Here is a 265,766-nt window from a genome sequence, read left to right on the forward strand (position 1 = left end):
AAGGGGCAATAGTAAACGTAGTAAAAGCAGCAAATGCATATAATATTAAATATAGGAAAATCCACACACTTGCCACCCATGACATCACCAATATCTCCCAAACGTAGTCAGATATTGACCGGCCTCTTTACCCACCCTTCCACACGTATTACAGCCTTATTATGGTCAATAAAGGTCTTAAGGGCTTTATTTGGCGTTCCCTTGGTTATTACATCGGCGAGGTTATTATTCCTATTGATCCAGCGAATTTTATAGATTTCCCGGCGCTCGTATGACTGTCGTAAGGCTATAATATCTATTATGAGCCTCTTCTCTTTCGTGGTGCCTAGCTTAATAAGGCATTCGTATAACGAAAAAGAATCTATATATACCACTATAGGAATCCTTAGTAGTCCTAACCTGCTGGTAATCATGTTGAGGGTCGTACCTATCGTATATACGATATCGACCCCTTGTACTATACTATACAGCTCCAAAGCGAGTACGCTATGCGTTATACGCTTACTCTTTGTAGAGCTATAAGTAATAATATTACCGGTCAGTAGGAAGGCGTTATCCGTAGGGTTATCCTCTTCTTCATTCCCTAGTATAATAATATATCTAATCTGGGAGCTTAAATCTTTATTGTTAGCAAAGGATCCGTCAATAAATATAAAGAGTTTGGCTATAGTAAAGGCTAGATTGATGTACCGCAAGCCACGATCCTGGTTATCATGCTGCTATTAAAGGCGCTTATTCAACCTCGCGATATCGTTAGGGTCAGGTTGCTAGTATTGTGCCGCGATAGATAGGTTAAAAGAGGCCTTGGGCTAGTAGATTATAGCCACGTAAGCGCTATGAGCGCGTTGTTCGATATAATTATGCTAGGCTATAGGTGCATTCTTATCGATGGTCGTAATCTTCTTACTTTAACCTTTCTGGCATAAGGTCATACTGTCACTACTGGCTGTCAATATGCATCCGTTAAATATTAGGGGCATAGTTGGCGATAGCCTCGTCTTGGGCTTGGCGTTGAAGCCTGCCTTAGTAAGCTCTAATTCCTCCCGTTAGAAGAAGGCATTATTATTAAGTCCGAGGGTATCGTCAGTCTATATACCCACGATACCGAAGCATACGGTATCGCTTGTATCGTTAGTATGGTTAGGAACGTTAGTATCGTTAGTGCGGTCAGGGACGTTAGTACGGTTATTGCCGGCAGATATCAGCAAATAGGGGTTATAGGTGGATGTGGTTATGCCTAACTTCTCGCGATAGTGCCGGAAGTATATCGCCCACCAGTGGGTGCCTGCCTTAGCTATTCCGTATAGCGGCTTAACCACTTCTATAATGGTATTATCGGGGTATTAATATACTATCTGCTTAAGTAGCTTAGCGATAATCGATCTATTAAGGGTAGTAAAAGATTGCATATAAGCCTGCGTAATATCACGTATCTAAAAGAATAGGTTGTGAGAACGTTATAGTAATAGGGCTAATGATATAAGTAACCGTTGATTAGCCCATTGGATTGTAGGGGACTAAGTCAATATCAATTGCTTCTCGTTATCACTATGGCCTTGTATTATAAGCCTAGACTTCTCGTATAGGGTGTCTATGCCTTTGCCCTTGATTTCTCGTACTATATATGAGTTAAAGAGATGTTGGGCTCTATATTTACTGATATTAAAGGTAATAAATCGGAATATATTGCAGGCTTATAACGCTTCTATCTCTATATAGTCAGACTATTCGAAAGGGGCTCTAGGGGTTATAATCTTCCCTTCCCAGCGTAATTAGCTAGTAAGCTGCAGGTCGGCTTACTCTTTTGCGGTTAGGAAAGAGACGTCAATAATGGTATTAGAAGCTATAGCGTTGACGAGAGCTTCTTCTTAGTCCTTATTGATTATAATATCGGATACTACCCTTGCTGGTAATAGTGATAGTAGCCTGGCTTAATTAGAGCCAGTGGCTGGTGGCAGATATATCACGGCTATAGGTGTTATTGCGGCTAGAGGTGCGGCTGTAGCCGGTATCCTGACTTCTATCCGGCCGGGGCGGGCCAGTCCTTTGGTATAGACGATATCTTCGGCATCATCAGCAGCGGGATCGCTATTAAGGTTATAGTTATAAGGCTTGACGACCGTTAACTAGAACTTAACGGGGCTATATAGCATTTGCACGATATAGGTCTTACCTTTAAGGCTGATTAGCCGGTACGGCCCATACTATCCACCCTTTTCTCTCTATACCCGTACGTCGGACTATAGGGGTAGTCGGTAGATAGGCTATATATCCGGGCCGTTCCGTTAGGTGAGGGCATTATGAACTTGTCGCTTAGCGAGGCATTTCCTAGCTTTATTAGTGGCCTTTTGTAACGTTAAGGCGCATTATGATACTGATAAGCTAGGAGGTGAGTTATCTATAAATCGGGGATACGCTCTAAAGACTAGTAACGTGGGTATTAGGCCGTTAGGCCTAGCAGAATTATTGACGGCTTTAATAGCTAGCTGTAGTTTCTATTCCCTTGTTAATAGGTCGCCTACTTCTTTATTAATAATAGTATAGGCTCTGCATAATGGGGCGTAATATCTCTTGATTTTGCCGATGCTATTATGGGCTTCTATGGGAATTTTATCTATATTGATAGATAGAAGCCGGGCATTATAACGGAATTCGGCAGAAGCGAAGTTAGGTCCGGCATTATAAACTATCCAGTCCGGCAGGCTAAAATAGGTATCAATCTAGCATTCCTTAAAGGCATTCTAAACATCTCGGGCCTTCTATCTTTATGGATTAAGGAACCTAACTGCCTGGAAGCTTATCGCGGCATCTATAATGTATAATACCGGCCGATTATCAATATGAAGGATATTAATGATAATTTTATAGTTGAATTGGCTGGTATCATTATCCTTAAGCGTGAATTTAAATCGGCTGGGTGCCTTTATATTTATCTGGCATTAATGACATATATAGGTGATCTTCTCGATGATATTGCGGTCAATATCATTATAACCAGCCCGCTAGAGCAATTTGGTAAGCCTATTGATGGAGGGATGCCTGAATTAACGATATAGTTGACGGATCTCTTATGATAATAGATGGAAGGCTATAGTATCCGTGGCATTAAGAGTCCACTATGGATATCCCCATTTCCTAATAATCGGGACCTTGATATCCCCTTGGATGAGTAGGTTATTAAGATTGTTAAGCTTTATGCCTATCCTATCCATATCCGTGATAGAATATAAGAAGGGGGTGCTACTATTAAGAATGTGGAAGGGGATATTGCCAAATATCGTTAGGATATTAAGTATACTAGAAGATGTGGTAGAGCCTGCTCCGAAATTCACTATATGCTTCTTATTAGTTGTCTCGATAGTCAGGGTCTTCATTAATTACATTAGGGCCTTTGCTTGATCTAGGCCTGCTATTGATAGGCTAGAGGCGCCGGTATCCAGTAGGATTCCGCGGAAGGTGTGGTCACCATAATGTTCTTCTTTTAGAAAGGCAGAATTACGTTCAGGTAAGGGCATTCGGAAGGGGTCAATCTATAGGAAGGTATATCGGCATAATTTATCCTATAGGGCTTGCAATATTTCGATAGATAAAAAAGGTGACGGTTCTATTTGCGTAGGGGCTAGGAAGTATTAAGTGGCTATAATTTGTGGTATGATAGTATTCTCTGCATCCTATTATGCATCCCCTGCCATTATGACTTCAATATCTTTAACGATATCATTAAAATCGGTATCTTCGAGGGCTTAGTCGGCAGTCCCTTTGTATTCCTATAGGAAAATACAGAATTTCTTATCATTAAGGGCGGTACGGTTGGAACGGTTCTTTAGCCATCATGCCTTTAATTCTTATTGCTCTTTATTAGTATAGTTGGATAACTAACATCCTGATTTATTATAAATAAAGCAACGTCTTTAACGGGGCCTGGCTAGAAAGGCGCGATTTTATTGTTGCCGTTGATACTGCTGCTATAGGCTAAATCGGCATTGAGGGCGTTAGTGCCGATCGTTGGATTGACTATATCTACAGTCTATAAATAGCGCCATATTATCATCAATATCGTTAGTATCGTAATATTGTTGCTATTAAAGGAAATGATGCTATTGATTTATATAGACCGACTCATAAATAGAAAGGGATCGCTATAGGTCAGCGGCGAGGCCTTCGAATATAGGGGCATATCGATATAGCGCCTGGCTATACTTAGGGGTATCCCTTACAGTATTAAGGACTTATCGGTGAAGCTCTATATCAGCTATAAAGGGGGGAAAAAGACTATAATGTAGGCATTGAAGTTCTTCTAATAGGATATTAAGGCATTCTAGCTTTAACTTATTGGGATATTTTGCGATAGTTGATTAGAGCGTTATTCTATTCCAATAGTGCAAATAGAATTGCTCCGTACTCTTATTTTTGAAATGGCTCTTGACTTTACGGATTATATCGTCAAAAGTGAGGGTATTACGAATGCATTCAATATTATTAAAGTAAAAGGTCTTAGTATCGCCGATAAGTATAATTTGGAAGGCTCTAGCTAATGTATTATCGGGTAATCCTAGTAGGCGGCATTTGCTCTTAAAAGAGATGACTTTTAGTACAATAAAGTTATCTATTTTGCCGCTATATCTATCTTCTGTGCGATAGCTGCGCAAAAGGTTAGATATCTTCTTCGATATATTATTAAACCCGGTTCGGGTATAATCTTCTTGGTGGTGTTATTATTCCGGAGGGTATTCTGGAACGGCTTGTCGGTAGCCTTGCGGTAGGCTGGCGGGATCTCTAGCTGGGTTATCCTATAACCCGGGTCGGTCCGGGTTTATCGGTATTCCTATTAAAACCGTCCGTTTATTAGCTTGAGTAGGCCGATATTAGCGGGAAGGGCTAGGTGCCGTGCCTATTTTTGGTATTATCGGATGAGGATGAGGTGTTGGGGCCTATGGGCCGCGATACTGCGATTCGTAATATCTGGTATTAGGGGCGGTATTGGCTTGGAGGGTATTATCATCGGGGTCCTCTATTAAAGGAAGCACATTATCGGGGCCTATAACTCGACCTCTATTGGGTATGCTATGACCTCGAGGGGTATTAAGATAGCCGCCTCGGCTAGCCCTGCTAGGGGTATAATCCCTAGAGCGATATATTTCATCGGGTCGGTCTTGTGGGCTATAACTATCGGCCGTTATATATTGTTGTTAATGGCGGGAGCTTTCCCCTGTTTCGAATAGCGGCCTATTGTAAATAGGCGTCTGTAAAGGACTGGCCCTAGGGCGACTGCAAATAGGCGTCAATAATATATATTAAATAGACTAAAGAGGAAAGAAAAGGATCCAAATAGGAACCTTCTTATCTAGTCTATTTATATCCCGATCATAATATATATCGGAGTCCTAATATAATCCCGTGACTCCGTCTATTACCCTTCTTAGGCTAGACGCGGGCGTAGCCCGAGTCCTAGCTATATTATAGCGCGGGCGTAGCCCGAGCCCGTAATATACCCCCCTCCTCCTCCTCGGAATTAGAAGAATAAACCATCCGAAATCATCCCCTTTATATATCGCCCCCCAATTAAGACCTCTTATAGCCCTCGAAAATAACCTCAATTAGATATATAGGATAACAATCGGGCGTATAGATATACCAATATATAACCAATATAAATATAGTATAGACTAGAGTCGGTATGCTTTAGGTAGACGTAATAGAATCTTATCGAAGCCGGTCGTAGTGCTATTAGCTGGAAGGAACTATATTATAGCTATCGTAAAGCAGAAAAATTTTATTGCTAGCCATCGGTTAGGAATCCATCTACACTAAGGCTTCTTCCTTTATCTATTTCTCTTTTGCATTTCTTCCTCTCTCTCTCTATCCTTATGCCTACCATTATTAAGGCCATTATTCCTAGTAGTAAATCTACGGCATTACTACTATTATAAGAATCGTCCCTACTAATAGAGTTACACTATCGAAAGTTCCTAGATCGTTCGTATCGGGTCTGCATAATAAATCGTCCGGTATTAATAGGTATTTAGGTCCCCCCCCCGTTTGCTATTACATTAGATTCGTCGCTATATCGTCCGGAGGACTAATAGATAGGAATACGCTTATCGCCTAAGGCCCTCCTATAACCCCATTAGGTCTATCCCTAGCGTCTACCGGAGACCTCAGAAATACTAGGCGCGGAGGAGGTTCTTAGCTAGAAATGCTATTGCGGCCGCCATAGTTTATACCCTCTTTAGGATAGTCGTGTATTTCCCCCCCTAGCTTTAAGCTTATTATTATTTCTGATGATAATAAGAATTCGGCAGAGCCCTTATCGCCTAATATAGGGGCCCTATTGTCCCCCTTATATTCTCCCGCCCTTTCTTATATAAGAGTCCTATTATCGATAGGGGCAATACTAATAAAAACTTCTTTTTCGACGGCTATTACCCCTAAGACCCTATCTAGAGTACTATTAGCTCCCTCCTTATCTGCACTTATGCCTTAGACACCTTCGCGCGTAAAGAAAACGCCGCCCTCGCTTACTACTAGATCGTTATATCGGTAGTTATAAAAAAAGCGCACTATAGGAGAGTTCCTTATCTAGGGAGATTCTAAGGGATTAAATGCCGATAATATCGAGGAGGTAGAGTATGCCTATATTGCCTACACGTAGTATACTATAGATACTAGAGAATATATCATCTGTATATAGTCCGGTCGCTCCCAGGCTTATATTCGATGCTATTAGAAATATAAGACGTATATCTAATGCGAGCGTATAATATCGATAAACCCCTAACTGCAGCGGGTAATAAAGCATATCATCCGTATAGTATAAAAGAAATAAAGTATTAAGGAGGCCGCCTATCTAAAGGTAGGAGATATCCTAGGCCGAAAAGCCTGTCTTCGCCCTAAGTTTAATATACTATATCGTCAATAGGACAAACTATAGGCTATAGCATAAGAGTATATTATAACGGCCCTTTCCGCGTATGCCCTGGCTGCTAATATTAGCGGGTCGACTCCCGCTGCGCCTATAATAACTATTATTCCCTCTGCCTTATCTACTAGGTCCTAATAGGCTGGCGGCAACTCTATAGCTCCTATTATATAACTACTCGCAGAGTAACGATAAGATATACGGATTATAGCGGAGGCGATAACTAGCTTCACACATTAGGTCACCCCTACTATACCTGCGCCCTATACTCCGCCTACTTCCCCTTAGTTAGCGTCCTCCCTATATACCAGTATAGCCTTACTTTAGGCCCTTATACCGACGACCGCGCTATAAACTAAAGCCGGTTCTATTACTACTAGCCCGGCATTATAAGTATATCCCCTTAGACCTATCACGCCCCATTATGGGTACCCAAGCCATACTATGCCTAATTAATATCCGCTAATTATGCCGCTAATGCCGCTGCTACCTTTCCTATCCTACTATCCTATAGTCCCTTCCCTTCCCCTATATGCCCCCCTATTAAATCCTATAGGGAGGCAGGAGAATGCCAATAAAGGTAAGAATAATAGGGGTAGTAGGAATTAAAAAATATAGGAGTAGGGCCAGAGTTACTAAGAAATAAAAGACGAATGCTAAAACTTACTAGATTGCTTTACTAAAAACGAAAAGGATTAATTTTTTTTTTTTTTTTTTTTTATATTATTAGACGATATTAAGGTTATAAATCTAAAATCTAATCCTAAGGTTATATAAGTCTATTATATATCTAAATATCCCCCTATTTAGCCTCGAATGCCTTTTATACCGCTATCTCTAAGAAGTTCTCTAGAGGTTCCTATATAAGTAAATTATATCCTTTCTATTTAACGAGTATATTATAATTCCGCCCCCGATCTTAGGCATTCCTTATAGCGAAAATCTCTTTTACTTTATATTCTTTATATAGCCGATTAAAGTCCTAGGGTAGTACGAATAGGGGACCGGGTTATATATCGGTTACCTCTTAACTTAATAGCAGATTAAAAGCCGCTCGTTCGATTAGATTAATATAGAAAACTAGGTGAATACCCTATAGGATATCAAGTCGAATATTAAGTAGAAATAGTATAGCTATAATTATATATTTTGCTAAGACCTAATTGAGCTTCTTATAAAGCCGGTTTATCTTAATATTATATAAAGTAAGCTATACCTAATCCCTAACTTAAAAATATTCTACCGGATAGTACGAACGGTTAATTGCATCCTACTGCCGCTACTATATAAAGGCGATGGCGGCTTAGGCTACTTCCTATCCCTCATAGAGGGTAGCTAAAAATAGGGCGGCCTGCCTTTTTAGGGTCATTAAATTTAGTATTATATCTAGAGGCGATATAACTATTAGAATATTAAATCTATTAAGGAGCCGATTAGGACTAAAACCAGTTACTAATAATATCCGGTTATTTAACGCTAGTTAGTATACCGTAAGGTATTTTAGCTAGTCATATTAGTTAAAGGAGACTATAATATATAAGATAGCCTAGACCTTTTAGTTTATCCGTTTTATACCGCTATCGGTCTAGGGGTAATATATAGTCGAAAGGAGTTATTTAGTCCCGATTAAATTATAGAGTATAATCTAAAATTATCCTACCTAATTAGATCTTTAGTCGCTAATAATTTCTTTAGGGAACCTATAGAAACGCCACTAGTACTATTAGAACCGTTCTATATAGTCTTCCGCTTTTATAGAGTGTATTACCTTAAGCTGGATATACTTCGATAGGCGATTAGTAATAACTATAAGGAATCGTAGGTCGGATATATTACGTATAGGAAGATCTATTATAAAATCGATAGAAATCTACAATTAAAATCGGTCTAGGATAGGTAATAGCTACAGTAGGCCCTAGCGTAATTATCGGCTCTTATATGCCCCGCAGTATCGGCAATTCTGGATATATCTTACTACCGCTAAAGATATATTATCGAAGTGGTAGTCTTAATATAATAATTAGAATATAGTATTCTTCCCTAGATGGCCTATAGTAGGTGATTTATAGTATCGCTATATAACTATAGTAGTTAGGGGTTTAAAAGAAGGGAGCTATATCCGCCCCCGGTAGAGAAGCGCGCTATAGGCATTTAGGGTATAATCTGCAATCTATTCCTTTATTAAAGCCTCGGTCGGAAAGCATCTCTCGCCTTTTACTACTACCACCTAGTATACCCTATACATTTCATCCTCAGCTATAGTATGATCCTAAAGTGCCTAAAGGTAGGAGTCGGCGAAAATGCATAAGCTATTAGGTAAGCTAAATCCTAAAGGTATAATTATAGGAACCGGTTCGGTAATTAAGTCTAGGTAGAGTATTAAGATCGATAGTAGTTTTAAGATCTAGCTAATCCTTAGTATTATATTGCTGGCTTCTTATTCCCGTCGAGATAATGCGTTAGGGCATTAAGCCTACGACCCTAGCCTATACCAGAGATAGAAATTAAAGAGTGCTAGTATTTCAGCCTATCTAGCCTGCCGTTTTAATATCTTATAGGGTTAAATAAAATACTCTAGATTCTTATAGTCCATAAGAATAATAAATAGGGAGGCTACTAATCGGAGTTCAGCTAACCACGCCTTAAAACAAAAGATAATAATAAAAAGCTCCTTATTATGAATTATATAGTTCTATTCGGCATCCGTTAGGCATACGGAATAGTATGCAATAGGGTAAAAGACTTTATCCTCCCTAATTTAAAAAAGGCAGCTACTAAAAGCAATACTAAAGCTATCTGCTTTAAGAATCGTCTCTTTATTAGGGTCTTATTAAGCGAGAACTAGATATAAGATAAAGCAATACTTAAGCGCTTAGAATGCCTCCTTTTCTTTATCTAACTATCGGAAGGGAACCCTTTTCTTTATTAACTTAACTAAAGGTTCAGCAAATCGGAAGAAATTAGGGATAAAATCGCAGTAAAAATTTATAAAGCTAAAGAAGCTTTAGACCCCCTTTAGTTTCGTAAGGGCTTCCTAATTCTAAATAGCCTTAATCTTTTCGGGGTCTAGGCAGATCTCTTTTCCTACCGTTATAATATAACCTAAATACTAAACCTCTATTATAGCAAAATCATACTTCTCTAAATCTAGGTTAAGACCAGCGTTTTAAAGTCGTTAGAGTATATCCTTAATGCGTCCTATATAGTCCTCCCTTAATCCTAAAGTATAAATAAGGATATTATTAAGGTATACAGTCATAAAATCCCTAAGTGTATTTCCTAAGGCCCTATTAATATATCGTTAGAATATTACAGGGGCTTTAGTAAGGCTAAAAGGTATAATAAGCCACTTAAAGAGGCCGAATCACATACAGAATATAGTAAGGTATTTATCGCCTTCTGCAATATAGATTTTATAGAATGCCGTATATATATCGACTTTAGTAAACCACTTTACTTAGGATAAAGATCGTAAGGTCTCCTTAATAAGCAAAAAGGGGTATTAGTCTTAGGCTATAACCTTATTTAGGGCTTAGTAATTTATGTAAAAATGCTACCCTTTATTCCCCTTCCTCGCTAGGAGGACTAGAGCTGCTGCCGATAAGGAACTCGCCTAAATTTATCCCTTATCTATAAAGTTAATTACCTATTTCCGAACCTTAAGAAGCTGGTCCTATAGCATATTATATAATAGGCCCTAAGGTAGGTCTAATATACTTTTATCTAAGGCCTTCTTAAGCCGAATATAATAGTTTAATATACCTTAGTATAGAGGAAGGCTGGAGGCCTTTTCCTTATTAAATAGGTCGCTAAATTCCTATAACTCTAGGGGTAGTCCCTATAGCTTCTATAGAGATAGTATAGGGTCCTAATATAGCAGAAGTATAATACAGAGAATATATATTATCTCTTGCAGGCTTATAGTAATAAAAGAGGTCGATTAGTCTTTAGAATGCTTCGCCCGCCGGAGTATACTATAAAAGACTAAACCGAGAATATTAACCGCAGTAGGGCTAGACTATTATACTATTAATTCCTAGACGATAAGATTGCCTGCCGCTTTGATCTATATTTAATATCGTTTTACTTATAATATAATATTGCGGTATTCCATCCAAAGGAGACCTAAAATAATATTATAGGTAAGGCCTAGGATTATATAAAGTATAACTATAGAAGGCTAGCCATTAATATTAATATCCATACGAACGATATATATAATAAAGGAAGTCGCTTCCTTATATTCCCCTAAATGGCTCTAAATCTCTACTGCTATTCCGATTTTCTTATATTATAGCAGGCGGATAGGTTAAAGACCTAACCGTTATACTATTTTTTCGCTTATAGCGCTATAGTAATTATAACCCGAGTCGATTAAGGTATTAATAAAAGTATAAGATTTATATAATATCGGTACTAAAAAGGGGTACCTATCTATACATTCTATAATCTCTTTTATCTTTTTTATATAAGGTCCTTTTTGTAATCGATTAGGGTTCTAAGCGTATGCTTTAAGCCCTTTCGCAAGATTAGGCTTAAAGGCTAGTCTTTTCCTTAAGAGTCATCGCTACTATTATCCTTAGCGGCCTAGGAGTCTACTATAGCTACCTTAATTATTCCTAGTCTACAGGCCCTTTATAAATGGTATTTCTATATATAGTAAGTAGAAGTACTATAATAAAGATAAAGGTCCTTCTCCTATCGCTCGTTAAAGACCTCCTATAAGACCCATTTGGCTATATATTACTTACTCTTTAAAGTAAGCTAGTTAATACCTATTATCCGTATATCACCCTCTGCGTTTTAGTTATTATTTTATTAATCGCGAGGAGGACTAAGGTGGCGCCTGGTAGTTAGGCTAATCTTAAGGTTAATAGCAATTTGACGATAGCAGTCGACTACTATATAGTAGTTATTATAGGAGACCCTAAGTCCGATAATCTTATTGGCTATCTTAGTATTTAATGCGGAATAGAGGTATTCGAGTTTTACTTCCTTAGGCTAGCTAATTCCTCCTATAAGCGTTAATTTTTCCTTAAATCGGATAAAAAAAGCAGCAAAAGGTTCTTTAGGGCCTTAGTATAAAGAGTGCTTAAGTTTAGTAATCGCGCGGTCCTATCGATATAAGTCCTTAAAAAGATATTAGAGGTATTTAAAGAACTTTACTATATTATAATTATAGGCCTCGCTATTCTTAAAAAAGGCTGCGACTTATAATTAGACTATAGAAAATAGGTTTTAGAAGATAAATATCTACTATATCTTTTCGTCCCTAATAAAGTCCTTATCGACCTTAAGCTTATATTGTATAAAGGTTCGCTAGGCGGTAAATATTATCTTTTTGCCGTTAAAGGGGTCCCCTATTGGGATCGGCTTATACTTAGGTTGGGTATAAGCTATATCGAGAGTAGTAGGGGGGATAGGTCCGCCCTATTATATTACCGGGACCGGTTGGTATTCCGGTTGGGGTTTGCTCGCCTACTCTGCGAGATAAGCTTATAAAGAGTTTATCTGCGATTGAATCTATTGCATGCCTTTAGAAAGTTGCTGCATTTGGGTGTATGTATTACATCGGGGGTATTGCTGCCCCGTGCCGTCTGCCCCCATCTCATTAGGCGCGCTTATTTCGATATCGTATAACGCTTGCATCATTGGTTCTATAATACGGAGTTATAATAGCAAGGCTGAGAGAGTCTATTTAAATATAAAGGACTAATCCTAGGGCGACTGCAAATAGGCGTTAATAATATATATTAAATAGACTAAAGAGGAAAGAAAAGGATCTAAATAGGAACCTTCTTATCTAGTCTATTTATATCCCGATTATGATACGTATCGGAGTCCTAGTATAGTCCCATGACTCCGTCTGTTGCCCTTCTTAGGCTAGACGCGGGCGCAGCCCGAGTCCTAGCCATATTGTGGCGCGGGCGTAGCCCGAGCCCGTGACAGCGTCTTCCCTTTTGGTTATTAGGACCGGCCCTTATCTTCTTCTTCTTTAATAGGGGCAGGCGTAGGGGCATAATACTTCTTCGATGTAGAGGGGGGGACGATAGGTTGTTGTAACTGTAATCGTGCTATTAGTATTGCGAATTCCCTTGGCGTTAATAGGGCTTATGAGAGCCGTAACGCGAGCCTTAGTGAGGGTATTCGCATAACTATTGTGGGGGCTTGTGATGATGATAATGATAGGGGCCTTATGCGTATGTATGAGGGTGTATTTTAAAGCCTTTATATCTCTTGCTTGGTATTACCGATGGGTAGTAAGGCTTCCCTGGTAGGGTTAAGCCAGGATAGGAATATGCTGCGAGTAAATTGCCGGGTTACTTCCTCTTGAGGCTATTATGGATTCTATTATTGTTGAAGGCATTTAAGTAGGGTTGGTGTTGTTAGGGAACCCGATACTCTAATATATACGCCGCATTCCCGTAATATTGAGCGGAATTGCCGTAAAACCTGAGCGTTAATACGGCGGAATAGGGCTTCATTCCACTCGCTATAATCCTCGCGGAATTATTCCCAGAGATCATCATCTAGGTGGGTGTTTTCCTCATAGGTATCTATAAGGAATGCGATACGGTTATATAGCTGTACATTCGTAGTATTATTAGGGTCGACGGGCTCTATAGCGTTGGTCTAATTATCGTTAAAGAGTAAAGCAAACCGTTATATCCTCTTAGGTAGCTCTTGTGGTTATTGTGATATTGATGATGATGAGGCTATTATATTGAGATGAGGGTTTAAAGAAGGGGGGGGGGGGATGTATTGCAAGGAGTGTAGGATTTACTCTTGCAAGGAGTATAAGATTCGAAAGGGCTTTTACCTGTAGTAGTAGGGTAAAAGAAAGAAAGGGGTAGAATAGGAAGAGGTCACAAATCGTTCTTCCTAGATACTGAAGGTATTTTTAAAGATCGTGATAGTTAGCGTATCTTATTCTTCTTCGTGATAGACGAGGGGAAGGAGAGGTTATAAATCGTTCTCCCTCTGGTTAGCACAGCTAAGAAAGCTTAACTGCCTCTTCGAAATTAGTATCTTGCTGATCTGTAATGCACCGTTCTTTGCGGGATGTAATTATCCTGTGAGTGGTAGTTATCACCACTGATCAGTGTTGATATAAACTCGGGGTACCTAGTTATACGTAGGGTCGCGCGCGTGGTATTATGTACCGTGAGGTCACTAAGTAAAGGATTTATTGACTTTACTAATGACTGACTAACTAAGAGGAAAGAAAGGAAGCAAAAGAGTAATTACACGATGTGGCCTTTTTGTGCGTATGCTATTGTCACGTGCATCGGCGCAGTCGGGCCGGGCTGCCCGCATGCCCTACCGGGCTCAGGGGTAAAGGGGCAAAAGTGGCCACATCGTGCGCAACGGGTGTGCGCGGCACATCCGTCGCAATATGCCCAATTGTGCCCAATTGGGCACCTTGCGACAGCGATTCCGACAGAAAGAATAGATATTGTGAATACTTTATCTTCCTTTTCTTTCTCTATTAATCTATCTTCTTCCTTATTGTTATTATCGTTGTTTTTGCCTTTGCCTTTGCCTTTATATTTATCTTAAAAGGCTTTAAATATATTTTATACCTTTTTGGATTCTTTTTTCATCTTTTTATATACAGCTTCCTGGCTTTTTTTGCTGATCCTGTCTTTTAAATAATTTAGAGCTATCGATAGAGTCAATATCTAATAATTCTTATAATAAGGCCCCTTTACTATATAAGGCTTGCTATAGTATTTATAGGTCTTTTTCTCTACCGAAAATAAAGCCGAAGTATCGCTAGAAGCGGCTTATAACAAAGGTTTGGTATCGTCAGTTATAAATGCTATATAACTACTACTAACCTTCCCCTTTTCTTCCAGCTCCTATTTCTACTAAATATATTTAACGGTCGTTAGAAAATCGAGATATTTATTCTATTTTTATGCTTTTACTATTCGATTAAGGATTTTTTCTTTAAAGGCAGGATACTTTTAACGAAGAGCTTCTGCTAGCTATTTAGTAGGTGTATTCCTATTAATAAGGATCGAGTCTATTCGCACTAATCGCTTATATAATATAAAGATTTCGTTAAACTATTCCTCTATATTATATCTTCTAAGGTTATATTGTATAGCCTGCTTGAATTTTTCTTTAAGGTATTCCTAGATAATAAACTAAATTAGTTGTATATATTCTATTAGGCGTTGAATTTTTCCTCGAATGTTCTAATCGCCTGCCACTAATATCTTATAGCTAGGGCTTAGCGTTAATTCAAACCACGCTATATATACTCGAAGATTTCGACTAAATATCGTATAACGGTCGTTCTGAAAGTTGTACTAAATATTAGCTTATTTCATCTATTCTGCAGTACTAATACCACTAGGGCGTTATATCGGCTTAAAGTGGTGGTTTTCTTCAATATTCTCGACTTACTGCGGCTGGATTGTTCTTATTCTCACCGTTAGTGCTGCCGATAATACCCTAGCTGCCGATATAGCTCTAGTATTTACAGAAGGGGCACGATCTGCAGCTTCTGTTGATGAATCTGCTGTTGCTGTAGATGTTGGTGTTAATGCTGATGCTTGCGTAGAATAGATAGGTTCATCTAATTCCTATGCCGGCAGAAGGGGCATATTCAGCATTTCTAAGCCCTTAGGATCAACGAATATCTAAATATCATTATCTAAAGCACGCTTTTGAATGTAATTATACTAGATATCTTAATTATATCGGGATATCAGCTTGACTACTGGTTTAGAGCTATCATCAGTAATAGTACCTATTTTCGCTGATAATGATGTTTAAGGCACGAATTGGTCTGACGAAAATGGCGGTTAAGTTGTCGATTTATTAGATTAAAGGAAATATCGCGACTTTCCGTAATAGCCTCCTTTTTGATTGATGAGGCTATACGAGTATATCAGCAATAAGGCTTTTAACGGATTCAATAGGGAACCCGGAGCTTGCTCAAATAGGATCCGGAAAATAGTGGCTTTTACAGCAAAATAAAGATAACAGTTGATCTTAAGGCTGGGCCATAAGGTAAGGGATAAAAATGAGGTTTTTTGTTGTGATATTTACGCAATTGCTATTATGTCAGAATGCACAGGGAAAATGCGATAATGCTTGATTGAAGGAACCAAGTCCTCTCTAAGAGACTTGTGTTCCCAGCTATTTATAGTGGGATAGGGGGTACCCCTAAGGGCTTACTGATCCAGGGAGAACTCGGCACATCCACCCTCGGACATGACCGATATCCACATTACAGACAGCCAATTTCCCTCCGACAGTTGACCCCTAGCGCCTTGGTCTAGCTGGAGGCAAAGGTGGGGCGGGGCATTGCTGCATCATGTGACGCCAGGTTATCGAGTTGGACCCGACTTTTTTTTTTTTTTTTTTGCGGTATGTACCACTGGCGGCGACTTGAATCAGAATCAAATTGTAGTGGTCTGAGCTGTTCACGCTGACAATCGCCATAAAGAGAGCTCTCGGTCAGGGTCAGGCCCCAGATATACCGGCGAGCTGCAAACCTGCTCACGTACTGTGCTTCCACTATTGCATCCTCAAGGCGGGATCAATCGCGAGCAACCGGCGTTCCTGCCTCGACTTGCGTGCGACTCTTGATTTGCGCTGCTTCTCAATCGCTGGCTGGGTGGTTTTCTGTCGCCCTTTGGCTTCGCAGGCCCATTCGGCAGTCGGAAGGCAAAACACGTCTCGCACGCGTTTTCGTCTGCGGATCGGGCTTGGTGAGTGCGAAGCGCAAACGAAACGCGGTGGATATCGGGCCCTTGACGGAATGAAGGCCACGGGCACGCGCGCAAGTCTGTGAGAGTAGAGCCGACAAGACAAGACGAGACGAGACAAGATCGCCAAGGGGCAGGATGGGCCGGCGGTGTCCATGTCTGCTGCCTCGAGAGAATTGAGAATTCTGGACACGCCAAGCTGAAGCGACAGCAGGGATCCAGACAGCCAGCCACATGCCTCTGCTTCAGTCTTGGGGCCTGGCACCTGCCAGAAATGCCATTCGCAAACTGTTCCGCCGGCCGTCGGCAGCTGTCAACGGCAGCAACACCTCGACATGCTCCACCACCACACAGTCAAGACCAAACATGGACGGCTCGACAACTCCAGCCCAAACAACGCACCATCCAGTCACCACGGAGGAGAACCGAGATCATCTCCCCATGCCAGTCGCCGTCGACCCATACTCCGCCGCCTTGGCGGACAAGGAGAACCGGCTCCCAGAGGGACATGAGCTGGATGGATTGATTGCTTCTTTCAAGAAGCTGGGCCTGGAGGTGCCAGGCATACCGGCAGTTGGGGACCCGGTGGTTCACCAACAGAATGTCGAGGAGGATCCGGCAGTTCTGGCAGAGCGGGCCCATCATTTGCGATTTATTGGCGAGGCACTTGACATGGTAAAAAAAAAAAAAAAAAAAAAAAAAAAAAAACATCTGTTGCCCTCTTTCCAAGTCGCCGGCCCGCAGGGGTGGTTGCTTGGGGAGGGGGGGAAGGACGGGGAAGTGCTTTTTGCTCTAACTGGCGATTTGTCTTTAGGCCCGGCTAGCCTTGCGAACAAACGAAACTCCAGTGGGTTGCGTGCTTGTGCACAAAGGCACCATCATTGCCAAGGGAATGAACGCGACAAACGTCACTCGGAACGGCACAAGACATGCCGAGTTCATGGCCATCTCGGCCCTCTTGTCGTACCCGCCGAAGCATGGCCCGCGGACGACGTCTCTGAAGCCGAAGCTGCGGCCCAAACCTGCCGACGACGCGTCGGACGCCGCTTCGGTTGACTCGAAATCCCCCGACGAGGGCAACGAAGACGGCAAAAAGGGCCACCTCTACCCTTACGGCCAAAAGTTCCATCCGGATGCCAGGGTCAGCCGGGAAATCATCAGAGAGTGCATCCTCTACGTGACGGTGGAGCCGTGCGTCATGTGCGCCTCGTTGCTGCGACAGCTCGGCATCAAAAAGGTGTACTTTGGAGCAGTCAATGACAAGTTTGGCGGCACCGGGGGTGTCTTCAGCATCCATGCCAACTCGCTGCCCGTCAGTGACGACGGCCAGACGGCAAGCGCTCATCCGACCCCGCGGCCGTCGCAGCTCCCAGATGGCAGCGGGACCTTGGGCACGTCGTATCCGCCCGGAGGGGGCGATGGCGGCAACGTCGAGGACGGCTACGAGATTGAGGGCGGGTGGGGGCGCGACGAAGCCGTCGGGCTGTTGCGCCGTTTCTACGTGCAAGAAAATGGCCGAGGTGTGTCTACGCATCATGAGAGTTTCCCGTGCGCCCGCCGGCGTGAGCCTTGGGGAAATGGCCAAGTGTACTGACCGCGGCTGATAGCTCCCGTGCCGAGAAAGAAGGAAGGCAGAGCAGCACGCTTGGCTGCCATGATGGAAACCGACGATGGCTCATCGGGTGCGCAAATGGGGGACGGCGAGCAGGAAGGGACAGATACACCGGGAGAGGCCGAAAGGCAGAGCGTGTGCTCGATTGCAGGTGAAGCTGTGGGCAACGCATCAGCGGCCAAGGAAGAAGCGCAGGTGGATGAAGAATCGGCGTAAATAGTTTGCAAGAGTTGTGGCGTTTATTCTTCCCTTGTACTGTGGGGGTCCAGGACTCCGGATTAGACTTGGCAGAGCAGACAATACGGGGATACCAAGGGATCCCTGGGACAGAAGGGCACCCACCGGTTTATAACAGAAAAAACATGCGACATGAAAGACGTTTGCGCACGTTCATGCCATTTGCAGCAAACTTGGGATTCCGCAATAGATGCATGCAGGTAGAAAACGGCAAGGCAAGTTCGTCACGGTTCCTTTGTTTCGGCACATGCATGCTCGCTCCTGCACCCACCGCTGCTACGTCTTTGTAAAGGGCACATCCCTCCGGTACTGCCATCGGCTCGAGTCCGAATACACCAGCCTGTAGCCCAAGACACTCTCGACCAGGTGCAGCACAATGGGCACGGACAGGACGGGAGGCGCGCCGCCGTACTGGGCCGCCGGGAGCTGCAGCGTCAAGACGTCGTGCAGGGGGCCGAGGCCGAACGGGCTCTGGGAGAGGGTCACGTCCACCATGGGGGGCTGTTTTGTTTTCGTGCCGTCAGCCAAGCGAGCGTACGTGGTTAAGGGGGGGGCAGGGCGCGCGCCTCACCCTGTCGGTGCGTCGGCCGTTGGTGCGGCACCACTTCTTGAGGTAGGACTCGAGGAAGCTGAGCGACGGGCTGTGGCTGCACTGGAGGACGGTGGGGGGGCCGTGGGCGATGTGGAGGAAGTAGGGGGGGCGGAGGAGCAGCTCGTCCGGGCGGGGGAGGGCATGCGTGTCGGGGAGAGACTCGCCCGCCGGGGGAGGCGGGAAGGCGACCGAGGAGGCGGCGGAAGCGGTCGTGTCGGAGGCGGAGCCGTCGTCCAAGCACGCATGGCCGGCTGCGCTGAGGGCCGGCTTGGGGCCCTTGCTAAACGCCAGCAAGATCTGGGCGCTTAGTTGGGGAATCGCCGCGTTGAGATGGTGCGGCAACGCGCCTTTTGGCAGGAGGAGCACGAACGCGCCCTTCTGCCAGTGCCAGTGCGTGCTGATGGAGGGGGAGGAGGAGACGTCGACGAGCAGCTCGAGGAAGTCGGGCTTGATGCCCTCGAGGAGCGACTTGCGCAGCATGCCGACGTCACGGTCGAGAGCGTCCCGCAGGGCGCTTGCCCAGACGCAGACGCAGTCGGCCACGTGGTCGACGAGTCGGGACAGGTCGTGGGCGTGATCGGGGTGGAGGGCGGTGGTGCAGAGGACGTCCCAGTCGGGGTGGCAGAGCACCCGGCGGCCGAGAGGGGCCAAGGCCGCCGTCAGGACCTCGTGCGGCGCTTCGAGCTCCCATTGACGGGCCATGGCGTCGCGGATGGTGGGCGGTCTCTGGGGTGAGCCTGGTTCGGTTGGTGTTGTTGCTGGGGGGGGGGGGGGGGGGGGGCAGGGTGGACTTACAGGGCCGTTGACATTGTGGGAGGATGAGAGGCAGATGCAGACGCAGGCGTTGGGCAGGCTGGCGGCATCTGGGGCTTTGGAGCTTGGAGCTTTGGATGTGGACGTGCTCTCGCGGTGCACCGGGGCCTCGGCTTGCTGCTGCGGGAAGAACGAGGGAAAAGACGAAACGAAACGAAACGAGACGAGACAGATGCCACTCGGGCATTTCAGCCGCGTGGGCTTGCTGAGTGGGGGCGGGGCGTGGACTGGCCAATTACAGCCGATCCCTTGGAAGGTGCTAAGGTGCAGCTTTTGTAATCTGGCCAGGGTATAAGCCAATAGAAAGCCCCATAAGAAAGGGAACATCAGAAGAGTAAGAAATAGTATGACGACACAAGTACCGACAATTTCTAGACCAGGACCACCTTGACCTTACAGCGTGTGGCGCACTCGGGACTCGAGCTGGATCAATGCTGTGGCCTCCTGACTCTTCCGCCTCGCGATACAGAGGACTTGCGAAATAAGTGAGGATAACAGTTGAACGCCGATTTTGAGCCACTGCGCCAGATTGGCGTATATTCTTGGCAATTATTCCTTTTACAAGGCAGGCAAGCGGTCCCTGCTAGCCCGATACATCGTGAACGGGGTTTGTGGTGTTCTGGGACGCTCCCAGATAACATTGTGTTGCCGATTCTTGCTAATTCTGACAAGGCGCCATCATCTATGACGCGTGCGCCAATTCTGTGCGCCAAGCCCACTTTCTTGGGGATCACGGCATTGTTTTGGTGAGCGCTTAGCCATCCCGTCTTGTTTCGTCTTGCTTGGTCGACTCTTGCTGGGCGCGCGTCAGTCTGCCCGGTCAAAGGCGTACGTACGCACGCTCGCCACGTTTACATAAACCCAGCCGGGGGGGACTCGGCCGACCATGGCCTTGCTTTCGCACCCGTACATTTTCCCCTCCGCCCTTCACCGTCGCACTTCCCTTCTCTTGCTCGTTCGCGTGCCAAGATGAAGTTTTCGATCGTCGTCCCAGCGGCCTTTGCGGCTGTCGCTCAAGCCGCCCCCCGCCCCCCCGGCGACCCCGACACCTCGGTGGCTTACCGCGGCTGCGAGGGGCCTCCGAACGGATTTCGGCCAGAAGACTGCCTCTTCTTTTGCAAGACCAACGTCATCAGGGTCAGGTGCGGTTGCAGAATGAGCATGGGAGTGTACAAGTGCGACGTGGTGAGTCACGGCGTGACGGCGCTGTCGGTTGTGGTGAAGACGCTGACCCGTCGGGTGCGGAACTAGGGCACTGGGGTGAGTTGCGGCCACGGCCAAGAATTCTCCTCGGCCTCCTCGACGGAAGCGCCTCGGCGGAGAAATGACATGCTAAGCTGCGCCAGGAAAAGCTGAAAAAGTGCTGGGATGAGTCCGAGAAATACTGCATGGATCTCATCATGCCTTCTGCCAGGGTACGTCTGAACCGTTCGTTTCGCCGCGAGTTGGTCGCTGGCCGCTGGCTGCTGACGATGGCGGCAGCACAAAGCTTGATTCTTGAAACGTTTTGCCGCTGGCGGTTTGGCGTCGCCACGATGGCTGCCCGCGGTGAACTAAATCTGCTGAGCCTTGTGGCCGGCCCGCTGCCGCGGACGAGGCGCATGAAGCCTTGTAGATCATGGCCATGGGGACTATTTTCTCCATAGCAACTGGATGCTTTTGGTAACTATTGGTATGAAAGCAAGGATGCCTACGCAACCGCGTAGGAGCTGCACGTAGGTTCGAGGGAACCGAAGATGTCTTGATAAACTAGTATATACATGATGCAAAAGAAGCTTTGGCTTGTGGGTGCGTCAGGTGTGGTGGAGCGTACATATGTAGTATTCCAGCCAATCAGAGCCCCTCTACGACAGGCGCGCGCAGTACCTAGGTCGAGCTGCCACGTGGGAACCCCCCCGCAGCCCCAGCCCTGCTCCAGGGTATGTTGCGTTGCGCCCTTTTGCGCCCTCATTGGCTCGCACATATTCTGCACTTAGGGTATGGGTGCCCACATCCCTGCCCAGATCGGAGCTTTGAAGATCAAGAAAATCAAGATCGAGGCCCTGGTCGATTCGCATCCCCAACATCTTTTCCCACCCCGCAAACACCACCTATCCGGATTCCATACCCCCCGCCGCACAAATGGCGACATGCCAAGGATGTCTACGTCTACAACGACCGACCCGCTAGTTCGTCCCAGCGGCAACCTACGCAGCCGAATCCTGACAAACATCGAGTCTGCATCGCCCGATGCCGCTCGTGACGCATGTCGATGCCCAGCACGAATTACAGTCAAAATCCACGGCTCGTCTGGGCCACGGTGCTGCGGAATTGGGTCCCGATGGTTGTGACTGTGACTGCAGTCGGCGCGGCCACAGGGCATCGTGAGTGCTGCGTTCCCAAGGACTGTCGGCCTTGACTGTCGGCCTTTGCTTTTCTTCCGTCCTGCTTCCTTTCCTCATCCTTCACCCCTTGCAGTCCTGGTTTTATTTGATTTCTATTGTCTAATGTAAGCGGCCCAGGAATCAAATCCGAAGGATGTGCCCCCGTCCAGGGAGAGAGGAAGAGTGCCGCTGCCGCTTGGCAACCAACCCAACCCGAAGCTGAACCATGCAGTCAGCGTCGTCTCGGACAAGCCTAGCCACGGCGGGCTAGCGACGAACAAACGGTTTCAATACGTTCAAAGTGGGCGATCTGAGAGGCCAGAATGGGAACGCGGCCCAGGGGTTGAAGTCGACGATGTGGCCTCAGCGCCTTTGGTGTGGAGGGGCCGCATGCCAAGTGAGCTGCTGATGGGTTGAGCTACAGTAACATGAACCGTTCTGGGAACCGGACCTGCAGGGGCACAACCCGCACAGGCCCCCCCGCCCCCTGTCCTAGCCCACAGGCGTGAAACAGTCTGGCTGCAAAATCCGCTAATTTATAGCGCAGCGCGACCTGGGACACTCGCAATTGATCCCAGGCCAGGCTGACAGCTGACGGGGGTCTCAAGGCCAGGCAGGCATACCGTGTGGTTCCTTGGTCATAGGTCTGCTCGATTGCCTACGTGGCTTTTATTATTGACCACGCAGCCATCATCCTCCGGCGGCAGCACCGCAACGCATGCAGCGGTCCCGTGTGGCGCGAACGTGTGGCGCATCGTTACTTCTGCAGGATTCGGAGCCAGAGCTCCCTTAGTGCTGCGCTAACATGTCCTGGTCGCAGTGCATGAAGGCCTATTACTGCTTCACTTACTAATGAGCTGCACGCATCCAACAGCGGCAAAGGGAGAAGATAGAATTGGCCCATTGAAATAACTCGGTGCAAGAGCCAGCAAAGGAGAGTCGCCTGGAGCCAACTGCAGTCGAGGCTTGCGCAACCCGCGCGCCCAAGCCTGGATAATAGGCCTCGATGTTGGGAAAACCACCCGTGCAAGACACGCCGTCGTTCGGCATCGGCATCGGCATCGGCATCGGCTTCCGCATCCGCCAGCAGCCACGTGGCCGCACGGCCGTCCAGATGGCCCCATGGCCCCCCCATGGCCCCATGGCTCTGGAACCCCCTGTGGCTTGACACGGCCCCGCCGGCCTCGCCGACGCGCTCCGCCCAGAGCACCGGGACAAAGGCGCCTGGCCGGATGCGCACCAGGAGGCCGTGCTCGTCTCGTCGGGTCGCCTGCTCGTCCCACCGTATCAGCATCGAATCGACTTGGTCGAAAAGAACCCCCGCACCCGCACGTTGCAGCATACGTATGCAGTCCGCGCCGGCATCAAGACATAAACCCCCCCCTTGCGCCGGCCGAGAAAGATGCCTTGCCCCTCACCAACCCGTTCGCTGCTGGCTCATTTGCACCGCACGTCCTGCCCTTGCTCTCGTTCTTCGCTCGTCCTTCCACTCATTCATCCCTTCCCTTCCCTTCCTTATCCAAAATGAAGTTTTCGACCGTCTTCGTGGCTGCCTTTGCGGCTGTTTCTCAGGCCTTGCCCACCGAGCCTGATGTCGACGAAGATTCTTTTGCGCTCATTGAAGAGAGGGGCACCACCACCACAAACTGGCTCGACTGCTCTGGATACCCAAACAAGGATGACTGTCTATTGGCGAAGTGCATGAAGCTCAACCGCGACCATTCTTGTGACGTGAGTCTCGATCGTCTTCACCGTGATTATAGTCAAGAGTATATGCTGACCTTTTTTCTGCGGTTACAGAGTCCCAATGTGAGTGCTCCCATCGCCGAGACTTCAGTCCCGGCCCGTCTTCTTCCCCCCCCTTTCCCCCTCCTTGCTTCGGTTTTTTCCGTCCCTCTTTCGGACCACGGCGGCCCCGGGAATGCACACTACTAATCACTTTCCCCTAGGCCAATCCCAAGATTTGCCTTGAAGATGTTAAAGGATGGTGTCAAGACCACCTCGAGAAGGAGAAACTCGCGCAGCAGCAACGCCAAAAGGAGGACGACGACGACGATGAGGACAACGACGGGAAGCAGAGCAACGACGCCGCGAAGAAGAACAGCGCCGCGAAGCAGAACAGCGCCGCGAAGAACAGCGGCTTGAAGAACAGCGGCGTGAAGAAGAACGGCGTGAAGAAGAACGGCGGCGCCAATTCGCACCGCGTCGTCAAGAAAAAAACCGCGAAGCTGAACCGCGTCCAGTAAAGAGCTCCTCGCTTCCGCCCCATGGGCCCTCGATGCTGTACGTCTGGAAACACATTCTCCCCGTATGCCGCTGCTGGTGTGCTGACGATTGCGCCAGGACGCGGCACAGCACGCCGCCTGGGGTCTCCCGTAGGCCGGCCAGTCAAACCACGGCGTCATCTAGGCCAGGACAGGCTTCGGGTGGTGCGGCACCCTACCGGCGGCGCTCCGCCTAGCGCGCACTCTTTCCCCCCCTTTTTTTGTTGCCGTTGTACGAGTGTCTTGTTCTTGCTCAGTAAATTTGGGGGCGCGAGCCGTGTACAGTCGCTCGTGCGCACATTTCTCCTTTCTTACACTCTCTCTTCTGTGGCGCGAGCGCCGCTCTTTTCTGTTCTTTTTTTTTTTTTTTTTTTTTTTTTTTTATATAGAGAAAGGGGCTTTCCGTCGATGTAAGACGGGAGCATTCATGTAGAGCCGCTGATCGCTATCTATCTTGGGCAGAGTCAAGGACGTGCGCTTGCTTGCCCCCTTTCGCCCAGGGCGTAGATAATACGAGGTTAATGAATTTCGTCTTTGCCGCACATGCTGCATCTGCCTGCATCTGCCTGCCGAGGGGCCCTCGTTGGCCCCGGCAAAACCCCCGTGCCTGACCAGCCTCGCCGACCGCCCGGCCTCGCCGACCTTGCCGGCCCAACCAGACGCAGACAGACGCAGACGCAAGCACCTGTCTCCGGCTTATTACTGTCAGAAGTGGAGAGCCTTGTCCCGTTCCATCGACTTGTCGCGGCGCCCGAAACACGACCCGCACGCCCGCGTACGCCACAGCATACGTACGTTGCGTCGCTCCCCTCGTGCTCTCTCTGGCGCCCGGTCCGGGCCAGCGACATAAATCCCCAGCAGCACCCAGTCGTTCTGCCAGCCACTGTCCCCAGCCCCCGTCATCTTGTGCCACTGCCCCTTGCTATCCTTCTTCTTCTTCTTCTTCTAAAATGAAGTCGTGGTCCGTCGTCCTCGCCGCCCTTCCGGCCATCGCCCACGCCTCCGCGCTGCCCGACCGCGCCACCGAGGCCGACATCCTCAAGCGGGCCGAGCCGTGCAACATCGGCGGCTTCGCGGCCGTCTGCACGGCGTACCCGTACGCTGCCTGCAACGCGCCCGGAACCAAGCTCAGCACGCAAGAGTGCGTCGACCTGTGCGTCGCGAAAACCGACAAGATCTCCTGCGATGTGAGTCGGCGGCCCCTGAGCATTGCGTCCCCCATTTCGCCGAGCGGGCGTGGTGTGCTAACGTCAAGGTTTGCGGTGCGCTAGGGCTCCGGGGTGAGTTCGACGTCGGGCTTTCTCTTGCTGCGTCTTTTTCCGTCTCGGCCGGCTTCCGGTCCCCCGTCCGGCGCCTTTTTCCCTCTCCCCCCTCCCCCCAAAAAAAAAGGAAAAAAAAAAAAAAAAAAAAAAAGACTCAAAGCGGGCCGTGCTGACTTGCCGCTAGTCAACTTTCAACCTTTGCCATGAAAGCTCCGTACTGTACTGCAAGAAGATCATCACACCGTCCGAGGTCGTAAGTCTGGTGCTTGATACCCTTGACGCGATTCGCCTGCTGGCTTACTGACCCGGGTGGGTAGCCCGAACCGGAGGACCGCTGAAGCTTTGGTTTCGATGCTGCCGTCATGGCTGAGCAGCGAGGACGGCAGGGTGCGAGCCGGCAAGCCCGGCACGGGGCCGTGGCTGGCAGCAAGGGGGACGCCGGGGAGGCTGGTTGTAGCTCCTGTGTTTTCATGTTGAAATCCGTAGCAATGACGCGAAATTCTTTTCAATGGACAGGATTGGCACGTCCACCGGCCAGCCGGCCACGGTTTCCAGAAGCTGCCAGTGGGATCCCAGTCCCGTGCTCGCGTAAACACGACTGATAGGGCTGCAAGGTCCGGCATCCCATTTCCCGGTAATTAGCTGCGGCTGTTTTGATTCCAATGGCGTTGTTACATACATGCACACAGTACGGCCCCAGCGGTTATGATACGGCACATGACAGAATGCAAAGCGTAATATGAATGTATGGCGTTTCATACAGCGCATAGTGCGCATTTATAAAACGCTAGAGCATGGAAGCAGGTATACTTGGCGCCCTGGCGTCCTCCTCTGACAAGACTGTTACGAACCCCCCCTTGGCTCCGGGAACCGCCGTGGCTGACCGGCTCCGACCGCCGGCCTGTCCGACTACCCACTTGGTCCAGCCGCCAACGCGAGCACCTCGGCGAGGTGGCAGAGAGCCCGGGATACGACGGGGCGAGGCTCCTCATCCAACCGCTCACGCTTGCACGTCCTGATGTGGAGCCTATGCTTTGTTCCTCGATTAGGCTTTCGCTTGGCGACTTGATGCAGCGGCCGCTTGCGCCCCAAACAGGGCAAAGTACACGTACGCCGTCCGCGCCAACAAAAGGTCTCCGGTCTCCTGCCCCAGCCGAACTCTTTGCGGCTTCCCCCTCCGTCTCGCCCTTTCTCTCTCTCTCCCCGTTCTTCTTCCTGCCCCCCCCCCCTCGTCACGGTCGAAACATGAAGTCTTGGTTCGTCGTCCTCGCCCTTGCTGCGGCCGCGGCCCATGCCTCCCCCGTCGCGCTGGAGGTCATCGAGCGGTCCGAGCCGTGCATCGTCAACGGCAACCCGGGCATCTGCACGGCGTACACCTATCCCGCCTGCAACGCGCCTGGCACCAAGCTCACCCGGGAGGAGTGCGTCGAACTGTGCGCCAATAGAACTGCCCGGATCGTCTGCTCTGTGAGTGTCCCGTGACGTATGGCGCGAGACGAGGTTCCGGGGGGCGTGTGCTGACGTCGGTGCCGTGCTCGTCCCTAGGGTTCTGCGGTGAGTTGCTGCGGTGCCAGCGTCCCCGGCTCTTCTTTCCTTCCTGTGTTTCTTTTCGCGCCCCCCCAGCCCCCGCGTCCTGGTTATGTTGCCGTCAAGGGCGGCCCCGCGGATCACGTATGGTAGTAACTTTTGCTCTAGGCCCAGCGGATGCGGTGCTTGAACGACGCCAGAATAGGTTGTGAAAAGACGATCAAGCCTTCTACCAGCGTAAGTGGTGGGATTCTTTCTCCTCCGGGGGGGGGGGGGGGGGGGGGGGGGGGTGTGGGCGAGGCCGGCCGCCGCTCTGCTGACTTAATGAGGATAGTGGTAGCCCGGAGCTTGAGCCGTCTTATTCGTTGCCGCTGGAGGCTTGGCTCGGCCTGGCCGTGGCATGGGGTTCTCGTAAAACAAGAGCCCGGCGGAAGAAATCGGAAGACAGCCGGCATCGAGCCATGGCAGGCCGAAGGAGCGCTGAAGCCCTGCAGATCGAGCCCCAGGGGCGCATTGGCCGTATTTTGCCCTAATTCATCACCTTGTAACCTTGCTACAACCCGAGCTGTTTTTGTTTCCCCCAATAGACACGGGTTGACGAGTTGACACGTCCGTTGCCCAGCCTGCCACGGTCCCGGGAAGCTGCCACGTGGGGTCCCAGTCCGGCCTGCAGCCCTGACTCTCCCAGGGCTCAAGCACGATGAATCAAGGATGCAAGGGCAAGGGCTGGCATGCAGACCCCAGGCCAAGGTTCCAGACGCCATGCCTGCCCTGCCATGCCATTGTGGCGGAAAACATCTGTCTACTCCGACTTTACACGCGGCCATTCCACGTCTACCGCTCCATTCCACGCCGTCTGCCGCGAAGAAAAAAGAAAAAAAAAAAGTTCATGTGAAAGTAACAGGTAAACATGCGCAGCGAAAACAACACTTGCCACATATACACGAGTCATGACAACCCCGGCATCGACCGCCGTCCATTCCATCGCCCCCATCAACCCGCCTCATACAAACTCCCACGTCCCCTTGACGCGCCCCAGCCCCAGGTCGCCCACCACCGCCCTAAACGCGGCTGGCGAAAGATCCACCGAGTTGTCGTTGCAGCCCGCGCAGCGATCGACCACCCTGGCCACGACGGATCGGCCTTTGTAGTGGAGGCGGATGTTGCGGCCGCACGGGTGCACGCGGTCGTACAGGCCGTGGCCCACGGCGGCGACGAGCTCCCCGTCGTGGTTGGTCTGGCCGCAGGCGCCGAGCCCGGTGTAGTAGTAGGTGAAGTCGCCCGTGTTGCGGGCCGCCAGCTCCATGGGGGCCGCGACGGCGGCGAGGGCGAGGCCGAGGCCGAGGCCCACGGCGGCAACGGTCTTGACGGACATTGGGAGAGGAACCTCGAAATTTGCCCGGCTTTGCCTGTATATGCTTTTCTTCCTTTTCTCTCTGCTCTTCTCCTTTTTCGCTGGACCGGGTTCCCTGCTTCCTGGCAGGGCAAAGCAGCCAGGCCGGGCGCCAGGCCGGCTTCTTATAGACGTCCTGGCTGCGAGGGATGACGACGGCCCGCGGCTCCTTCTCCTCGACCCGGCAGCTTCAGCAGCTGTTGCCGCAGCTCGCCTCGGTTCCAACTGACGCCTCCGCTGGCCTCTCGTGCGCGCGCGTGCGTAGCAGTCCCCTCCACCCCCTTGCTGGCCGGTGAAGGAATGCAGCGGCGTCGCAGTCCAACCTGCCTCGAGGGGGGGGACTTGGCCCGGTGTTGACGTGGCCGCGCGCCAGCTGGCTTTTTTTTTTTTTGCGCGCGAGACATTCGGAACGACGCCTCCACGGCGGTTGCAGGCGAAAATCCAGAAAAGGCGGGCCTCGGCCTCGGGACCTGGATATTCCACGGCTCGTCTGCGAATGGCCGAATGGCCGCCGCTGGTTGCTGGTTGCTGGTTGCTGGTTGCTGGTTGCTGGCGACTTCCTCGCGGGCAAAAACTGTCGTGAATGGCGCAACGTCGGGCAAAGGGCGGCACGGCAGCCCAGACTCGCGTTTGCGACTGTCCGACCAGGCCAGCTGCAGGCGGTACCTGCGTGGTCGCTCGGACGGCGCACCACCTGGCATGGCATGGCATGGCATGGCGCGGCGTGCGCTTGCGGAATCCGTCATAAAGTGACGATGCCTCCTCGATGGTTGTCCAAGGGGCCGGGCTTCAACCCTGGATTTTCCCCCCCCTCCCTCACCCGCGGGCGGCTCGGCCATGGCAGGCGTAGACTCGTAGTATATCAGGTCTTACAGCGCGGAAATTCGCTCATTCGCCCGCGCGAGCTTCAACCACGGCCGGCACGACCGCTTGCACGGCGCAGAGACAACTGGCAAGACGGCCCTAGGCCCAGGCCTCCAGCGGGGTAAAAGCCAACGTTTTCCCCTTCGGCCCGGATCCCCCCATATCCAAAGCTCGACCCGCGGCAAAACGCCGCGACGGGACGCCAAGAAGAAGCCCCCTCCGCCCGGAGAAGCCAGCCAGCCAGCACCCTCCCCCCCCCCTCCCCCGGCCGGTATTGAAAACGACGCAGCCCAGCCAGGCCTCGCGGCCGGGACGACGCCTCGACAAACGAGGGCCCCCCTCGTCGCTGCTCCCCCGCACCTGGAGGGCGTCGTCCCAGCCCAGTCGGGGACGAGGGCGGCGCAATCGGCCGAATGGCGGTGCCGCTGTCCCGCACCAGCGTCGCTCCGGTGATACACAGCCCCTGGCCCCCAAGGCAACGAGGGTCAGCAGCCGTCGACGCTGTGCACACACTCCAGTGCCGCTGCCATAATCTCCCGTGCGGGCAGGCAGACGGCGACCGCTTGGGCGTCGAGACATTGCTCAGCTCGTCGGTCGGGCTCGCGTTACGCACAGCCCACCAGGCCAGTTTGAAACGGAGGCTGGCTTGGATGAGCCCGTGTGATACATCACTTCGGTAGGGGCAGGGTGGGTGACGCTTCGACTCGTCTGCTTTCGGGGCGCGTTGGTGCGAGGCCAGAGGCTTTTTGCCGCGTCGAGGGTGTTGCGTCCGAGGCGAGGGGTTCTTTGCGCGGGACGGGATCGTCGGTTGATTACCTGCGCTGGGGTTGATGGCATCGGCGCGCCAGGGAACAGTCTCGATGGCCTTGGATGAGAATCTCTTTCGAGGTGCGGTGCGCGGAACCGCGAATGACGGCCTCTTTCGTGGCTCGGCTCATCCGCCTATTTCATCATCAAAGTACCAGGATCCTCTGCTTAACGAGGAAAGACGCGGCAGCTTTTCAACGCCAGGGTTTATTGGCAGCAGATGTACTTGTTTGAGCTGGGAAATATCAAAAACCTAACCCCCATCAGGGCCAGTACATAACGCGCCTCTTTTCCCACATGACCCGTGCAAGATATGCCCAGCCGTTCCGTAAACAAAAAAAACACAGAGAGACGGAAAAGAAAAAGAGGCCGAGTTATACATGCACCAGAAAAGCCCGACCTTCAAACGGCGACAAGACCCCCCCTTCCTTGGCCGTGCCCTTGCCCGGGTGCGTCGACATGATGGGCACAAAAGCGGCCTCTTGCACACCCAGCTCCTCTGCGCTAGGAAGCTCAAGCAGCTTCTCCTCCGTCGAGTAGTTGAGAGCGACAACAATCTTGTCCCCGCCACGGGCATCCTCCTTTGCAAAAACAAACAAGCTCTCGTCCAGGGGTCGCAGGTCGCGAAAGTCTCCGTACACCAACAGGTCGGCGTGCGCCCTTCGGAACTGAAGCACCTTGCGCCAAAAGTTGAGAACGCTGTCGGCGTCGTCGAGCTGCGAGGCGACGTTGATCTCTCCTGCCAGGGGATGGGGCTTCATCCACGGTTCCTTGACTTGCTTGCCCTCCCTTTCGGCAGCCTCCGAGAAGCCGCCGTGCTTTGCCTTTCCGTTCCAGGCAATGGGCACCCGGGCGTGGTCCCTGGCCAGGTGCTGGAGGGAAGCGAAGGCCTTGTCGAGCTCCTCCGCGTTGTCGGCGCCGTGGCGATCCTTGATCATGCTGACGAACAGGTAGCTGTCAATGTCGAGGTAGTTTTCCAGCGGGTACGACTCCTTGGGGACGTTGACGGTGCCGATTTCCTGGCCTTGGTACACGTACAGCGTGCCGCTGAGGCAGGATTCCATCAGCGCCAGTAGCTTGGCGCCGAGCACGCGGTACTCTGGCCTGTCGTCTGTGAAGCGAGACACGGAGCGAGCCTGGTCGTGGTTTTCCAGAAAGGCCGTGGTCCAGCCGTCGGACCCGCGGATGAGGCCCTGGGTCCGGCTGATGGCTTCTTTGAACTCGGGGAGGGTGTAGCTGTTGGGCGCGGTTTCGTACTTGTGCGTCTTGCCGAACCCGACGTCGACGACGTCGAATTGGAAGACCATGTCGAGCTGTTTGGCCTCGGCACTCACGTACCGCAGGACCGTGGCCGCGTCTGGGGTCTGGGGAAGCTCGCCCACTGTGATGGCGCCGTACCTTGAGAGGATGGCATTCATCTCGGACAGGAACTCGTGCATGCGGGGCCCGTTGCAGTACAGCAGACCGGCGGGCTGGTACGGGGCTTTGGCATCCTCGACGGGGGCGTCCGGGAAGCCGACGGGCTTGCTGTACATGTTGACGGTGTCGACTCGGAAGCCATCCACGCCGCGGTCCAGCCAAAACTCCATGGCCGAGGCGTAGATGGCTTGCCGAGTGGCGGGGTTCTCCCAGTTCAAGTCGGGCTGCTCTGCGGCGAAGAGATGCAGGTAGTACTCTCCCGTCTGCTCGTCCCACTGCCAAGCGCTGCCGCCGCCAAAGTTGCATCGCCAGTTGTTGGGAGGCAGCCTCGTGCCAGAAGGCGAGTGCTTGGCAGGCTGCCAGATGTACCAGTCTCTTTTGGGGCTCTCCTTGCTGCGGCGGGATTCCTTGAACCAGGCATGCTGGTCCGACGTGTGGTTGATGACCAAATCCAGCATGATGCGCATGCCGCGGGCGTGCGCCTCGCGAATGAGAACCTCCATGTCCTGAACGGTGCCGTAGGGTCTGTACACGTCTTCGTAGTTGGAAATGTCGTATCCCATGTCGACCTGGGGACTGTCGTACATGGGGCAGATCCATATCACATTCACGCCCAAGCTGGCGACGTAGTCGAGCTTGGATATGATGCCCGGCAAATCACCGAGGCCATCACCGTCGGCGTCGCAGAATGACGCAGGGTAGATTTGGTAGACGACTGCCTCTTTCCACCATTTTTTCTCACGCGCAGTGACTGTCATGATTGTGGTGGCGTCTAGAAAGAAGACCCGTACGGGGGAATCGACCTGCGCCTTTTGTACGAAAACAGATGGATTGAAGTGAAGACGACGGTGTGATGAGAGCTGGAGGTGTATTTCAGAACTTTACTCTAGCAGAGGCAAGAATTCGTGCGCCGCACCGCCGCCGAGAAGATCAGCAGGCACCCAGCAGCAAAGAGGTCGGGCGGCATGCCCGGGCATCGAGAGACGGCCATTGGCGCCTCTTTAAATCAGACCCGGAGCTATCGTGGGAAGTTGGAAGCGGAGAAATTCGGCGGTGTTGGCGGACATGTAGTGCCGAGGAAGCTGGACTGGCGGTGACAAGGACAGTTGTAAATGGCCGCTAGCCGTCTAGCTTCCAAAGCCATCAAATAGAACTAGGTAAAGCTCTTTGGCGCCGCCACAAGCTCGTGGTCGTCGTCGTACGGCTGGCATTCGCCCCAAGTCATCGGTCCGACACTGTTGGACTCCCACGCGGGGAAGCTGGGGAAATCGTCCCAAGCTGCAAGCTGGCAGCATGACAGGCCTGCGTCGAATGTCTCAAGAGTAGTCGGTTCGGAAGATACGTGTTCTTTGCGCTTTGTTGGCGAGCTGGCCAAAACTAGCGTCCAAGAGAGACGGGTTGCCCAGCCTGCAAATCGATAGCGCGAGAGTCGAGTCAGGTGATGTTGACGATCTGTAGTTTCTGGCGGTTAGAAATTTCGCCCTGGCCGTTGTCGGACCGACGCCAAGCCCCAAGGTTCGGACTGCCAACTTTGAGGTGTACGATGTACGGAGTACCCCGTGCAGTCTGGTCGGCCCGGTGGGCTTTATGCCAGCTCCACAGCCCCAGCAAGTGGATTTGTTCATGTGGCGTTTGGCAAGGGGAAGGGAGCAACGGCGGCGGCGGCAACCACAAAGCCATTTTTGGTCTAGGTCGTGGCTTCCCTCCCCTCCCTGTCTGGCCGTCCGCCAGTGCCAGTGCCAGTGCCAGTGCCAGTGCCAGTGCCCGTGCCAGTGCCAGTGCCCGTGCCAGCTGCCAAGGGCTGGCGCAGACGAATAAACCTGCAGCAAGCCATGATCGACAGATGCACGGCTCGACTGCCATGGCCCATGACCATGCTCCTCGATCCCCTCGCCACCCCACGCGAGGTTGATGGTAAAATACGACACTCTATCTCTAATCCCGCGTTAGAAGCTTCCGCCAAGGTTCAAACGGCATGGGCAAGCATGAGCCTATTCGTTACCGACAGTTCATGCAATCCCGCTGCATGCTACCGCGCGTCCAGTTGAACAAGCTCGGTTCAACAGCTGCATCCACTCGAAGCGGCACGTCAATGTCATTGCCAGGGCGGTTGGAATCGAATATAACTGGCCCTTGTCCATGCCGGTCAAATCAAGGTCGTCAAATGCTCCGAATCGGGTCATTCTGCTGCCCATTCGACCCCTCAATGTGTCCCCGGGACAGCAATGCCATGTCTCCGTGGCGCTACTATTGGAATTTCCATTTCTTTTGGCGCCAAGAGAATAACGAGTAGACTCACGATGTCAGGGCTGTGTACTTCTTCACTATGGCCTAAAGAAGCTACGTGTCGTTTGCTTCCGGCCCATGACCAACTCTACGCCTCTTCTAGCCTCTAAAAACTGGACCAAGGGTACGTCGGTCCGACCACGTTCCAAGGGAATTTTAACGGATCGTCAACAATTCCTAGAGGCTTGCAAGTTGCGGCATCCAAGTGGGCATCCAAGTGGGCATCCCCAAGGTCCACCCAAGTCTAACCCCAAGCTCAGACCCCATGGGGAAGAAACCTGGGGATTTGATGGACGCCCGTCGGATGCATATCGACATGCACCCCCCCCCGCCTGGGGACTTGGCAGCCATATCGGATGGCGGCTGCCTTCTGCAACTCAACAAGCTTTCAAGGCTGCACGAGTCTACACTACTCTCTCAACCTGATAGCTGTATTCTAGCCATCCATTACAGAATCCTCCCCAAGGTCGTCGATTGTTGATGCCATTTTCGCACGCATGCCCCGTTTATCCGCGGCATGCCTCGGAACCAGACCTTGCAGCTCACATAATCACATAATCCGACCGCGGGCATCACTAGCTCGATGATTTGAATTTCAACCACGCCGGTAGAAGACTATAAGCTGCCCCGTCTCTGGCGTCGGGCCGACGACCAATATTACGGCAGTGGCGCGTTGCTGGTCATTCGTAGCCATTTGTTGGCTCTCGGATCAGCAATAAACTTGATCCCGTCGGTTTCTGGGCTCGTCAGTTTCTCTCAAGCGCAGCGCAATGCCTTGTTCCCCCCCGTCTATCCACAGCTTGGATGGAGCATCGGTCAGACCGCCACCCAACTAACCACAAGGGCGTGCTATGGGGCATCATGTGGCGTCCCACTAGTCTCGTGCGACTCGAACAAGGCACCGGCTTTTCTTTTTGCTGCAGTCTCGGCTTTGTGCGACTTGGTGTGGGCATGCTACCCAAACTGATACAACTTCTGTCATGGCTGCAAGTCTTGATTTTTCATTCGGCATGGACTATAAAGACGAGCTGACCCGTCGTCGTCTGACGGTATCGCATCCTCTCAAGCATCAAGCATCATCATGGTCTTGCGCCTTTGACCGCTTCTTTTCGAAAGTGCTCCGGATTGGAACAGCGTCCGTCTCACAAGGCTGCTCTTCAATTTTTTTTTCTTTCATTGAACCCCAAACTCTGCATAGAATTACTTGCCCGAACCATCCATCACCATGAAGCACCACGACGGCGAAAAGCAGCGCCGGGTCTCTGTCGACCCTGGCACCGCCAACCCGGCTCTTGTCCACGAGGCTGCGGCCGCTACCGAATCCGAGCACAACATGGGGCTCGTCAAGTCTTTGAAGCTATACAAGAGAGCCTGCCTCTGGTCTATCTTCTTGTCCACCTGCATCATCATGGAAGGATTTGACGTGGTCCTCCTGAACAACCTGTTTGCGTATCCTCCCTTTCAGAAGAAATTCGGCGTCTTGCAGCCGGATGGCACCTACCAGATCACGGCTTCTTGGCAATCAGGCCTGTCAAACGGTACCCTCTGTGGTCAGATCTTTGGACTATTCGCCACTGGCATCATCGCCGATCGATTTGGCTACCGCAAGACCTTGATGGGCGCTCTGGCTGGCTGCATTGGCTTCATCTTCATCGTCTTCTTTGCCGAGAGCCTCGTGCAGCTCATTATCGGACAAATCTTGATCGGCGTCCCCTGGGGCGTCTTCCAAACCCTGACAACCACTTATGCTTCCGAGGTCTGCCCCACGCACCTCCGAGCGTACCTCACAACGTACGTGAACCTCTGCTGGGTTTTGGGCCAGTTCATCGCGTCCGGCGTCCTTCGAGCCATGGTGGCTCGTGACGACAAGTGGGGATACAAGATTCCCTTTGCCTTGCAGTGGTTGTGGCCCGTCCCTCTCATCATTGGCATCTACCTCGCCCCCGAATCGCCATGGTGGCTCGTCCGCCATGGCCGAGTTGAAGATGCCAAGAGGTCCCTAGCTCGCTTGACGACCCGCAACAGCGGCGTTGACTTCCGCCCCGACGAAACCATTTCCATGATGGTGCACACCGACCGGATGGAAAAGGATCTTACCCGCGGCATCTCCTACCTGGACCTCTTTCGAGGCAGCGTCAACCGTCGCCGAACCGAGGTCGTTTGCGTGACGTGGATGATTCAGACTCTCTGCGGCGCCACCTTTATGGGATACTCGACATACTTTTACCAGCAGGCCGGCATGGACGTCTCCAACTCCTTCAGCATGTCTCTCGGCCAATACGCCCTCGGTGCCGTCGGTACCGTTTGCTCGTGGTTCCTGATGGGCAAGTTTGGTCGGCGAACTCTCTACCTGGCAGGACAGATCATCATGTGTATTCTTCTTCTTGCGATTGGCTGCACCGCCTTTGCTGGTCGCCAAAACGTCGCCGCGCAATGGGCCATCGGCTCCATGCTCCTCGTCTACACCTTCACCTACGACGCCACCGTCGGCCCGGTGTGCTACTCACTCGTCGCCGAGCTCACTTCCACCCGACTCCGAACCAAGGCCGTTGTGCTGGCGCGAAACGCCTACAACATTGTCGGCATCGTCACCAACGTCATCACCCCCAACATGCTCAATCCGTCGGCATGGAACTGGGGAGCCAAGGCCGGCTTTTTCTGGGCCGGCACCTGTCTTGCCTGCGCCGTGTGGACATACTTTCGCCTGCCCGAGCCCAAGGGACGCACGTATGCCGAGCTCGACATTCTCTTTGAGAATGGCATCAGCGCTCGCAAGTTCAAGTCCACCTCTGTCGAGAGACTCGATGCGCGAGTGGACGACGCCTCGGACAAGGAGAAGGTTACCGAGCAGGTCATGGTTGAGCGCATCGACAGCGGTCAATAAACGGCCTGGCACGGCGTGGGCAAGGGTGAGGAGCGTGATACTGGGGCAGTTTGGGAAACGTAGCGCACGTTGGTTGGATGGATTTCGGTCTGCTGGTGTTTACTTGGCTTTGGGTGCGGGATTACTACTGTAGCGATTGTAAAACTTTAGCAATTAAACCGTCGTCACGATAAAAATGAAGTTTTTCTCCAGTATTCACGCGGCACTGCGCCACATGATTCCAACTCGACTCATCTCGTTCAGTGTGGTCCTCTATATCCGTGCGAGAAGCTTTTCAGGGAGTAACAAAAAAAAACACAAGAAGACTTGGCTGGAATTGATGGCCAGACTGATTTTGCTCCAGCGGAAACAGACAAGCTACACGGGGGAACGCAAAACCGACTACGGCATCGCTCGCCGCGTAGCTCGCACCCAGAACCCAGACTGGATGAAAATGCCGCAGTTGACGGAAGTCCACGGCTGCGTGGGGTTTACCACGGCGAGGTCGAACCGTCTCAGGAGCTAGCAAACAGATGAGCAGCGGAAACCGATGGACGGGGAAGACGCCGACGAAGATGACTTTTTTTTATAAAAAAAAATAATAATAATCGAACATGGACATGAAGAAGAAGGAAGGGAGGAAGGAAAGGAAGGAAAGCGGAAAGTGCAAAGAGGAAAAGAAACGGAGTGGAAGCCGCACCTCGACAAGCGCCTTGTTCATGGCCATCAGGGCGACGTTCCTCCCCAGACAGGCCCACTTGCCGGCGCCAAAGACGAGATCCAGCACGCCCTCCATCTGCCGGCGCTGGTCGCGGCCCGCGTCGAGCCATCGCTCGGGGCGGAACTCGTCGGCGTCGTCGCCCCACACCTCCCTCCGGCGCAGGATGCCCCAGGTGCAGAGGCCGACCCGGGTGCCCGGCGGGAGGGCCACGCCGTTCCACGAGTCCCCGGCGGGCGGCACCTCCTTGGACATGAAGCCCGACACGGGGGGGAAGACGCGCAGGCCCTCCTTGATGGCGGCCTGCAGGTACGGCATGGCGCGGATCTCGGCGTCGGTGGCGACCGGGCGGCTGAGGCGGGTGCGGGCGATTTCGTCCTGGATCCGGGCGTGGACGCGCGGCGAGGTGGTGATGTGGAGGAGGGTGGCGCGGATGCCGGTTGCGGTGGTGTCGGAGCCGGCGGTGCTGTTTTTTTTTTTTTTTTTTTTTTTTTTTTTTTGCGTCTCATTAGGAAGAGGGGAGAAGGAGGAGGAGAAGGAGAAGGAGAAGGAGAAGGAGAAGGAGAAGCGCAAGAGTTCGGCAGACTTTGCGCTCAGGCTGGGGAAAAAAGGGGCGAATGGGGGGTCTTGCCTACATTTGCGTTGCAATCTCGGACGAGGTTTGGGCCTGCGTCAAGCCATGGGCTACAAAGGAGCCAACCATGTCCCTTTGGACCTTTTTGCCGGGCCCGTACCGCTCGGCGGCTACTCTCTTGGCAATGCTATGCCGGGGAAGGGGTTGGGGCGAAAGGAGAGGGGAGAGGTTGGGGGGGTGCGCGGTCAGACGCTTCTTGCTGACCGACGAGTCAGATGTGCATGGAGTCTTTTGTCCTCTTACCCCATGATGCGCCCGACGCCAAGCACGTCGTGCTCGCTCGGCATGACCGGCCGGAATATAGCCAGCCCCAACAGGGGAATCACCCACGACGCGACCGTCGAGATGATCAAGACGGGCAGGTGCGTCTCCATGTCGTGCACGTAGCGGTGCACGTCCGAGTCGGAGCTGAGGTGGCCAAGGGGCTCCCCAAAGGCCAGATCGGAGATGACGTCGAGGGTGAAGTAGAGCACCTTGCGAGCCATGTCGAGCGGCTCGTCGCGCGCAATGTACGCCTCGACCAGCGCGACCAGGCCGACGACGGCGTCGTCGATTTTCTGCTCGAGGTTGTCGACCTGCTTGCCGGAGTACTGTTGCCCTGGGCAGTTAGCGCGCAATAAAAAAAATAAAAAAAAAAACACACACGCACACGCAAAAGGGGGGAGGGGAGGGAGTTGGGGCCGACGGAAGACGGCGGTCGGCCTTTCATACCCCGGAGGCCATCTGGGCGCGCATCACGCCGTGGAGCGAGTCGTCTCGCACGCTGACGATGCTGTTGACACGGGGTTCGAAGCGGAGCCCGTTGTACCAGTCGGAGCGGGTGTATGGCGAGCGGACGGCGAGCATGCGCTTGGCGAGGCCGGGGTCGCTGGTGACGAGGTCGTTGGGGCTGACGCGAGCGAGGGAGCCTGTGTTTGTTTCCCAAACGGCACGTCGGCCGCATCGTGTAAGAAAGACGGCATGGCCGGGCCGTGGACGATGGCAACAACGTGATGGTGCTGGTGTTGGTCTGCGCGGAAAAGAAGGGGGGGGGGGGGGGGGGGTTGGAGGCGCGGTCGGTTCAAAGGGGAGCCCGAGAGGAAATAGTAGACACATACCGTATCTTTTGCACACGTCGTACAAGTCGAGGTGTATCCGGCCGCTCAGAGTGCTCCGTGCAAACCACCACCTGGAGAAGCCGGCAATCCTCGGCCCCGGCACATGGCTCAGGCGTCTGTACTGTCGGTACGTCCTCGCAGCAAGCCAGGCAAGGACGGCTGGCAAAGCCAGCAGCGCGTGCAGCTGCAAAAACGATAGAAGCATTGCGTGACGCGGCCCTGCAAGGGGGGCGAAGCTCACAAACTCGACGTTGCTCTCGTAACAATGTGCAAAACAGGCGGCGGCGTCCTTTGCAGCAGACGGTTCTGCTTTAACGGCCTCTTTCCAAGACCCCCAGGAAAACAGGTACGGCAGTTCATTTATGCTCACGGCGCCATCGTCGACCTTCAGCAGATGTTTCGGCAGCCCATCCCAAGAAGGCTCTTGTCCCACGTAAAACGAGGCACATCTGGGAAGCACCCATGTTGACGAGGCGGAGAAGTGAGACCACCGGTGTTGGTGCGTGTTTTGCTCGAAATAGACAGGTCGCATGGGTAATGGGGCAGGCCGTCACCCCGTCCCCCTCTCCCTCTCCTCGTCCCCTTGCTGCTACGTGAATTGCGACAATCCGAGAAAAGAAACAGCTCTCTGCCATTGGTAAGAGCGCTCTCTGTTTCATATGACGTTGGCCGGATGCTGTAGCGTGAGGGCGCACGCGTCACGTTTTTAGACAAGGTTGATGGATCCATTGTGCGAATTGGAAGGGACGGCTGGTCGCTTCGCTCCGAGCTCGTGACTCGATTCGCCAACGGGCCGTTGTTCCAGTTGCGCATCTTGTGAGTCAACCCGGCCAACAAGTCGTCGTTCCCGTTCCGCATCCAGCGCGGAAGAGAGTCCCCTTGCACGCTCGGCGTAAGCCTTGGTACGGTAAACTCGGCTGAATGCAACCTGCCTTGCATTTGATCGGCGACGGTTCAAGCAGGTGCAGCTGTCGAAAATAGATTCCGCGGCCTCGCACAGGCTGCCTTATTGCCAGGTTTTTGGGGGCCTCGCGAGGAGAGCATGCGCGACCTTGGCTTGGTCGAGGCTCGCCTTTGTTGAAACTGAGTCATTTTGTTTTCCTCTCTCACTGGCCCAGCGGCGCCGATATGATGTAGGTCAGCATGGGGATACTTGTCCGAGCGCACCCTTGCGGCCTGTAGCCTGGATCGAGGTAAGGTTGTTGCTTCGGGAGGTTTTGCCAAGGATCGCGGATAACATGTCGGGTCATTCACGTTTTCGGTCGAGTGTGGCATTGTCGAGTCGCTGACATGTCATTACGAGTATTCGAAGATTTGCAGCACCCTTGATCTGCTGTAACCGTTGTTGTGTTGTTGTTGTTGTTGTTGTTGCTGCTGCTGCTGCTGTTGCTGTCGTACTCGCGTGACGCCCGCACATGGTGGCAATTACTACCACGGCAGAATGCACGGGAATACATGCCAATATACTAAGACGATGGATTCGGTACAAGACCGAGCATCGCGAGACGACATCTGGTAGGGTAGGGTAGGGTCTTCGGGCCAACCACGTTTCCGTGAGGCAACGTATTCTGTCGATTCATCATCCAGATGCATTCGAGTGTGTTTTGCTTGTGCGTTTCTGACAAAGTGAGGTGCATATCGTGCAGGATGGGGACACGCAGGAGGCGACAATTTCTTTGAGTCAGGAGCGCAAAGGAACAGCCTCCCATGCAAATCTATCTGTTTGATAAGTTGCACCGGCCAGTTGTTGCTCGGGAGTAGCCTGTTATATGAGATTGGCAATCCTGATGTGCTCCGATGCGGAGAAAAAAAAAAAAAAAAAAAAAAAGGAAAAAAGGAAAAAGAGTCACCCACACCTGCGGATGCTTGGATTCCATGAATCTCTGTACCAAGAGTAGAATGCTGCGCTGTCAGGGTGCACGAGCAATTGGCTTCCGCATCCCACTCGAGGGAAGACGGGATTTCTTCCTTGCACAGCTATAGCCATGCGCGAGACGTGCGGTTTTCGACAGAACCGCCTGTACTCGTCCAGATCTTGCCAGGGCAGTTTGAGCCCATCCGCAGCGTTACAGGCAGCCCATGCATGAATGGGGTTTGCCTTTGGCTCTTCAGCTCAGGCGTAGCCGGAACGTCGGTCAGTTCCTTTTCTAGCGAGCCCATCAACGCTCCCTTTCCCCGATTCCCCTACGCATGCCACGGCCAAAACTCCGGCCCGTTGCCCAATCAACGCAAACTACCCTGGGCGGGTTACTTGCCCAGCTTTTGATCTGCAAGCCTGCAGGCGTTCGCTCGGGGGCCAGTCGTTTCGGCGAGTCGAAGGCGGTTTCGCCTTGTTTTCCCGATTCGCCGGTCTGTGTCGAGCGCAGTCCCCGCATTGCCTCTTGAGGCAGACACGGCCGTCGGGACGGAGAAGGGGACAAGAAGCAGAAAGGCATGCGGGACGCTTCTGGGTGCGTGACGCAGTCGGCCATATAACCGGGGACGAGGGTCACTATAAATATCCGTGCTGGGGTCTGGCAAGGCGCGGCAACACGGCATCGCCAACCGGCCATGCACGTTCCTAGCGGGAGCAGACTCGTCCCTGGCCGGTGCGTGAGCTGCGCCCGTATTTGCCGTTTGCCGACCGGGTGAGGCCAGCGTACCGCGGACATTTCCCTCGCGGCGGGCAACCGGGTCAAGATGCACGAGGGAACGACGCTGCGCGATTGGTAGAGACGGCCTCGTTCTGCAGGAGAGAATGTACAGTCGGACGGGCCAAGAAGCCCAGCCCATTGTCAGGGTTGCTGAAACCAAGAGCCAGCCCCTGTGCCAGGCCATGACAGCCAGCTGACCATGACGATTAGGATCCCTTTGCCATTAGGACCGACGCTCCGCGCGATTGACAACCGAAAAGTAGGCACTTGCGCGACTTCATCTGATTATGCCGCGGGATATAGCAAAATGCTGGACCGGCACATGGGACGCATCACTCGAGATTCCGCCTGGAGCACGCCTTTTGCCGCAGACAGACGACTTCTGCTCGAGACACCGACCACCGACCACCGACCACCGACCACCGACCACCGACCACCGACCACCGACATCGACATCGACATCGACATCGACTCCTGGCTCCGGCTCCGGCTCCTGAATGGCGACTCGACCGTCGAGGGCTTGGATGCGCGGGTGGCCATGGCCGACGCCACTCGCCCTTGCGCGGGATGCCATCCGCTGGAGCTGCGTGTCCTGCTGGCACGTCGGGGGGTTGCCGCGGTGCGGAACGGACGTGAGCAACGTCGAGGAAGGCTTGCCCACAGCCAATCGATTTTGCTGTCGTCCAGATGCGCGGCGAATCGGCCTGCTGGTTCGTGGTGCGTAAATACTCCGACCTGCGGAGCGAGAGGCTCGATTCCTCACGGCGGCACAAGCACCCTGCTCGGCGGGTCACGAAGCTCCAGTCGACAAGGGGATGAGAGGGGACGGCGGCATCAGATGAGCCGTCTATGGGTCATGGTGGTCATGGTGGTCATGGTGCAAGTTTTGACTCGAGTTGCAGACGGGGCGCGGTGGCGTTGCTACTTTGAAAACCTTTGGGGTACAGAGGTACCCGGTACCTTCCTGGTAGCGTGCGGGTAGGCGACCAGCCCAAAAAGAGAGCAAGCGAAGAAAAGAAAGGATTGACCAAAAAAAAATAATAAAAAGAATAGCAAGGCCAAGGAAAGAAGAGGAAAGGAAAAAGAAAAAAAAAAAACGAAAAACGAAAAACAACGACAATATGATGCTCATTCTGCACAAGTGCAGCCCGGGATCCCCCAGCCGGGGGCCCCGTGCCACGTCGTACATGGTACGTGCTCCGTCCGCCCGCTTGCCAACCCGCTGCAAGGCTTGCCAGGCTGCAAGGCTACGACCAGCAAGCCGCCAAGCTGCTGGTCTGGTGCTTAAACACCACAGCACAGCCCTCGCCGTCCGCGCCTGAACCACCCGCCCCCCCCCCCCCCCCCCCCCCCCCCCCAACAAGGCGCCGCGATTTTTTTTTTTCGACCCTTCAAATGCGGGGCATCACGCAAGGCCCTCAGCAAAACTGCCTTTACCTTGCCCCCCCCTCCCCCCCCCCCCCCAGCCAGCACAAGCACAGCACGCACGCACGCACGCAAGCCCGCGCACCCCTCGGCGAGACTCGTCTCGTCGCGGCATACACAGTCAGTCGGCCCGCAGCCCTGCCCGCCGTCTCCTGCTTCATGCTCGGAAAGCCGTCGGTCCATGTCCACGTCCAGGATGGCGTCGCCCTGAACGCGGGCCTGCTGGACTGCACTGCGCCGCCGCCGCCGCTGACGGCTGTGGGACGACGGCCCCCGCAGCTGGCGGGCGAGCGCGATCGCGATCACGAGCACGAGCACGAGCACGAGCACGAGCACGAGCACTGTCGCCGCCAGCAGCACCACCACAACCACAACCACCACAACCACAACCGCAACCAGCAGCGCAGTAACCTGGATGCAGCACACCGCCCGAGCAAGCCGCCAATGGGGAGCAAGAGCTCCGCCTCGGCCGCCAGCTCCAACGGCGGCAAGATCTCGCGCGCCTGCGACGCCTGCCGCGTCAGGAAGGTCCGGTGCAGCGGCGACCAGCCGTGCGCGCAGTGCTCGCACCTCAACCTGGCCTGCAACTTTGCGCCGGCGCCGCCCAAGCGCAAGCCCGGCGTGCGGGGGCGGCTGGTCGCCCAGCTGCGCAGCCGGACCTCGGGCGGCGTCAATGTCGACGGCGCCGCGCGGGCCGCCGCCGCCGCCGCCTCCGCCTCCGCCTCCTCGAAGCCGTCGCCGCAGGCTTACAGCGGCGGCTCCGTCAGCGGCGGCGAGCCCTCCTCCGCAGGCTCGTCGCCCGCCACCGCCCCCGTCCCCGCCCCCGTCCCCGTCCCCGTCCCCGTCACCTCCATTGCCGGCATCGTCGACGGCCTGCCGACCTCGAGCCCGCCGCGCGTGTCCGAGTCGCACCGGCACCGGCACCGGCACCAGCCCTACACCCTGGCCGGCTGCGGCTTCTCCACCGGCTTCTTCCTGGGCCTGCTCCCCGAGTTCGAGGACCTCGTCTACCCCGTCAACCCCGTCCTGACCACGGCCGAGATCCGCGACGCCATCCACAACGCGCGCAGCGACTACGAGGACGCCGCCCTGGTCCACGCCTACGCCGCCGTCACCATCAACCTCACCAAGACGTCGTGGCGCATGAACGGCCACGACGTGGCCGCCCAGATGGACACCCTGATGCGCTTCGCCCTTTGGGCGCATCGCCGGGCGGAAACGGCCGCCGGCGCCGGTCTGCAGGCCGAGATGCCCGTCACCGTCAAGCGCATCATGACGTGCACGTGGCTGGAAATCAGCCTCATGGCCTTTCGCCGCTTCGACAGGAGCTACACCATCCTCCAGGAGGCCATCAGCATGGTCCACATGCTCGGCCTGCACCAGTACCACCGCGGCGACGCGCGCCTGTCGCACGTCGAGCTCGCCCGCCGCCAGCGAATGTACTGGGAGGTCTACATCCACGAGCGCTTCCTCTTCATCATGTCGGGCTTCCCGTGCACCATGGTGCCCCTGCGCACCGGCCTCCCGTTCCACGACGACAGCATCCCCACCTACGTCGCCGTTGGCTGGAACCGCCTCATCCTCCTCTTCCAAAACATGGACGGGCCCTTTCTCGAGCACTGGGCCGCGCAGCAGCAGCAGCAGCAGCAGCAGCAGCAGCAGCAGCAGCAGCAGCAGCAGGAGCAGTCGTCCAAAACCGCTGCCCCCGCCCCCGCCCCCGCCTCTGCTCCGCGCCTCACGTCCCACTGGATAGAGGGCAAGCAGGCCCAGCTCGACCGCGACGAAGCCGACGCGCTCAAGGTCGAGGAGGACCTGGTCGCCTGCGGGCACGGCCCCCTCATCGAGCTGCAGCACGTCGACCTCTTCGTCACCCGGCTCTGGCTGCGTACCCTGGTCTGGCAGCTCGCCCTGTCGCAGGGCCTCCTGCGCTCGACGCCCACGCAAAACGTCCACGAAGGCCTGTCCCTGCACTTCCCCGCGCAGCGGCTGTCCGCCCAGCTGCGCACCCTGGTCTGCCGCCTCCGAAGCATATCCAGCGTCGTCTTCCACGGGAGCGGCATCCTCCAGAAGCTGTTTGAGATTACGAGCACGGTGGCGGACGTGCTGGCGTTGCCGAGGGCGCCCGGCCAGACGGAGGAGGAGGCGAGGGCCAGGCTGGAGGACTTCTTCGTCCTCGTCCAGTTCCTGTTCAGTTTCGAGAGGACCCAGAAGCACCAGCGGGACTACCTGCGGGAGAAGCTCGAGGTGCTGCAGGGCATGTACACTATAGTGGATTTTCGGGAATTGGCGGGCGCGAGTCCCAACAGTACGGGGGACGCGGCATATGGGTCCATATCGGGGGCAGCCGGAAATGCGAGCTCTCCTTTCTAGATTTTTTTTTTGTTTTCTGTTTTCTGTAGAAAAGTGTGTTCTGTGTTCTGTTTTCTGTTTTCTTTTTTTTTCTTTTTTTCTTTTTCTTTTTCTGTTTTTTTTTTTTTTTTTTTTTTTTAACTCAAGAAACTATAATAAAAAAGAAATTTTCTTTGGGAGGCTCTTATTCCATTAAAAAATGAAGAGAATTTCTAAAACTAACGATGAAAACTTTGTTCATTTGCCATCTTTTCTCGTCTCCCTCCTGCTGGTAGAATCGGGGCCTGCTTCCTGGTCCAGAATGAATTTCCTGTGCAATGCTGGCTGCGCTGATAAGGAACAAGCTAGGCTGAGAAGAGGTCCAAACCCCAGACGCCACAAGCCACGAGCCAGCCGCAGCCACGCACGGCGCCGCGCGGTGTTTCGACGCCCAAGAACCTTGATGGCTACTTTTGCCTCGCCCATTACCGGGGCTTCTCGTCCATACATAAGCCTGAGCATGTCCAGCCAACTCATACATACCATCCTGACGGACGACTGATCAACGTCACCCTCACGCAAACCCCGTGATTCAAAGAGCCAGGCCGGCAACCTTGAAACGCGCAGACAAATCCAGAGCACACGTCGATTACTGCAAAGCAAGTCGATATCTATTCATGTCCGTAACACTACTGTTGTGGCCTATAGAAGATAATTGTATTTCCATGCCCAACCCGGCCCGTTCAAGCGTCTCGTCTCATGGCCTTCACCCCTGGTTTGAGCAGCCTCGGCAAGATGGGCAACATGCCATGCGCATGCATTCAAATCGCGCTCGAGGAAAAGAAAATGCGAAAAAAAACTGTCGTCCACCGCCATCGCGCGCACTGAGGAAGAAAATGCGAAACCCCGTCCTCCCTCACCGTGGCGCGCACTGCTGTTGTTAAAGTCTTGTCATCGTCTCTCACCCCACGCCTCTACCCGCTCTGTCGTCTTTGGCTCATTCGAGTTGGCGCCACTACCGCGTTGCAGGTGTTGAACGTGCCCACATATTCGACGACTGCAGCATTGACAATATGACACCCGTGTCTAAGGAGCAGCAGTAGCAGAGGCTTTGGTCTTGGTCTTCCTCATCATCATCTTCTTCTTCTTCTTCATCAGCACCATGGTCATGGCAGCCACAACGACGGGCACAACGCTGACCACCTCGCCCAACCCAGCATAGGCTGGAGGAATGCGGACATTGACAAGCGCCCCGGATGCGAACAGGATAGCCAGGACGTTGTACACGGCAGACCACGCAAAGTTGAACACCATGCGTCGGAAACTGGCGCTGCTCACGTCCATGAGGAACAGGATGCCCTCGAGCCCGTTGAGGAGCACGACGTCGGCGGCGCCGCGAGTAACCTCGCTGGCGGAGAGGACGCTGCCGAGCTGGACGCCAACGTCGGCTTGGGTCACAGCGACGGCGTCGTTGGTCCCGTCCCCAACAAACATGACAGTCTTGCCGCGGGACATGAGGCTGGCGACGTAATCGCGCTTCCCCGCAGGAGTGCATTGAGACACCACGTTTGGGCGCGGGATGTTGACTTGGGACGCTGCCGTTTCTACCGCACACCTTTGGTCACCAGATACAAGGTGTACTGCAACGTTGCGGCGGCCAAGCTGGGCTATAACCCGAGCAGCCTCTTCGCGCAGGCGCGACCTCAGGCCGTACACCGCAATCGGCTCGTCATCACGGGTGACGACGAGAAGCGTCATGCCGCCATTCTGAAGACGACTCACGACCGGGTGAGCAGCCGTGGCGGTCCATCCGGGATTTCCTGCCCGGAGCGTTGCCCCGCCAAGCGTTGCTTCAACGCCAGCACCGGGGATGACGCGCAAGCCCTCGACTTTGGTCGAAGCAGCGACGCCTGGCGCCAGACGCTTGGCGACGGCGAGAGAGACCGGGTGCTTGTTGCCGTTAACCAAGGCTCTCGAGATCGCAACCGCCTCGTCCTCCCTAATCAGATACCTTTGCTCCTCCACAGCGAGACTTTCTTCCGTGATGGTTCCTGTCTTGTCAAACACCACATCCGTCACGTTGCGTGCGCGCTCCGTGCATTCCGTCGACTTGATGATGACACCGTTGCGTGCCGCAATGCCGCCCGCAATGACGAGCACCATGGGCACCGCCAACCCAAGCGCGCAGGGGCATGAAACTGCTAGGGTGGCGACGGCATAGGTAATGCCGTTGGAAACGGACTGTCCGGTGCTGTAATGCCGGACTTTGAAACCGACCACGAGCCAAACGACGATGACGACGGCGGCGATAGAGGTGACAACCGGCACGAACCAGCTGGCAACGCGATCAGCGTAGTCTTGGAGCTTGGGCTTGGCGTTTTGCGCCTCGTCCACCAGCCTGGCAATATCCGTGACTGTGTTCTTGCCGGGGAGTCGGGTCAGTCTGGCGACCAATGTGCCATTTCCGTTCATGGTCCCGGCAATAACCGCATCTCCCCGCTTTTTCAACACCGGCATACTTTCCCCTGTGAGCATGGACTCGTCGACCTCGCTCGAGCCGCTCACAACAGTCGCGTCTGTGGCAACTGTCGAGTGAGGAGCAATCTTCAGCTCATCGCCATACTGCAGCAGCCGCGCGTCAATCTCCTTGTCCAGGCCGTCTTCGATAATCACGGCAGATGTGGATTGAAGAGACCGCAGCGACACAGCCTCCACCGCCCGGGTACGTGCAAACGCAGCCACTAGCCTCCCCAACAGGACCAGCGTGATGAGGAGGGTGCTGGTTTCGAACAGCTCCGAGCCTTCCAAAGGCTTGCCCGCCATGCGGAATCCAAAGGCGACAACAGAGTAAACGTAAGCAGCCGTGATGCTGATAACGACCAGCATGTCCATCTCGATGGCACCGCTATGCACGAGTGCGCCGATTGCGGGACGATAGAAATCCGGAATGGCCATCGCCTGCACAACGGTCGCAAGCACGATGGATGCTGTGGACCGAGCCCGCTCGTGGATCGAATAGTCTCCCCAAGCCAGAACGACAACAGGAACGGTAAAGGCGGCCGACAGGATTGTCTTGACGAGCTGATTGTATAACCTTTTGCGCCCGCTCGAGATCGAAGGGTCATCCCGCGGAGGGGCTAATCCAGCACACAGTTTTTCCACCTTGTCTAGCAGCACTCTTGCCCCCACCACGGTTGGATCATAGCTCAAGCGAACTGTTCTCTTGTTCAGAATGACGGCCCCTGTGAGTCCGGGAATATCAACATCCATCAGCGCCTTGGCGGAGCTCCCGGAAGCGAGGAGGTCGAGTACTTGGTCGTCACCAGCCACCCTATGGCAGCGGAAGTTGGTCGCCCTTTCCGCCGCGCGGATGACTTGGTCTGCCGTGATGACCGACGTATTGACGCTGAACTCGGCATGACCCATGACGAAATTGACCCGAACAGAAGACACGCCTGGTATGGCTTTGAGTGTGTGCTCCAACTTGTTACCGCAACCCGAACAAGTCATCCCATCCACCGTGAGCGCAACATGCTCCTTGCATGAAGCGTTCTCGACGTCCAGTTCGGATGAGGGCAACTCCAGAGGTCTTACTCCGGCCACGATGCTGGTGTGTTGGATGCTCTGGCCACCGCAGCAGTTATCCTTGTCAGCCTTGCAGCCCTTGGGCCCCTCCAGATGCCCCTTGCTACCGCCAGTGTCAACCTCCTGGCGATGGTGAGCGTCGTCATGCTTGTGGGCTGCCCGACGACTAGCAAAAAGGCAACCTCTGTGAGCGACTTGGTCACCTGTGGTGGGGACCACGGACTTGCTTGACTCATTCGCGCAGGATCCGGGCGAGCAGCCTCGCCCAAGAATGCTGCGGCAAACGCAGCGAGCTGACTCGAGGTAGGCGCTGTATTGTTCGAGCGCTTTGGCTAGATGAGTGCTGCACGCCCACGTCGGGTGGTGACCGTCCGCATCATGCGGATGATTGTGACTGGTGGAGCCTTGAGAAAGAAAAACACGACGTGAAAAGGTTTAGAAAGGGGCATTTTGCCGGTTGGCGGAGTGGGAGGGATGCGTTCGAGACAATACCTTCTGGGCCGTGGAGGTCGGCTTCGCACGTCTTCTCACACTCGAGCGCGGCCGCGGCTAGGATGCATTTGTCTTCCAAGCGTCAGGGTTTCGACTCATATAGACACGTGGAACAAAGCGCAGACAAAAGTTGCTCACCGTCGCACTGTTCGTCGTTACTGGAGCAGCATGCAAGAGTCGCTGAATCGCTCGAAATGTTGTCGCAGCCGGATTCGGCACGGCAAGAGTCGCCCTGCTGATGGCAGCCCTGCTTGGACGCGTGGGAATCCCCGCCAGCTTCATGTTGGCGAGCTTCTCCGTCATGGTGTTGATGATTGTGGCCATGGCCGCCGCGGCCGGATGTGGGGGAGTCGGCAGGCCGATAGTCGCCCCCAGAACAACGGCCAGGGCTCATGGTCGCAGGGGGGGGGGGGGGGGAGGGGGGGGAAGCCGGCAAAACGATGCGATGTGTGGAGACGGTTGTGCAGTCGAAGGAAACACTTGCTTGCAAGAATTGCACTTCAGGCCCCGAAAGCAGACATATGTTGTGATGGAAGGAAAGAGCAACGTGGGAGTCGGGAGGTGCAAGGTGGGAGTTGGAAGTCGTCGATGGGATTAAGACATGAATCAATCAATGCCAACGGTCTGGTGGCAACCAAGTGCCGAGTTTCGGGCTCGAGGCATAAATGACCAGACATCTACCACCTGGAAATGCCAGCACCTGGCCGCCCGACAGAACCAGACAGCTGCCGAACAGGCCGACGGCCACTGCAACGGCACAGCTGCGAGCTGCGAGCTGCGAGCTGCCAGCACCAGACTGACCAGACACTTGCCGAAACCGCTACGCACCAGCACAGCACAAACCCGCCCGGCCGCCTCTCGCTCGCGCATGTCGCCGCCCCTCGCACAGAGAAACCGTGCTCATCCCTTGCGCGCAGCCAAGGCAAACCTTGGCCTTGCTGCGATTCAAACGCGGTGCCTCTGCCGTCCTGGCATGGCCGCTTGGCCATGCGCCAATCGGGGCCTCGGCAGTGCCGGCTACGCCCGATATCGCCAGCCCTGAATCCCGATAAGAGTCTGGGTGCGAAATTACCCTTGGACCGGGGGGCGGGGGAAGGGGGGAAAGAGGGGGGGGGGGTGTCGCTGGTGTTTCCGGCCTCACAGAGAGCCTGGAGCTCGACGCAGGCGGCCAGGCCAGGTGTGGGTGAGTGGGTGGTGGTGGACTGCGTCACGGACGGAGCGCCGCGTTCGGTCACCGGTTGCTTCGAGCTGGATTTGTGATCAACCAACCCGTTGGCTCTTGGTGACTCTCGGGGACTCTTGGGTACCGGACTCTTGGTGAACCAGACGCAGAGGCTGATCACCCACTGAATGCGGTTCAACAAAGTCTGGTGGCGTGATTTTTCCTGGCCACCTGCCTGCCGCTGCCTCTGGGGAGCTGTGGATCGCTTTGAAGTGGATCGTCGCAGGCAGTTTTTCAGTTTGCTCGCCTCAGGGAGTTTTATGCGGCTGCCGCGATGCGACCGTGACGAGACACAGACGGAGCGAGCGACAGCAGCCAACACTCAAGGCCCATTTGCTCGGGCGAGCGCACTTGATTCATGTCTGTTGCGCGCGCCATGTTACGCATCCCATGAACGAGGCGAATACCCCCCCGGGCCCACCCGTCGATGCTGAAGGCGCGGACAAGCCGCGTGTGCCCGTGTACAATGAATTCAGGCCACAGACCCGTGTGACTCTGTACGATCCCCATCCATCTTCGCGGCCATCATCCTTCTTCCCGTCTAGCAGTAGCGCCGTGTTTCGTCGGGGACCGTTGCCTAGCGCCCCCTTCCTTGGACGTACGGGCTAGTGTCGCCAGTGCATGTCATTTACCCTCGACATTTCTCGGCAGCCATCAGCAACTGGCTCTCATGCCCCTTCAGACAAGATCCATAACCAGCTGTGCCCACAGAAGCAACAAATACCATGGGTTCTCCATTCGTCACCGTGGCACAAAGATGTCCGTTTCCGTCAACAACGTACTTGTTTCCATCAAAGGCTCCATGCCACGTCTCACCGGCCTTCTGGTTCCAGATACAATACTGCCGTGACTTGCCCTGCCCAATATTACTCGTCAGGGCAATCACCCTGCCGTTTGCACGACTCCACGCGTATCCCGTCGGCTCTACCATCAAGTGCGCGTGGTCGTCCCTGGACAACCCGCCTGCTGCCTTTCTGATGCCTGCCATCTTGGCCAAGAACTTGTACACATCGCTGCTGCTCCTGAAGCTGCTTCGCCAGAGATCCTCACGGTTCGCAGGCTCACCGCCTCCCGCGTACGACTGTTCCGTTCCGTAGTAAACGATGGGGATTCCCCTTGCCAGAAAAACGTACGTTAGGGCATTCTTTAGCAGCGACACGTCGTTCTTCTGGCTGAGGAAGCGAGCAGTATCATGATTATCCAGAAAAGTGCCCAGGGCAGCAGGGTCGGGAAAGGCAGATCCAACCGCGTTGTGCATGTCAACCAGATCCTGCGAAGACCCCTTCTGCTGGTAGAACCTGGACAGGGGGTAGTAGACGGGATAGTTGACCAAGCCCGACATGAGGGCTGCGTAACCAGCTACGTAGTTGGGATCGCCGTGAGAGACTTCGCCGATGGTGTATACTCCTGCGGCGGAGGAGAAGCCGGGCCAAAAGGCCTTCTCGACATGCCTGACGGTGTCGATGCGGACGCCGTCGAATTCGTACTCATTTACGAGCCACTTGATCCACGTGTTGTAGACGGATCGGACGCGATCATCTGCGGTATCTACATCGGGAAGGTTGCCGATGCGGCAGTACTCGATGCTGGTTTGGTTGTTGTAGTCGATGTCACATGCGTTGTGGTAGGAACCGCCTTCGTTTAGGGGGGAAGGCTGTATATTGCCCATGCTGCCGCGGCCGACGTGGTTTGCCACGACGTCCACCATGACGTACATGCCCTGAGAGATCAATATGCATCTCGCCTGTCTGGGCCAGTAGTTCGTACCTTGTCGTGCGCAGCCTTGATCAAGTTCTTCAGATCCTGGGCCGAGCCGAGCCGAGCATTGACCGCGTACAGATTCTGTGCCCAGTACCCATGGTATCCTCCTTCCGTGTCTATAAAAGGCGAAACATGCCAAGTCAGATCACCACGTTCCAAGGGGCTTGATAAACGGTAGACTCGCTCGCGACAATTGGGCTAATCCAGAGGGCATCAAACCCCATGCCCTTGATGTAATCCAGTTTACCCTGCAGCCCGGCAAAGGTGCCGCCGCAGTAATTGCCCAAGTCACCGCAGGCGCTACCCCCAGAATCCTGAGCCCTGCGAGCGATTCTGTCCGTCATGGCAAAGTAGATGCTTCTCGACTTCCAAGCATTCTTGTCAGCGGCGCGAGACAACTGCACAAGCAGCGCGAGAGCCGTCAACCACTTCATTCTTGGCAGCAAGGCAAACGAAGAGGAGGAACGGACCAATGTCAATTTTGAGCCACTGCTTGCGAGCAGCAAGTGTTGCCCTTTTGTAGACCAACTAGAGAGTCGAGGAATGCATCCGGATTCTGTAGAGGTAGCTGGTTCCGCTCGCAAAGCTCAGAACGAATAAGATTTTCGATCACTTGAACACACTGAATCAAGTGGATGTCTTAGCAGGGATCATGGACTTGCTAGGACGATGCAACGTGGACTTTGCAAACTGCGGCAACTCTTTGCATGCCCAAGGGATAAATAGCCTCAAGCTGGATTCTGCTCTGCGCCATCTTTTCGTCTTCGTCCCCAAAGGGCCACCCATACATGGCAACATGAACCGTGGCGGGAAAAGGAAAGAAGAAGAAAGCGTGAGTCTTCTTGTTGAGTTGTTTGAGTTGTTGCTAAGAGCCCCACATATCGTCTCTGCCACTGCCACCTTCCTCGCTTGTGCCTGATCTTCCACGACCACGCCGCATCTGCACCATCAGGGAAAGAGCTGGTGTGCCTGCGGCTGAGCCTTCCGTCAGGCATCAGCCGGTTTCGGGTTACCCAAAACAAGCTGACGCCTTTGCTTACTCCGTAGATTTTTAAATACTTGCATTTCCCAAGCTTACCAGACGTCAACCTGGAAAAAAAATGAAGCAATCACCGCCGCCCAGTTGCCAATGCTCAAGTCATTCTTCCCCAGCCACCATGGCACCTTTCATCACAAAGCACTTGACCCAACCCGTAGAGTGTTTCGGCTCGTTCGTCTTTTACCACCGAAGCCGTCCATCGTCCCTGGTCTCGATGCCACCCTCCGAGTGCAATTACTCCAAGTCGACATCACCGACGGTCGGCCAACATGCGCATACGACACTCTTTCCTACGTATGGAGCGTTTCGGGTGGAAGCGAGCCCGACCGCCCAATCCTCGTGGAATCCGGAAACCAGACTTTCCAGTTGCTCATTCACCGACCCCTGGAAAGAGCATTGTTGCAGTTCGCGGCCGATGACACTCTCAAGCTACCCATATTTGTGGATCAAATCTGCATCGATCAGCGCAACAGCAAAGAAAAGGAGCATCAGGTCGTCCTCATGCGAGACATATACGCCAACTGTCAACGGGTAATCGTATGGCTAGGTCCCAGCACACCAAACTCCACTCTTTGGTTCAATTACGCTACCGAGATCTGCAGCGAAGGCGTCCTGGGCGGCATTCTCGGCCCTCGAGTGGCGTCTTGCATGACCGTCTTTGACGCCGTAATGGATCCCTCAATACCTCTCGATGAGCAGGAGCAGCGAGACCGGGATGCCATCATACGCATCATCCAGGAGCGCGGAAGACAATTCCCCATTAATGGTTACGAGGACTTTTTTGATCGCACCTGGTTTGGTCGCCTGTGGACCATCCAGGAAGCTTGTCTCGCGCCCTCGCTCGTCATGAAATGTGGGAGCCAGGAACTCTGCTATGATTGCTTGCGAGCCGCCATGCTCTTCTTCTCGCTTAACAATAATTACTGGTTAAGGCATCTGGATGGGCCGGTGCACAAGAGCTCCTACACGCAGCGGGACATGCTGTACGATAAGCAAAGCAAGTTTTCGCGCGTGATTCAAGAGCGCAAAGCCATCCACAAAACAGGTCAGAAACGCCTGCTGTATGACCTCATACTCAAATACAACGTCAATGACTTGAAGGAAAAGATCGCCGCCACTCTAGGAGAAGATCGAATTTTTGGATTGCTAGGGCTTGCCGAGGACAAGGATGCTTTGCGCCAAAATGTGCACGTGGAGTACAATGAAAAGAATCCAGCGGCTGGGGCGGCTTCGACGTATGCAAAGATTGCAACGCTGATGCTGGGGCAAAAGACCGACACGCTGCTATTCAACCAGTTTCCCAAGCGCATCATGGGCATGCCATCTTGGGTACCAGACTGGAGCATGGATCTGCACATACCCGTCTGCTACAGCACCTTGACAGAGCCCATCTTTGCAGCAGGTGGCGAGGGAAACAAGGTGAGCGTGGACAATGATTTCCGCCGTCTCACCGTTGGGGGAGTCTTGGTCGACAGGGTATCACACGTGGGAACACGCACGTATAGCCTCAACCCGGAAAGACGAATCGATGGACAAACCAACTACCGCGATCTGAAGACTACTCTGGACCAGGTGGAGGCCTTTGTGCGAGAAGCAGCCACGACGACAATCGGCAGACTAGCACCACCGCTTGCCCTGGACGAAGCAGCACAAAACCAGCAGCGCCTGCGAGTGTTTGACTCGGGACTGTCTCACCACGATTTCATCAAGGAACACGGCAGATTCGCGGGCCTTGAAAAGCTACAGGCGACTCACGACTTCATCTACAACTTGGGAAAGCGTCTGCTCGACTCTGACGCCTTTGCGGCGTCTTACTCCATCTTTCGCATCTATCGCACCGTGGGCATTATTCCGTGGTACTTTACTCCTCCACCAGAAACCGATACCTTGACGGTCCTGGCGTGCGACCCCGTGGCAGCGGCAAGAGTAGTCGTGGAGGCTGGCAAAGACATTGCCGAGGACATTGTCGGACTGTGTCTCGCATCAGCCAGAGTGAGCTGGGCCACGTATCGTATCTGGTTTCGCAATCGGTACGGCAAGATGATCGACTTGAGCCTCGATGCTGCAAAGGCGGAAAAGCTAGGTCTTCCCGATAATATCCGAGAGAGGAGAGAAGAGGTAACTGTGCTTTGCAACAACGCATTGAAAAACATGGGTAGGTACGTTTACCGCACCTGGGGAGGGTACGTGGGCATGGGGCCGTCGCAGACGAAGCCGGGGGATGCGGTTGTCGTTTTTCACGGCGGTACAGCTGCTCACGTTTTGCGGAGGGTGGAGGGAGCGCAGACCGAGGTGTGGGAATACATTGGCGAGGCGTATTGCGACGGGGTGATGCGTGGCGAGGCTTTGGACGCGGAAGCTGCGTGTGATTTTGTGTTGGTCTGATGGGGGCACTGTGGAGGTCTGATGGGAGGTCTGATGGGACGAAGGGATTCTTCAGCGTTCTCCCTTTCGCGCAACTGCGTGACGGACAAGCGGAGTATCAAAGTCTGGGGATGCTGGACGGCTTCATATTTCCCGGACGCTTATCGGATTCATGGTCATCTGGTGTCTTTGCAAACGATCTTGATACCGGGTGAATCCCAGCCAGTCATCAACGCGCCGACCGACTTGCCGCCTGCCAATAAGTTGCCAGCACTTCACGGCATTCTCGCATCTTGCAGGGCTCTTGGCGCCCAGGGTCGCTGCATGGGACATGGACTCGCCATGACCGTCAATGCAGCCTGCCCTGAGCCAGGCAGCAGCTGGCAGATGTTCATAAGCAGCGGCGCAACTGTGGATCCCTGATTCTCTGGAAATGGGCCAAGACAAGAATACGAGTGCGAACCAGGTAATGCAGTCCAGGGCAATAGTCTACGTCAGGTATGGTTATTCTCCGCGCTAGGGGCAAGGCGCAGCGACAACCTGGCCTGGCTGCTCAGGTTGCGGCTATCCGTTGCCGCGATATTCCTTGCTCCTGAGTCCTGAGTCGGAAGTCCTCAGTCCTGGCTGAGTTCTGCCTACTAGACTGACCGCTAGACTCTCAGGGGCAGGCGCTTTCTTACCGTCCGCGGGCATGGCCGGGTCCTGGTGGCGGCGGACTTTGTTTGCTCGTTTTGACGACTTCGTTTCCATCTTCGCCCGACATAGAGGCATGGGGGGCAGGTTAGAGACAGAAGGGCGCAAAAAGCAAGCAATTTACTCGGCCCCCTCCACTGTCCAAGTTGCCAAACAAGGGCATTGCTGCGGGACGGCCTGTTTATTGCATCGTTCCCGTCAAACTACATACTTTCGTTCTCGACAGCAATTGTGCTTGCCGGGCCGGCTCATTGGCTGCAACCCCCCCGGCCTTTGCCCGTTTCGGCGTTTCAGCTGGGGAGGAACTATTGTCAATCCTCGGCCCACTTCTGGCCGACAAGTGCGACGGCCGTGGCAACCGAGGCGGTCTCGAGTCTTGACTCCTGAGTCCCGAGTCCTGTCTGTTCCTTTGGCCATGTGCGATTGACGAGTTTGACGAAATCGCCATCACGGCCATGTCCAGGCCATGTCGACCTGTGTGATGACTTGGCCGTGCCGTTGAACGGGGAGGATGCATCATGTTGCCCATCATGTTGCGCAGCCATTGTCCGACCTCCCACGCAAGGCTGCACTTGCACCACGATAACCCCGCTAGTTGCCCGAGCAGGGTTTGCCGATCCAACGAATCTATGCACGTTGCACTGCGGAATCCAGATGGCAACCAAGTCCAGGTCCATCTGACCCTGGGCAGCGAGCAGCAGGCAGGTGGGCACATATGTAATAGTTTACGGACGTACATGCACAGTACCCCGTACCCCCCTGGCTTCCTGCCCGTGCGTGGACCACGTCAGTCACACAACCTACATGTACTAACCTCATGGAGGACCTCAGCCGCGGCTTGACCCCAGCAGGTCTTTGGGATAGACTCAAACTGCGACTAGGCCGTCCTCTTGGCCCCTGCAAGCTCAGAGGAAATTTGCTTCCTCCGCCAACTCGTCGAACCCCCCCTACAGATTATCCCGTTTCTTTGCAGACACTAGCTCTCCCTCTTCCGACTTTGGGGCCCAACTTTCGGCCCCAACCTCTGACAATGGGCCGACGTTTGATCCACCGCCTCCCAGGCGTAAGATTACAGAAAAGTTGGAAGTTGGAACCATGATCCGTGTGTTATAAAACAGGCAACTACCGTGGCATCGGCTCTGTGCAACCTCACTTTCCTTCAGGATCGAAGCGTCGGACCGAAGCCATGAAGTTCCTCGTCTTTGCCACGGCCGCTCTGGCGTCGCCGTCGCTTGTCAGACGCGACGACGCCTCGATCAGTGACGACATCAGCGCCATCGTGGCCAGGACCAATGCTCTCAACACCGTCATCAACAACTACCAGGGCGCAGCCCAGAACCCGGCCCTGTTTGACTCCGCCAGGGCCACCATCCAGTCCATCCAAAAGGCCGTCGTTGACGCCGGGAACTCGCCCGACCTGACCTTTAACCAAGGGCTCGCCCTCGTGGCGCCCATTGGCACCCTGACAAAGGCGGTCGACGCGGCCTCCAAGGCGCTGATCAGCAAGAAGCAGGCTGTCTTTGACGGCGGACGTGCGTGCGAAGCGTTGCCCTTGATTCAGACCATGCAGCAGACCGCCAAGGATTTTGTAAAGGCCCTCACGCCAAAGCTTCCAAGCTCACTACAGTCTTTGGCCCCTCGGCTATCGCAGCCTATCATCGACAGTTTGCAGAAGGCCATCGACGCGTTTGCCGACGCCAAGTGTGCTGCGGCCTCGACGTCCCAGGCGGGGAGCGTCACCGCGACTTCCTCGGCTGCCACCACCGGTGCTGCTACCACCCATCCCAGCGCTGCAGTGACGACGACGTCCCAGGCTGCCACGGAAACAGATACTGACTGCGACGACGAGACAAGCTCTTCTACTGCTGCCCGTTCCACGGCTGTCGCAACTACAACCGCATCGGTTACCTCTGCTGCCACCACCAGCGCTGCCACCACCCAGACCAGCGCTGCAGTGACGACGACGTCCCAGGCTGCCACGGAAACAGAAACCGACTGCGACGACGAGACGAGCTCTACTACTGCTGCCCGTTCCACGGCTGCCGCAACTACAACCGCATCGGGTACCTCTGCTGCCACCACCAGCGCTGCCACCACCCAGACCAGCGCTGCAGTGACGACGACGTCCCAGGCTGCCACGGAAACAGAAACCGACTGCGACGACGAGACGAGCTCTTCTACTGCTGCCCGTTCCACGTCTGTTGCCACCTCCCCCGCTTCGGTCCCTCCTGCGTCTACCACCAGTGTTCCTGTCATCCCGACTGCTTCTTCTGCCTCTTCTTCTGCTCCCGTCGTTTCCACGTCCCCTGCCACTTCTGCACCCGTCCTGTGCACTAGTTGCGCCACTTCTCCTGTTCCCGTCACTTCCACCGGGTCTGCGGCATCTCCCACCGTCGCCACCGAAACGGACACGTTGGTGGTCACGCAAACGGTGCCGTGCACGACGGGGACCGCGACTGGCGGCGCCGGCACCCAGTCTGCTAGTGGTTCTGGTGTCCAGCCCTCCGCTGGTTCTGCGACTGCTCCTGCTCCCGTCGTTTCCACCGGGTCTGCGGCTTTGCCGACTGTCGCCACCGAAACGGATACGCTGATGGTTACCCAGACTGTGCCGTGCACCACTGGCTCAAACAGCCATCCCACTGGCGGCAACGACAGCCAGCCTTCTCAACCCGCTGGAGGCAACGGCAGCCAACCCTCTCAGCCCGCTGGAGGCAACGGCAGCCAGCCCTCTCAACCTGCTGGAGGCAACGACAGCCAGCCCTCTCAGCCCGCTGGAGGCAACGGCAGCCAGCCCTCTCAGCCCGCTGGAGGCAACGACAGCCAGCCCTCTCGGCCCGCTGGAGGCAACGACAGCCAGCCCTCTCGGCCCGCTGGAGGCAACGACAGCCAGCCCTCTCAGCCCACTGGAAGCAACGGCAGCCAGCCCTCTCAGCCCGCTGGAGGCAACGGCAGCCAGCCCTCTCAGCCCGCTGGAGGCAACGGCAGCCAGCCCTCTCAGCCCGCTGGAGGCAACGGCAGCCAGCCCTCTCAGCCCGCTGGAGGCAACGGCAGCCAACCCACTGGTGGATCTGGATCTGGCCCCGTACCCTCCACCCTCGTGCCCGTACCCTCTGGAAATGGCGGCAGCGGCGGCAGCGGTGCCACAAGCAGCTCCTCCGGCCCGACTCCCTCTCCCGTTTTGGCTGCTGCCTTCCGTGGCCAGGCTTCCGTCGGCGTAGCTGCTGTCGCTGCGGGTCTTGCGGGTCTTGTCATTATGTAAATGAGTTGTCCTTTTGTAAATAAGTCGCCGCCTAAGTTAAGCTGGGGTTGCATACAAGTACTCCGTATGGATTTGTTATTTAATGATAATATAGTACATTTTCACGGTTGACCAGGTTTTTGCTCTCTTAATTTTCTTTTTGTCTTCCTGTTTTTTTTTTGTTTTTTTTTTTTTTTTTTTTTTTTTTTTTTTTTTTTTCTAAAAATCTTAAATTGTAGGTTAGTAAAACATGTATAGTGCCACCGGTGTGCAGACACCTCCCGCAGCCAGTGGCCTCGTCACCCCAAGCTCCCAGGCGCTTGAACGCGCAAACTCAAAAGAAAAGCCCCCCCCTAACGAGCACTAAAACAGCCAAGACCTTGCGGTTGATACTTTTTTTTTTTTTTCCTTTTTTTGTGTTTTTGCTCTCCCCTTTCCCCTGTTTCGTTTTAATGCCGCGCACCGAGGCCACCATGGACCAGACTAAGCCCCCCGTCTACCTACCTAGGTAGGTAGGTTTGGTAGGTTAGGTTAGGTGAGGTAGTTGGAGCTTGGCAGCCCATGAAAAGCGGGGCACGAGGGGAACACGCCCCCGCCCTTCGGCCGTGCGACCCGACCCGCGCCCGAAGCGGCGTTGCGGCTGGTGTGTTTCCCCCCCCAGCGAGGCAACCAACGGGCTGCTACCATTATTTACAGTACATACCCAAGCCAAACGGGCCACGTCGAAGCTGGACCTGGACCTGACCTGACCTTGCCGAGTCGAGCAGGCACCGCCGCGCCCCACTTCGCCCACCGCCGGTGGGGCGCTCGGCCCCCCCCCCCCCCGGCGTCGTTTCTAATTTCGGAAATTCATGGTTTGGGCAAAGACACGGGCGCCGGGCGGAACACTATCGGGGGGTGCTATTGCCGCAGGGGGGGGCTATCGTCCCACAGTCAGGCGGGTGGAAATGAAATGAGCGGCGAGGGTACGGGCTGGCGCGACGGACTGGGGGAGGTGGCGGGTGCAGCGCGGGGATGGGCTGGGGTTGCACGCGGCTTGCTTTGCTTTGGCGACGTTGCGTCCGAGGTGGCCTCGGTGGGAGGGGTGGTAGCCGCGGGAGGTGTCGCGATGCAGAGCTAGCGTGGTGTTGGGTTGCGGTCAAGATCTGTCGCTGCATGTCGGGTTGGCAGGTGCGTAGGGCGTGGGAGCAACGTCTATAAAGATGGCAAACGAGCCGTCCCTACGACGGAAACTTTCGACATCAGACATCAGACATCAGACATCAGACATCAGACATCAGACATCAGACATCAGCACCAGCATCAGCATCAGCATCAGCACCAGCGTCATCATCAGCATCAGCATCAGCCTCCTCCCCTCTCACAAACCCTCCCCTTTTTTGAACCAAGCCTTGCCCACCCCCTTCGCCAAAATGCTCTCCGTCAAAAACATCCTCTTCCTCGCCGTTGCCGCCGCCGGCTCCGTCATCAAGCGCGACGTCAGCCAGACCAAGTCCAACCTCAAAACCATCAACTCGGACACGCAGAGCGTCACCTCGGCCGTCAACGACTACAACGGCGGGGGGATGTTTGCCGCCATGCCCATCATAAACGCCGAGCAGACGCTCGACAACGACATTCAAAGCGCCACCAACAACGCCAACAAGCTGGGCACCATAAGCACGGCCGACGCCAAAGCCCTCATTGACTACATCGGCAACACCATCCAGCCCAGCATGAGGACCGCGCTCAAGGCGCTCAAGTCCAAAAAGCCCCAGTTTGACGCTGACCAGCTCACTGGCGTCGTGCACGACACTCTCCAGTCCCTGCAGTCTGACACGGACAAGCTGGCTGATGCTCTGATCAAGGCCGTTCCCGCTAGCCAAAAGAGCCAAGCCAAGGCTCCCAAGGATAAGATTGATGCCGACTTTAACGACGCCATTGCTTATTTCTCCTCCTAGAGGTGTGGTGGTGACTGCAGGCATCATGATGGATGGGTTGTTGATGGTCTGGTAGGATCGCGGATTTTCAGGGAGAGAGAGAAAGCTGGGCGGGAAGATTCGGAACGAGCAAAGTCTGTGTAAATAGCCAGGACGAGTTGCGGTCTGTGCAAGCTTGTGTCGTAAATAGTCCAGTCACCGGCCATGTCAATGTCCAGTTTTGACGAGAACATCCAACAACGTAACGTTGCGGAGAAGAATGATTGTCTTTCAAGATGGCTACTTGAATCTCGCCAGCAGCTTCCATTTGTGACGCAGTGGACAGTCCAATCAAGGCTTTTCGACAGGGTGTTGAACCATTTACCCGCAGCGCATACAACGGTATGCACATGCATGTCCTGGTTGACCTCCGTTACAGGAGGAAGCAACCCAAGCTTCGACAATGCGGGGTTGCGCACATCGGAGCAGAAGCGACGGGAAAACCCGCAACGCCGGGTCGATGGACGGATAGTCAGGGGAATGATTACGCCACGGACGGCACAAGAAATAAACCTAGGAACCGCGGCTCCAGGCTGGTCGACGCTCGTACGTTGTCGATGCTGTCTCAGATGACATTCCGCGCAAGCTGTCTGCTGCAGACAGGGGGCTGCGCATCTGCTGATGTGCAGAAGAGAACGGACAAGCCATCAGGTCCACCGAGCAGGGGGTGGCTGGCGGGCAGGGGAGTATAGCCAGGCTTTCGGAGATGGATCCTGCCTACGGAGTAGTGCTGCGTACCCCGTACTCTGTATTTATCGGTAGATTCGGTACTAGTCGAAGGAGCCAGCGCCGCACAGACACATTTCTGTTAAGGCGGGGGTGTTTTGGCATTATGAGCTTCGTGGCTTTCCCACCATTGACTCCAGCGGGGGGGGACCCTGCGACGAACATAAATGGCATGGTGCCTGCAAAGGGTCAACGTGAGGAAATACTCAACTGTGCTGGCAAAAACCAAGCCAGGGGATCCCGGCTTGGTCCCTTCGTCCCACGATGGGTGCCAGGCCGGGGTAAGGAAGAGGCAGGAGGAGGCAGAGCAAGGAGAACGAGCTGGTAAAGGAGATGGAAGGAGATGGAAGGAGATGGAAGGAGATGGAAGGAGATGGAAGGAGAAAGGAAGTACTCCGTAGGAGGGGTCCGTTTGTCAAGCCTGCATAGCAAGTACCCCAGAAACAGCAGTTCCAGGAGGGCTCCAGAACGCCGCCGTGCCGATGGGGAAAAAGGTGACCAGTCATAAAAGTCCCTCACCACCTACCCACCTGCCAGGGACGCATCCAACATCAACCGTTGGTTGAAGCTGAAATCCGCCACCAACATTAAACCACCACCAACATGACCATCAGCGCACCACCACCTCCCGGCACCAGGATCCCGTGGATCGAAACCCCCCTCGTCAGGTCGGCCTCTCTGAGCCGCGCAGCTGGCTGGTAAAGCACCCGGCCCCCCCCCCCCCCCCCCCCCCCCCCCGCCCTTCTTCGGCCGCTAATGCCCGCCCTTCAACCTCGGCCCCTCGCTAACTCCCATCCCCCCCCCAGCAACGTCTTTCTCAAGCTGGAAAACCTCCAGCCCGCCGCGTCCTTCAAGTCGCGCGGCATCGGCAACTTCGTCCTGTCCAAGCTCGCCGCCGCCACCGCCGCCGCCCAGGCCGGGGCAGCAGCAGCCCCCGGCGGCGCGCCCCCCCGCCCGCACTTTTACTGCTCCTCCGGCGGCAACGCCGGCCTGGCCTGCGTCCACGCCGCCGTCACGCTGGGCTGCGACGCCACCGTCGTGGTGCCCCTGTCCACACCGGACTCCACGGTCGGCAAGCTTCGCCAGGCCGGGGCCGCGCGCGTGCTCCGGCTCGGCGCGTCGTGGCAAGAAGCCGACGACTACCTGACCCAGACGCTGATGGCTGACGCGCGGGCCGCGGGCCAGGCGCCCGTCTACGTGCCCCCGTTCGACGCGCCCGAGGTGTGGGACGGCAACGCCGGCATCGTGCGCGAGATTGCGCGGCAGCTGCCCCTGCTCCGCGAGCCGGCCCCCCGCCTCGACGCCGTGGTCTGCAGCGTCGGCGGGGGCGGCCTGCTCTGCGGCATCGTGCAGGGCCTCGACGAGCTGGGCCTGTCGCGCACAAAGGTGGTGGCGGTCGAGACCGAGGGCGCGGATTCGCTGGCGCAGGCCGTCGCGGCCGGGGGGCTCGTCACGCTGCCCTGCATCAGCAGCCTCGCCACGAGCCTGGGCGCCCGGCGCGTCTGCCAGCAGGCCCTGGACTACGCCGCCAGGGGGTCCGTCGCCAACCTCGTCCTGTCCGACGCCGAGGCCGCCGCCGCCTGCAGGCGGTTTCTGGACGAGGAGCGGCTGCTGGTGGAGCTGGCCTGCGCCGTGTGTCCGGCCGTCTGCTACGCCGGGAAGCTGGCCGATGCCGTGCCGGGGCTGACCGAGGACAGCGTCGTCGTCGTCGTCGTGTGCGGCGGCAGCAACGTGTCGTGGGACATGGTGGCCAAGTACGTCGCGGACGAGGCTGACGCCGCCCAGACGTAGTGCGTCGTCGGCCACCATCACCCGCGCATGAAATCAGCGGCACAGGCCCTCTAGCAGAACACGGCATTCCGGCGACAGCGGATGCTCCGGGCAGCGCCTGAACCGGCTCCGTGCTGCAGCCGTCGCGAGTAATGACGGCGGGGGGCGGACAAACCCGGCACGGAGCCGCATGCTGATACCAAGCGATGAATGCGCGGCCCTGCTCGTTGCGCCGCGGGATCACGCGTGGCGGACGCTTGTAGGAAAGGAAAAAGAAAGTCAAGATCATTATCAAGGGCCAACGCGTAAATAATAACGGGATGGTGATGGGGCTGACTCATACAGCTCGTCAGACACGTGCTTAAAAAAGAAAAACACCACAAATGGCGGCGGCGTCGTCAACAGCTGACCCTGCGGAATGAGCTTCACCTACGCCGTTCCCACTAGGGAGTGTTGGCTGCCATGAATATTTGTCATTTGATACAGACAACTGTGCGATATTTGAGCATTACATGTATATACAGTGGCGCTATTCGCCAGTTCCTTATGAAGAGGAATAAAGGACTCTCACGCGCTCCTCGCTTACATGCCCCCTTTCCTGTGATGATGGTGAATAGACAAAGCAAAAAACTGGGGCCTCAATGTAAGTAAAACATGGCTTTCTGCATCAGCTCCAAGTAGTGGCGGCATACGGGGGTACACAGCGCTCGTCGCGGATGGACACCCATCATCTTTTGCACACCAAGCCTTTGGGGGGCTCGAGCCACGCCGCGCCGCTCTGCCCATCACCATCGACTGCAGTGCCCCAAGCAGGCAGATCGCTACGGAACCGACGTGGGGATCTTGACCACCCCACGCTTACGGTCCTCTAGCGGCGCGCCATATCTCCAGCCCGTGCCCTTGCGCGACCGCCCATCGCGACCGACGTCGTCGACGACGATTTCCTTGAACCGGAACTCGTACCGGTCCGTCTTGACGCGCGACGTCATTTCCTCCTCCTTGGCCTGCTCCGTCGCCAGCTTCCTCGCGAGCGCCTCCTCCTCGTCCTGCACGCGGGCCTTGAACTTCTGCTCGCTCTCCGCCGGGCTCATCCCCGCGAGGATATCGCGCTCCATCCTGATGAGCTGGGGGTGGGGGGACCGCGCGTCCGCCGAGAGCATCCTCTCGTGGAAGGCCTTGGCGGCGTCTTCGCGCGTAAACTGCCTCGACTCGGCGACGGGCACGAACAATTGCTGCATGGTCAGCCTGTGCACGTGCACCTCGTTGATTGGTTCGTGCGGCTCGTTCTTCTCTCCCTCGCGGTAGGACGTCGTGGGAAGCATGCTCATGACTGCTTTGGCGTATGGAACGGCTAGTTTTTTGCCCTGTTGGGTTTTGGCCGTCAGCTGAATTCCCGCGCCAAGCACGGGCAAGGGTAATATGCATGGGGGTGTTGGAACAAAGATATCAGATGACTAAGCTTTAACCATGGTGATTTGTCTTCAAGACTAATCGAATGTTTCATATGTTTCTCATCATGTCATGTTGCGCGCGTGTCGACTGGGGAATTATAAAAAGAAAAAAACGAATTCGGGTTGGTACTCACGTCCTGCACCCACTGCTTCTCAACCTCCTTGAGTCTCACCACGGCGGCAACGCGTCGCACATCCACGCCCATCTCGGCAGATATACTTTTGAGGGATTCGCCTCGCTCCATGACCTTTTGCCAGATCAAGTCCCTGGTCGGATCATCCAGAACCGGCTGGCTGCGGAACAGCGGGTTCTGGGGAAAAGGTTGGTCCCGGAAGGGGCCGAGGTATCGCGGGCCTTTCCCACCCGCGGCAAACTCTTGCCCATCTCGTGATTTCAGCCACGTGTACATTTGCTGGCGGGCTCGGCTCATCTTTTCGCGGTACTGTGTCGAGGAGAATGACCGCGCAAAGGGCGCTCCTGATCGGGCTGCTTGGGGGAGCGCAAGATCGGCTGCCCGTGCGGCAGGCGCGCCGCTTATTCGGGGAGGCATCGTTTTCTGCGAAGAGCTTTTCTCGGGCGTAAAAAAAAGCCTGGAATCCAAGTCTCTCCCTCTCTCTCTCTCTTTTTTTTTTTGTGTCGGTCGCAACCTGAAGAAGGCTGTGATCAAGATGGATGCGACGTGGCTCGGGGGGTTGAGGAAGAATCACGAAACAGGCGGGCAAATATCCATGGCAGCGGCGCCACCATTTTCCGTCCCGGGGCAACCCACAGCAGAGGGACAGGTAGATTCTCGAACCCGAGTTGCAAGTTACGGTCGATGGATATTGTGAAAGGACGGCTCGTGATCTATGGATCCGAATGATGCAACTGATGATGATTCTGATAATCAATCTTTGCTCGAAAAAAAAAAAATTGAAGCCAGTTAAATACACGATTTCAGCCTGGTATGTGAGGCTGCAACATGACTCATGAAACAAGGGCAGCAAATGCCGCGACCAATGAAACAGGGCACAAACGAGAGCAAAGCAATTTTGCAATTTTGCACGAAAATCAACACGCAGTAAAAGTTGTACCGTTGCACGCATTTTCTATTGGCAGTGTGTGCCGAGTTGGGAATCACAACACACCCGCAGGCAACTGCATATCGCCGCGCACAGTGTCAAGAGAGTCCGTTATGCAGCTTCAAGTGGTCCCCGCTGCTTCATCAGATGAGCAAAAGTCTCCGGGGCTCTTCATACACAAGATGTGCGGCATCGGAAAGGCAGTTGACCGGCACCGCTATGCCGGCAGAGATATGCCGAGATGCCATCAGCAGCCCATCACACACTGATGACTCGGCGTCCGTAGACTCGGCGTCCGTAGAAACAGGCAGTTGACCTAATAGACCCCCAAAGCAACGACAGCAACAACGCAATCCTCGCACAAAACTCACACCATTTTTTCGCGTTGCAGCGCCGCTAAAGCGATCAGCATTGCTGATGGCATATCGCAGCTGGATGCCTCCAGACGCCGCACACTTCAAAGCTTGGGGAAGCGAAAAGCAAAAGGTCTCTTTAACACAGAAACATGTTTGCCCAAGGTTACAACAACCACCAGACTGTGTGTTGAATAATCCGCTACCGCGCAAAAAAGTTGATGTGTCAAAAGTTAATGTGTTTAATTTCGGTGCCATAATTCATCTCGTCAGCTCAGCTGCCATGAGGGCTATGTTCTTGGCACGAGCACGTCTCTGCTGAACATGTAGCACCATTACAAGTCTTAACATGAGAATCGTCCCAGTTGCAACATCGTTGCTTCCATTCACAGCATGCTCCCAGTTGCCTTTTGGCGCTCCCTGCTGGCTCAATAGGCTCAGTAGGCCCAACAGGCTCGATAGACTCAATAAGCTCAATAGGCACCACATCGTGTCTCATGTCCGCCTCCCAACCCAGGTCTATCAATACATACATCGTTTCACAATTCGTCACAGGGACTAATACATATCCAAAGCTCCCCTTGTTAGCAAATCGCGCCAATGTGTGGCAGACCAAAGAAAAAAAAAAAAAAGGAAAATGCACGATACTGCTCATCAAATGACATGACACTAGGCCTGCAGTCAAGCTAGCTGACCCGGCGGAACCCTTCATGACGCTAGAACACCCAGTGATGATCGAGTTCTCCTAGATCTCGCCTTGACTGCCTGAGACTTCTTGGTCGTCTCTCTCTCCTCGTTCTGCTGCGAGTATGCTTCCTTCCACTTGCGCCACCCGTCAAAATCAATCAGGGCTTGCATACAGCCCCATTCCATGACCTTGCGCTCAAGCCAGACAAAGTTGACGGGCTACAGATGAGCCAGGGTCAGCATGATTTGGAAGGTAACCGCGGCGGATGATGCAACATGTCCGAGCGACGTACCTTTGTTAAAAAGTCATTGCACCCGGCCGCCAAGGCTTCATGTCTGTCGCTCTGTAGCGAGCTGGCCGTCAGTGCCACAATGATGACGGGGCTTTTGAAAAGAGTCAAGTTCTGTAAACGGTCCTGTTCCTTGACCTCGTCATCGTCATCGTCCGCCCCGTTGTCAGGCGTGGAGGAAAAGACTCCAATCGAGTTGACGCTTTCCAGTCGCCGAATCTCCCTCGTGGCATCAAGACCATTCATCACAGGGAGCTGAATGTCCATGAGGACAAGATGGAAGCCGCCAGCCCTCCACTTTTTCACAGCGTCCCTGCCGTTCATGGCGGTGGACCACCTGACTTTCAGCCGTTTCACAAAGGCTTCTAGCAACTTCAGGTTGATGGGGTTGTCCTCGACAATGAGAACATTGATTGGGGGGACACTGCCGTTCCAAACGTTGGGAGAGCTGAGGTACTCGGAGCTTTTCTTGCTCTTCCTCGCTCGAGCACCCGATATTCGGGGGGACGAAGGTCGCGGTGGCGGTGTAGCAGCCCTGGTTGGGGTGTTGTCCGCACCGGGCGATTTCGGCAGCGTGGGTTTGACCGTCGGTAATCCAGATGCGCGATCCGATGAGCTCGAGTGGGTTCGCGAATGAGGCAACCGTGGGGCAATGTTCTGGGCGCCGTGGCTGCCGAGAGTGGAAGACGCCTTCTGTGCACCCGGGTTGTGGGCGGCCACTGCGGTGGGTGAAGAGGTAAGCGTCCTGACCAACCTGGGTCTCTCCGAACGCTCCCTGTGAAGTCGCGTTCGGGAACCGCCGGGGGAAGGGATTGAGGAAATTTGGCCGGCTCCGACGACTGCCATGGAGTGCGGTGCAGCGCCGTTGGGTGCCACGGGTGCAGATTGCGGAGGAAGCGGCGAGGGAATGGTGGCGACGGGGGGGAAATAGCCTTCCCCAGCTTCTGAAGGTCTTCCATCCTCTGTGATGTAGCATGTCGTGGTTCCCGGCGGCAAATGCACGCGGGGGGATGCCTTTGGAGCTCTGCGGGGTATGTCGATGATGAGAGCTTCATCAACAGTCTGTCCGCCAGGGTAAACATTGTCGATGGTTCTAGCCATCAGTTCCTCCGGTCCTAGAATCCTCTCCTTGTCCTGATCGCGAGATTGTATGCGAATGGCGAGGTCTGGGGAGTCAAAAGTCCGACCCAGAGAATTGGCGTATTTGCGGAGTATCATGTCACGAACATCGTCGACGAGGTCGTCCTCGGTGATGGTGATGGTCGTTGCCGATGCATGAGGCCGTCTTACCCAGATCTTTCGGGTTACCATTTTGCCGTCAATCGAAAGTCTTGGCGCTCCGTCGGCGGATGCAGCGGGAGAAGGGTATGTGACTGCAGGGGTTGACGCAAAGCTCAGCTCGTCGGGCTCGCGGCCATGGTGCGAGGGCGATGCAGGATCGGCTGGGAGGTTGTCGGCAGCATGCAACGGGGTCGTCTTGGTGGCAGCGGCAGCGGCAGCGGCAGGAACAGCGTCAGCGTGAGCGTCGGCGGCAGCAGATGTTTTGAACAAGCCTGTTGTTACACTAGCTTTGCAAAGTCGTGAAGAATATCCTCCTTTGTCGGGCGTGCTCGCGGGGTTGGATCTTGTCAAGTTTGCGGCTTTGCGTGGTGAGGGATGGGAAGACAAGGGGGGCGCAGAGGTTGAGCGTGATGGTGATGGTGGCAGCGGACGTTGAGATGGAGACGATGGAGGTCCCATGCCACGTTGGGCAGGATCACGGCTAGGCGGGTCCTTGCCACGGTTGACAACGTTACTCGCTGGGGCAGGGTTCCCCCGGGAGGAGAGCACCAACTGGAGATTATGGTCCGGAGGGCTGGGTTTAGGGGATGCTCCAGGCTCGCCGGCGGGTTGCAGGCCCCTGGAGGTCACTGAAGAGTCCGCGAGCGTGGCCTTGGTGGCCTTGGTGGCCTGCGCACCTCCATCTCGAGCCTGTTCCTCACGTTCGGCTCCAGCCCGCGCTCCAGCCCGCGCTCCTGCCACCTCTGCTGAGTCTGCTCCTGCTGTTGTGGCGCGATTCTGCCGGCGCTCGTGGCAGGAGCTGCCGGGATGGGGGACTTGCTCTCGACGCTTCTGCTTCTTCTTCATGCGGGACAGTGAGAGGTGCATGTGCCTTCCTCTTTCAGCAGCACCACTCGCCTCGTCACCATCGTCACCATCGTCACCTGCGGCTCCCGAGCTTACGGCTTCGCGCCTCTTGTCGCCGAGTTGGCCGTCCGCCAGATCCGTGCGCGCGCAAGGTGCGCAAGACGCCTCTCGACTGCTCTGGCTCGGAGCCGTCGCCAGGACGGACGCCACCTCTCTTCCACGTCCGCGCGCGGACGAAGCCAGTGACGGCGCTCCCGAATGCTTCCGTCTCGTCAGACAGGCCCGAAGACGAGAAACCACATCGGAAGCCATCGGCAAGATCGCACCCATCTGACGCAAGGCATGCGGAAGCGCTGCGATAATATGGCGCTGGGTCTCTGGGGAAAGAAGGACGAACCGGGCTCGGCGTCGATACTAGACCTGCCGCTGCTGGCGTTGGTTTGAAAGCCCAGCCGCGGTCATTGTGTCGCCCTTGGATGGATGGATGCTAGGAGCGTCAAGGGGTTCTGATTTCCTGGACGACGAGTATCAACTCGGCGGATACTCGGGGCGAGTGGGAAAGAAGGGTGAAGAAGCTATAACTGTCTTGCAGCCCAACGAGTGGATTGGCATCAAACTTAAGCGCCACCCCCCCGTAGTTGCGGCTTTAGCTGCTCTTATTAAATTGGAGAAGATCTGGCTTCATTGGCAATCTGGCGCTTGACCGAGGTATTTTTTTATTGAATTTGGCGGCGAAAAGCAGCCTAGGCATCACTTTGACTATGCGCAGCTGGGCAGCAGTAGGACTAGGGCCAAACAGGCACCTTTGCGGTTCTCTGAAAAGCTATCATCTGCAGCGGCACTGGTGTCAGGAGGATGCATTACTTTCCTCAACTTGATATCCCCATTTTCCCCCTTCTCGTCTTCCTTTCTGAATTTGGCCCCCGTCTCGCTCTGACCCCAACCCGCGGTGGCTCTTGATGGGTATTCGTGCCACGCTAGCATGAGCAATCCGCGACTTGATAAGATTAACCAGGGAACCTAGCCTTTGCTACCCACCATGTTATGCCAGCGCGGATCGTTGAGAGGACTGTCCATAGTCATCGCGGCAATCGCGGACCAACCGATTGCTCTGGAGCAGGTTCGTATCGCATGATGCAGGCTGCCGTTGGCCGAGGTTCGCACAATGGAACGTCTGATGCAGGATACCGAGATAGCACGATTGGCGGATCGGGGCATTGGGCCTGTGAGTATCATATACTGCTGCATGCTGCTTTGAAACGTCTGTGAATGGGCTTGTCCCCCCGAACATGTTGGTCGCTGTGCAAATCCCTGAACTTGTTGGTTCGTCACCGCCTGGTCAGTGAGCCATCCCCACGCACGGGACGACTGCTGAAAACGGCGACGACTCGTCGAGGGAGGAAACGCCTTCATCGTGGTCCGGGAGAGGGGTAGGATATCGAAAATCATCCTGCCTGCAGGGAATGATTATGAGTGGGCCAGGCTTATGGATCGAATCGATCGTCCATCGCACGAGGTGAACGACGCCAAGAGTCTTTGCAGCGCTCACGAAACCGCACTTTGTTCTGCGGAACAAGAGCCAGAAAGTCTTCCAATTTTTTTTTTTTTTTTGCACGTTCCCAGTCATCGGTCTTTGCGTCGCACAGCATCAAAGGGCGGCGAGGCAGCAAAATGTATTTATCTCTTGGTGCCGGCAACCCTCCAAGCGAGACATGCCATACACTACTGGGCACCACGGGGCAACCGATCTCCCTCGGCTCATCATGATTGAAAACTGCACGACGCTTTATCCAAACGACTCTGTCGGTCGCAAGGTCAGCGAGTATTCCGACCGACATTCTATGCAGCTCCCCGAGAGACTTGAACTGTACCATGAGTGGGTGCTGCGCAGCCAACCCTGCGCGTACTTTGCAATCTCTCTCCTCGAGGCACGCATGCTCTCGTGGATGGCACGCATCACCGGTGCCAAGAGAGGTAGGAACCCACCCCATGACGGCCGTGGATCCGACCCTGCGCAGAGATGCGTGTTCTTATGCGTTGCTTCCCAGTCCTCGAGATCGGTGCGTTTGTAGGGTTCTCGGTCGCCACCTGGGCGTATGCTGTAGGTCCGGATGGAAGCGTCACGGGCCTTGAAAAATGCCCCGACTACGCAAGAGCCGCCCGGGAACAGCTCGAGCACTTCGGTTGGAGCAATGCCCATATCGTCACGGGAGATGCTCTCGAGACGTGAGTACTCTGTCCCGCGTCGTCGATGCCGGGGGAATTGGGGGGGGAGGGTTCCAGCCCATTCATCATCATCATGCTGACTGGGGCGCGCGGCAGCTTGTCCAGGATGCAGCCTGCAGAGCCATACGACATCGTCTTCATTGACGCTCAAAAGTCGGCGTATCCGACATACCTCAGGACCATCTTGGGCAAGTCCAAGCCTGGGCAGGTCAACCGGCTCCTCCGGCCGGGCGGCTTGATCATTGGCGACAACGCGCTTCGGGCGGGCTTGGTTGCCGACGAGTCCGAGGACAATCCGGCCACGAAGACGGTTCCTCAGCAGACGGTCAATTGGAACTGGAGCAGCATAGCGTTCCTGGACGAGTTCAACAAGATGATGCACACGCACCCGCGCATCGAGGCCGTCTTGCTGCCCGTTTTTGACGGGCTCGGCATGGGGAGATTGCTGGATTGACGTCTGTCGCAACGGGGGCGTCGAGACTTTGTGCGCGGAGGCTTAGCGGCGCTTAGCATGCTCCCGTCTCGTCGGGATGTTGCTTGATAGAGTCAAGGTCAAGTATTTAGGGTATTTGGCAGGTTTGACATCGACGAGAACTGAACAAGACAATGCCCCACAAATAGAGATGAAACATGTCAACCGGCCAATGGCCTCATCTTCACAACTGCATATGTCATCGCCCTCGGGACTTGTCACATAGCTTTGAAAAGAGAGCCCCCTTATTTTTCCCGTGTCGTTTTCTCCCTGTAGAACATTCGCTTCAGATGTGCGCCAAGCCCACCGCGCTGGATGACGAAGCATCCACGACCTACCTCTACGACAAACAGGTTCCACGCCCGGCCAGATCGCCAGCCAAGGCCGCCCAGATCAAAGTCCAGAACCGCAGGCGAGAATACCTACAACGGCACCCGTCGTACCTCGCCGCCCTAGACCACGAACTCGCAGGTACCCAGCCAGCACGAGCAGAAACCACCGCGCCCCCCCCCCGTACTACATATACCTCTTCCAACCCCCCTCACACCCATACCGTCCAGCCGGAGCACGCTCGCAAGCTGATGGAAAAACCCCCCCCGTGACTTCAAGACCCAGTCCTCTACGAGCGCCTCATCAAGCGCCACCAAAGCACGGAGGAGCGCCAGAGAGAAGGCAGGGCCAAGGGTTACGGGCGCGTGCTAGGAGCCGACCTGGCGCGCGGCGAGACCCGGCTCACCGCGCTGGCGACCGAAGCAGCGGGCGAGCGGCGCACCGACTTCGCCACGCGGCCGGCTTGGCGAGCCGCCACGGATGTAGACAACGCGTGGGACGAGGAAGCCGGGACGAGGGAGGACGGGATGCATCTGTGGCAGGAGTTTCTGCGCGAGAGGTTTGTCAGGGGTGGGGATGAGGAGTTTGACTACGGGGTCGTGGATGGGGATGAGGAGTTGGACGTGAACGCGAGGAGGATGGAGGAGGACAGGTGGTTTGAGGAGGAGGACCCCGGGTGGACAGGGGAAGCCAGCGGGGAGACGGGCGTGCAGGATTTCTGAACGGGCAGCCTGCAATCAACGATTGTTTTCCGGAGGGTGAACCATGTCTTTGACGTTGAGGTTTTATACAAACCAATCAGTCAGTGAAAAAAAAAAAAAGGAGCCTCGTGGAAAAAGTAAATTGTCTCCGGTACAGGGAATCGAACCCTGGGCTGCTCGGTGAGAGCGAGCGATGTTAGCCACTACACCATACCGGATTTTCTTGGTATGGCAGGCTGTAATTCAACATTAGATTACCTGACACTAAAATCAATCACGCTTGCTGCATGTATTCTCCCGTTTCTCTTCGCCATTTCTGTACAACCTGCCCCCAGTTTTTTTGCACTATGAAGCCATCTCCTAAACGGCACCGTTCGGCCTCTTCTGTGGATCAGCACTCCCTGGGGAACCCCGCCTATTTACCAGTGGCGTCGTCCCGCGCACGATGGCATCGAAACTAGCATCGTCGATATCTCCGCAGCATCATCTCGCTGGCGGCACCTACAGGCCCCAGTATCCCCCACGATGATTACGACGGGCAGTTGGCCGCAACAGCTGTCCCGGCCACCTGTGGCACCGTCCAACCCGCAGGCTAGCTCGATACGCGGACCCTTGGTTGGACCAGGCAGTCAGTCCTTTGCCCTTGCTTGTCCTGGCCGATCCGCGACAGCTTTGCGTCGACTATGAGCTCGTATTTCCCCGCGACGACTGCCGCCCCATCGAACCCGCCATGCTGGATCCCGACGCCAGAGGCAACCAGAATCCTGGCAACGGACTTTAGCAACGCTTCTTCGGGCCGACGCGGGCGCACAGGTGCGACGTGGTACCCCGTACGCCGTGCTGGCCCGCGACCCTGTCAGTCAGTTCATTCTCGGGGCCCTGTGATGCAGAGAGAGATACAGGCTCTACCACCATCACGAATGGTACATGTAGCTTAGCTCAACCAAGCCTCCTTCATTTGCACTTTCGCCTCGTGCACCGCGCCACCGACGTGGAACATGAGGGCTGTCTGTCACTCAGACGCGGCGCGGAGGGTCCTTCAGCCCACCTGCGACGGGCCATTGCCAAGATCAAAAACGTTTCACTGGGAGCCGGGCCTGCGATCCCGCCAACGGGCCAAACGAAACATTGGCTCTTGTTCTACCCGTCCCCCCACGCCAAAGAGAAGAAAAGAAAAGAAAAGAAAAGAAAACAGCAGATTCGCGTCCGCCCTGCCCGTGCGTCAAGCACTCCCCTGCAGATACGTAATCGACACCGTCCCAGCCACCTTGCCGCACTGCACGCTCGCCGCCTCATACAGCTGCCCCTGCTTCCAGTGGTCGTTGCTGTACCTGTCCTCCCTGCACTTCGGATCCAGCCGCACCTCGCCCACGCCCACGAACCGGCTGCCGTCCCTCTCGCACACCCACTCCTGGTCGATGTGCAGCAACCCCTTGGCCCGGTCGAACGAGAAGCTGGTCTTGTCGCCGGGGTCGGCCAGGGACCCCCGGCACTCGTACACGTCGCCGGCGTAGAAGAAGTCGGGCGTGCGGGCCGACGCCGCCTCGCACGCGAACCTGTTGACCAGCGCCGTGTTCTGCAGCGTGAAGTTGACGAAGCCGGCGCCCGTGCCCTCGGTGGGCGAGCTCATGGCCCGCCACGAGTGGAAGTCGAAGTCGAGCATCTTCCAGCTGACGGTGCTGCCGGACAGGGAGGTGCACACTTTGTCGGCGGCGCGGCACGCCACGCGCCCGGCGAGGAGGACCGCTGCCAGCAGGTACATTTTCCTTGCTCCTCTTCTGTTCTTTTTCGCTCTGCTCTGCTCTGTTTGCTCTGTTCTGCTCTGTTTCGCTCTTCTTTTCTCTTTGCTTGTAGTTGTTGGTAGATTCGGTGGGCTGTCTGGGCCGATGGTTCAGCAAGCGTGCATCCGGGAGGAGCACAATTGTCCTCTTTTTATAACAAGCCCAAGAACAAAAAAAAAACTTGATCCAGGGGACTTTGCGCCCAGGGACAAAGGCCCCGGCGATCCGGACACAGCCAGCGCTTAGACGCCTTGCTGCGTGCCGCGTTTCACCTCGCGGCGAATGTCTCACCCGACCACGGTGGAGGAGATTGGGATAGGCGCTGCTGAAACCAAAACCCCCCCCCCAGGAAGCGCCTGCTCGCCCCGTTCGCGCTGCGCCCGGGGGGGATCGTGCGTGCGTAGACGCAGCCCTGGTCGCAGTTTTTGCCGCCTCTGCCCGGGGCCGTCCGACCATCATGGACCATCATGCCCTGACACGTGAGGGTACAGGTCAACCGACCTATGTTCCCCCCTTGTCATCCGACCCCCCCATAATAACTTAACTGACCTGACCATTGCTGTGGGCTATACTCTTAATATAATTGGTTTATTAGGGAATAGTGGGTCAGGTCACTTTATATAGAAAGCCATATGGAGAAGTACTTTCTCTGATATTTTACTAGGTTCTTAGGTAGGGGTACCTAGTAAAAGAAATTAAAGAAGTCGCTTTCTTTAGAAAAATATAGGGAGAAGTACTTTCTCTGCTGTTTTATTAGGTTCTTACGTAAGGGTACCTAGTAAGAATATTAAAAGAAGTCACTTTCTATAGAAATATATATATAAAGGTACCTCTTTTTCTATCCCTAGTACCTAGATACTAGGTACCTAGGTACTTCGTAGAAATATAAGAAGTCACTTTATATAGAAAAATATATATAAAGGTACTTTTTCTACGTATAGTACCTAAGGACCTAGGTACCTACCTAATAAAAGAAAGGAAGTCACTTTCGATATAAAAGTCTATATAAAGGTACTTTATCTACTTTTAATATTAGGTTCTTAGGTAGGGATACCTAGTAAAAATATAAGGGAAGTCACTCACTATAGAAAAATATATATAAAGATACTTATAGTCTAGTGGCTACTATAGATTAAGGGATCTACTACTATTTATTAGCGTATCTCTATATTAGGAAAGAGCATTGGTCAGGTCTGTTAAGTTATTATGGGGGGGTCGAATGACTAGGGGGGGGCATAGGTCGGTTGATATGTAGTCTCCTGACACGTTGGCGTGCTACATACCTGCTCGAGCTTGGTTGCGTCGCAGACAAGATTAAAAGTGATATTGGAAAGGCGCTGCTGCGCTAGCTAAAGTCTAGATGGGGCCAGAAAGACGGCGTTTCGGACCCCCCCCAGTCCTACTGCCTGCTCTGCGAAGAAACATGTGGCAAAGTGCGATTCAAAGCACTGGCCTGGGCAAAAAACGTGAAGAGAACGGAAAAGTGGAGGATTTGCCGTGGACAAAAAAAAAATAAAAAAAATAAAAAAAAAAAGAGGAAACAAGTCCCCGGTGGCCCTGGTGAGCCGATAAGACCATGTATGCCTGATTATAGTCTTGCCAAAAGAAACAAAGGAAAGAAGACGGAAAGCAGATATAGAAAGGGAGAAAAAAAAAAGAAAAAAATGAAGGAAATCATGTCCTCTAAGAGGAAGTAAATGAAGAAGAAGAAAAAAAAAAGGAATCATGTCCTCCAAGGAGAAAAAAAGAAACGAAAAAAAAAAAAAAAGGTAGAGGCATGCCCTTGTTACCAATCATCATCGTCGTCATCGCGTCATTCCACCACACCAAGCCGCAGCTTGTTCAGCGCGTCCTCGTACTTGGCCGGGCTGTGGTCCGTCAGCAGCCCGGCCCCGAACCGCACCTCCCGGAACCGCCCCTCCACGTCCCGCACGTACTTGAGCACGACCCGCCGCGCCGGCCGGCCAATCGCCCCGTCGTCGCCGTCGTCGTCGTGCGCGACAAACGCATCCCGCCTCAGCACCCGCGTCGTCTCAATGGCAAACACCTCGCCCGGCGGCACCAGCTTCTTGCCCCTCATGCTGCCCCGCAGGGCCTGCAGCACCGGCAGCACCCACTCCTCGTCGCCCTCGCGCGGCGTCACCGGCACCGTCTGGTACCACTTATCGGCCAGGTGGTCCTGGAGAGCCTGCCACATCCGACGCCGTATCTCCTGCCTGGTGCGGTTCTCGTCCTTCTTGAACGAGACGGCCAGGCTCTGGAAATCGTGGAGAACGCCCAGGGACAGGTGGGGCACGATGTCGTTTCCGTGCACGACGGTCGTGATGAGTCCGCGGGTGATGTTCCGCAGCGACGACGACATGATGCCCGGGGGCCCGTAGGCGTACACGTGTATGCGCCGGCCTTGCGGCAGGCGAACGTCGCGCAGCTTGTGCTCTGCCGCGCCAACCTCTCCCCGGGTCACCAGCCTCGATTGCGGTTCGGCCGAGATGACGAAGCCGGGACCGTCCGGGTTCGGCTCCGCCAGCATGACGCCCAGGAGCGAGGTGACGCCTCCGCCTAGGGAGTGTCCGCACAGCACCAAGCCGTAGTCGGGAAACTCCAGCAGCGCTTCCCTCAGCGTCACGAGCACTCGGCCGTCGTCGCCGAGCAGCAGTCTTCGGGCGGACGCGTGCACTCCCTTGTGCACCCTGTACTCTCTCCCGCGCCACGACAGGCTGTCGTAATCGCACGTCAGGTCGGCCAGGACGTCCTCGAACCCCAACGTTCCCCGGCAGGCCAGGACGACCGCCTTTGCCTCGTGATCCAGCGAGATGTAGTGCACCAGAGGCACGCCGGTGCCCGTGGAGCCGGTGGCGTCGGAGCCTCCCTGCGGATCGACAAAAGACGCGAGCAGTATGTTGCCGTCGCGCGACTCGGTGTGATGCGCAAAGTGCCGCACGTCCTGGTGCACGCCGTTCCACGCTTGCTGTGCGGGCAGTTCTTTCGAGATGCCCAAGATCTTCATAAAGTGCGATCCGTAACAGGCCGAGGAGTGCCTCATGTATCGTACAATGTTTGGCAGCAGATGCCCCGTCGGAAAGGTTCCGTCAACAAAGCCTTCGTTGCGCAGAATGTTGAGCGCGCCGGAGGCGTTGTAGGCGCTCTTTTGGTAGTACGACGCCAGTATTACGGAGGACTGGGAATCGTTTGTCGCCAGGCTGTAGAGGCTGGGTGCATAAGACGCGGACCGTCGACGGTGGGGATGGACGTCTTTGCTGCGCGGCAGCTCCGGGGTCAGCCCGGGGGCGAGAGGCTCGCCTGCCGCTCGTGATATCGTCTCTTGCGTGGAATAGTCGGTTCGGAAGATGGTCGGCGATGATGGCGGCAGCCCACCGGTAGCCGACTTCCGACCGTACGAGTCCGCCTGGGACACGATGGAGTCCTGTCGGCGTTCGTGGATAGATACGTAGCTGGCCCTTGACGATGATGGGCTGGCAAAGGGTTCGGGTGTCTGTATCCGCTTAGCCGGGGCATTGTTACGCTGAAACTGCGGCTGATGAGTACGCACGCCGGCCGCTTTAAATCTTGTGCTGAAATCTGCCGCCGAAATGCTGCCGCCGACCCCTTTCCATTGCGGCCGTTGCTTTAGCGAGACGCGATTCTGATCCGTGTCGGATGATTCTCTGTTCCACATGTTTGACAGGGATTGGCTGCTTTCCCTCAACACCCTCTTGAATCCAGGCTTCTTCTCCGAGCCTTTGGCGGTTGCGCTTGAGGGGGCTTCTGCCTTCTTCTTGGACAGGGGCCGTCGACCGGGGTCGGCGGGCAGTAGTTTTTGGAAAGACGAGGTACGTCCGGGTGGCGCGACTTGAGGCGTCCTCTGCCTTTTCTGGTTTGCTGCGGGCTCCAGTTTCGCAGCTCGGTTTTGAGACGGTGGTGACTTGGAATTGGGCTCGACGTTCGGTTTGTTGATTCGGCTGCCGATTCGCGGTGTCGCAGAGCCGGAAGGGGTGGAGGCAGGGCGTCTTGCCCTTTTCGCCACCAAGTCTTGCGACGTCAGATGTTCAGGTTGGAGTGGCGTGTTGCTCGCCGCGATTTCGGCAGGTTTGACTGCAGGGTCATCAACAATCTCCACAACGGTAGGGACGGAATCTTCTTCCTCGCCTCGAAACGTGACGGTCCTCAACCTGTCTCGCCGTATTCTGTAAACCACCGTGTAGCTGTTCTCTTTATCCGAGCCGCAGTTCCACGATTGACTGTCCCCAGGCGTGTGGGCCGGCCGGCGAGTTTCCACGATTTCGGCTCCGGGTGGTGTAGGCAGAGAGAGCAGCTGCGGCCCATCAACATTGACAGTGATGGTTTGAACCGACGCGACAGAATTTGTTACCGAGATGGTGGTTCCGGGGTCAAGATTCGACGTGATGTGACTCTTGAGGCGCGCCAGGACTGCCTCGTCGTCGTCGTGCACTGCGTAATCATCATTGGGTAAAAGTCCGCGGGTGCTGCTGCTGCTGTTGTTGTTGTTGTTGTTGTTGTTGTTGTCGTTGTTCTTGTCGGGCCGCACACTGCCAACGTCTACTCGCTCGCCATCGCTGAGGACGACGACGTCCCAGATGACCTCTTCAAAGGATTGACGTCGCGCCTCTTCGCTTGCAGAGCGCCTCGAAGCCCTCTGGAGGTAGGCCAGGGCGCCGAGGGCGATAACAAGGTCTGCGACGCCAACCTTTTCTCCACCGAGTCCAGTAGGCGGCTGGCTCAGTTCCCTCCGAATCAGCGTAATGATGCTCGCGACAGCTCGAGACGAATCAGTGGAGCCAAAGAGCTTATCGAGGGAGTCGAGGACTAATTGCGACGCCTCGGAGACCGTGGATACGGTGGTGCCGGTCAAGCGAAAGCCGGCCGAGGTCCAGAAAACAATCTGCATGACGGCGGAATGCAGCGTCTCCAAACTTCGCTCGAGAATGGTTTCGGCCTCCTTCTCGTTCAGCGCCGAGGTGGATAGTGTGATTGTGTCGCGAGCGGCTCGGCTAAGGATAGACTCGACCAGGTCACGAGCAAGCCCGAGGCTCGACAGCGTGGTGAATCGCGCGGCATCGAGGGTGTAGTTGGTGACGGCGGAGCCTAGACGGATGGCAATGGACGTTGATCGAGTGGCCAAGCTGATGGCATGGGCAACAGGCCTGGGCAACAGAGTGGCACCTGGGCCGTGGCAGGTGTTGGCGGCAGAGGCCTCGACATGGCAAGGCGTGCCCCTTGGCATTTCGTGGGTCGTGCAAAGGAAGCGGACGGACCTGATGTAAGCATCATACAATTGGAAGAGGGGTCAAGATGGGCGAAGAAGAGAGAGGGAGGGGGAGGGCTGTTGCAGAGTAGGCAGAGTATCCGAGAGGATGGATAGGGTCGTGCAGTACATGACGGGTGATGAGCCAAAGAATGAGCGCTTCGTCGGAGACGTGTTGCTCCAAAACAAACGGGAATTTCACGAGGGCCAAAGTGGCAATAATTGGCTTTTGGTCCCGCGACGGGCCAAGCCAAGGGGCGGGCGGAGTAGAAGCGCCGCATGTCTGTTCGTTGGGGACGAAAGTGGGTGTGGAGTATGGAGTGTGGTGAGAGACGGAGATGTCTGCATTTGAGGTACAGAAGTGGCAAGTAGAGAGGGGGATGGGAAAGCGTTGGAGGCTTGGAGCTTGGAGGCTTGGAGCTTGGAGGCTTGAAGCTTGGAGGCTTGGAGGCTTGAAGCCATTGGAAGGGGCCTGAGCGGGCATGTGGCATGTGACGGCGGGAGGTACAGCGCACCCGGGTCACCACCACATTGATGCAGGTGTGGCTGCCCCTCCTGGTGCTGTCAACTGGCGCGGTCAACTGGCGCGGTCAACTGGCGCGGTCAACTGGCGCAGCTGGAACGCAGAGCCATGAGCCCCATACCAAGCAATCACCAATGTCAACAAGGCTGAGCCTGAGCCGCCTGGATGGGGCTAACCAGACGCTAATAGTACGCCGGCAAATGGTGGAAAACAATGGACAGGCTCCCATCCCGGGCCACGACGGCAGTTGTGATGCACCCCGCGGCCGCGCCATCTTTGGGCGTCGATTGCATTGAGGTCAGCCGGGTGAGCATGGTGATTCCGATGATGTCGACTTTTACACGTGTTTCATCAGGGTAAATGGGAAAAGCGAGCGGGCGAGGGAGAAGAACAAATGAAGTGAGAAAATAAAAAAGAAATGAAAAGAAAAAAAAAAAAAAAAAAAAAAAAAAAAAGGCTCCAAGAAACGAAGCAGCCCGCCCACGTAATCTACATGCCTGGCTCGCCGAAATGCCAACACGGCTGCGTGCCCCTGCCCACGCGCCCAAACATAACGTAACGTATCGTATCGTATCGTATCGTATCGTATCGTATCGTATCGCATCGGACTGGTTGATGCCCTGTCCTGACGCCCTGTCCTGACGCCCTGTCCTGACGCCGTCCGCTTACGATCGATTGCCCATGGAAGCGAAAGCTGGTCAATTTTGCTCGCAGCAGTCATCCCCACCTGTGCGCTCAGGCTCGCCATACCTGAGCCCAACGCCCAACTTGTTGTCAACTGTCCCGGACCCGTTGACAGCACAGCACGTTGGACCGTCTTCAAGTTTGTTGCTGGTCTGGTCTGGTCTGGTCTGGTCTGGTGGTACCTGCCAGCGGCTGGTGCAGGCGGCTGCGCCTCCTTTTATCCGCAGCAGAACAGAACCTGCCACCAGCCGACATACCAGCATTGAGTCGAGTTGACCCAGTTGACCCCAGTTGACCCCCCTTTTCATCCATATTCACGACAGACCTGTTCCGGGATTGTGCCCGGTCAACTCCGTCGACCACCCGCTCTGCTGCTGATTCCCACCCTCGATCCCCTCCAGCATCCATCCCCTCTCCGTCCGTTTTCCCCTTGACCACCAGGACCGTCGCTCGCTACCATTCAATCCCGCCAGAAGTCCGCGGAAACCCGACCAACGTCTGCCCGCCCGCTCCCCTCGCACCAAGCCCGGGAAAAAAAAAACCACACGTTGCAGAAGACACCCGGCAATGGCAACCGACGAGGGTCTCTTTCCGCAGCAGCTTGTCGCGCAAGCCGCCGCGGACGAGTTGCCCGACGGCTACGTCCTGCGAGCCCTGCGGCCCGGCGACTTCGACACCGGCTTCCTCGACTGCCTGCGCGTGCTGACTACGGTGGGCGACATGACCAAGGACCAGTTCGAGCAGCAGTTCAGGCGCATGCAGCAGCAGCAGAACTACTACATCGTCGTCATCGAGGACACGAGCAGGCCGGACAAGACGCGCTCCGTCGTCGCCACCGGCGCCCTGATGATCGAGCACAAGTTGTACGTCCAACTTCCACCCACCCTCCCCCTGCGCACCATTGCCTCATTGCCTCACGCGGTGATGGGGGAAAACAAAAAAAAAAAAAGGTGGTGGAAATTCTTCACCAAAGACACGGCTCCCACGATGCGGCTGGTATTTTTTATTTTTCTTTTTCCCAAGCTAACCCGTCCACTTTGGGCCAGCATCCACAGCCTCGGTTCTGTCGGCCACATTGAAGACATTGCCGTGGCAAAGGACCAGCAGGGCAAGAAGCTCGGGCTGCGGCTCATCCAGGCGCTGGACCGCGTCGCCGAGGCGCTGGGCTGCTACAAGTGCATTCTCGACTGCAACGACTCCAACGAGGGCTTCTACGTCAAGTGCGGCTTCCGCCGGGCCGGGCTGCAGATGGCGCATTACTACGACGAAAGCAAGAGCACGTGACGGCGGAAACTGCAGGCCCGCCTCGGATGCGACGCTGTTGCGCTTTTCCCCGGTCATGACATGCGCCGTCGTAAAAGAAGACGGCGATTATCGGAAATAGGCAGCAGCAGCAGCAACAACAACAACAACAACAACATCAACAACAGGACGTCATTTAGCAGGTTTTGTTTCTTGCGCCGGTCGATTTGGTGTGTTTTACTGCACAGGGCTGATGATTGGGCGTCCTTTTCTCTTCTCGTGGCGCAGGAAGCAACATCTAGAGACGGCAATCCCGCAGGCCACGGTCCTCGGCAGACAGATTGCCCGTAAAAATGGTAAATATGGACAGAGCAGATTCAGAAATCAGCCGAGTTCTGCTGCGCATGTCCCGTGACAGGTTCCGTGACAGGTTCCGTGACATGTTCCGTGACAATGTTTCGACGCGAGGGCGGAAATGACGGGTGGTAAAAGGGGCTTGCTGACCGAAGGTATACATACACTGACTGTGCCACCGTGTCTCAGCTCAGCTCAGCTCAGCCGGTCGGGACGGATGAAGAATGGGAACATGGGAGGCAAAGTCCAACGTCGTCAGATGCGACCCAATCAATCTCGCATAACGGACGGCCATTTCCGTTTGCAGCGAACTCTGTAAGCCCGCACGCGTACGGAGTACTCCAGGCTTGATGCCCGCTACCGGAATCTCCAGGGGGGGCGCGACAGCCAGACAGCCGTAAAGAACAAGGGGCCTGGCAGCTTACATGTGCTGCGCTGCTTCTCGACTCGCCTCCCTGCAGCAATCGCAATCGCAATCGCATCACGGCATGAGCCAAGACGGGTCAAGCACCACCGCGCACAAAGCACCACCACCACCACTGCTGCGGGTAGTCGGCACTCCGAGGCGGAACAGCCATGTCGCGCATAATGTGGGTCCCCCCCCTGGAGGTCATGTGTCTGAGTTGCGACGGGATACGTATTCGCCATCACGCCCGAGGAGGTAGCTAGGTACCTAACCTACTAACCTACTGCTTCCTAATGCGCATCACGTAACGCACCCAAGGCGCTCGCTTCGTTCCGCGCTTCGTCCCCGAGCGGGCCTCCTTCCTCCCCGGCCCTCGCACCCAGCGCACCAGACATGACCAAACTCCCTCCCGCTTACCCTGCAAGCAGAGCCAGCGATCCACCCCATGAAGGATAAAAAAAAAGAAAGAAAAAAAAAAAAAAAAAACCCCTGCTTCCGTCTGGGAAAGACAAAGACCCAGGGGGATGAGAAGGGGGTGGGCCGGGTGCCCGTCAGCCCCGCATGCCAAAAAAAAAAAAAAAAAAAAAAAACCCTAGTGCTAGCATGTGACGATGATGATGGATGTGGCAGCATCAGCCACCGTTACCCCAGGCTCAAGTCATTCGTTCGTTCGTCCGTCCATCCACCCTTGGTCCCGGACGGGCTTGCTTGCAAAGTTCTGGATTTTCTGCATGTTCCCGTGGGGCCAGGGGGGGGAGCCAGCCGGCGCGAGTACTTAAAACGGGCGCGGGCGGCTCGTCCGCAGTGGCCGCTGCTTTCCAAGTCGTCCATCGTCCATCGTCCATCGTCCGTCGTCCATCGTCCGTCGTCCGTCGTCCGTCGTCCGTCGTCCGTCGTCCGTCGTTCATCTTGGCTGCGCGTTGCGGTCTATCCTGCACCCAACTAGCCCCGTGAGAGAAGAAGAAGAAGAAGAAGAGAAGCGCTGCGCGGCATGGACGAGTTCCACCCCGTCTTGGCGCGCATGCGCATCGCCGCCCTCCAGTCTGAGTGAGTCGTGTCCCGGGCAGGGGGCCCGCGGCGCACCCGGCGTGTTCTGACGGCGCCATCGCAGGATCATCTCCAAGACCTGCCCGGCAAACGGCTTCGTCCGCTCCCAGCGCAGCAAGGTCACGGTCGTCAAGGACGCCTCGGGGGGGTGGAAGCTGGGCAAGAAGAGGGTCGTGAGGGCGCGGTCGAATTCCACGTCTAGTGTTTCGTCGAGCTAGGGGGGGGGGGAAGGGGGCAAGCTCCATGCCACTTATATATTCACTTCTCCGCATGTTTCTTTTTACTTTATTCGCGTCTCCTTTTTCTTCTCTTCGTCCCGGGAGACGGTTGGCTTGGCTTGGCTTGTCTATGGTGCCCGTTCACGCGCGGCTGCTGCGCGAATGTACATGATTCAGGGTCCCCGTCCCTGCAACTGCGCGTCACCTTCCCATCCACCCGCCGTCCACCACGAGCGTGTGTCCGCTGACGTACGCGCCGGCCCTGCTGGCCAGGTACACCGTGGTGCCCTTGAAGTCGTCGGGCCGGCCCCACCGCCCCGCGGGGATCCGGGCGTTGATGCCGGCCAGCCGCCCCGGGTCGTTGAGCAGCGCCGTGTTCATCTCCGTGTCAATGTACCCCGGCGCGACGGCGTTGACCGTCACCCCCCGCGCGGTCCACTCGTTGGCGAAGCTCTTGGTGATCTGGCCCACGGCGCCCTTGGACGCCGCGTACGCCGGCACCGTCAGGCCGCCCTGGAAGGTCAGCAGCGAGGCGTAGTTGACGATGCTGCCGCGGCGGCCCGTCGTCGCCGACGGCTCCAGCCCGAGCATGTGGGCGCCGACGTCGCGGCACAGCGTGAACACGGCGTGGAGGTTGACCTGCATGACCTAGGTAGCCCGCCCCGGGGAGAGGGGGCGCGCGTCAGGGCACACGGCTTTTCTCACCCAAAAAAATCCCGCCGTTGGGGCCTCGCTCACCTCGTTGAAGTCGCCGTCGGGAAACCGCTCGCAGGGGTGTCGGCGCTGGATGCCGGCGCACGTCACCAGGATGCGGACCTGGTGCCCGTCGCCGAGCACCTTGGGGGTGAGGGCCGTGACCGACTCTTGCTCGGCCATGTCGGCAGCGTAGATCCACGCCTTGCGGCCCAGCTTCTCGATGGCGTCCTTGGTCGACGTCTGGCTGGCGTCTCTCTGAGCGATGGGGGCGCAACTGTCAGCGACGCAACGGCCGTCGTGCACCAAGGCGGGCAGAGGGGGGGGATGGGGCAGAGGGGGCGGCAGAGGGGGCGGCAGAGGGGGCGGCAGAGGGGGCGGTGGGTTTCTCCCCGTCTTGTTTACCTGCACGAGAACAACGTCGGCGCCGGCCTCGGCGAGACCAATGGCAACGGCTTGGCCGATGCCGCGGGTGCAGCCCGTGACCATGGCCGTCTGGCCGTGCAGGGAGAACATCGGGGCGCTCATGGTGCGAGGCTGCAGTCCGAGGTGTGGCCCTTGCTGAGCTTTTTGAACGACAAATGATGAAAAGGAGGTCGACGACGTGTGTGAGGGGCAAGCTGTGCGGGCAAGTTTGCGCCGGCGGAGACCCTTTTTGCTTATTGACGAGACCCCTCTTCCGGGTTCCCGAGTCCCGAGTCCCGAGTCCTGAACAGCCGACGGCGAATGGCGAACGGCGCATGGCGGGCAGGTGGCTGAAGCAAAAGCCGATGTTGGTTCAACTGCGCCAGTGCGGGGGCAAGTGCGGGGCCAGTGCGGGGGCTGGCAGCCGCCAGTGCCAACCAGACGACTTGCTTGGATTGCTTGGATCGCTTGCATCTAGATCTCGCCTACAATGCAGCGATTGGCGGTCCGGGCTGGACTCGATATTCAGCTTGCTCCATGTACCGTCGAGGCAGCAGGGATTTGATTCCACTAGATTTATCCCCATGGATTAGTCTTCCTGGATTAGTCCCCCGGATTAGTCCCCCGGATTTATCCCCCTGAATTTACCCCTAGATTAGTCCCTAGAATTTACCCCTTGTCAATTATTAGTTCACGCTGCAATGCTCCGCTTCCCTGATTAAACCCATAAGACATTCCCAGCCATCCCCATGGCGCCTGCACCTACATCTTCAGGTCCAGCAGCTCCCCCAGCTCGCTCACCGATCCCCCAGACCTGACAAACTCGTGCGCCAGCAGCTCGTCGACAGAGGCCCGCTGTTGCACCTCCACGCGCAAGCATCTCGCCAGAAACGACTTTAGGATCGGGCTGTGCTTGGTCGGGTTCCGCAACGGAGGCGTCCCCGCCGTGGCGATTAGATACAAGGCCCTCAGGGGCTCCTCGTCCATGTACGGAGGCTCCAGCTCGGCCATCTCAATGGCCATGATCCCCAGTGACCAGACGTCAACCTTGAAGCAGTACTTTTTCTGGCGAACAACCTCCGGTGCCATCCAGTACGTGGTGCCGACCAGGGTGGCCCGCTTGGACCGCCGCTCGGTGAGCTTGGCGCAGAACCCAAAGTCGGCTGCACAATGTCCAACTGTCAGCATCACATGTACCCAAACGTGCGCCAAAAACAAAGGGAATTCCGCCACGAGACGCTGTAGCGAGGGACGACGCACTGATCTTGATGTTCCCCCCCCGATCCATGAGAACATTATCGCTTTTGATGTCTCGGTGGATAATGCGCCTCTGGTGAAGATACTGCAGCCCTTTGCAGACCTGGAAATAGTGCCAACGTCAGCCCCTTTGCCGTGTTTTGCGCCGTGCAGGTGCGCCACTCACCTCCCTGCAAATAGTAGCCATGTGCCGTTCGGGAATTTCCGGGTTGCGATCAATGACGTCGTTCAAAGCGGCGTCCATGTAATCCATCACCACCCATAGCTGCCTATTGTCGTTCAGCAGAAATGCCTCGAGGAAGTTGATAATGTTCTCGTGTCGGCTGTCCCTCATTATCATAATCTCGTCAACAAGAAGCTCCTTGCGTTGCTGACGAGCCAGGTTCATCTCCTTGATAGCTACACGAGTACCTGGGCCGCGCTCCTCCACCACGTCTCGAGCAATCCCCACGGCGCCGTCTTTGATTTTAGCTACATAGACGGAGCCGGATGCACCCTGACCCAGCTTCTTTTGCCTCGAGTAGGACTCGTCTGGATTTCCCGTGGACACGACCCTCTGAAGCCTGGAGATCAAGTCGGCTTCGGACGTGGTCAGGTGTCGAATCGCTTGACGGCGTTTCGACGGAACGGGGATCGCCGTCACTGCAGCATTCGGCACCAGATTGTCTTGCGGCACCTCCTTCGCGGCCGGGACAGTGGTCAATGCGGCCACGGAACCAGCCGGAGGTTGACTATTTGCGTCCGACGTTGGCCCGGCAGGAATCCTGGCAGCTTTCGGTGCAGCTGGCGCCTTCCGCAAAGGCTGCATACCCGGGGCGGTTCCGCGAGCGTCACTTGAACCATCCGGGGGGGGTTTGATGGCAGGGTTTCCGAGGGTTTCGTGGGGCGCTCTGTCTCTGTTCTTGCTTCGGTCTTCTGTCCTCAGTTCATCCTGCTGACCCGAGGGTCTGCCGGGAACGGGTTGTGGGGGACCAACGTTTTTTGGTCGAAGGGGTGCCGGTACCAGGCCCGTGCCTTCCATGTCCGAGGAATGCGGCGGAATCGGTTCGAAATTCTGCTCCTCCAGCTCTTCATGTAACCAGGCCGCCGACGTTGGAGACAGCGCCAAGAACTCTTCTGGATTGTCCGACATTTTGGTAAGGTCCGCATAAAAGTCAACTGCCTCAATGACGGCCTGCGGGTTGCGCGCATAATCTTCCTTGGTGATGGCGGAAGCGCTCAAGAGCTGAACCCATTGATGCGGCAGTCCGACAAACTCCTTGGTCATGGCATTGAACCCGACGTGCACGGCGTGCGAAAAGTTGGTGGGATTGCTTACGCCACCGAGACCTGGGCATGCCATGTAGATGGAGTCGATCCAGGTGTAGAGCTCGTCTTCGGTCCTCGTCTTGACCTGCAAGATGCGCAGGTCGCCGTCCTTTTCGCCAGGACTGGACGATTGCCCGCTCGCCCTTCTCTTCACCTCCAGGATGGGGGTGCCGGTCTCGACTCGGCCGACGCTGACCACGTCAGCCAGCAGGAGCGTATACGTGGGTTTCCCACCCTCTGTCTTGCAAAAGTCGATCCATGCCTTTTTCAAAACCATGTGCCTCTCTCTCCAGGCAGTCAAAATGCTCCCCTCCTTGACATTGACCCATCCTTGCTGCCGTGGTTGCGACGGGACGAAGCCCGCAGCATTGTTGTGTTTTCGCTGCGCGACGGGCAGCGGAATTGTGGAGCCCGAGTATGTGGTTGTTGTTGTTCCTGCGACCGGGGAAATAGCAGTGGTTGCCAATGTCGTGGCATGTCCGCGCTGTGCTGGAACCATTCCTTCAACCAGCGACTTCCTTGACGACGACGAGAGGCCAAGCTGGAGCTGGAGAAACTGAGGGCTAGCGCCCAATGGTTCGGGGAATCGCTGAGCTGAATGGGATTTCGCGCGCGACTTTCTGGTGCAGGTCGTAGTAGGCTCGGACTCGTAGATTTCAATAGACTCTAGAGTCAGAGTCTAGAGGGTGCAAGGGCTTGTGGGGAACCTTGGTCAGCCCCGTTCAGCTCTTGTTGGTCAAGGTTGTTTTGCTGTTTTGTTGGGGCTTGTGAGCTTAACCACGGGTTGGCCAATGCTATGTATGGGCCTCGGATGAGGACGAGTATACTCGGTATAACCGTATACCGTGCCGCAAGCGATTGCGAGCCGATTGATCTGTCAATCCAGTCGATGTCTGGTGGAACCTAGACTTGTCGAGTCGAAAGGGGGGGGGGAAAGCCAGGTACGGAGGCGGGGAAGGCTGAGTTGGAGATGCATGTACGACCAACGAACAAGCCATGTTTGAGAGCTGTGCGGAGTCGGCAAAGGACAGCAAAGGCCGGAGCTTTGTCGTCAGTCTTGCTTGGTACTGAAAAACTCGGCATCATCTCACGATGCAAGTCAGCATACCGAGTGCGCCACATGATGAGCTCCGTCAAGACGGCATGTCTACGCACCCATGTCATGTCGACTGGGCTTGTCGAGAGGACGCTGGAACGCAAGAGAAAATTGCAGCGCACTTTTCCATGCCACCGGACGCCAAGGTAAATTAATTGCATGAACGGGGTCTGCGGCGGTTGCACAAGGTACAGTATGTACAGTATACGGAGTACGGAGTACAGGCTGGCGCCGCCTGCACCTGCTCAGAACGGATTAGTGGGCCGTGGCTGCACTGCACTGCACTGCACGTACGGAGTACCTTCCTTCCCATGTACGGAGTACGGAGTACTATCGCGATTCAACGACTCCAGACTTCCAGCCCTGACAGCTGCTCGCCAGCTGCCCCGCCCCCACCTCGCCAATAGTTCCAGTTCCAGTTCCAGTTCCAGTTCCAGTTCCGGTTCCGGTTCCGGTTCCACTGGCAGGGTCAGTGTCGCCGGCTATTGAAGGTCGTCGGCGAATGATGCACAAATCACCGTGCCCCGCGAGGCCTTGCCATCGAACAGAGAGCAGCTTTGCTCGCTACATCGCATGCCGCAATGTCGGAAAAGCTGCGGAGCTGATTCTCGACAAGAAAAGGACAGGCAAAGGACAGGCAAAGGACAGGCGGGAAAGCACCAGACACCTTCCCAAACTTCCCCCTTCGGACCCTTTTTGCACCGACGTGAACCCTGACACTGACCCCATCATCGCAATCGTCTCTGGATTTTGTTGTGCGACATTGGATTCATCCTTTACTCAAGAGCGGCCCAAGAATTACAAACGAGGAAAAACTGGAAAAAAAAAAAAAAAAAAAAAAAAAAAAAAAAAAAAAAAAAAAAACAAAACCTGCTATTCAATCTCAACGAATAACGACCACCATGGCGCCACAAAGCGTCAAGGCATCCGTGCTTCATGGAGCCAAGGATCTTCGAACTGTACGTCTCGCGAGCAAACGATGGCAAGTTCAACCAACCAACTGACAGCATTGCGTAGGAAAGTCGCGAGCTCCCAGCCCCGGCCAGCGGTGAAGTCCAGATTGCGGTTCAATCCACCGGACTCTGCGGCTCCGATTTGCACTACTTTAACCACTACAGAAACGGCGACATTGTTGTTCGCGAACCCCTAACGCTGGGCCACGAATCTAGCGGAACCGTGGTCTCTGTAGGCTCGGGAGTCGCCAACCTGGCGCCGGGCGACCGGGTTGCCCTGGAGGTCGGTCTGCCATGCGAGAAGTGCGAGCACTGCGACGCCGGCCGGTACAACATTTGCAAAGGAATGAAGTTTCGCAGCTCGGCCAAGGCGTATCCCCATGCCCAAGGCACGCTGCAGGAGCGAGTCAACCACCCCGCGAGGTGGTGCCACAAGTGCGCAAGCCCCCCCCCCCCCCCCCCCCCTTTTTCCCTCGGCCTTGGTTTTGTGTGTGTTGCGCCAACCGGGCGCTAACCGGGGATGCAGACTGCCTGACGGGCTCTCTCTCGATCTCGGCGCGGTCGTCGAGCCCCTCTCCGTTGCCATGCATGCCCGCCGTCGGGCCAGCCTCCCAGAGGGCTCGACGGTGCTCGTCTTTGGCGCCGGTGCCGTCGGTCTCCTGACTGCAGCGGTGAGCAAGGCGGCCAACGCGGCAGCCGTGGTGATTGCCGACATTCAGCAGGACCGAGTGGACTTTGCCGTTGCCAACGGGTACGCCGACGCAGGATACGTCGTGCCGATGGCCCGCCCGCAAACCACGGAGGAGAAGCTCGCCTATTCGCGCGAGGTGGCTGCCGAGATCAAGCAAGTCCACGTCCATGGCGCGCCAGTGGGCGAGGTGTCAGCCGTATACGAGTGCACCGGCGTTGAAACATGCACCCAGGCCTCCATCTACGCCGCCAAGCCCGGCGGCAAGGTCATGATTATCGGCATGGGCAACCCCATCCTTACTCTGCCCATGTCCGCAGCGGCTCTCCGCGAGGTCGACCTTGTCGGAGTCTTCCGTTATGCCGATACCTATTCCAAGGCCATTGAGCTGCTATCGAACCGCCCCGCGAACATGCCTGACTTGTCGACACTGGTGACGCACCGATTCAGGGGAATGGATCGGATAAAGGACGCATTTGCCATGGCGGGGAGGGTGAAGGATGATGAGGGGCGACTAGTGCTCAAGGTGGTGGTGGACATGAAGGAAGATGAGGCGTCGAGCTGACGTCTGACGCCGCATCCTAGAGTTTGGCTATTCCGTGGTCTAAAAGGTCTGGAGCCTACGTATGTCAGAATCAGGTATAGCATCGTACGGCAGATACCTTTGCGGCTGCCTCTATCGCTGCCTTGCACACAGGGCCGATGGCCATTTGACACGATGTGCGGATTTCGTAGTCATCATCTCTATTCGATATCCCTATCCGACTATAAAAAAAATATTCTCCGTCTCATATCTTGTATCATTTCCCGTCTGTCGTAGTGGATCAAGACCTTCGTTGCTTCTTCTCATCTATCCACGCTGGTTCTATCTCCTCGTAAACTGAAATGCACCGCATGAAAATCTACTGCTTGTCCGGGAACCCAAAGTCTACACCGAACGGCGGGTACACGTAGCGTTTCAGCTCGCCCTTTTTGGCAAGCTCGTCGGAGTAGTCGTTCAGGCTCTTCAACTCGTCGGCATCCAGCTGGACAATCTCGAGGTTGGCCTTGATGCGGGCCGGCGTCACGGACTTGGCCAGGACGGTGTTGCCGCGGGAGACTAGAGAAATGCAAGGGTTAACAAAAAATTTTTTTTGCGACCAAGATTGTTCCTGCTAAAACGAAGGCCCGTCGGTCTCGGCCCGTTGGTCTTTGGGCTCCACGTACCGTGGTAGCTGAGCAGAATCGTCGAAGCGCTCACGCCCTTCTTCTCAGCCAACTTGACAACAGGCTCGGCGCTCATCACCGGACCGCCGGTGCTGCCAAACGGGCTGTAAGCCATGACGTGGATGCCCTTGTCCCTGCACAGATCGACAATCTCCTGCTGCGGCAGACTGGGGTGGTTCTCAATCTGGTTCACGGCCGGCGTGACCTTGGCATGGGGGAGAAGCTGCTCGAGGTATTTCTTGCTGTACTGTCCCGGTGCAAAGCAAAAGCAGGTTAGACCTTTCTCGGGGGCCGGTCAAGGCCGACGCTTCTGGCAAAGCGCGCGCGCGCACGTACGTTGCAGACACCGATGGCCTTGGCCTTGCCGGAAGCAAACACGTCCTCCATCTGCCTCCACGCCTCGACGTGGTCCCAGTCGCGGATGATGTCGCGCGATCCGTCAGCCAGCTTGGGGAACTTGTCGTCGTTGCCTATCAGGAACCCCCGGACGTCAGAAAGAGCCGGCGAGCGCGGCGGCAAATAGCGGCGCACTTACCCTGCGGGTTCATCAAGAGAGGCCAGTGCTGCATTCGCCAACCGGTCAGCAGGGCGACCTGCATCCCGGCCGCCAAACCCCCGGCCGCTGCTCAGGAAGAACGAAACCCCCCCCCCCCCCCCCCCCCCGGCCAACTTACAACGAGGTACAGGTCGACGTACTCGAGTCCCAGGCTCTTCAGGCTCTTGTCCAGGCCTTGGGCCACGCGCGTGTTGTACGTCGTCCAGACTTTGCTCACGACAAACACGTCCTCCCTCTTGACGCCGGCCCGGAAGGCCTGCTCGAGGCCTTGGCCGACCTCGTCCTCGTTGCCGTAGCAGTACGCGCCGTCGATGAGCTTGTACCCGTTTTGCAGGGCGTACGAGACGGCGTTTTGGACCTCGCCGGGCTTGGATTGCCACGTTCCTGTGCGATCGATGTGTCTGCGCGTCAGAATGAATGCCTGGCCGCGATGCCCTGTTTCCTTTCTGGCAGCTGATGATGTTCGGCCGGGGGAGAGGAACAGGTGCTCTTACCGAGGCCGATGGCTGGAATCTCGTTGCCAGTGTTGAGCTTGAATTTGACGTCAGACATTGTGGTCGAGACGCAGATACGGATGACGAGGACGATGAGACGACGAGGACGATGAGACGACGAGGACGATGAGACGACGAGGACGATGAGACGACGAGGACGATGAGACGACGAGGACGACGAGGACGACGAGGTTCGGGTTAGACACGGCAAGACGTCGGTACTGTAGCACGTACAGTATAGAAGCTGAGGGCGGGCACGAAGCTTGACCTTGGCGCTGGGGATGTGCGGGGTATGCAATTGGCCAAGGAGAATTCGAACCGAGGGCTGGGTGGGGTTCAGCGCCGCCTCCCGTTCTCTCGGGGCATTTAGTAGCGAGTGGCAGGTGCCAGGTACCCAAGGCCCGTGGGGGTTGCAATAGCCGAAGCGAGCTCTATTGGGGAGTACAAGCCCAGCGGGCCGAGATGATGTCCTGTACCAAGCACACGTCCAGCGCGGCCACTGCAACGCTGTCAGGTCACGATCATATGAGAGTGTGTGTAAAAGGCTTGAATTGTCTTGACTATGATGTGCGTGGAAGCAAAGCTATATACCGCGCATGGCTAATCCCCCAACGCCGAGTCAAATGCCGAAAAACATAGGAAAAGTATTCCAGCGTCCCTGTCCATCCATATACTCTGGACAAATGCCATGCTCGCTCACGTTGAATGATGCAAGACAAAAGGGAAAAAAAAAAAAAAAAAAAAAAAAAAAAAGACGTCAATCCTTGCTGCCGTCCGCCCAGTAGGCTCCTCCGTACGGATCCCACTCCTGTCCAGGAGAGCTCGTCGCAGCCATTTGCGCCTGGTAGTCGCCATCATCTCCCTTATCAAGCCAGATCTTCTCCTCTTGCGACGCCGACCGCGCTCGTCGCCGCTGCACGCCTGCCGCATCCCCGAGCTCCAGCACACGCTTCTCCAGCCCGACCTCTTCCGCTTCGCGTCCCTCCATGAGGCTCTGCTCCGAAAATCCGCGCTCCAAGCCCCTCGCCCTGGCGTCCGAGCCTCCTGTCGGGGTCGAGCCTCCTGTCGGGGTCGAGCCTCCTGTCGGGGTCGCTGCGCCCCTGTCGCCGAGGACGGCTTCGTCTTCGTATCCCCGCGGACTCGTCGGGGCCCGGTCGTGCGGGCGCTCGTGATGGGAGCGCGCTGCATGCCGAGGAGCCGCCTGCGCATGCGGCCTCGGCGTCGACCGAGAAGCCGCACGGGGCCGAGCGTCTCCGTGGCGCGAGGGCGCCGTGGCTTCTTGGAAAAATCTCGGCTGCTTGGGGGGCAGCGGCACGCCTTGCCACTGTATTTCCGCGTGACTTGCGCCGCCTACGTGGATCGGCGGTGCTGGTGGCGGTTCCAGCTGCCTCGAGTTCCTCTTGAGCGCATCTAGGATTTTGCTGCCGGAGCCCTTGTCGCGCCTGTCCGGGCTGCTTCCAGGGCTGCTGTCATTCTGTTGCCCCAGGGCGCTCATGTGCCCCGACAGGCGTTTGGACATGTCCTTCCACCTGGACCCCGGACGTGGACTCCGCGCCGGCTGCTGTGTGGCCAAGGGGACGCTGGCTTCTCCATGGGTGGGATGCGGCGGCGTGTCTCGCGGTTGACGCTGCTGGTGCTGCGCGTGGTAAGGTCGCTGATGGAGAGGGAGCGGCGCGCTTGGCGGCTGCGCCATCTGGGCTGCATCGATATGCCCGGGGCTAGGAGGACCGTAGCTGCCAAGGCCATGGTGCGTCTGAGTCTCTTGCTGAGGTGCCTCTGGTGCGTTTCCATCAGCCTTCACCGGTGGTTCTGCAAATGGGCGGCGTTGCCCATCCGCTCCGTCCGCATGTCTCTCCAAAGACTGCCCACCTGCTGAAGGCGTCGGCATCGACGGGCCTGCGGTCACAGAGGGCCGTGCATCGTCTCCTGAGCGAATCGAACCTCCCCAGGCTGCCGGCTTATCAGCTGCGACTAATTCCCCGGTGTCGTGGACAGATGATATCGCTTCATCGCTTGAAAGACGAGCTGGCTTGCCGCCGACGGCTTCCTCGTAGGTCTCGTGTGCCTCGTCCGAATACTCCGGGCATGACAGCATGGACGAATCGGGGGATACAGGATCGTACCATATCTGCTCTTCGTCATCCGGCTCAATTTCCCAGCGAGAACGGTCACCTTGAGTTTCCGACTCTGTCTCTGCGCTTACAGCCCGTGGCGGCTCCTTTGGCAAGTCCGCCGCGGCAACTGAATGGTCTTGATCTTGTTGAAATGGACTCGCTTGTTCTGCCGACCACCCCAGATGCTGACAGTCACCAAGTCCGTCTTGCTGCGCCGTGCTCTCAGAAGCCAGTCTCGAAGCAGAGGGTTCAAACGCCTCTACAGGCTTCCTCCCGGAATTGATAGCTTCTTGAGGCGCTTGTGGTGTGTAGGCTGCCAAAGACGGACCGGTTGTTTCTTGTGGAAAATCTTGCTGGGATGCACCTTGGGAATGACTGCCATGTGGCTGTCTCTCCGGCCAGGTATGATGCGATGAATGATGTGAGTATGCCTGGTCCTGTGGTACGTGTTGTGCTGCCTGGGAAACCCGCGTTTTGGACGGGGATCCCTTTCCCAGCACTCCCGTGAACAAGCCAGACAGGGGTCGGCGCCGACCACGACGTTCTAGGCTTCCGTCGGTGTGATATTGCTGAAGTGGCTGTTCGGCTGAATTGGTGGTGTTTGGGCGTCCAGAGGCTGGAAAAGGTGCCAAGGGACGCTTCGAGTACTCGGCCTCGTGCTGGGAGTGCTCTAGACCATCGTGCGGCCTATTATTCCGATTCAGGAGATCCGAAATCTTTGTCATGCTAAACACTCGTCGCGACCTGGTTGTCGCACTGGTTTCCCCCTCTTGGCTCTGCACTGCAGGGCCTACCTCTTGAGCCAGAGGTAAGCTTGAGTTCGAGGATTTCGCCAAGCCGGCCGAGACTAGCTTGCTCCTGATTCCGCCCCCAAAGAAAGATCTTCGTTTCACGGACTGAGGGGGCGTCCTGGGCGGATGTTGCCCATGGACAGGTCGCTCTATCCCAGTTCCAACGTGATGCCTGGGTTCCTGGTCCATGGACGCACGAGCAGGACGACCGACGACAATGCTGGGGCGCCGCGCTTCCCGCTCGTGAAGCTCACCACCACCTGCAGCGCTGAGCGCGGCCGCATCGTAGACGCGGGAATGGGCTGCAGCTGGCGGTCTGTAATCCATCGAAGATCCACGTTCACGCGAAGCGGCCCTTGCTATCCGCTGCCCGAGATCCCTGAAAAAACCAGAGTTCCTCTTTCTCCGACCACGCTCTTCCACTGGGGAGCGAACGCGAGCAATCGGAAGCTCGCCTCTTTGCGATGTCGGTGCCGCGGAAGCATCGCGCGCCGCAGATGCTGGATATAGACTCTGGGACGGCGGTGCACCGTTGCGGGAATTCGACCGCAGGCGCTGATCGGGAGGATGGGCAAAGAGCTCCGGCCATCTTTGAGCAGACGATGGTGGCGCATCGGATCGTTGGCGTGATGGCGGTACCTGGCGCTCAACAGCTCCCTCAATAGCTCCCGAAGCGTGTCGCTGTATCGGTGGCTGCGTGGGAAGCGTTGAGGATGGCGGCCCAATCTCTTTATCAAAGCCGTACATTGTCTGCTGTGGTGGACGGCCAGTTCCGGCCCTGTTCCTGCTGACGGGATTCGCTGGTTGGTAGAGTTTACTCTCCTCGAGCTTCCATGGACCTGAGCTTACTGGCTTCTGGGTGTAATACGACATCATTTTAGCGCCATGGTCTCGGCCGACTGCGTATTGATTCAAACCCTGCTGCTTGCTGTTTTGTATTCCGGCCGGCACGTGGGCCTCCTGTCTAAGGGCCGGGTGAACAACCCCATCCACGGAATCGCTCTCCAATCCAACCTCTAAAAGACTCACAATCATGCCAGCTTTGTAGTCCGTCGCCAGCGAGGAGTGAGTCGTCGGGTGTTCATCGCGGGCTGTGTCGGACCCCACAACTATCGGTTCTGCCTGGGAAGATAAGTTGGACGAGTTATCCAGGTCAGCTTCGGCCAGAGACGGAGTAGCCGTGTCAACCAGACTAGGCCGGATTGGAGGTTGTCCATGGTTTTGCTCGTCTTCTTCATCATAGCTTTGATCAGGGACGCTTCGGTCTTTTCGTTCTGATTCGAGGTCAAATGTGGAGTTTCGCCTGATCGGTGGTAGGCCAGCGAATGAGCATGATCTACTAGGCTCTTCAATTGTCCGTGTCGGTTGAGAGAGTCCAATGCCACTGTCTTCGGGAATCGGGCCAGACAGGGTTGGCATTTGACTCTTGGCATGCGGAGCTGCAGAACGCTCCCGTGGCAAGGCCCCGTCACGGTCCACCTCTTCTGTCGTGCTGGCGTCCACCATACCGATACCACCCTCAGCAGCCCGACTTTGCTGGGAATCCGACAATGGCAAGTGGGAAACACTGCCAGCCACAATGTGCCGCGTCGGGTTTGCGTCAAACTCCAGCTGGCTTGCCCCAGCAGCGGCCCTCAAAGAGTGGCTGGGGTGCGGGTGAGACAACGGAGACGGGTGTCGCAGAATAACCGCCGACTGGGGTCGGTCGGCAGCATCAGTCTCTGGTGATGTCTGCTCTAGGATACATTCCGAGTGGTCGGTCGGATCGAGTCGTGGAGGCGGGGGCAGCGGCGGAAAAGCAGCTTGAGGCCTTTGAGGGACCATTGACGATGGAGCAGTTGAAGCATTACTTTGTGAGAAAACCTCATTACCAGCAGTGCCATCACCACGGGATTTCAATCCGAAGCTCAAGCGCCACGAGGTGCGCCGATCAGTTCTTACTCTTGGCTCATTGTAAGCAGGAGGTGCGTCTCGACCCTATACAACCAGAAAGAAGAGAAATTAATAAGGATTCTTGAAAGAAAACTGCAAATCTCATTTTCGTGTTGCGGCTATATGATCTGAGTGTCCGTGGAAAGAACCAAGGGAAAGCGTAAAGTATGTGCCCTAGCGCATCCATCCATCTCTTCAGAGAAGACAATCACGGCTGCTTCATCGCCATTGACAACGGTCTACGCCTGGGTAACATCCACAATCCAGTCGTTCCAACGCGAAGCGCCTATCCTGTCCAGTTCATAGCCACGTGCGTACTCGAGTTGAAGCGCGCGAAATCTGCTTATGCGGTTCTTGCACGAACGAACGGTAAAAAAAAAAGACAGGGATCTTGTCCAGAGGAATCAAAAAGACAGACGAAAGGGGATAAAATGGGGGGGGGGTGCAGATTAATGAAATACCTTGTCCCCGGTTCCACGTAGCTTGATCCTTCCTTTGCTGAGCAATCCTTTGCCCATTTTACCCGCCGATTGCATAAACTCCTTGCTTTTAGTCCCGATCTGGTTTCCGGAATGGCCAAAGGTGCTGCCAGATGTTGTTGTAGATGTAGGCAGGCCACCTAAGCGCGGTCGGCTTGTCGGATGACCCGCGGTATTAGGCGAGCTTGCTAAAAGGTATTGTTGAGAATACGGCTGCTGTGCCGCAGCGTTCTGGCCGCCTGCCTGACCGACCGCATTTGCACCTGGGGTGGTTTGTTCAGCCACCTGTGCGCTCAGGCAGTAGTTGGTGACGGAAGTTTCAGAGTGCTGCGCGTTGAGGAACATGAGCCAAGTATCAAGCCCCGAGTCTGTCAAATAGAAAGCATTTCTTGACTCATTGTATTTGGTAATCCGCTCCTTTGAGCTGCCGAGGCTGAGAATCTCTTTCAGAGTCATGGTCTGTGGCATTCGTTGGGGCGTTGGGGCTGCTGGAGGAATGTGCAAAGCTGCCTCTTGCTCGACGCTCGAGGCACGGTGGTCTTCTAGTAAGCTTGCTTGCACCAGTTCGTCATCATTGGAGAGTGATATTCCATTGCCAGCTTGAGCTGCCGTGGAATGATGATCACTCAGAGCAGAGATGGAAGGAGACGGGGCTTCGACCACGGGCTGCTGAAAAGTTGCCCTACGACTACTACTGTTTGAAACCTGAGGAGAGATTTCGACAACTCTGGTAGTACTAACCATGGGTGGTTTATTCTCCCCAAGAGATGTAATCTCAATTGCTGGTGAGCCTGGCATTTCACCGCTCGAATCCTTTGCAAAAATCGTTGCCGAATTTGTTGGGGAACTAGGCTGGTCTTGGGTCAGGCTTTCTGCCTCGCCTTCCCATGAAAATCGTCGGCGGGGTGTAGAGGACTGCGGTAGCAGAAGCGGTGTAGCCGCCTTGTCAACGGGGCTAACCGTGGACTGGCTAAATGAGGCAAAAGTGGTACTGTCTGGATCTGGAACCTGGGGAATTATAGAGTTTGGGACCAAGGCATCGGGGGCCTTTGGCTTTGGTTCTGAGTCGCCCCAGCAGTTGTCATAGACTTTGATATTGGAATTGATGTCCCTGACTGCTCTTCCATCTGAGGCCACCGAATCATCTTGAGCAATTGCTGGGCTGAGCTTCTCGGGGGCAGCGGCTGGGCTCAACGACCTCAGAATCTCGTCACTTAGCATGTCGTTATCCTTTACAGGCGAAGACATTGCTGTGTCAAAGGTCGCCGTCCGCGTGAACATTTGGGGTTCAAACGATCCAGGGCTGACTGTAAGCTTGAAGACAGAAGCCCCGGGACTGGGAGTTCTCAAGGGTGGAACCGTCTCTCCAGCTGACTTGGGAGACTTCAAGTCCTCGCGCTGAGACGCGGAATCTCTGAATAGAAGGTGCTCATTATGAGGTTTCGGACTTGGTGGGCCGACCTCGAGGGCTCTTGCTGTAGGGGATCCGACATAGGCGCTGTCATCACTCTGCTCTACAATTGGCTGCTCCACAGAAAAGCTTTTCGGGGCAGATGAGAACAAGTCTGTTCCGAAGGCAGACATCCGGGCGACGTCGGGTAGCTTTGGGCTCGTTGATGAACGGCGGTTATTATCTGGATGGTCGACGTCATTATGGTTGTCCTCGGTTTGGTCATGTCCGGGAAAGGAGGCCACATGGAAATTCTCGTCCTGGCCCATCGAATCGGAGCGTGCGTGACCTCGGGCGACAGTGAGGATTTGTCCCGTAAGATCTGTAGGCTGGTTTCCAGGTTCCGTCTGCTCCTTGGCGCGGTAACATATGTCAGAAGGTCGCGCGGATGACGAGGATTGTCCTTGTTGGACTGTTCCTGGAACGGTGACAGTCTGTATTTGAATTTCTGGGACGCCAGGCTCATGAGCCAAACCCTTATGCTGAGATGTGGCCATCTCGTTTTTGCCCTGGGAATCTGCAGCAGCTTCGTTGCTGGGTGCCTGTTCGGGTCCGACTACAGGAATAGGTCCAGGGACAGCATGGTGCGTCTGCAGCGATGGAAGTCTTGAGTCTCTCGACACACCAGTGTGTGATAAAGGTTCGGGTATTGGCGGCACCGGCTCTGGTTCTTCGTCTTGGTCATCGTCATCGTCATCGTAGTCGCCTCCGCCCCAGTCGTCACCATCATAGCTTTGCACCTTGGCTTCCACCCACTTCTTCGTCTTTGTTCTCTTCACATTGACCCTGTATGCACTGCCACCGGCTGGGGTTTGCGGTGATCTGCGCAAGAAGAAGGCGAAGGAGAGATCAGCACTGGCTGTGCGAGTCGGAACAATGTTGGATGCAGGCAAGCAGACTTACACTGGGCTATGACCGCCTCCAAGGCCCCCATTGAGCGTACTATCCATAATACGTCGAGCGCAACGGGGAGTCGTCGGGCGGCGCGGTTTTGGCAGGGATCAAGTCTGCAGCGCCAGATATGCAGCGGCCCCGTTGGCCTAGTTGGCCCAATGTGCGTTATATATGCAGAATAAATAAAGAAGCAGAGCGAGTAATACGGCAAATAGGAACAGAAGGGATGAAAATACGGCTGGGAAGGACGGCAAGACTGGCCAAATTTTGTTTGGGTATTGGAGAGCAGATTAGGAGGTAGGTAAGAAGGAAGTTTGGGGAAGTCTGCTTGGCTCTAGCAAAGGAGGCAGCACGCCAGGTATTCTGCCCGATACTATGTGTGGCGCATGACTTTGCATGATCATATACGTGTTACAAGTGGGGTTGCTTCTAGGATTCCGGCTAGAGGCTGACGTACGGAGTACTCCGTCCAGAATGCCGGGTGGCGCAGGTTGGTAACACGCGTACGTAATAAGTACGGTTTCGAATCTGTAACGGCTTGGATGCAAGTGCTTTTGCGCTAGGGGCGAGAGGCTGAAAATTGGGTCCAGGTTATTTTGGCTCGCGGCGCATAAGCGGCACCTGCTTTGGGAATAAAGCCCTTCTGACGAGCAGCTGTAACGGAGGATGGCAAAGTCATGCTGAGGATTAAGTACTCCTGAGTGCTGAGCGATACCTAAAAGTACCAGATCTCTGGAAATCATCATCGACGAGTCAACCCCTGCCCCGCGACCCGGCACAACTACGGAGTGCTCCGTAGAATTTGGGCCATGGAGCGGGACGCAGACTTGTGGCGAATTGGGGCTGGTGTGGCGCAGGCTTTCCACATAGTCAGCCGCGCCCCTTTCCCTCGAGCCAAGCCAAATCAACCACGTGTGTCATAGATCTCGTCAGTATTTGGAACATGAACGGCAGATCCAGCAGCTTCAATACCCGAATCAATGAACGAACTTGGCAGCCAACATCGTCAACCTACTTTGCCGCGACTCTTCATCTTCTCGCAGAATCTTATTGAATCTCATGCTCCCTTGCCGTTGCAACATCAGCTGAAGCAAGTCAGGTCACGCCCTACTTGAAACCTCCAACCACGAGATTGACCACTCCGAGTTGGCCTACTTTGCAGCGCTGCACAGTTACCTCTTGTGGCTTCTTGTCTTCAGGGGCCAAAACAAAACACTTGTTAAGACGACCTCGCGCCGCGGCCCTCCTCCCCTCCCTTTGGTCGCGCGAGCTGCGCCCAATCTCCAGCAAGTTTCCGCTCCACAACCATTACGATTCAGCACCATGGCTGTCGCATCCATCCAAGACCGGACCTCCGAGTTCAAGTTGGTCCTCGCGGAAGCGCAGAAAAGACAAAAGGCCAGCAGAGTCAGCGCGCAGAGGCGGTCGCTCCTGACTGATGCGCAAAAGACCGCCGCAGACGCCTCCGCCCAGCAGTCCCGTCGATCGGATTTCGCGAGAAAGGCTGCTGAAATAGGGCGAGGGATCTCTGCCACGATGGGTAAACTGGAGAAACTGGCGCAACGTTCGTGACGATGCCACTAGTCTGAGTGTTACAAATTCCGCTCTCGCACAAGGGATACTGACCGTGAGATTTTTTATTTTTTTTTTTAAAAAAAAAATAACAGTCGCTAAGCGGAGAACATTGTTCGACGACCGACCGGTTGAGATCAACGAGCTTACCTTTGTCATCAAGCAAGACTTGTCGTCATTGAATCAGCAAATAGGATCTCTACAGGCTCTTTCGAAGCAGCAGCACCCCAAAGCCGACCAGGAAGGCGAGCACAACAAAAATGTCGTGTACCTGCTCCAAGGCAAGCTGACCGACGTCTCTGTCAATTTCAAGGATGTCTTGGAGGAACGGACAAAGAATATCCAAGCTTCGCGATCAAGGACGGAGAATTTCATCTCGTCGGTCTCTCAACACGCGGGCCCGACCATCCAGCACTCTGCTTCGCCTCTATATGGAACCCCGAATCGAGCATCGCCTGCTCCCGCCTCCGACACGCTTTCGCTAAACCCCATCGGCGATCAACAGCTGCTCATGATGGAAGAAGCTCAGCCATCCAACACGTACATTCAGCAGCGAGGCGAGGCCATCGAAGCCATTGAGAAGACCATTGGCGAACTGGGCAGTATTTTCGGCCAGCTCGCGACCATGGTTTCTGAACAAAGCGAGATGATTCAGCGGATCGACGCCAACACGGAAGACGTGGTGGACAATGTCGAAGGCGCACAGAGAGAGCTTCTGAAGTACTGGTCGCGCGTGTCGAGCAATCGATGGCTGATAGCCAAGATGTTTGGCGTTTTGATGATCTTCTTCCTGTGAGTTTGCTCCCTTTGGTGTTCCCGGAAGCTTTGAGACTAATGCCTGGTCTCTCTCACAGTCTCTGGGTTCTGGTCTCGGGATGAACCAAGCTCAAAAGGTGTGCAAAACAAAAAATAGAGAATAGCATGGTGCTTTTTTTTTTCCACCTCATGCGTGTATTTATACCAACGGTGCATGGCCGCAATGCGAGCTTTCCTTAGCTGTCGTCTACAATTCCGGGAACGATTTCTTTTGTCTTTCTGGTTGCGTCAGAGGCGTCCATGGGCTATAGGGGATGCATTAATGTTGAAAGCCGCGGCTTCTTAGCGGCCGGGCCTCTTGCCGACGTTGCGCCTATGTGCAAGGTGTTGAACGGGAACCCTCAATAACATGCCGCTGGCTCGGGATGCCAGTTGCCCATGAGATTTTCTGCTGGCCTGCAAAAGCACCGCACTGGTACTTGGCCGTGCGTTGAGAGGCAAGGCGTCCGTAGGTTTTGTGCTGTCTGGTGCTTTTCGGCGGCTCCTATTCTGCGTGCCTCTTGAGTCCAGGGCTGCCAGACGTAGTGTCAAGTTCCCACTGGCCTATGGCTAGACCTGTGGAGTCTCGCGATATTTCGAGATGCGCGAGAGAGATGCTTAGGAGATGTAAAGCAAACGGAGAGCACGAGTGCCGACTCCGAAACAGGTGGTTTAGATGACTTTGTTTGCGCGCGGGCGGTGGCAAGGAGGAAGCAGAGACGCGGGGTGTTGATTCGAGAAGCGACATCGCGAGAGGGCGTAAAAACCGGCGATGCTAAAGATGTTGTGGTCTGCAATGCTACATCATGCCACCCTGGCGAACAATGTCAGTGCCGTCATACATGCGCCGCCACACACTTGCAGTCAACCCACCGGCATGGCATGTTAAGCATCCCAGGGCCTGGCAGCGTCAACAGCCGCCGACTATCGCGCAGCATCCCGCATCTCACGGCTCGTCGACGATGACGCAACCGTTCCCACATGGCGGTGCGGAGGACTCCCTCCGTCGTCGGCTGGTTGAGATGTTCTTGACGACTCGGGGCCCCGCATTTCAAAGCGGCGGTGTGGAATGCATCCCCTGCTTGCCGTCGCCCCCCCCCCCCTTCCCTGCGCTGACGGGTCTTCCCGTCGCCGAGATCGCTGGCGTCTGTCTATCCAGTGTCCATCTTCCCAGTGGGCAATCAATGACCCGGCTTCGATTTCATTCCCGTCACCATGTGCAGCTGGTTCTCGGGACTGAGACATCTCGGAGCGTCAGATGCCATCCATCATGAGCACCGAGGCAACACCGCTCATCATCCGCGAGGTGGGCGGCCATGGAGCCTGGACCCGGAAGCTGTTCAGCCTGGAGCATCGGGTCCTGCTCGCCGGGTTCCTGATCACGCTCTCGTTCAGCTACACGCAGGTCTCGTAAGTGCAGGAAATCAAAAGCAGGCACCGACGCGGCCGGGCGGCAAGGCTGGCGCGAGCGGGCGCGGCCCTAGCTGACGATCAAGCGGCGTGTGCAGTCTGCTGTACGTGTTCCATCTCATGGAATGCGATGCCTTTTACGACGAGAACCCTCCGTACCAAGGGCCGGGAGATGAATGCAACAGGAACGAGATTGCGGCGGGGACAGCGACGCAGTTTAGTATTCTGGGCATGAGCACGACGTTATGCGGTAGCTAGAACGAAGAGTACCCCCGGCCCGACCGGCCCACCAGCAGTTGTCTTGGCTAATGGATGGCTGCCAGGAACGCTAAACTTGCTCATCGCGGGTTGGGTTTGCAAGAGAGTCGGGCCCAGGCTCGCGCTCATGATGCAGACGCTCGTGCCGGCCGTTCGGGTCGCGACGCAGATTCTCGGCGTCGTCGCGGGGAAGAGGACGGGCATGATGATTATCCAGTGCACGCAGGTGATTACGATTCTGGGCGGGCCGGCAGGCTACATGTGAGTTGCTTTTGCGTCCAAACCGGGGTTGAAGACCGGCCAGGGCTAAGACCAAAGCCGCAACCTCGTCTAGTCTGGTGGTCAACATCATCGCGGGCGAGGTTGTCGAGCCCGTCAGGAGAACAGCCGTGTTTGGAAGGCTTCAGGGGGCCATCATGCTTGGGCAGGGAATCGGGTACCTGGGTAAGCCTGCCTGCCTCGCAGCTTTGTTCCGATGCAGGAACCACGCCTGGCGGCTGTTTTGTTAAACGAGCATTCGCAGCCGGCGGCATGATAGGCGACGCCATCGACATCCGGGCGCCCTTTGACGTGGCGTGCATTTCGTTTCTCGTCTCGTGCGCATACGCCTACCTCTTCCTCCCGTACATATCACCAGATTCCATGTCCAGCGCAGCCAAACCCGGCCAGAAGCACGGCTTCCTCGCGCCGCTGACAGTCCTGGTTCCTCAGCGCCTTTGCCATCCCAGCGGAAAGACTGGCCGCCATTTCGGCGTGATTGCTCTCTGTGCTGGTATTTTTCTCGGCGTGGTAGGCCGTGCCGTCCCCCCCCCCCCTCCCCTCTTTACCCCCTTTCTTTTTGGTCGTTGTTGAGATTGCGCAGACCGACTCATCTTCTGGTAGCTCGCGACGGGGTACGCACCGTTCCTCATCCAAATGTACGCCACTGCGGAATTCGACTTCAGCCAAGCCGACAACGGGTGGCTGATGTTCGCATTCGCCCTAATGCGGAGCATATTCCTGCTCTTCATGTTTCCGCCCATCATATCAAAGGGCAGACAGTGGATGGCCGCACGGGCAAGCAGTCACGCAAGGCAACTCGACGAAGGCGAACGCGACGAAGCAGAACGCGAGCCAGGCACTCCCCCATGCGCAAGCCGTGAGGTCAGCCGCGCAGCCTGCAGGTTTGACCTCGTCTTTCTGAGATGGAGTCTAGTCGTGGACGGGGCGCTCACCACTGCCGCGGCGTTTGCCACCAAGGGATGGCACATGTATATCGGTGAGAACAGCAATCGTTCCTTGCGCCGCGCTGACGATTTTGGTCTAACGAGGAGACGGCGGGGGTTGCGGGGGTTGCAGCCGCGTTTCTCCTGCCCTTTGGCTCGGGTTCGGCGCCCGCCGCCAGGGGCGTCATGACGGAGATGTGCGCCGACTCCCGACGAGCTGACGCTCTGAACGCCGTGACGCTGGTGGAGAATGTCGCGAGGTTGGCTACGCAGGGGCTGTTCGGGTTTGCGTTTGCTGCGTTTGCTGAGGCGGGCCGGGCATACCTGACGTTTTTCTGCAACGCTGTGAGTGAGGCTGCTTGTTCCTTGTTTCCTTTTCCGTGTTTCTCCGTGGCGGACAAAGCTAATGCCGGCTGCTGTGCTGCTGGCAGGCGATTGCCGTGGTTGGCATGATGGTGCTTTTGCTGTCCGACTTTCCCCCTGAGGGGAGCGAACTTGTCGATCCGCAGCGGCCTGAGGAGACGGGGTAAGAATAGGAGGTGGCTGCCCTGGTACGGATACAATACGAAGCCAAGAATTTCTGTTCAAGTTTACGAACGTTTCTGTGTCGGCGCGTCAGAGTTGGTGCGCCCCACCTGCGTCGCAGCCATCCTCCACTTTTTGCCACGTGCGCACACACCCCTCCCAATCCGGATGGGCGGGTACTGCGTAATGCTGGCTGTTACAAGGTTGAAGGTTCAAGGTTCAAGGTTCAAGGTTCAACCTAAATCTTTCTCGATGCACTCACTACCATTATGACTAAAGTATTTCCGTGAGCTGCCATAGTCCCCCCAACGTCCATGGCGGCTGACGACCGGAAGAACCGGCGCCACGGGCTACATTGGCGGGCAGGTCCTCTGCGAGCTCCTGCGCAGCCGAGCGCAATACTCCATCAGCATACTAGTGCCGGATGCCAGCAAGGCCTCCGTCATACAGAAGCTTATTCCTAGCGTTCGCATCGTCATTGGGACCCTGGACGACAGCGAGCTCCTAGCCACCGAGGCTGCCAACGCCTCCATTGTGCTTCGTGCGTTTTGCCTGGACTCGGGGGGGGGGGCGGTTGGGGGGTGGATTGGTTCGTCTTGCTAAACCGGACCAGACCTGGCCGCCACCGCGCATCTTCCCAGCGTCAAGGCCATCCACAGGGGCCTCTCCGAGGCGCCTCCCACGGAGATCCCGTCAGACCGACCCAGCAGCCACGATGCGGCGGATGAGGTGAGCGGCGAGGAAATCGATGCTCATGTGCCCCATGGCAAGGTGCTCTTGGGGACGAATGCCAGGGGCGGAGCCGCGAGAGCGCGGAGGCTGTTGGGGTGGGAACCGAGGCATTGCTCGCTGGAAGAGGACATTCCGAGGGTTGTTGCGCAGGAGCACGGCTTGATGGAGAGCTGCACCGGTTGAACGGGGGGGCGGTAGGCAGGACCAGCATTCGCCGTCATGCACGCCGCCATGCACATGCCATCAAGGGTATGTTGAGCAACGAGACTCTGGAACAGACAAGTCGAACCGCAAAAAAGAAAAATAAACCCCCCAGAAACCTCCCGCCGAGGCGCGCGTCATCGAATCTCATCTTCATCTGCATCCACCACGCCCGCGTCCACCAGCTCCCGCACGACCGGATACATGGCGCGCGCAAAGACGCTCCGCCGCCCCAGCAGATGCCGCGGCGTCAGGAACTCCCACCGCTCGCCCGTCCACTTCTCCTCGTGCGGCCTGTCCAGCTGCATCAGCACGGCGCGCGGGGCCCCCCTCCGCTCGAGCGGGTAGTTCCTCTCCCGCCCGCCGCGCCAGTACCCCCCGCGCGCCGTCTCCAGCAGCCGCCCCGTGACGCTGCCGTCGCGCTTGTCCGACACGAACTCGTCGGCGTCCATGAGCCGCACGCCCTGCGCCGCGGCGCCCGCCGTCCTCGCCGACCCCTCCCGCAGGATCAGCTCGCTCGGCGACGACGCGCCCTCGCCGCCGGGACGCCTGCGCAGCCGCTCGGCCCACGCCTCCACGACGCCGGACCCCCGCGCCGCCATGAAGAAGTCGTGCCCGGCGGCCCCGCCCTCCCCCAGGCGGTACGAGACAAACTCGTGCCGGCCGCGTCGGTAGCCCCCGACGTCCTGCAGGGCGAACACGTCAAAGGCCAGGGCGATGCCGCCCGCGGCGCGGACCGCCTCGACGGCCACGCGGTCGGCGGCGGCGTCGGCGTCGGCAGCGACGACCGCCAGCCCGGGGATGCGTAGCAGCCGCTCGGTCCATCGGCCGGAGAGGCCGGCGCGGGCGTCGCGCACGGCGGCCTCGCCCGCGTTGGTGTGCAGGTACATGGCGCGCGGGCGCCAGTGGTGCCACGCCGCGTAGGCGGCCAGGAAGTCGGTGAAGCAGAAGGCGAAGTCGGCGCGGGAAGCTGGGTCCTGGACCATCTTGACCAGGTGCACCTGGTTCGGGATGGCCGCGGACGCGTCTTGGCGCAGGGCGCGGTGCCGGTGGCGGAGGAAGAGCAGCCACGCCCACGCCGCGAGGGCGGCGACGGTGACGACGCTGCGGAGCGCTCTGAGCCACGGGTTGGGGGGCGTCCGACGCGCGGGTGACGGCTCGTGTCGCGGCGATGCCTCCCGCGGCGGTTTCGTCATCGGGCCCGGCATGATGGGGTGGGAGTGAGTGCCAGCCAAAGGGGGGGGGGGGGCAGTCGGGGGACAAGGTGAGGTGAAAAGTGGAAGAAGAGGTGATCAGTCTGCGGCCATGCTTGGGGATGGCGATGGCTTTTATTGTATTTTATTTATTCCCCTCGACGAGGGAACGGTTGTCGAGCTCGAGATGCAGCCAGGGACGCGACGCCCTTTGGTTGAAGGGGCCCCGTATTGATGCGCATTCCAGTTGTAGTAGCAAAGGGCGGCCATTGCGCATCGCTCCCCGCCCGCTTGCAGGGCCTCTTGAGCCAAAAAGAAGGACAGAAGAGGGGAAAAGGGCTTTCCCCGTTGTCGATTTCATTTGCTTTTTGAAAAAAAAAAAAAAAATTTATTTGCAGCGGTGTGGTTTGCCAGTTTGCAAGCCTCGCTGCTGGCACCCGCCGCCGCCGACGCTATCCCACCAACACAAAGACCACAAACCCATAGCATTCCGCAGCAAAGCAATCACAAAGCCCGACCATCGTGGTGGGCTCGACGCAAATGTCCCGCCCTTGCCACAAGACCCCCCAAAACAACCCCGAGGGGACCATGACAAAAGAACAGAAACAACAGCACGCCCGTGTCTCTCCCCAGCCGGTGCCTCCTCCGCAAAACCCCAGCTCGCCCGCCCTCATAAGTGCGGCACCTGGGCCTCGGCTCGGATATCCGTCGCCAAAATGCTCTCAAACAGCTTGGCGTATATCCTCGTCGTCTGGCGATGCGGCAGGTCGTTGCCCGTCTCGAGGCGCTGCTGCGTCGGACTCGCCTCGCCGGACGGACGTTTCGTTGTCGCGGCCGCCTGTTTCGCCTGCGGCATCCGAGGGTGCAGGAGCTTCGGCATCGGGGAGCGCAGCTCGGCCAGCTTTTGAAGGCGCGACGAGTGCGCTTCCTTGTCTTGCAGGTAGCAGTCTCGAGAGCAGTAGTGGTGCTGGCCCAGGAGATGCTTGTCACATCCGAGACAGAAAGAGGCTGCCCATGCTTCTGTCACGGCGCACTCAGCCATGCATCGGGGTTGTTTGCGAGGTCAAGGAAGATGAGGTACGGCATGCGCTCGAGGTCGTGCGAAAGATGATGGCTGTGATTTTTTTCCCCCGCCCGGTCGCCTGGATAATTTTTTTTTCTTTCTTTCCTTTTCTCTTCTTTTCGCCCTCCTCTCTCCCCCGGGGGAGGGGGGCTGCGCGACAAGGAGTCGTCTTTTTGACAGGTTCACATCCTCGAGCAATGTTCGCTACCAGCCTGTGAGCAACTGAGGGTTACTTCTGCTGACAAGGCCATGGCAGGTGTACCCATGTCTCGGCTTTTCGACACGGCCACCACAAGAGTACCCGTCACAAGGTGCCGGTACCAGGGTGCACCCCAGGGGGGTTGGGGGCCACTTGGTTGGGGTCGAACGACTCGCTGGGTTGCCTCCAGGGTGCCGGGCTGCCAAGTCATGTCGAGCGGCAGCCCAGTTTGCTACTTGTAGCAAAAGGGTGATGAGGGTCATGCATTGTCATTCAAGTTGAAACCGCGACCCAGCCAGGTCATGGCGACCTGTCACTTCTGCATGCTTACCTGCATCCGAACTGGGCGCAGGTGGCCAGGAATGGACGTCTCGGCGCGAGAGGAGAGGCAAAAGACGGACAGAACGGGTGACGCGTGAGACATGGTTTGGTACGGGTGTGATCACGTACTACATACGGACCCGGAGGTTTGAAGAGGAAGGGTGGCATGCAGGCGCCAACGATCAGCTGCCTCGAGTCGATGCGATGGGAGTCGCTCAGGTGTACCGAGTACTCCAGAGTCATTATCCGGTATGGAGTGCGGACTCTCTGCAGTCATGTTGGACATGTCGATGCGGGAACAGTCTCCCAAGGTTCGACTCGTCCTGATGGCGCCTCGCCTTCGAGCATCGAGGACCAAGTGGGCGGGCAAAACGGGGTCTGCAGCGCCTGAAGGCGGTCCGTCCCGCATCCTATGGACTGCACTGCAGCATAAGTCTGGTGGAGTCTGTGCATAATCTGCACGGAGTATACCAGGCGGGCTGTAGTTCGTCTTGTGCTGCTATCCTAGGAGACGAGCATGATTCCGAATTGCGACTCAATTCCGACACGGCGCTACAGAGCGGAGCTGAGCAATCGACGAATGCTATGCATGCAAAGAAAGAAGGGGGAAAAGAAAAAAGGAAAAAAGAAAGAGGTACCTCGTACACTGTCACTGCCAGCTGTCAAGAAACAGCCAGTAAGCGAGAATCAGGGCAAATCCCTCCGTGCGGTGCACAACTCAAGCCTCGACGACATTACAATGACAGTCGACGGCATCCTGAATTCTAACGGTATTATCCCGGAATTTAGCGTTGCATGCAACACATTGCGTATTACCGCAAAATTTAAGGACGAGCACAACATTCCGTTTGGGTTCTGGCATTGCTTAAAGCAAAATAAGTAACAAGAATTAAGACTAGGTCAGGGGGTTAGCTTCATGAATTCCAGCCCAAGCCCCGAGTGACCAAGTTGCATCCATCGATCTGACTCGCCTGCACCGCCGCGCTTTCCATGCCCTCCGTTACCCGTAGTCCGTTCGCAGCTTAGACGCCTTCGGCCGAATTTTAATTAATCGTTGGCTTGATACTTGTCCCTCTGCCGCAATTGACAGACGCGACGGCCTTGGAAGGAAGAAAGACGTCTGGTGCTGACTGTTCTGTGTCATGACGCCTGGGTCCCGTGTCCGTGTAGGTTCCAAGTCGTTAGCAAAGATGCCAACCGCCACAGTCTTGTTGTTCTGGAGCTTTCGTCACGGAACCACGACAATGCTGCTCGCTGGTGTTGTGTCTTCCTTAATCATGGGGGGAAAACTTTGCGTCGAGTCGAGTTGCTTCCATTAAACCCGTGAGTGATAGCCAATCCTACGCATCCAATCATCCACCATCCCACCTATGGAGCCGCCGCAGTCGTCGCCGTACTGCCTTTCGGCTGACCGGGATCTGCATCTGCAACATGTTAGCCGGTGAATCACCAGCTCAAGTTAGAAGTATGCAGAGGGAGGGCAGCGGGACCGACCAACCAGGGTGGATCTCTGGACAGGCAATGTCACTTCTCAGCTCCCTTTTCCGCCTATAATCGGTCCCAAACCTCGCATCTCTCTCTTCCACCTTGGCAAAGTCCAATTGCCCATCCGCCGTGAAGCTCGTCATCAACTTGGGCTGGCCAATCGGCAACTTGTCTCCCCGATCCGTCTGCCACAAATGAAACACTTTACCGTAAAGAGTGATTATTTCCTCCATCTCCTTAGTTTCCGCCTTTTCCCACGCCCTCTGTGGCACCATGGGATTTGGCATGACGAGCATCCCCGATTTCACCTCGTATACGTGACTGTGCCATAGTTTTCGCTCCTCAGGCGGTAAAGCTTCGTAGAGATGGGGTTTGATCATGTACTCGATCCCGATGAGTCTAGCGTTGCGGTCTGGGGAGTCGTAGAGAAGGCATTGGCGAACGTCGTCACCTGGTCGAGCGGTTAATGCTGAAGCCTTTTTGGGGCGGCAAAGCGTTGGACAAGCGACGCCTGGGCTTGGGGCACGCTTACTGAGATGGCTGCAGTAGTGATTCGTCTCCACTGACCGATGGACGTCGTCTGCGTACGCGTGAAAAGCATTGAGGTGGGCACAAATGTTTTTGATGGGTTCAAAATCCTTGCTTGTTAATTAGCGGCAGCAGAAAGCTGATTATGAGGAAAAAGTTTGCTATCCTACCTGGGTGAGGGATGCAGCAGTTGCGAGGGCGGCGTTTGTTCTTGATCGAGGTGCGCCGTAGGCGTCGTGGACCATTGGCGTCGACTCCATTGCTTGATGATTAGGTCGAGTGATCGTCGGCGGGTTTCAGACCGGTTCTGTTCGACGCCCTTTCCGAGGCGCATCTCGTTCAGAGGCGAGGGCAGCTGGTGACTATATCCTCCATTGCCCAGCTCAGCGCCATAACGCGCAAATTACATCATGATTCCAGGCGCGAGCATGACGCGGGACTCACATCATGACTGGGCGCGCGCATCGTGACGGAGTCATCTCCGCTCCACGCATCATCGTCCTGCTTCTGCGGAGCGCGAACCATGATTTACAGCCTGCAAGTGGTGTTGGCTCATGCATCATGCGTTCAATGTTACTTTCCAGAATAAGAAAGCACCTTTACAATAACCAGGCAGGTGGTATTGAACGCTCCTGCCGTTTCTGACATATTCAAGGGCCAAGCAGGAAAGCCCCTCCCGGTACTTGTACTGTCTGTCTGTCGAACTTGGCCCAACGAACAATCACCGGGCACAGGTACTGGGTCATCCGCCAGCATTTTGACATGTGCGCTTTAACATTTGCCAGTAAACTTTTCTTTACGCATCCAAAGGTCTGCAAGCCGGCTAGTTATTGATAGCCAACTGCTCAAAATGGCCCGAAAATGGCCCGAAAATGGCCCGAAAATGGCCAGTCCTGTGCCAAGGCAGACGCAACTTCTAGTTAATTGGAAGTCTGGTGTGCACCGATGGAGCCAAAGTACCAAGACCTTGACATGGTTGTTTCTTTCCCTACCTTAGGAGGTAGGTAGGTAGGTACGGAAAGAATGCTCCAATCAGGAGAACCACCCAACCACCCGACCATCAACCACCCAGTCACCAGCGACCACGAATGCGAGGTTTGGTAGCACAATGGCGAACAACGAACGTCACCTGGGCGACAAAAAAGGAACCGAAGATTCCCTTCGTTCGGAGTGCAATCACCTCTGCTCAGCTCCAGCGCCTACGCAAAGCGGCACGCGGAGTAGGCTTCGGGCGACTTTTAACGCCCAGCACACCGTAGTTGGAGGACCATGGTTGCAGGGATGGAATCAAAGGCTATACAGAGTCTAGTCCAGACTATACAGAGTCGGGTGATCCGCTTCATGCTAACTCGCGAACAGCCTAAGCTCAGGTCGTGCCGGACGGGACTTTGGTGTTGCCTTCGGATTCAACGGAACTTGGTCTCGGCCACTCGGCTGCCTTGCATCACACTATCGGTTTCCTGTTAAGCCCAGAGGGTCCTTTTTTTTTTTCACTCTCTCTTGCTTTTACATTTCCTTCTTTTGAAATTCTCGTCAAGAGTCGTTGATCTGTTGCACCAAAATTGTCATGAAGGCGGGACCTGCAACGATTTGATTCGGGCTTGTCACTTGCATCCGTACCACCAGCTGAGGCTTGGAAAGCGAAACGCGGCGCTTAGATCTTAGATCGTCCCTTGTTACTTCCCCATCCACTAGCCGGAAGTCCAGAATCCAGACTACCACAGCCATGGCCTACCAAATACTTTGCATCGCCGTCGTGGCTGCCATCTACGCCCTCATCAGGTTTCTCAATGCCACGGATATACCCAAGATCAAGGGTCTTCCCGAGGTTCCTGGAGTCCCCATCTTTGGAAACTTGATCGGACTGGGCAACAACCACGCGAGAGTGGCACAAAGGTGGGCAAAGAAATACGGTCCGGTCTTCCAGACCAGACTGGGCACCCGCGTAAGTAGCTCTCTCCCACTCCCCAAGCAAAGCCGGACCTAGGAACTACAGGGACGCGGTTGGAGGAAACCAGTGATTGACACCAAGTTGCCTCCAGCGCGTCGTATTTGTAAACTCATACGACTCGGTCCGCCATTTCTGGATCACACACCAATCCTCCCTCATCTCCCGTCCCGTATTCCACACCTTTCACTCAGTGCTCTCAACATCCCAAGGCTTCACAATCGGCACCTCTCCCTGGGACGAATCCTGCAAGCGCCGCCGCAAGGCCGCCGCCACTGCCCTCAACAGGCCGGCCGTACAATCCTACATGCCTATTCTCGACCTTGAGTCTACCGTCAGCATCAAGGAACTCTTCGAGGCTTGCAAGGGCGGCACGCAGCCCGTCGATCCAAACCCCTATTTCCAGCGCCTCGCGCTAAATACCTCGCTTACCTTGAACTATGGGTATCGAATTGCATCGCTGAACGACGAGCTTTTCCAGGAAATCACCCATGTGGAGAGGGAGATTTCCAATCTCCGATCCACGAGCAACAATTGGCAGGATTACGTGCCGCTTCTGAGACTATGGGGCAAGCAGAACGCTGTGGCGAAGGAGAACCGCCTTAGGAGAGACAAGTATCTCAAGGAAATGTTGGACCATCTAAAGGCTAACATTGAAAACGGCACGGATAGGCCTTGCATTACTGGGAATATCTTGAAGGATCCCGAAGCCAAGTTGAATGCTGGTATGCTCATGATGGGCTCTTTTTTTTTTTTATTTTTTTTATTTTTTTTTATTTCTTTCTTCCGGTTTTGCCCCTCTCGATCTCGCCTGTACCCGTGCGTGGAATGGGCACAGCTGGGAGCTAACTTATGGTGTCTCAGACGAAATCAACTCCATCTGTCTAACCATGGTGTCTGCCGGCCTCGACACCATCCCCGGCAACCTCATCATGGGCATGGCGTACCTCTCTACCGAAGAAGGACAAGCTGTTCAGGCCAAAGCCCTCGAGGCAATTGAAGACGTCTATCCCGATGGTGACGCATGGGAGAAATGCCTTGTAGAAGAGAAAGTGCCGTACATTACGGCCCTGGTCAAGGAAGTCCTTCGATACTGGACCGTTCTTCCCATCTGTCTGCCTCGCACTAGTGTTTGCGACATTCCATACAGAGATGCCGTGGTTCCAGCGGGGACCACCTTTTTCATGGTTTGTTTTTGATGTCTGGGCCATGGCGGTTTCCTGAGCCCATTCCCCCTGCTCTTTCTTCATCCTCCAAGTTTGGCGTGTCTGGGTCTAATGAAGGCAGAATGCATACGCAGCAGACTACGACCCGGAACGGTTCAAGATGCCCGAACGCTTCGTCCCAGAGCGCTACATGGACGACAACGAGATCGGATCACAGCACTACGCCTTCGGAGCTGGATCACGAATGTGCATTGGATCCCACCTGGGCAGCAGGCAACTGTACACGGCATACGTCCGGCTGATTACGGCGTTTGAAATGTTTCCCTCGAAGAATCGTGACGACACCCCGTGCATGGATTGTCTCGACTGCTCCGCGAACCCCACTTCGATGACGCTGGACCCGAAGCCGTTCAAGGTTGGGATCAGGGCTCGATGCGAGGAGAAGTTGAGGCAGTGGATTGCGGAAGCAGAGGAGAGGACCGAGCACTTGAGGTGAAGGATGATGGGCTTTGCCTACTCTCTCTCTACATACGCTAGTGCAGTTGAAAAGCTCGGTTTGATTTGCATGACGAGCGCGAGATGAAATGCCAAGTCCAAGGATGCACTGATGCAGCGACCACAGGTGATGTCGGGTCAGGCACAATGAGCCCAGTGACGTCAATAGTAGCCACTCCACCAAGTTCATGTAGCACTCCGGGAACCCCGGCTCCCGCCGTCATGGAAGGTAAAACAAAAATAAATCCCGGGCTTGACTAAGCTAGTCCGGTCCTTGACTCAGGGTCAGGAGGCGCAGCGCAGGCAGAGAGCAGAGAAAATTTTCCAATACAGCTAACCCGGGAGAGATTAGCATGCCTGGCTGGTGTCTGGTGTCAGGTGTCTGGTGTCTGGTGGGGAAGGGATGTTGCAGGTCTCGTCGTCTCCCTGGGGCTGGATGCGCGCCAAACTTGCGACGACGGCGTGGTGGAATTGGGATTTGGCCGAAAAAAACGGTGGAGAAGTGGTCAAGCAAAGTAGAGGATTCGATTGAACGTAAAAGGGCGGGGGGCTTTTTTGAAACGTCATGTTATTGATCCCCCAAGCCGGGGGAAAAAAAAAAAAAAAAGAAAAAAAAAGGGGGAAAAAAAGGAAAAAAAAAAGAAGGAAAAAAAAATAAGGAGGCCCATCTTCAGCCTGGGCTGCGGTGTTCCGCGTCGGGATGCCAGCAGAGTTCAAAGGAGCCGCGGCGGGCGATTCCGCCAGTGGAAGCGTCTGGTCCAGTGTGTGTGGTGCCCGCCAAAACTGTCAATTAGTCTTGGCTGGTAGCACTAGTACAGTACGTATTGACATGACATCAATGTCTGGTTGAGTGTTTGGCTGGCTCTCCACTGGGAGGCTCCCAGCCAGCTGCGGCGGGCTGTCAGGAGTCAATCTGGTCAAGGGCACCTCGGCTAGGAGCAGCACAGCACAGCACAGCGGCACCGCAACTTGCCAAGTGCCTAAAGTTTACTAGCGCGTGGCCTCTCGCCGCCCAGATACAGAGGTACAGTATGAGCATGCAGCACATGTCACTTGTACCGACCAGCCCAGTCAGCATATAACTAACAATGGGCGCCGCCCGCGCACCAACGTGACGGGTCCTGCTGGTATATTTTCTGGCCAGCTATGGGCTTTCGAATCCGAATCCGATATTCCATTCCAGCTGGTCCTCTTCGCTCCTCTCGTGCACCCACCAGCTTCTTTCCGTCAACTCCCAGACCTAATCTTGAGTACAGTACAGTACAGTACCGTCCGTCCCCGCACGACCTGCTCGGCGCTGGCCCAACCATCCATCCATCATCCATCGATCCAGTCAACTCGTTCCCTACCTAGGTACCGGTACAGCCATACATAACCTTCAAACCAGCAACAGAACCTGCTTTTCTTCCCCCTCCCCCTCCCTAAGGCGTGATTAGCATTACATCAATAGCAACCTGCCTGCGCCGGCAACCCGTCTGGTCTCTTTCTGGCCCTTGCCTGCGCTGGCTTCTTCCCCCCCTTGCCGCTTGGCCGCGCACCCGGGCCGGCTGAGAGGTGGTGCCCCATCGCAAACACCAGACGAGCACGAACCGCCTGATTCAATCCATCGACCCCCTGTCGGGAACTTCAGCAGCATCCCCTCCCCCCGGTCGCAAGCTCGCGGCAAGGCGCCCACCTTTTTGGGAGACGGCCGGGCCGGCCTTGGGCTGAACTAGCGATAGTCAACATCATCATCATCACCCTGCAGTTCCCCCTCCCCAAGCTCCCCCCCCCAATACGTCTTGGCAGCCTGCGCCTCGCCTCGTTCTGCGCGTCAGACCAGTCTTCTCCGCACTAGTCGAACCCTCCGAGCCTGCCAAAGGACGGCTGACTCGACCCCCTTTGACTTTTGCGTGGCCAAAGGAAAGCGAAAGTCTCGTCGACCCGACCTCTGCTCTTCTTCTTCTGGGCCGAAACATGCCCTGGTAATACCATCGGTCGACCTGCAGCCTCGCTTCGTTTTCCATCACTTTCCTGGGCCGCCCGCGCCGCGCTGCTTGCTCGACGCAAAAGTGCGGCTGACGCCTTGCCGACGTCGCCAACGTCGCCGTCACCGCCCGGCAGTGTTACGCTCCTCTGTTACGCTCATCCTGCGACCGGTCGACCAACAGAGCCTCGTCGGACCCAAGAGCCCCAACCTTGTTTGCGAACCCTCGGATCCCCTCGCCGCATATTGCGTGCTGCGTGCTGCTTGCTGCTTGCTGCGGCCAGCGTCGTTTTTCTTTTCAGTCCTTGGGTTTATTGCCCGCATCCATTCTTAATACAGGGCTCTAAGCCTTGCACATTCTTTCCCCCATGGAAACGTAAGTGGGAAAATCAGCTCGAGTTTTGTTTGTCCTTTGCACCAGACCCTCTGCCCGCCACTCGTGTCTTGATTTTTCCCCCCAAGACATGGTGTTACACCGCCGAATGTTCCTCCTCCCCTTGTGCGCCCTCTACCTTACCCAAGACCCATCCAAGTACTCCCTGCAGTCGCTAAAGTCCTCCAGCTTCTTCTTCACACCGGGTTGGTCCCAGCACCACCAACCCTCCTCCGGCCGAGCGTTGGGCCACTTGCGCTCCCTTTCGTCCGTCGCCGCCGCGTCACAATCTACACCATCGTCCCCTGCACCGCAAAAGCCTCGCATACCTCTCAAGTCACCATCCACGCCACAGCTACCGACCATCTCCTTGACCCCGTCCCACTCGTCCGATCTGAGTGACGACATGAGTACCCTACCGGATCCTCGAAACCGGCCCAAGACGCCCGACGATGACGAGCCAGAACCCGGCCGGAAGCATCATCCCGACCTGGATGGGGAAGTTGCCACCTTGAGCACAAAACTCATCAACGCAATCAACCACCAGACTCTGCTCGACGACACGCTGAGCGTGACGCGCCTCGAGCTGGCCGCAGCCAAAGACCACATCCGGCAGCTGGAGGCTCAAAACGCAACCATGCGAGACACCCTCCGAGGACACGTCTGGATCCGTCGTTCGACCCTCGATGCCGAGAAGAAGGCGATGCAAACCGAGAAAAAGGCCATACAGGCCAAGATGGCCGAGGAAACCGCCAAAAGGCTCGAGACGGAAAAGGAGAAGCGCAAGATTGAGCAGGAGCTGGAAAACCTGACGACGGCCCTCTTTGAAGAGGCTAACAAGATGGTCATTGCCGCCAAGGAAGATGCTCAGGCTCAGCACGACGCCTTGCAGCGCAAGATTGATCAGCTCAAGGCTCAGCTCGCAGACTCGGAAAGCCTTCTCAAATCCCAGCAGGAACAGCTGTCGGAGCTGAAACGAGTCATGGAATCAATGGCCTCGGAGCAGGATGACCAAACCTATGGCACCGCGCCGCCATCACCGGCCATGGGGAAATCACACGAACCCGAGCATGACGGGCGCGCCTTGTCCAGGGCTGCTGGCACCGTGCCGCCGAGCCCTTTTGTCGAGACATGCGCGCCCTGCCCACCCACCAGCCTGCATCACCTCCTGCACCCAGTGTTGCGGACGGACCTGACGGCCTACCACGATTTCCTCAACCTGGCCAGGCTCTCGCACAACAGAAACTCCCCCGGCCGCGGCTCCTCGACGTCGGTGAGTGGATTCAACGCGTTGGGGCTCAGCTTCGGCACTCGCCCATCCAGCGCTTCCGCAAAAGCCTCGCTCGGCCCTTCGGCTCAAGTTCAAGCTGACCAGAGCGCTCCGCAGTCGCCAAACACGCCAGCCTCTGCGGCGAGCAGCGGTTCCGCCGGCGCGCCCACCTCACCACCCCTCAAGGAATCCCGCTTCTACAAGCGTGCGCTCGTCGAAGACATCGAGCCGACCCTGCGCCTCGACCTGGCGCCTGGCCTGTCGTGGCTGGCTCGCCGGACGGTTCTCGGCTCCATGGCAGAAGGCTCCCTGATTGTGGAGCCCGTCCCCGCGAGCGCGAGCGCGACGCACTCTGCCGTCGTCAAGCCCCAGCTGCACCCGTGCGCTCTCTGCGGCGAGTCGAGGAACGACGCCCGGTACCTGCGCAACCATCGGTTCAGGACGAGCGAGGCGGAATCGGCGCAGCGGTACCCTCTCTGCCAGTACTGCCTGAACCGCGTGCGCTCGACCTGCGACTACCTCGGCTTTCTGCGCTTGGTCAGGGACGGTCACTGGCGAGCGGATGGCGAAGACCAGGAGAAGGCCGCCTGGGAGGAGAGCGTGAAGCTGAGGGACCAGATGTTCTGGGCGCGCGTCGGCGGGGGCGTGGTTCCTCACGGATACGGAGCTCCCGCCGATGGCGAGCGCTCGTCGAGGACCTCGCACGAGTCGGAGGGTTCTCGCAAATACTCGACGGATGCTGCCGGCAGCACGCTCGAGAAGGAGCCCGCGTCCCCTAATAACTACTCGACGGAAGCTGCCGGCACCGCTCACGCGAAGGAGCCCACATCCCTCGGGCCAGAGAACCTCTGCCGGGCAAGCATGTCCAAGACGGCCGAACCGCGCACGCCGCCGGAGCAAACGGACAGCGGATGTCTTGCAGGCGCGGCTGTGCAGTCGCTGGAGCCGACCAAGTTGGACGATCCAGACAGCCCAGGCAGCACACCAGGGCATTCGATCACGGTGTGAGGTGCAATCGCAAATGCTTTCGTGCGGCCTGGTGATGACGGAATCTGCAACCGTTTAATATAAGCAGCGGACCTGCGCGCGATATGCAACCGACATCCATGTACAGTAGTATTTTCGTTTCTCTACTTGTGTTTCTGTGTCTATTTTTTCCCTCTCTGTTCTGTCTTTTATTTTCCTGTTTCTTTTCTTTGGTCTCCGTGTCTTTTCCTTCTCTGACTCTTTTTTTTTTTTTTTCCTCCCTCTCTTTTCCATCTGTCTCTTCTTTTTGTCCCCTTCTCTTATTATTTCTTCCTTTTTTTTTTTTTTCCTTTTCTTGTTCTTTCCCCCATTTCTCACCGCATCCATCCAAGTGGGCCTCGGCGCAAGCGTCGACACGGGCGTTTTTCTTCCTCTTCTTCCTTTTTGTTTCCCTTTCTCAGCCAAGCCACCGTCTACTTCTGGGGTTTCACGAAGACATGGCCGGGAGCACGCGCATTCTGCATTCACGGGAGTCTGGGGGCCAACGGGCGCTGCTTTCTTGACGCCCGACGAAACATTTTATTCTCTTTTCTGGGACGGGCGTGTGCCGGGCGTGTGCCGGGCGTGTGCCGGGCGTGTGCCGGGCGTGTGCCGGGGGCCAAGGTCAAAAGCGTACATGTAGTTTATGATGATTATCACTGGGCTGGCGAATAATGCGGGGCGGGGAAATGATACGGATCAATATAATCAGGTACCTGCGAGGGCGAAAAGTTTCGGGGTGCAGCGTAGCTTACGTAGGTACATACATACATGTAATCTAACGTAGCATGCTGTTTCCGGGGCGTGGTGACATGATGAAGAAGAGAAGCACGTGGAATGAATCCATGGCTCCCAATCAGATGCAGCAACCCAACATATCAGCAGGTATTTTCAGCTTTGCGTCTTTCCCCCTCCCCCATTTGCGATTTTCAATCCCCCATTTTCCCGGTTTTGCGACGTCTACCTCTGGGACTGCGTCTACATACTCTTGGCTCATGTGCTGCCGCCTACATTGGCTGCTGCTTGGATCGAGTGGATGAGAAACTTCTTCAGTTCTTGGCTCCTAGTCCTCTTCCGGGTCCCCACGACCACCAGATCCACTTGATTTGCAGCCCTGCAGTCCTGCAGCCCGGCAGTCCTTGGCACCCTGTTTTCCTATCGTATCCTCGCGTCGTCAGATTTCAAAAACAAAAGCGAAATAAGGAAAAAAAAGATAAAAGTTTGGTGTAGAGTATTAAGAGACTTGAGATACCACCCCACATAACAAACCCCCCCCGCCTTCCTTCTCGTCCCCCGTCCTCTTTCTACAATTCATCACGGTGCGTGGCTTCTTGGCCTTCGCTGGCGGGCTTGGCCTTCATCTGCTCCGCCTCCTTCTCGCCGTCACGGCTGGCGGCCACGTTGCTGTCAGCCTCGGCCTGCTGCTGGTTGTCCTGGACAGTCTCTGGGTTCACGCCCTGCACGTCGGGGTGCGGGGGCGCCACGGCGGCATGCCCGGCCGCCACTTCGTTGCCGCCCTCGTCGACGACTCGGGTTCGCGTCTCGTACCTGGTCTCAAACTTGACCTTGCCCTGCAGCGCCTTGACTTGCTCCTCGTTCAAGAGGTTGCCGTTTTGGTCTCGGTACTCGACTCTCTGCTCTTGGTTAACCACCCTGGCACCAGCGGGCCCGGCATCGGCAGAGACGCCGGCTCCTCCGGGCAGCTGGCTCTCCAGGACAGGCGGCGCGGGGCTTGACGAGCTGGGGACGTTGGAGTCGGCCTCGTAGCCGGGGGTGTACTGATCGTACTGTAAAACACATTGTCAGTATCTTTATTTTGTCATGTATATATATATTGGGCTGGACGGAAATGGCCATGCGCGACAAAGTCACCAAGAGGCACTGCTTACCCGGTCAAAAAAGGTGTTGCAATCCCAATCCCATTTGTCAAACAGCTTCACGCGCTTGCAGTCGTTCTTGGTCCAGCTGTTGCCATAGGCCAGAGGGGAGTACAGGGAGAAAGCGGCGATGGAGAGGACCAAGAACAGCATGGTGGCTGCCTTGTTCACAACCGCGTTGTCCTTGGCGCCGACTCCTGGAATTCGAACCGTCAGGAAATCAAACAGTTGGCAGAGAGCGACAATGGCGAAATACAGAGCAGGGAAGTAGTGGTGCAGGAACAGCTGACGACCCATGAGAAAGAAGGGGAAATAGTGAAGAGCCCAGCCGAGAACCGAGGTGCCGAGCTCATAGTCGAATCTCTTGAACGTGGTGCTGGCGTAGTCGTCGTAGCTTCGCTGCCATCGCAAAACGGCGACAGCCTTGAAGAGGAACCAGACGGCGATGCTGAGGGTGGAGGACCACCAGATGACGGGGTTGCCAATGAGGTATATCTGCGTGTGGTTCTTGCTCCAGAAGTTGATGCCCCGTCGAAGAAGGGGCCAGGACTGGGGACGCGAATCCCAAGCGTGAGAGTCCGTGAGACCGGCGTTTGTGGTCCACATGACCTTTTGGAGCTCCCAGAACTTGCCGAAAAAGCCCGGGTTGCGGTAGTTGACCTTTTCTGTGCCTGGGCCAAACTGTGGGTGTTCGTTGTGTTCGACGTACCACAAGCTGTTTGGCAAGCTGCCGCCACGGGCGCAAGTCACCTCCTGCTGCTCCGAGGCCCAATCTGGAAGCTTGACCTTGTGGGAGAACAAGACACAGCCAGTCATGACGTGAACCAGACGGAATTTCGTCTCAATGGTTCGAACGCGCTTCTTGGCAACCGAGCCTTTTGACTTGGACGTGACAATTTCAACGCGGAAAAAGTCGTTTGCGTCACCGTCGAAGCCTTCGTATCCGTAGGCGGAAACCTCGTTCTGCCAATCGGCTTCCGTGACGGGCGGGCGAACATCGTGGGAGTGAAGGCGACGGTGGGTAGGGTAGTGGAACAGTCGAAGAACAGCTCCGTTCTCGATGAAGATGGGGCCGTCGGGAAGATTGTCCCATGCCATGGTGCCGTTGATGGGGTTGCCTTGGCTATCGAGGGGTTGCGTCTGGTTTTCCAGGAACCAGATGTTGTTCTCGTCCTTGTGAGGATACAGAGTAATCTGCTGCTGCTTGCTGCCGGTAGGATACATGAGAGAGTGAGAGTGCAGGTAGCCACCTTGCGTGTTGACGTGTCGAATCGAAACGCGGCTACCAAAAACAACGTCGGCGGCGACGTCCTGCATGCCCTTGCTGTTCAACGTTGCCTGGAACTCGGAGGTCATGAAACCGTCGCCGTCTCCGGGGTTGACCAGGCAGACAAAGTGGATGGCGAACATGGCCATGTAGAAGGTGAGTGGGATGACAATAAGGCAGAAAGCTCGAGCCATGAAGTGCTTGGTCCAGAGACGCATGGTGACGTTATTGTTGTCTCCAAGGAGAACCCAGAGTTGCAGAAGAGTCAAGGCGCCGACCCAGGCAATGGTAAATAAACCGACCCATTTGATGCTGACAGTAATGCCCAAGCCAAGCCCCGTCATGGCCAGCCAGAACCACCAAACAGGCCGGAAAGCCTTGGCTGGTCCTTGCTCATGTTGGTTCGTAAAGCAGGAGAAAGCGAGCGCAGTGAAGGCGGTGGCGGCGACCAAGGGCGAGTCCAGGAGGATCAGTCGAGCCTGGGTCAAAAGTCCGTTCTCTGGTGCACTCTTTGTCAGCAACGCCGCGGCGAAACCACGTCTGGGAGGGGTGCATCAGCTGGCGTCGGACAAGACGTACCAAAGACGATCAAGGATGCGCCCATGGCAGCTGTCACGGTACGGCATCCAGCCGCCTTGAGAGTGAAGAACATGAAAGGAACCAAAAGAATACCGCACAGGGCGGGGAACAGTCTCATGGCTACATAAGGAACCTTGGGCTCCAGGTAGTCTTTGCCAATGTCCTTGAAGTCGAAGTTGCCGTCGAATCCAGCCAACCAGCCGGTCAAAGCGATGAGCATCTTGGCCAGTGGCGGATGCACGTCCATGAAGAACTTGCCCTTGATGTATTTCGATGCGAAGCCGCCGAAGCTATAAATCCCCAAGACGTGGTGAGACCATGCATGGCTCGACAAGACCAGAAGCGCGCTGCCGCAGACGGCTAATGGAGCACTTACTGCACTTCGTCAAAGACGACGCTGCTGGGCTGATAGATGCGGAAGATGCGGACCAGGGCTCCAAGCAAGGTCAGTCCCAGACCGACTACGTAATCGGAGGATGGCAGCTGGAAGATGTCATGGTCCTCCACTCCGTCAGACTTGTATGAAGTGATTTTCGCCTTGCCGTTGTTTCCCTGCGGCCGGGGACTCTTGTTTCGAGCGTAACTCGACCGCGCCATGATTGTATGAGAGCCTATGGCCGAGGTCTCAAATAAAGGGTGGTCCGTGTGAAGTGTTGATCGAGGAGCCTCGGTGGGCAAGGGCAAGGGAGGGCAAGGTGACGAGGGCAAGGGGAAAGGGAACCAAGTTAATGAGAGTGGTGAAGAAAAGACGAAGTCATTAAAATGGCGGCATTGACCGAAATACCGGAAACCAATGGCCGAGGAGAAGGAAATGTCTCGAACCCCTTTGTGAATGGTTGATTAGCGGAAGGAATTGAGGATGGGAGAGGAAAAGGCCAGACCAGAAGGTGGGAAAGGGAATAAGGGGAATGAATGCCTCCTCAGGCTCGAGCCTGTCAGGCCCCTTGGTGCAGAGCTGGTGTTGGAACTTGGAGCTACCAGCAGTCTGGTGAGTGCATGTGGCAACATTGGCAGGCGAGCCGTGCAAGCCCATGCATGCTACCGAGTACGGAGTACTGCAAGGCTCTACGGAGTACGGACTACAGAGTACGCTCCAGCAGTCTAGCAGTCCCGCTCCGGGTGCCAGGGTGCCAGGCCAGATTTCACGATTTCACCCCAGAAATAGCCAGCTCCGCTTTAGCAGTTTAGTATCCTGCGGACACTCTAAACGCTAGGTACCTAGTAGGTACTAGTCTATATCTAGTACATTATAGATACTCGTTTATACCTGGAATACTGTAGGTGCTAGTCTACACCCTGCATATAGTAGGTACTCGCCGATACTTAGTACGCTGTAGGTACTAACCATGCTCTGTACTGTAGCGAACGCAAGGCATGCCATTGCTAACATTGATTGAAGCTAGCGAACCAGACGTGCCCCTTCGTTTCACGCCGACTGACGCGTCTATGCTCGTGTCTGGTTGCATTCCAAACCCTTGGACTTCCACGGTTCCATTCGCAGGTCGAATCGGCGGCAGCTGGTGACGAATCTGCAAATGTCCTACAGGAGCTGGAACGTAAGACGCCTTGGTCCTTCAGACCCACGACCCCTTGCCATTACGGACAGATGGATGCATAATGACAAATGGGCACAGCCCGTGCCTCGCTGTCGGACGCAACAGCGATACTCCGTACGGACTACACTGTAGTACTTGACCTCACTAGCAGAATATAGGGGGACGCATTGCACCTCGCTCCGAGATGTCGACACGAATTCTTTTCATTCTTTAGCCTCTACGGAGGACCATAAAGATTGACTCATCCGCCAGGCGCGGCCGGCCCATACTTTGTGGAAGGCACTGCGACGGACTCTCGAGTATCCACCAATGGCTCTGCGTCGCGTCGTCGACTTGTGGGGGGCCACTGGCCACTTTTTCAGCCCTTTCTTTAGAGGGCGCACTACTCCGTACTCCGTACTCCGTACTCCGTACAACCCAGTTGACCCCTTTTCTTTTAAGAGAGGCTGGTGGATGGTGCGTGAGGACTTGCATAGTACATACCTACCCAGAGATATCTCTTCCCTGCCTTGCAGCAAACGATTTGCCTGTCAGTACGGAGTGCGGAGTACATGTAGCCTGTTGACACCGTCCGGCTCCCTTACGGAGTACTCCATAGTGGGCCGAGGATAACCACATGTCAACCGGCCCCCGCGTCAATCAATTAATTCAATGGCGACTGCTAAGAGCAATCACCCACATAAATGACAGTTTCGAAGTTGACACGCAGGCTGGCTGGCAGCTGCACTGCCAGTTTGGTCAACTATTTCTTGCCATCCGCGAGCCCTTGCTATCCTTGCTGTTTTTGAACTTCTGGCAAGTGGAACTGTACACGTAGACACAGCGGGAAGGAACACCTGAACATGCGAGAAAAAATTTTCGAACATGCAATGACCCTAATCTTAAAACAGAAGATGTACCTTTGCATACATTTTTCTATTAGAAGCTATATACTAGCTTTGTCTCCTTTTTGCTCTACTATTTCTCCTTTTAACACTACTACCACTACTACACCACATTATCACGACTTTTGCCCACGCAATAGTCTTGAGTCTTGGAAGCGATTCTGATCACACTGCACTAATTAGTATTAGCAATCGATCGAAGGATCTCTTATTATATATAGGGCGCGGGCAGGGTACTAAGGCAGCGGGTGATGTAGGTAATGCATCGTTATGTTAAGGGTCACGTGTGCTGTGGTGGTCGCACCTTCCGCATCTATCAGCCCAGCAGCGTCGTCTTTGACGAATTATATAGGAAGAAGCCTGCGTTAGCTTACCTAGAGCATCACCCGGTTATACGGCGCCCCCTGTTATTGACAAGAGTCTTGGGCAAAGAAACCGCAGGCAGCCTTCTAGTGCCAGCTGCGAAAGATGCCTGCCGCGAAAGACGCTAGCTGTAGTAAATGACTATTTCGTACGAGAAATGCCTACCGCTATAGAAAAAATTAAAAAAATTCAATAGATGCCTGATGCAATAGATATCTACTGCGATAGCTGCCTATTGCAAAAGAAAAATAGATGCAGCCATCTCTCGCAGCAGGTTATCTTCGCAGCAGGTTTCGCAGCTTATTCCGTAGTGGGGCATACTCTCAAACTAGCCAATCAGACTTACGTTTTCTGATTTACTAGCTTATGTAACCACCGTAGGCTGTCGTCGCGGCCCTGCCTGGATTAACGTAAACCCGACCTTTCGTCGCGGGCCGGTGCGTAGCCTTGAATAATTGCTTGGCTTCCCAGCCAGAAAACTCGTGCCAAAGAGACGCAGCCGACTCCAGCCAAAACCGCGACCCCAACGTCGACGGAAAAAAAAAAAAAAAATGGCTGCAGCTGCGACAAAGCCGGACCCGGCGACGGTCCTGGATGAGCTCAAGCCTCCCTCCGGGGTCGTTCTGCCGCCACGCGAGATTCGCAACATCTTGGAAAAGACGGCCGGCTACGTCGCGCGAAACGGCGCCGTGTTCGAGGAGCGCATCAGGGACAAGGAGGCACAAAACCCAAAGTTCAGCTTTCTGAACCCGGCCGACGCTTACTTCGCCTTTTACGAATGGAGGCTGAGCGAGATCAAGGCCGGACGGGGTACCGACATTGCGGCTGGCAGAGCCGGCGAAGCGCCAGCCGAGCCTGAAAAGCCCAAAGGTCCCCCCAAGCCTCCCGATTTCCAGTTCTCCGCTCGCATGCCGCGCATCAACCAAAAGGACCTCGAGGTCATTCGTCTTACGGCCCTCTTTGTCGCGAAAAATGGCCGGCAGTTCATGACGCAGCTTGCCCAGCGCGAGACGGCCAACCCGCAGTTTCAGTTTCTGATACCCAACCACACCTTTCACATCTTTTTCCAACACCTGGTCGACCAGTATACGGCGTTGATAAGAGCCGCCGGCGCCGACGGCGAGGGCGGGAAGCTCCAGGCCGAACTGACGGCCGAGCTGGAGCAAAACATGCAGGACAAGTACCGGGTCCTCGGCAGGGCGAAACAACGTGCCGAATACGGCAAGTTCCAAGAGTCGGAGCGGCAAAAGAAGGAGGAGGAAGAGGAAATGAAGAAGCAGGAATTCGCGAGGATTGACTGGGGAGACTTTGTTGTCGTAGAGACAATCACCTTTAGCGAGGCGGACGAGACGGCCAACCTGCCGCCCCCGACCAACCTTTCCGAGCTGCAGTATGCGTCCCTCGAAGACCGCAACAAGGCCTCCATCAGCGCCAACTTGCGAATCGAAGAGGCCTTCCCTGACGAAGACCTCAGCAACAATGGTCTTGCCGCCGCGCCGCCATCCACCCAGACTCTTCCCGTACACCCCGCATATGGCGTGCAGCAACAACAGCCTTCGCATCCGCACCCACAGCCAGGCCAACCGGCCGCCGCTCAAGCATATCCCAATGGCTCCCAGCCACAAAAAGCTGCCCAGGATGACGAGGAGGCTCGCCGAATTCAAGAACGTGCCGACGCTCAAGCACGCCTGCAACAAGCGCAGTCGGAAGCCAGAGGCAGCGCGCCACCAATGAAGATTCGAGAGAATTATGTACCTCGAGCGGCGCAGCGAACCAGCAGCAAGCCTGGAGCCCCGACGGCTCTTTGCCCCAACTGCAAGCAGCAAATTCCTATCAACGAGCTTGAGGCCCATATGCGAAGTAAGTTGCAATTCCGGCATGCTGGTTTTTTTTTTTTTTTTTTTTTTTTTTTTTGCTTTCTCTCCCTCGCTTTTTTTTTTCTTTGCTTTCCCCGTTACTAATCTTGACGGGTCATAGTTGAGCTCTTGGATCCGCGATGGAAGGAACAGAAGGCAGCGGCAGAGTCTCGATACACGGCAACGATTACTGGTTCGGAAATCGCGCAAAACCTCAAGCGCCTTGCCAGCCAGCGCAACGACGTTGTTGATCCCTCGACTGGGCAGCCCATCTCGGAAGAGGAACTGGCGAGGAGAAAACGAGCGGCCGTAAACCCGCCAGAGGTGCAGCAGCCAGACAGCAGGCCACACCCGGCGAACCATCCGCATAGCGTAAATGTGGAGGAACAGATTCGGGCGATTCATCAGAAGTTTGCGGCGGACAAGAAGTGATGGCATGGCGGAGGACTCTCGACGATGAAATTTCCAGTCAAGAATCCCGCCAAGAATCCCGTCAAGGATCCCCCGTGGCCCCGACAGCCTGTCACGTGTGGACGCCGGATGTTGGCAGGAGTGGCAGCGTCATGTGCCTGCCGAAGAACACAACAAGCTATCCGATGCCAATACGTGGACCGTGGTGGACAAGAAGAAGAGGAGCACGATTACAGAGACGACGGGATAGCAGGAGGCTGCACCATGTGTGTAGAAACCCGTGCAGGATGCATGGTGCGGATGCTGTATGCTGTATGCTGTACGATAACGATACCAAGCGTGATGGAGGGATATATACAGCCAATTTCAACGCGTCGATAGGGTGGAAACGGGCCGCCGCAGATTAGACATTCTCGGTAGAGCCGAGCAAAGTTCAAATTCTTTTGCCCGTCGACAGCAGTACGTGGCGCCTGCTGGAGAGCTGATGTCTGGTCCAGACCGGACATGGACATGGACATGGACCATTCCAAGCGGTTGCAGTGAACACATGCAGTGAACGAACGGTGGATGCGTAGTGCACTTAGCGGCTGCCAGCACCGAGACGTCCAGTCAAGCTGGTTCATGCTTCCCCGCTTTGCCCCCGATGGATGGGGTCGGCTGGCGCATGGGGTGACGTTTGACAGGCCGCACAGATGCTGCCGCCCACCTGGAGGCTCGAGAGTAAACAGGCACGGTGTGGTGTCACAGCCTCACAGACTCACCAGCACCCCACCTCGAAAACCAACTTCATTCTTCGCTCCTGCTGAGCCTCCACGTCGTCTTGCACCAACCGAGCGACATCTGCGGCAGACGACACCAGCGAAACCCCCGCGGCGCCCTATTCCACGGCCTCCCCGCTTCAGGAGCACTCGGCCGCTAATCCGTCAATCCTTCTGCCGTCCTCGAACCACGCCCTGCCAAGCTTGGCCGTCACCATCGTCAAACGGCCACCGTACCTCCTCATCCGAAGCAAACGAGGGCTTGACGTAGCAGGCCACCCTCCGCCCAAGCCCCCCGCCCCCCCGCGTCGTCGTCCACCCGCCTCTCCCGAGTCCTCGTCCAAACCGCCAAACTGCCTGAGCAACAGGACACCGGCCGGGCTGCCGGCCCCAACGCCCCCGCCGCCTCGCCCTCCTCGCCGCCCAAGAGTCCGTCCTTCCACCGGCCCATCATGCAGGCCATGCCTGACACGCGCCACCAGAGCTTCGACGAGATCTACGGCCCGCCGGAGAACTTTCTCGAGATAGAAGTCAGTCAGTCCCCCACCATGCTTTGCCAACCGCGGCCTTCCGGGGGGGGGGGGGGGGGCTAAACGATGACGGGTTATTTTTTTGCGCTAGATTCGCAACCCCCGAACGCACGGCATCGGCCGCTCCATGTACACCGACTACGAGATCCTGTGCCGCACAAACATCCCGGCCTTTAAGCTCCGCCAGAGCAGCGTGCGCAGGCGGTACTCGGACTTTGAGTACTTCCGCGACATCCTGGAGCGGGAGAGCGCCCGCGTGACCATCCCCCCGCTGCCGGGCAAGGTCTTCACCAACAGGTTCAGCGACGACGTCATCGAGGGGAGGCGCGCGGGCCTGGAGAAGTTTCTCAAGATTGTGGTGGGGCACCCGCTGCTGCAGACGGGCAGCAAGGTCCTGGCTGCGTTTGTGCAAGGTACGGCTTTTCCCCCTCTGCTGTGGTGGAGCCGCGGTTGGGCTCTGGTTGCGCTCGCGTGCTGATGTGTCTAGATCCAAACTGGGACAGAAATGCGTGGTGAAAAGCGGGCGTTGGGACGGGATCGTGTTGCTTTCTTCTTCTTCTTCTTCTTCTTCTTCTTCTTCTTCTTCTTTCTTCTTTCTTATCGAGGTGGAAGGGAAAGCGTGTGGACGTGGTGGGCGAGACGCACGCACTCATGCAGCCGTCGCTGTCGCTGTCGCTGTCGCTGGGCAAGTCTTTTGATACGTCTGGGAGATTGGACATGGGGACGACATGTTCTTGTTTTCTTCTGTATCCCTGGGTGTTTAGGCCGGCATGAGGTTGCTGTTTCTAGTCACTGTTGAGTACCGTGTCTATCCGAGTATCCGGTTGCATGCGTTGAGCGGGCTCATCTGGTGCGCAGTGCTCCGTCCATGAACTCAGGTGGCTCATGTCGTTCGCATACGACTAAGTGGTGCGAAGCCGTGAGGAAAGGATGTTGTTGAACCATTACACCAAGTACGTGACGCCACACTAAGTGCGGCCTTACCAGGCTTCCTATAGCTTCTTTTTCATAGATGCCAAGTATCAGCGCATGATTCACCGTCCAAGATGTTTCCCGTGTTGAAGGTCTAGCTCGAGCTACTCTTGGGGCTTGCAGCAACGTCGGCGTGTCAAAGGTATTCCTTGCGTAACACATACACTCTTCGAAATGATGCTGCCTTGCAAGCTGGTTGCTGTGGCATTGGACCTGCCGGCAGTGGCTAAGCCATCGCCAAGGGGTATATGGGCATCTCGATATCCGTCCTAGCCTCGGTGGGAGAGTAGCAGTCGAGGTGATCTTCGTGGCATCTTGGAGAATGCCGGCCTTGACGGCTGCTGCCTCGTAGCTGCGAGTCCTGTAGCGGGAGCACGTATTAGCAAGACCATTGGGCGTTTGTTCACTGGTACACAAGACAGGAAATATATAAACTGACAGGCCGGATTTGAGGAAGGAAGGCAGTTGTATTTAGCTACCAGGCATTTACCTAGCTACCAATAACGATGATAGTAACGGTGTCATTGCTGATTTGCGTGTGGCAGTGTCGAAGCCAGTACTACGCACCTGATAGAAGCCGTCGAGATTCTAGTGCAAAGTACCGGCAACAGGGTTGGTGTTGTATTGGAGACTCTGGCCTTTCCTCTTGGCTTAATGACTCGACATTCCCAGGTTGTTCTGCTTGCACGAAAGGTGCACATGTACCTTGCTGAAGCGAAGCTGCCGTCTTCTCAAACAGCTTCTCCGAGTCATCTCCAACCAATGGCGTGGTATTGATCTTGCCATCGCCAGCCGGCCGTGCAAACCTGCGATTCACCGCCAAGAATGGCAGGCAGGTGGCATCTTGCATCATTCCCTCACCTTGAGCTCACTGCCCCATACCGATGATGGTGACGATATCATTGTTGATGCTTGTCACGTCCTTCTACTCCCACGGTAGATGATTCTCGTCGCCGCCATTTACCGTTGGTGCTACTGCCCTCGCGGGTAAGGCGCCGTCTATTGTCCTCCTTCCCAGGCTTTGAGTATCGCTAGGTGACTGGAAGAAACACGCCGCGAGTCTTTTTTTTGTTTCTGCGCAGATGGAAGTGGACATCACCCTGTGTTTCAATGTCTGGACCTATTTTTCTTGGATTTTGCCAAGCATTCTCTGCGATGGTACGCGAAAAGCAGCATCGCAATAATGCTAATAAGGAAAAAGGACGACAATACTGATAGGCATCTATGTACCTAGGCTGGCAAGAGGGGAGGTGTCTCCATGTACGACTCATGGGCCGGCTAGCAAGAACCTCAAACTCCAGATCACCAAACAGACGAGAGACGTCAGCATGCTGACAAGCTGGTAAAGTGTGAAGGATGGGTTTTTTCTACATCTGACCATGGCACGGCGGGACCTATGTACGACAAGATAGCAGAGACGCAATACGCAACGACCGCTCAGTTTCAATATTTTTTTCATGGGCCGGGAGAAGGAGAGCGGGCGTTTTTTTCTTCCTCTTTTCCCTTTTTTTTTCCGTTATTTTTCAAGGACTCGTTTTCTTGTTTTTATATTGCTTTCTTTGTATTTCTACCTCTTTTCTGTTGTTTTCGGTCAAGTTTTCTTTAGAGGTTGTGGGAACGACCAAGGGGTACCTATGCGATTGCGCAGGAATGTACGTGGTACGAAGTGCCAAAAGATATATAGAAGCAGAATAAGACTGATGGTTATTCTAGGAGGGGAGAAGTCTGGGGCGACGATACCGAATTCCCATCGCTGAATTCACCATGTTTATGCTTTCTAGACTCTTGTCTCCGTCGAGTATATGCTGCTTGGAGGTCTATCCGGAGGCGGTGCTGCATTCTGCAGCATTCAACTTAACCTATTATCTTTTTCCTGTACATGAAGACATGGAACGTTTACATCGCGCTGTTTGCAGTGGACGGTCTGCCCCCGTGGTGCATTCAGAATCCAGGGATTTATTTATACGGTTCTCATGATGCACGGGTAGTAGTATTTCTTCCCTCTCAAAACGGAGAGTATCGCTTTGGAGGTAAAAACGTTGGAGATTGGAGGGTCTACAACCCGTCTACGCCTGCACACATGAGTTCATTCTACACAGGGCCAAGCGGAACGAGAAGGGCACTGGAATCGATACTATGGATCCGCACTATGTGCTCTAGAGGGATACTGTCAACTAAATCGTCGAATACACAACTAAAAAGTCAGAAAAGTCCAAGTCTGAATCTAGAGTGACACGCCGCAGCAAAGACCGCGTCAAGAGCGCAGGAATCGCCTTCTATAACGGCGAATGCATTAAAATCTACAACCGCATACCAGGGGCATCCTCATCGGCAGTATTACCTAGCTACCTATGTAGAAATCCTCGCAACACGGTCTATCGATAGATTCAGGGCTGCTAAATAGCACAGTAGCTAAAAGCTTAGCAGCTATTGGTAGAGCGGACCTGCTCCAAATCCGCAGTAGAGCACCAGAGCTGTCGACAAGAGCTCCGACGTTTGCAGGGGATAAAACCCCGGCAGAAATTGCCTCTTTTTGTGATAAACTCACCGGTTTAAAAGAGTAAATCGACTCGGTAGAAAGTGACTGGGCAAAGTTCGCTTAAAATGTTATAACTGCCTTGAAGACATTAAACGGTCAAGTAAATAGCATATATAAGAAGACAGAGGAGCGTGGCACCTCATTCTGCTACTTTTGTACTGCCTGAAAAGAGTAATTATTCACTGCTGTGTTTCCATGTATCGGCCACTGCCGTATTGTGAACGCTGACAGGCATCGTCTCATCCTCGACGCCAAGTATATCAAGTATATACCACTGATGAGGAATCACGTAATACAGACAAACGCCACCATCGTAGTTTTTTCATCACAAGCGTCATATGCTTCAACCTGTGGTGATGACCCTGCAAGTCGCTCCCAGCGCGTCACGCACCCGGCGTGAAAGCCTCACCTCCTCTTCCTATCCGCCCGCTTCTGCTCGATGCTACTTTCAAAAAGCCGACTCAACGGCCTCTTTCCCCAGAACAAATACCACACGGGATGCTCATACCCACAGGCAGTCGCCGCGTCTTTCGCGCTCCACATCATGCCGCTTTCCACCTGGTCCACCACGAGGTAGTCGAAAGTATGGGCTGAACTGACAGCACGGCGATTATTGGCCCCCCGAACTTGTTCGTGGGCAAAGACGTCCATTCCCTCCATCGAGAGCGCCAACATGTTCATGGTGAGGGCCTCCGAATCCCTGGCCACAAACTTTATGTTTTTTTGCCCTCCCTTGCGCAGGTTCACAAAGGCCACGCCCGCCAGGCCTCGGCAGCACTGGTAGTAAAGGGCAGCGACGTGCCTGACCCGGGTGGCCTCTGCGGGCGTGAGCCCGGGCGGCGAATCACGCGCGGGGCTCAGAGGCCAGGTGATCTTGTTGCCGCAGTAGCTGAGGCGCAAGAGGGTGTTGTCAAAGTCGATCCAGCGGTGGCGCTCGTGCAGTGTGGGATGCAGCTCGTGGCCGACGGGCTGCCCGTACAGCTTCCTCATCCAGAACCGGGCCTCGGTGCACGAGTTGCCCACGTGGTAGGGAGCCTTCCCCACGGGCTTGAGAGTGAGGCTGGCGTCAACCTCCCATATGCAGGGGCGTCGGAGGGCCAGGGTCCAAATCGCTTCGCGGATCTCGGGGGGTAGATTGGGGAAGCCGTGGAAGGTGGTTGTAGGGAACGGGTTGTCCCCTGGTTGTTTGCTCCTGCATTCTTTGCAGTGCTTGTGGTTTTTGCACTTCCTGCAGCTTTTGATGTTGCTCTGGTTGAGGCCGTGGCGGCTATTCTTCTGGCCCTTCATGGTGCGAGGCGGCTTTGCTTCAGGGTTGACGGTGCAGAATCCAATGCTGCGCGCACAATGCGATGACGATCAAATTTGATACAAGTGGGATAAGTCGACGCAGAACCTGATGTTGTGTAAGACGTGATGATTAAATCTGACACGTCATATGAAGTAACAAGTTATTGAGAATCTGATATTGTTCGAGCTCTGACAAGTCTTAGAATCTGATATCGCTCAAGCGTCGAAATTCAAAATGCTTCAGGAGGAAGGAAGAAAAGTCCTGGGCTGCAAGACGAGAGAGCCCTCGCTTTATACCCCGGAAAGCGGAGACTACTGTGAATTGAAGATGAAGAGGGCGTCGAAATCTGCTCTGGTTATGCTTTATCGAAATGTGCGCCTCGTTGAGCCTATTTTGTAGAAGCACGTCTGATAAAGTCAGTCGGCGCAAATGAGTTTGAGCATGGGGGCGGCTGTGCGAGTTAGTTTCCAAAGGCTATCCCTATGAAGGTGCTAAGGTGCAGCTTTTGTACCAGACCAGGGATTAAGCTAATAAAAACACAATATGTTAAAGGGTATTTTGGCGGGCGAGGAAATAGTATAATAGCGTAAGTATCCGCAATATCTAGATTTACTAGACTTATGAAGCGCTGCGTCGCACTTCGTGTAGGGCGTATACGGCGTTATAAGGCGATTCCTGCTAATCTGGCCACAGGCAATAGGCCTCGTCGGGCCTTATCAATAGGCTGTTTAATGTAGCAGGCATACATCCTAGTATTAGTTAGTAGATCTATTATAATTGCCAGAATCACTATTTAAGGGTCTTCGTGGCGAAGGTTTGGCGGCTGGACGGGTTGCCATGGAGGTACCTGCTAGGTATTCAGCAAACGCTGCACCTTAGCGCCTTGAAAGGGACATGGATGAATTTGAAAAAAAGCTTTAGCAAGCGTACCATTTCACGCCCGTTTGGGGTTGATGCTTGGTGGCGCACGAGGCTAGGAGTCGAGGACGGACCGGGCCGTTTGACCACCTGCGCCGTTACCTCGTATCCCCTTGGCCCTGATAGTTGATGATTTTTTGACATTTTTCATATTGGTGTCCTAGGCAGAGGGAGGCTGTAAGGACATGCTGGAAGCGATGCTGCTGGTTCCACTGATGCTGTCGTGCGACAAGTTTCTGTTTTGATTCATCAATGTCTGGTCACTCACTGGTGGCAGGCAGCGTTTGCCCTTCCTTGGCTACGACGGCAGACTGCCATACTGCATACTGTGCCAAAAGGCGAGGCGCACCTTTTGCTACACGGTGCCCTGCCCTCTGCATCACTACCTCATATCTCCGATGATCCTGCCGAGAGGCAAGGGGAATTCAAACGAGCAGACATATTCTTTCTGTTCCAGGACCACCCACCATGGAAGCCCCGAGACGAGACCATGTCCGCCCAGAGAGGTCGCTGATACGAGCAATCTCCAACGCCAATGTATTCTTGCTGCTTGTGCCGCTGGGTTTCATCGCCTACGCAGAGAAATGGCCCGACGCGCTTGTTGCGTCCTTCAACCTAGCTGCCATCATACCGCTGTCGGTCCATCTCTCTGCTGCGTCAGGCGCGATTGGCAATCGATGGGGCAGCTTGATAGGCGGGTTGGTAAATGCCACCTTTGGCAACACCGTCGAGCTGATTGTACGTCCTCGACTCCTTGCCAAGAAAATCAAAGAAACGCAGCAACTGACTTCTGACTGACGATTCAAGGTGGGTGTCCTCGCCGTGCTTCGAAATGAGCCTCGCATGGCCCAGTCCATCATGGTTGGAAGCATCTTGTCGGACATTCTCTTGGTATGTCTCGGCCGGTTGGCCCTGGTGCGCTGGCATCCATCAGGCTCGTCTAACGAATCGCAGGTTCAAGGGTGCTGCTTCATCGCAGGAGCCCGCAGCACAGGGGTCCTCCAAGTCAACGCGGCCATTGCTGACACTCTCTCCACGCTCATGATCATCACCACGGTGGCTCTGGTCCTACCCGCTGCCTTGTGCTCTACGTTGACGTCCAGGGGGGGCAGCTTCCATGTAGACAGCATGGTCATCAGCTTCAGCCGCGCTACGGCAGTGGTCCTCCTCGGCGTGTACATTGCCTATCTGTATTTCCAGCTGAAAACCCATGCATCCATCTTTGTGGATCAAGAGCAGGATGGGCAAGACGAAGCGGACAACCGTATCGACACCGAAGCAGAAACGCAGGCTGCAACTTGCTCCGTCGACAGGCCATCTATGCTAAAAGTCGCGGCCGCTAGAGTCATTCTGGTCAGCTCCGGCCTCATCATTGCCAAATGCACCACCAACTTTATGGAATCCCTGGACGGCATGGCCGAAACACTGGGAGTTTCCAAGACTTTTGTCGCCATCATTGTCATCCCCGTGGCTAGCAATGCCTCGGAAATGGCGCAGGTGGTGGATGCGTCTCGGAAACAAAAGATTGACTTTGCCATTGGGGTTATAATTGGGAGCATCCTGCAGATTGCCCTGTTTGTTCTGCCGATGCTGGTGATTGTTGGGTGGGCGTTGCGCCAAAGAATGGATTTATATTTCGAGCCGTCACAGACGTACATCCTGCTGTTGGCCGTGGTCCTGGTCAACCAGGTGCTACAGGACAAACACTACACGTTTTTGCATGGAGCACTGTTGATTTCCGTGTACGTTGGGAATTTTAAAGAGTCTACCCTTTATTTTAAGCATGTTGCTAATCTGTATCTTGACCGCAGGTATGTGGTTGTTATGGCAGCCTACTTCACATGAATTACGCCTGGCCGGCAGCTTGGCCGAGCGACACAGTCAGTGTCATGGAGTCGTCATGCCAGAAGAAGGACTGCTGGCGCCTTCGGGTCGAAGGTATAAAGCCGTAGCAATGGTTAGGTATCTGCAGACAAAACTATTAGCGAAGCGTTGCATGGCCAAGTGACTGGCGACGACAACTGACGTTCCCATGAGCATAATTCCTTCAAAGTACGTCGTCTTCCCATGCTGGACCAGGTACGTCATGATCAAAATGGCCAACAGGAAAATTACGGTTTCAAACAATCCGAAACTGAGCCTCATGGGCACGCCCACGGCCCACCCCAGCATCACAAGCATAGGCAAGATGAATAGCTCCGTGTCGAACACGTTGGTCATGATGGAACGGATAGCAAAGTCCAGCCTGCTTATCTGTTCAGGCAGCGGACTGGCATCCGACCTCGTGTGCCGTGCTATTGTCACAGCTTTCGTCAAACTGCCTGCTTGTGGCAACACGACCATCGCAGCAAAGGACTCTGGAATAGCCAACGTCTTGGACGCAACCGATAACCTGGAGACAAGATAGTAGGACGATGCGAATGTGCAGAAGAGCGCCGCTAGGCTCGTACGAAGGAGGTGAGCACGGCTGCTGCAGCTGCGGCTGGTCCCTGAAGCCTCACGGGGACTGCCGGAATTACGCGGAAATATTCTGCGGTGGGTTTGGAAGCGAAACACCAGATATGCCAGGAATAGAAGCATTTGGACGACGGACGTGGCGCGAGAGAGGAAGAGATGGTGGTCTGGTAGGGAATGACTGCGAGCCTTGTTCTCCTGGCCGGCCAAGGCCATGACTGTCGGGATGGCAAGGCAGATGGATGCGCTCATGACGAGGGACGACATGATGGATGTTCGGGCCTTGCTGAATGTCTTTTCTTTCTTGCCGTAGCTGGCGACGAGGAAGCTGCCTCCGAGGACCTGCAAACATGATGACTGTCAGTTGTGCTGGGGTAAGTTGGCAAAGAGCAGGTTTTTTTTTTTTTTTTTTTTTTTTCCTCTTTCTTTTTCTTTTCGGTATTTCACTTGGACGACTCACAAATAAGCAATATGTCAGGATACTGCCTATCATGATTCCCTGGGCAATGCGAGTCTCATTCAGGAAGAGGGCGCAGATGCCGAGCTGCCAGTTGCCGTTAGCCGTGGGTTGGAGGAAGTGCGTGGTTTGTTTGTTTGTTTACCGCAATCTCAGTGGCATTGCCCAATACCGCCCCGAGCAACCCCCCCAGGAGGGCGGAATCGCCCGTGGCGACGAGGACAGAGTAGAGAATCAGCCCGGGAAGAGGCACCAGGGCCATCAAGTTGAGCAAAAACACGGTGACGGCTGGTTGCTGCAGCAGGCCGGCGATGATGCCAGCCGGGGCAAATATCAGGAGCGCCTTTGTGGGACTGGAGTAGAGCTCCTTCAACAGGCCGCCAATCTCTTGGCGGGTATCGGGTTGCATTCGCAAAAACACGGACGGGGTTCGGGCGATCCCAGGAGGCGGAGGCTGCGATTCCTCGCCATCCAAGAGGGCGCTGTTGTCGGCCATGGCTCTTCGACGGGCTCGGATGGTGTCGGGCAGAACCTTGGCCATGGTTTCCGGCCTCTTTTTCTTTAATTTTTTCCCGCGTCGGGATTTCGATGGATTGACCGGAGGGGTTGGCGACAAGCCCGCCCTCCCCGCAGGCAGGAGAGTGCAAAGATCGGACATGACCGGCTGCGAGATGACGTGACGTGCCTAAGCGTCGAGTCCTGCAGCTCAGACATTTCGTCTTGTCGCCGTCCTGCAGAGCCACCCTATCAAGGGCCATCAGAGGGGAGAAGGGGGGGGGGGCTCTCCACTTGCCCGCCGAGCGAGACTGTGTCGTCGTGGTTTTGACGAGGTTCAAACCTCTGGATGTCGCCGGCATTGTCACCATGAGCCTCAGTTCCGACGCAGCGAGACCGCTGCTTGCGCCAGACGAAGCCCGCCAGACCAGCCACGGGATCCTGCCTCTGGCACGGCGCATTATCGACGAAGCTCGACACTCTCTGGTCGCGGCCCTCACATGCAGCTACTTCAACGTGCTGCTACCATGTGTTCCTCTCGGCCTGCTAGCCGGTCGATGGGGGTGGCCGCCCGCCGTCGCTTTCACCTTGAACTTTTTGGCCATGCTGCCCCTGGCTTCTATCCTGACCTTTGGGACCGAGCAGCTGGCCGCCATTGTCGGGTCCGTGGCGGGAGGCCTGATCAACGCCACGTTTGGTAACGCCGTCGAAATGATTGTGCGGCTTCACTCACGTCTCCCCGGGATCCTCGCGACACTGACAGCCACGCTAGGTGGGAATAAGCGCCCTGAGGGAAGACGACATTGCCATCGTGCAGTCGAGCATGATTGGAAGCATCCTGTCGTCCATCCTACTGGTAGGCAGACACCGTCCAACCTCCCCGCTCCCCTTTTCTCCTGCCGCAAGATGGAGGAGAAAAAAATCACCTGGTGACAGGGCTCGCGCGTGCGCTAGATTCTCGGGCTGTGCTTCCTTCTCTCCGGCCTGGGCAAGCACTCGGTCGACATCAACATGGACGTCGCGGGCGTCCTGACCTCGCTCATGATCATATCGTGCGTGTCCCTCATCATGCCGTCGGCGCTGCACCTGGCGAGCCCGCAGCCCGGCGACCCGGGCGACCGCCCCAGCCCGCAGGTCCTGCTGCTCTCCCGCGTCACGTCCGTGATCCTCCTGGCCCTGTACCTCGTCTACCTGTACTTCCAGTCCGTCACGCACGCAGACCTCTTCCGCGAGGACGAGGACCCGCCCCAGGTCCGGCTGCACGGCGTGTCCAGCAGCGCCGTGCTGGTCCTCGCCACCGCCGGCGTGTCCTGCTGCTCCGACGCCCTGGTCGAAAGCGTCGACGGCTTCGTCGAGGCCCTCCGCGTCAGCCGCAGCTTCGTCGGCCTGGTGGTCGTGCCCGTCGTCGGCAACGCGGCGTGCCTGGTCGGCACCGCGCAATGGTCCCGGGCGGGCCGCGTCAGCCTGGCCGTGTCGGTCATTGTGGGGGCCACGCTGCAGATCTCGCTCTTCGTGACGCCCCTGCTGACGGTGGTGGGGTGGGCGATGGGCAAGCCCATGTCGCTGCAGTTTGACGTGTTTGAGACGATTGTGCTGACCATGTCGACGTTGGTGGTCAACTGCGTAGTGCGCGACGGGTCGACGAATTACTTTGAGGGGCTGCTCCTGCTGGGCACGTAAGTCGTGATTGCAAAATTCCCGGTTCGGCCCCCTTCCCCCCCCACGGTTTGGGGGCTGAGTGCTAACGGCTGGCGGTCTTGCAGGTATGTCATTGTCGCGATTGCGTTCCTGGTGAACCCTGATGACGTGTCGACGGTTGCTGGGTGGGGTCAGTAGGTTCACGGGGCGCGTTTGAAGATGGAAGATGAAGCATGGCATCTTGGGTGTCGAAGGGCGGCACGGGCCTGGCAAGAAGAAAGGCCCTCGAGCGGGATGTCGAGTCTTGGTGTTGCGCTGAATACCAAGTTGGTGCTTTTGCAGCACGCGCACCATTTCCCACCACGATTCTCCAAAAAGAAAGAAAAGAAAAGAAAAGTAAAGAAAAAGAGACCGCCTCTTTGCCACCCCTCAGTTGCTGCTCCAACATCCATCAAGTGCGAGGTCAAACCTTCCCCCGGCCGCCCGGCCCGGCATCACGAGTCATCCCTGGGCCTGCGCCTCCGCCGCCACTCGGCCTTGCCCCCCGCGTAGACGCACCGCTTGCACCGCGTGCACACTCCGGGTGCAGGGGTTGCTGGGTCCCCGGGGGAGGGCGGGTTGGGCGCGAGTCAGGTTTCGGTCCGGCCAGCAAAGCGTATATTTAGACGGGGCGCAGCCTGCCGTCCGTGCTGCTTGGGTCGGGGCCGACGGCCATAGCCAGCAAGGGCTTGGACGCGCATGACTGGTATTCAGGGGCAGGCGTAGTCTTAGACACCTGGCAGCTTCGGCGACCTGCATCCCATCCCGTCCGCGGCGGCACCAAGCTCGATCCCATCGATCAAGCGACGACGGCGCACCACCACCGGGCCAGAGCGTACATATTGCCAGTCCTACATACCAAACACGGCGGGAGCGGCCTGCATATCCCCCCGCGGGACCCTCGGCGCCCTCGTAACCTTGAGCACGTAAACACGCAGTCTTCGGAATTTGAGTCTGCGGTCCGCGCAGTCGGCCGCTAGCCCAAGTAGAAACTTTTACTCTCGCACGCATTTTTCGTAGCAGTGACGTTGCTTATTTTCGCTGCTCGAAGAGAAATCGTGCACACGTGACCGCGGCGTATATATAAATGCTATGTCGTCGGCTTTAGCCGAGCCAACTGCCCCTTTCTCTCTCTGAGATAGTCGGAAGCGTTATAGTGATATGGTGACGCGTTAACTATAATCACCTAGCACTCTGGCACCCTGCTCGCGGCCCTATGTACAACTAGGTATGTATCTCTTGGGTATTTTCTAAGCAGAGTATCGTGATAAGAGTCGCTTCCAAGGCTATTGCGTGGCAAATGTCGTGATGATGTGTAGTGTAGACAGGAGAAAGGGGTGTGGGATAGAAAGGAGAAACGTGTATAGAGCGGCAGGAAAGACAAGGTACGAGTTCTGTTTTGGACTCGCGGCCGACTGCGCGGACTGCATATTCGAATTTCGACGAATGCGTGCTCACGAGCCCCATACCCTTTCCTCCAGCGCATCGAAATCTTCATAGAAGGGGTCCCATTCGTTTGTCCGGGTCGCTTCCGCCTTGGCTTTGGTCGCTGCCGCCACGACCCGGGTCGCTTTCGCTCTCTCCGCCTCCTCCTTCGCTCTCTCCGCCTCCTCCTTCGCTTTCTGCGCCCTCCTTCTCTCGATCCCGACGCGAATAAAATCGGGGATGCTCTCAGCGGTGCAGTAGGCATTCTCGCCGGGACCCTGCCTGTTCGCCCAGCACGGCGCGTGCCGGCCCTCGCACTTCGGCCCTCCGCGCACACGGGTCAGCGCCAGGTTCCGCTGCCGCAAGCTGAACGCCGTCCTCTGCGTGTCCCGGGGGGGGCATACAAACTCACCGGGCTGCCAAGCCTGCAGTATGTGTGCCGGAGTGCACTCAAGAAGTAGAAATGCTTGCCGGATCTCTTGCGGGGCTCCCCGCTCTTCACCACGGCGTGCCAGTAGCACATGTGCACGGTCTCGTCGCATATCTTGGATACACGGCGAGCGGTCAGCAGGCGTCGTTTTTTTTTTCTTTCTTTCTTTTTCGTTGTGGGGGGGAAAAGGGGGGGGGGAGGCTCGCCGGGCGGGCGGCGCGAAGATAACGCACCCCTTCATACCACCACATGCCATGGCGAACTGCGATTGGGGTGGGCAGCGGCGGCGTGCGGATCGGGATGGAGGGAATCATCCCGTCGTCGAGTCGGGTGGGCTTATAGGCGGCGGGAGCGGTCATATCGAGGCCGGATTGGCCTTTTCGGCGCATGGGGCGGCCTTTTGGGGGGCCGGGGCGGCGTTTTTTTCGGGGGCCGACGACGGGCTGCTCGGGCAGATGGATTCCAGACTGGCCATTGCGGGAGTTGTCGACTGGTTCCTCTGGCTGATGGATTCCGAACTGACCTTTGCGGGGGTCGACGACGGGCTGCTCGGGCAGATGGGTTTCAAACTGGCCTTTGCGGGGGTCGACGACGGGCTGCTCGGGCAGATGGATTCCGAACTGGCCTTTTTGGGGGTCGACGACGGGTTGCTCGGGCAGATGGGTTTCAAACTGGCCTTTGCGGGGGTCGACGACGGGCTGCTCGGGCAGATGGATTCCGAACTGGCCTTTTTGGGGGTCGACGACGGGTTGCTCGGGCAGATGGATTCCGAACTGGCCTTTGCGGGAGTTGTCGACGGGTTCCTCTGACCCAAAGAGTTCAAATTCGCGGGGGTCAAAGACCGGTTCCTCTGGCCCAAAGAGGTCAGATTCACCTTCGCGGGGGTCAATCACAGGTTGCTCTGGCAGATGGATTCCGAACTGGCCTTTGCGGGAGGTGTCGACGGGTTCCCCTTGCCCATAGAGTTCAAATTCGCGAGGGTCAAAGACCGGTTCCTCTGGCCCAAAGAGGTCAGATTCGCCTTGGTGGGGGTCAATCACAGGTTGCTCTGGCAGATGGATTCCGAACTGGCCTTTGCGGGGGTCGACAACGGGTTCCTCCGGCAGATGGATTCCGAACTGGCCTTTGCGGGAGGTGTCGACGGGTTCCTCTTGCCCAAAGAGTTCAAATTCGCGGGGGTCAAAGACCGGCTCCTCTGGCCCAAAGAGGTCAGATTCGCCTTCGCGGGTGTCAACAACAGGCTGCTCTGGCAGATGGATTCCGAACCGGCTGTTCGATGCGGAGAGGACCGCGGCGGCGACCCAGGCGATGAGGAAATGGGCGCTCTTCATACTGGGAGTCCCCCTTGGAGGCGGGGGAGCCGGATGAAGGGGGCGACCGTGGGGGGGGGATTATAAAAGCGAGGGCGAGAAGCGGGCTGATGGGAGAAACGGTGGCGACGCAGGGATATATCCGAGCCGGCGAATCTATAAATAGGTGCTGTGGGCTTGTGGTGTCGCCGAACGGGCTGGCTGAGCTATTCGTGGAGCGGCTGCGGCACCCGTCGTCAAGTCTGTCGCTGCATCCATCACGGCATCTCGGATCCGCCACAGACCGTCAAGACGCGCCCCAGCTCGTCGTCGTCGGCGATTGTGGCCGCCTCTGCTGTCCAGGCCGCGTGACGCAGCATCGGTATGTAGCCTGGTCTATTATGGCGGCGTCGACATGGATCCGCGCGAGCAGCCACCACAGCCAGGCAGAGCATTGCGCGGAGGTGCACGACGCGCACGAGTGGAAGAGCCGGCCCTTGGCGGGCCCAGCCGAGGCGCATCTGCCGGATGTTTGTTTTCATGCATGCTCTACATGCTCTACATTGCGGATGAAGCGGCCTGCATCAGCGATTCCCCTCGCCCCAGCCGTCTTCCAAAGATGCTTCCCACCCCAGGGCATTTGTTTCCAGAAACAGCATCCCGTCCCCTCCCGGGTTCCAAAGCATCCCTCACTCGTTGGGTTCGACCGTCGGCCTCATCCAGTAAAAGTACGGCTCGCTGGACAGTCTGCAGTACGCCTTCAGGCTGGCCTGGTGCACAAGGCAAGGCTGCTCGTCCTCGTCGCACTACAAACCCCGCGCCGTTGAGCAGCCGCCTTCTCCATCTCGCCTGCGCGCGTCCACGGGGTGCAGGCACTTACCGGAGACTCTTCGTCACACCCCGCCGGCGTGAGGTACTGTTCCTTGCGCGGCAGGGGGTCTTTAACCAGCTCGAGGTTTACCCTCCCCGTCGGGGGGTTGTAGAGGCAGTCTCCGGTGGTGAAGCGGCAGTGCTGATGAGGCCCGTCAGCTTGCGCGTGCGCGTTGGAAGCGGCTCTTGGTTTCTGAGCCGGGTCGACGGAGCTGTCTGCTGGGACTTGGGTGCCTTTTCTTCTTCTTCTTCTTCTTCTTCTTCATCATCATCTTCATCATCATCTTCTTTTTGCAGCACTTACCCCGCTCCACCATTTGTCTCCGTCTATGCCGATCAAAGCGACCACGCCGGCGGGCCGCCAGGCCGGCTTGGTTTCGTCGGCGGCCATGGTGCGCGCGGCGCCGAGGACGACGAGCGCGTGCCGGAGGTTCATGTCGTCAGCTGCGGGCGGTGTTGCTCGTCGTGGGTGATGCACTGCGGCGAAAAGGGGGGGGGAGAGGGGGCGAGGGGGGCATGCGGCTGCGCCGTGATATAAGGATGCGGGCGGAGGTTGCCGAGGGAGCGGTTTTCTCGCATCTTGGAGCTCCGCGCCGGGCTATAAATATACCCCCTCGGGCTGGGGGTCGGCGCTACTGCCCAGCGGGGGGACGGGCGCGAGAAAACAGGAATCCAGGCCGCGGCTACAAATAGGCAACGCTTTGGCCACGGCTCCGTGGCAATTATGTATCAAGGACGCACGGGCTGCCCGGGGTTGCTGGCGTTGCGGCCGGACCGGCCTGGCAGCCGTGCTGCTTCCTCTGCAGGAGACGAAGCCTCGCAATTTGCCGGGGCAGCCGGTTGCTCAGCGTTGGCAACATTGCACTCTGGCATTTATATTGATGACTGGGAAGCCAGGTTGAGGTAATGATTTGCAACTCGCGGTGCCTCTTCTTCCCAAGATTGACATCCAAAAGAGAGAGACAGAGAGGAAAGAGAAGGAGAAGGAGAAGGAGAAGGAAAAGGACAAGCACACTGGTGCAAGGCAGGGCCATGATGCGTCTTTGCTGCTCAGTATCTGTCCATGATCCACCTCTTCCGGTCATTCGCACCCATGCCCTTGAGTAACCTCGTCTCGGCCTTCTTCACAGCCACGTAGCGATTTACCACGTCTTCGCCCAGCAGGTTCGTCAGCTCGTCGTCGGCCATCAGACACACCAGCGCTTCCTCAATGTTCGCCGGCAGGTTGGAATTGATCCCCAGGTTCAGCCGCTCCTCCCAGAACAATGTCGCGGGATCCTTTGTGCAGTCTCCCCAGACCAGCTTCTCCTCCTTGGCCACGCCGTTGACGCCCGCCAGCATCAGCGCCGCCACGGCGAGGTACGGGTTCGCGAGCCCGTCTATGCACTTGACTTCCCAGTGGCTGTCCTTGATCTTGCGCAGAGGCGTCTCGCGGTTCTGCGTGCCCCAGGCGACCCAGGTTCCGCCGGCCCAGCAGCCGTCTTGGACGCGCTCGTAGCTGGCCATGTTGCTGTACGTGAAGGCGCAAATGGCTCGGAGATGGGCCAGAATGCCGGCGTAGAACGCCTCGTACGCCGCCTCGCGGCCAGTGTCCGCACACCGCAGCGAAACATGAGCGTGCGCGGCGGTGCCGCATCCATCGGCCACTGGTTTCGGATGCAGCGTCATTTTGTAACCGTGGGCGGCTGCGCAGGCCGACAGCACTTGCCGCGCGAATAGCAAGGTATCCACGGCTTCTAGAGGCGGGTACGGCGCAAGGATGACCTCAAACTGCCCGTTGGCGCTTTCCGCATGCAGCATCTCAATGTGTACCCCGGCCTGCTCGAGTTGCTCAACCGCCGGCTCTAGTACCTTGTGCACGACTTCGTGGTCCATGGCCCGCGACGAGGACCAAGCGTGTCCGGGACTATCGAGCGTTGGCCAATGTTCAGAGCGAGAGGCTCCGACGAGAACCAGCTCGATCTCGAAGCCGAGCAGGAGCTCCAGGTTTTCCTGTCTCGCCCGGTCAACGGCCTTCCTCAGGATGCTTCGCGGACAGAGACCAACTGTGGATCCGTCTTCCTCCTTAAAGTCGCACATCATCATCAGCTGATGTTCTCTTGGTCCGTGGCGCGCCGAGGACATGTCGGGATGCAGCACGTGCAGCCCGCTGGGCCCGACGTCGGCCACGCAGGTGTCGTTTTGCAGCAGACCCAGCGCCGCTTTCGTCACCGTCGCTGTCAGAGAGTGGGCTCCAATTTTGAGAAGGGCTTCTGCGCGTCGAGATGGGATGACTCTGAGCCTCAGCGTGCCGGTGTAGTCGACCCAACATAGGTGGAGGTACTGCGGCTTAGCTGGCTTGCTCAGCATATCCAAGACTTTCTTGGACTGTTCACAAGCTGTCGTCGGATTTGATGGCGGGCTCTGTTCGTCCAAAGCGGCTTCCTGGAGACTGCTCCTCTGCGGACCAGCTAGCCCGAGGTTGTATATCCTGTTGGACGTGTTGAACAGGACATCTTGCACCAGCCTGGCAGCCTGGCTCCATGAAACGTCGCCCTTTTGTACAAGATCGCACAGAACCGTGCAGAAAGCCTCTCTCATCTGCGCTACCGAGAGAAGGTACGTTTCTGGAAACCAATGGCCGTCTGTGCTCCAGATGACCTTTTCCCAGGGACACAGCTCGAGAATGTGTCGCAGGATGCTCTCCTGTCCACCGCGGCTGACAAAAGGGAAGACCTCGCCAATGTCTGCGTATACGTTGGCATACGTGGCCGCCATGTACCCCAACTCGCGCTCAAACGGGTATCCGGAGTGCAGGAGCACAAGCGGGACTTGGGGGTACTCTCGGGCAAAGTCCTGCAAATGCGCCGGCGATGCTCTTGTCAGAGTCAGGTCGTTGTCTCCCAGCCCGGTGTGGAACTGAACAGGTTTTTTATGCCGAGCGGACGAGTCGCGAATCAACTGCGCGAGACGATGGACAATGAGCTCATTCAGCGGTCGGTGCTGGATTCTTGCGAAACGGGACGCGCCCTCACGTCGTCGCCCCGCGTATATGTGGGCAAACGCCTCGCGAGCTCCGAGCTCCTCTTCCTTGGGTGCGATGTCGAGACCGGTTCTGTAGCAAATGACGGATTTGAAGCCAACGACCTCGTGGTCGGCAATCGCATCCTGAATGACAGTCTCGAGGCTGGAAATGGCGCTTTGAAAGGCAGAAGCGGCCGAGTCGTGAGCAAGACAAGCCTTGTCGAAGATGCAGGCTGCCACCTGCTCGATGCGCACGATGCGTTTGCTAGGGCTCGGGGTAAACCTGTCAAAGTAGCTGTACGACTCGACGGCTTCTTCGTTATCCAGCCCGTCGTCCACGAGGACGCACTGAATCCCGGAGAGGCAGGCCCGCGTCCATTCCTCGTAATCAGAACGTCGCCTCTGCTCGACTGCGCGTTCGACGGCTTCCCATGTGGCGTCACAGCCGCCGAGCTGCTTCGACAGCTGCTTCACAGCTCGAATGTGTGCCAAGCTGGTCCGGGATGACTCGAGTGCTTCGCCACGAGCTTCCGTGGCTATGGCCAACAGCGGATATTGATCGACCTGGCTTTTCTTGAGCAGCGGATGCGCATGATGGTCTATGATGGGGGTGGCATGTATCAGCTGGCGGAAGGCCTTGGCTGCAGCCTCGAAACCAGTGGTCATTGCGCGAGGCGGCGGCAAGTCAACTGCCACGCAGACGCAGAGTCGGGCCTGTTGGGTGATTCCGTCGACTGAGGGAAGTTTTCTGTTGCCAAAAACTTGCCATCTCCGGGACACCCTGGGGGCACCTGGGGATCGCGGAGAAAAGATGCGGCTGCATCACAAATCACTTTCGTGCCTAACCGCCCTCATCTCATCTCCACTTGGACGTCATTGGATGATTGGATGTGATGTGATGCGAGTTCTGATCAGGAGGAAGGGACAACGAACAACACCACTGCGACTTGGCAGGTCCAGGCGGCGGCTGTGGCGGCGACTGTTAGCTCGGCTCGACGTGTTTGAGGATGGAAGAGAGATGCAGAATCAAAAGGCAAATTTCGTTCCAGGTGCGGTAAGGGATCCGATTGCGAGCGGCGCTAGTTGTGCTATTCTCGGGGCGTTTTTAAATGTGCCATATGCCATCCGAGAAGGTCCAGCGGATTAGGTTAGGACCGTTAGGTGTTGCCGTATGTACTGTATGTATGTATCCTGCCAACTGCCACCGTACAACGGCCAACCGTACAACTGCCAACCGTACAACTGCCAACCGTACAACTGCCAACCGTACAACTGCCAACCGTACAGCTGCCAACCGTACAGCTGCCAACCGTACAACTGCCACCGCCCCCTCTCTCGCCCAACCTCCTCTACTTCTACTCTTCTTCTTGCGCAAAACAGCGTTCAACGCCCGCCGACAATCCCCAGCAGGATCCCCAGCGCCCGCCATCCATGGGCAACAACGACACCGTCGGGCCCTACTACGCGCCCACGGGCGGGCTGCCCCCCCAGACGCAGCTGCTCACCGACCGCGCCATGTTCACGCAAGCCTACGCCGTCATCCCCAAGGGCGTCTTCAGCGACATCGTCACCAGCTTCCTCCCCTTCTGGGAGCGCACGCGCCTGTGGGTGATTGCCCGCCCGCTGTCGGGCTTCGCCGAGACCTTCTCGCAGTACATCATGGAGGTGCAGCCCGGGGGCGGCAGCGACCGCGCCGAGCTCGACGACGCCGCCCAGGGCGTCCTGTTCGTCGTGCAGGGCCAGGTGGCCGTCAGCGTCGCCGGCCGCACCCACACCCTCGCCGAGGGCGGCTACGCCTACCTGCCTCCCCGGTGCGCCTGGACCCTCCGCAACGCCGGCCCGTCCGCCGCCCGCTTCCACTGGATACGCAAGGAGTACGAGGCCGTCCCGGGCCTGGACCCCCCCGACCCGCTGTTCCTCAACGAGAGGGACGTTGCGCCCGCGGCCATGCCCGGCACCCACGGCGCCTGGGCCACCACCCGCTTCGTCGACCCGGCCGACCTGCGCCACGACATGCACGTCACCATCGTCACCTTTGAGCCGGGCGCCGTCATCCCCTTTGCCGAGACGCACGTCATGGAGCACGGGCTGTACGTGCTCGAGGGCAAGGCCGTCTACCGCCTGAACCAGGACTGGGTCGAGGTCGAAGCCGGCGACTTCATGTGGCTGCGGGCTTTTTGCCCCCAGGCTTGCTATGCCGGCGGGCCGGGCAAGTTTCGCTATCTGCTGTACAAGGACGTCAACCGGCACATGAAGCTGTCTCGGAGGATGTAGATCTTTGACGCAACGAGGTTTGAGTTGGCGGTTCTCGGGGCCGGCTGTTTCTTTTTTTTTTTCTTTTTTTTTTTTTTTAAGGCTGCAGCCTGTGAAGTGCTCGGCGCGGACGTTGGGCCTTTGAATTCCCCACACTTGTGTGATGGAACCGGGCGGGAAAGCCTTGAAAGCGCCTTTCATTACGGAGTAGTCAAAAAGAAATGCGCCGTAAAGAACCATGAAATCGTCAACCCACCGGCCGTTGATACAGCACAAACGGCTGGCCATCTTGGTTGTCGCTGCCGCAAAAAGGATACCGGTGGCTCCCGCAGCGGGTAGGCCCCGACAATGTTCTACATACTCCAACAAGAGCATGCTGTTTGGGAGCATCAAGTCGTCGATGAGTAAATGACAAGCCGAATTTCCTGAAGGGATGTGAGCGTCTTAGCACCAAATTGCGTGGGCCTTCCCAACAAGCGAGAAAGCTTCCGTAGCTCAGTTGGTTAGAGCTTCGTACTAATAAACGTTAGTGATGCGGAGGCCGCAGGTTCAAGCCCTGCCGGGAGCAAAATCGTTCCACGATGCTTTCAAGCTTTTTTTGCGCCAGCACAGGCATCATCGACAAGACTTTGCTGATGAACCATGTTTTTTTCCTTTCCTTGTTTTTTTTTCTTTGGGTATTTATTCAGCTGAAAACTGCAGATGTTGCTGGGATTGTCCTTGTCTATATTGTTTTTTGGCTCCACCATTGACGGGACATTCCTCACCCCATTTTACCGTCATCGACTTGCGGCCAGTGCTGCATTGGGATCATCCGAGACGAGCAATCAGCGTTGGTGCTTCAAAGTCTGCGTTGAAGACGCAGACGCCTTGCTCGGGGTGAGCGACTGCCACGGGAAATGCAACCGCTACCGTGGCGGGAAAAATAGAGGCGCCTTTCACCTTTTTGAGCATGGATTCAGCGGGTATTGATTGATATGTGCGTCTCGACTATGTACAGAAATTTACATCCATCCACCCACCACGTCCCTGAACCTCTCGGTCGTCGTTGTTGGGTGATTTCATCCATCATCATATCTTGAGAAAGTACTCGAGCATGGCAGGGTAGTTGGGAGTGCCCAGCCCGGTGACGGGGTCCCAGCCCCGGACGGCGGAGAAGCCCTTGTTCCCACAAGCGCTGGGCTTGGAGTCGCCGTCGGGGCCGCCCTTGGCCTGGTTTCCCTGGGTGACGTCGTTGAACATGGAGGGGTTCTTGTACAAGGCAGGGTTGGCGAACCCAATGGGCTTCTTTCCAGCCTTGATGCGCTCGTCGTTGATGCGGGTGAAAATGGCGGCAACCAGAGGAGCCGACATGGAGGTGCCGCCCGAGGTGGAAAACTTGCCGTTGACAACGATGACGGCCTTGTCGCCGAGGGCAGCTACGTCGGGGTAGCCGCGGCCGGCGCGGTTGTAGATTCCGCCGGTGGTGGGGATCGTTCCGTTCTGCGTGGTGTAGGACTTGTATCCGGGGTCGTGCTTGGCCAGATACCTAGTTTTATCAACGCTCAGTAACTTGTTGAAGCCAAACCCCCCCCCCCCCCCCCGCCGACATTATTGCATAAAGAACACGTTGATGACTCACCCCGAGACGGCGTTGTTTTGGTAGTCGGGAATCGTCCAGATGTTGCTGAAGCCACCTCCGGATGAAAAGGTCTCGGTGGCAGCCTCCTGCCCGCTCGGCAGCAAAACGGTAGATCCAACCGTCGTCACATAGGGACAAGAAGCCTGTTCGCCGGGGGCGAAGATGTCCCTGTTGCTGCCCAAGCACGCGCCAGACCGTCGGGCGACACCATCATCTCCAGAAGCAAAGACGATGGATGAGCCCTGGAGCCCAAGCTTCAGAAACTCGTTGCATTGCCGCTGTGGCCATTAGCACCAATGCTCGCATGTCGGAGAGGGGGAATCATCCAGAAGCCCGAGGTTACGTACCTGGAGATAATTCGTCGGGTAGTCCGCCTCAGCGGTGCCGTACGAGAAGGAAATCACGTTGGCCGGGGTAAACGTGCCGCACTGCTCATCCGGTGTGGCGCCGTCGACCGTGGGATCGTCACCGCCGTTTGAGCTGCAGTAGCTGCCGTCAACAGCATCGAGGAAAGTGTTGAAAATGTCGTTGTTCTGAGTGGCGGCCTGGTACAGCTCGGTCCCCTGCGGGTAAATGATGGGAATGGCAATCTCAAAGTCGAGGTCCGACTCGCCGCCAGCATCGCCTGGGTCCGCGGGGGCGGTGGCCCCGTCAATGAGGTCGATCTTGGGACCGGTTCCCTTGGGAATATTGGAGGCGTACTTTGCATAGAACGCGTCCAGGTCGTCCTGGGAGAATTCGTCGTCGGCAGTTTCAAAGACTCCCAAACGATTCGACGGGTCGGACAAAGTGCCGTCCGTGATGTTGTACTGTGCCTTGATGCATGCAGGGGTGATGTATTGGGAGCAGTGGGAGGTAGAGGCTAATAATACAAGCATGGTGAGCACTGGCAACGGAGACGTTGAAGAGGAGCAAAACGGGGCAGTCATACCAGGGTTAGCGGCGAGCAGCTGAGCAACTTGCTCGGGAAGCGCCACGTGTGGGCGGACGAGGCGGCCATCCCGCTTGGCGTTTTGCGAAGGCCGGGAAGTCTTGGACATGACAACACCAGGGGTAATGAAGTCGACGAGGGACGAAACTTCGTGCGGCAAAGTGTACTCGTCGGTACCAATGTGGGCATTTCGGCTCTGCACGTGGTCATACATGTGGTATTTCGTCTTGAGCATGGATTCCAGCTCGCCAACCGTAGCCCGGAAGTCAATCCATCCCTTGCTCCGAGGGATGGTGATCTTGCTGGCGGAGACGCCAGACCTGACCAACCAGCTCTTGACGGCGTTGATGGAGCTCTCATCAGGGGCAAACAGCCCGACCACTTCGTCTTTGGTGAGATGCTTGCCATACTTGGTAGACGAGGGGTCGGAACTATCATGTGTGTTAGCGATGGGAAAAAAAAGGCCGGGCTCTTCATCTCCGTCACATGTTTCAAAACTTACACCTCAACGAGATAGTCCATGCCGCGACTCAAGTTCCTTTGCTTCAAGGCAATGCGGACAGGAATCCTGGCCTGGGCATCAGCAGCCTCGCGCTTGATCCATCGCGGACTGACATGGCGCTTCTCGTGGACGATATTTGATGGGCCAGCTGGGGCGGCAACGGCGGCGGCAAAGAGGCCGTTGAGAACAAGACTAATCTTCATGCTAAACGAGAACGCTCAGATGCTCGCGGACTTTGCGTTGAACAGCTGATGCTGAGCAGAATGGATATCCAGAACAATCAATAGGAAACACGATGCTGCCTTTATACATGTCCCAATGCTAGTAGGGATACCGTCATGTTCACAAACGAGAGCGTCATCTTGAGCTACAGCCAATGGCTTGGATCTCTTGTCGACATTCCCAAACGCATCTTTACCCCAGCTTCGAGTGGATGAGATGCTGCTAGCTTCCCCCACAATCAGTCACGGAGTTGTAGAGTGCATCGCTGATGCTTTGGCTGACCTTCCCAGTCGGTTCGGACAAAAAAAGACCATAGTCAACTTCCAACCTGGGCTAGTACTTTCCTTATCATGGAAGGCCATTTCTGTATTGCTGCCTTTTGTTCGCATTGACTCGAGGATAGACGAGCAGAGACACTCTTTGCTGGGATACAAACATCGCTTGGCCATGGTTGGCAAAGAGTAGCCAAAGAGTAGCCATCTATCGTCCTAGCCTCGTGCAGATAAATACGGAAGCCGACGGCGATCAACGGCTTGGAATACGCAGTGCCAATGCGGCTTTTAGCAATCGCTCGCAAGATACCGACGGAAAGTATCTAATCATTGCCCATAATGGAACAAGGCGGACTTTAGACCTCGAGTGATACGCTTCCACGATTACGCTTCGCTCCTTGGGGCCAAAGTGTGAGCGAGTACAAGGCCTCCGTGGAATTGTTAGTTGGCCAGCCGAAATGCACGGTGGAAACATGAAAGAGCTTGTGCCATGATTCGGACAGGAGAGCAGATGCGGAGCGTCGTCCGCACGAGAATTGCTCCTTGTGGCGAGTGGCGAATGGACAATTGTAAATCTGCATGAAATGGCTTGGGCCTCGGATCCCTGTCACAGGTTCGGGTCCACGCTGCAAGGAGAGCAAGCGCGGACTTCATCTGTCTTAAGCATACCTATTAGGGTGTCGATCAGAGTTCGTGGCGTGACGTCAGCCCAACCGGCGTCATGTTCGTCCATAGTCACGGGCAGACTAGGGCCACGCAGCATTGATGAGAGAGAATTCGATTGTAGGCAACATTATACTGCACCTACTAGAGGAAGCCAATTACTGTCGTCGGTTCGGAGCAAACGACAAAGGTACCGAGGCCTGGGCCATACCAGCTGCCATTCGAGGACAATGCGTCGTAGAAATGCCCCAGATACATAGTACCTGTGTCTGGCGCATCAACGAGGCTACCGAAAGTTTTCGGCTAGGCCTAGGCAGGGACTCGTCCGGGGAAGGCCGCCGTTTACTGCCGCGGTTCGGTGCTTGCAGCGGCGGGCTCCTCAACACTTGCATTATCGCGCAATGCAACGAGGGAATGTCGCATTAGCTTAGCAGACAGCAATAGGAAGGTACGCCGGTTAAATCGGGACGCTGGCGCACTAGACCCGGCTAGCTCGCGCGTGGAAGACCTCTTTCGCCCGTTGAAGCAAGTGTTCGTGCCGTTGGGCAGGGTTTGACGATGCCGAGAAGCCGAGAATCACGGTGGCTTGGAGGAGTCGATATGAACTTGAGGTGCTGTTTGGGATTTTGTTGGTGGTGGCACTGGCACATCACGTGCTGCAGCCGAGGAAGGTTGAAGCCTGGAAGGAAGACGGACGTTGGACGTTGGCAGCAATTACGGATGATAAACCACGGATGATTTCCAAGCTGCAACAGCGTCACACTCCGGAGTCCGGATCCCTCCCCATGCAACTGGGATATAATTGGATGGCACCCGTATAGCGAATTCACCGAGCTGGTCGGGGCCGGGTTCCTTAACGACCGGGCCAGGTGACGAGGACGGATACCGGCTAGATGCTCCGCTGCTGACGATGGACGACACGACGGCGACGTTACGCTTCCCCAAACGCTGCGGCCTTGTGGCCGAGTGAAAACCTCCGACTTGGCGAGCGAGAGAGCGAAAGGCTCGAGTCATGCAGGTCAAGAGGGCTCGGCTTGGGTTTCGAGCTGTTGGCCAGGTGAAGCAAGCATCTGCATGTGCACTGGCGATGTACGTTTAGCAAACACACAGTGCGCCCGCACAGTGAACCCCCCCCCCAAATGAGTGAATTCTCTGGTCATTTCATCGTTTTGCGAAATTGCCGCGTCTCAGCGACTCACCATCGCGTCCATCCCCCATCTTCATCATGACCGCCTTCATCCCATGGTTCCAGACCAGAATCCCCGACTCGCACTCCGCCCTCAGATCCATCATTCCCTCCCTCCTCCACAGCATCTCTGAAATAGCCGTCTCCCTTCGCACCGCTCGCCACGTCTCCCTCGTCGGCACAGCCAACGCCTTTGGTGACGACCAGCTCAATGTCGACGTAACAGCCGAGAACATCATTCGCGCATGCCTCGCCACATGTCCTTCTGTCGTCGCGGCCAGCAGTGAGGAAGACCCGGTCGAAAGGCCAGTTCATGCCTCCAGTGCGGACTCCTCGCAACAGTACGCGGTTGCATTTGATCCACTAGATGGAAGTTCCATCATCGCCCCCAACTGGAGCGTCGGCACCATCATCGGCATCTGGCAAGGGGCATCAGCCCTCCTCCAGGTTCCCTCGCGTAAGCAAATCGCCTCGATATTGGGCGTCTACGGACCGCGCACTACAGCCATTGTGGCGGTCAGAATCCCGGGCACCGAGACACTCTGTTTCGAAATCGGCCTCTCCGATGGCGGCGTCAAAGACTACCACGTTGTTCGTGAGTCGCTGCGGTTATCCTCTCCACCTTTCAGCATTCGGTACTTTGCGCCCGCAAACCTGAGAGCAGCGGCAGACGACCAGAGGTATCTTGAGTTGGTGACGCACTTCATCCAGGAAAAGTACACTCTCAGGTACAGCGGCGGATTGGTCCCGGATGTGGTGCATACGCTGGTCAAGGGCCAAGGGGTGTACCTGTCTCCCGTGACGCGGCAGAGCAAAGCCAAACTGCGCAAGCTGTTCGAGTTGTTCCCCGTTGCTTTAGTGATTGAAGCTGCGGGGGGTAAAGCAATTGATCCTTTGGATGGGTCGGATATTCTTTCCAGAGGGGCGGGTCAATGCGATGAACGAGGGGGGCTGGTTTGCGGCAACGTGGAGGATGTTGAGCTTGCCGTGGAAAAGCTTTCCGTTCACTGAAATCTCCTGGATCACGCAACGGATGAAGCAGCTCTCCGGACTTGTTGAAAAGAATGGTATTAAAAAAAAAGAAAAAGATAAAAAGGAAAGCAAATTACGCTACTCGACTCGGTGCCAACGCTATTTGGTATTCCCCTCTCTTCCACGCATCTCCGTCAATCAGTACCCCCACTGAGAGCACCAATTCTGCATCAGCTGCGGCGTAACGGGGCCCATATTTGCCGCCGTCCGACTCTGACTCTCCAGCCTTGTCGTCTCGAAACGGGTGCTTTCTATCCCGGCCTTTTGGCCAGCGGCAAACCCTCGATACGTGTCCAACAACTTGATGGCCGGGTTCTTGTCGATGTTGGAAACATCAGTCGCGCTCTTCTCCAGCGTGGAGATCCACTCTTCCGTGCTGACCAGCTCGCGTATGCGTCCACCGTAAAAGTCTTTGACGACAACGGCCAAGTCTGGCCATTTGACTGCTCGGGGGTTGGTGCAGTTGAAATACCCGCTTATATCGGACACCTCCTTCCCTTGGGTGATTCCGGCAATGTCCAAGATGATTCCAGCAACGTCTTCAACCGCCATCCATTCCACCACGTCCAACGGGCCAAGATTCACGGGGAGAATGCCCAGATGAACAGAACTAGCAATCATGCTGGGTATCATTTCCTGCAAGTTCCACCTTCCTTTTGCGCGGCGCGATCCGGCGACTTGCCCAACCCGGATTGAGGCTGCCGGGACACCAGACTGCTCTGCGGCGGCGTCGAGAATCAAGCTTGCTGCCAGCTTGGACATGCCGTAGCCCATCTGCGCCAAGGCAGGATCTGTGAGTTGAACCTCGGGGACCTTTCCAGACGCAGAGTTCCAGTTCATCGTTGTACCGATGGAGGACACGAAGATGATGGGAACTTGCTTCACGGCCGCACTTGAAAAGTCTACGAGGTGTCTCACGCCCCGAACAAACGGTTCGAATACCCGGACGTTCATCTTGAAGTTGACTGGCCAGGCGTTGTGAACGATGCGATCGGCCGTGTCGAGCAGTCGCTTGTACCTGGCTTCTCCCAGTCCCAGATCAGGTTTGGAGAGGTCGGAGCTGAGAAACTCGACCTTGGAAAAGTCGGTGCCGAGGACACGCTCACTGCTCACATGTGGCTGTCTGGATTCGCCGCCGTCCTGGCCGCGATTCAGGGCAATCACTGACTTGACGTGCGGCAACTGGCAGAGCACGTCCAACATGTAAGCTCCGAGGGAGCCGGTACTGCCGGTGAGGATGACTGTCTGTCCTTGATCCAACGGCTTGGGCTTCCCGGCCCTGGGAAGGGGCAGGTTCTCCGTATATGTTGAAACCAACTGCTGCCACGTGGCCGCTTCACTCGGTTCAGACTCGGACGCGCCATCCCCATGAACCAAGGCGTAAAGATACCTGGCAAGCTGACCAGGCGACGGGTTCGCATAAATAGCGCGAGGCGCAACAGCAGCGTCGTCGACGGCTACCCCCGCTGCGCGAAAGCCTACTCTCAACGCTCTGGACAGGTTCATCACCTGAAGCGAATCGACTCCGGCAGTGAAAAAATCCGTGTTGGGCTCCAAGCCTCTGGCACCGATCTTGTCCAGCATCGCCACGATGGACTCGAGCACCGCTTCCTCGGTGTCGAGCTTCATAGCCTGGTGGTTTCCGGCGCCAGCAGCTTCGGCTTTCCGGTACATATCGTCAATACGCTGCTCATACGCCCGAACTGCCGCCACTCTCTGGACAGTTCCCTTTTCAGCACGTGGGAACGGTACATCAGGGTCGGAAAGAGCCACGAGCTCGCGAGGGATGCGTCCATGAGCGACCGTCTCTTTGTTGAGTTGCTCAATCACGGGCCAGACGTTTTCCATAAAGCTGTCCGCCTCCTCCTTCGATTTCGGGTGCGTGTGCGGTTCCAAGAGCAAGGCTGGTTGGAATCGATTGTGTCCGACGACCAAAGCAGCCTTGACTTGGGGGTGATTGGAGACTCCGTCTTCAATCGTAACGGGATTGAGTTTCTCGCCGTTTGAAAAGACAATTACATTGTCAGCCCGTCCTTGGTGGATCCAGTGGTCCTTGAGCGTGGGATGCGGCCGAAACAAGTCCCCGGTAGAGAAGACGGTCAGGTCGGGGAAGGCGTAAAACGCTGGTTGATCGAGCGGGTCGTTGGGATCCTTGCGGCGAACGGTCAGCTCGAATAAGTTGTTGGCCGGGTCGTACGGTCGCCATTCAGCACCCATTACTTGGCTGTTGAAGATGAAGTACTGCCAAAGCGTAGGATCCGGCTGGTGAAAGAGAGCATACGGCATGAATCTGGAAAAAGAGCATTAGTCGAACGAGTATGAGAGGATGAGCGACAGCCAAGGGGTAGGGGAGCCAACGCACTCGGTAGAAGAAATGCCGTTGATTAGCTGGACACCGTGTTTGACAAGGTTGTCGCCCACCGTCTTGGCCAAGTTGCCTGACCACAGAGGCACGTATCAGCAAAAAAAAATTATTTCTCCTTTATTTTTCCTTTTTATTTTTTTGCTGTTTTTCTGTTTTTCGCCTTTGCGTTCCCCACACGAGCATCTCCCAGTTATGACTTACCTCCACCAAAGGCAAGCGCTGCCAGCTTCTCGAGTGCCTCTCTGCCGTGTTCCATCATGGCCAGCTCTTCGATAAGGGAGGGCGGCAGAACGGCTCCATCAGCCCCGGCATGCTCGAGACACTCCAAGACCAAATCTGGCGTTATAGGCCGATCCGCAGGTGGCAAAGCCGCAGGAACACCATAGTATATGGGAAAGGGAAGAACGGCGCTGAAGAGGCCCCCCATGTGGAATGGCGGAAAGGGGGAAAACAGCTTGGTGGTTGCGTCGGCCAATTTTTTCATGAAGAAGTCCCCGCCGCGAAAACTAGGCAAGCCCCTGAACTTGTCGGCCAGGGCCATGCTGCCCTGCTTGACGGTGATGGGTTTCGGGAGGCCGGTCGAGCCGCTGGTGTGCAGGACGACGATGGGGTCGAAGCGAGCTTCCTCGAAGGACTTTTGGTACGGGAAGCGCTGGGGCGGTGCGTCGAGCCACTCTCGGAGAGAGGGGACGGCCCAAGCGGCCATGGCGCGTTCGCGAGTCCACGGCTCGACGGTGGGCTGGAACGAGTCGGCGTACCAGACGTGGTGGCAGTCGGTGGCTTGGAGCAGGGAGAGATGGGCCTGGAGGCTGTTTCTCGGGGACAGCAGCAGGGCTCGGCAGCCGGCCTTGACGGCGGCGAGGACGACGATGCCGTAGCGCACGTCGAAGGGACCGACGTAGGCGAGGGTGGGGAAGGCGGCCGGGCTGTCCTTTTTGACGGTGGCGGCGATGAGGTGCGCCACGTGGTTGATGGCGTTGGCGAGCTCGCCGAACGTGACGGGGGCCCAGCCGTCCCGAGGGTGGCGGGAGACGGGCTGGAAGACGTAAGGGCGAGTAGGGTCGGCGGCGGCGATTTCGTCGACGAGAACGGGCAAGAGCCGCGAGTCGTTCGAGGGCATGTCGTCCGAGGGCATGTCGTCCGAGGGCATGTCGTCCGAGGGCATGTCGTCCGAGGTCAGCTTGTCGACGTGGTTTGGTTGTGGAGTGCAGGAATGTCAATCGAGTGTCTAGACAAGAGTGCTGAAACAAGAGTGTCTATGGATTCGGGGTGGGAAGAGGCGAGGACTGTGATGCTGGTATATACGATGTTTGTCTGCATCTGTGAAACAACGGCTCCTGCAGCACATTGAGTCCATATATACACAGGTGTACTCGGCATGGACTGCCAAGTCAGCAAGCGATATGCCATGCTGCGATAATCTACGTCATATGGACAGAAACCCCGACGGCGCGAACCGGCTGATGCGGCAAATAATGGACTGCGTCGAACGGACTTGGTCCAACGGACTTTTATGTCGACCGGACGGACCTGCGTCGAGCGGACTTGGCCGAGCGCGCCAACCGCAGCACGAAGCAGGCAGCACCAAGCACCAAGCCACGAAGCCACGAAGCCCACGCAGCCACGCAGCTCCCAAGCAATGCTGCATCAAGCAATAAGCACCAAGCACGCAACGCCGGCCGCCCAGGCCAACCAGACGCGCCGCTGCGTCCTCCGCGCCCCCCGAAGATGCCCGCCCAAGGGGGGGGGTGCCTCGGTGCCCAGCGCAGGCGCGAAACGCCGAGCCTGCAGCGCCGCCCCGCCAGCTTCGGCATTTGCACTCGCTGTTGTCTAGCTTCGCGCCAGTCAGGGGTCGCGCACCCCTGTCCAGGGGAGGGACCCCGTTCTCGGCCGGCCAGCCAGCAAGCACTCGGGATGGCTGCAAAAGGGGGGGGGGGGGGGGTTTTCGCTCGGCGGTCCAGCCTGGTGGGTCGGTTTCCAGACGCTTTGGTCGGCTGGTTGGGCGGACCGCCCAGGCAAGGAAGGGCTGGGTTGGGGACGCAGACGGACCTTTGCGACAAGGGGGGGTCGCCGTGCGAGGCTGCTGCTGCCGGTGCCGACGGAGGTGATGTCGGCCGAGGGCTGAGGGCATCGCGGGACGGGTGGCGTGCGTGGCGGGCGCGACGAGTCGTCAGGCCAAAAGGGGGAGGGGGGTTGCGAGGAGGCCGTGGGTTGTCATTTGCTTTCGATGGCCCGGCTGGAGCGCACTCGACGGGCGTGAGGGGACGCGTTCTTGCCTCTGCGTCTGCCTCGCCTGCCTGGAGCCGCGGGTGGGCCGTCACAGCTTCGCCCCAGCATACCCATACCCATCCAGTCCGTCAACGATGCCATCCACGGTCCTCAAGACCCATTCCAGCCCCTCGTCGCTCGCCAACCAGCGCACGCCGTCGCCGTCGCCGTCGCCGTCGCCGTCGTCCTCGCACGCGCCGTCCTCAAACGCCTTGCGCAGCCCGAAAACATGCGACAGGACCTGCGGCCCGACGCCCGTCTGCGCCCTCAGGCAAGCAATCGCCACCAGGGACGTCAGCACCCTGCCCGTGCGCGCCAGCGACCCGCCCCCCGCCGGATCCGCACCCGCACTCGGACCCGGCCCCGGATCCGACAGCAGCGGCCCGTAATGGCTGCCCAGTATATGCACCGGCAGGTCCGGGTGCGCCCGCGCCAGCTTGTCGACGAGCTTCCGCCCAAAGGGCGCGTAGATGGAGTCCCACAGCCGCCGGCCGCGGCTCGCCACGCCGTCCAGCCCGCGCGGCGTGGGCGTGCGCGACGGCGCCGAGGCCAGGCGCGCGACCACCCCGTCGGGCAGGGCGGCGCGGAACGCGACCAGGCAGTTGATTGTGCGGGGGATGCCGTTGAACGAGACGCACTTGAGGCCGACTTCGCGCATCAGCTCCGCCAGCTGGGCCAGCTGGGCCAGCGGCGCCTCGTGGCCGCCCGCGCCGCAGGCCGAGGCGGCGACGGCGTGCAGCACCGGCAGGGCGTCGGGCGCGTTGCGCGTCAGCGTGGCGGCCGTCTTGGCGGGTCGGCAGGGGGTCAGCTCGGAAGAAAGCCCGGCAGCGGAGAGGGAGGGCGGCCAAGAAAGGGGGGGGGGTGAAAGAAACGCACCGAGATGGCGAGCCATGGCCGGGTTCCCAGCTCGCGCGCTGCGGCGTCCCGCGCGATGCGCTCGTACACGTCGCGGATGCCGGGCGGCGCGGGGGTAGGGCCCGGGCGCGCAAACGGCGCGTTGATGAGCGCCTTGAGCGAGGGGGGCAGCTTGGACATTTGGCGGCGAGGATTGCTTTCATCGGGCGGCGTGACGGGACAAAGGACGTGACGTCGAGGCCGATGATGTCGGCCCGGGGGAACGTGTCACGTGCCTCAGGCAATCTGCGGATTACTCGGCAAGACTCGGCAAGACTTGGCAAGGCATGGGAGTACGTACTCCTGCCGTGGTTCCTAGGCTTTGCCACGCTTCGATTTCAAAATCTACAAAAGCGCAATCCATCCGCCAGATGGTCATTGTCGCACGGCGACAGGTTTCGGCCGTGCAGAAACATACATTGCACAGCGTCAGGAGGGCCAAACAACATTCCGCGAATCACGCAGTCAGTGCCGGGTGCGAAACGCAGCAGCATATTTATACGAGAAAAGGAAGATTGCTGACCATCAAAAGCTGGTAAAGGGGAAGATGTATCTAGCTACGTATTCCAGGCCCTGACACGCCAGGCTGCTAGCAGCACGACGTATACGGCTGGCAACCCGCCGGCTGGTCAAGCCGTGCGCAAAAAAAACGGCACAGGGGCTGCTCAAGCAAAGCATCAAACGGGTATCGAACATGGCCCCTCAACACCGGGTACAAATCCCGAAGGCGACGATGGAGACTCCAGCGCGTGTGCGAGATATACGCTCATGCTTTCGGAGCCTACCCTCTGCCGGTTCTGTGGCGCTCTTAAAAAGGCACGACAGCCTCGTGATGACTTGTCCAACCAGGTTCATCTCCGAGGAGCCGCGATGCAGCCGTCCACGCTGACGACGTCTCCAACCGCCAAAGGGGGGCATGGGTCTTCCCCGCCGAGGCCCTGCGCGGGTGCCAACCTAGCCGACCGCTGCTCCAGCAGCGCGACCCGTGGCACAGCAGAAACTGAGGGCAGCAGCCTGTCTCGCATGCACACTTTGGGCCCGGTACAGAACGGGCATGGCCAGAGTCCCAGAGTTTCCAGATTCCCCCCGGGGGATGATAGCGCCTGGGGTACGGAGTATGTGTTCTAGACTCTGCACGACTGGGCATGCCGCAAGGCGCTATTGAATGGGCGGAACTGTGGCATCTGCGGCTGCGCTGACGGACCCGTTTGATGGCATTTCGGACAACTCGGGCAACTCAGCTGCTCCTCGGTTGGTGAATGCCCGGTGGCGGATGGCGTGGATGGCTGAGATGCTGGTCGGATATCGCTAGGCCAAGAGGTATGTTGCGCGAGCCCGTCGGAGGCGCGTCCTATATGGAACCCGTTGATCAGGCAGCACAGAGCTAGGAAGAGACCGGCCCAGAGCTGGACTCGATGCGCCCGCAAGGCGGCAGACACGTTGCCAAGCTCAAGACCAGCTCGCCCGGGCAGCACACGCAGACCCCGTGTCCTTTGTGCTTCCGCATACGACGCACCTTTTTATGTAGATTTGATGACTTGTCGACGGTGAACACCGTTGTTGCAGCACGCAGCAGGTCCGATGCGGAAATGCCCGCCAAAGCCCCGTCGTCACCGACCACGTCGGTGCCATCTCGCTCCGCCATCCAACCCCCCTCGACCGACCCCTCGACTCGATAACAGCACGGAGCTTGGGGCCAGCGCAGAGACGGCACCGACCGGCAGCAGCGCACCGTGACTTTCCGTCCGAGTCGCGCAGGTCTGGGGAACCAGCCTTGATCAGAGCTAGCGTGCCCAGCCACTGTTATTTCGGCAGGCCGCGGCAGCCTTTGCGGGAAGCAACGCCCTTTGGAAGCGATGCCCTTTGAACGATGCGGAGCACGCGTCGAGTTGCCCAACCTCAAAAGTTGTCCGTCGGCCGGGTGGACCCGGACGAAACGACGGTTTAGCGCGTGCCCAAGTCAGCTTGCCAAAGTCGGCCTGGCATCCAGTGAACATCCGCCAGTAAGTCGAGCTGGGATGATGCTAGTCTTTCTTTGTTGAAATGTGCGGGCATCCCAGGGTTACTATTGATGTCGACGGCTGCTGTGAATTTCGCACCTGTGGGGGTCTAGGGGGCCTAGGGCAGGGGCCCGTGGGGATCGTCCCCTTGCTTGTTTTGCTTTCCCACAAAAGCTATCCGTAAAGCAGCTCTTTGTGGCTCCTTGGCGCCCGCCATTAGTAATTCAGCAGATTGCATGTAACCTCCGCATTCTGACATTCTCTCGTCAGGGTAGCAGGGACATGCGATTAGTGTGGGGCCATGCTCCCTGCGAAAATTGCGTGTGGCGGAGAAAGCCGTGCGAGCTCATGATGAGGATGAACGCTGCAACGCCGCGCGAGTGCGTGAAATGCGCAGCAGGGAATTATCAAGCACGCAGAATAAGCTCAACCAAAGACGGAAGATATGTCCATGCACACAGCGTTTCTCCACAGTTCGCGGGACGTATAATTTTCTCGGCAAACCAAATTTAGGGGAAAGAAAAGAAAAAAAAAAAAAAAAAAAAGGGGGGGGGGAGTTGCACTATATCACGTGTGGTGATGTGGGGATGCAGCCAATGATGGTAGGTGTGGATACGTGGGGCACGCGCGCGAATGGGCAGAAAGCCCTTGCGACAGACATGACAGCCCTTACTAATATAATAAGCTTGGCAACGTTCCATCCCTCTGCACTTTTGAAAGCGCCGCGGACCCGCTTTTTGCGGATTACATGGCACGGAGGACCTCCTCGGCAACCGGCCCGGCCGCAATGCAACCAATAACTGACCACAAGCGTTTATGCTACATGACCTTTTTTTTTTGTCGCTGCCTTGAATACCGCGGTCTCGATCACAAGGAAACGGCAACAATTCCTTTTTGTTGGTCCCGTATAACTAGCATCTGTGCAGGCGATTGGGTGATACTGAGCAATTACACATAGAGGCATTTACTCTGGCCAATTTCTTAATTTCTTACCTAGATAAACAATGATGCGCTCCTCGCTTTACCTACCTCACTTTGCGTGAGATGCGGGAAACCACTCGCGCAGCTACGAGCCAGACAAACAGCAGCAGCAGCAGCAGCAGCAGCAGCATCGTCACGCAATGCCCCAGTGCCGCTACTCCATATCTGTCTGTCTTGCCTCGCGAGCCCCAAGAACGCGTCTCCTTGCACCGCCAGAATCAGCCGGCTCCCGCTGCGGCCGCCTTCGGTGACGCATAGCGCGGCTCTTTTGCAAGGGGGCCCATGGTACTATCGCCACGCTTTAAACCTGCCATGACGTTGCAAGTGCCTGCCGAACCCGGACTCACTCACTCACTCATTCATTCACACAAGTATATATAACCCGGGCTTGTATACGGCTTGCTAAACTTGTAAAGCATCCTTCCCATCATCACCATCCAGCACCACAAACCACCTTTCTTGGTTTTTTTTTTCCTTTTCTGCCCCCTCGTCTTGCCCACGCTGAATCATGCCATCTCTCTCTGTCCTGGCTCTAGCCCTCGCCGGCGCCGCGGCTGCCCTGCCTAGTGCCCCCGCGAGCTCGAGCCAAGCCCCCGTCCCCAACTCCCTCTATGTCAACGGCGTGCTCAAAGGCAGCTCGTCGCCGAAATCAAGCTCGACCCCTTCGCTGGCTTGCAGCGCCGACGACGACGTGCTGCAATGCGCCAACAGGGTCGCCAAGGATATCCAGGCCAGCACCAACGTGCAGCTCAACAACGGCTCCGCCCCGAACTTCCCGATCCTCGTGCAGCGCCAGATTCCGGACCACTACGAGGTTGACCTCGCCTGGAGCAGCAAGCTGTTCGACTGCTCCGTCAAGCCCCAGGTGGTGAGCCAGGGCGAGGGCTACTTTTGCAACTCTGACAGTACGTTTAAGGAAATAGAAAAGGGAGGGGGAGAGAGAGAGAGAGAGAGAGAGAGACAAAAGAGTCTGCAGGGGCTAACAGCTGCTGAAAACAGAATGCTCGCAGCAGTTCACGTTCAGGAGGTCCAAGACGGATACCTATAGCCGCGGCTACTCCATCAGCGCCACGATCAATTCCGGCCTGCAGGTCAACGTCTTCTCGGCCTCTACCTCGATCACGTCGACGTTCAACCAGGACTGGAGCAACTCTGTTACTACCGAGACAACGATCCAGCGCACTATCGATATGAAGGCCGGCCAGGTGTGCTTCCCCTCTACAGTGCAGCTGCGCATGGATTGCCAGCAGATACTCACCTTGCGCCCGGGCGGCGGCAAGGCCGAGTATAGCCTGGGCAAGAGGTTGCTGGCCAACGAGTTTAGAGAACTGGCCAGGGTCCCAGACATCTGCAAGATCTGGACGCCGACCCCTAACTTCCCCTTTGACAAGGCGCCCCCCAACTCCGTGAGCAGCGAGGCGTTGGGCAAGCTCTGCGACGCCTCCAAGCCAACAAACGTCACTCTCTACGTTACCGCTCCTGGCGGCGCCCCCTGGTCAATGGAGGGATGCATGCGTTCCTAGCCGCCGCGAATGGATATACGGCTTGACTATCTGTACAGCATTGCGGGGAGCTAGGGGAAGTTCACAACGCCCGCCCGCCTGCCTCCCTTGGGTTGCATACCTGTGTGTATAAACGGAGCAACGTGCCGCGCGTTTGGTATATAGTGTATAGCTTCTTTGCCTGTATATAGTCACGTTTTAAATAAACGATTTATTCTTCCATCTTGTATAGCTTTCTCTCTTCGCGGTGGTGCAACGGGCCTCTCTCACGGGCAGGGAACGCATCGCCCCGTCGTAGGGTGACGATGTAGACTGTTGTTATTTGTTGTCGTTGCAGGAAAGGTGTTTCCCCCGGCGCTCGGGCTTTTCCTTTCCGGATAATTTATAGAGGTTCTGGTCCTTTCCGGATTATTAATAGATGTTCTGGGTATGTTGTTTAGACTGGGATTTACATGGCCCCTAGTGTAGTATAATAATAATAACCATAATAATAGTGCAACGGGCCCGGGCCTGGGCCCTTGTTATCAGCGTGGCGTCACACACTTCCAGCCCTAACAACTTCAAGTGCACCCACCACCGACTGCGCCAACTGTGCTAAACTCGTAGACTTGCTCCTACTGTCTTTGTGCCGTCTTTGGCCAAGCTACAGCGAGAGCGTGCGGGGCAGGAGGGTTTGGTTAACCGTCTGGTGCAAACGTTGTTGAAGCAAAAGGCAGAGCGCTCCGTATTCACGTAGCAAGGCTGACTGACTGCTGCAGCAATTCGCCGACGACGACGCAGGGTTTCTGCGCCTCATCCATCCCTCCATCCATGCAGTCCAGTCCAGCCCGGCCCAGCCCGGTCTAGCCCGGTCCAGTCCCGTCCCGCAAGCCATCAGCACCGCACTGCAGAGTCGAGCGAGGAAAATATCCCGCATGTTCCCCGAACTCGAGCTCGGAAACCGCCAGGCAGCAGCGCACCGCTTGCTGCTCACCAAGGCTCCAGCCTGCCTCCAGCCTCCTCCAGTAGCCCAGAGTCCAGCCAACCCACAAAGGTTACACCCGTTGCGGCCATTCCCGAAACCTGCATGCATGCGTGGGGCGGCGGGTGGGGTGGTTGGCGTCGGCGGATGCTGCCAAGGGTGCTTTCAATCTTTCATGTTGCTTGCTGCTGTGCCATTGAGCGACACGGGCTCGTGGCCTTGAGTTTGCCGGGCCTACGCCGGGGCTATACCGGGCCTACGCAGGCCAAAAACGACGGGCTTCGAGGCCAGGTTGGAACAGTCGAAAGCCTCAACCCGAGGCGGTTTGCGGGTCTACGCGGAATTGCGCTGCCCATCGCCAAGACTAGCCATCAGGGTCCACGACTCGGGACGCGGGAAACTCCAATGGCCCCATCTTCAGACCGGTGGGCTGCAAGAGCAGACATAATAATGGTCAAGCTGGCTCGCCGGACGCCTCCTGTTGCCCGCTGTTGCCCGCTGTTGCCCGCTCCGGGGGTCCCGCAGTGATTCCCCCGTTGCAGCGCAACTATGTACTCGTCCTTGCCCTGGCAAACCGTTGTAAGCTTACCAGGACAATGCGGCAAAAGGCTCCCCCGTGCCCCGTCTTATCCGAGGCAATGTGCACTCTGGTGCACACGAAAAAGGGCCGCCAATGTCTGCTTTGTGCAGCGCATCCGCCCGCTCCGTTGCAGACATGGCATGGCTGCAAGGCAAGCCGGTGAAAATACCAGTGCCGGCAACCTACCAACAAGGCAAACCAGCTAGGCTGGGGAAATGAAAAAGACAAAAGCCGCAAAAAGAAAAAAAAAAAAAAAAGAGGCGAACAAGGGGCAATTTTGCCGAAAACACGACGAAAAATGAGCCGGTTTATGCGTGGGCGCCAAGCATGAGTTGCCTCCCTTTTTTACTCACGGCAATCGAGAATCAGGCCGGTCCATCTCGCAACCGTCACGTCGTGGTGATGATGTGACTCGGAGATGGTGGCGGCATCCCATTCCTCCCACCCTCCCATCCTCCCACTAGTTAGTTGGGAGTGCTTTTCCATGTGAAACGTGCATGTGCTCTCGAGTCCTGGTTGCCCGCTTTTCGCTTGGAATATGGCAGTTTTGTCGAGTTTCGTTCGAGTGGCGCACCTGCAGGAGGCATTCCGTCTGTTCAGAAATACTCCCAAGACGTATGTGCATGCGCATGTGCATGTGCATGTGCATGAGCATGTTCATTTCCTCCTCGCGCCGGAGTGGGCGGTGCAGCAGACGACTCGCACGCAATACGTGCTACGTGCCAACCGCAAGAGTAGCATTAGCACGTAGAGGGCATGCCAAAGCCCCGTGTCAGTTTGCGCATCGTGGTGTTTGTTTTACAATCGGCCCATGTACTCCGTATGCAGAGGAGCGACACAGTCGGTCACGGCGCTTTGTGTGACACCGAGGCCCGGTGTCGAAAACCTGCCAGGCCGTCATCTCCATCTTCACCCCCCTCCAACCCAGGCAGAGCAACTGCGTTCCAATGGACTTTGGGGCTGGCGCCATCGCCCACAGGAGAAACATTGAATGATCAAGAAAAGCCGCAAGTGGACTAGTTCCCATGTGGTATGTGGTGTAGCTCGACGTTTTGTGGACAACAGCCCGGCCCAGAGGTTATCGCTGGCAATGAGTGAACCAGGAAATCGCCAATCACGCAGCAATGCGAGAGCCAATCTCGCGATGCAAGGAAATGCACCGAGTACGGAGTACGGAGTATGTAGTGACGGAAAAAGCCCCTACTGTCACTTGATGCGCGGGGACAAGGGGTGTTTTGCTGCATGCTGCCTTGGAAATCAAACAAGAACGGACATATCCCGGTGGACTGCAGCTGTCACTGCAGTGCGGGACAGGAGATCTACCGTGACATGGCTGCGGGGGGTTTAGCTCTGATTCTCGTATGCCGGAGAGTTGTTGAGGGTTTCGAGTTGCTATGTAGAGTGGTGGTGAAGATGCCAAGGGGGGGGGGGGGGCGGGGGGGTAAAAAAAAAAAAAAAAAAAAAGGAACCACAAAAAAAAAGCAAAAAAGGCGAAAAAGGGCAAAGGTCGACTCCACTCCAGGTCATGGCCAATACTATAACTGCTGATTAGGCAGCACCGCTCAACGCTTCCCTCGGCGGTCTTCTCAGCAGCTGCGGTAGGTCGACGGGCCGGGAAATGTACTCCGTAGCGCAAAAGAGAGTAAAACAATAGTAGAAACAGCCAATACACCTCTGCAATAAAAGGCACGCCATCTCGCTGCGATGCATGCGCCCTTTGATATCAAGAGTTTGCACCCCGGAGCAAGCATTCCCCCTGCCGGCTGATTGGCTGGTTGGCTGGTTGGCTGGTTGGCTGATTGGCTGATTGGCTGATTGGCTGATTGGCTGATTGGCTGGTTGGGCGATGGCTGCATCGATGGATGCTGCCTGGCATGTCCTGCATCGCTGCGCCCAGTGCTGACGTTGCTGCATGTGCCGACCAAAGAGAGTGGTTCCGTCTGACATGCCTCTGCCTCATGCCTCTGCCTCATGCCTCTGCCTCATGCCTCACATCAGGCTGTTTCATCTCCTCACGTCGGCCTCGCTGGCCAAGGGATGGAATGGTGATTGGGCGCGTCGCCGTTGTTCGCCGTGGTGCAGCATGCAGCAGTGCCTGGTACATGCCTTGGCGAGCGGAAAAAGAAAGAGGATCGAGCTTTTGCAGAGCCATCAGGAAGTCGCCGCGGCGCTAGTCCAGTCCAAGTCGAGGTGGGGGCAGAGTCAAACCGCCAAGGTCTCATCACCATTGGGTGGCGTCTGTTTCAATTGGGAAAATGGAGTTTTTGGGCCGACCCGATCTTGGGCCGATTATGCATATGCATGTAGCCAGAGCTTTTTAACGGGGAGACGGTGATTTGAGACGAGGTACATATGCATTTACTGGTGCGCCGGCACGTACCGCCGTTGTCGGCTTTGCTTTGCAAGCAGCAAGCTAGTTGGTGCAGCGAAAAAATAAATAATAAATAAATAAAGAAAGAAAGAAGGAAGGAAGGAAGCACGGGTCGAAATCGCAGGGAATTTGACAGGAGAGAAACGTTTTTGCAGGGCCAGTGTCCCAGTGTCCCAGTGTCCCAGTGTCCCAGTGTCCCAGTGTCCCAGTGTTCCAGTGTCCGTCCCCCCAAAGCCGGATGCAAGACTGGACGGGCAAAGCCTGCCGATGCGTGTACGGGTTCCCCCAGCCTTGACCAAAGAAACGCTGCTTGCCAAATTGCCCGTCTTTTGTTTTTCTATTGCATGTCGGCGCCGCCGCGCGCGCCTCGGCCGTACTTTTTTTTTTTTTTCTTGCTCACGACGGGCCGAGATAAGGCCAAGTGCCGCCGTCGACGCCAAGAACCCTGGCCTCGTACGGGGTGTCCCGGGTGCAAAGCGAGCAACATGAAATTACATAATGCAGTCGCCGAAACGCCCAAGGAAGCCAGGGCAGATGCAGATGTATGTATGTATGCAATTGCAATGCACTCGCCGGCATCTTCTTTCCTTCTTTATTCTTAGTTTTATTTCATTTTCATTTTCATTTTCATTTTCATTTTCATTTTCATTTTCATTTTCATTTATTTTCGAGTTTCGAATTTTTTGGTATTTTCCATGCTGAGCTGTGCGTGAAACATGTCCCAGGATGGCCACGGCCATGTTCAAGTGACAAATCACCGGCTGCCTGGCTGGTTGCTTTGTTGCTGCTCTGCTCTGCTCTGCTGCCCTGGTGCCCCTGGGCCGGGTGGGCAGCGAGGTCAACGTCAATTCATCAATGCGCGCATGGGAGTCGGGACAGTCAACGAATGGGACTCTGGCGCCTGGCAGTTGCTGCGGATGCGCCTGGCTGCTGCGGACGGCAGCTCTGTGCAGTCTAGTTGACAGCACGCGGGTAGCTAATGTTACCTCAACACTACATGGGTAGGTGCTCGGGTGCTCGTGCGGTGCAGGATGCTGCCCGTACCCAAGGGTTATGTACCGTACCGTGGGCACCTAATATACGCGGCTCCGCATCGCATATCACATGCTGCCTCAGACAAAAAGTCCCGGCAAAAGTCCAGAGAAAAAGTTCTCGGCAAGTCCGCAGAAGAATCCAGACCATCGGCGGGACGAGCGCCGAGGTGCTTGTCTGCCTTGGGGCGTGGAGGCTTGCTTGTACCCCGTACCCCGTACCCCGTACCCCGTACCCCGTACCCCGTACCCCGTTCCCCGTACCCTGCCAGCCTTGCCCAGCAACGAGCCAGGCTCCATGCTCAGTCACCGTCTCCATGTCAGACCGGAGGCATGTCAGACCGGAGGGAGAAAGAAAAAAAAAAGAAAAAGAAAAAGAAAAACCAAGTACACAGATGTGCACTCGGTATGTTACTCGCCGGGAAGTGGTTTCGGGCAGCCAACAAGATGTCTGGTTGCAAAGCATCAGTTTGAAGCTGTCTGGTACCCCATGCAGGGGCAATGCAATGCAAATTGACTGTTAGGTCCAGGCACCTACATGTAGGAACCTAACCCACCCGTGCCCCCCTTCTCCGACACTTCCGCCAGACAAAGATGAAATTCCGGGATCCTGCCGAGCCCATCTGCAACAGGATGCGCGCCCTGCTGGGAATAATAAGCATCAGGCCAATCTGGCAACGGATTCGAGCCCATGGCCATGTTTTTACGCGTAACCCGGCCGGCCGGCAGGCAATGCGCTGGCCTGGTGGCCTGGCCTGGCCGCCAGGCTCGGCAGTTACGCACTCCGAGTGTCTGGTGTTTTCATCCGCGCACGTCTGGTTGCATTTACTGCACGTGCTCCTCTGGCTTTCCAGGGCACATGGTGCGATGGCGCGACTACATACGTCCGTACCATCCATCAATAGCAGATGCTACGTCTGTTAATTTGCACGGGAGCACGGATACACGTTCCGCAAAGTTGCTCCGCAGGACTCTTTTCTTTTTTTCCTTGTAAATGAAAAACACCTGGCAAGCCGCCGAGAGTTGCAGGGGTTTGGGTCGGTACGTCGTGCAGGCGGGAGATTAACCCTTGGGCGGCGGCCTGGCTGGGCGCCTGGTCAGCCAGAAACAAGCCCCAGTGCTCATTGCGGCCAAGGGCCAAAGTTGACGCGACGCTCGCTGCTTAGCAGTCGCACAGCACCAGAAACCAGCGGCACGCAGCAGCGGCACGCAGCAGCGAGCACACTTCAACACAGCACACTTCAACACAGCACACTTGAACACAGCACACAGCACACCAGACTGAACACGGCACACAGCACACAGTGCGCAGTCTGCGGGCATGCGGGCATGTGGGCATGAGCTGCGCGGACCCCCGGCGGAGCGTCCGGAACCGCAGGATGGCTGGGATGCACAGGGACAAACCGGCCAGCAAGTTTGTTTATCAAACCCAGCTGTTTCGACTGTCGTAAGCTGTCCGTATCGGCGTCGCGAACGCAAAGCGAGGGGGGTTTACTCTCCTGCCAGACGTGTCAGTGTCCGTTCTGTCTGGTGAGACGAAGGATCGAAAAAAAATAAAAAATGATAATAAATAAAACTTCTTCATCAGGGGGCGGCCAGTCGGAGAGCTGTGCTTTCCCGTATTGTGTTTTCCAAACAGACAACGGCAAAGCTTGCACAACAAGTCAAGTGGAGGCGGCCTGTCCGGCGGGCGCATTCAATTCACGACTCAGGGCGCGCGGCCAACACACCCTGGACCTAGACCCGGCTGGGCCGGCATACTCCGGCGAGGCGGGCGGACGGCAGCGTACTCATTATTAGTAGGAGACCCGAGGCGGGCTGAAGTCCAGGCCCGGCTGGACCAAATGGAGCGCAAAAGACGGCGATGCGAAGTTGCGCCTGCTCTGCCTGCTCTGCTAGGCGCTCGCATAGTTGCATAACCCTGGCCAGCTTGCATAGCCGCCGCACCTGTCCAAAAAGCAAACGTGATCCGGTGGTGCATACCTACATAGTAATCCGCACTACACTAGGTACCTGGGACCCCCCCGCTCCGCCGCCAAGCTCGACCAAGCACTTGACCACTCTTCTTTTCTCCCTTCCCATCCCTTGGCTTTTGCCCAACCCACCCCCTTCCCGTTCCGCCCACCCCCGGCCAAAGACGCTACTTACGCGCGGCCGCAGCCGATCCATGTAGTCTGGCAGCAACGATGGGGCGCCGGCCCAGAATCGACGATGAACCCATACGCATCTCGGCCCAGTCCATCGACTCTTTTTCTCCCTTTTTTTTTTCTTTTTTCTTTTTTTCATTCCTGGCCAGTGCCCAGCATATAAAACCGTCTCTTTGCCCACCCCCACGCTCACCCGTTCGTATGAAATCCCGCCCTGTCCAGCTTCCCAACCCGAAGGAACCAGTATCTGGAAGAGCAAAAAGAAGAAGAAGAGAAACAAACACCCCTCCCTCGTCTTGTTCGCAAACCCAGACGGGAAAAAAAAAAATCAGCCCTCATCCGACTTTGCCGCTGCGCTGACCACGCCCAGCACGGCCGCGAAACCTGCGCCCCTGTCGAAACGATCATTGCTCGATTTAGCTTTCGGCCATTTATCCACCCACCATTCAGCTCATCAGTCCGTCAGTCCGTCGATCCGTCAGTCCGCCAGTCCGTCACGGAAGGGAATCCACACGGCGTGCTGAAACGCGAGCCGTCCTTTCTGTCTGAAACGCCTGCGCCGCTCCCGATCAAATTAGAAGCAACCAGAGCACCTGTGCGTCCGCTTGCGACAGCCCCCGGCTATACACATACATATACCAGCAATGCCTTCCAGCACACTCTCCTCCCCACCCTACAGATCCTCCTCGTCTGCCTCATCCGAGTCTGGATGCTCGACGGCGACGTCCCCTGTTGCCGGATACCGACACAGCATGGACCCGGCGCCCCGGCCTGTTGCCTCTGTCGAGATTCTGCGCTGCATGCGCTGCGCTCGGTCAGTGGAAGCTACGTCGACGGATGACCTGAGCACCACTGGCATGGTCCGCATCGCCCACAACCTGTACTACTGCCAACGTTGCGCAAAGATGGTCGGGTACAAGTAATGAGCCACGACGGCAAGCCAGGGATGGCAGAGCAAAGGCATCACCAACACGCCCTTTTTCCCTCTCCCGAAGCGAATCTCGACTCCTTTTTTTTCTTTGGCAAACACTATGCTTGCCCGTAGACGGGCATCCCAATGATTTATACCCCCAAGGCACCCGTTTTTGAGCGATGGATGGACAGAATCGCCCTTTTATTTGTCTTTATTTCCTCTTTTTTTTCTACTCCCCCATCTCTGGAGGACGGGATTGACTATGCTACCGACAACCGCCAAGTCTCGCAACGATGCGTGAACTCAGTCAATAACGACTCTGGACATCCACGCGACATGCCACTGTCCACCGTGACCCGAAGCACGAGGCGCTTCAGCGCTGGAGAAGCACCACCACGGCGTGGTGCCCTGCGGATGATCGGACACTTCCCCGACTCCAGCCTTTTCGCAAAAGTCGCTGGATGCAGTCATCTGTGGGCTGCTTGGGGAAAACCCTACACTCGGCGGCCAGCACACACTTGTCTCGGTTGCAGACCCTGCCGGTCGGTGCAAACCTGCCGATCGCACCGGAGAATGAATGACAGTTTCTGGTCCAACAGCGCTGCATGAAAGCAGGCTGCCTTTGGGTCCTGTTGACCGACAAGACCCCCCCCCCCCCCCCCGGGAGCCACCTTGCACAGGGGTTAGAAGTCGACGACGGGCGCTGCACCTGTGGCAAACCTCGTGTCGAGGGCCGCCGTCCGGGGCTTGGCCTAGGTGAAGCCTCAGAATCTGCTGCTCGATTTTTTTTTTTTTCTTTTTTCGTTCTTCCCGAAGCGAAGCATTAGGACACGCAGGGGGGCGGACTGGAGAGAATTGCGCCGCCTTGGCACCCGTGTGCCGGGCTGGCTGGCTCCGCCTTTTTTTTTTCACGCGCTCATGTTTCATTTGAGATGGGGAAATATGGAAATATGGGAAATATGGAAACGGGCTTGGTGTGCTTGGGACGGGGGCTGCTAGGGCTGCGCCGCGGGATCGGCACGTAGGCTAGACTTTTGACGACGCACGCAATGCACGGCACCGCTTCGGCCCAAGCATATCTGCTGTCTGCTCGATTATGCATGTGAAGGAAACGCGCGCCGCGCCATTGCAGCTATCATGGCTCCTCTTGTACGGTGCGGTCGAGTGCAGTGCAGTGGTTCCCATGCCACCACGTGTGTGTAAAGCGCCGGGCCCCAGGTTCATGCCTTGGAAGAGAGCTTGGCCTGGGTCGGGTCGTGAAAGCCCACGGCCACGAAAAGACTGTCCGTCATGCGACGTGCTGCAGCCTCTTCTCGCCGAGTGAGTCAGAGCTGACGGACCCGGACCCTCGTCAGAGAAAAGCTCCACGGCCGTGCCAGCACCCAGCACCCAGCACCCAGCACAGCACCCAATCATTGAGCATGGAGCCCTGGCGGGCTTGCCCAAGAGCCGGGGGCCCAGGCCCTTTTGAAACGCGCCCGACGCGCAGGTCCCAAGCGGACTTTACCGGTAAGGCTGAGGCTGCGCGCCGCCCACGGACCACCCACCCGCCAGCGCGATGTCCCAAAGAAAGAAAGAAAGGAAGAAAGAAAGAAAGACTGAAGGAAAGAAAGAAAGAAAGAAAGACTGAGAAAGAGGGAAAGACAGAAAGAGAGAAACACAGAAACACAGAAAGAGGGAAACGCAGAAACACAGAAATCGCTGCGCCGCAAGCAACCCCTCGCCAGACCGGGCCAGGGGCCGTCGGTGCGCAGGTACCAGACAGTGCCGAGTCAACCAGGCAGGCACGTGCCTTTCCAGAGGCGTCTGGTGGTAGCCAGGGCAAGGGGGCGGTGAGTGACGCTCGGGATTGCCGTATGCGTCCTGCCGGCGGTGGGTTCTGGGTTATTCTGGGCTCTCGGGATGGCTGGATGGAGGTGTTGGGGTGGGGGGGGGGGGTGTTCCGCGCGGTCGGGTCTGGTGGCATGGCAAGGCAAGGCAAGGCAAGGCAAGGAAGGCGGAAGGCATCCCAGCCGGCGCGGAATACGACGGCGGGTTGTTGGCGTGCTGCGGCCTGGGATGCCGGGATGGTGATGGCTCAACGGCAGGGCAGGGCAGGGTGGGACGCGGAGGTCAAAGAAAGAAAAAAAAAGTCAAAGAAGGCAAAAAAAAAAAAAAAAAAAAAAAGAACCAGGACCAGAGAAATCAATTTACGCCAACGACTCCGGAACGCCCCCGGTTCAAAAACGTGCCGCTTGCCATGCGTCTACGCGTCGTCGCGTTGGCCAAGCTTCAAGCGATGGATTTGCTCGCTACTCCTCCATCCGGACGTCAGCGTCCTTGCCCAGGTTCTTGAGCAGGTAGCCTCGCTTGAAATACTCGTTCGGGTGGACAATGGTCTCGAGCTGGTTCGACGTCATGGCGCCCTCGTCCTTGGCCTTTTTGATCTCGGCCTTGTGGAGGTGCTCAAAGACGCTGGGGCGGCCTGTCAGCAGGGATGACAACGGTCGTGACAACAATGAAAGAAACCAGCAAAAAAAAGACGGCCACGTACCGGTTGCACGCCATGTGGTACTTTTGCGTGTCCTTGTCCTCCCTGACGCCCTGCAGCACCCCCCGGTCCGACACCCCCATCGCCTGCACCAGCGCCGTCAGGTTCTCCAGGCCAAAGTGCCGGTAGGGGCAGCCGTGCGCCTCCCCCGGCCCCGGCGGGTGCTCCGTCAGGATCCTCTGGCAGCTGAGCGGGCCGTACCCCCCGCCGCGGCGGTTCGCGTCGCCGCCCACGTCGCCGTACGCGTGGCGCACGTTGTACCGGTACTCCCTGTTGAACTGGTCGTCCGTCAGCCGGCTGAAGGAGCCGCGCCAGAAGACCAGGCACTCCTCCAGGCTGAGCCCGATGCCCTTGAGGAAGAGCGTGTACTGCAGCCGCCCGTAGTGCTTGAGGTGCGCGTCGCGCCGCAGCGACCGGTGGAGGTGCGCCATGCACGCCGGGAAGTGCTGCGACAGCTTGTCCACGTTGGCCGCCGTCGTGCGCGCGCCGGCCGGCGCCGACGACGACGACGCCGACGAGTACGCCGCGTCGGGCGTGATGAAGCTCTTGGACAGGTGGTTGAGGATCGGCGTCAGGCGGTCGTCTTCGTCCAGCCGAGGCAGTGCCCGGGCCGTCAGCTAGCAAGTGCGGGCTCGTCAGTTCATTTTTTCTTTTTTCCCCCCATTTTTCCTTTTTTCGTTCTTTCTTCTTCTTCTTCTTCTTTTTCTTTTCCCCCGCCTCCTGACAGTTGTCATCAGGCTCGGAACCCTCCCACCCCGGGGCTTCTCACCTCGAGCTGCTTCTCCAGGCGCGACGAAAACTCCGCCACTACCATGCTCGACTGCTCCCTCCCCGGGACAAAGGCCTTGCCGCGCTTGACAAACACCCTCCTCCCCTCGACCAGATCAGGCACCCTCTCCCAGTCCACCTTGAACCACAGGTCGTCCTCGGTCGCAAACTTCCTGCCGCCGCCCATGGCGGCCAGCTCCTCGGCGTAGTCTCTCTTCTCGTCATCCGTCACGGCCTCCCACCAGTCCAGATCGAGGCTCGACACAAACGCCGACCGTTCGGCCAGGTCGTCGCTGTTGAAGCGCATGCGGAACAGCATGGTTTCCACGCGCGTGAACCGCCGGCGCAGATCCGCCGTCGACGAAAACGCCAGCCGCAGGATAAAGTGGCTGTAGTGGTCCTTTTGCCGCTGCGCCCGCAGCCGCGCCTTGGACGAGCTGTTCGTATCCAGGGGCAGGTACTTGTCCAGGAGGGGCTTTATGTGGTCGGCGGTCTCGGCTGGCGATCGATTGCGAAACGAGCATGCCTCCAGCTCGGCCAGGACTACCGCGTGTCAGTCGCGTTCTTTTTCAGCCGGGGCCGGATGGGGAGCGAGGCCCCGAGATAGATTTCGAGGCATCGCGGCACAACAGCACAAGGACGAGGGGAAAGGTGAAAAAAAAAAAAAAAAAAAAAAAAAAACCAACCCCGCAGCCGGTCGATGGCCCATTGCTCAAACTGCTCGAGCGTAATATCCTCGGTGGGCGCGTCGGTGTAAAAGTTGAGTCGGTAAGGGTACTCGGCCTCCTTGTACTGGGGCACGGCGAACTGCTTTTTCCGGTGGTCGACCACGTTTCGCCGCTTGGGGTCGATGCGGTTGAAGTCCTGTCGTAGCATGGTGTTCGAAACCGTGATGAAGCGTTTGCAGGCGTCCTGGCTGTGCTGTCGCAGACGATGGATCCAAGAAGAGGTCAGAGGGGCGCGTTCGGGGCGCGTTCGAGGCGCGTTCGTGGCGTTGATGGCGTTCATGGTGGAGCTCAATCAAGACGTGACGTGCGTGACGTGCCGTGCAGCGTGGAACAAGCAGCCAATCAGCCGATGCCTTTCCAAAATTAGGTATAGTGTACGGACAGGCACCTCGTAAAAAGTACCTACTCCAGAGCTTCTACTTGATAATGTCCAGAGTGCTTGGACTATGGACGTAAATTAGACCGTGCAGTAAAATCCATGTACCCTATCGACAACTGCACTAAATGTGACGCCACACAAAGTACGGCGTTATTGGGCTTCAGATACTGCATTGACAACTGCTTCCCGCTGTTCTGGTACTGGTTGATCTACGAGACCCTTCAAGCCGTGCCTGACGGGACATCTGCTGCGACCTTGCACCAAGATTTATCCCAATTTCTTGGCATCCTAACCCTTTCAACAAAAAAATGCGGAGAAAAAAAAATAACACTAGACGCCTCCATATCTCGGCACAAGGTGCAGCCGGCCTCATGACCAAAACATAACCCGAAAAAGAAAAATAAAATTCATAACATCCTTGAAGCCATGATACTTCGTGCCACATATATGGCTCATATTCCTTCATTACGCGTCAAAACCCATGACTTCTCACCATCGACCTGGTTCGTGCTCATGCTCAATGTCGATTTGCTTGCGTCTCATGACGTGGCTGTTCCTGACATATCGATCGCGCATGCCATGCGTCTCGTACGACTGGCCGTTTGACATGTCGGTGCTAAACATGCGGGGTGCTACGCGGACGAGAATTAATCGCACGGTAGGTAAGCACGTGCAGATCATGCCGACATTGACTTCAATGGTAGACCACCATGCCACGATCCAGTTCTCCCATGTTGGGTTGGTGGAGTTGGCAAAGACTAGAAGAGACTCCAATCTCAGAACGGAGACTATAGTAACGCTGCATCGAATTTGGTCAACTCGTCGTTTCTTCTCCGCTTTTTTTTTTATCTTTTTCTCTTTCCGGGACGCGTGAGAACAACTTACAAAGCTCCAATCAGAAACATGAATATGACGCCAAACTTCTTTTTCCAGGAAAGGTCCAGGCTCTTAATCTGGCTTAGGGGCAGCGCAAGCATCCAAAGATCGGTGACAATATTGAAGGCGGCGTGTACCCAGGCAAACAAGTTGAGGTTGATGCAGCGACCAGAAATCTCGGGATTGACATACTGCGTCCAGTAATGGCTTATCGGCGTGCACGAAAACATTCCCGTCAAGACAAAGGCGACGCCGAAAACGGCGTTGAACACGCAAGTGGCCACCAATAGCCGGTGGACGGTGGTGCCCGGAAAGATGTACAGGTAGAAGAGCGAGAGACTGAGCTTGATCAGGCACATGAGGGCAAGGTAAAAAATCTGCAGGACGAAGAAGAACATGATGAACTTGGTGAGTTCGTCAGGGGTAACCGTCCAGACATCTCTGCCCAATCCATTCGCGATCAGGCCGACGCTGTTGAGAATCGTGCAGGGTACGCCGAGGATCAAAGTCCATAGGATGACCCAGTCGTCTGGCCCAAGTTCGCGTCGGTAGCCAAAGAACTTCTTGTACACTAGTCGTGTTGTCACCAACAGCGCCGTGATGACTCCCATGGCGAGATTCATTGCGTCATATCGTCCACTCTTGTCCCGAACCGGCCTGTTACAAGCAACTTCGGTGACGTTTTTGGTGACTACAACTCTCCAGCTTTGTATCAGAAGGGTCCCTCGTTGGATTTCGCATGGTGATGGCTGGTGAAACCATGCAGCTACCGGACAAAAAAAAACCCACATAATGCTTCCGGCAGGGAACAAGCCTCAATGATACAAGGCTTCGCGCGGTTCTGAATAGCAGCATACTTGTCCACACAAATGCATTGTGGGTCAGTAGCGGTGCAATTTTCCTTGGCGATGTAGTTGGCGAGGCAGGTGAGCTAATATGATGCATATTTCGTTAGCTCTCTGGATCGGGGGGCCTGTCCTGGGCTGCGAAGCATTTCCGAGACAAAACCGGATTTCGATAGTCTATCCAAAAGGAAGAGAAAAAAAAACAATCGCACATACTGCGCAGGTTGGGATCGTTGCCAAAGCGGATGTGAGATTGCTGAGCGACGGAGCAGACTGCTCGTCACCAAGACAAACCCATGCCAATGACACGGCTGCCATGGAGCCAAGCCCGAGATTGAATCTCATTTTCCCGAGATGAAGAGAGATATCCCTGCCGTTGCAGAATCATCCGACATTCAGAATCTTATCCCACATCTGACCAAATAAGTTGGCGGGTGTGGGAGGATAATGAAAAGAGGGGGGAGGGGGAGGCCGTGAGTCCTCGGTGATTGACAGAGACGGCAAGAAGAGAAGGACGAGCGAGCAAGATGCTTGAACTATCTGGTCTACCGCCTCCAACCTCCCCAGCCAGCGCTCGGCGGTGGAGTTGCGAGAAAAAGTCTGCGTGGGTCGCGGGGTTGGGTGTTCAAGGAAGGTCGAATTTGTGGTATGGGCGATGCTCAGAATTCATACATTCTGGGCAAGGGAATACCGCCTGGACGCCGTCCCAGCAGCTTGAAAAGCAGGGTAGAGATGGGCATGTATGAGGATAAAGGGAAAATCGCAAACGAGAATCCATTCTTGGCGAGAGGAAGACGCATCAGGCCGAAGCAGAGTCGGTACAGAGCGTATAGCATCCGGGACTGGCCCTTGATGTCCATCAAGTTTTCCCCCCGCCCCACGAGATGCACGAGGGTCTTGAGGAGCGTCGATGTGACCAATAGGCATGCTGCTCTCTCGGTGCCAAGTTGGCTAACCGGCGGCTCCTTGCGAGTTCCTGGTTCGAGTCATGACCCAGCGGGTGGCGGCCGCATGAAGATTCTCAAGACCGCGCTGGGGTGATGATCAAGGTGCTTGTTTTCTACAGCAGCTTCTAGTAAGCAAGCAGCTCCATGCACACAAGAAGGGCTTACCAGAAACAGTCTAGTTTTTTAGAAAATTGGCACAACCCTGCCGTTGTAACCGCAACTGTGACTTAATTCCCGAGAGGAACTACGGGTCTTGGGCATGCAGCCAGAGGATTGATGATCCAGTCCAACCAAAAAAAGCAAAGAATCGAGAAGGCATCGGACCTGGCCCGAGAGAAACCGAGTTCACAGTGCAGGCTACATCACTGGCAGACTCGTTTGGTACTCGGCCCTGCACGCCGCGCAACATGATGCAGCCATCGCTCTCTGGGGCACCCTGAGGAGTTGAGCATGGAGAAAAGACCGTGTCGAGTTTTCGCCGTGGCTAACTCCGTAGATGCCCTAGTCTTACTATTCCCATCATCTCGTCTTCCCCATGATGATAGGACAGGCCCAGGGGTCAGTAGTACAGCAGGTGCCTTGTTTGGCAAAAGCAAGTCGTGCATGAATAGGGCTTGCCGGCTCCGGTTCGACGCATAGCAGCAGGGATTGTCAATGTCGGTGTGGAGGAGTCTCTCACTCGAAATCTCGAAGCATCGTGGTGGAACATTCCGAGTCTGCCTGGTTCGAAATTCCGGGGCATCATCTCCGTTGGCTTGCCCATCTTGTGCGGTTCTAGAGTCTCGTGAGGGGGCAAGGCACGCCACGCCTCTTGCTCCAGCAGCAGATGACGGGGCTTTACCTTGAACAGGCAGCCTCTCGCGATTCCGGCAACGGAGGAAAGAACAACGAGCCACCTGCCTCATCTGTGGGAGCTGCTGCGGGCGTGCCCCGCACAAGCGGAACCGCGGGCGGGACCTGGGCTGGCTCCAGCCTCTTCCCCTCTCGAGGCGGCGCGGGTAAACCATAAGTACCACGCCAGGGCAAAGGGCCGAAGCCGCACGAACCACTTCTGCAAGCCAAAACGATGGATGACTGGACGGACCATCCAGATTCTAGATTCTAGTCTCGCATCTCTCCTGTGTGGCTGCCCTTTGACTCGTTTCGATAGTCATCGCCAGGCACAGGCCCGGATGGCAATGGCTTCCCAGGTCGGACCACGGCCCGCCACTTTGTCGGAGGGCTCCGTGGTTCCTGATGGAGCTGTGGTAATGCTATAGCCCCGGCGGTATCGTCGCGCTTCAACGACCGATCCGATGCGAGAACGTCAAGGGGCACCCTCTCAAATCACCAAGGCAGGAATCTCTTGGTTGCCCTCGAGGCAACTCCGAGGAGGCTGAAGCACAACGTGATGGATACTCCAAGTCTCCAACAAGCTCCTTACGGGTAAACCTGCCTGAGTTCCTAGTGGATTCGCCAATACATACAATGCTGGGTGCTTTACATAGGTAGCCCGGAACAGACTGTTTCCAGTACCTTGTCTCGTTTTGTAGTTTGCCGGGCATCACCACGAAACATCCCGTTACTCGGGCATCGTTCAAAACAAGTGGCCGGCTAATAATACCAGACCCGTTCATTACTGCGAGTCAAAGTTATTGCAGAACAAGACGAGATCATCCGGATTGGAGAGTCATAGTTCCATGAATAGCACTGAACCTTTGCCTGCGTAGGTGTGACTCTCCAAACTGGTCCCTGGTATCAGGCGCCTGGCAGCGAATCAAACACTTGAAAGGGAACAAAATGCTGGGATGGAACTTGCAGCTGATGAAATAGTATCCCAGTACTCGACTTCTAGTTGACGCCCGTTCATGTTTCTATTTATTCGCTTGCTTAGGCTCAGACTCTCGCATTGGACACGGGCCAGTGTACCAGCATCGCATCTGCTCATCCCATTACCAATGTCCATAATCCCGATCCAGTCAAGGCTCTGAGTTTGTTTCCTTTTGGTGAATTCGGATCAGAGTCCCAGAGTTCGTCGGCGGTCTACATGTCTCCCAGCATAACAAACCGTGAGCAACGAACCGGAGAGACGGAAGTCTACCCCGATTTCTAGTTTGATGGCCAGCGGTCTCTTTCTGTCCAACGTCGCAAGAATACTGTCTGCCAACACTGTGTTGTCGTCAAGAATTGGTCTAGTGCACATCAACAGTCGTGGCAAGGAGCCCATGGAATGCATGGAGGATTGCCCATCACATGTGCGTATTGACGACCCCAGCAGTGGGAGAAGCGCAGAAATTACCGAGCTACTACTGAATTTGATTCGCAGGAGAGGTGACGGTGAGGCATTTGACAATGGTACTGGATTACCTTGACCAATCCTTGTTGCAATCGGCTTCACGAATAGAATTTGGCTACAGAGTTTGATGCATGTCTTAGGATAGAGCCAATCACACGTCACACACGGGCTTGTCTAGTAGTGATCTGATTGCATGGTAATCTGAATCCTGTACGGAGTAAGCAGCACAAGTTTCCGGCGCATAGTAGTAGTCGCAACGTCAAGTGCTGGTACGGAGCGCATCTCCTAATACATGGCGCCGAAACTACTCAATGTATCGCAAATTGTGCCCTCTCAAATTCTTGAGTCAACTTATCCTGAATCAAGCATCTCATGTGGCTGGGAAGGATTCCCAGCTTGTACCGGAAGCCAAATGAGTATCAAGTGGAAGCAAGTGGAAGCAAGTGGAAGCGAGGATTAAAGGCGGGGATCTGCAATGGTGGCCTGCCAAGTTGAAAATACATTTTCGTCTGAAGCTATTTCTCCCCCAAGGGCACCCTAGCGCGCATCTGCCGCGCGGTATGTGGTATGTACACCCGCTACAAGCACTTTTGCTGTGCATGTCACCTCATTCAGCAACCAGATGCTGGCAGCGGCAGTACTTGCTGTAAAAAGCATGAAAGTAGTAGCTAGACGAGCACGAGGATAGCTTCCACAACTGCCTTGGCCCACGGACCGCGGAGCCATAGATGAGCTGCCATTTGCCCCAGTTGTGCCGCAGTAGATCCTTCTCCTGGGCTCTGTTCGTAAGAGAAGACGCTGCCCCGTGGTGCGTACCGTTGTTCTCGAACCTGCTGTATGATTGCTTCGAACATTCGAATGTAGTTGGTATTTCGGTCATGCCCTAGGGAGGTGGCCAGATCATGCTGAGGCGTACCAGCCGTCGCACTGTAGACGCTTGAATGTCCGTCCCAGGCTCGGAGAACCGATGACCGATGACCGATGACCGATGACCGCTGGTTGCTGTTCTCGTGACTCCTGGGTCCTGCGTGCTCGAGGAAATCACCGTCTCCACTGGACAGTGTTTTACTATTGCTCGTATTCCGTACTTTGACGGGTCGGCATCGCAAGGATAGGCAGCGGACGAGACTACATATCAACCGACCTGTGTCCCCCCCTTGTCATTCGACCCCCCCACAATAACTTAACTGACCTGACTAATGCTCTTTCCTAATATAGAGATACGCTAATAAATCCTTTAATCTATAGTAGCCACTAGACTATAAGTATCTTTATATATACTTTTCTATAGTAAGTGACTTCCCTTATGTTTTTACTAGGTATCCCTACCTAAGAACTTAATATTAAAAGTAGATAAAGTACCTTTATATAGACTTTTCTATAGAAAGTGACTTTCTTTCTTTTATTAGGTAGGTACCTAGGTCCTCAGGTATTATATGTAGAACAAGTACCTTTATATATATTTTTCTATATAAAGCGACTTCTTATATTTCTACTAAGTACCTAGTACCTAGGTACCGGGTATAGAAAAAGAGGTACCTTTATATATATATTTCTATAGAAAGTGACTTTTTCAACTTCTTTTACTAGGTGCCCCTACTATAGATCCTAAGAAATAGTAGAGAAAGTACTTTCCTATATTATTTTCTATATAAAGTGACTTCTTTAATATTTTTACTAGGTACCCTTACGTAAGAACCTAATAAGATAGCGGAGAAAGTACTTCTCCCTATATTTTCTAAGGAAAGTGACTTCTTTAATTTCTTTTACTAGGTACCCCTACCTAAGAACCTAGTCAAATATCAAAGAAAGTACTTCTCTATATAGTTTTCTATATAAAGTGACCTGACCTACTATTCCTTAATAAACCAATTATATTAAGAGTATAGCCCACAGTAATGGTCAGGTCAGTTAAGTTATTATGGGGGGGTCGAATGACAAGGGGGGGACACAGGTCGGTTGACCTGTACCCTCGCAGCGGACGTACAACAACAGCAAAGGTATATATGCGCAAGACAAGGTGAAAGCATATGGATATAGTAATCAGATACGATAGCGAGAAGAAGAAAGGCAGGGGCACGGCCGGCACCTGGGCAACGAAGAAAGGTGGTTCTGGGCCCTGGGGCCAATTGCTCACTCAATATATACGAGTTTAGGTGGGAATTGCACCTATCCGAGGTAGCCACGTGCACTGTGCGTGGCCGATGATTGGGACAGACGTACAGTACGGAGTACTACTTACAAAGGCTGCTAGTTCATACCTTAGGAGGTACCTACCCACCTAAGGTAGGTTGGTACCTGCCAAACAGGCTTGCCAAGGAAGTTGGAAGGTACCTATCCTTGGCCGTGCGGACCGCACTGTACTCGCGTCGCGGCCGGCCGGGAATCAGCTGCTGTGGCTGGAGGAGAAACACGCACAGAGCACGGGCTGCAAGACGCACGGGGTGAATGGAGACTTGGAGACTAGAGGACACGTTTATATCTGCGGACCAGAGCCCCCGAAAGTCCAGACAAGTGCTGCAAACTCGCACGGCTCCCACGGAGGGGGGTTTGGTTCGATGCGGCGCGATCCGGGCTGGGGCAGGGGCTGGGCAGGGGCTGGGCAGGGGCAGGTCCACGGCGCCTTTGGTGCGACTGCCAGTTGTCCAGACTCGACCGAGTACCCGCTACCCCGTCTGTACAGTACCGTACCAGACCCTTAGAGACTTACTACATACAGTACAGTACAACTCCCTACAGACCAGCTGACCTTTTCTTTCGCCTTCTTGCACCTCGGCGGCCTATTCTTGCCCCAAGCCCAGCGGAAGATCGGGTTGGTAACGCATTGATGTCTCGAAGCTCCTAATGCAAAACTGCCGACTGCAGCTAGCTAGCCTGTTGAGAAAAAATCTCGTGAACCGGCCCCCCAAAGCTTTCATGCTTCATGCAATCTCTCCCGCCTCCGGGGACCCCAAATAAGCCCCCAATGGAAGGTCGGTGCACTGCTTACTGCTTACTACCGTCGGCCGGGGCCAAGGTTAACAAGTGGCACGCCAACCAAACTGCGCAGCAGTGCAGTATGTAGTGGGAACTTGATGTCGCTATGTACCTGACTACTGCGCACCAAGTAGTGTGTACGCGGGCGCCCTCGGTGGGCTGCGGCACATCCAACCCCCCCCTCCATCATCAACCTCAACCTCCCACCAGACTTTCCTTCCTCCATCTCGTCCCATCAACCGCCCTGTCGGCTTCGTATCCTGCATCGCACCGGCTCCTCGATACGGCCCCCCCCCCCCTTTTCCCCGGCAACAATCCACCGGTCCCATGTTCTCGTCACAGCAGAGCCCTTTGATCCGCTAGACTTTAAGCTTCATGCCCGCTTCTGCGGCTTGAAGTTGCCACCTCAGCCCTACCGTGCCTGATTAACCTCGCCTTTGCGCATAGTGAAACTCTATATACGGCACGGCGAACGGCAAGGGTCCCCTCCTCCCGGTCATATCTCTCCAGGAATCACAGGTATGCATGGCAAGTCGTCGCGTTCTGTGCGTCTGTGACTCTGAACCGCGCGAAATGCCCACGTTGACACCAACCATCTTTCTCTTCATCAGGCTTCCTTGCGATTGAGATATTCTGCCGAGACCGCCTGCAAGGGGGCCGGTAGCCATGAGTGGTGCCGGTGCTCCTCGAACCAATGCATCATTGAATCAGAACCAGCCTGACCCCGGGCATCGCATCCGCCATGGCTCCGATGCGCAAGGCTCAACTCAATTTGACGAACCTTGTTCCACTCGGTCCAAGTCCAAGTCCAGGTCCAGGTCCAGGTCCAGGTCCAGGTCCAGCAAGCCTTCCGGACCGCACGCTGCTGAATCGATCCTCGTCCCCTCTCCGCCCTCGTCACATGGGAGTTTTCGTCAGCCGTCTGATGGAAAACGCGACTCGACCTCGCCTCTTCGCATCTTGACTGATCTATCGTCCACCGTACCGGTAGCTCCCAAAACCTGCGGCCGCGAGTCACAGCATCCGCCTTCCGCCGCTGCCGGCCCGTCGCCCATAGCACTCAATCACAAGGCTTCCGCCGCCGCCGTCACCCTTCCTTTCCCCCTCTCCCGGACCCCAAGTGTCAAGGCCGCGTTTGCCAACTACTCGGGCTCGTTGGGCAACTGCAGCAGCACCATCTCGAGTCCCGCAATCACGGCCCTGGGAGACATGACCCCTCTTCCCAGCCCACTGCTGTCGAGCGATTCCCCTGGACCCTGGAGAATACTTAACGCGGCATCAACATCCCCTCCTCCTCCTTCAACCCGAAGCAGGCTACCAGCAAGAAGCGATACGTCGTGTTCCATTTCGACAAACGACGAGTCGGTGGACGTGGAGGACCCCATGTCCAGCCCGACCAGACGCAAGCAATACGGGGGCTTGAAGGAGAACGGCTCCCCGCCTCTCCCCCACTCATCTCGCCAAGCTACCCAATCCAACCGTACCCGGCACTCGCGAGACCGAAGCATCAGCGAGTATATTCCCGAGACGCCGTCCCTTAAGCGGAATGTCGTCGTTTCGTGCTCCCACGTCGCCACGAAGCCTGCGTCGGAAGCCCAGGAATCACTCATGAGAAGAGAGATGAACTTTGCCGAGTCGAGGGGAATCACCGCCGCCGTGATTCAGCCGCCGACCCCGCCGCCCAGTGAATCATCAAAGGATTCTGTCGACGGTGCGAGGTCAAAGGACGGTGACTCGGAATGGTTCCAAGCCCACGGCAGGCACGATCGAAAGCGTCGTCGGTGGAGGTCAATCGGCTTCCTGGGACAGGGCACCTTTAGCAGGGTCATGCTGGCCAGCAGCCAAATCGCGCCACGGGACCATGCGCAGGAACAACCGGTCGGAATCACCTCGCCGATGGTGGCCGACGAGACAAAGCGCAGGAAGCTCGTCGCCGTCAAGGTCTGCGAGCACGGCCCCCGGGGCGGTGCCAGCGAGGAACGCATCGAAATGAGCCTCAAGAGAGAGCTCGAGATCATGCAAGACATACACCACCCGTCCCTCGTCAACCTCAAGGCCTGGAGCATAGAGCCGACGCGGGCCATTCTCGTGCTCAGCTACTGTCCCGGCGGAGACCTCTTTGCCATGGCATCAACCAACACCAGGCTATTCGCGCCGAGCCTCTTGCGCAGAGTATTCGCCGAGCTGGTCGGCGCGGTCAAATACCTGCACGAGAGAAACATTGTTCATCGAGACATTAAGTTGGAGAGTAAGATGGCCGCGACCACCCACTTTCCCTCCCCTCACCCCCCCGGATCCGATTCGTTGTCAAAAAGTTAAAAAGTCACCAGGCTGACAGAATTTGGTTGCGCAAACACCAAAAAAAAAAAAAACAGATGTCTTGGTCAACTTGACGCCTCCAGAGCTGGCCGACGCTTCGGTGGACTGGTCCACGTACCCGACATCTGTCGTCACGCTCGCCGACCTGGGGCTATCCAGACGAATCGCGGACAATGAGAAGCTCGAGACCCGCTGCGGGTCCGAGGACTACGCCGCGCCCGAAGTCATCATGGGCCAGCCGTACGACGGCCGCGCCACCGACGCCTGGTCCCTCGGAGTCCTGCTCTACGCCCTGCTGGAGCGCCGCCTGCCGTTCGACCCCCACCCGGGCATGGGCGACGCCCACCGCATGCGCAGCCGGACGAGCCACCGGATCGCCAGGGTCGAGTGGCGCTGGGTCGAGTACGCCGGCGAGGACGGCGAGCACGAGGCCAGCGAGGCCAAGTTCCGGGAAAGGGGCCTGCTGGGCGCCATGGAAATCACCGAGGGGCTCCTCAAGCGGGCCCGCAGCCGCTGGGGGATCGACAAGGCGGCGGGCCGGCCTTGGGTCAGCGACGCCATCCGAGTAGACGGCGGCATCAAGTTCCGAGACGAGGACGAGGGGGAGGAGGTCGAGCAGGCAATCGCATTGGGGTAGCTGCTCATGCTTACCGCGCTGGTTCAGCTCATGGCCGCATGATGCCCTGCGTGCGCACCTGTTTGTTTGTTCCTTTTTTCTTTTCCATCCATTCTCTTTTCAAAATCGACCGACGATGGCGAGTTGAACCCTGCTGCGAAGCCCTCGTGCGCCTCGGCGCATCCGCCTTGAAAACATGGTTTTTCTAGTACACGGCTTCCAACGTTGCCGCTTGAAAACGGCATCTTTCCAGCACACGCTTCCAACGGGGCGGCTTGAAAACAGCATCTTTATTTATAGCATACGCTTCCAACGCTGGCGCTTGAAAACGTCTTCTTTTTAGCACACATCTTCCAACGCTGCCGCTTGCAAACATCTTCACTAGGACACATCTTCCAAGGCTGCCGCTCGAAAACATCATCTTTATAGCACACATCGTCCAGCGTTGCCGCTCGAAAACACACCTTCGCTTCGCGCAGGCCTTGAACAAACTCGGCTCTTTATACCCAGCATACTTTACGCGCAGCACGGCTAGCTGCCTTTGCGATCCCCTCGTCGGGGGCTTGTCGGGGGCTTCTCTTCCGCCTCTCCCTCCCCTTTGTCGTTTCTTTTTTCTGTTCTTCTCCCCCTTCTTCTCTGCATGTCCTCGTATGCAGGTTTCGCAGCGGTCGCTCGACTTGCCGCTCGCTCCAACAACGCGAGCACCACGAACCAGAGGGCCCGGGCCGGCATGGACCTTTGGCTCCGGCACGGCGGCACGGGCACGTTGGGCTCGGAGCACTAGATCTTTTTGTACTCGGTAGCGCGGGCAGTCAGTCAACCTGGTTAGTCGTATGTTTGGTCCGCGATGCGGCGAGTTGTCGTGGTGCCGTGCCCCCTTGCGATGCCAGCCAACGACGCGCTCGCGGCGGCTGCCATGCCGTGCTGCGGCGCGGCGCGGCGTGGCGTGGCGTGACGTGATGTGATGTGAGCCGTAGCGTCGTGATATACGCATACATGTCTTTGCCGGCGGCCGCGAGCTTGCTGCGACGTGCCCCGCCTTGGTGGATGAGCCCGTGTCTTTTGGCGGCCGGTTGTTCGTTCCCGGATGGACGGGTGCGAATCGATGGCGTCGTTCCGTTGCTGGATACGGCGCTGGTCACGGTGACGTGTTGTTTGATGAATTCCGTCGTGCCTCGCTGGACATGACTGCTGGGCTCTTGGGGGTTACCCTGTCCCTCTGTTGTTATGGCGCCAACTATCTCTATCGATGGTCCATCTTCCTTGCTGCACTATTCCACTGTAATATCTCTGTTCTATCAGCTCCATCCTCCTTGCTGGACGTGGCACTACTTATCTACTGCTAGGTTACCCTATCCTTCTCTTATATGTAGAACCGATATCTCTACAATATCTCTGCTCGATGGTGCATCTTCCCTGCTGCACTATTCTACTCCTCCATCTCTATTCCATCAGCTCCATCCTCCTTACTGGACGTGGCACTACTTATCTCCTGCTAGGTTACCCTATCCTTTTCTTATAGAACCGATATCTTTACAATATCTCTGCTCGATGGTCCATGTTCCTTGCTGCACCATTCCACACCATCTCTATTCCATCAACCCCATCCTCCTTGCTGGCCACGCCCTCCCCATCTCTTACAAAACACCCATCCCGCTCTTTGTACATGGCACCCATCATCTCCATCCAACCACTCCCAACCTCCCTTGCCAAACGCCGTCCCTCCAACCCCAACCACAGCCCACGACATCCCATCCACCTCCGCAGGCAGCACCACCACAGCACCACCCCGGCAACACCCATCCCCAGGGCGGCACACGCCCGCAACCCCCAACCAAAGCCGTGCCCCCAAGTCATCCCGGCAAGGCAGGGCGCCCCATTTGCGCCGGTAGGCGTAAACCACCCCGGCACCTGCCTGGCTTTCTTCAAAGCAGCCCCCCCCCTTCAAGCCGTGGGCAAGGGCGGTCGCTTCGCGTAAAGGCCAGTAGCGCAGGCTGCTTCTCCGGCCAAAAGACTGCCTTTTTGCGCGCGCGCGCCCGGCGCCCCCCGCTGCGCATCTAGCACGCAATAGCCTGGCCTGCCCGCATCGACTGAAACCGACTGACTCCCTTGCGCCAAGAGGGGGGGGGGGAAACAAAACGGAGAGACAGAGCCCTGGTTCACGCCCATCGGACGCTGTCCAGACCGCGAAATGGGGCGAGGCCACGACGAGGTTGGGAAACGCCCTTTCTTTTTTTTTTCTTTTCTTGATATGCGCCTCAAGCGTCGTGCGGCTGTGAGGAAGAGCCGACCGACGGCGTGCTTGTCGCTGGTAATGCATCCCATCATACCCCCCAGGGAGGAACGATTCGGCTGCGGAGGCGCCCTAGGAAGTGGATAGATAGGTCATGGCATGCAGGGGGACGATCCTTCCGTCAAATTAGCATCGTCTCGCTGACCGATGGTTGACCCGTGGATGAAACGCAAAACGCGGAGCCTATGAGCAGTGGCGGAAAGGGGAACAGGAGCTGAGCTGAGCCCATCTCGGCGTCGTGCATTGGGCTCGTTCGTCCCGATCACCCCGCTGCCTGCGTCAACACCGTCTGCCCTCGCCTTCCAGGGACCGTTTCGATCTCGCAGTCGGGGAATTAGACATGGTGCCTGTCAGTCCGCGCAATGAAGGGGGTTTCCTGCATTGTTGGCGCTTGTTCTCGCATGGCCCGGGATCTTGGACATGTGTAGTGATGCCAATCTTGGCGGAGCCAGCCGTAGCCTGATGCCATGCCCATCCCCCCCTTCTCCCCCCTCCCCCCCCCAGCAAGAGCAGGTCGAACTCAACCACGTCTCCCCGGATAACTTGCCGGCGTCCTGCCGTGGCAGTTGCTGTCGTGACACCTCAAAGGCCGGGTGGAGAGCAAGAGACTAATGAAGCTGTATCCTAACCCAGATGCGGCTTGACTTCGTCTTGCCCATCTGGCCCCCTCCGCATCCCCAAGCTTCAAGAAGCCAGGATCCACTGAAACTGTCAAACGAGGGTTTTTGGGCGGACAGGCTGGCCTCGCCAAGAATGGTGCGATGGAAATTACTCATCGTGGCCGCGCCGACACGGCTGCGCTTAACCTATTTTTGCACCGACTCCAAAAAAAAAAAAGCAAGGCATCCAGCAACAAGCCTTTCAGCCAAGGCGGCCGTACGAACGGATTCATACTCCTACGTACATGGCTGGGCTCATCACGTAATACTTGCAGCGCAAGAAGGCGGGCGTGGGTGTTTCGGAAGGTTGAAAAAGGGTAAGGGACTTGCTGGGCCGGTCGGTCGGTGGCTGGGCCTAGTTCAGCCCAGTTCACTTGGCGATAGCCTGCGAGCCATTGCGACTGCGGACTGATGAGAGGGAGGGTCGGCTCTCGTTAGTCCGTCGTAGTAAAACCCGGCCGGATAAGGTAGCCTGGGCTAGCCTGGGCTAGCCTGCCGGCCCCCCGGCACCAGCCCATTGTATTGCTCGCGCACCCAGAGGCCAAGACGTCAAAGCCTGATCGGCGTTTTGGCATGGCAGCCAGGGTAATGAATGGGCTTGCTAGCCCGAAAAGGGTTTGACGGCCGCCCCTCGTGACCAGGTTTCCGCGACTTTGTGCCACCAGCATCGCGCACGTATTATGCCCGGCTCTCCAGTCGTAGTCGTCGGGAGTCCAAGGCTCGAGACCGAGCCATCAGCCGCAGCAAAAGACTTCCCCCCCCCGGGCCAGTCGAATCAGCCCACATGTATAGAACAGGCGGCCCTGTATATATTGGCGAGCGGTGGGAGAGAGATGCTCCGCCCGTTGAGCCAGGCATGGGCAAGCATGGCGGGCATGGCGGGCATGGCGGGCATTGGCTCGAGTCCAAGCTGCAAGGAGGCGCATGTCAAGTATCGGGCTGCGCTTGGGGAGAAATGCATTGCGCGGACACGCGTTTCGTCGAAATGGGATCCCGTTCGCCATGCAGGGCCATTATCGAGCTGCTTCTCGAGTGACACTGCGCAGGTACTGCATCCAGTGGCGCGGGATGCCATCATGAGCAATGCGGCCAAAGCCTCGTCGAAGCCGTCTTTGTTGTCTTTTGTCTCGGTTCAACGCCATGCCATGCCATGCCAGGCCACGATTGGCTGTTTTGGTATTTCATGTCCTGGCGGGTTCTGCTGGCAGCCCGGACGGTACGGGGTACGGTGTGTATGGGCATCTCGTCGCGGTGATTTGACCCTCGGGTTTCGACAATCGGCGAGTCAGTCACGGCATGCAAAAATAGAAGTAAAAAAAAAAGAAAAAAAAGAAAATAGGCGGGTGGGGAGAGGCGGAGAGATTGGGGAATAAGAAGAGAGGAAAACCACGAGACCGACCGACCGACCGGCTGGCTCCTGAATGCTCTCGCCACCTCCCCAAGGTTTAATAAGTGCCAACTCATCGCGCCTGGTCCCTCTGCGAAGTTCCGCCGCTGCTTCCCATTGCAGAATGTTCCTTGAGTTTTCCATTACTCAGACGGCGGCGCCTCTCCTCAAAAACGGTGGTGGAGCACCACAGGCGCTGGGAAAAGCGAACACGAAGCTCTCCACCCCACCCAAGGTCGTCCCGAGATGTTGCATCATACTCTGGTATTGGTTGTATTGCAAGCCAAGAGAAATGGCCCGTCGGGCGTTGGAAGCAGCCTTCATCCGCAGCCGGGGCGCGCAGAGTGATTTTCATCGCAACCCCGTCTTGCGCAAGACCCCCAAATCTGCTGGGTCCGAAGCATCGCCGAGAAGCCCGAACCAGCTCAAGGCAAGGAAAGGAATGCCCAGCACTCCACGGCCGCGGAGTCGCGGATCGAGATTGACAGACAGCAAAAAAAAAAAAAAAAAAAAAAAAAAAAAAAAAAAAAAAAAAAAAGGGGGGGGGGAAGGGCCCAAGGCCAGCATTGCCGTTGACGACGGGTGGTAGTATTTAGCTTGCCACGGCACGCCGGCTAATCAACGCTGAGCCTGCTTTTGCCGGAGGCAAGGGGCTCCATTTCGGGTACGTCGTCGAAATGTGCCGCATGCAACGGTTGCTGCTCCAGTATATGTTTCGCATGCGGGCAGTCAGGCCACAGTTAGGCGGCGGCAAGTCGGTCGCCCATTGACTTCTTGCCCGGGTGCGCGTGTACGGAGTAGGAGTACATACGTGTGCGGCTAATCATCAATGTGCGCACCCATCGCCGACGGGGGCCATGGCAGAGCCCATGTGATGTGGACGGAGTAGCAGCACAGACGTATAACGGGCTTGTATTGCTGGGTACAGTACAGTAGCACCAGCATGGCATACGAGACGTGTGCGTTTGCCGACGTGACGGGCTTGGCGATTCGCTCATTGTGAGGTGTGTCCGCGGATGCCATGTCTTGTCAGCAAGCACGACGTCTGGCGAGCCTGGCATGGCCAATCCAGTCCAGTCATCCAGTCCAGTCCAGTCCATTCGAGGGCCTCGGTACTCCTCCGTATGCAAGCGCGGAATCCGTGGCTCGACGGCTGTTCTGCTCCCGGGCGTCTCGCTCGTCTCCCAGGCGCGCTGGTGACACGACTCTCTCGGTCTTTCCAGAAGTCGTTTGGTCGTCTCACTGCCCCAAAGACGGGTCCCGTCGTGCAAACCATCGCGCAACCCCGCAAGTCCTGAGTTCCTTGGCCTCGAGTCCTGACCCTGATCTCCTCAGCTGCCCGCCGTGCCTGCCAATCAATCAATCAATCTGCTACGGCTCAGCCTCCAGGTCCCCGCTCCACGCCCGATGTCTTCCAAGCCCAGCTTTGCCAAGTAAGAAGGGCGATGATGTGCATTACTAGCATTGGCTACAACCATCCCACGGAGCAGGCGGAGCAGCGGGTCAGGAACGATGATGCCACCCCGTGGCTTGACAGAGCCTCGGCAGAGAAACGCTCGACCAGAAAGAAGCCAGGGCCACGCTCGACGCGCCGCAAAGCGACTGCCGCCCACCACCAACTAACCAGGTCGGGACGACGACACGACGACGACAAAGCAGCGGAGAAACAGGACGTCTAGCCTCGGAGGGCTGGCGATCGACGCGGGTCGACAAAGGAGAAAGAAAGACATGGGGCTGGCCTTGCTGCAGCACCACGTTTTGAACCTGAGCCCAGACCATCGTCGCTGTTTTTCGTGAGTCAAAAAGCCTGCGGCAACGGCAGACGACACGACCGGGGACGAGAGGAGAGGCTCGAGGCGACAGCTTCGACGTGGAGGAAGCGGGCGGGTTCGCAGCCTGTCACGCACAAATGGCGCCGGCGTGGCCGGCGCAGGTCTCGTCTCGCTCTTTGTGGCGCCAAGGCTTCACAGGCCTGCGGGCGAATCATGGCTTGCAGAGGAGAATCCGAATCCTTCTGGAATCAGCTCAGAGACTGGGCCCCCGCCTTTGCTGGCCGCCGTTGCTGGCCGCCGTTGCTGGCCGCCGGGGCTGGCCGCCGGGGCTGGCCGCCGGGTTGGCTTGCTGGGCTGGCAGCCAGCCCGGCCGCAAATGCGATTCTCGCTCCAGGCTCCTTGGCTCTCCCTCACTCCCCTCTCAGCCCAGGACCAAGGTGGCAGGGGGCCCTGTATCAGACGCTGGTGATTGGCGCTTCCTTGCTCGTGTGTGGTGGTCCGCGGCTCCATCACCTTCTCTTCTTGGCCGATGGTTGCATTCCCACGCATGCCGTCCGCCCCTCACCTCACAATAACCCTCCCCCCCCCCCCCCAGGTCGCTGCTGCTGAGGTCTGAGGTCTGACTAGAAGCCCTATTTGCCTCTCCCAGTTTCTTCGACGCCCAGCTTTCAGCCCGCCCGCTTGAGGTTGCATTCCCTTCCTCCTGCAACAGCTAGGTCCTTTCCATGACGCCCACTCCCCACCCCCCCCCCCCCTCGCCTTTCTTCTGTCTCTCTTGTTTAGGTTCCGCGGCGTAACAACGACTTCGTACTCCGTGTCTTTGGTCCCCCGTTCGCGAGTCGTGACTGGGGACTGTCGAATGTACCTAGCGAGTCCACTGGCCCCGTTTCCTTATCGTGTACGGACTAGCGGAGCCGACAAGCCAGCAAGGCCTCCCCCGGACGACGCCTCTTAGGCCAAACCTCTTGGGCTTTCCCTTCCGGGAAAATTTGGCGAGGGAACTTTTGTTCCCTAGCACCTCTTAGGCGCGTGGCTTTAACTTCAACGGCAGGACGACCCTTACCACTAGTAGTCGTCGCGGGCAAAAGACACAAACAAGAAACACCGATTTTGACCCCCAGCCCAGCCCAGCCCGCCCTATCAAAACGATAGCCCACATCAGCAGCCGATCCTGAGTCTGGGGAACGGTATCCCTAGCTGAGGCGTTTTCCTTTCGCTGCGCTTTTGCTGTCTGTCGTCTTGTCTGGTCGTACTTCGTTCGTACTTCGTGGCTGCCGCACCGCACCGCACCGACTTGACTGGCTGAACAACACCCACCCCCCCCCCCCCCCCCCCCCTCTCAAGTTCTCTTTCCCTCATACTGGGCCATTATGGGCGCCTGTGGCCCGCCAACCTTTGTCAACCGGTTCATGACAGTTTTTACCCGTGGCCCAGCAGTTTCCCCTCTCAGCGAGTGATGAATTCTTGTGTTGGTGACTCAACAATCAAAGGTGGTTCTCGGCTTCGCTCGAGTCCCTGTCATTGACAGACCTTCAGCCAACAGATAGGGCCTTGAAAGCTCCTTCTGTTGGGCTGTCTGTCCAAAATGTTCAACCTTCCGCCGGACAAACAGAGGAACCCAGGCTTCCACGCAGACAGCTATGGCTTCAATGGCCAGCCTTGGTCGAGGTTCGATTTCGGCCAAGCGACCATGTCGTCGTCTTCGGGCTTCTCCGCTGAACAAGCTCACGATGAAAGACAGGACTTTGGCGGCATGGGAGGGATGGAGTGGGCGCCGACGCCGTCTAGTGTGCAACCTGACTATTATCAGGGCCATCAGCAACACCCAGGGGATACCGACATGGAGTTGGAGGCTCTGAGTTCCCCTCATAGCGGCGGAGGAGTTGGTCGCTTGGTTGCTCACTTCGAGAATAAGGGCTTCAATCCGTTTGAAAACAGGTCGCTCGCATCCGCTCCACCCCTTCCGCCTAGGCCTTTAAATGCAACCGTCAGTATGAACAACCACACGGATGGCAATGACCAGCGTCATCATCATCATCATCAGCAGCAGCAGCAGCAGCATGCAGCCCAGAGCCCGTCGATAAGCATGAACAGCTTCCAGGCCAGCCTCAGTTTTGACCCATTATCGTCGTACTGCGGAAACGGAGTGAGTGGCGGAGGAGGAGGTAGCAGCCCGTCTTTCGACTCCAACAGAATCGCAAGCCCCGTTACCGCGTCCGGCGAGAGCTGGGGAGGCCCGTTTCCCTCGTCACACAGAGTAACAAGCCCGGCAGCCATGAGCCCGACTTGCATGGCGTTTGGTAGTTACCACGATGGCCGAGTTGCCAGCCCTGGAGCTGGTCCGTCTCCAGCGCCGTTTGGGAGTTTGGATGGCTTCATGCCTGGTAACCGAATGCGGAGCCCCGTGGCCCACCAGCCTGACATGGCCTCTTCCCCGTTGGTGCCGTCGCCCGTCACTCCCAACTCGGCCGCTCATCAGAATACGCCCGCCATAGGCGGCACTCCAGGCTTCGAGATCTGGCGGCCTCCCGGATCCGCCGATACAAAATCATTGAACCGAAACCTGTCCAATGCGTTGGGAAGTTCTGCCAACCCTTCCATTGCGGGTTTCAGGAGCAGCAGCAGCCGCCGCGGCACCAGCAGCAACGGTGCCATCCCAAACCACGCGACCACCTCTCCAGCTGCCAGCAACAACAACCACGTCTCCGCCACCAATAGCGCTGGTTTCTTGAAACCACCCGTGCCAACCACGCCGAAACCTCACATCAGCGTCGGCAACCAATTCATCCTCGAGCTGAACCCAATCACAAAGGCCAAAAGCAGGGCCTCGACGAAACCACCACGACCACGAGTACCTCCACCAATACCGCTCCCCTTTGTGCCCGAGATCAAGCAAGAGCCCGAGACGCCCCGGCCGCTGGAGATGACGCCTTCTTGCCCGGCAGAGGTGAACGGCCTTTCGTGTCCATTTCCGGTAGGTAGCAACTCGTCAATGAAGACGGCCAGCTCTCGGGGTTTCTAGCATCCTTGGAGCGCGAGCTAACTGGTGTACGCAGGATCAAAAGCCTGCTTCCGCTTCTCTCCGAGGCCAAATTGGAACTCGACCGTCCCGAGAGCAGGTTCCTGCGGAGGCCTGGGAGCATTTTAAAGGCATAATTAGGGCACTGTACTTGGAAGAGAGGAAGCCGTTGAAAGAAGTCATGGCCATCATGGCAGACAAGTACAGTTTTCAGGCAACGTAAGTGCGATGTGAAACTTGAAAAGAAGAAGAAGCAGAAGAAGTAGAAAGGAGACGCGCAAGCAGCACAAGCTCACTCGCTTCAAAAGGCCCAAGATGTACAAGACCCGGTTCTCGCAGTGGGGCTTCGTGAAGAACAACACGGAAGAAGAGGTGAAGCGACTGCTATCAATGAAGTTCCAGCGCGACGCCGAGGGCAAGGTTTCGGAGTTCGTCCGCAATGGCCGAGTTGTGAACTTGGGGACGTACCTCAAACGAAAGGGCGTAACCGAGTACGACTTGGTTGATTTTGAGTTACCTGCTGATCTTCCGGCTCATGTGCGCTGCCGCACGCCAACGCCTCCTCCCGCTCCAGGATATCTGCGATCACCCGACTTGCTCCGTGCGCAGGAGCTCGTTGTCAGCAACATGCGCAAGGCCTTCCTACACTGCCGGCAATTCGAAGATGAAACCGAGGCACGCATAGGCTGGCCAGTCACCATGGTCTGGGGCGCCGGCTCCAGTGAGCTACTGCTTGAAGCCAACTTCTACTTTGAAGCTCAGGACGCAACCCAGGGAGGAAACCTCTTGATACACGCTTTCCAGCAGCTGGAGGTCGACCTGAAGAAGCTGACACCTTTAGGCATCAACGAACTGTTGCTGGGGATGGTGCACCGAGACCCAGGCATGATGACGGCTCTTTGCAAGTATCTGGCTGCGTACTCGACCACAAACTTTGAACGATCGCACCCACTTCGGCAGATATTCACTTGCTTGTACGAGATTCAGCAAAAGCATGGATCGATGACCGTTTCCGAGTTGCTGTGGGGAAGCATGCCGGCCATTGCAGAGGAATTGGAAACGATATACCAACGACATCATCCCTACGTCGCCAGAACCTGGATAGATCTCGCGCTGTTCTATAACCACGTAAACGTAGAGCAATTCGACAAGCTGGTGTCGGAGCTGCGACTTCAGCAACATCAAGTGGAGCAGCGCTATGGATTGAGCAGTGCGGACGCTCTCGCTTTACGCTATGCGATTCTGCAATCGCTGTACGCAGCGAACCCTCGGTCGGAAGCCGTACGACAGGCTGCTCACGACACGTGGAATCACATGAGAAGGGCAAACGTGGTCTTTGGACTGCGTGACGCGAAAGCCAACGTGTACTGCTACCATTGCCCGGTCAAGGTTGATCCGTGGACTAAGCGATGTCGACGACGATATGACTCCGGGGTCGCCATTCTAGAGCAACACGTCGGAGTCAAGATTCAGCCCTACTTTGAAGAGGACTTCCACCATGCCGTCCATGTTCCTGATGCTCAAGAGGCATGGTCGTCGGCCTTGGACCACATGGGCTCCGGAAAGTATGCCTTTATTTGATCCGCATGACCTGGCGTGGGGGAGTTTTCTTCTTCTTCTTCTTCTTCTTCTTGTTTCGTCTGTCATTGGAGCGTTTTGTTGGGCTGTGTTTGCATGCCGAATCTGCGCATCAGATGCGGACGGGTGAACATTGAGGTAGACGAAGAAGCATTTTTTTTTTTGCAAAAACGCAGCGACAAGAACAGAACACAACGCGTGGCTGGACCCAGCAGGTCTAGATTATACCCGGGGGGGGGGGGGGATTTTTGAAGACGAGAGATACGACGCCAAGATACGACGCCAATGGGACATGATTCAAGCTGTTTTTTTGCGTTTGCTGGAGGAGTCTGGTGTCGTTTCGCTTCATGGCAATTTCAACCTCGGCGTTTCAGCAGCGTGCACACCCAAGACCATGAGGTGATGCGGAGCCAGGTATTCTTCTTCTTCTTCTTCTTCTTCTTCTTGCCCCTGTTTTCTGCCCTCCCTTGGTCCCCTTGGACGCGTCGCAAACTATCTGGTGATTTTTGGTGTTTTATTGTGCTCCGTCGTCATTTGGCCGGCGTTTGGGAAAGGAGAACCCTCCAAGGCGTATAGAGGGGATGGCTTTTGTGTACCATTAGCGGCGACTGCAGTCTTTGACTATTTTTTTTTTCTTTTCTTTTCATTTTGTGCAAAAATGTCAACAAGGAGCAGATGGGCGGGCCGTCCAAAAGACGTTGATGAAGGCGCTTTTCTTATTTCGTTTTTTTCTTTTTCTCGCATCACCGGCATGCCGTGGAAGGGAAGTAGCGGAGAGCAGGACTCTGTCTCGGCTCGTCGTCGGCACTGTCAGCTGTCGACACCTGCCTGGGTCACTGGCTGACAGAGCGGTTGGCTCCTTCCCACGTTCTTCTGCGTCTACATCAATCTATGTATTTCTACTAAACGTCTGGTGGTACATGCAGCGTGTGCTGCCTTGCAAGTAGGTACCTACCTACCTACCTACCTAGGTAGGTACCTAAGGTAACGAATAACACGTGCCTGCGACGAGCAACCATGTGCATGCCCCGAGAGCAGTGTGAATTCGCGTCGAAATTTGTGCCCCCACCCCCCCGTTGTCCTTGGGCGGCTGTGATTCGAAAAGGACGCCGGAGCAGATGCACCGCAAGAGCATGCAGTGACAACTGGCCATGATGGATGCAATGCATCATGCATTAGTACAGTAGAGGCACCCGGTGTGCTCGGTACTCGGTACTCTGAGACAAAGTTGGCATGTAGCTCCAGCGCCGCCACGTGGCTCCGCACTCGGCCCTGTTTCACAATCAACTTGTTTGGAAAGAGTTCCAGCGACCCCTCGTTACACTCGGCAACTAGTTCCGGCTAGGGGAGCCGACAAATCAGCTTTCAGCCTGCTGCTCGTCATTGATCATTGATGCATGTGGATTACATAACTGCGCGAGGGCACAGTGCGGGGGAGTGCAGCCGTAACCCTTAACCTCAACAGGCCGCTCTACGGTACTGCAGCCAGAAACAAACGCACTCGACTACGGAGTAGACAGACTGCTTAGCCAGACAGATGTTGCCAACTTAATTAAAACTATATTATAAGTCTAGTGCCTTGTAGCAGCAGGATGTATAATCTAAGCAAGTACCAACGGCCTCGCGGTACAACTCGCTCTACGGTACTGCAGCCAGAAACAAACACACTCGACTACCTAGACAGACCGCACTCCCCAAGACGCGACATACTGTACATACTCCGTCCTGCATTGCACGGCAAACCACAACGCCCAACTACCATTACAATCACACTTCACTGCACTGCACTGCACGGCACGCACGGCATCACATCACTACAATGTAACATCTACCATGGCGCTTTGCCGGGCAGGCATGCACTCGGCCCAGCGCGCCCGCTTTCGCATGCGCAAAACACAAACGCCGTCGCTTGCAATCACCTCCTGCTCGAAAACAAAAAAAGATGGGTATCTCTCAAGTCCACGTCCGTCGCGCAAGTCCCGCCCCGCCCACCTCTTCATCACCATGGATTCCGTGTCCACGTAGCGCGGTGGACACGGCGCCGAAAATATAACCAGAGAATAACGAAATGAAGAAATGAGGAAATGAAGAAATGAGGAAATGAAGAAATGAAGAAATGAAGAAATGAAGAAATTTAAAGAAAATAGAAGAAATGGAAGAAATAGAAAAAAAGAAATCAAGAGAAGAAAGACCGAAAGAAAGAAAAAGCCCAGCTCTTGCGCCCACTGCACTCTGCCATCCCCTGCATGCCCAAAGGAGAGAGTGCAATGACCGGCATTGCCCCCATACTCGTCCTCTCACTATCCCCCATGTATCGTCTGGTCTTATCCAACGTCCGATGCTGCCGTGCAAAGTAAAAGGCATAGTAAGAAGAAGTAAAAAAAAAAAAAAAAAAGGAAGAAAGGGGGGTGCCGGCAGCAACAGCTGCGCAAAGGCGCGCTCCCGCCCCCCCCCCCAATGCTGAAGTCGCCTTTAAAGCGACCGCGAGACCTAGGCTTGCGCCCAATGCATTTCCATCTTTGACGCGTGCAAAAGAAACTGACAGTACTTTTGCGGCAAGAAGAAAAGAAAGATCAAAAAAACATTAAACCTTGGAGCGAGGGAGAAAAGAAAAAAAAAAAAAAACCAGGATGAAACTGAAAAGGCGCCGATCCCGATGCAGCGCACTCAGGTCGTGCCCTCGGCCGCAGAGACGAAACGAGTAAACAGTCGCCCAGACTACTCCTTCTAAAGGCTGGTGGTGACGCGGTCTGGGACTCTTGCGCAGCATACCATAAGTTTTAGGCTGGTGCCCGACTGCTCGCATTCTGACAGCAGAGCCTTGTCGTTCCATATACTCTTGTTGCCAGCGGCGTTCTCATAGCACCTAGTGTACCACCAGCGTCCAACCCGGGTGACCATCCTGGTAATGTTCTCATCTGCCAAAGGACCATTGTCACTCATCATCTCCGCCAAGCTCGGCCGGCTCCTCTTCTCGCCAGAGTCTTGCTTGTCCTTTTCAACGTGACGAGAGCGTGTAATGCAAGTGGCTACGGGAATCCCGACACGAGCGGCCTTGATGTTTGAAAAGCCAACCCTGCCCAGCAGCCGCACAACTAGATCAGGGGTAGAGGCAAAAGTCGCGTCGGGGATTCTTAGTCGTATCTGCTCCTTCAGCCGCCTGATGCTGCGTCGCCCCCGATTGCCCATGTTGTTGAGGTCCGAGTCCAAGATGGACAGCTCAATGTAGCCGTTCGGTCGCAGAACCCGCCTGGCTTCGCTCAGTATGTTTCGATAGTGCGACTCGGGCGCAACGACGGGGAATCGGTATACCAGAGCGTCAAAGCTTTGCGGGGCAAAGGGGAACTTTTCCGAGTGCGACATGTATTGTATTTGGTGGTGGTTTGGGGGGCTCAAAGGAAACCCGGTGGGAGAATTCCCGAGTTCGGCAGGAAGAGGAGCCCGGGGTGACAGGTTGTAAAATGATGCTCCCGGATACGTCTCGGCGGCGTAAAAAGACCAGTCGTCATTGCCGAGACCGTCAATCACCAGGACGGAATGATGCTTTAGCGAGTTTTTGGTAGGCGAGAGTCCATGTCGGATGTCGCTGAATAGCACATGGCCAAAGGTTAGCCACTTGCTAACCGTCATCGATCCAACGCGCAAGTTCACTTGAGCCAGAGGTGATGCGTCGTTTGACGAACACGAAGTACGGTCCGAGAACGTGGTTCGGCCTGATGATGCACTGTCCCTCTTCAATGCCATCTCTTTCGCGGGTTTCGCTTGCGTGTCACGTTGCACTCTCTTTTGCTTCATAGGAACCGACATGACCGTCGAAGAAGGGCTTGGCTTTGGCTGCAAGACGGTCCGGATGTGCTCAGTCATGTCAGCGCTGTGGGAGCTGGAGTGGGTGGGTGCTTTCGAGCACGTCGATGTCTTGCCGCTATTGGCGGCGATTATGGGAGACTCAAGGGCCTCCTTGCCCTCAGACAACTGATTCAGGTACCTTTCCCAGGGAAATGGGATGCCTTTGGAGGAGGTAGCGGATTGAGTCCCCTTTGTCGACTCTTCCCCAAGCAGGTCGTTGTATTCATCCCAAACTTCGTCCTCCGCGGGAGGATCGTCTGGCTTGGGAATGACCGCCGTTGCCGTAGCAAAGGGATTCGCTGCTCCGGAGCTACAGGAGCTGGCGTAGATCGTGCCGTTTGAGTTCTTTCGGGGTGAGAAGGATAAAAACTCCTTGTCTGTTTGTCCGGGGCCGGGTGACACCGTCTGACTCGAGTTCCCGTGCAATACCGTGACAGTCCTGCTCTCAGGAGATGTCCGATCTCCTGCTGTTGAATCGGGAGGAGGCGTTGTTAGCTTGGGTGGAGTGGGACCTGTAGCAATCGATTCTGGGTCGTGTATTTCTGTCCGAGGTTTAACTCCTGGCTGAGGGCTTGCCCAAAACGGCTTGGAAAAGCTTCGAGGTGAGCCAGTCTCTGATCGCGTCTTGACGACGGGTGGAATCCTGCCAACTTGCGGAAGGCGGCTCCTTTTGCCACCGACGTACGGTGCTTCTGCCATGGTGCGACCAAACCAATCCGTTGCCGAAGAGGAGCCAAGCGTTGTGTTGGACAAGTGGTTGGGTGAAGCATGCCACAAAATTGGTGGTGCCGAATCAACTCTTGAGTCGCCAAGACAAGTTTGCGGCAATGAAAACTTTTCACCATCGTTGTTGACAAGTCTCGGCGACTTTCTGTAGACATCCGCATCCCTCAAGACTTCCTGGATATCGGTGGGTTCGATTTCATCCCGTCCAGACGCATCAAGAATGGCGTAAAATGCAACAGGGCGCTTCTCAACCATCTTGAAATGAGCTCCCACCTGCTCGATCCCTTTTGCTGTTTTGTCATTGGCTTGGCCTTGCGAGCGGCCAAAGAGATTCCATTTGTATTTTCGGGGTGACTGTAGCTTCTTCTGTAGCTTCTTGGACGCGTCTGAGTCCCGGGATAGATCTCGGTGCAGGTCATTGAAGGATTCATCTGACAAGATGCTCGTATCCAAACTCGTCATGGGTGGCGAAGGTGTGTGCACGCTTGTGTCAATGGGTTGAGGAAGGCGCAGCGGGTTGTCGGGGGAGGATCTTAGCCTATGAACAGAGCGCCTGAAGGCGAGTGTCGACTCCATAGCGACTCTCTCGGACTGGCTGCCTTGAGAAGCTCGACGTAAAGTCGGCCCACGAGTTGCAGCGGACGCTCCAGTTGGCGATGCCGGATGGTGCCTAAAAATGGATGAGCCCTCAGAAGAAACTTTGGAATCGGTACTTGGCCGACCCATTATGCTCTGATTGCTCCCAGAGCGGAAAAGTTCCGAGCTTGCGTTTCGATTCTGAATCACCTCTCCGCCAGAGATAACGACGGGGTTCATTCTGTCAGCCAGGAAAGAGTCCGAGCTACCAAGACTAGAACAAGACGCCAAAGGATCTGTGACACTACGGGGTAACGCTGGGCCGCTGCCACTTCGCCTTCGAACGGCCCCGACACGACCGTAGCCCTCGTGACCAGTACCCGCCACCGGCCCTTTTCTGCTTGATTTCCCGTGTTTGCTGTCGGTGCGTCCTTCGATGCTTGCGGTGTTGTCGGACGAGCCCGCCTTTTTTCTGCCAAAGAAGAGAAATCTGGTCTTTGAAGAAGATTGTGTGCTGGATGACGGAGCCGCCGGGGGCAAAGTCCTTGACTTTTTTTCTATACTTGTTCGGGTTTTCAAGGGCACAATGGCGCCGTCGCGAGCAGATCCAGAGATGTCCGAGGCGGACCCGGTATGTTTGATGCATCTTGGGGAAGTCGTTGGTCCGGGTGTTGTCGCCCCAAGGGTGGTATTGTTGCGACCCTCCGAGGCACGCACGGTAGATGTCAGGTTACTTTGTATTACGGGTGTGACGCTGAGCAATTGTGACTTCATATCCGGGGTGTTGTGCCGACTAGGGCGAGCTGGAGGGGCTGCCTGAAGTGTCTGCGAGGACGGCACGAAAGAGCTAACCATTGGGGCATTGCTTTCCCCAGTGGCTTGAGATCTACTTGCTTCAGTGGCATCTTTGGTCGCTGATTTGCCGAGTTTCTGCGAAGACTTCCTAGGTGGCGGGCTTGGGGGCGGAGGTGGCAGATGCCTACCTTTTGCTCCTTTCTTTCTCGTGTCCCTCTCCCCTTCTTTGACCGTCGAGTTTGAGGAGGATGATGTGACAGATTCTCTGACAGCTGCCAGTCCATGGAGATCAACTGCCTCTGTGTCCAGTTCGTTGGAAAGGCTTCCAGCCCGTCTTCTCGTAACAGGAGGCCTAGTTGTAGTCGCACTGGGCAGCCGGCCATTCCTGTGGGAGGCTCCAATGCGGCTCGGAGCGACAAAAACAGGCGACTGCGACGAAATTGACGTAGGTGTAGTGTCTCGACTATAGGGCCCCGGACCAGGAGATTCGGAGAACTTGGTTGAAGGACTGCCACTCACGGCACTTACCTGGCTGCTTCCTCCGGAGAAGAGCAACGATCCAGGTGTTGGTGGAGGAAGGTCATCTGTCGTCAATCGGTGTGGAACATCAATGTCATGTCGCCGAATCGAGTACTCCGGACGTTGGAAATCACGATAGCGATCCAGTTCCGGATATATCATCGGGGGCTGTGCCAACATCTTTTGAGTCTCGACTTCCTCTTTTACTCGCGTCCCTGCTGAGCTCTGGGTACCTTCTCGCTCATGCCCATGGCTCAGTCCTGGTTTGGGCGAGCCCGGGAAGTGGTGTGTTGAGCCTGACGACAAACTTGTGCTCCCCGGGTCCTTGTGCGACGACGCGGTATTTCGAGCGACGGAGGGTCTAGTCCTCTTGTACAATGGGTGGGTGGCCCTTGAGGTGCTGTCGAACAATCTGCCTGAAGATGAAGAGCCGGATCCCGCTGGATGATGTGACGCTGCGAAGTCTGATGATGATGCCCTACCGCCTGTAGTTCGTGATGACCTGGGTTCTGTGTCGGGGAGTGATTTAGCAGACGACGTCGGGAAGACGGAAACCCTGGAAACCGGAACCTGTGGACCTCTGGTTGATGGCTTTGGCGTAGATGCTACTTGTCTCTCCGAACGAGGCAACTCAGCATCCTTTGACACGGACCAATCTACCCATCTCGGTATGGAACCACCAGGCCATTCGTCTTGGCTCTTCTTGGAACCATACCCGCCCAACGGCCTAGCCGAGAGGCTATAGCCCGGTTTCATTGATGGCATGCTGATCCAAGCAGTCTGGAGTATACCAATCACTCAAGACACACATCTGCATAATCGTAAGAATTTCATGTGTTTCTGACTTGAGGAGACCAGACCGGATGCTCAGTGTGAGAGACTTCAAGAAAGGTCAATTTCAAGATCAATGACCATAATGGCAGGGGCTGGTGGCCGATTTGGAAGAAAGCTAGATTGCTGGTAGCCAATATGGTGGATGATAAAGAGTCTGGACTTGTTGACAGGGTTCTTTGATTTGCTAGGTAGGAGGGTGTTGAGAGGCACCTAACGGCGGTTCTAAACTTGAGTCGTATTTACTCCGTAGCGTACACTCAAGCTGAGTCGTCCCTGCAATCGTGGCCTTGCCGTCTGTTTGCCGAGGGAGCTGATTGACCGGGGTCGGGAAGAAGAAGGAAGCAAACCTAGCAAGTGAAACAGACAAAGGAAAGAAGAGTCAGGTTGAGGAAGACTTGAGCAAGAAAGCAGAGGATCCTCGTACGAGAAGAGCATGAACAAGGATCAAATGGGGTTCTGGGTGGTGTGGAGGGGGACGGGATGGTGGAAAGGGTCCATATATGGATTATGGGGGCGCACGTCTACTAAGTGGTGACGGATGCTCTCTCGTCCGGCTCTTGTCCAAAATACTTGGAGTGGGGAAGAAGGCCTAGGATGTAATTGCCCGGCTAGACTTGGTCTCGTCGGGGTTCATGCGTGTGACGAGAATAGCATCAGCGGGAGAGTCCAGGGGTGACGGCTGCAGGTGCAGTGTCCGCGATCTGTGTGATGGAAGAGGCCATCAATACACGAGTGCAGGAATAGAGGAGCAGCCAGGTGGTTAACAAGGCAGGCGGTCGACAAGATCATCGATCCACACGGACCGGACGTACTCGGCACACGAGACAGAGCCAGCTGAATGGGACGGAGATGGCCAAGTGCCAGCGGCGAAGACCCATGGACAGTAGTAGTTGAGTCCAGGAGCCTCAGAGTCGGAGCCAGGGACTCGGGGAAGCAGGCGAGACTCCGTGAGAGTACTCGCGTACTTTTGACTTTGTTGTCATGGCTTGTCCATGGCTTGGCCAGAGGCGCGTGGGAGCTTTGCAGCAACCCCTGCCTGCATCTGGCCCATCAAAAGCAACGTTGGAAGTCGGGAGACGCTCGATTATCATGTGGGAAGCCAGGAGCACGCGCTGGCACCCTGCCATAGGCCATGGGTACGGCAAGCCAGGCAGCTTGCCCCCTTGGATTGGGTGAGGGCCAAAGGAGATCAAGGTAACCCTGGGCCGGACCGTCCGTTGCGTCGTCGGGTCTGGGACCTGGGACCCAGGCCAATGCCGTTTGTCGCGGAGAGAGCTGCGCTGCGCCGCAATGGACGTCCGTCTGTGGTTTGAGCAGGGAAAGGGAAAAAAAAAAAAAAAAAAAAGGTCCAGCGGGCTGCATGTACCTGGGTAGTCTCGAGATGTCGTCCTATGACAACGGACAAGATCCTTGTTCAGGCTTCGATTGGGTGCCAAGCCCTGGCAAAAGAAGATTGTCAATGCAATACAGGGCCTACCCTCACCGTTTTCGCGGGCAGGTAGCCAAGTCGTCGAGTGATACGATTCCGGAGGATGAATCGATTCGATGCGTCCCCATGCATCCCATTCCCAGCTCAACGATGCCAGGGGGCGGGGAGGGGTCTTGCAACGGATGTCGAGTGATGATTGAAAAGTTGCCTGCCAGGAGGGGGGAAGAAAGCTTGGGCTTGGTGGATACCCACGGGCCGCCAGTGCTCAGCGCCAAGTGCCAAGTGCCAGTGCCAAGTGCCAGTGCCAGTGCCAGTGCCAGAGCCACTTGCCACCAACGACTGCAGCATCTGAGGGACCAATCTGGTAGGTGGCAAGCCACTAACGAGGCGGGGAGGGGTGGCGTTGCCCGCCCGTCCGCCACCTTTGTGGGCCTCGCAGACCAGAGACCAGAGGAAAAGTCTGGTTTTGCTCGGCCAGTGCCGGGAGGGCACACCATCGCCGTGCGGCACTTGGATGGGACGGGACCAGACCAGACCAGACCAGGCGCTTGTTTTGAGGCCTGAAGGCGTCCGTCAACGGTGCTAATGTTGTCTGCTATGTACCTGATGTGTGTAGCAAAAAGCACACTGGCGGGCATGTGACCTGGCGGCACACGGTGAAGGCCGCTGCCATGCCCAAGCTGGCGCCCAAGCAGGCGCCCAAGCACAGAACCAATCCATATGCAACTTGGGTTTGACAATGGCGGCAAGACTACCATAGGAGCGACGACGACGAAGATGGAGATGAAGCTGCTTCGGGCAGGATATGTTGACTGTTTGGACAGAATGAAGCTGCGGATGCGGGCTCCGGAGCAGGCTTCAAGCGGCTCACTGATCAAGCAGGACCTTCTTCCGCCTCCTACTTGATTTTTTTTATTTTTTTTTTTTATTTTTTCCTTTTTCTCAGTCCATTCCGCAGCCCGCATTGTTCATTTTAGCGCCCATGTCTGAGACATGCGTGCGTGACCTGCATGTCTCATTCGACTGGCTCTCCGACAGGACGATCTGGGATTCAATGTCGTCGTGCCCTGGACGCCAAGACTCTGTTTGGGCGGGCCTGCCAACATGGGCGCCACTACGGCCTACTCCGTATTCGACTCGAAGGACTATTATGTACATATGTACCATTGTTGAACTCGCGACGGACTGCGATATGAAGAATCGTTCAAACGCATCGTGCACGTGTTGCGCACCAAGCCAGGAAAGCTGGCGCGCCTAGCCCCTCCCCTAACAGCGAGCGACCACTTGTTGGCTTAGGACTGGTACCTCTGGCCTTGGAAGACGCTTTCCACAGCCCACCAAACCTGTATGTATGTACCGTACTGTCAATGATTGCAAAAGCAAAAAGGCTTATGCAGGCCATGCATGACGACGCGGGCAGCAAAGTCTCGCATCGGCGAGTTGCATCGCAGTGGAACGCCTTGCGTGCATTGCATGTACCCATGGATATGTTTGCCCACGGCGGAGCTGCGCCAGTGTATGTTGACATCAACAATTGACGGCACGACGGGCTGCTGGGGAGGGGGGAGGAGGGGGCAAGCTCAGTGGGCAAGCTCAGTGCTCCTTTGGGCTGCGCTGCTGCTGGCGCCTGTTGGCTGGCGTCTGGTGGCGGCTGGCCAAAGATTGATGGCCACATGCACATAACCGACCGTCTGGTCTCGGTGGCTCTGGCTGTCTCTCGCCTCTTGTTTGGACTTGGGCCGCGCAAAAAGTTCCCTCGTCTTGCCCGTCTCGAAATCGAAACTTTTCCCCGGCCGCCCATTCGCTGAGCCTCCGCTGAGCCTCCGTAATCGCTCTGGGGAAGCGGGCCCGTCCCCCATGTTTGGGCCGTGTCGACTGGCTGCGCGGGCAAGTCGATTTCCATCCAATGAGATTCCTGTCGACGTCCGTCCTGTGATTGCATTCCTGTCGCTCCGCTTACGCTTACTTGCGCTCGCCCTCTTGCATTGAAGCGCGATGACGAGATGTGCCGTCTCTTTTGGCCACGCTTCGACGGAGCACCCAGTGCGCGAGACTGGATTTTGTCTCGAGCGCCTGACTCGTCCGCCCGGTCCCACCAAGCAAAAGGCTACTGACACAGCTGAAAGCTGCAGGTCCTAGAGCGGCCCATCGACTCATGCACATGCTGCGTCCAAAGCCGGCTGGCTGGGCTACCTGTGGTCGTGGTCGTGGACCTTTTTCCTTGCGTGTGCTTTTTTTTTTCCTTTCTTTTTTTTCTTTTTTTTTCCCCCTTACACCATCCATGGGTGGTAAGAGCCACGACGTGCATATCGGGGACGGCGGGAAGAGTGGGGAAAAGGGGAGGCAGCCATGCTTCGCCACAGCCGTGGAAACCGAGGCTAGGTGACGTGGCGTGGCACAGCTCAGCCACGTCTCGTTTCTGCTTAGACTGGTCAACCGTTGGAGCTTAAAATATCGTGGTCAAGTTGCCAATCTTGACCGTCATTGTGGCACGCCGCCCCCCTAGTAGTAGGCTAGAGGCTAGAAGCTATGTACGTCGAGTCAATAGCAGCTAAAAGCCAGACGACCAGGGCTCTCTGCTGGATTTCTCGCCGTGCTATAACCGAAAGATGACTCAGGTCGAGAATATTACACCCCCCCCCGGGGGGCCCCCCTTGTCCCCTTGTCCATGCAACATGCAACGTCCAGTATGCAGGCAAGTCGAGAAAGGGATTGGTTCTTACATCATCATTGGCAGCCAGGCATCGGGCGACTGGTTTCGAACCTCTTTGGCTCGAACCCATGGGCTGCAGCGCAGCGGTGCAAGGCATATTCGCAAAGTCCCTGGGGTTTTCTGGCTCCCTCCTTCGTTTGTCCCTCGCATCCGCGCCGATGCACGTGCTTGTCCCAAGACTCGAGAGCGCAACGTGAGTTCATTATAGCCCAGCTCACCTTGATGTCCCCTGCTGCTACCGGTACAGCGGTGAGATGTGGCGCCTGTTGGCGGTGAAATGGGATTGACGTTGGCCACTGGTGGCTTGGCAGCGCACCCGGCGCACAACAAGCGGGACAAGCGCGCTGTTGTCCAGGCTCCAGACTCACGACTCACGACTCCAGGCCGTCAGAGCTGCCCTGCCTGCCCTTTGTGGTTTCGCGCAGGATGCCAGCGGTAAGAGCCGGCTTGCGCTCGTAGCCATCACCGACTTGGCGGACTTGCTTTGCCCGCCATCTCGGCACTTGCGGGCCTTGTTGTCTCACTCGTCTTTCCTGCTTGGCCCGTGCCGTGGTGGTCATGACGCCCTCGACATGCGTCGGCACGTGCCTCTCAACTCAACTTGAGAACAGCCTCACGCCCATCGCCATCCCAGCTACCGAGTACGCAACCGGTCGGCTTGTTGGATTCCGGAAGCTACCGGGTTCTTCCGGGCCCTCCGTCCAGCGCCCGCCGGCGGCCATGGAACCACTCTCCTCCGCAGGAACGTGTTGTCCAGCAGAGAGCCGTGATGCAACGCAACCCCCCCCCCCCCCCCCCGGGGGGTAACTCGAGAGCCGTACAAGGTGCAAGGAACAGCTTCGTTCTAGGCAAACGCGCCGAGCAGACCAGGCAAAATCCAGGTCCGTCGGGTCATCATCCACCTCACCGTTCTCCTCAGCATGCTGACCCGGCGCCGACAACCCTCGCCTCGAGCTGACAGGCACAGCAGCCTCCACTCCCTCCCCAAGCCCTGGATCCGGAGAACCATGGTGCGGTGCGTACTACTCCGTACACGTAGCATTTCCGTCTTGCGGGACGAGCCACAGCCGCCCGGCAAAAAAGCAAGCGCTGGGGACGATGCGAGAGCAAGGGGGATTGCAAGTGCCCGCCGACACCAAAAGTACTACGCGCCAGTCATTTCCGGTGCGGAAACGGCCATGTCGGTGGCGATGCCCGGATATGTCTGCTGCTGCCGCTGCTGCTGCCGCTGCTGCTGTTGTTGTTTTCCCTACCGCACCGCTGCCAGCAGGCGTCATGGACTGACGAGGGGCCCAGCTCTCAAGTCGACAGCGTAATGGCATGCCATGCATCCTGTCCTCCCAGCGGATCCGTGTTTCCCGAGCTTCCACAAAGTTCACGCCACGACATGGATGCCACAGCTCACGCGTAGTCACACCACTGATCATGGCCAGACGCTGTGCAACTCAACTCCATGGAGAGACCCGTCGAGCACGACGCCGTCCGTCAGCGCTGGGACGCAGCCAGACCCCCAGACAACGCACGCAGCTCCCTGCTGCTCCGGGGAATCGAAACCACCAAAAAAAACACCATGTCCTCCGCGCCAGCGCCATCCGCAACAGCACCGTCGAATCTGAACCCCCCCCCTGCCAGCAGCGACGGGACAGGCGCGGGCCTTGCTGCATCAGCTACACGCACAACACAAGACCCCGCGTAGTACCCGCGACCGCGACTCGGGACGTCGTTTAAGAAAATCACGCGGCCTCGTCAGCTCCAAGCCGTCGCGGCGGAATACAGCTTCGGCCTGGCAGCCATGGTATGGGAGGGGGGAGGAGGGGGAGGGGGGCGGTAGCAAGACAGGCCGTCGGGAGAGAAAGCCCAAAGGAGGTAGCTCGGGTCTATTTCCCTGTCCTTGACTGACGGAGGGGGGAAGAGTGCGGGCATGGACGGATCTTGATTCGCCTGGTGCAGCGGTGCTCGACAGAGCCGTCGTCGACCCCGGCCTGGAAAACGCACCGACGCCCTCTGGAAGGCGGGCCGAAGGAGAACACTTCCGTGTTTAATAAACATGGTGTTCTGCAACAAGGGGCTTCTAGCTGCGGGTTCCTGTTGTCGATTGCTGCCGAGGTCGACCGTTGACCTGCAGTCTGGCAGATTGTGCGCCACGAACCCGTGAACCTGTAGAGCAGTTGACATTTGAGGAGCCGGCGTCAAACAAGGTTTGAAGATTTTTCCACGGAACAAATTAACCTATTGTTCGGCTCAACTGCCCATACAACGCCGGTAACCAATGTACCTTGTTCTAATGCTCAGCGCAGCAAAAACCACTGTTCCAACCCCCCGGCTGCTTTCTCAATGCCGTTGACTGCTGATGGTAATTGCCCTTTGAAGGGCGAAAGAAAAAAAAAAAAAAAGAAAAAAAAAAACACAAAAGAAAGAAAATGGAAAAAAAAAAAAGTCATTATTTGTGCTACAAGTGTCATGACCATTTGCCCCCCCAACAAACGGAAACAATTCCCAGCGTGGGTATTAAAGGCACCATCTAGGCGGTTGCGAATCTGGCTGCTCTCTTATCAGCCTTGGCCCTCTCGGCGGCATCATCCAGGACACCACCGACGCGCTGGCGGTTTCCGCCGTATCTGGTGACCCGGCCGTGATGACCTCTTCTATCGAGACTCTGCCGCTTGAACGGGCGGATTCCCTCGCCGTCGCCGCGAGCGCCGCGGCCGCGCTTCAGCGGTCGGTCGGGGAGCGCAGAGTCGAGGCCCGAGGCCAGGTCGTTTTGGGCAAGGCCGAAGCGCTTGGCTCGTTCGGCGCGCTGCCTGGCCTCGTCGTCTTGTTCGATGCCGAATCGCTTGGCGCGCTCGGCACGCCGAATGGCCTCCTCATCCGCGGCGCTGGACGCCAAGCCTATGGCGTACGAGGGCGCAGCGACATCGGCCTCGGTCGGTTCTCCCGCCGAGGTGGGGGCCCTCGTCGCGTCCTTGTTCTTCTTGCTCGCAGGCGCCGCTGCCGCTGGCTTGGGTTCGGCGGCGGACACGGGCTTCGCACCGGCTGTTTCGGGTGGCGCGGCTTCATCGTCGCTGCCGTCGCTGTAGCTGACTTGATCTTCCTCGGCATCTGGGAAAGGGCACGTCAGCGCTTGGGGGGATGGTTCACGTCGCAGCGCACTGCCAGGGGGGGGGCCGCAGCGAGGCGCGTTTTCCCCCGTCACGTCCGACGGACACCGGGCTGCTGTACCTGCCTTGGCCGCGGCGGCGCGGGCGGCGGCGAGCTTGGCGGCGGCGGCGATCTTGTCGTCGTCTTCCTGCAGTCGCGCAATCAACGCCTGCTTGTTCCCGGACTGCTGAAGCTTTCGCCGCCCTAGCAGCCCTTTCAGATCGGGAACCTTGAGAGAGTTGTAGTCCGTCATGGCGGGCGGGAGCTGAGTATGGCTGCGTGGGAAACTGGGCCAAGTGCGCAAACGGCAGCGGACAAACGGCAGCGGATTGCGCCAGGGTCGAAGCTTTAACGCGAGGGTGAGAACGGCAAGGGATGGACGAGGAGCCGGCGCCGGAAAAAAAAAAAACAAAGAGAAAAGAAAAGAAAGGGCAAAAACGAAAAAAAAAAAAAAAAGGGAGCGGGTGAGGCGTGGCGCGACGGGCCCGGAATTGGCCCACGTGTGGTTCGAGATTCTGGGATCAGCGACGGAGAGGCGAGCTATGCGAGACTAGGCCATGTGTTCTTTTTGCCGAGCGGCGGTAACGACGGATGCAAAGAGAAGAGCAGCAGTGAGCAGAAAGGAGGTTGGCAAGCGATGGCGACTGGACATGGCTTGGTGGTGAGCATTGAGCATTGAGCGTGAGCAAGTGGGCAGCGAGCAGCGAGCAGTGAGCAGCGAGCAGCGAGCAGTGAGCAGCGAGCCCTGCGAGGGCGTCTGGTTGGAGTCGCGTCAATTGATACATATTGTATTGTACCGCTCGCTGGTGCTGCTATGTATTGACCTGCTACTGGCGGCATACGTGGGGGGCGCGTGTGGCGGCCTGGTGGAAGGAAGCGCTGGTTCTGGTTGACCAATCATGCGGGGGCGTCGCACTCGCATCCCTGGTGCTTGTGGTCTTTTGCTTTGTTGTCAACTTCGATGAATGTCAACGAATGTCAATGAATGTCAGCCATTTCAAACTCGGCCTCGGAATGCGGCCCGGCAGAGTAGAGTTGACGGAGCTGCGCTGCGGGAGCCGGCTTTGTTCGTGCAGCTTCGCTAGCTACCTACACAAGTCGACGCATGCTTCCATGTGTTGTTGGTCCCGAGCGGCGGCCGGCCTCGAAGATGACGGCCCCCCGCAAATGAGGAACCTCGCCTGCCTTGATCCGAGCACACGAGTCTGCTGCATCGAGTTGGTTGTTCCCTGGCGAGCGAGCGTTTGGCTTTCTCCACCAGCCGTCCTCCAGGCCACCGAGGAGCTGCGACAAGCGGCAAACGGCTGGGAGAACCACATGCACATTCCAGCACATAGACAGACAGCAAGGCAACGCGGATAGAGGGAGGGGTGGATAGCGCAAGTCAACCTGGTGCCCTGGTGCCCTGGTGCCCTGGTGCCGTCCGCCAGCCCGCGCACATCGCGCAAGCCAGCTATGTCCTCTACCGCGTCCTGCCCTGCCCGTCCTGCCCGTCATGGCCCGTGCACAACCTGGGACGCAAAACTCAATCGGCGTCCCGATGCAGCTTTTGGCAGGTTGACATCGGAAATTTACCTGGTTTACCTGGAACCGACAGGTCTGGTCAATTAGGTACCTAGGTATGTACCTGCCTCCTTTTTACGGAGACAATACGGAGCAGTGCAGAAGCCCTAGCGTGGCATGACGGGTCAACTTGTCACGAGAACGCCGACAACCGGCCCATCCAACCAGACCCGGCAACAACAAACGCTGGGCCAAGGCCAGTCCGTGCAGTCCAGACGGTCATCTAATCCATTGAAACTTGGCCCGTTGGCCTCGTCGCTGAAAAAGGAAAAGGAAAGTCCTCCAGCAAGGCATCAATTGATATATAAGATACTTCTACCTACCTCCTACCTGGTACATGGTGCTCAACATATCATCTGCGGGGTTTGTCTCATACCCTACTTCCTCCTTGATACCCGTCAGAGGGAGGATGATGGCCTCCTCCTTGTTCCATACATGATTGTTCCATATCTGCCAACTGCTGCCAACTGCTGCCAACTGCTGCCAACTGCTGCCAACTGCTGCCAACTGCTGCCAACTGCTGCCAACTGCGGCCAAAATGCCAACTGCTAACTGCCGACTGCCAACTGCCGACTGCCGACTGCCGACTGTCAACGGCTGCCTCCCCGGCACCTGCACCAGGTGCAGTGTGATCAAGTTCGGAAAGTGTCAACTGGTCAGCCGTGGCAAGATGAGAGCCATTGAAAAATAGCACCAGCATCTCGTCTTTTCTTTTGCCTTCTCCTTTCTTTCTTTCCTTTCTCTATTCCGTCTTGCCTCATGTATACCGACTGGTTTTCTCTCGACACAGCTTTGCCCCCCCCTACCTTGGCAACAGAGGCTTCATACCCTATCGGTTGTTTGGCAGACGCGCGATTGATTAATTGATTGGTGTTGACTGGTGTTGACCCGCCCGTTGACAATGGCGCGAGGGACTTTTTCAAGAGGTCTTTGGGTCATCTCTCCGCGCCTCGACGCGCTTGAATACCGCGAAAAGCTCATGGGAAGCGTCGTCAAGTACCCAGACTTCCCGATTGAGAGCCACGTTCCCTACCATAGTCCTGTTCGTCCCAAGGAATTGGTCCCCGACTTGGACCCCAGACCCATACAGGTACGCAACATGCACTTTTGGGACAAGAACGTTGTCGATGCCAAGATGAAAGCCACCATCCAAAGCATCGTGGCCACGTTTGTCGACGCAACCAAGGAGAACAGCACCGAGGCCATGGCCACCATCGCACGAGTGTGGCACATGAGCTCCCCAGGGGAAAAGTTCAAAGCTCTGCTGCGCGACGAGTATTACTTTGACGAAGTCTTCAAGCTGTTGCAGAGTAACCACGGCGTCGGATATTTCATCACCGCCATCGTCACGTTTGTCAACCTTGAGGAAAGACAGATTTATGGATCGAGCACAGGGGCGGGAGGCTCACTCGAAGGTCCCTTTGACTCCAGGACGGGCTTCAACAGCAGGTGCGAAGCAGTGTTCGGCATTGCGCACGAGAGGTTCCACTCGGAATGCTACCAAGGGGAAACCATTGTGTTCATGGGATACCGCAAGATTGAGCTCGTCAAGGTGAAGGGCATTCGTGCCAAGCTCCGCCGCCTGTTTCAGGGTGAAAAGCATGGTCTGGCCATCATGGACAGAGATGATCACTGGCCGGAGATGAAGGAGCTGCCTCATCAGGGCACCGTGAACAATTTTCTCGGCGGGCCCGACAGTGCCTCTGCGAGAAACTCGATGGAGGAGGAAAGGGATCCCGAGGCCAAGAAGAGGTATGAGCTGTTTGACAAGATGGGTAAGAGACTGCAATTGGATCCGTGGTTTTGATTTGAAACTTGCGTAACCAGCTCTCTCTCTCTCGCAAGGAACAATGGGGGAATGGGTCAGCGATGACATTTTTATGCGTGGAGTTGGGACAGCGTTGTCTTTGATTATACTGTATACTGTATACGCGACGTGATTTTGTCGTCCCGTCCGGTTTTCGGCCATGTACCTACCATGTTCTACGATTGCAGCATAGCAACAGTGAAGTCATAGTAAGCGATTGCCCCAGCCGTCAACCAACGTCATGTCGTGGTTCTGGATGTGTTTTCAACAAAATCAATGAATGGCTTAGAAATTTGCCTCGAGTATCTTTCGCAGGGCTACTCAATGCCCCCCTTTCCACTACGCTGAACTCAACCGCGACAGCTTCTCCTCCGTCTTCTGGATCCGTGCCGAAAGCTGGGAGACCGTCGCGGCGAGTTCTCTCGAGCTCGCCTACACGATTGTGCAACAGCACGCTCATAAAACGCCGCCAGGTCAGGTAGGGAGCGATCGATCTGGGCTTCACAGGAGTCGCGGAAATGCGTAAAGCGAAGAGCATCGTGCAACTGGACACGTTGCGCGTCAGACGCATCGCGCAAGCCGTCAAGCACTGGCTCCTCCGTCCAGACAATGCGCGATGGCTCCTCGTTTTCGATGACGCTGGGCCGTCGTCGGATGCTCCTGACGTTGCCCCGCTCACTTTATCCGGGGACGTCGTGTTGACATCCCGAGACGCTGACTGCTGTCCTTGGGAGGTGCCAAGCTGCGCGTTGATGCCACGGAGGAGGATGAGGCTCTGAGTCTGCCGGGTGTCGTCACTGAAAGAGTGGATGGGCGGGATCCAGTACAAGGTGAGCCGGCTTACATACCGCCTGAAATCGCCTGCCCTCGAACGTATCCACCGCTGACCCTGTCTCTTCAGCGGATGCTGCGTCACGGGCGCTGAAGCGGTTTGCCCTTCGCCCCCCAGAGAATCGCAGTGGCTGCCGCAACTATTCGAACGAAGGGGGTTGAGCGGTTCCAAATACGAGACCATCGCTGATGCCGAGTCACCGCTGACTCTGCTAGGATCCACGCTTCACCAGTCTCCTGTCACAGAGATTGTGCCGAGGCTCAGTTGCCTGCTGTCTGCTTCAATCATTCCAGTTGCGCCGATCAATGCCGCTTCACCCGCGAGGCAGCCTCCAGAGCGTTTCAGAGCCATCCTCGGGGGAACTGAGAGGTCCGCAGCGATCGGGCGCCGTGCCGCGTGTTCACGGGTTTCCAAGACCCGGCTGGCAACCAGAACCAGACAAGCTTGTCAAGATTCTGGCCATCTGGATGACGGTTTGCGGTATCTCGTCGACCGCAACTTTATGCAAACACCACCGACACCGTCTGCTTTGCGCGCCGCCCCCGTACCCTTGTCCTCCGCCGTCTCAGAGCGTTCAAACACTGCCGGTTCATTCGACTGCTTCGTCGTCGACCCGCGGGCGCGCAGCCATGTCCGCGCACTCATGACGGACTGCGAAACGGTCGGCCACGCTTGGATGGGCTTGCAATACTTGAATCGACGGCATCAGGCTCCCGAATTCCCAGTCTTGCACCCTGCAACAGGTCCAACGAGTTTGGCAGGATGATGGGGTCCCCATGCCAAGACATGCTTCGATGACGGGTCCGGTGTTCTGGAAAAGGCCGCCCGGGATGATGCCGACACTGCGTGGCACGTCCTTGGGGCAAGTGTGTGCGTGGCACAAGGCGCCCTGGACCAGGCCGTCGGGTGCTTTGCGCTGTCGCTGCGGCAGAGGGCTTCGGGCGCGGACGTCAGGGGACGCGCCGAGGACTTGGCAAGCGCCCTCGGCCGCCGGGAGACGCTCGCCCTCGACGAGGCAGAAGCCTTGTACCAGCAGTCTGTGGACGTTGGAACACGCGCGACGAGAAGATGAGGGCGCTGATAGCGGCGCTGCGGGAGGGACGGGAGGGACGGGACGGAGCAGCCACGCCGTCATGCTAGCGGTCGGCGATCCCCCCGGGGGGGGGGGGGGGGGGGTGCAAGGAAACGCGGATTCACTCAAAACGAATTCCGCATCAACATCGGGTAGAACAACAGCGGTGCGCTGGGCAACAGTCGGTGCGGTACGAGTTTGTTTTCATTTCTGCATAGGTAGTTCCTTGTCATGCGGTCTCACGCGCGCCTCTGATGCTTCTGCCGTAACTACTGCCCCGGTGTGAATATGCGACGGCTCACACGGAAAAAAAAAAAGAAAAAAAGAAAGAAAAGAAACAATGTCGCCCGCTTTTTTCTTTCCTCTTGACTCCCCAGGCACTGGTTTAGAGAAGGGGAAAAAAAAAAAAAAAAAAAAAAAAAAAAAAAAAAAAAAAAAAAAAAAAAAACTCCTCACTCCTGCTGACGCCTCTTGCGTGGAAAAATATGCCAAACCGATGGGAGAGAAGGACGGCCGATGAAGCAGAGGAATATGGGAAAAACAGAGACAAAGCGCGATTGGAGACGGGTATGGTATGTACAGGATGGGCGGGAGATGGATGAAGAAGGCCAGCGCGGTATGCAAAAAAAAAAAAAGAAAAGTAAAAATGGGGGATAAAAGTACGATACCATGACAATAATGAAGGAAACAAAATAAAAGAAGTAAAATAAAATAGATTAGAATAGAGTTGAGCAGAATGGGATGGAGTAGAAGGCAATGAGATGGAACGCAATAGAATGGAATACAGTAGAATGGAATAGAGTGGATTAGAATGAAATGGAATAGAATAAAACAAACAAGAACCGAATGGAGAGGAGTGAACGGAACAGCGTAGAGTAGAATAGAATAGAGTGAAGAGAGAAAGGTCAAACCGGTGAGAGGTGAGAGTCAAGGTCGGGGTCAGGTGAAGATGAAGACGGCAATCATTCCGAGGTCGAGGCCAAGGTCGCGTCAGGTCAAGGTCATACATTCAGTTTCGTCATCACCAACCCCCCTCACTCGTGCACGTCCTGCACGGCCGGGGGCGCCGGCGGAGCAGGCTGCTCCGTCGACGCGGGGGCAGGCGGCGGCGGCGGCGGCACCGGACGGCCGCCGTCCACAATGATCTGCAGGTCGACCTTGTCGGCCGTCTTGCCGTGCTCGACGCGCTTCCACGTCACGATGCGGGCTTCGTTGGTGTCGACCTCGAAGACGCGCAGGCGGCGCACGTAGCCCCCGTAGCCGGCGTAGCCGCCGAAGCCGACGCCGCCGGCGTAGCACATCCACAGGGCGGGTTTCTGCACCTGCGGAGGGGGCTGCTCGCCGGGCGAGGGGCTGAGCTGGGCGCCCGGCTGGGTGACGTTTTGCAGCGAGAGGAGGCAGTAGTCGTTGCAGTGGTCGCTGGACGAGGAGAGTGGGCATTAGCTGAGGCGCCGTTTCACCCGGGGAGAGCCGGATGTAACAAGGACGGGCGGGAAAGGGGGGGGGGGATTGCACAAGAACGCAAGAACACGTACTGTCCTGCGCTGACCATGACGACGCCCTGCTCTACGAGGGCGTCGCGGAAGCCAGAGTTGTACACGGGCGCGGTGACGCCTTCCTTCCACTCGCCCAGCCGCGGCAGCTCGGGGCTGGCGTATTCCGTGAGGGGGATGTGGATAAAGGAAATGTCCATGTGGTGGTGGCTGTACTTGGCGTGCTTGCTCTTGAGGCTGGCTGCCGTCTTTCGGAACCACTCGATCTGGTTGGGCTTGATCCAGTCGTAGCCGGGGTACTTGCGCTCGTTGGGCGAGTACGAGTGAGTGTCGAGGAGGTAGATGGTCAGGGCGGAGTGATCCGAGCCGCCGCGCGCGAGCACCTCAATGTAGTAGTTGCCCACGCCGTCAATGTTCGCCGGGCCGGCTGCGGACAGGGAAAAGGGCAGCGTCTCGTAGAGGGCCATTTGTCGAGCTCGACTCATGGTGCTTTCGTCGTCGTGGTTGCCAAAGATGGCGGCGTACGGGATGCTCCGCTGGATCAAGAGGGAAGCAATCTTGAATATGGCCTTGAGTGGGTGCTGTCAGTTTTTTTTTTTTTTTTTTTTTTTTTTTTGGGTTTTTTTGGTTTCCCTGCCGAAACGCGTGCCGGCATACGGCCACCGGGACGGGTGCATGCTAGAATCAAAGATGTAAAACTGACCGTAGGCGCGTCGGGAGCAGTATCTCCGTTGACCTGATCGCCGCCGAGAATGACAAGGTCTGGCTTCTCCTCATCGAGCATCTTGGTGACAAAGTCGAGGGTTCTCGGGTCGGCCTCGCATTTGCCGCCTTCGTACCCATCCGGCACGGGCTCCCGACACTCGCCGACGCCGTTGCTGAGGTGCAAGTCGCTGATTTGCATCATCTTGAAGCGGCCGTTATCCGCGATTCTGGGCTTCGGCTTCTTGCGCTCCTTGGGCGGCGCGCCGCGGCGCATGGTCAGGTGGACGCTGAGCAGCGACCTGCCCGTGTTCAGCAGCAGCTGGGTTCCCGTGACTGTCCAGCCGTCGCGAGCCTCGACCGCGTCGTCTCCAAACAGCACGTCGATGTCGGTGACGGCGCTGGCGTCGCTGGACCTCCTGCTGTCGGCTCGCTTGATCCACAAGCCGCCCGGCCGGGACTCCCACGGCTGGTCGTTTTTGACAGCCTTGCCTTGGTTTGCTTCCGCGGGGTTCAGTCTCCCGACCGACACATCCATGACCACCATGTCTTCAGACGTGAGCTCTTTTTCATGTTTGCGGCTGATGTAGAGGTAGGCTGTGGTGGTCCAGGCTCGCCCGAGGTACAGCTCCTTGTCGACGCGATGCCACACGTCCGAATCGAGCTCGCAGGAGGAGAAGGGGTTCAATGTCGAGCAGGTGACGAGGGTGATGTCGGTAATGACGAGGCCCGGGTAGTGTGTGGGCATGTAACCATGGATGGCGTTGGGGAGGACTCGATAGTTTCGATCAAGGAAGGAGATGACGGCAAAGGCGAACACGGCAGCCGCGCCGAGCTGGGTCAGCGCGCGGACCTGTCATGGCAGATGAGTTTTGGATTGCACGTCGGTTAGACAACAGGAGCAAGTGCCGGGGAAGAGGGGAGGGGGAAGTGGCAAGTTGGGGCACCAAAAGGTTCGGTGAATGCATAAAGGTCATGGAACGTTGTCAACGTACAACCCGTCGCGTCATCATCATGGTTGATGGGGGTTCCGAGCCGCAGGCAGGCCTACGGCTTCGGCTGGAAAGCAAGGGTTTTGGCTGACGGTATGAGACGGCCAAGCCGCAGGCTATGATGTGGCGTTGTCGTGGTCGTCTTGATTGCTACGTCGACAGGGCTAGCATTGTGTGCTGCGGTTCACTTTTGCGTCGGCCTGGACGAGACGAGTTGACGGTTTGGTTTCCGCGAGGCGCAGTGGTCGTTGTCTCAGCAGGCCTCGAAGCCGCGGTGCCATGTAGAAAGGCTATAAAGCGGCGGGCGACGGGCGACGGGGGTCCCGGAGAGCTGTAGACGGACGAATCCTATGGTTCCTTGGTGATGTTGCAACCACGGGGGGCGGACCCTTGCGAGACGGCAAATTTGGATATGTGGTTTCTTTCAATGCCAGGGATTTCAACCGAGACTTGGCCAGAGGCTTGGTGGCAACATGGAAGCAAGCTTGACCTAGACGGGCGATGGCAAAGGCGGTGTGGCGGGGGGGGGGGGGGGGCAGCACAGTGCGCACAGTGCGCACAGTACAGGTGGAGCAGCCCAGCGCAGCACAGCGCGTACTGCAGAAGATACGCAGGGAGGTTGCCCTCTGGCATGATGGATGTGGGACGGTTACAACGTCGCTGAATAAAAGGTACCGCCTCGTACAAAAGGAACCCAGCCGTCTCTGCGATGAACGCACTAGCGATTCCCTTGTATCTAAAGGAGTCTGGCTCTTCTAGAACACATGGCATCGCGGCAATGCAGCTGCTCTTGACAGCAGTGCCGAGGCTTACAGAAAGCTCGATATTGGAGAGGTTTGCAAGTACCCGCATGTTCCGGAAGACGTCTGGTGGGTCGGCAGAGAAACTGGTCATTGGCTGCTCACTACGGCGCGATACGTACGTGCCGGACCCGCAGCACGTTCCCGGAGTCGGGACTGACTCGGGCGCGGCAGGCCTCTCTCTGCCGGCCCCTGCCGGCCCGGCGGAGCGAAATCAGCCACGACGGATAAAACACATCAACTGCACTTGAAATGGCGCGGTCCGGAAACCGGACCCTGGTAAAATTTCGGCGCAAACTCTCGTCGGCCTTTACACCTGGGAGCGCACCCCGAGCCCCTTCCTTGCCGCCGTGCACGCAAGCCCCGATGGCCTGGCAACATCGAGCCCATGCTTCCTTTGTTTCCACCACACCCCGCAACAAGGTCCCCAACGCCTCCCAACTTTTGCATCATGGCGGTGTCAGACGGAAAGTACATAGGCATACGCGATTGCTCGCACTTGGCAGTGAATCTTGACCAAGCCAAATGGGCAATCGAAACACGACCAGGTCCGTGCCAGACCATGATGGCCGCCCGGGGAAGTAAAGTAGCCGTATGGAGCGAGGTCCCCAGTTGCGTCATAGGAGGCCATTTGGAAATGGTAATAGCCAGTCCCTGGAGACGATGGTCGTCCAGAAGCATAATACTCTCCAGAGTACCCGGGGTTCGGGTTTGCATCAGTCTTTTGCTCCTTCCTGTCGACCTTGGCTACCTCTACGCAGGTTGGAAAGTTGCTGTATATTCCTCTAAAGTTGTATGCTGACATCGTGTTGCATACCTTGCCCTGGGGACACTGACCAAATCGAGACTTTGCACCAGTGTCGCCGATTACTGGTAGTTCGCACTTGACCCTTGTCTTGGTTTTGAATGATGAATAACACGACCCGCCCACAGCATGAGTGCCGCCTTGGAATCCCTGGCAAAACAAGTGGAGGTCTTGGAGTGCCGCGTTGACAGCGTCGGAGTTTCGTGATTCGTCTCCAACGACGTCGCGTCTGTAAAGCGCCGAACTAGTCATCGCTCGTCTGCGGCTTACTTCGGCAAGAAACTCTTCCAGCGTGAGGTTGTCGCGGAATTCGGGGCGGCGGAACGAATTGCTTTTTGCTGCAGGGCGCGGGGTGATGGGCGCGGGTTTGCCGTGCGCAAGACCCAGAAAGGCCGCTGCGCATAGAAGAAGGAGCAGCGGGAACATTGGCGGGGTTGCAAGTTGATGTGGAAGAAAAGGGGGGGCAAGGAATAACCCGGGTGTTGCTGTTGTTGTTGTTGTTGTTGTCCAGAGCGAGATATTTGAAGCTTCCCGTGATGCCGGTTGATACGACGCAGCGTCGGGGAGGGATTATATAGCGTTCTGAACAATGCAGCGGCTCTTTCCGTGCCCCAGCCGGGGCATCCGGAGAGACGGGCGGGGGGAAAAGAGACAAAGAAAAGAAAGGATGAAAAAGGGCCGAGATGCGCATATAATTGAGTTTGCACGTGATGGCGCATCGCGGAAGATGCCTCGGGCGCATGGATTCCGCGAGAGCTCCTTGTGGCCCATTGGAATGCGCCAACGAGGGACATTGGGGCGTTAGAAAGCAAAGGCTCTCTAAAGCCGGCGGCGTCGCGACTCATAAATCAAGACGAGAACCTTAAATCCCGGGGGCTATAGTCTTGTAGAGCTTGAGGTTACAGGCCCTATGAATGCTGTCGAGACCCAAGCCCGGGTGCGTGCCGGCTGTAAAAAGCCGCGGTGGGGAAGGGAGAGAGGACTGTCAAACTTCATATAGCCCCCCGGGGGTCAAGATGCATGTCGGGTTTGAAGACATGCTCCGTACTTTGGGCTGTAAGCCAAGCCACTGTGCTCAGGTTTCGTTTGCCGTCGCGCACCCGCACGTACCACGCAGAAAGGGGCATATCGCCAGTCTCACCTTCTTCCCGCGTTTGTACCGCCTCGGTTGGGCCTTGTATGCTGGTAAAGCGAATCTGTTGCTCCTTGCTTCAACGTGCGCGCCTACGTATTAACCCTTGGTTATCCCAGCAGGTCGCGACTCACCCTGGCGTGGCATGGCTGGTGCATGCAGAGTGCGGGCCGGGACCAAGGAGGGGATCAGGGGGGCGTCAGTTTAACGTTACCGGGCATGGCAGCTTACCAACGCGCCTGACTGCTTTGCGACTCCAGAGAAGGACCGAAAGGAAAGGAAAGGAACCGAGGGAGGAGAGAACGCGACTACATAGTACAAAGAGGCATTGCCCAATGCACCCCATAAAACCTCGACGTAAAAAACGTCAAGACTGCAACACAACAGAACACAGCACAACACAACACGAGCAACGTGGACCCTGGCGCACCACGTCGCGGCCAGCAGGGGCCCGCCGATATGGCCCTGTAAAAGGGACACGGAAATGGCTACCGAGAAACAAAGGCTAACATAGCCTGCGGGCCCGCAGCTGCCGAGCGCGGACTAATCATTCGGCGCACCGGCGTCCAGATCCGGCGTTGCAAATAAAGTCAATACATAAAAACCGATGCCGATCGGCTACCTGTTTCGTCATGCCGACTGGGAGGGTCGCTTAGCACGCTCGAGGGTCGAGAACCGTCATGGCAGGTGCGGTCCGAGTTCGTTCCGTGTCCAGCGTTTTGCCCGAGGAGCCAGCGCTTGGTGGTAAATCGCGCGCCTGGCCTCGGCGCCGAGGTCCCTCCGCGCAACGGAGTCGGATGCGGGTGTCGGAGGATTGCCCCGCCGTCGCCACGCTCATCCTCGACCGCCGGATTTCGGAGGGCTCGCCCCTGCACGCCCAGGGGTCAGCCTGACCATGTCGGGCAGAAAGAAACGCGGCTGTCACGTGACGGTAGACCCAACTGCATCTGTGGGCGATGACAGCAGCAGCAGCAGCAGCAGCAGCAGCAGCAGCAGCAGCAGGCGATGTACAAATATGTAGCTGTAGCCAACTCGGCCCATGGCTGTCAATGCCCTGTTGGCCAATCCGCCCGGCAAATGCGGCCCGGCAAATGGCACCCAGCGACAGCGACAGTGACGCCGCCAGGCGGACTGGACCTGCTGGAAAACACCAAAACACTCGCTAACCCCTCAACGCGCGCTACATACTCGTGCTACATATATATTTGCAGTCAATTGGCGCCAGTCGACCCCCTCCCCCCCCCAGAGGCGGCCAATGCGGCATCGCTCAGGCGTCGTGACGTCTTGCTCCAGTCTGGTCTCTTGCTCCTGTGCCCCTCGTCGCTCTTTTCTTCCACCCACAGCCTCCGCCTCCGCCTCCGCTTCCGCCTCCCCCTTGCACCAGCGCGTCGAGAAGCAACCTCCGCGCGTCGTCGCCGTCGTACCAGATGCCCGCCATGGCGAACCCCCTTTCCGGACTGTAGGCAACGGTCCCCCCCTTGCATTTGCATCCGAGCCTCGGCCGCTGGCCAGCCTGACATGCATGGCCTTTTAGCGACGCCCGCCGACGGCCGGCCGCCGACCAGCAGTTCATGTTCCCGGACCCGCTGCCCCGGCCGGACGCGGGCGCCGCGTCCGTGTCTGCGGATATGTTGCCGCCGCCGCTGGGTGTCCCCCGGCCGCTGCCCCTGTGGCTGCACCCGTCGCACGCGCGGCACATTGTCAAGGGCAACCTGATGGCGCTCAGCGCGCGCCCCGAGACGGTCGAGCCTGGCGAATGGATCGCTCATCAAGGTACTTACTTGCCTACTGTGCCGCCAAGCCCCCAGCATAGCCGCTCGCGCTTAGAAAAAAGATGAACAAAAATAAACAAAAATGAACAAAAAATAACAAAACCAAAATAACCCCTCCACCCCCCCCAGTCGTGGAGCACTACCGCAACCTGTGGAACTTTGTCCGCGTCGTCCACGACAAGGAGGACGACGGCACCGCCATATGCAACGCGTCGACGTGTCCCAAGATGTCGGCCGGAGAGTGAGGCCCCCCCCCCAAACGCAACTCGCAACTCGCAACTCCTCACCGCGCACGCGAGGCCTGCTAAACCAGGGCTGTAGGAACCGGTCGTACACGTGGCTCAACCGCAACCGCGAGCCGGTGGACCTCCCCGCCCACGAGTACATGGCGCTCATGCAGCGCTGGATCTCGGGCAAGATTGACGACGACGCCGTGTTCCCGACCGACCCGGCGGGCGTTTCGTTTGCGCCCCACCCGGAGCTCGCCCGCAGCCCGGCGGCGGAGGGCGGCAGCGGCAGCGGCAGCGGCAGCGTCGGCGTCGGCCGCGAGGAGTGGCTGGGCGGCCGGAGCGGGTTCCCCCGGCAGTTTGTGGGCACGGCGCAGCTGGTGTTTCGGCAGATCTTCCGGGTCCACGCCCACCTGTACTGGGACCACTTTGTCGCGCCGTTTTACCACCTCGGGCTGGAGAAGCAGCTCAACAGCTGCTTCAGCCACTTCGTCCTGACGGCCAGCACGCTGGACCTGCTGCAGCCGGAGGAGCTGGAGCCCATGCGGTGCCTGATTGACGTGTGGGCTGCCGACGGGACCTTTCCGCGGGGGTCCAAGGCGTACACGGCGGCGAATGTGGAGCGAGGAAGGTACATGATGGGATTGGCGAGGTGACGAGCGTGAGACGGATTGAACTGCCTGCTGGTTGATGCTGGTTGATGTTGGTTGATGCTACTTTATCCTGTTGATGCCAGCTTGATGCAAGCTTGATGCAAGCTTAATGATCAATTGATGCCAGCTCGATGCACGATGCCTCCTCGATGCCTCCTCGATGCCTCCTCGATGCCTCCTCGATGCCTCCTCGATGCCTCCTCGATGCCTCCTCGATGCCTCCTCGATGCCTCCTCGATGCCTCCTCGATGCCTCCTCGATGCCTCCTTGAGCCCTCCTTGAGCCCTCCTTGAGCTTCTCCCCCTTTGCAACTTCCAGCCCTCCCACGCAGCCCACGGCCCCCAGTGCGGCCGCGTGGCTGCCTATAGCGCTGGTTAGCGTCCCCACCGCCAACAGTTCCGGCCATTCAACGTCTTCATGGCTTAGTTGGTTAAAGCGTCGGTCTCATAGCATGATCCAGCCACAGGCTGGGGCAATCCGAAGGTCGCGAGTTCGACTCTCGCTGAGGACATGGTTTTTATTTTTTTCTGGGTTTTTGCTGTTGCCGCCGTACTTTTTCTTGCCGCTCTCGCTTTGCCGTGCGGCTGTTAATGCTCGCCTGTTAATGCTCGCCTGTTAATTCCTGACTGTCAATGTTCGACAGTTAAATGTTCGTTCGATTGTTAGTTCTCGACTGTTAGTTCTCGAACTGTTAATCCTCGACTGTCAATGCTCGACTGCCACATGTGCCGGACATGGCCTCGCAGACAGCTCCAGTCCATCTCTACCGACACTTCCCAGGGAAGGAAGAGCTGCCTGTTTCCAGTCGCAGCACGCATCTCGGTGCCCCAGGCGCCCAAGTGCCGAGCACCTCAGCGACCGAGCATCCTCGAGTCATGTTGCTTTACCAATGCAAGCTGCTGCTGCACCCCTACATATCGCGCGACGCCGCAAGCGCACCTCTACGGGGCGTCTTATCATCACACGCAAGCCGAGGCAACCGCACACTCCGACAGCATTAGCATTAACCTACACCTACATGCACCTACACCTACGCCTACACCTAGTCCTACAGCACCGGGAACCGAGACTCCCTTCCCACGCCCCGCCAGAACCGCTCGCTCGCCTCTGGACGGCTTTGAAACAAACAATCGAAATACAGGTACAGTTGCCGAAACCGGGGCAAGGGAGACGCGACAGGGGATATCAAGTAAAAGCAACGAGATGGCGGCCAGCAGCAGGGCCGACCAGAAACATAAGCAAGCGCCGCGTGCGCAAAGGACAAGGGGCAGCAGATGGGACAGAGAGAGAAAAAGAGACGGGAGTAGAAACAGACGGGGAAAAAAAAAAAAAAAAAAGACAAGAGAAAGAGGGGAGGGAGATGACGGGAGAGAAGAAGAGGAGAAGAAACGGCTGGTAGAAAGAGGGAGTCAAGAGAAACAGGAGAGAAACAGGAGATGACGGGAGAGAAGAAAAGGACAAGAAGTAGCTGGTAGAAAGAGGGAGTCAAGGTGGAGAGACACAGGAGAGAAACAGGAGATAATAGGAGAAAAGAAAAGGACAAGAAGTGGCTGGTAGAAAGGAGGATATGAAGAAATAGGAGAGAAACGGAAAATGATGGGAGAGAAGAAAAGAATAAAAAGTGGCTGGTAGAAAGAGGGAGTCAAGGTGGAGAGAAATAGGAGAGAAACAGGAGATGACGGGAGAGAAGAAAAGGACAAGAAGTGGCTGGTAGAAAAGAGAATGTCAAGGTGGAGAGAAACGGAGACAAGCGGGAGACAAAGACGGGACAACAACGGGCAACGGGCTACGCCTGGCTACGCCCGGCTACGCCCGGCTACGCCCGCACAACCTCCTGGTGCACCAGCCTCAGCACGCCGTTGGCCTCGGCCGCGCTGGCAAACTGAAAACACCACTTCTTGATGTTCCCCCCCGTGGCCCCCGTCTCGGGCACCATGCCCACCACGCCGTCCCCGTTGCGCACCTCCTCCCACACGCCGCACACGATGCCGCGGCTCCCCATGGCCGAGAAGCACCCGCTGCCCAGCACCGCGTCCAGCACGATCCACGCCTGCTCCGCCTCCCGCCTCGGCAGCCGCGTCACCGTCACCCGCTTCTCCAGCCCGTGGTTGGCCCGCAGCGCCTGGCGCCACCCCGGCGGCGGCCGCCGGATCTGCAGGCTGCAGTTGCCGTAGTCCTCCCACCGGGCCGGCGGGACCAGCAGGTGCAGCCGAATGCGCAAGTTGTCGCCGCTGCCGCCGCCGCTGCCGCCGCCGCCGCCCTGGCTGCTGTTGTGGACGCTGACCGAGGGGGAGCGCGGGGGCGTGCCGCCGGCCGACGACGACGACGACCGCGACGTGTACAGGCTGTTTGGGCCGCCGCCGGCCCGCGAGCACCTGTCGACGGAGGACCGGGCAAGGTTGAAGGCGAGGTTGCCGCCGCCGGTGAGCCGCCGGAGGAAGCTGGACGCCGAGGGCGTCGACGACGGCGAGGTGCTGGCGCCGTCGTGCGACAACGACGGGGCGCGCACCGAGCTGCGGTAGCTGTTTTTCCTGCCGAACCAGCCGCGTCGGCGGCGGCGGCGGCTGCTCGCGTCGTCGTCGCCGTCGCCGTCGCCGTCGCCGTCGTCCTCGTCCTCGGGCGTGCGTCTTCGCTCGCCAAAGCTCTTGAACCTGGCGTCGTTGGCCAGCTGGATAAACTTTTGGTTGTTGAGCCGGGCTTGGTGGACCGACATGTACAGGTTGTAGCAGTCGGCCGCGGCGAAGCAGCGGAAGCGAAAGTTGCCTCCGCTGTGCGATGGATAGAGCTTGGAGTGGGGTTGGACCGAGGACCGGATCTCCAGGTCGACGGCGGTGCTCTGTCTGATGAGAACCAGCGGGGTGAGGTCGAGAGCGACGACTGGTGGGCCGGGATTGTGGCCGGAGTCGCCGGCTGATGCTGATGCTGATGCCGATGCTGCCGCTGCCGTGCCAGAGGCGTAAGCCTCAATGAGCCCGTTCGTCACAATGAGGGAGCACGTGTCGCTCGTAATGTCCTTCCACAACCCCTTGTCAGACCATCTCGAGATGCGCGCCAGGAAGCGCGACCCGTTCTTGATCGGCGTCGCGCCGCGTCCGTGCAGGCCGACCTGAGAAGCCGAGTGCGCAGGCGTCAAGCTGCACTCGGATTCCGCGGCGAAGCGGCATGCGCTCTGCGGTGGTTCGATGGCGCTTGCGTCATCTTTGATGCTCACGCCCAGCTCGGTCTCTGGAATGTCGAGGCTCTCGAGGTCGTCGTCGGAGGATTCCACCTCGGATCCCTCCGTTGAATATGCCTCCGACGTGGACGACTGGTCGGATGGCAGGTACTCGTGCTTCAAGGGCGACGACCCGCGGCGTTTGAGGCCATGGTCGCTGCCGGGCTGGTCCGCTCGGGGCTGCAACACGGGTGCCGATTTGGCAATGTCTCCTCCAGTCCCTGGGTGGCTCGTGCTTAGGCTTCTGTGGATCGGCGGCGGAGGCGCTCCGTCCGGACGGAAGGGCGTCGTGTTTGGAGCTTGGCTCTGCTGGGTCTGCTGGGTCTGCTGGGTCTGCTTCTTGTCTTGAAAGTCTGCAGGATCGGGTCGCATGCTCTCTTTCAGAGGACGTCCCCTTCCTCCATAGTCTACAGAGGCGCGATAGTCATCCCTGGTAGGTGTCTTTTCCAAAGCCTCCCTCTCCATCTTCATCGGGGGCGTTGGCGAAGTCGGCGGTGTCCGCTCTCTCACAGGCGCACGCTCGCGATACCGGAGGGGCGGATCCCTTGTCGCGCTGGTAGGGCTGCACGTGGAAACATCCCTTGCGATCGGGGAAGGGGAAGCATGTCCAGGCGAGCCATGAGCAGCAGCAGCCCTCGTCGCTGACTCGCGCGGCGACGGCGTCCCCGGCATTGCCAGCTGCTGATGCTGCTCGTCTCGACATCTGCGAGGTGTGACGGGGTCCGGCTCCGTGGGCGGCACGGGCGGCACGGGCGGCACGGGCGTCAGAGGCAAAAGATCCAGCCAGTCGAGAATCTGGTCTTCGTCATCGGCCGTCAATGTTAGCAGCTCGCGCCATGCCCTGCCTCGGGTTGTGCCTCGGACCATGACCACCATGTCGAGGTGGCCGTCCCCGGTACGCGCAGACACCTTGCTCATGGGAACGGGCGGGAAGAGCAGGTAGGATCGGCGGCTCTCGCCAACCTCGCGTATCAGCAAGTCCCCTTCGTCCTGGGAGTCTCTCAGGTTGTCTCTGTGCACCAGCTCGACGCGACAGTCGAGCCTCTGGTCGTTTGAGTGCGAAAGGCTGAGGGAGAAGACGTCCTTGGCGCTGACCTGCCGGCTAGCATCTATCGCCACGCCTCGGAGGGCTTCCAACGTGCCGAGGTCCCGGCATCGAGACGTGTCGGTCTGGATGGCTTCCTCGTCCACGATTCGCGCAGTCTCCTCCTTGCACCGTCGGCGGGCCTTTTCCTGCAAGCTCTCGAAGTCCCTGACGAGCTCGCTCGTGTCGTCGGACCCGACAAGCGTGTCGACGCATCTCATCAGCTTGGTCAGCTGCTTCACACGGATAAGAGGCCGTTTCAGGAGATGGGCCACGGCCACGCGTTCTCCGTCGTCGTCGACAATATCCCCCTTTTCGTTCCTCGGCAGCGCGGCCAACAAGGAGTCCTGGTCATTCGCCCAGTCCGCAGCCGGCGCCAGGTTGACCACGACGTCGTCAAAGCCGAGGCGCCAGGCGCCGAGGTATCTGCTGTACATGGGCACGACGCCATGGGCCCAGTTTGCCATTTTCCGGATGTCCGAGACGGGCGCTTTGCTGTGGGCGCCCTTGAGCTTTTCCAGAGCCACACCCATGTTCACGACGGACTTGGAGACGGTTTCCGGTATCTGGCCCGAGGACGACGGCCCAAAGAGTTCCGTGGCATTCGTCCCGTTGATGACATGCGACAGGAGCACCGGCACAACGCCGTCTACGAGGGTTTTCAGCTCTCGAAGGTACAGGCTTTCATCGTCTATAAACTCCCTCAGCAGCTCTTGGGCTGTCACGCCTCCGGGGGCGCCCCTGAGCTTGCGCAGACTGGGCCGTGATCGACCGCTTCTGACCGCGTCTGGGACGCTGGAGTCGTCAGGAAGCGACAAAACAGACACCAGGTCGGAGTGCTTTGTAAGTCGTCTTTTGAGGCCCGGACCATGCTGTGCCTGGGAAGCGGAACTAGCGCTGTCCTTTGTTAGGAGGGTGGATTGCGTGACGGTCGAGCGTGTTGCGTGGGAGCTCACGTCAGAGTCGACGGCGTTTGAGCCCCCCTCTGACAAGATTGTCGACAGCTCATGGTCTCCCGTCGTCGGCGGCCGAAACCTCGGGGCAGCCAGCTTGACGGCCGGCGGGCCGTCACCAACGTCACCGTCCACGAGGGAGGAAGCTGTTTCGGCGATGGGAAACGATGGCGCGGATTTTCGGATCTGCAGGGGCTCGGGGATGTTGTCGGGGGAGGGAAGCTTCCGCTCTTGACTGCTCTGGTAACTTCTCAGCCGGGTTGGGAGACTGCTGGACTCGCCCTGGAACGCTTCCTTGAGAACACCAAGCAGCTGTCGTCTACTGGGACTCTGTTTGACAGGCGAAGAATTGCCTCGAGTGGCCCGACTCCTCTTCAAGCCGGTTGACGTTGGCGTTGCTGGCTCCCTGGCTGCATCTGACACGTCTTCCACCGCCGCCTCCTCCTTCTTGGTCTCTTTGGCTGCTCTGCCGGGACTCTTGGCGGCAGACGGATGTGATGGTTTGCTGCCATGCGAGATCCGCCTGCGTGGCTTTGCGGCGTCAGCCAATCCCTCCCCAGTCTTGTTCTCGTCCGCTGGAGCGGGCTGAGGAGCCGTTTCGTCGGTCGGTTTCACGTCTACAAAGGGGTCCACGGTGTTGTTGAGCCATTTCTCGATGCTTGGCGGCTGGTTTGCCACGGCCTGCCGCGGGGGCTCGTTCATCTCGTGGATCATCTTCTTGCCCTCTTCAACCACCTTCTTGAGTACTTTGGGGACGGATTTGAGACTCGTGTTCCGGTTGACCTTGGTTCTCTTTGGCCGGCTTCTGGGTCGCCCCTTGATGGTCAGGTCGAGTTCGCTGAAAGCCGAGTGGCCAAAAGGTATCTCCCCTGGAATGTCTGCGACGGATTTGCTGGCTAAACTTGAGAAACGGCCAGAGCTTGCATTCGGCGCACCGCTCAACTCGGACTGCTCGTCACTGGGGCCGGAAACCTCGTCCTTGACTGATGTTGCTTCGCGAAACACGAGTTTGGATTTGCCCTGTCGGATTTCCTTGCCCTTGGCAGGAGTATCGAGTCGTGAGATTTGGCCGGCTTCCTTGCCCTTGGTAGGAGTATCGAGCCGCGAGCTTTGTTCGATCCCATCCTCATCATCATCAATCTTGGGCGTTTCCTTGCGACTTGGGCTGCGTCTCTGCTGCGAGAGGTTGGCCGACTCGCATGTATCACGGCTGCGACAAGATGGCAAACTGAGACGACCAGAATCCGACGTGGTCTTGCTCCTCGACCTGGACACTCTTGTTTCCTTGTCCGGCGGGGCTCCGGCAAGAGAGACCTCACTCATCGGCCGGACCCTAATGCCATCGTTGTCAAGGGCTGCGAGAGAGTTGGCTGGCGTGACCCTGATTCCGTCGTCGTTGTTGCCGCCGCCGCCGCCGCCGCCGCCGCGGGTCTTTGGCCTCGACGGCTTTACACGGATTCCGTCGTCTTGCCTCGGACGCCGTTTGGCTACCCACCTAGCCGTGATGTCGCTGGCCGAGTCTCCCATTTCACTCGTGGCGCCTTCCGATCGGGCGCGCGCGTCCCTCGATCTGGAGGATCGATGAGCCGGCGGAGGAGAAGACGTGTCTGGCACGTCAATCTTGGCAGCCCACTCCTTGATCTTGTCCGACACCAGAGGACTCGCGCCGGATTGACGGACAAAGTCGCTCGGCAGACCTTTGGCGCCGGTGGAGCGTCTGCCCGAGGAAGGAGACGTCTTGCTGGCAGGGCTCCCGCGGTTTTTTGGCTTCCTCCAATGCTCGTCGCTGACGACTCGTTTTTTGGGCGGGGACGTTGGTGGCGGGCCGCCAGCCTCGCCGCTGGGGTTGCGTGACGTCGAGGACGCGCCGTTGAGAAAGTCGGGCAGCGGCTTGGGCTTCGACGCGCTCCTGCTTGTCCGCCTGAACTTGATGCGGATGCGATCCGACTCGGTCACGCTCTTCTGGTCGTCCTCGTTGAAGGCGACATCGGTGGGCTCGGTGGCCGCGTCGTCCGGATCGCCCTCGGCCATGGCTGCCGCGTGGGCCTTTTGCCACTTGGACACTCGGTCTCTGACGCCGCCCGGCTGCTGGAGCTTGCGCACGGAGCTTTGCCTCATCTCCTGGCGTAACTCGGCCTTGACCATCTCGATGCTCTGGCGGCGTTTCCGATCGGCGGCCAGGCGGGCGGGAGACTGCTTGCCGCGAAGAAAGTCGGTCAGCAGCGTCGGCTCCTTCCTGGAGTTTGCTCGCGGCCGATGCTTCGGGACAGCAATTGGCGCCGGGCTCGGCTTCGGACCGGCCGAACGGCCGCCGCCATTGTTGGTCGACGTGTCTGACGCCGCGCGGGCATCGGCTGTGCTGCTTGCCGGCGGGGTGGTGGGTGTTGGCGACGCGTGGTCGCCGGACGGTATTGACGGTGGCATGGAGTGTTATTGTTGTGGATGTGTGCTTGGCGGGCTGAATTAGCGGCAGTTTCTTTCCTTCTTTCTTTTTTTTCCATTTTTTTTTTTATTTAAAAATCTTGATCGGAGCAGCTGTCGGCGATGAATCCATCGGGCCGCGACATGCAGCAACCGGTGAGGCCCAAGTGCGTTGGCGACGTCGAGGGGTGGTCAAAGTATGGATGGGTATGCTGGGTATGCTGGGTATGCTGGATTGGATATGCTGGATTGGATATGCTGGATTGGATATGCTGGGTGCCGGGCATGCTCACCTCGAAACTCCCCGCCCCCATGCCTGTTGGAAGCCGACGGGCAAGGTGCGGACTCTGTTTCTATCGGCACAGCATGTCAAGCCTCGTCTTGGTCTGCTGGCGAGCGCGTCGTGTCGTGGTCTGCTGGCTCGCGTGCGGCAAACGCCAGCGTCGGCGCTGGTTGCTTTGGCGGTTGGCGGTTTATGTTTATGCGCGCGGTCTGCCGGTCTGTTTACGCGGGGATGTTGAGCGGCCCAGCGTCATCACGGAGGGGGCAGGCAGCACAGCACGTTCAGAGCAAAGCCACCGTCGTGCCTGGAGCAGGGTTGGTTGGTCCAGCTCGTTATGCAACGGCGAGAGGGCAGCAAGGGAGGGGGGGGGCCTGAAGTGATGAAAGAGAGAAGAGGAAGAAGGCTGAAGGCGAGGGAGAGGGAGAGATGAACCTGGCCTCGGCGAACGGGGGGGGGGGGGGGGGGGGTTGTTGCAACTTACGTTGTTACAGTGTTGCAGTGCTGCTGTGTTGCAGTGTTACAGAGTGAGTGAGTGAGTGCCTGCCGGCTGCCAAATGCAAGCAAAGCAGCATGGAGTCGGACGACGGACGGCAGATGGACATGTCTGGTGGTCCTCTTCCTTCAATGGTATCGGGATGCGTGGGGGTGGATGGATCTGGATGGTGGATGGATCATGGATGGATCATGGATGGATCTGGCGCCGCCTGGGTGCCGCAGTAACCGATGGGGGCCGCTAGCCTAGCCTTGGCGTCCAGACTGCTGCATGTGGTCAAATCAATCAATCCTTTGTTTGGGCCTGCAGGCTGGGATCTGCCGGTGGGTTCTGCCGGTGGGTTCTGCTGGTGGGTTCTCCTGGTCTGGATCTGCTGGTGGGTCCTGCAGGTGCTATGCTTCCATTCACTGTGCGTGCCAAAACAAAGGAAGCATCAACCATCACCCATCATCACCACCATCATCATCATCATCATCATCATCATCATCATCATCATCATCATCATCAGCCGCCCTGGCCAGCGCTTGCCGCCGGCAACTCCCAAAGGCTCCAGTCAAAGTCGAGCCTTTTCGAGTCCAGACATAACATGAACATTCCGCATGGCCCCCGTCTGCCGGCTCGTTTCAGCTCTCCTGCACCATGACACGCATTTCGCAGGCACGCGCCACGTACAGCGCACGGAATGCTCTCGCCAGCACGCGACTGCGCGAGCAGCAAAACTGTCCTGTCCAACCTGCGACTTGGCCACTCCGGCTGCTGTCCAGACCCCGTCCAGACCGACCCCCCCCCCCCTCCGTCCATCCTCCGCCCGCAGCTCCAAACCCTATCTACTAGGTGCATGTGTTCTGGTCAACCAGCATCCAAGCAACTCCGCACCTGTACGAGCTGCTGTGTCCGTGCAAGCAAGCACAAGCGCATTGGCCTCCTCTGCCCCGGCCAGCGGTCCATGTCCTTGTTTGTTTTGGTCCGGCTTCGCTCCATCTTGGTCTTCGCACCGGACTCGGGGGTCTTTACCCTCGGATCGGCCCCCCCTTCTCTCCCTTCTCCCAAACGAGCGCAGCGGGCGTCCGGCCGTAGCTTGACTAGCTTTTGCGACGCCCAGGCACGAGATAAGGTTTTCGTGGCGCGGCGGGGCCCGGCCTTGTCGAGCTGAGCAAGGGGGCTCACCGTGGGCCATGATTGCCTCATTCCTGCCACCGTGATGATGCGTCCACGTCGCCGTTTGGCCTGATGCGGATGCTCGTAAAGCGTACGCCTGACATGTGCTGCGTCACTCGCAGGCCGGCCCTGTGGACAGCCCTTTGTGCTGCACTTGCGGCAAGTGTCTGGTGCCTGGTGTCTGTGTCTCTTGTCTGGCATCGGACGGCGTGCAGGCAGCCTGGCGGCGGTTTGTTTCAGCGGCCCCGGCTGGGGGGAAACGGCTGCAAAGGACTCAAGTCGGCCGGGCCAGCCTTTGTCGGGCGCTGCAGATGGATGACGGGCGTCCAGAGTGCAGGTGACGCGTCTGGAGCAGTTGACCCTGCGCATACGGTCGATCAATACAATCTCTCTCTGGGCCGCGCAAGCATGTCGACAATGTTTATTGTTTTGTCGGGGCGGTACAGTGCAGCGCACGGAGTATGCACTGTATCTGCCGTTGCTCATCTCCCGAGGCATTTGGCAACCTTGCAACCAAGAAAGGACGCGCAGCTCGTATCGTATCGACCAGGCAGCCCGGTCATCCCCCCCGCCCCCACCCCCCCGGTCCATCCTCGCGCGCAGAGCATCTCACGACCCAGCTGCTGCCAGGCTGCAGCCAAAGTGTGTCGAGGAGTATTATTACTACGCCAAAGTTTAAGAAAGAGCCAGCCCCAGCAGGTACCAGACCGTGCGGCAAGACAGAAGAAAGCCGCCAACGCCACGCACGAATGCAAACGCAAGACGTCCTGCGGAGGCAGAACAAGACGCAAAAAACCCTCATCCGCACCCACCGCGACAGAACCCGCCACGCAGAGCATTGCCAAACAAAGAGACGACCGGAGCACGACGCCGCAACCATGCCGGAAAGCAAACGGGCAGGGGAAAAACAGCAAACCGGTGAAACACCCGACAGCCGACGGCGCCACCTCGGTACTCGCCGCCCGTAGGTCCTACTCCCCCGCGGGAAGCACAAAGCGCACCTTCTTCTTCGGCTTCGCCACCATGTCCTGCAGACGCCAGCCGTCCCCGGACGCCTCCACCCTCAGGTCCTCCTCGGTCTCCTCCGAAATGGACCACACGTCCGGGCTGGGCTCGCGCCAGAGCCGCCGGGCCCGCGGTGCCGGCCTGCTGCCCGCCGAGTAGCTCCTCGTCAGCGCCTGCCGGGGCCTGCCGCGCGGCGAAGACGACGACGACGATGATGGCGCGGGGAACGAAGCCGCCGGCGTGAGGAACCCGCCGGCCGGGCGGCCCAACGGCGGGCTCTTGCGAATGCGCGGCCGGACGCTCCCGGCCGAAACGGCCCTGAACGGCGAGAGAAAGGACGCGGTGGGCGGCGAGAAGCGCACGTAGTCTTCGCCGTCGTCCTCGTCGTCCTCGTCGTCGTCGCAGTAGTCGTCGCCGTCGACCTCGTCCTCGTCCTCGTCGGTGGTCAGGGCATCCGAGTCGAGGTCGGGCGAGACGGTCCTGGCGCGCAGCTTGCTCAGGCCGTCGAGGGTGGACGGGCTGACGGAGCGGACCGTCCCGCGGGGCCGGTTGGCGTCTCGGATGCCCGCGTCGAACTGGAGCATGTCGTCGGCGGTCAGGGCGTCCGCGTCCTTGTCGGTTTCGACGGGCGTAAGGAAGTAGGTCAGCGGGTTCTCGTCAATGTCGTCGAGAAGAGGGCGAGGCTCGCTCCGTGCGCAAGACGCGCGAGGGAGGCGGAGACGGAGCTGGGTGGGCGGCCAGGAGTCTCGGCGGGACCACATGTGCGCAGGCATGGCGGGCTGTGCCTGCGTCTCTTGTTGTTGTTGTTTTTTTTTTGTGGTGTATGATGGCTGCGCTCGGCGATTTTCCCTTTACAAGAAAGGAACAGGCCGGTGGGAAAAGTCAATAGAAGCGTGTGAAAATGTGGCACTCCAAGAGGGCAGTGTCATACGGGGACAGAAATGGAACAAGAAGCCTCCCAAAAGAAAAGAAAAGATAAAAGACAAAAGACAATCAAAAAAAAGCAAAAAGAAACACAAAAAAAATACACAAAAACAGAGTCTACCAGCCGGCGACGCCGGCAGCAATGAAAACCGCCCAGCTGGCAAGGGCGAGGATCCCGACTCTGAAGAACGAAAGCCGGTGGGTGGGAGAACGAAGACGACGCGTCCGGATGGCACGACCCGGGGCGCAAGAGGGCAGGCAGGCAGCATATACACATATATATATGCCAGCGCAGCGTGTGTATATATAGCCCCAGCCTCGCCCGGGCCAAGAACCCCCAGGCGGCGGCGGCGAGGCCACCAGACATTCCATGTTGCAGCCCGCCTCAGCCACCCCCGGTCACGAAACGACTCCGCCCATCAGTTCCCGCCGCACGAACCCACCCCCGGCCATTGTCGGGCTCGGCACCACGCACCTGCTTGGTTTCTGGTTTCCGGAACGCCCTGCTTTGCTCGGCGGTCGGGGCTGGTTCGTTGGTTGGCTGGGGGGGGGGGGGGGGGATGATCAGGAGCGCGAGCGGCAGCCGCACCTGGGGGGGGCCCACGTGAAGCAGCCATTCACGCCAGCCTGCGGCAAACTTGGTGCAAGTTGGGTCGATGAACGTATCAATACTGTCAACTGGGTTGTTTTGGGGGTGTCGGCTGGAGGTGGCAGTCCAAGGCAGATTGACGGCTGCCCCCCCCCCCCCCCCCCCATCCATCGTCTTCCCAGTGAGTCACTGTGCGGTCTCAGTCTGTCTGGGTCTGGTCCGTTGATAAGACCATTGGAAAAAAGAGGCCGGCGTGACGACCGCTAGCGCAGGAGGGAGCCCGCCGCGCAGATAACATTTGATTGAAACGATCAGTCCGTCCGCGGCTGCCACACCCAGACAGACATTAACGTCGTGTCCAGCTGCGCACGCACCAGCCACCAGCTGCAAGCTGCCCGCCCGCCCGCCCGCCAATCAATCACCAACCACACCCATCCCCCCCCCCCCGCCCTGGGTCGTCTCGTGAGCCGGGCCAACTCGTGGGCAAAGCCAGGATTTGTCGACAAACTTGACTTGACCATGGGGGTTTTCTAGTATCCCTCTCTTTGCCCTCTTTTTCCCGGGCGTCCCGGTCACACGCCGCGCTGCAAGCATCGGACGAAAGCCAGCTGCATCGGGGGGGGGCATTCGCGTCCCGGTCGGTCGGTGGCTGGAGGAGCGCCGAGGAATGCGGGTTGCTGGGTGGCTCGTCACGCGGGCAACGCTCAGGGAGGCTGGGTGCCCTCTGCAGCATGTTGCAACACCCGTGCGGGCAGCCAGCTCTGCGTCGTCGTCGTCGTCGTCGTCGTCGTCTTCCTCGTCTTCTTCCTTCTCCTGCTCTTCGCTTTCTGACGACGGCGCGTGTTCTGCTGCGCTGTGCCACGCTGGCCCCCCGAGTCTCGCACGCACCCCGGCGACGCCCGCGCCTTGCCAGGTACGGAGTACGGATACGGAGTACAGGAACAAAGAACGCTGGGACGAGACGACCGACGGAAACGGGAAACGGTGGCGTCGTGCCGAAACACCTCGGCGCGGCCGTGAAACCCGCGCACAGGCGTCTGTTTCGGGGGGGGGGGGGGGGGGGGGGGGGGGGCGCCGACGCCGCGCTTGCTCGGGAGCCCAGCTGAATCCGCCACGAAAACCCGCGCAAAAAAACAGCCTTCGTCTTGGGCGGGGGGCAGCCGGCCTGGATGGTCGCTTGTCGCTGCTCTGGGCTTCCTGTTTCATGGCGTTTGCTGGCTGCCTCGGGACGCGATGCGATGCGATGCGACGCGAGGCAGCTTACCCTGCACCATGGCCGCGACCCGCCACATACATTTTATAGACGTTATATATATATATATATATATATATATCAGGCATCAGATAGCAGCTACCAGCCACCATCGCCAGACGCCAGGTCCAGTTGAAGGATACCGGTGGTACTCACAGGGCCTCCGTTTCTCATACAGATGGCCCTTTTGTGAATCGGTCCAATATGCGTTTTCCAGCCATTTGAGCGCTGTGCCTGTATGGCCTCGCCGTTGGTGGCTTTCCCGTCCCACAGCACTCCGTTCTCCGTACAATGCAAGCAAGTAACAACCAAGAACCCCTGCTTTGTTGATACGTCCCGTCCCGCCTCGTCGGCTGTTGAACGTCATAGACGGCGTTGCGTCATAACTTGTAGATTTGCTCGGCGCCCTGTGAGAATGGCCCCTGCCGTTCCCTACAAGACTGGAGCTAGCTTTTCGTAGCTGCGTCGTGCCCCTTCATCCATCCTCCTCCTCCTCCTCCTCGCCAGCCCCCTCCTCCGCTCCCTCCGCACCAACAAAACCAACCCCCCCCCCAGCCAAGCAGCCAAGCAAAACACGCACAAACACCCCCATGGCCATCCGCTCCCTCCCCCCCCCGGGCCCGCCTCCCTCCCCCTCCGCCTGGTCAGCCTCAACATCCGCTACGCGGCCGACGAGCACCAGCGCGCCCCCGCCGAGCAGCCGTGGCCGGCGCGCTGCCCCCGCCTCGCCGCCCAGCTGCGCTTCCTGGCCGCCGGCCACCAGCCCGCCCCCTTCCTCTGCCTCCAGGAGGTCCTGCACGCCCAGCTGCTCGACCTGCAGGCGCAGCTGGGCGAGCCGTGGGCCCACGTCGGCCGCGGCCGCGGCGCCGGCCCCCGCGACGGCGAGCTCTCGCCCATCCTGTTCCGCGCCGACGCCTGGGCCTGCGACGCCTCCCGCACCCTGTGGCTCAGCGAGACGCCCGACCGCCCCTCGCGCGGCTGGGACGCCGCGCTCAACCGCGTCGTCACCGTCGGCCGCTTCCGCCACCGCGCCTCGGGCGCCCGCGTCGTCGTCATGAGCACCCACCTCGACCACCGGGGCGCCGAGGCCCGCCGCCGCAGCGCCGACTTGCTGCTCCGCCTGGCCGCCGAGTGGGGCCGCCCCGACCCCGACCCCGGCGCCCCCGACGCCCCCGACCCCGTCCCCGTCCTCGTCGCCGGCGACTTCAACAGCCGGCCCGACGGGGACGCCTACCGCGTCATGACGGCCCCGGGCTCCGGCCTGCGCGACGTCGCCGCCCTGGCCGGGCCCCGCGGCCACCTCGGCAACCACGTCACCTACACGAGCTTCGGCGAGCCCGACGAGTTCCCCCAGCGGCTGGACTTTGTCTTCGTCCGCGACGACCCGGGCAGCCTCGACGTGGACGCCTACGCCGTCCTGCCCAACAGCTTCGACGACCAGGTCCGCTTCTCGGACCACCGGCCCGTCGTGGCTGACATGCGGCTGCGCCTGTAGGTCGGTTTCGTTCTGATGAATGACGACCCGCGCGCTTGTTGAGCAAAGGGGGAAACTCGGTGCCAGTTGCCTAGGTACATTTTGCCTCCTTTTAGCTCACATGTGCATCTATACTTCAAGGGGAGATGAAAAAAGAACGAACGGATTCTAGGCATGGTGACTGCGCTGCGATTCAGGAAAAAGTATCCGAGTCTCCGGGGCATAAGGCCGCGCGGACACGAGGCATTTCGTGCTGTGATGGAAACCCTCGTTATGCCCTTGTTGAGATTAGGACCCTTTATTTTCTGTGCCGCAGCAGCATGCATAGCATAACATCATGTATCCAGGGAAAAGGAGGCAAAAACAATGGGGAGCCAGAGCGGCCCAAACCGGCCAACCGTTAATCCCATGCGTGACCAAATGCTCGAGCGAAAGCAGCCCGTCACAGCAACTGCGCGACTTGGCCCAATAAGCTCACCGTCGACTTTTCTATTTCTATTTCTATTTCTATTTCTATTTCTATTTTTATTTTTTCCCCCCGTCTTCAGTCTCCCCTGCTTCTGCGGCCGCTCCACGTCTCCCCCCCCCCCCTCCCCCTGGCCAGCTGCATTCTCTCCCGTGTCGCCACCACGTCGCCACGTCAAAGACGCAGCTGCGAAGAATGGATGCAGCCCATCGACACAGGCAACGTATCGCGCCGTGCCATCCTCGCTCGCCGAACAAGCGGTGTACAGAGGCGAACTCTCGAGGGCTTTGTCAGACTTTCCCGCCGGAGCATACGCAGTCTCGCTTCTGCGGCAAGACCACCACCACCACCACGACGCAGCGCACACGGGAAAAGCTGGCGACAGTGAGCCGTCTTCTGGTTTCCCAAGATTCAGGGGGCGGTCGTTCGCAAAGGCATCCGCGCTGCATTTGGGCATCAATCGACATGGCCTTGTCGCTTCTTTTTGAAACGCTACAACCTCGCTTCCCCCAATAGGCCCGTACGGAGAGCAGCGGTAGACGGTACATGTCGGCAGCGGCAACGGCAACGGCAACGGCAACGGCACGGCCCAGCCCATCATCCTTGGAACAGAACTCTCTTGTATCTGCCGTTTGAACGGCTACGGGTGGCCTTGGCCCGTGTGACCCAGCTGCGGAGCAGACTGATGGACGAGTTGCTATGGGCACGAATCATCAGACCTTGCAAAGCTGATGAAATACATATCGACAGAAGCGCACGTGGGGAGAGTTTTGTCGCCGCATGACCTCGGTGTCCGAGTTATGCAACTTGATACCGCCCCCAACACCGGCAGACAAATCCTTCGACCGGGACATGTCAGAGGGCCACGACGCACTCTGTACGTCCGCTGTCGTCAACGTATGCGGGTTGACGCGAGCGCTGCCCAATCAGAGGCCATGTCCAGACCGAATTTGACCTCTGCATTCTCCGCACGGAGAGCAGCTCCCCACAAGACGTGCGCTGTGCGACGTACGGGTAGTAGCAAGCTGTTGAGGTTGCGGTGGCGCACTGCTACGCACTGCACGGCCCATCGAGGGTGAGGTAGCAGACCTCAAAGGTTGAGCATGCAGTTCTTCATGGTAGCGACGTCGGAGGCTCCGCGTTGCCGGAACGTCCTGTGATGGATCTACACCAACTGAACACATACACGGTGGATCAAGTAAGAAGCAGCCCAGATTGTGCCAAGGAACCAGCCTTGAGCCGGGACACCACTAGGGCCGTTGGAGGCTGGAGCACTCGGATGGACGGACGATGCACGAGATTGATGATGCAAAGCATTCAAAGCATTCAAAGCTTCGTTGAACATGAGCATTGTCCATTTCGGCTAATCAGAGCTTTGACGTGGTGACCCGAGTCACGCCAAGTCAGTTGCACACCTGGACCCAGCTACGCGCAATTGGCTGGGTAGAGTTTGGTTCTCTTGACCGAGGTGAACGGCATGGGAGATGCTTGGTTGCGCTGTGGTGGTTGAGCCCGGGATAACTGGTGAGGCTATGAAGCAGGCTTTAATTTCAGTAGAGATGCCGAGAGAGCCTGTGGCGGAAGGCAACATGGAAAACAAGTCTGGACTTGGATGCAGGAGCGCGAGCCCCTTGACGGACCCGTCACTCCTGTGCCAAGGCCAACTCACGGCTACTCGAGCAGCCGGGGAATGCGAGACATCCGAGCAGCCGGGTGAATAGATCGAAAGATGCAGCTCATCCACAAGGAAGCTCAAGATGTTGCTTCTGGCCGACGACTTGTCGATCCTTACTACACGACAGCATCCCCGATGGCGCTGGCGAATGTGGAGGCCAAGATGGGCAAACCGGCAAATGCACGGTGTCGACTCCGCCTAGCCAACGAAACGGGTCGGTTATGCGGGACAGTCGGAGGAGATGACCTGTGGAGTCTGCGACAGAGGGCAGGGCTTGCATGAACATGGCCATCCACGATTGGCTGTGATTTGATCGTGACGATGAGGTCTCTGGGTTTGGTTTGACGCATTCTGTCCTTGCCAACCCTGTCGACAGGAGTTCCGAATCCCAACCAGTCGGGGACCTGATTCTGAAAAAGACGGTGCTTGGCTCGATTTTTGAAATCATTGACTCCTTTGCCCGCCTTTTTTTCCTATCCGAGTCGCGCGGCCGTTTTGAAACGGGGAATTGTTTTGAAGGCTGGCATATCATATTTGTCTGGTTGGTACCCAATTTCGCCACCTGGCTATGGCCAAAGGCAAGGTACCTTTTCTGGGCTGGGAGCTTTGTTGGGCAGAAGGGCAACGTCGCATTCCCATACCCACTGGAGGGAGGCGGACCGAGTCAAGGAGAACGCAAGGGCGGGCGGGCAGGGGGCTCTCGGCCAACGGAGAGCCGAGAATGCTGCAGACAAGTGTCGGCTGCAAGTCCAAGTCGGATGACCTTTTTTATTTTTTAGTTTTCTTTTTTGGTTTGGTTTGTCTTTGGGCTTTCGATGGGTGAGGTGGTGAGGTGGTGAGGTGGTGAGGTGGTGAGGTGGTGAGGTGGTGAGGTGGCGAGGCGGCTGGGTTGTATGTAGTTGACGGCCAAGTGGTGCAGCAGGATACATGCTGCCATGTTACAAGGTAGGTACCTTGTACCAGCTGCCAGCTGGCAAGCTCCCCTGACACTTTGCCCTCAAGGGGCTTTGGGTTAAGCCCACAGCTGCCTTGCCTGCTGTTTTGACTCGCTGATGGCGAGGCTCGCATGGTCCCTGCCCTGCGAAATGACTCTTCAAGCTTTCAGCCTCGGAGCTAGGACGCACGCATTTCCGGCAAAAAGCGTGCAAAAATACATACAGCATAGTCAGTCACCCACGGGCCAGGCGGGTAAGCTGCTGTGCCGGATGGCAAAAGACAGTGGATTTGTTCTGCATTGGCTGATCCACAGTTGGGCCGTCTTGCTTCGGGGAGGACTCGAGCAGCCAAGCCAGCTGGGCGAGAGGCGACATGATACATACATACACGTAATCTGAAACCTGGGCATGCTAGCGCCGAAGGGGAAAGAAGGGAAAGAAGGGGGAAATAAAAAAAAAAAAGGAACAATTCAACAAGGAAAAAAAGAAGAAGAAGAAGAAGAAGAAGAAGAAGAAGAAGAAGAAGAAGAAGAAGAAGAAGAAGAAGAAGAAGAAGATAAAGACAGAGAGAGCAAGGAATAAAACGAAGCAGGAGTTCTCGGATGGGTGCAGCGCGAGACTGAGGCTCTGCCAGCTCAGACGACGTCGGTTGTCGACCGTCGGTCGGTCGGGTCGAATCTTGACCCATGCTGGCGGGGCCCATGTAACTTTGCGTCTCCAGATAAGCGGACCGACAAGGGGTTTGTCAAGACATGCACAAGTAAGGCTCAAGGTTGCACTTGCCATTTGCTGCCCCAAGGCTCAAGTACTGTCAACTACGGTAAGGGAAGGCGCACCGCACCGCACCGCACCGCACCGCACCGCACCGCGACACCTCAACAAAGGTCTGACTCAGAATGCCAGTCTTGCAGCTCAGACCTGTTGTCCGTACTGTACTGATGACAGAGTCCGACCTTTGTGCCCAAAGCCTCAACCGCACAACGGCCGCACAACGGCTGCACAACAACCGCACCACGACCGCACCACGACCGCACACTCACTACCTTGCTTTGCCAGACACTGATGGGTACGAGAGGGTCTGGTAGGACCAAGTCATCTGCTTCGGGGATTGACCACTTCCTGATCAACGCCCGAGGTGGATGGCAACGGCAACGGCAATGGCAACGGCAACTTCTAGAAGCTTGCCAACCTCTCCTCGTCAAAGAAGCGCCACCTGCTGCGTTGGCAAGCACTCCTCGATCCCTCGTCCCGCAATGCCCGATGCTAAGTGCCGAGTGCTCAATGCTCGCTGAATGCTCGCTCCATGCTCAAGGCCCATGTTCCGTGGTCTGGTGCACCCCCCTCCTTTCGACCTCCTGGAAGACGGACAGTCAGTCGGTGGAAAGGAAATGTCGGCCTTTTGCTCTCGGACGGGACATATTGCAGTGGGAAGCGCCTCCCAAGCATTGTACATTGTACGGAGCACGGAGCACGGGGCTCGGGGTAGGCTGAGGTATTATGCACGCAGTGCCACCCCGGTGGCATACTCTGTGCACTCCCTTGACACCGACGAGTCCACGACCCTCTGGTCCTTATCCCCTCTGGGCTCTGATGAGCGTGATTGGGGTTAGCCTCTTGTGCTGGCCTCCTTGTCGTCGGCCGCCCGCTCATTCGGCAGTTGGATTCGTTGCTGGTTGGACTGGGACGGTAATGTTATTAAAGCGCAGCGTGTGCCAACGCCTGATGAAAAAAAAAAAAAAAAAAGCTGCCGTCCATCACCAACACTACGGGACAGGGCTTGCCTGTTTCACCCAGGGCAGAGTTCTCCCCTACACCCAGACCCAGATCCCAGATTCCCAGATCCCAAACTCCCAGATCCCAGACTCCCAGATCCCCGACTCTCAGATCTCCGACTCCCGTACACCTGGAAATACCCCATGCGGCCATGCCAAACAAGGTAGAAAAACAGATCACAGTCATCAATCGGAAACCATACTTCTCTTGGCCCTCTGTCCCCTCTACCTTTACTCAACACCCGCACCGGCTTGAAAGAGCAGCCATCTAGCTTGCTCGTTCGACTTGCTCATTCGCCCCTCTCAGGGGACGGGGTGCAACAAACCGTCAATAATTTGGGGCCAGCTTTGGGGCCAGCTTTGGGGCCAGCTTTGGGGTCTCCTTTGGGCCCTTGCCTTGCGGGTCACCCACAGCTCGCCAAAAGCTGCGCCCAGGCCTTGGCTAACTACTCTTGAAGCTTGCATGTGGCAAGCGTCAACTTTCCCCCACACGCGCGCGGGTCCAACTACCAGACGGGACCTCCCTCGCTCCCGGACGGACTTGTGAAGGGCAGCCCGCTGGGGCCCTGTAGCAGCCCAGGCGCGCTGGCTGCAGGGAAGGAAAAGCTCCCCAAGGTCCGTCCCAAGGTCCGTCCTAAGGTCCCCACTCCAATCTACGGATACTGCCCAGTGCCCACCGCCCAACGCAAGAACGGTAATAAGAATAAAAAAAAAAAAAAACACCCGATAAAAAAAAAAAAAAAAACTGCGCAGGGGCAGAAGGCGGATCAGGTGCCCCTCCCTTTATTTATGAGTTATCCCCCCCCTGCCTGCGAGTGCAACTGTTTTTTTCCCCTCCTCCCTGCGCATCGGAGAGTTGGTCCCCAATACCAGCAAGCCTCGCCTGAGGAACTCCAGGCATTCATCCCGCATCACCAACCGTCGGTCATCATGTCATCGAGCTCAAGAAGTCTGCTGCGTATAGCTCATGTCGAGGATGCCGATGACGACTCGGGCAGCTCTCTCAATGGCAAGCCCGGCACCCGCAAGTATGCCACATCCGAAGCACCCATGAGCCCTTCCAAAGCCAACACCAGCAAATCCCGCTCGGAGAGACGACTCGTGGCGAGCTCTTCGTCGTCTGCCCGTATCAGCTACCCGGATTCCCGCCCGTCCTCCCGTCCAAAAAAGAAGTCGTCGTCGAGGCTCCCCTCCGACAAGGACTGTGGGGATCCGGAGCAGAGGGCTCGGGACCGCGAGCGACAAAGAAGAGAGCGGAGAGTGAGGGAGGAGGAACAAGATAGAAAGGCTTCCTCGGCGGCCGCCAAAGAGCGAGAATCCCGGCCCATGAGGAAGCAACGCCCCGCGTCCGCCAAGCAACCCAGCGCGCAGCCGGTGGTTCGGCAATCGTACCAACGGGGCCAGGTTGACGATCCTGCCAGCTACGGCATCCAGCCGGCCATCTCTGGAAATCGCCCAAGAGCCCAGACACGACCAGCTAGCTACTATGCGGGCCAGCCCCCGAGACGCTGGACCAACGCTCCTCCACTGTACCCGCCCGTTCAAAACGCAGCACCGTTTGCCGTTGGCACCTTTCCGCCTCCTCCACTGTGGCAAGGTCGCCCTGGAGCATCCCCTGGAGGCTTCGCCGCCCCTCCGCCGCCTTCCCCCGTTGGCCCAGCGCCGGGCTTCTTTGACGGTGGCGTTGCGGCAAGCCCGTACTCGCACAGCAGCCATCTGAGACAGCGGTTCGAATCTCGACCAGCTTCTGCCATGGGATACCATAGGGCGCCCCCGCCTCCCTTGGATTACTTCCACCAAGACGACTATTCAGACGACGCGGCTCCCATGCCGCCGGTGACCCGACGTCCAGCAAGGCTGACCAGGGCGGAGGATGACCGCAGAAGAATGCCACCGCCTGATCGCATGCCCATGCGGCCGCAGTCTGCGCTGCCGCCCTCCACGCCGTATTGCCCTCCACCCACCTTGCAGCGTCCCCCTTCGCGGCAGAACCAGTCCCGCCCGCCGCCGGCTCACAGGAGGTCGGTGGGGTTTGTCGATCAGCATGAGTACGACGATGACGATTCCCAAAGCGATCAGGAGCTCTTCCACGACAGTTCTCCAAATGCCTCGTTTGATCACCAGCGCGCCATAGTGCCTCGCTCGCGGCGGAATTCAACCGTGTACGACCATCACGACTACCACGTCGTCCCGGCCAACCCGCGGCGCCGGCGGTCATCCGTCTACGGCTCCGTCGCCCTGCCCTCCGGCGGGGTGAGTCTCGACGACCAAAAGTACGATGACGCTCTCAAATACCAAGAACAAGTCAGCGGCGGCCCGTCGATGCCATTGACTGCCGAAACCTTGCTCAGGGCCAGCAAGCGAGGTGCCGTGGTTAGCAGCCGCTCTACCCGCAGCAGCAACAGCCGCGACGACAGCGACTACAAGCGCAGCAACGCAACGGGCATCACGAGGACCTCGTACAACAGCGAGGACCTGACGACAATCAAAGTCTCGGGCGTCGGTGCCAAGGTTCGGGTCCGCGGCGCCGAGATCGAGTGCGAGGAAGGTGGAGAAATCACGGTGACAACATCAGGCGGCGGCGGCGGCCCACCTGGTGGCTCTCGTCCCGGCAGCGACAAGGCCAGCATGATCTACCCTCAGCTCGAAGACTCGCGTAGCCGGGTGGAACGCAAGGCTCTGCCTCATCGGCCGCGTACGGCAAGCCAGTCGGATTCACAAAGCCGAGGCTACGCTCCGAGCCACGCACCTTACGACTATGGCGGATATTTATGAGGCGCCATGTTGGGAGACAAAAGATGCTTACGACTATGATGACGATTTATAACGACGAACCAAAGCTTCTTGAATGCGGAATTTTCGCAAAAATAAAAAAAAAACCAACTTGACATCTTGACATCTTGACATCTTGAGCGGCCCTGGTTTTTTTCCCTTTTTTTTTTCCTTCTGCTTCGCGGGTTGTTGCCATGTACCGTCCAACCGTCTTTTCTCTACCCTACCCAAGCGAGCGTTATCAAGTCTGGTTTCTTTTCCTCTCTTCTTTCTTCTTTTCTTCATTTCTTCATCTTCCATCTCCCCCCTCCCCTCTCTCCGCTCGTCATCTTTCTTGCTTTATGCCCTCGACTCTCTTGTCTCGCCACAACAACCAAGTATGAACCGCATCCACCGCGTTCGTTTCGATGTCGGAGTGTGGGTGATGAATTTGTTCATGCCTGACTCGGGGCATGCGTTGGAGGGATCCCATGTACTTGTGATGCTCGCCCGCGTTTTACGAAATGTCAATGATTGCCAATCAGAAAGCTTGATACCCCAAATTGCTTCCAGCGGAAGAATCTGCTCTCCGCCTTTTTCTATTTCGAGTTGTTATCTGCCGAGCCTTGGAGAGATGCACACGCGCACGGTGTCATTGGCCGTGGATACTAAACTCTGGGGAGGATGTTTGGTTGCTGCAACGAATCCCAGAATGCGTACCGCACGAAATGTGATCCCGACTGTCTGTGAGACATGTTGTCGTCTTGAGAAAATCACAGTCGGCGGCGGGCTTGCGCCGAGCCATAAAGCGTGCCTCGTCAACCCAGCCGCGGGCATCGTTGTTTCCCGCACCATTATATTCCTCTCGACCGGCTTCTTTTGCGATCTTCTCTTTTCATCTCATCTTTTCGCCGACTTGCACACCGACCGGATGTTGTTGCGTCTAGCGTCTGTCTGTCTCTTGGAGCAGCTCGTCCGACGTAGACGCAGCACGCTGCCCTCCAAAGACGCATGCAAAGGGACCGTCATGCCAAAAACTTTTTTTGTTCTTCTTTTTTTTTTTTTGTTCATCCGCTCGATACCACCGTAACTATATAGAATGTATGGGCAATGGGGGTTCGCACCCTCTCACTCTCTAGGGCCCGTTAAGCGTCGGTTTTTGTAACAACTGGGTAGCTATCTACTTTTGGCACTTTTTCTTCCTTGTGCTTCTTCCTTTGACGCGGCTGTCGGGCTGCGACGAAGCCGTCTTGGCCGGGGGTCGGAGGCTTGGCGAGGAGCTTCAGGTTACGGTATGTGGGACGGCGCGCGGATTTGCGGGTCAGAAAGTCTAGATGCATCTGTTCTGGGCTTGTCTGGCGTGATACGAGAGGAGGGGGCGGGGGGGGGGGGGGGGGACAAGAAGCAATAATAAGGGGGGTGTCTTGTGTCTTGTTGTTGTACGGTACGGAGTACGGAGTAGATGGCGACCCTTTGTGCGAGAACGAAAACGAGGGTTGTGCTTGAGAGCACGGATGACGATGACGGCAGGCTTACGGAGCGTTGTGCTATGAAGCGTCGTGCTTGGAGCGTTGTGCGCAGACCCAAATAGATTGCCTTACCGTCCGCTTCGCCTCATCAGCCAGCCCCCTGCCCCTGACAACTTACCTTGTCCTCCGCGGCGCGGCCTTTGGCCTGGCGATGAGTGGGGGTTGCCCGGCCAGCCGCCATTGTTTACTTGTTGCGTCATGATGGGTGCTCCACCGCCTCGCCTCGCCTTGTTGCACGCCCGAGCACGCTTCCGGCTTGCCGACGGCGCACGGCCTGCAGACGAGGCGAGCTGCTGGCAGGTGCCGAGCCGAGCACAAGCCACCCAGCCACGGCAATTCGCTCGTTCCCCGGGGAACAGTGATAACAAACAAACGACCGCAGCCCTTCCCCCCGTCCCCCCTGCTGCACAAACGAAACTTCAAGCACGACGCGTTGAACGCCTGGCTGTCTGCGTCAAGAGGGTCTTGCTGGCATTTTAGCTGCTACGCACGCAAGACGGTGGTTCCGAGGTACCGTCTGTCCACGACTGCGGGCTGAAAAGGCACGATCGATCCCGCACCGCATTCCTTCAAGCCCAGGACGAGTTGCCGCATTCCTCGACGCCCAGAGACACACACACACCAAAAAAAGAGAAAAACGAAAAAAAAAGAGACAAAAGAGACAAAGGCGACAAGAAGACAGGAGACCAAAAGACAAAAGATAAAGCGACAAAAAGACAGAAAGACAAAAAAAGATCAGCCCCCAAAAGCCCGAGCCATTGTCGGAAACCTGGTCATCTACCCATGGCTCCCGCTGTTGCGCTGGCGCGCTCGTTCCGGGGCACGATGCCCGGCGGCAACACCGACGCGGACGGCACGCTGGGCTCGCCCGGCGGCCCTCTGGCCGAGGCCGGCCGGTTGCTCGCGCGGGACCATGGCTCGCCGCCCAGGGGAGACCCCTCGCACGGGGTGCTGGACCCGCACGACATCAACAACGCCGGCTTCTTTGTGCTGTTCGCGCTGATCGGGGCGGCGTTTGTCTTGACAGGCATCTGGTTCTTCTTCTGGGCCAAGAACGGCGGGTTCCACTTCAAGGAGAACGACTGGGAGGAGTACAAGTCGACGGTGCTGCGGCGCAAGGGCCCCAACGGGACGGTGCTGACGGGGGCGACGCCGTCGACGGACCTCGGGGGCGGCAGCGTGTACAAGGACGTGGGCAGGGGTAGGGGCGAGGGCGAGGGCGAGGGCGACGACGACGGCACCACCGTGGTGACGGAGAGCACGGCGCTGAGCGGCGTCACGGCGGGGGCGAGCGACGTGGCGGCCAGGGAGGAGCGCCGGGCCAAGCAGCAGCGGCGGGAGCGGGAGCGCCGCAAGCGCCGCGGCGACAAGGCGAGGGCGGCGGCGGCGGCGCAGGCAGAGGACGGCGGCGGCTGCGACGAGGCGGCCGAGAAGGCAGCCGAGGAGCAGCTCCGCAGCTACCGGCACGAAAAGGCCGCCCGGGTGGGCGGGCTCAACAAGGAGGCGGACGGGTCGCAGTGGGACGGGTCGACCAACCCGGCCGACTCGACCGTGTCGTCCGAGCTGCTGTCCAGCCGGCAGACGGCGATGACGGGGACGACGGGGACGACGGGGACGACGGGGACGACGGGGACGACGACGGCGGCGGCGGCCAGGAAGGCGGGGGCGATCCGCAAGGTGTACTCAACGGCGGACCGCAACGCCGCGCGCGAGTCGGAGCGTCTGCGGTCCGAGGCGCGCAGCCGGGCGCGGGAGGAGAGGCGCGCGGCTCGTCGCGACTTTAGCTACGACCGGCCGGGGGCGTCGGAGAGCGCGGCCAGCGAGAGCCTGCTGGAGGGGAGCGACCTGGGGACCAAGAGCTATCATCACCCGCGGCCGGAGCTGAGGGCGCTGAGGGAGCAGGAGCGGGAGGAGCGGAGGGCCCGGCGCGCGGGGCACCGGGGATGACGGGGCTGACGGGGATGACGGGGATGACGGGGATGATAGGCATGGTGGGGATGATGGGGATGACGGGGATGACGGGGACAACGGGAATGATGGGGATGATGATGGCGGATGGAGTTGATGCTGCGTTGCGTGCGCATGTCGAGGGTCTTTGTGTTGAGCATCAGGTCTTGCATGCATGCATGTACTGTACTCCCGTACGGAGTACTCTGTAGTAAATGGACAATGTCTGGTCTGGTGGGTCGGCAGCAGTCGTCAGGTTCTGCTACATATCAGTATCAGTCTGGCCGTCAGCTGCGGGTGGAGCTGGTCGCTGGTCTGGTCGCAGGCCGCCTGGCCTGTGGGACCTTGGGCCACGCAGCGCAGGCCAACTGGCAACTCGCAAACCCAAAACTGCCGCCGTCCATGATCTATCCTGCCTTGGCAAACCCAAGCCAAGCCATTGAAGCCAAGCCGAAGCCAAGAAGGCAGGCCAGGCCAGGCCGGCACAGCACAGCACAGCACAGCATTCCCGCTCCCGCTGCAGCGAGCAGTCGCCCAGGGCCCGTGTCGTCGTGTCTGGTCTGGTCGTGGTCGCTCGCTCGCTCGCTCCCTAATGTTGGCTGCTGCCAGCTGCCAGCTGCCCGCTGCCCGCTGCCAGCCAGCCAGTGCCCTCGTCCCCGTCCCGCCCTCGGGACCCCGCCAATCACCGCCCTCGTGCTCCTCGCATCTATCTCGTCGCTGTCCGACGACTCGCTTTCCCTCACCAACCTGGCCGGTCCATCGTCATCCATCCCTCCATCCCTCCATCCATCCATCCTTTCATCCTTCCTCCTTCTTTTCGTTCATCCTTTGTCCACTTCCCTCCACCCATCCCATCTTTGCTGGCACCCCTCCTGCGTCTCAACCAAACCACCCGCGCCCGCTGTGGCAAACCCCGAAGCCCAACCCCGTCAATCCGCCCAGCTGACAAAACCCCGACATCGCATCCAAACCTCTGCTCTCCTTCCGTCTCGGCAACCCTCCCGTCCCTCGCGCCCGCCTCCCGGCCGCCTTTGCTTCGTCGTCTTCTCCTGGCGCTCAAACCTCGAGCCTCGTTCCCGGCCGAGAACCGAATCCACGCGGGCGGCTGAAACCTCCGTTCCACAACATCGCATGATCCAGACCCCAGACCCGCCGGCCGATTGCTGCGTGACGACGACGACGACGACGACGGATGATCTGACCCGTCAGCCAGCACCGTCCCGTCGCCCGACTTTTCACCATCGCGGCACCAGCTAGCTTAACGTCTCTGCACCCACCGTCGCGGCCCGTTACCGAGCGCCCCGGGATTCCCGTCCTTTGTTTCGCGAGCGGCTCGACCCTCCCCTCCCGCCGCTGTCCTTGTCGTGCGGGCAGAGCAACCTGCCGTGTCTTTTTTCCCCAAGCTCGCTCGAGTCTTTTGCGTCGCGTTTGGATGGCCTGGCGGTCGCGTCCCGTGTTTCCATCATGACTGCGGACCCTCCTTCTTCTGCCTTTACCGGCGTCATCGTCGGCCTCGTCTCCTCGTTTGGGTCCATCATCTTCATCGCCGTGGTTGTCTTTATCTTTTGGGCGTCGGGATGCGCGGGATGCGCGGGATCCGGTCGGATCATCCTCGACCGGCTCGGGCGACCCGGCGAGTATGACGACGACGAGGCCTTTGCGAGGGAGGAGGCCGAGGCGCTGGACACCATGGATGATATGGCGCGGGCGGAATATCTCAGAGCAAAAGGTACGTGCGCGAACGAATGGCGGAGCAGTTGTCCAGCCGAAGAGCAGCAGTGTGCTCGTTGGGCGGTTTTTTTTGGTCCGTTTCCATCCGGAAAGCTAATCCCCGTTGCGTCTCCCCCCAGCTTTTGTAACGGCCAACCCCCCGGAGTCGCTGCCTACAGACATCTCCCTCTCGCAGTACCTCGCGATTCAGGAAAAAGGCATTTCGGCCTGGGAGTTTGAGCCCGAGCTGGAAGTTGCCAATTGCTTTGTCGAGGCCCGCACCGAGATTGAATTCTTTGACTCTGAATGCACCGTCATGAGCAATCTGCCTGTGCCGAAGCAGAATGACGTCTACTACTGGGAAGCCAAGATTTACGACAAGCCCGACAGCACACTCTTGAGCATAGGGATGGCTACCAAGCCGTATCCCTTGTTTCGACTGCCTGGTGGGTTTTGTCCCTTTTTTTTTTTTTCCTTTTTCCTTTTCTTCCTTACTTTTCTTCTTCTGCCCCCCCCCACCCCCCTGCAAGCAAATATTCCCTAACTCTGGGCCGTTCCCAAGGCTACCACAAATACTCGGTCGCCTACTTCTCAGACGGTTCCCGCCACTACAACCAGCCATTCAGCTCTACGCCGTACGGCCCGAAACTGGTCCAAGGCGACGTCGTCGGCGTCGGATACAGACCAAGGACCGGCGCCATCTTCTTCACCCGCAACGGCAAGCGGTTCGACGAGGTAGTCCACGGGCTCAAGTCGCAAAACTTCTTCCCCGCCGTCGGCGCCAGAGGTCCCGCCATTGTCCACGTCAACCTGGGGCAGTCGGGCTTTGTCTTCATCGAGGCAAACGTCAAGAAATGGGGTCTCGCCCCCGTCACGGGGAGTCTGGCGCCGCCGCCGCCATACGGCTCCGAGCAGGGCAGCATCCTGCTGGAGATTGGGACAAAGGACGGCATGACGTCGAGGCAGGGCCGACCTCACGGGCAGTCGGTCAGCGGCTCGCCCTACACCGTCGGGCCGCGCAGCAGCTTCGGCCTCGGCCTGCACGGGCGGACGAGAAGCGGCAACTTTCGGGTGCTGCCGCCGACGAGCCCCGGGCCTGTCCGCAGCCCTACCGACATTTCTCTGGCCCAGCTGGTGCCCAACGACGACGAGGGCGAGGCCAGCGGCAGCAACCGAGACGCCAGCCAGCATGAACAACACCAACACCTTGGTCAACAGCAGCAGCAGCAGCAGCAGCAGCAACTGCACCAAGAGCATCATGGCGACGACGAAAACCCGCTGCATCTGCACCTGGAGGACGCGACCAACCCTCCGCCGGGCTATGCCAGCCCCACCCCGTCCGATTCCGAGGACCGGCGACGATGCAGCATGGACGGCGAGGACACGCCTCTCATGCGGGCCAGCGGCACGCGCAGCCGGGGCAACTCGTCTGCCACGGTGACGCCGCAGACGCCGCCGCATCCTCCGGTCCCCAGCTACAGCGACGCGGTCCGAGCCGGTGCCGGTGCCGGTGCCGGGCAGCATGGGCGCGGGCGCGGGCACGGGCACGGGCACGCACACGGGCAGCGGCGAGGCAGCGTGGGCTCGGCATCCTCGGCCAACTCCTAAGGGCGTTTCGTTTCGCTTTTTTTTCTGGCCCGGGTTTCTGTTGGCCTTGGTTTCTGCTGGCCTTGGTTTCTGTTGGGCTTGATTTCTGCTTGGCCTGGGTTTCTGTTTCGGCCTGGGTATCTGTCGGCCTGGGTTTCTGTTTGGCCAGGGTTTCTGTTTCGGCCTGGATTTCTGTTGGCCTGGGTTTCTGTTTTTTTTTTTTTTTTTTTTTTAAGCCCGGATTTCTGTCGGCCTGGTTTCTGTTTTGGCCTAAATGTTTCTGTTTTCTTGGCCCGGATTTCTCTTTTAGTCGCAAGAGCAGCATAGCACGGGAGGATCAATCAGTCTTTTGCATATGTACCACCGACGCGGCAGCCACACCTCCCCCTCCCGGCTGCACCAGTCGTCGTTTGCCCTCTCTTTTCCTTCCCTCTCGGAACACCCCCCCCCCCCCCCTCCCCAGCTCGGAGCAGCGCGCCGAAACGGCATCCAGTAGGAGGGATTTGGCCGGCCGGCCCCGGGGCGTTGGTTGCACGCGGCGCCTGGAGTTTTCGCATTTCCCATTTCCTTTTTCCTTTTTTTTTTTTTTTTTTCCTTTTTCCTTTTTTTCGAGCATTGGAACTGGGCGCGTTTTGTTTTGGACGGGATGGGATGGGATGGGACAACCTGACACGATGGGGGACGGCGGGGCCTACACCTTGTTTCCGTTCGTTCGATCGATCGTTCGTTCTTTCTTTCTTTCTTTAGAGATTGTCTGCAGCTTGCTACATGATGAGACGGGACCTGCGATGAGCGTTCATCCTTCTTCTCCGCCGACCACGCAAATCAGCGGGTGCGACACACACACATCAACACATCAACACGCAGCAACGCACGAGACGGCCGCAGCCCCAAACTTGGTCCTTTTGCCGTGTCGCGTATTTCCCCGCCCCGGCGTGCATCCCCGCGCCCACCACCATTCAAAGTCACCTTGACTATCCGATGAGCAAAAAAACCATCCCCGTGCGCGCAAAACCCCCCAAAAAAAAATAATAAAACAAAATAAAAAAAACATACAAGACGGCAAAATACAAGACCAAGACAACTTCCGGCAGTGACGTTCCTTGTGCAAGTCCAAATCGAAACGGGTGCTGCTGCATACATTGGTGGCAAGGCAAGGCAAAGTACAGGGAGGCAAAATGCAAAAAAAGATGCTGCAGAGGGGGGCGCAGGACAATGCGTGCTGCGCTGCGCGGATACGCAGGCCAGGCGGAACAACAAAGCTGCGCAGGTGCAGGCAGAGGGCGAGACATGCAGGCGGAACATGCGGCGGCGCAGATGCAGGGAAACGGACAAAATGACATGACATGCAGGCAAAACATGCGGCGCAGATATATACAGGCAAAAAAGACAGGCACCAAACAAACGTACCGCGCAGATACAGGCAAAAAGGCATGCAGACAAAAAGTGCAACTGCGCATATACAGGCAAACAGGCGTGCAGACAAGAGTGTACTGCGCAGATGGAGGCAAGCAAAAAAGAGCCATGCGCAAACCATGCTCGCAGACACAGCCAGACACAGCCAGACACAGCCAGACACAGCCAGACACAGCCAGGCACAGCCAGGCACAGCCAGACACAGCCAGACACAGCCAGAGGCAGACAAACTTTGCTCAAATCAGGCAAACGCGTCACCGCAACCAAGACCCAAACGCCCCAACTCCATTCCATGCTCTACAAGCCGCGCCGTGCAGACGCCAATGCTGCCAGTAAACCCAGACGCCATGTCAGTCTCGCTAAAATCGTATATGCTTTCCGTAAGGAGTGAAATGTCTATCCGGTGCTTTTTGCGTGTTCCATCACAAGGAGTGTCTATAAATGCTGGGTATCTCTTTTTTTTTTTTTTTCCCATCACAAGGAGCGTGTAAATGTGCAAATGCTGAAGTGGGTATCTTTTGCTTTTCCATCGCAAGGAGTGTAAATGCTGAGCGGGTATCTTTTTTTCTTCCATCACAAGGAGTGTAAATGCTAAGCGGGTATCTTTTTTTCTTCCATCAAAAGGAGTGTACAAATGGTGAGTGCCGTTCTCCATCACAAGGAGTGTGCAAATGCCGAGGGCCGTTCTCCATCGCAAGGAGTGTAAATGCTGAGTGGGGTATCAAAGCTGTTTCTCTCACCGAGCGTTTGCGGTGTTTGGCCATCGGGTATCGTGGACAAGTAACGAGTATTAGGTATTATGTCGATGGGATGGGGGCATCGACGCCTTGTTGGCGTCGTAAAAGGACTGTCGCCGAGATCAACTCGGTTCAAAGGAGTGCAGGTCCGCCAGAAAGGGGGGGGGGGATTGTCGCAGCCAGCCCGGCCCGGCGAACGAAAGGTGATTTTAGCGAGTGTGCAAGGAATGGAAATGTACATGGCGCGTCTTTTGCGTCCAGACAAAAACGAGGTGCGTCGACGGTGAGGAGACGAGACGAAAAAAAAAAAAAAAAAAGAAAAGAAAAAAAAAACCACGTGCGGAAAAAAGAGCTCCGGATCCAAGGTCCAACCTAGGTGACGCTGGCGCTGTTGATGTTTGTGTTTTCGTCATTGGAAAGCGGAGCCAAGCGACATGCAAAAACAGCTCCAATCCAAAAGTCGAACCGAGTAACCCATTGCCCTGCCGTTGGTCCAAAAGTCAAGCGGCGCCAAGCAAGTCAGTGAGTGCCCTGGTCATTGCGTCCTCGGTCCGTGTCCCGGGGCTGTCTCCTCGCTCGCATCCCTCGCCTGGGCGACACCATCAGGCACCAGCGCCGAATGCGCCAACGGCGACGGGCAGTGCGCGTCTGACGACACCGACGCCGTATGGCCATGTTTGCCATGCCGCGTACCGTGCAAAGGAACGGGAGACTCGGGCATGGGCAGCAATCCCAGCTGGTCGCCGTTGCCACACGGCCGAGTTCCTGCATACATTGTGTCCTGGAAAGACGGATACGCCAGCATGTTGCTTGAAGAAACCGAGAGCCTGGTAGAAAAGAAGAACAAACGAGTCAATCCAACAGTGTCCCTGGCAAAGAGGCGCGGCAAGACTCTCCAGGCCGTGTGCATGTGCACGCGCGAATCAGTGTGAAGGCGGGCGGGGAGGGGGGACGAACGACGAAAAAAAAGAAAAAAAAAAAAAAAGCGTGATGTGCGCAGGAAGAGAGAGCATGCAAAGGGAGTCTTTTCTAGATCCACACGGGCTGGTGGGGAGTCACGAACCCGAGGCCGTAGCTGCTATGAGCTTCGTGGTAAACCGACGGCTGACCAGTGGCGAGATAGGCGGGGGGGCTTCCTTGCAAGTCGTAGGACGCATACTCTTCCGTGTCGCTGTACGTCGCCGACCCCTCAAACGTGGACGAGGTAGGGCTGTAGGCTCCGGTGTACGAGGGCGACGGCACGCTGAGGTATTGCGGGTTCGAAAAGGAAGACGACAGCATCGACGGGCTGCCCGAGTGCGAATGGCTGCCAGGAATGGCGGCGCTGTTGAGCATGGGCATCCCCTCTGCGCTGTAGCCAAAGGCAGGGCTTCCAAAGGGCAGGAAGGCCGAGGAGGAAACCGGGGTCATGGACGCGTTGCTGCCGTTGCCGTTGCCGTTGCCGCCGCCGTTGCTCCTGCCGCTGCCGCTGCCGTTGTTGCCCTGGTGCACTGGAAAGTTGGGAGGGTGAAACTGCGGAAAGGAACGCGTCCGCTCAGGGTGAACCCAGCCCATGCGCGAGCGGAAATCGCCCACCGCGTTGATCGGGTACTCCATCAGGGTGAGGGGCGTCTCGCGCCGCAGACCTCCCTCGGAGCCGCCCGCCAGGCTGATGGACATGAGGCGCCGGGCGATTTCCTCAATGGGCGAGATGCTCAGACTTCCAAAGTACGCCGCGCCAATCTCGGGAAACAGGCGCTCCATGAGGAGGGCCACTGTGTACAGGTGGGCAATGACTACGAGCGAGTTGGCCGACCCGTGGAAGTTCTGCAGGTACCCGACAGGCATCCAGAAGAGCCACGTCCTCAAGGGTTGCAGGCGCTCGTACTGCTGGGCAATGGAAAGCGTGGGGCTGATCTTGCGAGAGCCCTTGAGGAAGCCAACGAGGTGCTGCACCTGGGTGGTCTCCTCCTTGTGGTGCTTCAGGTGCGATTCAACCTTTTGTACCTGTTCAAGGGTGCGCTGGAAGGCCTGGATGTCCTCATCCCGAGGCTGGGTTGGTCTGTGATCGGGTGCAGGAGAGGGAGGTGCCGTGGGAAAGGTGCTGCTCTCGGCGATGAAGTCGCCAAACTGGGACTCGTGCTTCCATGCGTCCATCGCGTCAATAACCTGTCGTGCAACCGGCAACACGTCAGCAAACCGTCCAACGGGCGGGAAAAGGCAGAGGGCAAAAGGGGAAAGGGACAAAGGGGTGGGAGGGGACCAAGGAACGGAAGCTGCATCAGGGGTTGGCTGCTTCAAAATACATGAACAAGTCACATTGCCATTCCCAATGTCAATAAACATGGAAATGACTTTTCTTTTTTACAAAGAAAAAAAAAAAAAAAGGGAAAAAGGAAGAAGAAAAAAAAACATGGTGACATGGGCAATATCTCGAGTTACGTACTGTCGAGGTTCCCTGCATTAGCTGGGTCCAGCTGCGCCTATCACACATGTCATTAGCCGCTGTGCTCACATCTCACACACAACACACAAAGGCGGCTCGTTGCAGAGCAAAGACTTGGGTGTGCTCACCAATCTGTAGCTTGCCAGGAGAGGACGAGAGAAGCAGCCAGGATGGCATCCGAAGTCTCACGAGAAAAAGTACCAATGGCCTCATGAAGCCCACTGAGGGCGATGCCCCGATGCTCAAAAGCCATGCTGCCAACCAAGGGGCAGTCGGTAAGGAAAGCAATGTGCATGGCAGAAAAGGCGAGCAGAGCATGCATCACATAGGGGGTTGTGGCACCAATCCTGAGGAGACTAGAACAACAACAACAAAACGTCAGCCTATCTTTGACCCGCGTCATTTTTTTTTGTGTTTTCGCTTTCTCGCAAATCATGCATAGCACTTACGTAGGGATGTGACGGGTCCAGAGCGTAAAGTTGTTGGCGTCAATGGTGGAAAGCTGGTGGTAGAGGTTGGCGACGTGGTAGATGAGACGCAAATCTTCGACCGAGTGCAGGTGCGGTATGGGAGCTGGGTAGACCTGCAAGGACGGGAACGGGAAGACGCCCGTAGACTGCCACTCCGCGATGGCTGCCTCAACTTGAGGCGTCCACATGAGGTCTGGCTTGTCCGGTGTGGTCGAGCGGTCAGCGTCGAGGACCTGTACGTCGTTGTACGGGCAGCGGATCTTGTGTTTGGTGCAGTTACGACTGGATAGGTAGAGAGGGATTAGCGGCCCAACGACTTTCCAACGTTGCCGAGAATAATGCGTTTGCTATTCTGTCCGACTGTCCCTGATGCATTGCGCGTTTTGCCTTTTCTTGTCATGCCCAAAGAGCGTCACCAGGGCAGGGATCAAGCGCCCCAGGTTCATTCATGGCTTACCATTGGGGAAAGTTTTCATCACAGCGAATGTGACGTCTCTTGCAAGTCTCACAGCCCTTGCGAGACTTGGTATGGCTATTCACAGGTTCGGTCAGCACGAGCGTTGGTCCACGCTTCCAAGAAAAAAAGTATTGGGCGTCACTAACCTGCGACGAGGAGGACCACCGCCAGGACCAGCCAT

General features: G+C 56.8%; 79 protein-coding genes across 79 annotated transcripts; 39 read left to right on the forward strand and 40 right to left on the reverse strand.

Annotated features, from left to right (window-relative positions):
* Nucleotides 1–16,878: 16,878 nt before the first annotated feature.
* On the forward strand, nucleotides 16,879–18,472 carry UV8b_05875 (uncharacterized protein; the record flags this gene model as incomplete). Its single annotated transcript, XM_043143372.1, has 3 exons — nucleotides 16,879–17,319; nucleotides 17,459–18,164; nucleotides 18,252–18,472. 3 exons carry the CDS (start codon nucleotides 16,879–16,881, stop codon nucleotides 18,470–18,472), a joined length of 1,368 nt encoding a protein of 455 aa, XP_042999305.1.
* Nucleotides 18,473–18,769: 297 nt separating this feature from the next.
* UV8b_05876 (uncharacterized protein) lies at nucleotides 18,770–19,894 on the reverse strand (the record flags this gene model as incomplete). The annotated part of the gene is made up of 3 exons (XM_043143373.1): nucleotides 18,770–18,994; nucleotides 19,065–19,809; nucleotides 19,881–19,894. The coding sequence occupies 3 exons, from the start codon at nucleotides 19,892–19,894 to the stop codon at nucleotides 18,770–18,772; spliced, it is 984 nt and encodes a 327-aa protein (XP_042999306.1).
* A 973-nt stretch (nucleotides 19,895–20,867) lies between these two features.
* UV8b_05877 (uncharacterized protein) lies at nucleotides 20,868–21,604 on the forward strand (the record flags this gene model as incomplete). Its single annotated transcript, XM_043143374.1, has 4 exons — nucleotides 20,868–21,083; nucleotides 21,150–21,158; nucleotides 21,245–21,313; nucleotides 21,545–21,604. The coding sequence occupies 4 exons, from the start codon at nucleotides 20,868–20,870 to the stop codon at nucleotides 21,602–21,604; spliced, it is 354 nt and encodes a 117-aa protein (XP_042999307.1).
* A 2,181-nt stretch (nucleotides 21,605–23,785) lies between these two features.
* Nucleotides 23,786–24,507, forward strand: UV8b_05878 (uncharacterized protein; the record flags this gene model as incomplete). Its single annotated transcript, XM_043143375.1, has 3 exons — nucleotides 23,786–23,992; nucleotides 24,062–24,070; nucleotides 24,211–24,507. 3 exons carry the CDS (start codon nucleotides 23,786–23,788, stop codon nucleotides 24,505–24,507), a joined length of 513 nt encoding a protein of 170 aa, XP_042999308.1.
* A 968-nt stretch (nucleotides 24,508–25,475) lies between these two features.
* UV8b_05879 (uncharacterized protein) lies at nucleotides 25,476–26,125 on the forward strand (the record flags this gene model as incomplete). Its single annotated transcript, XM_043143376.1, has 4 exons — nucleotides 25,476–25,712; nucleotides 25,797–25,805; nucleotides 25,972–26,040; nucleotides 26,105–26,125. The coding sequence occupies 4 exons, from the start codon at nucleotides 25,476–25,478 to the stop codon at nucleotides 26,123–26,125; spliced, it is 336 nt and encodes a 111-aa protein (XP_042999309.1).
* Nucleotides 26,126–26,581: 456 nt separating this feature from the next.
* UV8b_05880 (uncharacterized protein) lies at nucleotides 26,582–26,806 on the forward strand (the record flags this gene model as incomplete). Its single annotated transcript, XM_043143377.1, has 1 exon — nucleotides 26,582–26,806. One exon carries the CDS (start codon nucleotides 26,582–26,584, stop codon nucleotides 26,804–26,806), a length of 225 nt encoding a protein of 74 aa, XP_042999310.1.
* A 226-nt stretch (nucleotides 26,807–27,032) lies between these two features.
* On the forward strand, nucleotides 27,033–27,269 carry UV8b_05881 (uncharacterized protein; the record flags this gene model as incomplete). Its single annotated transcript, XM_043143378.1, has 1 exon — nucleotides 27,033–27,269. The coding sequence occupies one exon, from the start codon at nucleotides 27,033–27,035 to the stop codon at nucleotides 27,267–27,269; it is 237 nt and encodes a 78-aa protein (XP_042999311.1).
* A 1,048-nt stretch (nucleotides 27,270–28,317) lies between these two features.
* UV8b_05882 (uncharacterized protein) lies at nucleotides 28,318–28,689 on the reverse strand (the record flags this gene model as incomplete). Its single annotated transcript, XM_043143379.1, has 1 exon — nucleotides 28,318–28,689. One exon carries the CDS (start codon nucleotides 28,687–28,689, stop codon nucleotides 28,318–28,320), a length of 372 nt encoding a protein of 123 aa, XP_042999312.1.
* Nucleotides 28,690–30,752: 2,063 nt separating this feature from the next.
* Nucleotides 30,753–32,555, reverse strand: UV8b_05883 (uncharacterized protein; the record flags this gene model as incomplete). The annotated part of the gene is made up of 1 exon (XM_043143380.1): nucleotides 30,753–32,555. The coding sequence occupies one exon, from the start codon at nucleotides 32,553–32,555 to the stop codon at nucleotides 30,753–30,755; it is 1,803 nt and encodes a 600-aa protein (XP_042999313.1).
* Nucleotides 32,556–35,308: 2,753 nt separating this feature from the next.
* On the forward strand, nucleotides 35,309–36,967 carry UV8b_05884 (uncharacterized protein; the record flags this gene model as incomplete). Its single annotated transcript, XM_043143381.1, has 1 exon — nucleotides 35,309–36,967. The coding sequence occupies one exon, from the start codon at nucleotides 35,309–35,311 to the stop codon at nucleotides 36,965–36,967; it is 1,659 nt and encodes a 552-aa protein (XP_042999314.1).
* Nucleotides 36,968–37,348: 381 nt separating this feature from the next.
* On the reverse strand, nucleotides 37,349–39,600 carry UV8b_05885 (uncharacterized protein; the record flags this gene model as incomplete). The annotated part of the gene is made up of 6 exons (XM_043143382.1): nucleotides 37,349–37,468; nucleotides 37,647–38,130; nucleotides 38,300–38,425; nucleotides 38,542–38,888; nucleotides 39,010–39,206; nucleotides 39,396–39,600. 6 exons carry the CDS (start codon nucleotides 39,598–39,600, stop codon nucleotides 37,349–37,351), a joined length of 1,479 nt encoding a protein of 492 aa, XP_042999315.1.
* Nucleotides 39,601–41,945: 2,345 nt separating this feature from the next.
* UV8b_05886 (uncharacterized protein) lies at nucleotides 41,946–45,823 on the forward strand (the record flags this gene model as incomplete). Its single annotated transcript, XM_043143383.1, has 4 exons — nucleotides 41,946–41,983; nucleotides 42,108–42,134; nucleotides 42,239–42,660; nucleotides 43,575–45,823. The coding sequence occupies 4 exons, from the start codon at nucleotides 41,946–41,948 to the stop codon at nucleotides 45,821–45,823; spliced, it is 2,736 nt and encodes a 911-aa protein (XP_042999316.1).
* A 1,044-nt stretch (nucleotides 45,824–46,867) lies between these two features.
* On the reverse strand, nucleotides 46,868–50,182 carry UV8b_05887 (uncharacterized protein; the record flags this gene model as incomplete). The annotated part of the gene is made up of 4 exons (XM_043143384.1): nucleotides 46,868–49,532; nucleotides 49,665–49,770; nucleotides 49,859–49,915; nucleotides 50,005–50,182. 4 exons carry the CDS (start codon nucleotides 50,180–50,182, stop codon nucleotides 46,868–46,870), a joined length of 3,006 nt encoding a protein of 1,001 aa, XP_042999317.1.
* Nucleotides 50,183–50,464: 282 nt separating this feature from the next.
* On the reverse strand, nucleotides 50,465–50,728 carry UV8b_05888 (uncharacterized protein; the record flags this gene model as incomplete). Its single annotated transcript, XM_043143385.1, has 1 exon — nucleotides 50,465–50,728. The coding sequence occupies one exon, from the start codon at nucleotides 50,726–50,728 to the stop codon at nucleotides 50,465–50,467; it is 264 nt and encodes an 87-aa protein (XP_042999318.1).
* Nucleotides 50,729–51,708: 980 nt separating this feature from the next.
* On the reverse strand, nucleotides 51,709–53,185 carry UV8b_05889 (uncharacterized protein; the record flags this gene model as incomplete). Its single annotated transcript, XM_043143386.1, has 3 exons — nucleotides 51,709–52,800; nucleotides 52,848–52,922; nucleotides 52,991–53,185. 3 exons carry the CDS (start codon nucleotides 53,183–53,185, stop codon nucleotides 51,709–51,711), a joined length of 1,362 nt encoding a protein of 453 aa, XP_042999319.1.
* Nucleotides 53,186–53,970: 785 nt separating this feature from the next.
* On the forward strand, nucleotides 53,971–56,265 carry UV8b_05890 (uncharacterized protein; the record flags this gene model as incomplete). The annotated part of the gene is made up of 1 exon (XM_043143387.1): nucleotides 53,971–56,265. One exon carries the CDS (start codon nucleotides 53,971–53,973, stop codon nucleotides 56,263–56,265), a length of 2,295 nt encoding a protein of 764 aa, XP_042999320.1.
* A 1,858-nt stretch (nucleotides 56,266–58,123) lies between these two features.
* On the forward strand, nucleotides 58,124–60,196 carry UV8b_05891 (uncharacterized protein; the record flags this gene model as incomplete). The annotated part of the gene is made up of 1 exon (XM_043143388.1): nucleotides 58,124–60,196. One exon carries the CDS (start codon nucleotides 58,124–58,126, stop codon nucleotides 60,194–60,196), a length of 2,073 nt encoding a protein of 690 aa, XP_042999321.1.
* A 1,181-nt stretch (nucleotides 60,197–61,377) lies between these two features.
* On the forward strand, nucleotides 61,378–62,115 carry UV8b_05892 (uncharacterized protein; the record flags this gene model as incomplete). The annotated part of the gene is made up of 1 exon (XM_043143389.1): nucleotides 61,378–62,115. One exon carries the CDS (start codon nucleotides 61,378–61,380, stop codon nucleotides 62,113–62,115), a length of 738 nt encoding a protein of 245 aa, XP_042999322.1.
* A 1,347-nt stretch (nucleotides 62,116–63,462) lies between these two features.
* Nucleotides 63,463–64,650, forward strand: UV8b_05893 (uncharacterized protein; the record flags this gene model as incomplete). Its single annotated transcript, XM_043143390.1, has 2 exons — nucleotides 63,463–63,527; nucleotides 63,666–64,650. The coding sequence occupies 2 exons, from the start codon at nucleotides 63,463–63,465 to the stop codon at nucleotides 64,648–64,650; spliced, it is 1,050 nt and encodes a 349-aa protein (XP_042999323.1).
* Nucleotides 64,651–65,450: 800 nt separating this feature from the next.
* On the reverse strand, nucleotides 65,451–66,631 carry UV8b_05894 (uncharacterized protein; the record flags this gene model as incomplete). Its single annotated transcript, XM_043143391.1, has 2 exons — nucleotides 65,451–65,993; nucleotides 66,215–66,631. The coding sequence occupies 2 exons, from the start codon at nucleotides 66,629–66,631 to the stop codon at nucleotides 65,451–65,453; spliced, it is 960 nt and encodes a 319-aa protein (XP_042999324.1).
* A 1,572-nt stretch (nucleotides 66,632–68,203) lies between these two features.
* On the reverse strand, nucleotides 68,204–70,911 carry UV8b_05895 (uncharacterized protein; the record flags this gene model as incomplete). The annotated part of the gene is made up of 2 exons (XM_043143392.1): nucleotides 68,204–68,401; nucleotides 68,476–70,911. 2 exons carry the CDS (start codon nucleotides 70,909–70,911, stop codon nucleotides 68,204–68,206), a joined length of 2,634 nt encoding a protein of 877 aa, XP_042999325.1.
* A 1,400-nt stretch (nucleotides 70,912–72,311) lies between these two features.
* UV8b_05896 (uncharacterized protein) lies at nucleotides 72,312–73,279 on the forward strand (the record flags this gene model as incomplete). The annotated part of the gene is made up of 3 exons (XM_043143393.1): nucleotides 72,312–72,573; nucleotides 72,648–72,825; nucleotides 72,922–73,279. 3 exons carry the CDS (start codon nucleotides 72,312–72,314, stop codon nucleotides 73,277–73,279), a joined length of 798 nt encoding a protein of 265 aa, XP_042999326.1.
* A 308-nt stretch (nucleotides 73,280–73,587) lies between these two features.
* On the forward strand, nucleotides 73,588–74,349 carry UV8b_05897 (uncharacterized protein; the record flags this gene model as incomplete). The annotated part of the gene is made up of 2 exons (XM_043143394.1): nucleotides 73,588–73,768; nucleotides 73,907–74,349. The coding sequence occupies 2 exons, from the start codon at nucleotides 73,588–73,590 to the stop codon at nucleotides 74,347–74,349; spliced, it is 624 nt and encodes a 207-aa protein (XP_042999327.1).
* Nucleotides 74,350–75,550: 1,201 nt separating this feature from the next.
* Nucleotides 75,551–76,090, reverse strand: UV8b_05898 (uncharacterized protein; the record flags this gene model as incomplete). The annotated part of the gene is made up of 1 exon (XM_043143395.1): nucleotides 75,551–76,090. The coding sequence occupies one exon, from the start codon at nucleotides 76,088–76,090 to the stop codon at nucleotides 75,551–75,553; it is 540 nt and encodes a 179-aa protein (XP_042999328.1).
* Nucleotides 76,091–77,922: 1,832 nt separating this feature from the next.
* On the reverse strand, nucleotides 77,923–81,351 carry UV8b_05899 (uncharacterized protein; the record flags this gene model as incomplete). The annotated part of the gene is made up of 1 exon (XM_043143396.1): nucleotides 77,923–81,351. One exon carries the CDS (start codon nucleotides 81,349–81,351, stop codon nucleotides 77,923–77,925), a length of 3,429 nt encoding a protein of 1,142 aa, XP_042999329.1.
* Nucleotides 81,352–83,146: 1,795 nt separating this feature from the next.
* Nucleotides 83,147–83,863, forward strand: UV8b_05900 (uncharacterized protein; the record flags this gene model as incomplete). Its single annotated transcript, XM_043143397.1, has 2 exons — nucleotides 83,147–83,442; nucleotides 83,626–83,863. 2 exons carry the CDS (start codon nucleotides 83,147–83,149, stop codon nucleotides 83,861–83,863), a joined length of 534 nt encoding a protein of 177 aa, XP_042999330.1.
* Nucleotides 83,864–85,572: 1,709 nt separating this feature from the next.
* Nucleotides 85,573–85,846, forward strand: UV8b_05901 (uncharacterized protein; the record flags this gene model as incomplete). The annotated part of the gene is made up of 2 exons (XM_043143398.1): nucleotides 85,573–85,628; nucleotides 85,693–85,846. The coding sequence occupies 2 exons, from the start codon at nucleotides 85,573–85,575 to the stop codon at nucleotides 85,844–85,846; spliced, it is 210 nt and encodes a 69-aa protein (XP_042999331.1).
* A 201-nt stretch (nucleotides 85,847–86,047) lies between these two features.
* UV8b_05902 (uncharacterized protein) lies at nucleotides 86,048–87,067 on the reverse strand (the record flags this gene model as incomplete). Its single annotated transcript, XM_043143399.1, has 3 exons — nucleotides 86,048–86,494; nucleotides 86,585–86,797; nucleotides 86,945–87,067. The coding sequence occupies 3 exons, from the start codon at nucleotides 87,065–87,067 to the stop codon at nucleotides 86,048–86,050; spliced, it is 783 nt and encodes a 260-aa protein (XP_042999332.1).
* A 639-nt stretch (nucleotides 87,068–87,706) lies between these two features.
* On the reverse strand, nucleotides 87,707–90,008 carry UV8b_05903 (uncharacterized protein; the record flags this gene model as incomplete). Its single annotated transcript, XM_043143400.1, has 3 exons — nucleotides 87,707–88,107; nucleotides 88,205–88,304; nucleotides 88,368–90,008. 3 exons carry the CDS (start codon nucleotides 90,006–90,008, stop codon nucleotides 87,707–87,709), a joined length of 2,142 nt encoding a protein of 713 aa, XP_042999333.1.
* Nucleotides 90,009–91,507: 1,499 nt separating this feature from the next.
* On the forward strand, nucleotides 91,508–92,811 carry UV8b_05904 (uncharacterized protein; the record flags this gene model as incomplete). Its single annotated transcript, XM_043143401.1, has 3 exons — nucleotides 91,508–91,564; nucleotides 91,623–91,993; nucleotides 92,085–92,811. The coding sequence occupies 3 exons, from the start codon at nucleotides 91,508–91,510 to the stop codon at nucleotides 92,809–92,811; spliced, it is 1,155 nt and encodes a 384-aa protein (XP_042999334.1).
* A 337-nt stretch (nucleotides 92,812–93,148) lies between these two features.
* On the reverse strand, nucleotides 93,149–94,560 carry UV8b_05905 (uncharacterized protein; the record flags this gene model as incomplete). The annotated part of the gene is made up of 6 exons (XM_043143402.1): nucleotides 93,149–93,345; nucleotides 93,453–93,699; nucleotides 93,789–93,922; nucleotides 93,988–94,015; nucleotides 94,127–94,392; nucleotides 94,503–94,560. The coding sequence occupies 6 exons, from the start codon at nucleotides 94,558–94,560 to the stop codon at nucleotides 93,149–93,151; spliced, it is 930 nt and encodes a 309-aa protein (XP_042999335.1).
* Nucleotides 94,561–95,259: 699 nt separating this feature from the next.
* Nucleotides 95,260–99,231, reverse strand: UV8b_05906 (uncharacterized protein; the record flags this gene model as incomplete). Its single annotated transcript, XM_043143403.1, has 2 exons — nucleotides 95,260–98,367; nucleotides 98,437–99,231. The coding sequence occupies 2 exons, from the start codon at nucleotides 99,229–99,231 to the stop codon at nucleotides 95,260–95,262; spliced, it is 3,903 nt and encodes a 1,300-aa protein (XP_042999336.1).
* Nucleotides 99,232–99,578: 347 nt separating this feature from the next.
* UV8b_05907 (uncharacterized protein) lies at nucleotides 99,579–102,218 on the reverse strand (the record flags this gene model as incomplete). The annotated part of the gene is made up of 3 exons (XM_043143404.1): nucleotides 99,579–99,692; nucleotides 99,801–102,090; nucleotides 102,172–102,218. 3 exons carry the CDS (start codon nucleotides 102,216–102,218, stop codon nucleotides 99,579–99,581), a joined length of 2,451 nt encoding a protein of 816 aa, XP_042999337.1.
* Nucleotides 102,219–103,485: 1,267 nt separating this feature from the next.
* Nucleotides 103,486–104,613, forward strand: UV8b_05908 (uncharacterized protein; the record flags this gene model as incomplete). The annotated part of the gene is made up of 3 exons (XM_043143405.1): nucleotides 103,486–103,726; nucleotides 103,830–104,526; nucleotides 104,589–104,613. The coding sequence occupies 3 exons, from the start codon at nucleotides 103,486–103,488 to the stop codon at nucleotides 104,611–104,613; spliced, it is 963 nt and encodes a 320-aa protein (XP_042999338.1).
* A 1,174-nt stretch (nucleotides 104,614–105,787) lies between these two features.
* UV8b_05909 (uncharacterized protein) lies at nucleotides 105,788–108,842 on the forward strand (the record flags this gene model as incomplete). The annotated part of the gene is made up of 10 exons (XM_043143406.1): nucleotides 105,788–105,939; nucleotides 106,038–106,189; nucleotides 106,263–106,458; nucleotides 106,532–106,641; nucleotides 106,721–106,986; nucleotides 107,080–107,455; nucleotides 107,536–107,747; nucleotides 107,834–107,928; nucleotides 108,263–108,468; nucleotides 108,541–108,842. 10 exons carry the CDS (start codon nucleotides 105,788–105,790, stop codon nucleotides 108,840–108,842), a joined length of 2,067 nt encoding a protein of 688 aa, XP_042999339.1.
* A 155-nt stretch (nucleotides 108,843–108,997) lies between these two features.
* On the reverse strand, nucleotides 108,998–110,068 carry UV8b_05910 (uncharacterized protein; the record flags this gene model as incomplete). Its single annotated transcript, XM_043143407.1, has 2 exons — nucleotides 108,998–109,154; nucleotides 109,236–110,068. The coding sequence occupies 2 exons, from the start codon at nucleotides 110,066–110,068 to the stop codon at nucleotides 108,998–109,000; spliced, it is 990 nt and encodes a 329-aa protein (XP_042999340.1).
* Nucleotides 110,069–110,723: 655 nt separating this feature from the next.
* UV8b_05911 (uncharacterized protein) lies at nucleotides 110,724–111,095 on the reverse strand (the record flags this gene model as incomplete). The annotated part of the gene is made up of 1 exon (XM_043143408.1): nucleotides 110,724–111,095. The coding sequence occupies one exon, from the start codon at nucleotides 111,093–111,095 to the stop codon at nucleotides 110,724–110,726; it is 372 nt and encodes a 123-aa protein (XP_042999341.1).
* A 662-nt stretch (nucleotides 111,096–111,757) lies between these two features.
* UV8b_05912 (uncharacterized protein) lies at nucleotides 111,758–112,045 on the reverse strand (the record flags this gene model as incomplete). Its single annotated transcript, XM_043143409.1, has 1 exon — nucleotides 111,758–112,045. One exon carries the CDS (start codon nucleotides 112,043–112,045, stop codon nucleotides 111,758–111,760), a length of 288 nt encoding a protein of 95 aa, XP_042999342.1.
* A 959-nt stretch (nucleotides 112,046–113,004) lies between these two features.
* On the reverse strand, nucleotides 113,005–113,909 carry UV8b_05913 (uncharacterized protein; the record flags this gene model as incomplete). Its single annotated transcript, XM_043143410.1, has 4 exons — nucleotides 113,005–113,060; nucleotides 113,135–113,572; nucleotides 113,654–113,759; nucleotides 113,820–113,909. The coding sequence occupies 4 exons, from the start codon at nucleotides 113,907–113,909 to the stop codon at nucleotides 113,005–113,007; spliced, it is 690 nt and encodes a 229-aa protein (XP_042999343.1).
* A 1,466-nt stretch (nucleotides 113,910–115,375) lies between these two features.
* On the forward strand, nucleotides 115,376–117,259 carry UV8b_05914 (uncharacterized protein; the record flags this gene model as incomplete). The annotated part of the gene is made up of 4 exons (XM_043143411.1): nucleotides 115,376–115,594; nucleotides 115,692–116,322; nucleotides 116,462–116,784; nucleotides 116,885–117,259. The coding sequence occupies 4 exons, from the start codon at nucleotides 115,376–115,378 to the stop codon at nucleotides 117,257–117,259; spliced, it is 1,548 nt and encodes a 515-aa protein (XP_042999344.1).
* Nucleotides 117,260–119,592: 2,333 nt separating this feature from the next.
* UV8b_05915 (uncharacterized protein) lies at nucleotides 119,593–121,875 on the forward strand (the record flags this gene model as incomplete). Its single annotated transcript, XM_043143412.1, has 2 exons — nucleotides 119,593–119,600; nucleotides 119,787–121,875. The coding sequence occupies 2 exons, from the start codon at nucleotides 119,593–119,595 to the stop codon at nucleotides 121,873–121,875; spliced, it is 2,097 nt and encodes a 698-aa protein (XP_042999345.1).
* Nucleotides 121,876–123,176: 1,301 nt separating this feature from the next.
* On the reverse strand, nucleotides 123,177–126,192 carry UV8b_05916 (uncharacterized protein; the record flags this gene model as incomplete). Its single annotated transcript, XM_043143413.1, has 4 exons — nucleotides 123,177–123,659; nucleotides 123,762–125,515; nucleotides 125,596–125,885; nucleotides 125,972–126,192. The coding sequence occupies 4 exons, from the start codon at nucleotides 126,190–126,192 to the stop codon at nucleotides 123,177–123,179; spliced, it is 2,748 nt and encodes a 915-aa protein (XP_042999346.1).
* Nucleotides 126,193–128,949: 2,757 nt separating this feature from the next.
* UV8b_05917 (uncharacterized protein) lies at nucleotides 128,950–130,686 on the forward strand (the record flags this gene model as incomplete). The annotated part of the gene is made up of 2 exons (XM_043143414.1): nucleotides 128,950–130,258; nucleotides 130,376–130,686. 2 exons carry the CDS (start codon nucleotides 128,950–128,952, stop codon nucleotides 130,684–130,686), a joined length of 1,620 nt encoding a protein of 539 aa, XP_042999347.1.
* Nucleotides 130,687–131,875: 1,189 nt separating this feature from the next.
* On the forward strand, nucleotides 131,876–132,469 carry UV8b_05918 (uncharacterized protein; the record flags this gene model as incomplete). The annotated part of the gene is made up of 3 exons (XM_043143415.1): nucleotides 131,876–131,953; nucleotides 132,045–132,366; nucleotides 132,441–132,469. 3 exons carry the CDS (start codon nucleotides 131,876–131,878, stop codon nucleotides 132,467–132,469), a joined length of 429 nt encoding a protein of 142 aa, XP_042999348.1.
* Nucleotides 132,470–135,869: 3,400 nt separating this feature from the next.
* UV8b_05919 (uncharacterized protein) lies at nucleotides 135,870–136,751 on the reverse strand (the record flags this gene model as incomplete). The annotated part of the gene is made up of 1 exon (XM_043143416.1): nucleotides 135,870–136,751. One exon carries the CDS (start codon nucleotides 136,749–136,751, stop codon nucleotides 135,870–135,872), a length of 882 nt encoding a protein of 293 aa, XP_042999349.1.
* A 1,387-nt stretch (nucleotides 136,752–138,138) lies between these two features.
* UV8b_05920 (uncharacterized protein) lies at nucleotides 138,139–139,515 on the forward strand (the record flags this gene model as incomplete). Its single annotated transcript, XM_043143417.1, has 4 exons — nucleotides 138,139–138,408; nucleotides 138,478–138,561; nucleotides 138,625–139,412; nucleotides 139,482–139,515. The coding sequence occupies 4 exons, from the start codon at nucleotides 138,139–138,141 to the stop codon at nucleotides 139,513–139,515; spliced, it is 1,176 nt and encodes a 391-aa protein (XP_042999350.1).
* A 42-nt stretch (nucleotides 139,516–139,557) lies between these two features.
* Nucleotides 139,558–141,122, reverse strand: UV8b_05921 (uncharacterized protein; the record flags this gene model as incomplete). Its single annotated transcript, XM_043143418.1, has 4 exons — nucleotides 139,558–139,636; nucleotides 139,697–140,466; nucleotides 140,585–140,668; nucleotides 140,727–141,122. 4 exons carry the CDS (start codon nucleotides 141,120–141,122, stop codon nucleotides 139,558–139,560), a joined length of 1,329 nt encoding a protein of 442 aa, XP_042999351.1.
* Nucleotides 141,123–141,445: 323 nt separating this feature from the next.
* Nucleotides 141,446–142,912, forward strand: UV8b_05922 (uncharacterized protein; the record flags this gene model as incomplete). Its single annotated transcript, XM_043143419.1, has 4 exons — nucleotides 141,446–141,793; nucleotides 141,849–141,932; nucleotides 142,031–142,752; nucleotides 142,840–142,912. The coding sequence occupies 4 exons, from the start codon at nucleotides 141,446–141,448 to the stop codon at nucleotides 142,910–142,912; spliced, it is 1,227 nt and encodes a 408-aa protein (XP_042999352.1).
* Nucleotides 142,913–144,207: 1,295 nt separating this feature from the next.
* UV8b_05923 (uncharacterized protein) lies at nucleotides 144,208–145,939 on the reverse strand (the record flags this gene model as incomplete). The annotated part of the gene is made up of 3 exons (XM_043143420.1): nucleotides 144,208–144,495; nucleotides 144,591–144,722; nucleotides 144,842–145,939. 3 exons carry the CDS (start codon nucleotides 145,937–145,939, stop codon nucleotides 144,208–144,210), a joined length of 1,518 nt encoding a protein of 505 aa, XP_042999353.1.
* Nucleotides 145,940–146,586: 647 nt separating this feature from the next.
* On the reverse strand, nucleotides 146,587–147,203 carry UV8b_05924 (uncharacterized protein; the record flags this gene model as incomplete). Its single annotated transcript, XM_043143421.1, has 3 exons — nucleotides 146,587–146,703; nucleotides 146,778–146,909; nucleotides 147,072–147,203. 3 exons carry the CDS (start codon nucleotides 147,201–147,203, stop codon nucleotides 146,587–146,589), a joined length of 381 nt encoding a protein of 126 aa, XP_042999354.1.
* Nucleotides 147,204–147,817: 614 nt separating this feature from the next.
* On the reverse strand, nucleotides 147,818–150,436 carry UV8b_05925 (uncharacterized protein; the record flags this gene model as incomplete). The annotated part of the gene is made up of 1 exon (XM_043143422.1): nucleotides 147,818–150,436. The coding sequence occupies one exon, from the start codon at nucleotides 150,434–150,436 to the stop codon at nucleotides 147,818–147,820; it is 2,619 nt and encodes an 872-aa protein (XP_042999355.1).
* Nucleotides 150,437–151,201: 765 nt separating this feature from the next.
* UV8b_05926 (uncharacterized protein) lies at nucleotides 151,202–152,044 on the forward strand (the record flags this gene model as incomplete). The annotated part of the gene is made up of 1 exon (XM_043143423.1): nucleotides 151,202–152,044. The coding sequence occupies one exon, from the start codon at nucleotides 151,202–151,204 to the stop codon at nucleotides 152,042–152,044; it is 843 nt and encodes a 280-aa protein (XP_042999356.1).
* Nucleotides 152,045–153,094: 1,050 nt separating this feature from the next.
* On the reverse strand, nucleotides 153,095–155,280 carry UV8b_05927 (uncharacterized protein; the record flags this gene model as incomplete). Its single annotated transcript, XM_043143424.1, has 5 exons — nucleotides 153,095–153,551; nucleotides 153,645–153,922; nucleotides 153,992–154,506; nucleotides 154,576–155,006; nucleotides 155,078–155,280. 5 exons carry the CDS (start codon nucleotides 155,278–155,280, stop codon nucleotides 153,095–153,097), a joined length of 1,884 nt encoding a protein of 627 aa, XP_042999357.1.
* Nucleotides 155,281–157,459: 2,179 nt separating this feature from the next.
* Nucleotides 157,460–158,431, forward strand: UV8b_05928 (uncharacterized protein; the record flags this gene model as incomplete). The annotated part of the gene is made up of 1 exon (XM_043143425.1): nucleotides 157,460–158,431. The coding sequence occupies one exon, from the start codon at nucleotides 157,460–157,462 to the stop codon at nucleotides 158,429–158,431; it is 972 nt and encodes a 323-aa protein (XP_042999358.1).
* Nucleotides 158,432–158,590: 159 nt separating this feature from the next.
* On the reverse strand, nucleotides 158,591–161,982 carry UV8b_05929 (uncharacterized protein; the record flags this gene model as incomplete). The annotated part of the gene is made up of 3 exons (XM_043143426.1): nucleotides 158,591–160,742; nucleotides 160,815–160,890; nucleotides 161,019–161,982. 3 exons carry the CDS (start codon nucleotides 161,980–161,982, stop codon nucleotides 158,591–158,593), a joined length of 3,192 nt encoding a protein of 1,063 aa, XP_042999359.1.
* A 1,152-nt stretch (nucleotides 161,983–163,134) lies between these two features.
* On the reverse strand, nucleotides 163,135–164,120 carry UV8b_05930 (uncharacterized protein; the record flags this gene model as incomplete). The annotated part of the gene is made up of 2 exons (XM_043143427.1): nucleotides 163,135–163,869; nucleotides 163,962–164,120. The coding sequence occupies 2 exons, from the start codon at nucleotides 164,118–164,120 to the stop codon at nucleotides 163,135–163,137; spliced, it is 894 nt and encodes a 297-aa protein (XP_042999360.1).
* Nucleotides 164,121–164,350: 230 nt separating this feature from the next.
* UV8b_05931 (uncharacterized protein) lies at nucleotides 164,351–164,983 on the forward strand (the record flags this gene model as incomplete). Its single annotated transcript, XM_043143428.1, has 3 exons — nucleotides 164,351–164,447; nucleotides 164,512–164,730; nucleotides 164,829–164,983. 3 exons carry the CDS (start codon nucleotides 164,351–164,353, stop codon nucleotides 164,981–164,983), a joined length of 471 nt encoding a protein of 156 aa, XP_042999361.1.
* Nucleotides 164,984–167,468: 2,485 nt separating this feature from the next.
* On the forward strand, nucleotides 167,469–168,483 carry UV8b_05932 (uncharacterized protein; the record flags this gene model as incomplete). Its single annotated transcript, XM_043143429.1, has 2 exons — nucleotides 167,469–167,865; nucleotides 167,960–168,483. 2 exons carry the CDS (start codon nucleotides 167,469–167,471, stop codon nucleotides 168,481–168,483), a joined length of 921 nt encoding a protein of 306 aa, XP_042999362.1.
* A 7,713-nt stretch (nucleotides 168,484–176,196) lies between these two features.
* On the forward strand, nucleotides 176,197–176,613 carry UV8b_05933 (uncharacterized protein; the record flags this gene model as incomplete). Its single annotated transcript, XM_043143430.1, has 2 exons — nucleotides 176,197–176,471; nucleotides 176,598–176,613. 2 exons carry the CDS (start codon nucleotides 176,197–176,199, stop codon nucleotides 176,611–176,613), a joined length of 291 nt encoding a protein of 96 aa, XP_042999363.1.
* A 2,143-nt stretch (nucleotides 176,614–178,756) lies between these two features.
* On the reverse strand, nucleotides 178,757–180,771 carry UV8b_05934 (uncharacterized protein; the record flags this gene model as incomplete). Its single annotated transcript, XM_043143431.1, has 4 exons — nucleotides 178,757–178,919; nucleotides 178,999–179,612; nucleotides 179,765–180,306; nucleotides 180,450–180,771. The coding sequence occupies 4 exons, from the start codon at nucleotides 180,769–180,771 to the stop codon at nucleotides 178,757–178,759; spliced, it is 1,641 nt and encodes a 546-aa protein (XP_042999364.1).
* A 588-nt stretch (nucleotides 180,772–181,359) lies between these two features.
* UV8b_05935 (uncharacterized protein) lies at nucleotides 181,360–182,936 on the reverse strand (the record flags this gene model as incomplete). The annotated part of the gene is made up of 4 exons (XM_043143432.1): nucleotides 181,360–181,669; nucleotides 181,756–182,437; nucleotides 182,536–182,677; nucleotides 182,808–182,936. The coding sequence occupies 4 exons, from the start codon at nucleotides 182,934–182,936 to the stop codon at nucleotides 181,360–181,362; spliced, it is 1,263 nt and encodes a 420-aa protein (XP_042999365.1).
* Nucleotides 182,937–189,455: 6,519 nt separating this feature from the next.
* UV8b_05936 (uncharacterized protein) lies at nucleotides 189,456–191,745 on the forward strand (the record flags this gene model as incomplete). Its single annotated transcript, XM_043143433.1, has 2 exons — nucleotides 189,456–191,037; nucleotides 191,165–191,745. The coding sequence occupies 2 exons, from the start codon at nucleotides 189,456–189,458 to the stop codon at nucleotides 191,743–191,745; spliced, it is 2,163 nt and encodes a 720-aa protein (XP_042999366.1).
* Nucleotides 191,746–199,420: 7,675 nt separating this feature from the next.
* UV8b_05937 (uncharacterized protein) lies at nucleotides 199,421–202,435 on the forward strand (the record flags this gene model as incomplete). The annotated part of the gene is made up of 3 exons (XM_043143434.1): nucleotides 199,421–200,809; nucleotides 200,892–201,073; nucleotides 201,163–202,435. 3 exons carry the CDS (start codon nucleotides 199,421–199,423, stop codon nucleotides 202,433–202,435), a joined length of 2,844 nt encoding a protein of 947 aa, XP_042999367.1.
* Nucleotides 202,436–205,159: 2,724 nt separating this feature from the next.
* Nucleotides 205,160–209,659, reverse strand: UV8b_05938 (uncharacterized protein; the record flags this gene model as incomplete). Its single annotated transcript, XM_043143435.1, has 1 exon — nucleotides 205,160–209,659. The coding sequence occupies one exon, from the start codon at nucleotides 209,657–209,659 to the stop codon at nucleotides 205,160–205,162; it is 4,500 nt and encodes a 1,499-aa protein (XP_042999368.1).
* A 4,369-nt stretch (nucleotides 209,660–214,028) lies between these two features.
* On the forward strand, nucleotides 214,029–215,281 carry UV8b_05939 (uncharacterized protein; the record flags this gene model as incomplete). Its single annotated transcript, XM_043143436.1, has 4 exons — nucleotides 214,029–214,063; nucleotides 214,719–214,751; nucleotides 214,832–214,885; nucleotides 215,167–215,281. 4 exons carry the CDS (start codon nucleotides 214,029–214,031, stop codon nucleotides 215,279–215,281), a joined length of 237 nt encoding a protein of 78 aa, XP_042999369.1.
* A 1,110-nt stretch (nucleotides 215,282–216,391) lies between these two features.
* UV8b_05940 (uncharacterized protein) lies at nucleotides 216,392–217,261 on the reverse strand (the record flags this gene model as incomplete). Its single annotated transcript, XM_043143437.1, has 2 exons — nucleotides 216,392–216,969; nucleotides 217,090–217,261. 2 exons carry the CDS (start codon nucleotides 217,259–217,261, stop codon nucleotides 216,392–216,394), a joined length of 750 nt encoding a protein of 249 aa, XP_042999370.1.
* A 2,211-nt stretch (nucleotides 217,262–219,472) lies between these two features.
* Nucleotides 219,473–222,282, forward strand: UV8b_05941 (uncharacterized protein; the record flags this gene model as incomplete). The annotated part of the gene is made up of 6 exons (XM_043143438.1): nucleotides 219,473–220,323; nucleotides 220,742–220,851; nucleotides 220,886–221,043; nucleotides 221,121–221,208; nucleotides 221,306–221,871; nucleotides 221,995–222,282. 6 exons carry the CDS (start codon nucleotides 219,473–219,475, stop codon nucleotides 222,280–222,282), a joined length of 2,061 nt encoding a protein of 686 aa, XP_042999371.1.
* A 1,034-nt stretch (nucleotides 222,283–223,316) lies between these two features.
* UV8b_05942 (uncharacterized protein) lies at nucleotides 223,317–225,490 on the reverse strand (the record flags this gene model as incomplete). Its single annotated transcript, XM_043143439.1, has 4 exons — nucleotides 223,317–223,701; nucleotides 223,818–224,344; nucleotides 224,479–225,330; nucleotides 225,473–225,490. 4 exons carry the CDS (start codon nucleotides 225,488–225,490, stop codon nucleotides 223,317–223,319), a joined length of 1,782 nt encoding a protein of 593 aa, XP_042999372.1.
* Nucleotides 225,491–228,858: 3,368 nt separating this feature from the next.
* UV8b_05943 (uncharacterized protein) lies at nucleotides 228,859–229,247 on the reverse strand (the record flags this gene model as incomplete). Its single annotated transcript, XM_043143440.1, has 2 exons — nucleotides 228,859–229,075; nucleotides 229,132–229,247. The coding sequence occupies 2 exons, from the start codon at nucleotides 229,245–229,247 to the stop codon at nucleotides 228,859–228,861; spliced, it is 333 nt and encodes a 110-aa protein (XP_042999373.1).
* A 386-nt stretch (nucleotides 229,248–229,633) lies between these two features.
* Nucleotides 229,634–230,861, forward strand: UV8b_05944 (uncharacterized protein; the record flags this gene model as incomplete). The annotated part of the gene is made up of 4 exons (XM_043143441.1): nucleotides 229,634–229,665; nucleotides 229,741–229,979; nucleotides 230,108–230,219; nucleotides 230,300–230,861. 4 exons carry the CDS (start codon nucleotides 229,634–229,636, stop codon nucleotides 230,859–230,861), a joined length of 945 nt encoding a protein of 314 aa, XP_042999374.1.
* Nucleotides 230,862–232,674: 1,813 nt separating this feature from the next.
* On the reverse strand, nucleotides 232,675–238,533 carry UV8b_05945 (uncharacterized protein; the record flags this gene model as incomplete). The annotated part of the gene is made up of 1 exon (XM_043143442.1): nucleotides 232,675–238,533. The coding sequence occupies one exon, from the start codon at nucleotides 238,531–238,533 to the stop codon at nucleotides 232,675–232,677; it is 5,859 nt and encodes a 1,952-aa protein (XP_042999375.1).
* A 2,902-nt stretch (nucleotides 238,534–241,435) lies between these two features.
* Nucleotides 241,436–242,242, reverse strand: UV8b_05946 (uncharacterized protein; the record flags this gene model as incomplete). The annotated part of the gene is made up of 1 exon (XM_043143443.1): nucleotides 241,436–242,242. One exon carries the CDS (start codon nucleotides 242,240–242,242, stop codon nucleotides 241,436–241,438), a length of 807 nt encoding a protein of 268 aa, XP_042999376.1.
* A 2,407-nt stretch (nucleotides 242,243–244,649) lies between these two features.
* Nucleotides 244,650–245,729, forward strand: UV8b_05947 (uncharacterized protein; the record flags this gene model as incomplete). The annotated part of the gene is made up of 2 exons (XM_043143444.1): nucleotides 244,650–244,690; nucleotides 244,883–245,729. The coding sequence occupies 2 exons, from the start codon at nucleotides 244,650–244,652 to the stop codon at nucleotides 245,727–245,729; spliced, it is 888 nt and encodes a 295-aa protein (XP_042999377.1).
* Nucleotides 245,730–251,486: 5,757 nt separating this feature from the next.
* On the forward strand, nucleotides 251,487–253,331 carry UV8b_05948 (uncharacterized protein; the record flags this gene model as incomplete). The annotated part of the gene is made up of 1 exon (XM_043143445.1): nucleotides 251,487–253,331. The coding sequence occupies one exon, from the start codon at nucleotides 251,487–251,489 to the stop codon at nucleotides 253,329–253,331; it is 1,845 nt and encodes a 614-aa protein (XP_042999378.1).
* A 2,288-nt stretch (nucleotides 253,332–255,619) lies between these two features.
* UV8b_05949 (uncharacterized protein) lies at nucleotides 255,620–256,783 on the forward strand (the record flags this gene model as incomplete). Its single annotated transcript, XM_043143446.1, has 1 exon — nucleotides 255,620–256,783. One exon carries the CDS (start codon nucleotides 255,620–255,622, stop codon nucleotides 256,781–256,783), a length of 1,164 nt encoding a protein of 387 aa, XP_042999379.1.
* A 407-nt stretch (nucleotides 256,784–257,190) lies between these two features.
* UV8b_05950 (uncharacterized protein) lies at nucleotides 257,191–257,577 on the reverse strand (the record flags this gene model as incomplete). The annotated part of the gene is made up of 1 exon (XM_043143447.1): nucleotides 257,191–257,577. One exon carries the CDS (start codon nucleotides 257,575–257,577, stop codon nucleotides 257,191–257,193), a length of 387 nt encoding a protein of 128 aa, XP_042999380.1.
* A 670-nt stretch (nucleotides 257,578–258,247) lies between these two features.
* UV8b_05951 (uncharacterized protein) lies at nucleotides 258,248–260,101 on the forward strand (the record flags this gene model as incomplete). The annotated part of the gene is made up of 3 exons (XM_043143448.1): nucleotides 258,248–258,512; nucleotides 258,634–258,939; nucleotides 259,056–260,101. 3 exons carry the CDS (start codon nucleotides 258,248–258,250, stop codon nucleotides 260,099–260,101), a joined length of 1,617 nt encoding a protein of 538 aa, XP_042999381.1.
* Nucleotides 260,102–261,737: 1,636 nt separating this feature from the next.
* UV8b_05952 (uncharacterized protein) lies at nucleotides 261,738–262,474 on the reverse strand (the record flags this gene model as incomplete). Its single annotated transcript, XM_043143449.1, has 2 exons — nucleotides 261,738–262,107; nucleotides 262,155–262,474. The coding sequence occupies 2 exons, from the start codon at nucleotides 262,472–262,474 to the stop codon at nucleotides 261,738–261,740; spliced, it is 690 nt and encodes a 229-aa protein (XP_042999382.1).
* A 294-nt stretch (nucleotides 262,475–262,768) lies between these two features.
* UV8b_05953 (uncharacterized protein) lies at nucleotides 262,769–265,766 on the reverse strand (the record flags this gene model as incomplete). Its single annotated transcript, XM_043143450.1, has 7 exons — nucleotides 262,769–263,060; nucleotides 263,297–264,381; nucleotides 264,659–264,695; nucleotides 264,787–265,014; nucleotides 265,108–265,410; nucleotides 265,586–265,660; nucleotides 265,732–265,766. The coding sequence occupies 7 exons, from the start codon at nucleotides 265,764–265,766 to the stop codon at nucleotides 262,769–262,771; spliced, it is 2,055 nt and encodes a 684-aa protein (XP_042999383.1).

The sequence above is a fragment of the Ustilaginoidea virens genome, chromosome 4, assembly GCF_000687475.1.
Source record: "Ustilaginoidea virens chromosome 4, complete sequence".
Classification (NCBI taxonomy): Eukaryota; Fungi; Ascomycota; class Sordariomycetes; order Hypocreales; family Clavicipitaceae; genus Ustilaginoidea; species Ustilaginoidea virens.